Below are 277,047 nucleotides of genomic sequence, written 5' to 3' on the forward strand. Positions count from 1 at the left end.
GCCCTGGATTGTGAGAGGGCACAGGCCAGGCCGAGGGACCCACCACTGCACGATCGGGCTGGGGAGGTACCATGGGAGAGCTCCAGGGCATGTCCGGCCCATCTCGCTCAGTGTCATCAGCCAGACTCCAGCAGCAAGCTAACCTACCAGTCAGAGCGTCTGACCCCTGGTGGTCAGTGCACATCATAGCATGCAGTTGAGCGGCCTTAGCATATCATTAGCTTTGATTGGTTGAATAGTCGACCGGTCATTGGATGACCGGACACTTAGCATATTAGGCTTTTACTATATAGGATATTTTTGCCCATGTTCTCAACTAGTTTATATTCTGTGAGGTGAGGGTTTTCATCTTTTATTGAAACTTTATTTCAAGAAAGCACCAGTGATTAGGCCTTTGCAATCTCATTTCTTCTAACCACCGAATAATTTGGAGCACATCTGAGTATACTCTCTAAGTTATTCGAGGTTTAAGCCTCTTCTCATCTCTGTATGTTAATATCTATCTAAAAACCAAGCGACCATAATGATTGGAATGACCGGAATGACCAGAATCATGGGTTGCTATGATGCACACTGCGGCCTGCCAACTGGTCCAATGGAGGCGGGGCTGGCCAGCCAACTTCCTGTGTCCCCTCCCGCCGGCCGGCCGGCTGGACCCCACCCGTGCACGAATTCATGCACCGGGACTCTAGTAGTTTATAAATTTTGATCTTTTAACTGTTAAAATGCATGGAAAATATTGGAAGGAAATAAATGTTAGTAACAGTTACTACTGGAAGACTACAAAATGGGAGTTGGGAGGGGGGTTGGATTGGAGTTGGTGATAGTAGAGAAAGAGATAGTATGGAGGGTTTTTTTTCTTTTTGGTACTGATTCTTAATACTTTCAGTGCTTTCTAAATATTCCATAATGAACTTGTATCTCTCACATGAAAATTTGTACTGAAAATACACAAGTAAACTTGACATGGAAGGCATGACAACCAAATTTGACATGGATAAAGTGTTAAAAGTGAGTGCAAGGTTATGATTCCAGTATTCTAAATTTTTTTGAAAGTCTCCTATTAAAAGTAGCTGGCTTAGAAAACACACCTAATTTTGCAGAATCTTTGAATTGTTCAAAGATAAATATTGCCATAATTACTTCCCCCAAAGAAATGCTTTACTCCATGCAAAACCCCTAGTTGTTGCCCTCCTGTCCTATGGTTTTAAATACTATCTCTCTAGTGACTCTCCAGATTTTACTTTCCCCTTAAGTCTACATTCATACATCCATTTGCCTACTCAGTGTTTACATTGGGGTAATTAATAAGAATTTCAAAACTCAGCATATCGAAGATACCCTCAAATTTGCTCCTTCACTGGTTTTCTGAAATCTTAGCTGCTGGCATCACCATTCTTGCTCAGGTCAAAAATTGGTGTCTGATTTCTTCTTCACATCGAATCCATCACCAAATCCTTTTAGCTTTACCACCAAAAGACATCATGAATCTGACTTCTCCCTATGACTACCACCCCAGTCCAGGCTCCCACCTTCTCTTACCTATTTAAAAAGTTTCACTTCAATAAACATGGCACTCTGAAGTAAAAGTAGCCATGAGAATTGTGCTACCTTTTACTGGTTTCATAATCTGGAGCAAGGTTCAAGAGCAGCTGCCCCACAGCCCATTTCCAGGAAGGTATCCTTATGGAAGGTGAACTGAGATTGTGGGCACAGTGGCCCCTTTGCCTTCACTCGATCAGAGCAAGAAATGTGCAGTAACTTTCCAAGTACCTGAGTGTGTGTGCGTGACTTATTGGGTAGTGAAGGCTGGTAAGGCTGTCAGAATGAGTGCGTGGTTCTTTTAATGTTAAAATAAAGATGTGTATAGAAAACAAAAGCTGTCTCCCTTATTTTGCCCCACTATAGCTTGTTCTCCATGTACCAAAGGAATAAAAAGCAGACCATGTCACTCCCCTACTTACAATCTTCCAATGGCTTACCAACACATTCAGAATAAAATAAAAATTCCTTACTATGGATTCATAGCCCTCATTGGTCAGGCCCTTGACAATCTCTACAACCTTAGCACCTACCAGCCCTCTGCCACCCCCTCACTGGACTCTAGACTTGGTAGCATTTTCTTTCTCAATATATAAGCTCATTCTTGACTTGAGATTTTGTTTCTTTCATCAAAATGCTCTTTTCTTTGGTCATTCTCCTCTCACCACTTAAGGCAGGGGTGGACAAACTTTTTGACTTGAGGGCCACAATGGGTTCTTAAACTGGACCGGAGGGCCGGAACAAAAGCATGGATGGAGTGTTTGTGTGAACTAATATAAATTCAAAGTAAACATCATTACATAAAAGGGTACGGTCTTTTTTTTTTTTGTTTTATTCATTTCAAACGGGCCGTAGTTTGCCCACGGCTGACTTAAGGTCATCACTCCCCAGTGACCCTATAACTTTGTCTTATAGCCCAATGTAGACCCATCACCTAAAATGGTGACTGGCACTGAGTATTTGTTGAATGAATGGCTGAAGAGTCTAAATGTTCAATCAAGCTTCCGGGCACCAAAACAGTTGTCCCAACTGAACCGTACTTTCCAATGGCAAACACCAACCAACCACTTCCCACAAAAATCCCATCCCAAACCTCTTGTAGACCATACTATTTAGAAAGTCTGTTCTGTATCAGCAGTTGCAAAAAAAATATGAAACAAAACCTGAGCCTCATTGATACTGTAGTTTTTGTGCATACAACCAAGCAGTCTTGTCCTCTTTGGGAACTCTTCTCACCTTTAAGTCAGCCTTTTGTGTGCATCTTTAATTTCATATAGTAAAACTGTGTTGGTGTGCAGAACAAGTGAACGAACTGGTGTAATTTTCCTTGTTAACACACTCCCACAGATGGAGAGAGTCCTGACTCACTCATAGCCTCTTTCCCTTCACCTAAAAGCAATTTTACAGCTATCAAAATAAGTGATTTAAGACCAATCTCAATAAAACTTACCAAACGACTGTTTAGTGCCAGGGAGCAAAGGAAGCTTGGGATAAAAATGAACAGTTTGCCCTATCTGGTTTGGCTCAGTGGATAGAGCATCCGCCTGGGGACTGAAAGGTCCTGGGTTCAATTCTGGTCAAGGCACATGCCTGGGTTGCTGGGGAGGTCCCCAGTAGGAGGTGTGCAGGAGGCAGCTGATCAATGATTCTGATCATTGATGTTTCAATCTCTCCCCGTCTCTGAAATCAATAAAAATATATTTTAAAAAATTAATGGCAACCAGGTTAAAATGTCAAATAAGCTTTGAATTTTGTCAAAATGAAGCTCAGAAGTATCAATTTTTATAGTTCAAGTCATTATAAATCTTATATAAACCTTCTAATAGACCTTAAGAAAACGGATCAGTTATGGGGTATAATTACTTGGGCTAAATTTTTGTCTAAGAAATATCAATTTAATTATGACTGTTAATAACTATATTTAAACCAAGCTATTTCTTTTTCATTTTTTTTACTGTGTTTAGCCAGCAAAGAAAATACTAATAAAAGCATTATCTTTGTACGGTGATTGTATTACAAAAAAGACTAAGAGTAGCAAGACTAAACTGTAGGTGTAGGTAATCAAATTTGAATGATACAAGAAATACACACACACTAGAGGCCTGGTGTACAAATTCGTGCATGGGTGGGGTCCAGCCAGCTTGCCCCAACTGAGGCTGATTGGGGTTGGCCTGGCTGGGGGGAGGGGCTGTGGGTGGTTGGCCAGCTGGCCTCGCCCCTGATCGGGGTGGGCCGAATGGGGCCGCAGTGTGCATCAAAACAACCAGTTATTCTGGCATTCTGGTCGCTTGGCTTTTATATATATATATATATAGATATATACGTATCTATATATATGTACACACACGTATATGCACATATATATATGCACATATATATATATGGAATAAGGCCTCTAAATGACTTAAAATCAGATGGCAATATTGTCTAAAGTAATATTAACACCACAAATGTATGTATGTCTGTGTACATATATGCATATACAGAGAGAATAAATGAACAAGTGAATGAGTGAGTGAAAGAATTAGAATATATATGAATCAGAGTCATCTGTCTTTGGATTAATTACTTCACTATGAAGATGTGTCTGAACTTCTAAAGAATTTCCTGGTTTGTATTAAAATACACTTCAAAAAGACCATGAAAACACAAATTTAGTTGACAGACTACAATGTGATTCAGAAAAAGACACAGTGAATATAGACTTCGGTGTAATTTCATGCTGGTGATTTTTCTTTTTTAAAATGTAAGCCACTAATATTTCAAGAAAAAAATTTTAAACCAAAAGTTGCATATTAATATTACACACAAACTGAAACATAAGTGACTTTTAGCACAGTGTATACATGCTTACAGAAACTCAAATATTTACACATTTAAAACAATTTCCATTTAACATTTAAAGTTCTGAAATACATAAATGCATTAATACATTCTAGAAAACTACAATTAGAACACTGATTTGCTACAAGCATATAAAATATGAAGTGCTTTCTTGGAGTTTCAAGTTACCTCTTTAAAACAAGATCTTGCTTGCACATATAGTCTGTCTCCAAAAAGCAGTAAGAACTTTTCATTTCCAAGAGGTTTATTTCCCAGGTACATGATAAGCTCAAGAAAATGAACCCAATGATTATGCTATATAATTATGTCATAACAACTTAATTGCACATAATGCTGTAAAGTAGGTTTGGATGAAGTTCTCAAACACTTTGGTATATGTTCTTCAGGGACTTCTATTAGGAATAACAGGAATTATTAAGTTCCTTCAATTCCCATTTTGCTTTAAAATAGATAAATCTTTGGTTAAAGTTCTATATTTTGGGCATTTGTTAATTAAAATGGTCCCCAAACCAACAAATGGCGCTGATGTATTAGTTCATAAGACTTCTTTTAACCTGTTTCTGGTGCAGTGGGAGGCTAGAAATACTTATTTACTATGACGTCATTGACAGTTTCTATTTTTCACTTAAAAGCAGAGAAATCAACAGGTTTAATCAATATTTCTCTGTTCATGTTGTTATAATCTAAACTGCACAGTAATTTGCAGTAACTATAGTGTTCCACAGTATATGTGATGATTGGAAAGATGTATAGCATTACATTTAGAGTTAGTTTAGTCAGAATAAGTCAATATTAGACTGTACAGTAATTCTGCATTGACTATAGTAGGTTGTCAGGTAAAGCTTATTTAAAAACCCCAATCCATTCCATTTACAAGAGAAATTGTTGCAAATGTATAAAACAGTAGATATACAAGGAGAACACCAAACATACTTTATTAACACAAAAAAAGCAGCCATAACAAGGCACAGCAAGCAGAGAAACATACATTAGCAGTCAAGGGGTTAGTGTTGCATACAAATATAGCTTTTCTTTTTTGTAGCCTTGGCAATAAGCCATCATGTAAAATAACTTTCTGTAGCAGCAGGTAAGGGAACTAAGGAGCACTCATCAGTGGTACAGAGCACATGAACAAAAAGACACAAGAATGGATTCCACTACTTTAGTGCAAAATGTCTAGGACAGAACTGTAAGTTCAGTTCAATGCTAAGAAGCAAACACTAGAACTTGGTATTACTTCCAAAATAGCTCACTCAAGTAGTATTGCATACTATTCTAAGTGACAAAAAGGTGCTAAGTAAAGTTATTTACAGATACAATGGTTGTACAGTACCTTTTAAATCTGCAACTTAGATTTCAGATTTTCCATTAAAAATGAAATTCAATTCCATTGAAATTCTATAAATTGTACTTTAAGCAATTCAGCTATGAGCATTTACAACAAAGAGATAAATACTGCCATCCAAATTATTACAGTTTAACAATAACCTCAACATCAGCAATCACTGTAGTTATTATTTCTGACTTGTTTGGGCATCTTCTAGTCTCATTTTCTTCATGGTTCACAAACTTGTCATGGGCATAGGAAAAAATCCAACATTAATAAATCAACAATTAGAGTGCATATGTCAACTTTAAACATCACACACAGGTCTAAATTGCAGCAGTATTCCCAATATGTTTTAAGTTAAAGCACTCATTAAAAAAATTAACACCTAAGGCTTTTAAATAAAATTCTCCTACAAACTTTATAAGTCTGAAATTTTAAGAACTACTATTTAGAAAAACTGGTTTACTTAACAGTACCTTTTGTAGAAGAGAAAAAGACTAACTATAAACAATATCAACACTTAAGTAACTGCACTATGCCCTTGTGGCCAGAAAATTGCATTTATTTTTTAAATTTTTCTAAAAGGAAGGCAGTCTTTATTTTTTGGATTTCCAAAGCTTGATTTATAGTAACTACAAACATCACTACTTTTGGAAGGTTATAAAAAAATTCTTAGAAAAAATAATAATTTCAAACATTAATCACACGGTTGAAATACTCATCCAATATTAACAATTTGTTCTTTAGTAAGAAATAGAATTCTTCATAGCAAATGCCTCAGAATTGCCTCATTCAATTACTTCAGCCATTAAAAACCAAACAGCTAATTCAGCAAACTATATCTGTAGCCTTACTGAACACCTGCAGTTCTATCTTCTGTTGTCTCAATAGCGACCATGTTTTTCTGAGTAACAGCAGATCGCATCTGACAGATACTAACACTTCTGACAGATACTGACACCAAGCTTACATACTGTACTGAAAAAAACCTAACACTGATATGTGTGCTTGCTATAGGTGTACTGTCTGGTGCACATAAAAGCAGATATAGGACAGGAGAATTTACTTTGCCTTGACTGGTTCTCGTTCTAACCAGCGAACTCTAACTTTTTGTTTATAATGATACTCTTTTAGAAAATCTTGCAACATTGATGGTAAAGGGAGCCCATCAATTCCATCGTACGTAGTGCATCTGCAGATTACTGCACGGCAGATATACTGCAAGCTAAAAGGGAAAGTCCTATTTAGTGAGATAGTAAGCAATGGTTCAAAAAACATGCAAGAACTGGGATCTTTATAATGTTCCAAAAGTCCTGTTACAGTGGTGGAGTGAAATACACATGGGTCGTGGGCATCAAAGCTAAAGTTGTGATTCCACTGTTCAATTCGGGCGTGCAGGGATCTGTTGTAGCGACGGAAGCTCACAGAGAAGAGGTAGTCCTCTTGTGCAGAGTCCCTGAGCAAAAATGTGCCTTCAGGTTTCCCTTCAAGAAGGGCTTCTGCTTCATAACGGTCCATCACTCCCCAGTAACAGGGATTGCCTGTAATCTGAAGCAGATCAGGCACGAGGCAGTGTATATAATCAATCTGTGTATGGACTTTCCAAGCTCCCTGTCTGCTCACGTGGGCATGGCTGTCTCCAGATACCTGACGTTGCTTCTGCCTACGTGACTGCAAACACAGCGTGGTTGTGTCCTCTTCTGAGTCACAATTAGCTTGTGGAATTGCAGAACTGTCCCCACTTATTTCAGTCATCCCAGGCGCTAACTTTGGTCCCAGTTTATATAAGGGATTAACCTGTGCAGTGGCTTCAAATGTATGTATTTGTGCATTGGGAGGGGGGTCAACCCCTTCTTCAATACTAAGCCGCCTTCTCTCTCTAAGCCTATCTTCTTCATCTTCTGTAGAAACCAAGGATGGATCAAATGTATCAAAAAATGTTGAATGTGGGCTCACAGGGGCTGTATGCTGTTTAATCAAATGCCATTTTTGGGCTAAATCTGAACCAGCAGGAAAAGGACATTTCTCAAGCATTAATTCAGAAAGGTGTATTTTTCTTTTATTAGAAAAGAGAGGTTTTGACTGCTTGTTGTAAGTTCTCATAGGAAAACACAAGCCCACAGTATCCTGCAACCTCTGTCTCAGAGAGCGACTTCCTACAGTTCTGCTGGAAACACTGTCCATGTCATGTACGGAGCTTACGCCGTATCGCCTCTCTCTCCTCTGAAGTGCACTTCGAGTTCTACCAAACTTTTTATCAGTATCCAGTGAACTCTGAGTCTTTGTGGAACAGGAATGTTTCTTCTTCCCACCCCACGGAGCATGTCGAGAGTAGGAATCTCTTCTTGCAAGTCTTGATCCTGTGGTGACACACGAGTCGTTATCCTTTTCAATGCTTATTTCAACAATCTGAGGAATTTCAGTGGCACAGTTTGGGTTTCTCCTTGAAGAATTCTTTGAAGGGCTTAATCCCAGTTGTAAGGCAACATTTTCTCTTAAGGGACTGCTTTGTTGCTGAGGAGCTGAGTCTCCTATACTGATGCTTTTCTCTCTGACAGATAAACATCTGTTGGAGTTCATGTCCACATTTTCACTCCGGCTTCCTCCCTCATGACTAAAGAGATTCTGACACCTGTATTTGAAGTTATTCCACATTTTCCCCACTTTATCCATTGATTATAAGACCTAAAAACAAAACAGGGAAAGGAGAAAAATAAGTTAAAGTGGTGTGTGAAACAGAAAAGGCAGAACCCACTCCCCTTCTCTTTGGAAATTTCAGCAATACTGGTCAAGAGTCTGCCTTCTATTACTAAAGTGATAGGACAGACATTCTGCTAGGTAGCTGTAAGGTCACCAGGCCCTTTGTGGCACTGCATTCAAGCTAGTCATCACTTCCCATTTCCTTTCAGATAACATACTCAGGACTCGGGGGTGGGGGTTGGGGGGGGGGGGAAGGAAAGAAACACTTTCAATTAAACTCTGGTTTCTTTTTCCCATGTATCAATCTAATTTCATTATGACATTGATTGTTGCCTTACTTTGAATAATTTAGGTACTTGCCTCAAATATGAAAAGAGAAAACGTATTCTGGATTTTGAAACATATGATTCAATTTCTCAAAAGTTATAAGCAGGACCACATTTATGTAAATATTAAAATTAGTTAAAAACCTTTAAGTAGCAATCTTCCCAATTTCACTTACCAACTACTACTCCACTAACCTAGCAATCTAAATCTTACAGGTTAATCACTTGTAAAAATTTTATATCTTCCCTCCCCACCCTACAATGTATCATATTTTATCCATGATTTTGAAGAAGCAGTCTGAGTAGAAAGAAAAATAAGAGGAAGGAAAGAGAATACAATATTTAGGTTTAAGTGAAAAGATATCTTTAAGCTTCACAATTCTCAATCCTGGAAGATCTTAGAAGAAATAGAGCAATAAAAAAAAATTTATGATACTTTAATAATTAACAAAATAAAAACAAAAAATATGCAATTTGGCTTCTTTATTCTTGCTCCTTTATAAAAATCTAAAGCAGTTTATGGCATTTTACAAATAAATTATTTTTTTAAGACTACAATATTAACAGGCACACTGTCTTATTCAGTAACCTAAAAGTCAACATTGGAAGAAATGGAAAAACCTGAACTGACTGATAAAATTCTAGGTGGAAAATGATTTGCCCTCAGAATTTTGAGGGCATTACTTCACTGTTCTAGCTGTCAAAAAGTCCACATCATACTAATTCCCAATCTTCTTATGTGGCCTGTTTTTTTTTCATGAAAAATTATAGTTGTTCTTTATCCTTTGAGTGGCCCTTTTTTTTTTTTACATTCATTGAGCTGGGGCCTTTCCATGTCCTTCCCACTGCCCCCTCCCTCTCTCCTGAAAGTCCTTTTTATTAGATACTAAAACTCTTAGGTTTACCTTTTATCATGTTTTCTTTTCAATATTGTATTTCCTTTCCTTTTCTACTGTCTGGTAGATTTCTTTGGCATCACTTTCCAACATTTCTAGTTCAGTTACAATTTTTCTATCACACTTTTAATTTCCAAAACAATTTTCTTGTTCTCTGTTCTTCTTCTTCTTTAAAGATATATATATTCTTGATTTCAGAGAGGAAGGGAAAGGAAGAGAGATAGAAACATCAATGATGAGAATCATTGATCGGTTGCCTCCTGCACGCCCCCTACTGGGGAGAGCAACCCAGGCATGTGCCCTTGACCGGAATCAAACCTGGTACCCATTAGTCCACAGGCTGATGCTCTATCCACTGAGCCAAACCGGCTAGGGCCCTCTGAATGTTCTTTGTAATAGTATCCTATTTTAATTTCTTGTCTGTAATATCTCATTTCACTAAGGATACAAAAAATTTTAAATATTGTAACATTTTAAATATTTTTATCTGTTTCTTCTCAGTACTGTTTTCTTCTTAAGTTCTGTCTGATGAGCCCTGGCTATCCATCAGCACTAACATGCTAATCAGAAGCTGTGTCTACATGGGAGAGTTGTTTGCCAACTGATTGGCTTTACTACAAGGTAAGGAGGCAAATGAGTTGTTTTTTTATCCCCAAAAGTCAGTATCTGTAAGTCTGTCTGCTGGCTGGCTCATCCCAGAGACAAATGCTCCAATCTCTTCTCTAGAGCATACAGGGGTGAGCAAAAGTAGGTTAATAATAATAATAATAATAATAAATATAATAATTACTGAATACATAAGAATAAACTGCTTTGAGTACTCACAACTGTAAGCCTACTTTTGTCAACCCTATATATACCTGACTGCCATGTTCTGAGAACAGGGCAAGAGAATAATGGAGTCTTAACCTCAACCTTAAGTCCCTGTTTTTTCAAAGATGTCCTTATTTATAAAAGCTGTCCCAGCTCCAGCTATATCTGAACCGCTTGATTAAATTTGCCCAGCTCTAACCTCTAGTTTCATCTAAGGTAAAGGAATGGTGATCTCCTGGCTACTGAGGGTGAAGATTGACACGTGGGAGCCTGATGCATACGCTTTCAACCACATGTTTTCCGCTCTATACTTCACCCTTACCCTCTGAAGTAGCTGGTTTCTCTAATTTCTGAGCCAGCAGTGTAAATTGGTTTGCTCCTTTCTAACATACTCATTTTGCAGGCACTTAGATCGCCGTTCTCAGTTCTGTTAATTTCTAGTGACCTGCTTTTACCAAAAACTTCACCAATTAGGCCTATTTTTATCTTCTCTCATTTGTTTTTTGCTCCTGAATTTATCCCTTATGCTTTTTTTATTGCTTTAGTTTTAGTGGGCATGTGCAGGAGGCAACCAATTGATGTCTCTCTCTCTTACATCAATGTGTTCTTTTTCCCTCCTTCTTCCCTCCTTCCCTTCCATTCTCTCTAAAAATCAATGGGAAAAATATCCTCAGGTGAGGGTTAAAAAAAAAAAAAAGGACAATGCTCTAAAGTAGGGTGTGAACAATACTAAATAAACTATGTGCCACAATCTCATCACTGCTTCTCATCTTTTTCATTTTTGTCATGTATTCAAGAGGCCTATAGAATCCTAGGAGAGACCGTCTAGAGCACTGACTCTTTTGTAAGATATAAGAAGAATAAATTACTGGGAATAGGAAATGTAAAAAAGACATGAAATACAAGTGCATTATTAGATTGAACAGACATAAAAATAACTGTCAAATTGCTATAAAATATTTTAAATGTTTGCTGTTAATTTCTATACCTAACTTATCATCTTTTTGGCATCAATTCACAGCCCATACTTTGGGTAGCTCTGGTATACTGTTGTGCTATCTAATACATGTGGTTACTGAGCCCCTGAAATTTGGCTAGTGTCACCTACTGAAATAATAGCATGGATTTAATTGGTTAAATATATCATTAAAATTAATTTCATCTGCTTTTTACTTTTTCAATGTGGTTACTAAAAATTTAAAATTACACATATGGTTCAAATTATATTTCTTCTGGATAGTACTGATTTAGAGCAGGGGTCAGCAAACTACATATCCTAAGGACAAAATATGGCCTCTGGCCTATTTCTGTATGGAGCCTGGCGAAGAATGATTTTTACATTTTTAAAGGGATTACTGAACAACAACAAAAAAAACCCCACAAAGATTATTGACAGAAACCACATGTAGCCTGCAAAACCTAAAATATTTTCCACCTTGCCCTTTACAGAAAGTTTAATGACCCTGGTCTACAGTATGTAAGATTACAAACCATACCACGATAGACATTAGAATAGCAATATTCAAGAAGTCAGAGTCTCTTTTCTCCATGTTTACAACATAAATTTTGTAGTTATCTAAAAATATTTCTTTGACAAGCAAATTATACTTGAAAAATGACTGTTTTAGAAAGCAACCAAACTTAAAACCACTTATCTCCCGATATAGCTGTTTATAAGTTGAATAACCGAGTGGGACATGCAAAAAACAACTGTACTTGCCAGGTTACAAAAGGCAGTTTCCAATACTGAAACTTTAGTTCAGTTTATAAATAGAGCATGAAACTTAGTGATTTCTCTATTTCTAATCTGAATAGTGTTGATAGATTACATCGTGACAAAATACTCTAATTTAAAGAAAGACTATTATGCTTCCACACCCTTTGGGGATAGAAAGTGGAATTTTTGTTGATGTGGGAAATGCTATGTGGGCGGCTGTAATACTGGGAATAAAAAAAAATGCTGATAATGATTCATAGAAGAGTCCATGTAAGAATCAGACAGGCATTTCAACTATTTTTTTAAAAATGTTTTTGCCTTGACATTCTCAGGAGAAGGTTTTTATTAAATTTATTATTTATTTATTTATTTATTTACTGATTTGAGAGAGAGAGAAACATCAAGTTGTTGCTCCACTTATTTATGCATTCATTGGTTGTTTCTTGTATGTGCCTTGAGGGATCAAACCTGCAACCTTGATGAATGTGGACGACACTAACCAACTGAGCTACTGGGCCAGGGCCTGCATTTCAACTATCTCAGTATTTACAACGTTAGTTTTGAGGTTCTTTTGTTTGTTTTGTTGTTAAATTTTAGGAAATATTTTTAGCTGAAACCCTTTGAAACCTAAATTACAACTCTATTACTTTATATAATGTTACACATAGCTAAAAAAGTGTTAAATTTAAACTGTAGTGATTGTGGAATAAAAGTCACTTGTTCATTACAATCTTTCCATTTCCACTCCTGTATAGCTATCCTTAAAACTAACCAAAACAAATTTCTAAAAACTCATTTCTTCCTCCAAGGATAATCAGAATTTAAAACTGGTTTTATAATGCCATTATCAACAACAGCTTTTGTTGAAAAACGATATTTAACAGGATAAGCTATAAACCAGAATTATGGAAAATGGTAGGTCAAATTCCATTACTAGAAAAATTTACGTACATAAAATATTAAAGATTACAGTCAATGACCCTCTTAATGCCAAGTTATATCTATTAAAAAATTCCCATAAAACAAAATAATTAAAATAGTTTCCAGGAGTTCATTTTAATGGGACTCAATCCACACTTTATTAGAAATAAATTAATTCAGCAAGTTTTAAGACTACACGGCATGCCACAATGGTTAAAGAGGAAGAATATGACTCAACTCAAATCCTCTGTCTACTGTTTAGTCTATCTAGACTACTTAGTCATGGTAATACCTTCCCAACAGAAAGTCCTTCAGTTTCAGTAACAAAAATTGGGACACATGATTAAGGAAAGTATTTCTGTGCCAAATTCAGAGTACAGGAGACAGTTTAAGAGTTTTAACTTTTAATTGGTATTTTGGTGGCATTTCAATAATTTTTAGAAAAATATAACTGGATGCCTATTTATCTCTTATACTGTTATTCAATATGTTCAACCATACAAAATTACTGATATAATTCAACCTCAGAGTTCTATTGGAATATACATAACATTTATATGTAATTTATACATAATCATTTATACAATGATTTTCAACTGGTGTGTCACAGGAATTTTCAAAACATGCAATACCTGACTATTTAGTCAGGGGCACTGTCCTCTTTTCCCTTAGATTGTCAAATAAAAATATGACAACAGCTAATATAATAATAGCCATCCGGTGTGAATCAAAATTATACCTATTTTTTTGGTCAGATCAGCAAAAAATATATTTTTTGGTGTGCCACAGAATTTTAGTAACTAATTTATGTGTGCTATGAGGTGGATTTGAAATGTTTAGAAGTCAAATCTATAGGATTAATAACTGATTGGTAAAAGGTAATGAAGAAGAGAGCGGTATCAAAAATGAATGCCAAGCCTGAATGGTGTGGCTTAGTGGTTGAGCAGCAAACCATGCACCAGTAGGTCACCAGATGATTCCCAATCAGGGCACATTCCTGGGTTTTGGGCTCGACCCCCAGTAGGGGAGGGGCAAGCCAATTGATGGTTCTCTGTCATTGATGTTTCTATCTCTCTATCCTTTTCCCTTCTCCTCTCTCTAAAATCAATTTAAAAATACACAGAAAAAAGAAAACAACCAATGCCAAGTTTCTGACTTGTGAAAATAGGTGGGTAGAGATGCTATTTTGTTATTTCTGAGATGGGAAACACAATAGATAGAGCAATTTTGGCAAGTGAGGGGTTGGGGAGAGTTAATAAATTCAATTTAGAAAATGCTACAGTTAAGACTGTCATTGAGATATCTAAGTAAAGCCTCATTAGTCCCTCAATGTATGTTCGTATAATAGATTACTATATAGCAGGGATGATAAACTACAGTGACCTGCATCTATACACATGAATCTCAAAAACATTGTGCTTAGAGAAATAAATCATACAGATGATATATACATTATGAATTCATTTACCTTTTAAACTGGCAAACCCCAAAATATATTGTTTAGGTATACAACATACATAATAAAAATATAGAAAGCAAGGAAATGGCTACCTATTTGGGGAAGGGATATGTTATTAGGGAGAGGCACTCAAGAAGCTTTGAGAACACAGGTGATTTTTTATTTCTTATAGTAATGGGGACATGGTTTTTACTTATTAACTATTCTTCAAACTGCAGTTACATTTTATACACTTGTTCCTGTATATGATACATTGCATAATAAAATTTAAAAAACTATATAGGCCACATTTTGACCACTATGGGAATTAATAACCAAGTATTATACAAGAACAGCTACCAGAAAAATAAAAAGTTCTCATAATGCTTAGGTAAAAAAGGAATTCAAACCTAAAAGTTACAGACTATTTAGAAAATAGCATATTAATATTTTGCATTTTTTTCCTGTGCAGCAATTTGGCAATATTTATCAAAACACTCTTACTCTTCAACTTGGCACTTATTCTAGACTAGATGGTTACCCTAAAGCAGGCAAAGTTTAAAACAAACAAACCAACAACCAGAAAAAAATATTAAGCTAAACTGGTTTTCTAATGTAATACAGAGGTCAGCAAACTTTTTCTGAAAAAGGCCATATAGTAAGTAAATATCTTAGGCTTTGTGGGCATGCATTCTCTGTGGAAACTATTGAACTTTGCCATTGTAGCCTGAATGCACATAGATAATATGTAAGTGAATAAGCATAACTGTTTGTCAATAAAACTTTATTATGGTCATTGAAATCCAAATGTCATATAATTTCCAGTGTCACAAAATATTCTTCTCCTGATTACTGCCGCCAACCATTTAAAAATGTAAATCCATTCTTAGCTCTGGGGTTATACAAAAACAAGTAGCAGGACAGATTTACCTACAGTTTGCCAACTTCTGATAAAGTATATCATAAAGCCTTTGATATTACATTTACTAAAACAAATGTTTATTCTAGAAAGCAATTTGGGGAAACAATACTCTAAGAAATAAACATACCAAATAAAAGTCTAACCCTCATCTGTAATCCCACCACCCAGAGTCAACCACTGTCACTATTTTGGTGGACATCTTTCCATACATCCTCTTTTATGTAAAAAGCTGTATGCAATCTTCTTTTATAATTAAAAATTTATATCTTCATGTCTGTGACTATATTCCTTCTCATTTATTGAAAAGTGTTTTTTCTTTTTCTTTTTTTTTTAGTTAGCTATGTCAGAAATGGCATCAGACTAGTAAAAGAGGAAAACCTCTGACAGCTATATCTTTTAAATTGATCAATAAACCCAAGAGTATTTGAAGTAAATAATAAAGCAGACAAACATTGGAAAGCTGAAAAAAGAAAATAATAATGGTAATGATGGCTATGATGACGATTTACATTATTGAATGCTAACCATGTGCCAGGCACTGATATAAGCATTATACTTCTCCCAACAATCCTATGAGTAAAAATTATCTCAATTTTATATATATATAAAAACTGATACAATTGAAAGATTAATAGTAATCTAGAATTAAGTTTCTTTCATTATTATTAATCTATTCAGGTTTTCTACCTCTTCTTGAATCAATTTTAGAACTGTATATTAACAACTCTAACTCCGAGTAGGGTTATTAATAAGTTCTTTAAAACCTCAACAAATATATCATTTCTATATATTTTCAACTATGGCAGAGAACAAAAAAAGATGAAACTGATACTAAAATTTGGAAGGTAGCACATACACACTCAAAAGAACATTAATGGTTTGTTTCTTTTGTTGTTGTTGTTGTTTTGGGTAATCCTTACCTGAGGATATTTTTTCTGTTACTTTTTAGAGAGAGTGGAAGGGAGGTAAAGAGGGAGGGGGAGAGAGAAAAGAGAGAAACATTGATGTGAGAGAGACACATTGATTGGTTGCCTTCTGCACGCACCCCGACCAGGGTCAGGGATTGAACCTGCAATCCAGTTATGTGCCCTTGACCGGGAATTGAACTCTTGACACTTTAGTGTGCAGGCTGATGCTTTAACCACTGAACACACCAACCAGGCCTGGCTTGTTTCATTTTATTATAATGTATGAAACAATACTCTGACCAAGAATCCAGAGTAAAAACTATATTCACAACCTACTGCAAATATTTTGGTATCTATACTCTATGCTTACCTATTATGAAAGTCATTTTTTTGTGTAGAACTTGTATACCACTCAGAAATGTTCTGATTATTATAACTAAAGGATCTATATGACTAAGTTCTATTTCTTTGCTCAAATACTACTTTTAACCACATGGTCAGTTAAGAATGTGTTTGAAGCCATATGCTTAATTCAAGGAATGAAGTTCAAGAAGTACTTATATTTCTTTCTGCATATTAAGAAAAATATAGTAGTCCATTTTTAAAAAGAAAGAGGACATAAAATCAAACTAAGAGTCACAGTGTTATACAGATTCTGCATTAATACCCCCCAAAAGTGATAACCTGAGGGTGGTTTTTTTTTCTAATAAAAGTAAGTATCTAAAATTTGTTTCTTAAATTTTACTCACATAGTTCTAACTTCCAGTGTCATGTTGGAGGTGCTCCAGGCCTCAAAAATCCCATTCTTAAGCCCAAATCACTTGTGGAAACACTGCATGTGCTTTGCTTAGGGCATAAGCATATTGAGACAGTCCATGGGACAGAGAGGAGAGGAGGCTGAACTCCAGCTTTACCACTTAAGAATACTTTGAACTTGAATGTATTCCTTCACATTTCTGAGGTTAACTTTGTCTCTTGTTAAAACAAAGATAACAATACTATCTCATAGATTGGTTATGAGGAATAATAACCATCTATTATAATAAACGCATAATATGCTAATTAGACCAGATGAAGCTGGGACTGGAGGGAAGCCTGGGAACCGGGTGCCTGCCTGTGGCTGGAGGGAAGCCTGGGTCCTGGGTGCCAGAGGGAAGCCAGTGCTGGCAGCTGGGGGAAGGAAGGCCTACTCTTGCACGAATTTTGTGCATTGGGCCTCTAGTTAACTATAAAGCCTTTGGCTCATAGGAGACACTTAAGACAGTGGCTTTAAAAATGGTATCAGCAGTATCTAGCATAAAACTTTAGCTTTTCTTTCCTTTAAAGATAATTCTCCCTTTCATTTCTTGTGGGTTATGCCCCAAATGTTAATATTGTCCTATGTACAATATCTGCCAGACTGTAAGTTCTATTAATCATTTGAACTTCTATGTTATTTCCTCAGAAACTCTATGGGGATTTCAATGTTCCTTAGCAGTTGAAGCTACAGCTCATCTATAACCTAAACTAAGCATAGCTAATCTGTACAGTACTGGGAAAGATCCAGGAAAACAGTCCTCATTCTTTATTTTCTTCAAAATTTCTTTTTAGTCTGTAAAAACACTGCCACAATTTAAATTTTACCACATAGATGTTGTACGCCAGTGAAACATAAAGTCCTAATATGTTATGCTTCATTTTCTGTGGAGAAAGTATCTTATGTAATATACTAATGAGTGTACCATTAACTGAAATGTTTCTTATCTGGCCAGTACTATTGGCAGACTGAATGGAATACAAAGAACATGTGCTTTAGCTTCCGAGGGTCCTAAAATAAAAATCAAGCACTCACTAGCTGTGTGAAATCTAAGTCTCAGCCTTTCCATCTAAAAATAGGAAAAATTACCCCTCGTTTCAATGGTTTTTAGGAGGATAACATGACATTAGGATTAGGTTATAATAGCTGAGTATATAATAGGGTCTCAAAAGTGGTAGCTTCTGTTATACAACCAATCCAAGGCAGGAGAAGCTACATGTTGGTACTAGTAGCAACAACACAAAGCTGTTTTATGGCTAGGGAGAGATTATTGATAAGTTAGTCCTGCCTTTATGCCCCACCTCAAGGGAGGCTACTTTTAAATGTAAAGAAAAGTGTCCTGGCCAGTTTTGCTCAATGGTTTGACCATTGGCTCATGGACCGAAGGCAACCAATCAATGTGTTTCTTTCACATTGACATTTCTCTCTCTCTCCCCCGCTCCTCTCCCGCCCTTCCACTTCCTCTAGGAAATCAATGGAAAAAAAGAACCTCCAGTGAGGATTTAAATAGTTTCAAAGATGAATTGAGCAATTTAAGAAGGAAATTTTATATACGTAAAAGCTTTAAAAATATGTGCACCTTTTGACCCAAGATTTTACAATTGGAAATTTGTTCCAAAAAAAATAGTCATTTAACAACACAAAGATTTATATATAAGAGATATTCATCATAGTGTTAGTTATATTAGCAAAATTTGGCAAGAACTGTATTGTTCATTTAATAGAGGATTAGTTAAATAAACTGATACTTTTATATGCTAGAATAATAGAAAGACATTAAAAACCATGTTTCTGGAGCATTTAATTTTCTGGAAATATTCATGATGTTAAATGAATATAGTTTAAAACAGTATGTGTAATTGACCTCAACACATACATATAGAAACATATACTTTCATAAAAAGATATGGCTAGGAAATACCACTGTGGTTATCTTGGGTGGTTTTTGATTATTGTAATTTCATTTTTTCTGTTCTGTATTTTCCAAAATACTACATTTAAATGTATTAATTTCATAGTTGGAAAAAAAATGCTATTTAAAAAGGAAGATCTTGAAAAAGACCAATCTATTTTCATATTATAAACCCCAAATTATGTGTAAAATGCAGAAGAAATAAATAATGAAGTATTTAAAAAGACCATTTAAGGAAAGGTAGAAGAAAAGCAGCACAAGGAAATGGGGGATTAGAAGGGTAGATGAACACAATCAATGGAGAAAGGAATAGCAAATACAAAGATATCCACTGGAGCCAGCCTGATTTTCTCAAACAGTATTGGGGATGAGTAAAGTCACATTGGATTGGGAAGTAAGAATGGCAACCTTATTTTCCAAAAGAGTACCAATAGTAAGAAATGCACATTCTTCGGCATATGGAGATACTATTTATAGGATAACCAACAGAAATAGATTGTGTGATGCCATATAACATTAACACTTCTAGTACAGCTGAGCTTAGTTTCCAAAATGTAATAAAGAGGGGAGGGAAAAAGCAGTGGCAAGAATGGTGGGTATTCCATTATTATAAAAACTAGAGGGCCCATGCATGAATTTGTGCAAGGGGTGGGGTCCCTAGGACTGGCTGGAGATCAGGGCTGATCGGGGTTGGGCTGATTGGGGCCAGCTGATCGGGGCCTGCCAGATGGGGGGAGGGATGGGAGGGGAAAGAAACATGGGATGTTGGCCACTGGCTGGGGGAGGGACTGCGGGAGGTTGGCCAGTGGGCCGGGGGGTAGGGACCGGCTGGGGGGAGGGACCATGAGAAGTTGACTGGCTGCAGGAGGTTGGCTGTGGGAGCACAATGACCACCAGGGAGGAGCTCCTGCCTTGAATGTCTGCCCCCTGGTGGTCAGTGCTTATAGCAACTGGTCGGTCAGTTGTTCCGGTTGCTCAGTCATAACGGTCACTTAGGCTTTTATATATATATAGATGTTTTCTACTTGTTAATCAAAAAGTAGCACTCTGATATGAATTCAACTCTTACACATCAGTCTCTTATGAATTCAACTCTTTCCTTATGCATCAGTCTCTTCTCCTTGCTGGGTACTGACACTCACTTGGGTTGGCAAATGTAGGTGTGTGTGGTGGGGGAGAAGTACTGGTTATAAATATGAATTTGGTGGGAAGAAGAATTCTCATTGAAATCCAAGAACAAAATCAGTAACATAAGTGGGCTTAGGCCTCAAGGACACTGGAACTGAGAGTCTGACCTGGTCTCACAGTTGCCCTAGGGAACCAAGCAGCAGGAGTCTGTTGGGTCCACATTCTAGACTCTGCAAGTTGGTATCTGATATGCCTCATTATGTGGATCCTTATAGTAACCACCACTCCCCCCTTACTTGTTAATCCTGAATACATCCAGACAGAAAATTTAAAGCAAGAGCTATATTTCTTTAACCAGCCAATGAGATCTGTGAGAACCTGATTGGTTCAGTTTTTCCCATTTGGAAAAAACTTGTTGTGTTAGCCCACCTGTGACTGGCATCTTTGATGTGGGTACCTACGTCTTCCAGCCACCTATGGCCAAGTAAGAGAAGGTCTTCATAATGTGGAGCACACCTGCCTTGTTTTACTCCCTCAGCAAACGTTCCCCTAAGACATGACTGTGGGAAAGCAGGAGCTGAAATTACTCTGTGACAATATGTAATACAGAGATGTTTAATACTTTGGTCCTATTCTACCAGTTCATAAATAATGTTCTACAAAATATTAAGAAGTATTCTACAAATAAAGGTTTCAGTTCAAATAAGTTAATGCCTTAGCTCTCTGAAAAGGATATCCTCCTCAGCATTATTTCTCAACCTCACTTGACAATGGCAACCTTACTAAGATTTCAGAGGACACTAATGCTCTGTGGGTCAGTTTGGAAACTTCTGTCCTATTGTGCTTCAAGTTTCCAGGCAATCCAGAATTTACTACAACATTAGTTTCAAGAAAGAAGGGACTTTGTCTTGTGCCATGTTTGGTACATATTAAATGTTCAATATATGAATTAGGTGCTCAATATACAAATGTTGTGAAACTAAGTCATTAACATGGAAGCTGAAGAAAAAATGGTAAACAGAAGAGTAAGTGGAGAAAAATAACATGAAGACTACCATTTCTGGTAGTCTAGGATTTTTCAGACCAACCTCCTCGCTGAAAACAATTAAAAGTCCTTAGATCCAAAAAGTCCCAAAATAGCTTAAAATAAAAAGCTGACAAGCTGGTGGGAAACAGTCAGACCAAATTCTAGGGACAATTTGGAACCCAGAGAGATAATAAGAACCCCCTAAAGACAATGACCCCGAGGGCATTTGCAGGCAGAGTTCAACAAGTTAAGTCTTTGATTTCAGTGACCTTACAGGATTAGGGGAACAAATTTCAAAGTACAGATTCCTCAAAAGGTGGAGAGTCCAAGGGAACTCTTTAACACATTAAACCAGGATCCCAAGGGGCTATAATCTCAATCAAAGATAAACAATAACTAAAACCAAACCCTAAATCCCACCCCCAGGAGACTGAAGAGAAGGTTGTTTTAGCCCAGGGAGAAGTGAGAAAAAAAGAATGGCGGGTAAAACATCTGAGGATATAGATCCCTAAGAAGTCAGACCAGTCTAGGTAGAGTTTGCAGTCTGGGTTTGCATGGACTCCTAATCCAGGAAACTTCAAGCTGTGAAATTCTTTTAAAATATTCCTCAGTTAGGGATACCTTCACATATCTTAAAAAAAGGAAAGATAAACCCACACTGAAGGAAGACATTTTCATTCTAGGCCTCAAAGAATACTCACAAGTAATTTTAAGGACTATAAGCAGGAGGCACATTCAAATACAAGTACACAGAAGACATGACTGAAAACAAGAGTCCACAGGAGATAAAAGTATCAGTAGTCAAATTCTTTCCAAAAAGAAAACCTTGGACCCAAATTACTTCATTGGTGAATTCTATCATTATTTAAGGAAAAACAAAATATTCCAATCTTACACAAGCTCTTTTAGAGAGAAACATTCTCTAACTTATTTTATTTGGCTAATATAACCTAATACCAAAGTCTAACAAGGAAACTTTGAGAAAAAAGGATACAGGCCAATCTCAGTCATGAGTATAGATATAAGTTTTTTAAACAAAATATTAGCAAGCTGAATCTAACAGTATATAAAAGTGGTCAAGTTAGACATATCTTAGGAATACAAAGTTGCATTAACATTAGAAAATCAATTAATATAATTCATCATACTGATAGTTACAGAACAAAAAATATGTAGCTCATGACGTGGAGAAAAAGCATTTAATAAAATTCAACATCCATTTGTTAAGAAAATATTTAGCAAACTAAGAGTGAAAACTAAACATTGCCCAGCTTAATAAAGAACATTTCTAAAAAATGATAGCTAACCTCATCCTTGATGAAATGCTGAGACCGGAATAAGACAAGATGCTTATTATCATCACTCCTACTCTACGTTGTAATAAAGATTCTAGTCAGCGGAATAAGGCAAGTTAAGAAATAAAAGGCAGTGATTAATTTTATCTCTATAGCTTTGGGAGGAACAAACAGTTATTATTTCTGGATAAAATAATTGTGCATTTCAAAAATCCACAATGATCTACCAAAAAATGATTAGAATTATATGAATTTGGAAAGTTGGTAGATTCAAATCCTATATAATAAAAGCCTAATATGCTAAGTGTCCGGTAATCCATTCAACCAATCAAAGTATAATATGCTAATGAATGCAAGGCCGCTCAACCACTCGCTTTGACGTGCACTGACCACCAAAGGGCAGACACTCCGACCAGTAGGTTAGCTTGCTGCTGGGTTCCGGCTGATTGGGACTGAGATGGACCGGACACGCCATGGAGCCCTCCCGCATCCCTCCCCGGCCCCGATCGTGCACTGGTGGGGTCCCTCAGCCTGGCCTGTGCCCTCTCGTAAACCGAGACCCCTTGGGGGATGTCGGAGAGCCAGTTTCAGCCCAATCCTGCTCAACACAGGAGCTGCCCCTTGGTGGTCAGTGTGCTCCCACAGGGGGAGCGCTGCTCAGCCAGAAACTGGGCTCACAGCTGGCAAGTGCAGCAGTGCTAATGATGTCCGACTGCTCCCCATAGGGAGCGGGCCTAAGCCGTCAGTCAGATATCCCACGAGGGCTCCTGGACTTCGAGAGGGCACAGGCCGGGCTGAGGGACCCCCTCTACCCCCCAAGTGCACGAATTTCGTGGACCAGGCATCTAGTCTATATATATATATATATAAAAGGCTAATATGCTAAGTGTCCTTCCTCCTGTCCGGGTAATGATGACACATAGCAACGCCTGGCTTCATCCCCCTAGTGCAGGGGTGGGCAACCTTTTTGTGAGTGCATGCCAAAACCAGCAAAATCTCTAACTCAAAATTCTTCTGCGTGCCAACCCTAATTTTTTGAGAACATGTTACGTCTACTTGATATCTCTTAAGGTGTATGTATGTGAAGAACCTTGAAGAAATAATAAAATTCATTCGAGCGACAAAAACACAGTATATGATGATGAAAAATACATTTATTTTTTAATGTATACATGTACACTGATAGTCCGACAGAAAACTTTATGACTCCGTTTGATATTATCAGTGAGACTTTTGCTGCTGCATCACTGATGACAGAGATTTTACATCAGGTTTATATTTCGTGACCTTCAGAGATATGCACGAGCTACTACTTTCATCCATCAGGTTACTCCTATTACGAGACTTAACAAAATTCATCACTGAGAACAAAGCTTCACAAGCGTATGTGGATGAAACCAAAACACTGGTCGGATCTAGGAAGGCAGGGAGTGTTAAGGCAGAGGTATAGAAATTGCTCTTCCCCTCTCCCGTCAATCCATGTCTATGGTCTTTAAGATAACTTGTTATGTAAAATTATTTATTTATCTAAGATGCACCTACACTGAATTTATCTGAAAAATAAAAAAGTCGATATTAAGAAAAAAATTGTAAATGGAAGATTATAAGAGAGGGTTTCTCGAGCCAGCAAAAGTTACTGGCACGCATGCCCTAGTGACAACTAGCCTCCTTGCAGTTTCTTCAGCCCAGGAACACGACTTGCTTTAGAGCCAGGTGCAAACACTTTACACTATAACCAAATGTGTGTGAAGCGTTTTCCTGTGCCTCATCTCATTTGATCCTCACAGAAGTCCTGGAGTAGGTAGATAGGAGACTCGGTGGAATCCTGTTGTTTTTTTTTCATTAGCTGGAAAACGGAGATTTAGAAAGTTTAGAAGCTTTACCCAACTGAAAAGAAGAAATGGTGAACCTTGAAAATGACTTCAGGTTTTCTCACTGTGCAGAATATAGTCAAATACTGCTGCAGTTAAATATTTTACCCTTTGTTCTCCCTGCGTGGTCTACAATAATAACCTGCTTTGTGTTGATATTTACTGCTGTGTTGCTGACAATTACCTGAAAGAGAAGTTGGGGTGGTTCACTGGGCTGGAAAAAGTTCAGCTAAATCAGAAAGCAGGTTTAATTAAGCAAGTATGCTCTATATCTATAAAAGGCTAAGTTGACTCGTGCATGCATGATACATATAAAACTCTCGCTGGTGCCAATCACATGTGTGTGTTTCCATCTGTTATTGTTGATAGTGAATTTGGCTGACACTTCTATTATAGAGAAAGGGCAAATAATGATATTAAAATATTTCTTCTAATTAATTTCCTTTCAATGTACATGAATTCATGCACCAGGCCACTAGTCAGTATATAAAATATCTATTGTGTCAGCAACAAAGAGAAAATGATATGTAAAAAATATGTACCATTTGCAATAGCATCAGTGCTGTTAAGTACCTAGGACAAATCTCTACTGGAATATTTAAAAAGTATGATCTATAAGGGAAAAGAATGATAAATTATATTACATTAAAATTAGGAACTACACTAGTTATCAAAAACACAGGGTAGGAAACAAAATTCTCAACACACAATATTGATTAAGAGACTAATATCCAGAAAATATAAAGAACTCCTAAAAATAAGTAAGAACAGACCAGATAGCCAAGTGAAAAAGCAGGTAAAGGCTTTAATAGGCACATCACAAGAAGAAATCCAAATATAAAAAAGGGGCTCATCCTCCTTCATAAAACCAAAAGAGACACCATTCTCTTGCCCAAAATATTTAAGTTTGTCAATACCAAGTGATAGTGAGAATGGGAAACAACAGGAATGCTCATATTCTGTTGGGTGAGAATAAATTGGTATAACCACTTTAGCAAACAGTTTGGTATTATGCTGTAAATGGAAAATATAAATTTACTATGATCCAGCAATTCCACTCATAAATTTAGATCTTGAGATACTGATACCCATGCACACGAAGAAAAATATACAATAACGGTCATAGCTGAGTTTTTCAATATTATGAAACAGAACAGAATACACAAATTATGGTATATTCATATAGTAGGATAGTATGTGTACAATGGATTAGAGAAATGAAATGTTATACACAAATGAATGAATGGCACAAAAATAAGTCAGACACAAAAGACTGTATATATTGACATATATACATATGTCTGTATATGTGTATATATAAGATGTAAATTTCATCTTTAAGGATGTAAACTTCTGAGAGAAGGAAAAATATAAGAATATGGCTACTTCTGGGAATGGATAGGATAGAGACATGTAGGGTTTGACTGGTAAGGGCACATAGCACAAGTATGGTAGACTGGCAATGTTCTATTTCTTAATTTGGGTGGTGAATGCCTTATAATTACCCATTAAACTGTACCTTTATATGTATTTTACACACTGTTCTGTATATGTTAGATTTCATCATGGGAAATAAAGAACAACAAAAGAGTATACACAGAGAGAGATCCAAGAAAGCAGAAAGCAGTATTTGTTGTAGGTACTACTCGCAAAGGGCTGCTTAACAACCTTCAAGTATCTTCAGTGAAACCCAAATAATAGTCCATCTCTACACTAGACTATTATTTCTTTCATTATATTACCTTTATCATTACTGTTACATATTATATCTTAACAAAATTTCAAATCTAATTATAAGAGAAATAATCCTTTGCCAAGTTTTTTCTACTTGACTCCATATGCCTGCTACATACACAGAGAGCCATTCCGAGAGAGAAAGCCATAAACATTTGGCACAGCAGATATAACTAAATGTTCCACTAAAAATGATCCATAAAACATTCAATAACATAGTGGTAGATTTACTTTAAATCTTATGAAGTTAAACTACATATTAAGTAGTTAATTCAGTAACTTAACTTACATTATTCAAGAACATAAGTATCCTTTATATGACATTTTTCTGCCACAATTTCCATTCAAATATGTTTTTTATGAAAGAATCTAAGTTTTTGCCCTGTTCCGCATCTTAATAGCCATATAAGGCAATTTGGATTCCACTTTCTTAACAATATGGGAGAACTTCAGTTTCCTGGATGTAATTTATGAATTTCATCTATTTAACTAACTTAGTCCCTTCAGTTGAAATGAAGCTAATGGGAAACTTTTTTATTTGATTTTAAGAGTGTATGTGTATATATATATATATATATATATATATATATATATATATATATATATATGCTATGAGAACGTATGTTCTTGTCTTTACAGTTATAATCAGGTATTTTTCTAGAACCAACTGTTACCTCCTTGAGTACAGCTGGGTTTTTATGGGAAGCACATTTGCAGTCCTTATATTCCATCCACTTTTCAGTCCAATAATGGCCTACAAAAATGTTTCAATTTGGCTATTCCTCATTGCCCCTCAAATTCATTATGTCTAAAATTAACTTAAGATTTCTCTCAAATTGGGATATCATCAGTACCACGTTTCTGTGGAATTTCTTAGAAAAATTGTATTTTATTATTTTCCACTTAACACCATTATATTTATTTTTTATTTTTAAATATGGTTTTTACTGATTTTAGAGAGAGAGGAAGCGGGAGGGAGAAACATCAATGGGAGAAACATGAATCAGCTGCCTCCTGTATGCCCCCTGACTAGGAATTGAACCAGTGACCTTTCGGTTCATGAGACGATGTCATCCACTCTGGCCAGGCAACACCATTATATTTAATATTACCAAGTTGACAATTTCTTTTCCAAAATGGCTCTCAAATTTACCTTTGCTCTGCACCTTCACTGCCAGTAACCTTGTCCAGATTTCTATTGCTACATTCCTAGGTTTCTACAACACCTTAGTCTCTCCTCTTCCTGTACTCATACCACCACCAGACTCATTTCCTTTCAGCAACATTCAACAGGTATCTCTTGTGCCTGACTTTCACTGACTGACATCCATAATTAGGCCCCATTTTATCCAAACTTAATTCTCCTTACTCTAAAACACCTCCACCACTACTCTGTCCTTCACCATTCAAGTCTATTTTTAATGTCTACATCAAGTTCTAATTTCTCTAAAAGGATTTATTACTAATGCTACAATTTGTTGTTTTCTTCTCAGATCGTTTCAGACATGTCAATTTTATCTCTATAACAGTACACCTAGGGGAGAAATGAAAAACTTTACATCAGAATTTTTAGGAAAAGACAAAAAGGTGTCAAGGCCAAGGTGCTCTATTCTATTCTGGTACTTGGGTCTTGGCTCAGATAACTAAATCAACAGCTGGTCTGTGAGCTGGCTAGTGAAGTATGACTCATTCTGCCAAATGGATTAAACAATTAGCTGCAATGGGAAAGTGTCTATGAAATTCTATTTAAACCACTGGGCATGTATTCTACATAAGTAATTATTTGAAAGCTTGGTCAGAGAATTTTAGTAAAAAAATTTGATTGCTAATTTGGATAATGTGCCTAGTGGGATAAAAGCCAAAACTCAGAGTTTACTAGGCAATCAAACATTCAATAATTATTATTTGACAACAAAAGAGGTCAGGTGATAGAATGGGGCTAATTTTCTTTACTCCACCCATTCTTAACCCTTTTCTCTTTAATGTTAGAGAAATTTTATAAAAGCAAAATCCATCAAGCTACAGCTGTAAAAATTTCTTTCTTCATTGTCCAGTCATGGTAATACCTCCATATTTCAAAAGGATAGAGATTAATAGGTTGACCTCACCTGTATCTACCATAATTCAAGAAATTCTCCATTAAAACAAAATCTAATCTTTTCTTGCGAAAAGCCACTATATTTTCTTCCAATTGCACTCTTGTACCTAGATTTGACACCAAGATAATGTTTTCCATAACTTAATTTTACTTTTTAAGTTATACTTCAGAAACTATGACTGGGAGAGGTGTTAATTACTTCCCAAAGTAAGTTCCTAACACAGATGATTGTTTTTATGTTCTTTGTACTTTCCTTATAAAAAGGTATGTAATTATATGGTTTCTGTTTGGGGGTAGTGGTGGTGAAATTACAATAGAATAAGATACTATTTGTATTGAAAATACTTGTAGCAAGTAAAAACCTTACAAAAAAACAGTGTAATACAGCAACCCAAGCATCCAGATGAAAGGATAAAAAGAAAAAGTGGTACAATCTGTAATGGAATATATTCAGCTTTAAAAAGAAAATAAATTCTGCCCTCACCAGTGTGGCTCAGTTGGTTGAGCATCGTCCCAGACACTAAGAAAGAGGTTGCCAGTTTGATTCCTGGTCAGGGCACATGCCTGGGTTGCTGGCTTCCATCCCCAATAGGGGGCATGCAGGAAGCAGCTGATAGATGTTTCTCTCTCTCATCAGTGTTTCTCTCTCTCTCTCTTTCTCCTTTCTTCTGTCTAAAACAGGGGTGGGAAAACTTTTTGACTTGAGGGCCACAATGGGTTCTTAAACTGGACCGGAGGGCCGGAACAAAAGCATGGATGGAGTGTTTGTGTGAACTAATATAAATCCAAAGTAAACATCATTACATAAAAGGGTACGGTCTTTTTTTTTTTTTTTTTTTTTTTTTTTAGTTTTATTCATTTCAAACGGGCCGGATCCGGCCCGCGGGCTGTAGTTTGCCCATGGCTGGTCTAAAATCAAGAAAAACCCAATTTTTTTAAAAAAGAAATTTTGATATATGCTGCATCATGGATGAATCTTGATGATATTATGCTACATGAAATAAGCCAATCACAAAAGGACAAATATTGTCTGATTCCTCTTATATGAGGTTCCTAGAATAGTCAAATTCAGAGACAGAAAGTAGAATGATGGTTGCCAGACGCTGGGGGCAGGAGGAAATGGGGAGTTAGTGTTTAATGGGTACAGAATTTCAATGGGGAAGAGAAGAAAGCTCTGGTGATGGTTGGTAGTAATTAGTGTACAACAATGTGAATGTACTTTAATGCCACAGAAAAGTATACGTAAAAATGGTATCATTCATGTATATTTTATCACCATGAAAAGCCAGTATAACAGAGAAGAATATACAACCTTTTAAGTAAACACAACCTTTTGTGTTCTGCGTGGTTAATCAATTTTGAAAAGAAGCTATGCTCTCTATTGCTGGAAGTATCTACTTCTCTCCACATAATAGAGAATATAGAAAAAAGTTAAGTCTAAGATATCAGTGTCTACATAAGCAATTACTCTTGTTCACAGGAGTATTTAAATATCGTCTTCTTATGTCTCTGATAATTTTGCTGTAATCTTCTTGAATGTCTTTATCCATTCACTCAATACTTTATGAGCAGACTAGGTACTAAACTTTACGTAAGCTGCTAGAAAAAAAAAAAGAATACAGTATCATAATCTCTGAGAAGTGCACAATCTAGTAGACAAGGCAAACTAATTATAATACAACCTAAATGCTAATTAATTAGACGCCTGTTGGGAACTCAAAGCACAAAGCAACTACCTCTAGCTGGGGAAGCATAACACATTGCTAGTTGTACCCCCTACTTGTTCTTCCTTTCTTTCTCTCTCTATATAAAAGCCTAAGCGACCATTACGACTGGTCGACTGCTCGACCAGTAGCTATGACAATGCACTGACCACCAGGGCGCAGATGCTCAATGCATGAACTGCCCCCTGGTGGTCAGTGCACTCCGACAGCGGGAGCACTGCTCAGCCAGAAGCCAGGCTCATGGCTGACGAGCAGCTGCGGCAGTGGGAGCCTCTCCCGCCTCTGCGGCAGCTACCGAGCGGTGGCGGTGCTGTTGTCTGGCCCCAGCTCGGGCTCCTCCCCGGCTGTCTGCCTCTTCGCACACTGCTACATCCCTTGGGGGATGTCAGACTGCCGGTTTAGGCCAAGCCTGCGGGATCTGGCCTAAACCAGCAGTCTGACATCCTCCGAGGAGCCCCAGATTGCAAGAAGGCACAGGCCAGGCTGAGGGACCCAACTGGTGCACAAATCCGTACACTGGGCCTCTAGTAATAATATAATTAGCTAGCACACAGTTGCCAAGAACAGACACATTATTCGGTCTTCATTCAAGCCAATGAGATGCACGGAGAAATGTTGTGTGGGAGCTTTAGGGAAACTTTAAGAGATAGCTTGCCTAAGACCTTTCATTTTTGTTCCTTCATACTCATGCTGCTTAAAACAAAGATACCTCAACTTTGGGCCAGAAGGACAAAGGTCTGAGAGATATGAGAGATTCTGAAGGAGTTACTGGAAACTACTTCCTTAGTGATTTTGTGAAGAGCTGTCATTTCAGCCTTACACCGCAAACTCCAAATTTTTATGGGAGAAAAATAAATCCTCTTGTTTTTAAGGTCATTGTTATTTTGGTGGTTCAGTTACTTGTCACTGTACATAATTCTAATGAATGCAGGGGGTCAGGGAAGGCTTCACAGAAAAAGTGATGTTGAGCAAGGTTTTGAAGAATGAATAGTTACTTGCCAAGTGGAGAAAGGCATTTCAGTTTCAGGCAGGTAATGTAAAGGCACAGATGCAGGAAAGGGTCTGACTTTCCAAAGGATGAGGAGTGGTTCAGGTGACTGATGTATAAGGTAGGTGGAATGAAGTAAAAGAAAAAGCAACCCAAAGCTGGAAAAACACACTTAAAGAGTCTTCTTCCATGCCATGCTGAAAAAGATGCTTTTACTCCTGTACTTGGTCATCTATAATAATAAAAGCATAATATGCTAATTAGACCAGAGTTCTGGAAGGATGACGTTCCAGACGAAGCCGGGTCCCAGGTGCCAGAGGGAAACTGGTGCCGGCAGCCGAGGGAAGGAAGGCCTACTCTTGCACGAATTTCGTGCATCGGGCCTCTAGTATTAAATGACTATGAATTCAGATGATCTTCCGCATATTTTAGAAGATCCAAATGCCTCAGTCAGAAAACAAAGCAGTATGGATTAAGCTATGGTGAGGGAGAGAAACTTAGTTCTATAAGAGAAAGGCATACTAGTATTTCTGTACATGCTGAGGACTAGAAGAAATAATACCTGGCAGAAAGAAAAAATTAGGACTCCTGTGATAGTTAAGGGAGAGGAATCTGGACAACAAAGAAGAGCATACATATAATGTGGCAATGTCTGGCTGAGGTAAAGACTGGAATACCTGCTGTTTAAAGTAAACTGAGGTCAAAGAATTACAGTATAACTATGAGCATCTGATTATAATACATTTTATTTTTATTATCTGCCTGCACTCATTATATCCTTTTACAAGTGGCTGTCAGAGCTGAAGAGCATCTACCTATAATAGGAACCTGGTATTTGATGATCAAATACCTTTCCTATCAAAGAAGAGTTAAAAATATGAGTGAGGCAGAAAAAAATCAGTGCTCCTTATGTTTGTTTTAATTTTTACACAAGGAGGTACTATTCTTTTATTTTTCTGTAATATCATGTATTATTCTTGTAAACTTATAGTTTTAAAAACAACCACGTATGCCCAATCAAAAAAATAAAAAGTGGCAGCAACTATTACCTCATAGAAGTATCAAGAGACAAAATTATTGAGAGGTTCTATGGCTTCTGTGAATACATCATTTATCCCAACTTGCAGGAGACAATAAACAGACCTCAACGTTGAGATGATGCAATGTTGGAATTACCTGATGAAGATCTTATAGCAGCTGTTACCAAAAATGCTCCAAGAAGGGCAAACATTCTTGAAATGAATAGAGAGACTCAGCAAAGGAAAAGAACCAAATGGAAATTTGAAAAATGAAAAATACAATAATTCACTTCAATAAGCAAAATGGAGATGATAAAAGGAAGTCAGTGAACTTGAAGACTGATTGATAGAAATTATCTAGTCTGAACATCAAATAGAACAAAACATGAAAAGAGCCTCAAGAACCTTTGGGATAACAAAGGTCTAATGTTGGTGTTACTGGCATCCTGAAAGGAGAGTGCAAGAGTGGAATGCACAAAAGTATTTAAGAAAATAATGACTTTTAAAGTTTTCAAACTTGGTGACACAACATATATACAGATTTGAGAAGCTCAGAGGACCAAAAAAAGAACAAACCCCCAAGAAACCCATACCCAGACACATCATAGTCAAACTGATAAAAACTCAAGACAAAGGAAAACTAGGAAAGTAGACACACACACACACACACACACACACACACACACACACACACACAGTAACATACTATTAATAGGGAAACAGCAATTTGAATGAATCTAAATTTCTCACCAGAAACCACAAAGTGCAGAAAGAAATGGCATATTTTTAAAGGACCTAAAGAAAAGAACTGTCAACACAGAATTTCTATATCCAGTGAATATATTCTTCAGATATTAAGGCAAAATAAAGACACTCTCAGGTGAAGGTAAAATTAAGAGAATTCATGGCCAGCAGATATACTCTAAAAGAATTACTAAATGGTAGAAGGAAAATGATGACAAAGGAAAAAATGGGACATTAGTAATGAAGAAAGAACAAAGAAATTATAACCATCTGAGTAAATATAATAAATTATTTTTCTCTTCTTGAATGTTTGGCAGTTAAAAGCAAAAACTATAATGTCTGATGGGGTGTTCTATGTATGTAGAAGTAATATATAAGAAAATAAAATAAAAAAGGAGGAGGGTAAAGAGACATAGTGTTAAGACTTCTACATCCCACTCAAGTGGAAAAATATTTATTCTAAGTAGACTATGAAAATTTAAATATGTATATTATAATCCCTAAGCAACCATGCACACAGACACTAGAAAGAGATATAGTAAAAAAAAACAACACAAAAACCCCACAATAGATAAATTAAAATGGAATACTAAAAACTGTTCAAATAACTCAAAATAAGGCAGGAAGTGAAAAAAGTGATACAAAACAAAACAAAAATCCCTTATACTATCCCTTTGTGTCATACCCCTAACCCCTAACTATCCTGTTTTAACCCATGACAACCACTGATGTCATATAAATGGAATCATACAGTAAGTAACCTTTTGAGACTGGCTTCTTTTACTCAGCATAATGCTTTTGAAACTCATCCAAGCTGTTGCATGTGTCAATAATTCATTCATTTTATTGCTCAATAGTATTCCATTGATTAACTGCACTACAATTTATTTATCTAGTCACCTGTTGAAAGCCACTTGGATTATTTCCAGTTTGGGGCAATTATGAATAGAACTGTTAAAACATTTATGTACAAGTTTTTCTGTGAATACAAGTTTTCATTTCTCTAGGGATTGGGAAGGGGGAGGGGGAATGGGGAGATATTGGTCAAGGGGTATAAACTTTCACTTATAAGATGAATATTACTTGGGGACCTAATATATGGCATTAACTATAGTTAATGTACTGCATTGTATACTTGAAATTTGCTAAGAGCAGATCTTCAATGTTGTCACCAAAAAAGGGGGGGTATAACTATGTGAGGTAATAGCTATGTAAATTAGCTTGTTTGTCATAATCATTTCACAATGTATATGTGTATCAAATCATTATGTTGTATATCTTAAATATTAACAATTTTTATTTGTCAATTATACCTCAATAAAGCTGGGGGGTGGAAAATGCTGACTGGGACCAAGTACTAAGCAAACCATCTTAAGCAGGTATAAAATATTTCTTTTTTTGTGTGTGTCCCCAAAAATAAACGAGTCCACCAAAACACACAAATGATTATAATTCAAGAAAGTATTCTCTATAACTATATGTATTTTGGGGTGGCTGCCATAAAAGTTAGATCTTAGATTGTGAGTTTTAAGAAACAAAACACAACCATATGACCAAAGCCATTTATTTAGATAAGTAACCAACCTCACCATCCCTAACTGTGTCCTAGTTTCTAAACATTAAATGTAAGTTATCTGTAGAAGCACTCAACTCCTTTTAAATGACAACAGCATTTTTCTAACTTTTCAATCTTTAATCTTCTGGGATATGAGCTTTAAGTAGCAAATCCAGATGTTTCTACAGCTGAAAGTATGTTAATATGTAAGCTTGGGGCAATGAAAATTTGATAACAAATATTTATCTACTGCTAAACAAGTTAATTATTGAGTACTTAAATATTCCAAGCCCTAAGGGTCATACAAAAGAGATCAAGATGGTACAGGTCCTCAAGGACTTAGCTGAGGAGACAATACAGACTCATGAGATAGACACCAGAACTGTAAATAAAAAACTGTTATGTACAACAATTAGAGAATAACATCTAAATAGACATCAAAACATTCTGGTAACTCAGAAGAGAAAATAATTTCATCTGATGTTGAGAGACACTGGAATACAGTGAAAAGAAGAATGTACTGGAGTCTAGAGGCCTGTCTCAGCTCTGCCATTAAAAACTCTCGGGTATGTCCCAACTGCTCCCCAGTGTATAGTTAGTAGGCAAGGTACCTGATACAAAAAGGACATTTGTTCATTCACCACTGCTTTGGATTTGGCTAAGCAAGGAAGAAGGGGCAGGCAGGGGCTCCTTCTAGAAGGAATTCTGCAACTCAGGCCTATGGCAAGCTCACTATTTGAATTCAATTCCATCTTTTCACAACCATGTGGCTGTTCTCCTGGCCTCCTCCAGAGCACAAACTCTTGTATCAAGGGCCTCACTGTCCTGGGCCCAGCTGCACTGGCACCTCACAGTCCCAGGGACCCCCTATGATGCATCAGCTGTCTGGCTTAGTTTCAGGCTGGTTCTCTGGGTCTTAGTAAGCTTATCTGAAAGAAAGGGAATCAATCAGGTCCTTTAGAACATCATGATCTGTTAATATAAAAATTAGAAATATTATCCATAGAACATAAACCTTACTAAGTTGTCAGCTATGAGTAAAACAACTTATAAAATTTGTTATCTGGACTTTACTTGTTTGTTCTACAAGGAATATCAAACTGTTTTTAGAAATGCCAAACAGGAAAAGCAAACACTAATGAATTCTTTAAAAGAACAATTCTTACTTTAGTCTCAAAATATTAAAATGGCTAGATCTCACAGTAAAACATAACCTATGAAAAGATTCATCGCAGTTCTTCCCTAGATTGAGTTAATTCTTATGACTCAGAACAATATTCTTGTAAATCAAATACTCTTAGTACCTCTAGAACACCAAGTGCAGTAGAGTTCCCAGCAATGTCTGCAGGCAGCAAGAAAAAGGTCAAGAGTGCCCTTCTTAACTTCCAGACCTAAAACCCAGAAGTAGAAAAAAACACATCATCTTAACAGTCCCTGAATGACAACTATGTGCTAGATATTGTCCTAGTAACTTTAAATAGATTATCTTATTTAGTTCTCACAACAATCCTATGACTTGGCTAGTTATTATCACAATTGTCATGATGAGAAAATTGAGGCTCCGGGGGTTCAGAAAATGTCCCACAGCTACGAATATTTTACAAAGCCTAAAAATAAGGTAAATCAAAGAATGTGCCACTGTCTTAAGCCTTTAGAAAAACACTCTCATCAGTGGACCCAACTGTTCACATACCTTTGGTAGATATAGCCCTATAGTGAAGATGTGGACTATCAAACCATCATGATTGGATATTATATCTTAACTTAAATTAAGAAATTAGCTTTGTTTTCCATATGAGACTTCAGTAATTTACTTAGCATGAAACCAGTTCCCCAGATCAAACTGAGTTTCTAGATCTACAATTGCTGAGGAACAGACACCAGACTATTCAAGTTAAGGTCATTCTTTGAGGTCTGTTATGAATGGCACCTCCCTGGAGATGTCTATTTCTTTGTTCATTAACCATAACATTCCTTTGTCTCTTCTTTTGAATATTAACTTTCTCCACTGGATTTCTAATATGTTCTTTATATAGCAAAAAATGTAAAGCTGACCACTAGAGTGAGTTCTTGAAGAGTCCCAGGTCCATATGCCTATGATGCCCTGGATAGAGACAGCAATATAATATTTTATTAAGAAAACTAAAGACTATGATTTCCATTCTTTCTTTAACATAAGAACATCCATACCTGCAAGGAGGTGGGTAGTTACAGTGGCTGAGAAAGGAAGACAAAAACATATTTAAAAAATACTCTGGAGCCCATGGCTCAGTTGAGCACAGACCCAGGAATGAAGAGGTTGCCGAGTCAATTTCTAGTTAGGACACAGGCCCAGGTTGCGGGCTGGATCCCCAGTAGGGGACCTGCAGGAGGCAGCCAATCTATGATGTTCCTCTCGCATAGATGCTTTTATCTCTCTATCCCTCTCCCTTCCTCTCTCTCTAAAAATCAATAAGAACATATTAAAAAAAACACACACCAACTTTGAAAAAAAAGAAAAAAGGAAAGAAAGAAATATTAAATATCTTTAAGTATACAAAGAATTATTTGATAGAAACCCACACTTTTAAACTATGAAACATGGAGCACTGCCTTAGTTTGGGAACAGTTTAGAATATGTATTACACATATAGTGTAAGAATAAATGTCTCTTTCACTTACTGATAAAGATCAGTTTAGAATATATGCAAAAATGGAAAAGAGGCATGGTTAAGATGAGAAAAACTAAAATCACTTAAATCCTTCTTCCCTTATCTTTCCAATCATTAATTTTATCAGAATTTTTAAAATTAAAGTAATTTTTTGGGGGTGTGTGTGTCCGACTATGAGTACATGCTTATTGTAGGAAATGTAAAAAGTATTAAATATTGTATTAAGAATATGTTATCAGAAATAAATCCAGAGACATGGAAGCATACAATAGACTGAATCTCAGAGGGAAGGGGGAGGGGAGAAGTGTGTGGGAAGAGATTAACCAAAGAATTTATGTGCATAACCAATGAACACAGACAAAAGTTTGGTGAAGGCCTGGGGTGGGGGATGGGTGTGAGATAAAGGGAGGAAAAAAGGGGACATCTGTAATACTTTCAACAATAAAGATAAATTAAAAAAAAGAAAAAGACTATGTTCTCTGACCAAAATGGCATTAAATGAAAACACAGTAACTAAAAAGATATCTGGAAAATCCCAAGTATTTGAAAATTATTTGACAATACTCTTTGGAACAATCCATGGGTCAAAAAAAAAAATTACAAGCGACATTAGAAAATATTTTGAATGAAATGCTAATGAAAATGTATAGCTTTAAATGTTGATATTTTAAAAAATAAATTTTAAAATCAATGAACTAAGCTTTCACCTTAAAAAATTAGAAAAAGTAGAATAAATTAAACCCAAAATAAGGATGAAGGAAAGAATTACTGAAAGAGCTCAAATCATAAAACACAAAACAGATAATCCACAGAAAAATAAATCAAAAGAATCAAAAGTTGATTATTTTAAAGGACTGATAAAAGTGATAACCCCTAACTAGACTAATCAAGGGGAGAGGGAGAAGAAAATGAATCCAATATCAGAATGAAAGAGGGAGCATACAATAGATCCTACCAACATAAGAAGGAAAACTGTTTTATAACATATATAATTTATTTTCAAGCTGACAAATTTGACAAGTTAAGATAAAATGGGCAGATTCCTTGAAAAATACAAATTATCAAAACAGGCATAAAAAGAAATAGAAGATCTGAATAGTCTTATATCATTCTTTTAAAAATTGAATCCTTAATTAAGAACCTTTCCACAAAGAAAACTGCAGGCCCAGGTGGTTTCATTGGTAAATTCTATCAAACATTTAAGGAAGAACAGCAATTTTACCCAAACTCTTCCATAAAAGGAAGAACAAAGGAACACTCACTGCTGGTAGAAATGTAAAATGGTAAACCCACCTTCGAATTTGTTGTCAGTTCCTCATAATGTTAAACACACACATATTCTAAAACCCAGCAATTCCACGTCTAGGTATTCATCCAGAATACATGTGTCACAAAAAGCCTTGTATAAGAATGTTCATAGCAGTTTTAGTCATAACAGTTGAAAATGGAAAAAAAAACCTTTCTGCAATAATAATAATAATAAACAAATTACAGTATATCCACATAATTGAATACTGGTCAGCAACTAAAAGGAAGTAACTACAGTTACATGTAACATGGATGAATCTATATTTTAAACAAGAGCTTCATAAAATTTTTATGCCCAGGAAAGTTTGAGAACCATGGTTATAGAAATATGTAAGAAAACAAAAAGAGAAAATAGGGATTTGGGTAATTTATAAGCTAATCAGTGCCATATACATTATTAACTATATGTAACAGTTGTCATCTTCCATTAAGTGCTTAATTGCCATTTAAATCAATATTCCTCTGATCATGTTTAATTTTCTACTTATGTGCTTCAAGGAATCCCAATTCCAAATTTTAGTCTTCGATCATCTAACTACCCTAATTTCTCATTAATCCCAACTCATACTGTACATTTTAGATAAAAATCCTGTTCACCAGTTTCCTTTTTTTCCCTTCCTTAATGTCCCACTTTCTTGATACTGTTTTCCCCACCTCTTTAATAGTGTTATTCTTACTCTTCACTGCACAGATTTGTCTTTCTACCTCCTTTAAGACTGAACCAAAAACTCATCTTTTCCACTAAGTGCTAAACCTCAGATTTTTTCCAAATTCTCTCAGCACCCGAAGATCTTGCTCCTAATATATGTATTTATTTTACTGAATTTGGACATCTCTTATAATGACTCACTAACTCCATCCCCTGGTTATAGAGTAGACCAGTGATGGCGAACCTTTTGAGCTTGGCGTGTCAGCATTTTGAAAAACCCTAACTTAACTCTGGTGCCGTGTCACATATAGAAATTTTTTGATATTTGCAACCATAGTAAAACAAAGAGTTATATTTTTGATATTTATTTTATATATTTAAATGCCATTTAACAAAGAAAAATCAACCACAAAAATTAGTTCGCGTGTCACCTCTGACACGGGTGTCATAGGTTCGCCATCACTGGAGTAGACCCTTTGGGTCCAGTGAATTAAAAAGATTACAGTCCTTTTCAAGGTTCATTTTCTTGTGCTGTTTTTACTTTTCTCTCTGGCATTCTAGTTGCCAGAGGCTTAAACTCTATAGGGCTGGAGGGGTAGGAGAGAAAGAGATGGCTGATTATGGCTGTTCTGCATTAGATTTTAAAGGTAAAAAAAGCCTTTAGGCTTCAATATCTGTTCAGACTTGCTCACTTACCCAAAGAAGCAAACAGGATTCTAAAAAGAGACTTTAGGAGAGGAATAAGGAAGTGTGTTTGTCTATGAATTCCCTGTGTCGTACAGGTGATCAGACAGGATGCAGTACAGTTTCAAGGACATTCAAATATTTCTGACAGCAAATATTTCTATGTATTGTTTATAATGTTAGGGGGTGGAGGTTTGACTGGAGGTGGGCAAAAATTAAAAATCAAACTAAGCGCCAGTACTCTTTGTTCTGCATACATTATTACTTAGGAATTACTCGTCTAATTTCACAACTTTCAATTTTAAATTATGCCTTCCAAATCATATTTATAAACCCGATCATGCGCCTGAGCTAGAACAATATTCCCAAATGATATCTTGATCATGTTAATCTAAAAAGCACAGAGTTATCTGAAAGCAAACTTAGTATTCTCCGCCTCTCAAACTTGCACATATTATTCTACTGCTAAGTCAGAAACCTTAGACTCATTCTCAACTTTCTCTATCATCTCCAAACACTAACGAAGTCTGGAAGACAAACTCCTAAATATCTCTGAAATCAGTGCTCTTGTTTCTATCCCCACTACAAATTCCTTAATTCATACCATCATTATCTCTTTCCTGAACTAGGGCAGAGCCTTAAATGACATCCTTGACACTAATCTACCTACCAGGGGCCAGAGAGACTGCCACATTCACTCAGCCTGCCACATGTATTATTTGATGAATAAATGTCTCCAATCTCTGTTCCTCCAGACTATTCTCTTTATTACTGCTATAATCAGTTTTCTAAACCACCAAACTATTTGTGTCACTTCCCTACCTATAAACAAAATAAAAATCCAAATTCCTACTATGGCATATAAAACTACTCACAATTTGTTCCCATTTTACCTTGGTTCTAGTCTTACTTTCTAATTTTTTTCTGCACTCATTTCAAGAGATCAAACTTCACCCTTTTCTTTAGACACACTATGCCCTTTCTTTAGACACACTATGCCCTTTCTTTTTAATAATCTAGAATAAATAGTAACTCAGTCCAGCTTATTTTGTTTTTATGAGTACCTTATACTATTTTAAGCCATTAGCTAAACCTGTACAGCAGTAATGACTGAAGAAACAATCAGATAATATAGCCAACTCTCAGTTAGCTTATCTATTAACATGGTCGGTATAGACTAAGTGGAAAAGTGAATAAAATGTTTCAACTAACTGTTGAGCTTCTTCCTTACAGTAAATTAATGTTAAAATTCTTCAGTGACAGACTTATTGTCCTCCTTTTGATTCCTAGGCACAAATAGAACTGTAACTCAATTTTCTTCATATCTATCCATTTCCTTTCTTTCATCTTTAACACCTCCCTTCCCCACTTGTTTCTCCTCCTGCTAAGTTTTTGCAGCATCCTCTTTGTCCACTCTTCACAAGAACACAAGTATTCTTCTACCACTTTTAATTGTAGAGCACTTAAAAATTTATAAAGCACTTTCACATATACTTACTCACTTGGTTCTTACCTCATTTTTTGGGATTCCAAAATCAACAAATATATATGCCCTTATAATTAAAAATAAGATGTTCTTCTTATATTTTAACTCAAATTTGAGGAAAATGCAGTTCAAAAAGTTCAGTGATTCACCTAACATACTGCTATTCCCTCTGCCTAGAATTCCATAAACCCTCTTCATCTGTTCCTCTCTTAAGACACAGCTTCTGTCTTCCTGTCCTTCCAGAGCAAGAATGTTATGCCTGTTTCAATGCTATTAGAATATTTTCACACCACTAGAATAATCTAGGTCTCTGAACTCTACTCTGGTGTTCTTTTCTGCCAAACAATATTTTCCTTACTAACTAATATTACATTTACTAATGCCCACTAATTACCCAGCATTTTGTAAAATCAAAAGGAGAAACATTTTATGGGCAACCAGCACTTATTTACCAATCTTGAGGGTAAACTGTACACCAAAACATCCCTACCTTTCCTTAAAAATCAGGAATTTAAGCAATGTCTCTAAATCCTCTGAAAATATCTAGATACTGTCTCTTGTGGTAATGCCACAGCAAAGGAGTAAAACAGCACTCCATAAACCCCAAATTAAACTATTACATGTTTTAAGAGATGCCTCTTAATATCTTGGGAAAATTTTAGGATTAACAATCAAAAGACCAGGGCCACAGTACCAACTGCAATACATATTTAACTGACTTGGGAACATCATTTAATCTCCCTGACTCAAATTTCCACTTTAATAATGCCACCCACCTTTCACAATTGTTAAGAGAATTAAATGAAAAAATGACTACAAATCACTTAGCCTGGAACACAATAGTAAAAAAAACGATAACCCCTTTTATACTTATTTTTATATACACCATTTTTGTTTTCTGAAACATGTTCTTGGACTTTGTAACCCAGCAGCAAATACAACGAAGTTATTTCCATGACTTCTGGATCCCCTACCTGGGTCATAACTCAGGTCCTAGAAATATAACTTGGAATATCTCCTCCTAAATGCATTATCTTGTTCTCTGCCACACGAAAACTCATCAAAAGATATTCCTGTAGCTTCTCCTTATTGGCTTGACTTTTAACTACCTGAAACAGCACACACTCAACTGCAAATCTGGCAATATTTACTGCCAGTATGTTTTTTGAATCACTTATTTTAAAATGTTAAAATAATCTGAACGATAAAGATTTATTTTTTAAAAACGTTAAATAAAATTAGTCCCAGCACTGATCACCTGAAGGTTAATGAGGTTGGAATGGTGTCTCATGTTAACAAAGTAAAAAACTAAATAAACAATTAGATAAATCAGCTCCCCTTTGGACATAGGCATATTTTGACTATTTTAATTTTTTTTTTTTTTTGAGAGAGAGAGAGAGAGAGAGAGAAATATCGATGTGAGAGTAAACATTGATCGGTTGTCTCCTGCACACGATTGAACCTGCAATCTGAGTATGTGCCCTGACCAGGAATCAAACTGATGACCTTTGGGTGCATGGGATGATGCTCAACCAATTGAACCACATTGGGCAGGGCCACAGGCATATTTTAACCCTTAAGAAATTACTTGGATTTCTCTAATCAAACTATACTTACATTTTTAGTAAATTTATCCTTTAGTTTTATAGACTACTTCAGTAGTTTTCCTGATACGATGACATACTAATCTATGGAGCCCAAGATCTATGCCAGGCACCAAACGCCCATGAAATCCTGGTTTTCCTCAACATTTTTCTCTTTCCATCCTCTGATGGCTTCTTTAGCTACCCTTCTTTTGACTACCCACCATATATACAGGCTTAAAGTTCAGCTCCCAAATCATTTTCCTTCTTTCATGTTTCATTTTAAGTATATATATTATTTAAATGGGCTTCTTACCTTTTCAAATTTTTGAACTACAACATATATACTTGATTACCACCTTTAACTGAAGAATCTTGCTCAGAATAAAAAGACTGGATGTTATTCCTGTTACAGTGGTCTTCAAATTTAAAGAGTCATAATTTGAAGATAATTGCAGAGCAGATAAGCCCATTTCAAAATCTTCATCACTGCTTCCTCTTATTAATTTTGATAAAAGATTACTGTATGATATCTCATCAAAGTAAAGGTAAATTTAATTTTGGTATTAAACAGCATATAAGTAAAGTGCTTATGAACTATTGGAGAAGCCATGGAAATATATTCTCACTATACTGTATTTGGCAAGGGTGTAATTATAGTCTCTCTCAAGTCATTCCTTAGAATGTGTCACCTACCAGGTACATGTAGAATAAAACTAGGTAACTAATTCTCAGTTAAAGCACTCAGATGTATATTTACCTAATAGTAACATGAGTCGCAGTTTAGCCAATTACCCTTCAAGGTTACTTCTGCTTTAATCAGATTCAAAAGCCCTCCCCCCCCCCCCCCTTAAAAGTAGGATAGTTGGCTAATCCAGATGAAGAGTTTTTACATTGGGCAAGGCAAATAATTTGTATTTTCCCTGTCCTTCTCTAACATCTACACTGAAGCTAAGAAAGTAACTTGCATGGTCCATATCTACCCAGTCCACATCCCCATGAATTTTAAATATGAGTATCAAGCAATTCACAATGCCATAACTGTTTTTAAATATACAAAGAAAATTCCAACTTAATGAAAAATTGAGCAATGGTTGTATTTTATTATAACATGGTAATGCTAATATCTTTTGAAATCATATTTAACTAAATATTTTATTCATATAATTAGATTATGTAATAGATGGAACAAAGTATCTGTATGTTTAAATTATATAAAATTTCTAAAGGCACGTCATGAGTCCAAAAAATGTACAATAAACTGTAATAACTTCATAATCTTTATTATAATAGTTAATCAAAAGAAGATTAGGAGTTGGTCACTCTCATATATTAAAACTTTGTATCAGTTAAAAATTAATACAACCCTGGAAACTTTTGATGGCTCCATGTAACTCTTTTAGTCCTGCTAGCATTACTTCAGATTAAAGGGATGACCCATGTATTTATCATATGAAGTACTACCAACAGAATGCCTGCCTGAGATCTAAAACAATATAGCGAGAGTCTACTACTATCATAACGAATACGCTTTTGAGCTATACCTTATTTCTGATTTTAATATCTAACCTGTAAAATAAACTCAATTTAATAAACTCTAAAAATAAGAGCAATTAAAAATATTATGTGAAATACACTAAAAAATAATTGAAATTAATGTTTTAAAAGAGGCATGAAAAATAAGCTCATGTGTTACAGATGATGAAAAGTTACATGTTGTTACAGGAGGTTAAGATGTTGTGAGAAGGAAAGACCACAAAGATGCTTGAGAATCAAGGAAAGACCCATAAAGATGCTTGAGAATTAAGATTAACCTACTGTAATCAGAAGAAGAGCTACTGTAAATGCAATAGGACCTCCTAAGGCAAAAACAATACAAATCCAAAAGAAATCTACCACTGTCACCACAAAATACATTTGATAAACCACATGCTCATGACACTAATTAGACCTGGGTTACAGCAAATTTAAAAAGAACAAAATGTTACAAAATTGGAGTAACACAAATTTTATCACTAAAACCTAACAGTTTAATGAATGAAGTCATCAAAATATGCAGTTAATAAAAAGCAAGGTTCAAAGATCTTTTGATGGTTCCACTGGCAGAGAGGAGTTTAATAACAGACCTTATAAATTCCTGGTTTCCTTATCTAAGCATACCCAGTAGGCCTCTAGAACTCAGTAGAGTACCTGCAAATCAATTTTAACATTTTGCTTCTATATTAGTGAAACTGCAACAAGGGTCTCCTGATGACATTCAGAAAAACAGACACCCAACTTGTTATGCACATCTAATTAAAGGTCTAAGGTGAACAGAGGAAGCAGGACAAAAAGTGAGAGCATCAACTATACTAACTGCCCTTAAGGCAGACTATTATTTTTATCTAGGAATTTTTTTTTTGGTAGCCTCAAAGTGATTTTGTTAACAGCAAGGAAACAAGTGAGCGTACAAATGCCTATATATGCCTACTGAACCATAAAGTATAAGGTCTAATATCTGCTGTACCCTTACTATGTGCTAAAGAAGCACTTTTAATCCTCACCAATACTCTATGAGGTGGGTACTTTTATTACCCTCACTTTACAGATGAGGAAATCTAGGTACACAATGGTTAAATCACTTGCCAGAGATCATAATGTTATTAAGTGGCTGAAATACAAATCCAGTTTTTCTCTATTACAACTATAATAGAAATTATGTTTTCATAATTATCATGTAATTCTACTACTGCTCTTTTATAAAGGTACTAGAATCCATTTTAACATAAAACCTTCACAATCACTAAAATTTATATTTTAAATATATAGTTTTCTTTGAAAATGAGCCTTTTGAAATCTGAAAATCTTTTTTTTAAAATGTATTTTTATTGATTTCAGAAAGTAAGGGAGAGGGAGAGAGAGATAGAAACATCAATGATGAGAGAGAATCATTGATTGGCTGCCTCCTGCACACCCCACACTGGGGATTGAGCCTGCAACCAGACCATGTGCCCTGACCACTGGGAACTGAACCAATCATCACCTCCTGGTTCATAGGTCAACGCTCAACCACTGAGCACACCAGCCAGACTGAAAATCTTTTAAGCAATTAAGTTTTAGCATAAAAATTATAGAACACTAGCCTACTCTAATAAGCTTACCTAATTTTTTTTTGAAGATTTTTAAAAAATATATATTTTATTGATTTTTTACAGAGAGGAAGGGAGAGGGATAGAGAGTTAGAAACATTAATGAGAGAGAAACATCGATCAGCTGCCTCCTGCACGCCCCCTACTGGGGATGTGCCCGCAACCAAGCCTGGGACCCTTCAGTCCACAGGCCAACACTGAGCCAAACTGGTTAGGGCTTACCTAATATTTTAAATTTAGATGACAGTTTGTCCCTTCCCACTGAGAGAAATACCAGCACTTCCACTAACAATGCAGCATATTGTTTTAAAATTTTCAGTAAAAGCTCATACAGCTTTACATCACTTCATGTATAAAAGTAGTCAACTTCAAGAATGTGGACTAACTGGAACTCTTACATGATGCTGGTGGGAGGGTAATATGGTACAGACATATTGGAAAAAAGTTTGGCAATTTCTTAAAGGACAATAACCACAACCACAACACAAATCACACCTTGTATCCAACCCAGTCATTCTACTCCTAGTTATATACCTAAGAAAAATGAGAGCATTTATCCAATGATTTGCACATGAATGCTTATAAAAGCTTTATTTTTTAATAACCAAAGAATAAAAACAACCCAAATGTCCTCAACAGAAGAATGAATAAGCAAATTGTGGGATAACTCTATAACGGAATACTACTCAGCAAATAAAAGGTAATGAACTATAGACACAGATAATAATATGGACAAACCTCAAAAATAATTATGCTGCACAAATGAAGCCACATAAAATCAAGTACACACTATGTGAATTTATTTATGTAAAATTCTAGAAAATCCCAAGTAGTCCATAGTGACAGAAAGGGTTGCCTGGGAATGGGGGAGGGGCAGAAGAGAAGGATTACAGAGACCAGACATTTTAGAAGGTGATGAATATGTTCATTATCTTGACTGTGGTGATAGTTTCATAATTGTATATTTTAACATGTGAAGTTTACTGTTTGTTAATTACACCTCAGTAAAGATGTTAAAAATGGAGAGAAAAAAATCAGTCAACTTAACTTCTCATCTTTAGAAGGGAACAACATCACAAATAATTGAAAAGCCATTTATAGTTGGCACTAGAATGTTTTAGTTTAAACACTATGCTTTTCCGCCATCTTTCCGTGCCACCATAATGAGGCACATGAATGTACTGGCTCTAAGAGTATCAACAATGCCAAAAAGAGAGGCAAACTCCAGGTTCTTATTAGGCTGTGCTCCAAAGTCATCGTCCGGTTTCTAACTGTGATGATGAAGCACGGTTACATTGGTGAATCTGAGATCACCACTGATCACAGAGCTGGGAAAATTGTCGTAAACCACATGGGCAGGTTAAATAAGTATGGAGTGATCAGTCCAGATTTGATGTGCAACTTAAAGATCTAGCAAAATGGAAGAACAACCTGTCAGTTTCGTTTCACTGTACTGCCAACCTCAGCGGGCATTATGGACCATGAAGACAAAGACACACAGGAGGGCAAATCCTGGGATTCTTTTTCTATAGGTATAATACATATGTGCAAATAAAATGCCTCAATGGGAAAAATAGAAAATAAACACTTTAAATGTGATAAAATAGAAAAACCCTGGACTACAGTCCAGAGATCTGTCCATCACTAACAAGCAATTTTGTCCCTTCCACTATTCTGGGCCTTGGTTTCCTGCAAAATAATCATCTCCATGGTCTACAATTCCAGCTCTAGAAGAAATATGGCTCATACCATATATCTTTTTCCCAAGCTTCCCATTCTCATTGTTTAGTTATTACTGCATTATTGTCCCTTGTCTACAAATGGAGAAAACAGCCCATTCTAAACAAAGGTGATAAGAAATAGCTTTCTAAGATCACTGGTTTGCTACAGATGAATCTCAAGGTGAAAAATGTAGAAGCTATTATAATGTTAAAAGGTGTTAGGTTTCAGTATTTTAGGCTACTGTTTTGTGTGCCAGTACATTCTCCCTAAGGACAAACAGTAAAATTCAAGGACAATAGGGAGGAAAAAAAAAAGTAATTATCCATTAATTATTCAAGAACTAAAGAGGTGCCAACTGAACATATTAACTTTTTTTGCAGATTTTCTCTGACCAATGAATTGCATTAAAAAGCACAATCTGATCTATAAAATTTCACCAAATCTCTTTAAGTACTCCCTTAAAAAGCTTTCATTTTATAAATTATGAGAAATTAGTAAGATAACATATGGGGTTAAGGAAATATTTAAAAGATTAAAGATTTAGCAGTGCAAATCTTAGCTGCTGCTTCTCAGAGACAGGAAGTGCCTCTGTGGACTGCCACTCACTGCCTAACGCTGATATGCATTTTCTATGTTCCTAATCCATTCTCAAGAGTGTTATACAAATGCAAGATTCTTAAAATTAAACTAAGCATCTGACATTAAGATCCCCAACTGTTAGAAACCTCAACCCGATTTTAGTATTGGCTTCTAGGCTGCTAACTTACCAACATCTTTCCAATTCAACACACAAAGTATCTTAAAACTTCTATAGAATTTGTGATTCAATTTTGCATGATCTTGTAAAGAAACAATTAAAAACAAGAAAAAGAAAGCATGTGAATGACGTATTAATGTTGTAGAATACAAGTCAGTAGCAAACTAAGCAATCCAGTCCAATCTAAATGTTAACTTGGTAAGAACTGAGCCACTTGGTATAGAACTGAGCAGTGGCTATAGATGAAGAGACTTGAAGAAAGGATCTTCAGCAGCTGGAGCGGCTGCTACAAGAATTTCAAGGTGCAGCTTTGAGAATCTTCGGTAAAACTGGTTAACTGTAAAACACCATCAAATACGTGCATACACTTAAAATTAAAGGGTAGCTTAAAAGGTCTAGCTGCGAGCCAGCTTTCGGTGGGAATGCCAAAAGGAAATGTCAAAATCACCTCTCGAGACTCCACTCGCCCAGCCTTCAAACTTGAGATCCATGCCACGGTGTGCACTTAAATTGTTTCTTAGCATCCTTCTTTACATGCAATCCCCTCTCCGGAAAGTCGCTTCGCTTCAGCTACCCAAATACCCAAACCCCAGTCCCCAGGAATCTTAGGACCCCGAGCAGTTTGCAGAGAAGTCTTCCTGCAGCCGCCGGCGCATCCCTTCCCACCTCGCGTTATAAACCCGGGGTGCCCCAGTCACCTCAGCCCCCATCAAGCGTCCCAGTGTCCCCTCTCTGCCAGTGGACCTCTTTTCTTCGACCCTGAGGACCCCCGCTCCCGTCAGAGTCTTAGAGCCCTAAGTCAGTCGGCGGTGCCCGGTTCCCTGCAGCGCCCGCATTGCCCCACAATCTCCGGTAGCCTCGCCCCCATCCACCTCGACCAGGATCACTAACGTTCCCCTACTAGACCGGGGGGTACCCTGTTCCCCTGAGACACCTCACGTTTCCCCAGCCAGATAGCAGTTCCACAGAAATGCATCGAGAGCCTACTAAGCGCAAGCTCCCACTACGCGCGGCGCGGTCTGCACAGGGCTCGCTGTCCCACGCCCGCCGTCTCCTTCCCGGCCAGAGGCACTACGCTGCCTCCGCCCGGGGCGTGGAAGCACCGGCCGGAGGCGGACTCCGCCGGGCGCGGGCACCGGGGACCGTAGAGGCGGCCGCTAAGGGCGGTACAGGAGCCGGGGAACGGGTGCCGGCAGTGCCGGGCGCGGGCCGCGGGGAGACTCACCGGTCGGGGCGCGCGGGGCGGCCTCATCCAGGGGCACCTGCGGCCAGGCAGGATGGGCCTGGACGGCGCAGTCACCGAGAGGGCGAGTCCGCCCGCCCGCGGTCCCGTCCCCTCCGACTGCCTGAACGAGCGCAGTCTCCCTCCCTCCGGACCGAGCTCGGGGACACCAGCTCCGCCGGATGCCCCCGCCAGGCCCCCACCCCCTTTCCCGGCCGCCTCCCCCTTGACACCCTTCTCCCCTCCCCCCTCCCCCCAACCCCCCTCGGAATGGAAAATACCTCCCGGGTGGGGGGCGGCGGGGGCACGCCTCTCGGAAGGGCAGCCTACCGTGACCAATAACAGGAGGGGCTCTGGAGGGGCGGGATTCCTAGTGGCCAATCCGGAGGCAGGTAGGTGAAGGCCGAGGGAGGGAGGCTGGGAGCGAGAGGGGGGCGGCCCGGGAGTCCGGGAGGTCCGGCCGCTCGGGTGCGCGCAGCGCGCGGCTGCCATTTTGGAGTCGGGCAGCTGCTACGGCGGTCGGGTCGGGCCCGGAGGGGAAAGGGAGGAGCCAGTCAGGTGGGAGAGAGTTGGTCACGTGAGCTCGAGGGGCGGGGTTAAGCGGGCTGCGGCTCGAGGGGAGGGGTCGACGGCAGCGACTGGCTGGGACGCAGGGTGGTCACGTGGTCGCAGTCGGGCCCCGGGTGGGCTTGGGGGCGGAAGGTCAACCTGAGGTGGGAGAAGGAAGCCAGCTTTGCCCTGGTTTCAACTTCGTTCAGGAAAAGGAAAGGGAAAGTGATGAATGGACAGTGTGAGCGACGGGGCGGAAAATGTGAATGAGCCTCCGAGCTTCTTCCAGCTACATTGCAGGATCTGCGGGAAACTGGGCGCTCCACTTAATTCGAGTATTGCCATCCCTACGCCCAGCTGTCACAAACGTGACTCACAAATCCATGGAGGGGTGTTTGTCGCCCACTCTTTGCCTGCACTGTACACGGAAGGGCACCCGCTCTAGAAATGGACGAAAGGGTAGAAGCTTCCTAGTTGAGGCCTTGTGACGCTGCCAGGACTCTTTCCCGCTGGCCTCCTAGAAACCTGTCATCATTCACAAACTTCTGTGTTAGGTAAGCCCGTGATTGGATTCCAACGCCTCCAAACATAAAACAAACTACTACCTACCCCTCCCCCGCCCCCACACACACACCCAAAGGAAAAAACAACTTGCCTATGAGACCCTGTCGAGCATTCAGTTCACGCTTCAAGTCCAGCCCAATTATGCTCCCGGTGAGTCCACTGAAAGTGCTCTTCTTCAGGGTCACTTTTCAGTTCTTACTTGATCTCCGTTGCAGTATATTCTATAGATAGACTACATCCTTCTTGAAACTTGGTCACCACCCAAATGCACACCTGACCCCAGTTTCCCTGGAACTATCATTTCCCTGAAACTACAACCGCAGGTTGTCTTTCTCTTCAGTTAATCCAGCTCTGTTCTCTGTTGGCTCTTTGAGTCCAGAGGGGATCCCGAGCCCCCTCCTCAGTCGTACAGCATCGTTCTGTTGCAGAGTAGGTGGCCTAATCGTCTTGATGGCTGGGTACACCTTCTATGTGCGTCTGGGTTCACCATGGGAACCCAGATGCTTCCGGAAGTCCACACAATCTGTTCCTTATCTTCTTTGGTAACATCACCATCCATTCCCTTAGCCAAGCCAGGACCCTGGGAGTAATCCTCCATGCTACGCCCCCACTGTGTAACACCTCTTTCTCCCTTCTAATTTTGCCCTGTTGATTCGATTTACCAAATGCCCTTTCCTCTCCATTTCTACAGCCACGGCCTCACCTGGCCATTTATATTCACCAGGCCAGTATGTACTAAGCACTTTACTAGGTGCCAGGGGTTATTTGAGATGCTTAGGCTGGAGTGATGAACAAAACAGATAAGGTTCATGAATGGGGTGAGACATACAAAAGTCTATCAGTAAAGTAGCAAATAAACAAGATAGTTCAGGAGATGCTAGTTGCTATGAGGACAAAGGCAAACAAACAAAAACCTACCCCACAACAACAACAAAAAGACAGGGACACCTGCAAGACCCTCCTGGAGTCGTGGCCCAGCTCTTCACCTCAGTCTTTGCCCCCCCACCCTCACCCCAACACTCATCCTCTCTTCTTATTCTTAAAGAGAGTAAGGCCCAGAACTTTTCCTTTTATGTTACAGTTGCCTGAATACAAATCCCCCAACCAGAAGATAAGCTACGTTGAGGGCAGGGATTATGCCTTACTTTATACATCTTTGTGTCTCCTCAGCACCTTGGCCCAGAATGGGTGCTCAGAAAACGAGTGTTAAATGAATTGGTGAGTCGCCTGAGACCTGAATCACTGCCACAGAAGCATCCCTGGCCCAGATCAGAATGGAAGGTCAGTGAACTCACCTATTAGAATCTAGTGGTAGTGATGCCTCATGGTAGGGGACAGGGTAATCATGAATTTGACAATCTGTGTTCATCCCTTCCAGCCCTGGGATCCCATGAAGCTGTGCCCCATGTGTAGCAGTAGTTGCTTCATAGACACTGTTTATTGGACAGTGCCAAGTACATGTGGGCAGTTTAAAAGTACTCTTTGTTTCCGATGATGAGCTTCCAACTCAAAGCACTTTGGGTGAATTGCCAGGGTAGACTCTGCAGGAGAAGGTTGCTGTTGCCACTTCACTTTGTATTTCCAGGCCCTTGGGTATTGCACCCCACAGGGAGGGAGTTGTTGCCAGTTCCGGCACAGTCATTGTAATTAAATCCAAGTTCTGGCAAAGGGCAGTACGTAATTATGAAGTATTATTATGGTTTTTATCATTATTAGACACCCAGCTGCCCAGCCCAGGAAACCACAGTAGTAAAACACTGGGAAGCCAAGCTCCTCTCCCAGCTGGCATGAATCAATACCAGGTGTATTGGCACACAGACTTGCAGCTCCACTCATCAAGATGGGTCCTTCTGTCCCCTCTTTTTAGCAAGATACATTTTTAAATAAATGGAAAGAGGAAATGTAAAGACCTTTGCCATCATCTCTGAATCTAGTTCCTCACCCTCCCATCTCCCCAGAACGCTCTCTTCTCATCTATGTATGTATTATATAAATCCTTTTCAACTTTATCCTTGACCTGTCAGCTTCCTAACCATCATTCCCTAAATGTCTCCTGAGGATGTATTAGTTAGGGTGAGAGTGCAGAGCACAGGTAAGAGTGCTTTTACATTGAAAAAAAAAATGATACAGACTAAATAATTCAGAAAGTATAGTCAGGCTTGACAAGATATCTTCCTTTCATTAAGTGCCTCCTCAATGCCATGCTCAGCATTTCACTTATGCTATCTGACTTCATCCACACCAGCCTGCAAGGTAGATTTTATTAGTCTCACTTTCTTCAAGGGCTCTAAGACGTAGTAAGTGACAGAATTGAGATGTGAACATAAAGATACACATTTGGTAACTGTATACTCATGGTAGATGTGTCCACGCTGATGGGTGAATATAGGTATCAGCCTTCTCCTCCTATCAAAAATGTTTTTTGGGCAAGTAGATTTTAAACTGAGCACTGAAAGGACAATTCGGAAGTGATGCTGAGGGAATGGTGCCATAAAAGGAGGCCAAATTGGCCTTTAGCCTAAAATCAATCAATAAGCAAAGATTTCTTGTTCAGCAATGAGTCATATTATATTCTTCAAGCACCTTTCCTGTCTTAGCTCTTCCGAATACAGAAGTCAACCCAGGTGGCACAAGGTGTGCTGAGGATGGAGGAGGGTGGTTTGGGGAGGGAATACGATTTTGAATGCAGAACTCCTATATGGCCCAAAGACTGGCACATCTAGCACTGGTTTCTGGAACAACGGAAACCATGGCAGCTTTCCGTGCTGATGTTTTTAAAGGTGTGTGTAGAACAATTTCCCAGTCTCTTCTTGTTTCTAAAAAACAGCTGATAAAAAATTTTTTAAAAAATTATTTATCACTATTTATATAAAGCAGTTCACTTCTATTTTTAGTTTTATAAGGGATTTAAGATAACATACATCCATTTATGTGTAAAATTTTGATCTGTTTTAAGTCATGTATAACAGTGTAACCACTATCATAACCATGAAATAGAACATTTCCATCAAGCCAAAAAGTTTCCTATGCCTCTTTTGCTATAGAAATTTTTATGCAACTTGTAATTTGATGACTCCAAAAACTGGATGTCTAGCTTCAACGTAGCTTTCAAAGGCTAGGCCCATAATTTTAACTATCTGTGTAACATATCTAACTAGACATTACAAACAGCCACCTCAGATGAAAAAATGAGTAAAAGATAAATCTTAGCTACAAGAAAACCCCCATCTCTCTCCTCAAATCATTTTTCTATATTCTTTAAGTTGGTTGAGAAAATCATCATCTACCAAGTCATATAAGCTAAAAATGTTTAAAAATCTTTACTCCTCGCTTTCTTCCACCTCCCCAAAGTGAGTCTAATTCACACATTCTGTAATCTGTCCTTTTCATTTCCACTTTCCTCCTTCAGACACTTAAACTTGCTTGCACAATCACAGAAAAAAAGAAAAAGAAAAAAATGCCTAACTTGTTTCTTCATGCTCCAATTCACCCACCAATCTGCCGTTCTAATTTTCTTTTGAAAACCCAGATTTGGCTGTTTCAATCCCCTGCATTCAGGGACTACTTAACTGTGTACAAAATGGTACTGAAAATCTTTCACAGAATAGGGCCCCAACCTCTTCTTCTGGACTTCTCTGCTCCCCACCACATGCAACATGCTATACATTTTCACCTTCCTTTTTTAATTAGATCTCTGCCTGAAATATGCCTCTTTCTCTACCTAGAAACTCCTGCTCACCTTTCACAGCTCCATTTATATGACTTTTCTTCAATGAATCCTTCCCTCACCTCCCCAGACAAAAAATCTCTTTGTTATACTTGACCTCCCATAGCATGTTGCACATACATTTATCACACTGAATAGACATAGTGGTAAAGTAGAACAGGAGAGATAGTCAAAATATCTGGGTCTAACTTAAAAACCTTATTCATTACTTGCTGTGCCATCCAAGGCAAGTCACATAACCTCTCTGGCCCTCAGTTGTTTAATCTATAAAACTGTAATCTTAACAATTATAATAATACTCTACCTCATAGGACTCTTGTGGTGATCAAATGAGGTAATCATAAATGTGAATATGATTTTCATTATGTAGATATTAGATATTATAATTATAAAATTATATTTTTTGATAGATTTTTGGCTCCTCAAGTGCAAAACCAATGTCAGGTCATTGTTATATCCCTCTACCTAACATAGTTCCTAGGCCTACCTGTCGCCTACATTGGTTTATGGCATAAGTTACGATTTCTAGTAGAATTATATTCTCACTATTAACTCTTTTAGCCTACTATCCACAATGTTTCTTCAAAAGCCAATCATGACATCCTCATTTCTTTTTATAATTATTTATTGCCTTTTTATAATTAAACTAGAGGCCCAGTGCATGAAATTCGTACACGGGTAGGGGCCCTAGGCCTGGCTGGCAATAAGGGCCGGCCAGGGCCTTCCTTCGTTTTGCACCTCCCCCTGGTTGTCAGCACACATCATGGTGAGCAATCAAACTCCCGCTCTCCCAGTTGAACTCCCGAGGAGACACTTTGCATTTTAGCCTTTTACATGGATAGATAGATAGATAGATAGATAGATACAGTAAAAGTTCTCTAAGAAAATGAAATATTCTACCCATAATAATTTTAAATTCCTTCATTTATTCAACAAAACTGTTTGGAGCCATTACATGTCCAACATTGTTCTAGGCCAGCCGTGGGCAAACTACGGCCCGCGGGCCGGATCCGGCCCGTTTGAAATGAATAAAACTAAAAAAAAAAAAAAAGACCGTACCCTTTCATGTAATGATGTTTACTTTGAATTTATATTAGTTCACACAAACACTCCATCCATGCTTTTGTTCCGGCCCTCCGGTCCAGTTTAAGAACCCATTGTGGCCCTCGAGTCAAAAAGTTTGCCCACCCCTGTTCTAGGCACTGGTCATACAAGAAACTTCATAGGACTTACATTATAGTGGGGACAATAAGCACAAACCAGCAAATTATGGCGTTAGTCTATATAGTTACAGGTGCTGCAGACAGAACAATGTTGAGTGCAAGGCTGATGTAACTGGAGTGATCAGAGTGGCTTCCCTGAGGAAGGGGTGTATGAGCATCAATGATAAGGAGGCAACTGTACAGAAAGAAGGGCAGGGGGAAGAGCACAGACAGAGGCCCTGCGACAACAGCAGGCAAAGTAGATGTGAGGAACTGAAAGAAGGCCTGTGTGGTATGGAGGGAGTGAGGGGCAGAGGTAGAAGGTGAAGTCAAAGAAGCACACAGGAGCCAGATCAGATCATGTGGGGCTTGGAAGTGCACGGTAAAGAGTTTGAACTGTATTCTAATTGTAATAAAAATCATTGAAGGGTTGCTCTAGATTGGGATCTAGAGACGAGAGTCCCTGGAGTGGCTTGCATCCACGTTGGCTGTACAAGGAGAGAGCTTGTCCAAGAATGGAGCCGATGTTGAAGATGCTGAATAGAGAAATGGGGAGAGATAAACCAAGTCCTGGGTCACACTGTTTGAGCCCTGGATTAAGCTTTGCCTGAAGCAGAAACTCTAAATTACCTTTTGATTAAACTAGTTTAGATTACGTGTTTCATCTCTGGCAAACAAAGGAGCTTTAGTTTATGCAATGTCTTCAAACAAACTTAGGCAAATTAATCTCATCTTGTTCCCATGGCTTGACAAATTGCAATATTTCCCCAGATAATTTCCAGATTCCTCTCTTCTTGCACCTGGGGTGACTCTACCATTGCAACACACCCATCTACACACCAACCCAGAGTTCTGTTCCCCTTCCCCCAAGGACTCCTCCGGTTATATGTTTAACCCAGCCCACTGATGTTAAAGAAGGAAAGGAACAGATGGCAACCTGATTCATGTTCCTCTTACAGGGAACTAAGCCAATTTATTTTGGGGGTCAGAGCCAGTTCAGTTTCAGCAGTGAATGAAAGTTGTTTGAATCCATTTCTGGTTCAGGCTTGTAATCATCTGCAGTAATCCAGTCCTTCACATGGGAAAGTATTTTGGAGGGTTAAAATTTATTTCAATTTGAGAGAACTATGTAACATGGAATCAAGTTGCACCTGTCTTATTCGGCCTTTGTGCTAACAGAGGTAGCATATGGGCTAGATAGGAAGGTGATTAATAATATATTTAATACTAAAATAATCAGCCTAGACTGCATCCATAATAAGCAATGTCCTAAAATCTACCCTTGGATTTACTTTGAATATTTCCTCCAGTGGAGAGCACATTTTGAGATATCATATCATATAGTATCTACCAAATTTCTAAAATATAGGTTGAAACATCTTTTGAAATTTTTGCCTGTTAGAGAAACAAGGATCTTAGGTAGGTGAAACATTTCTGTTTGAGAATTATTTTTAATTAGAGTGATATTCTGTCAATATCTTAAGGCACTAAGACTTAGTGAGCAATTTTGAGACAGGATTATTTTCCAGAAAATGTTATTAAAAATCTAGACTCCGAATATCAACAGGACCATTTTTAAACGGCTTCAGGTAATCTAATGGCTATGTTCTGATATGAAGTATCCTTTGTTTTATTGCTTCATATATATGGAACTACATATATTACATTTATTTATTAAATATATTACTTATAATTTATACATATATGTGTATATGTATGTATATATATACATACACACATAATTTTGAAACACAAAATGCTCAGCTTATTTCAGGATTTTTTTGTTAGTGGATGGTATGCAAACAAGGGATAGAATGACAGATGCTGTCTACATATTTTACAAAACACCTCTTGTTTGTGCATGTGTAAGCAGGAAGTCAGATTTGACAAGATGCAAAGAGATGTCTTACAGATGGCACACGTGAGCAGGACAGGTCTTCCAAACTGATGAGGTTGTAAAAGCAGTTCTCATGAGTATGTGCATGTCTGTTGCATCTGTTCTGCAAAGAAATGCACACTTGCAAATATGAATTTTCAGAATTGAACCCAGGGCTAGCTGAGCTTAGATCAATTTTTCATTGGTTCAAGAGAGGCTATGACCACCAAAATGGATTGCATATCTTTCTGTGACTCTTCTGAGACTTTTCTGTTTTTACTGGTTGTGTTACTTGAAGTTAAAGTTGGAGATTAAAATCCTTTTACTTGATCCTTGAAGATATAACCATAATTAATCTTATAGCATTAAATTCATTGGTGATGTGCTTTGGAGGAAATAAAGTCATGTTCTGCAAAAGGGCTTGGATATACAGAATTTCAATGCTTCAAATGATGTAATTTTCTATAATATTTAGCTTGCCATTTTTAGTTTGGTACTCATATAATAGGAGATTTCGAAGAAAAGGCTAAAGAGGATAATTTGCTTGGTTGTGCTTCTGTTCTTTTGTTCTTTTAGAATCTAAAATTAACCAACATCTGCAGTGTCAACAAGGACTCCACATGGCATTCAAGCTCGTACTTTTCCTAAATAATGCATTTGAGGCAATGTAATCTGAGAGGAGTAGAATGCTCACCATCTCACACTTTATAGTTTCAAAATGATTTAACAGTTAGTACCTTATTTGATCCTCATGACAACATTAAGAGGCAAGGAGATCAGGTTTTTTTGTTTTGTTTTGTTGTGTGTTTTTTTTAATCCTCACCTGAGGATATTTTTCCATTGATTTTTTAGAGAGAGTGAAAGAGTGAGGGAAAGACAGAGAAATATTAATGTGAGAGAAACATATCTATTGGTTGCCTCCTGCACGAGTCCCAACCAGGGCCTGGGCTGGGGAGGAGCCTGCAACCGAGGTACCTGACCTTGACCACAATCGAACCTGGGACCCTTCAGTCCACAGGCCAACGCTCTATCCACTGAGCCAAACCGGCTAGGGCTAGATCAGGTATTTTTTCTTTCTGTTGAACAGAGGAGAAAATGGAGGTCCAAAGTATAGAAGAGAGAGAAATGACTATAGTCACAAACCTGGTAAATAGCAGAATGAAAATGATACCGAGGCCCTATGGTTTCTAACCTAATGCCTTTTCTACCATATTACTAGGATCAAGTTACTGACAACCCATGTTAAAGTGCCATGTTTTCAAAATAAGAGATTCCACAAACAGCTCTGTAAGAAAATAAAAAGAATTCAGTACCAGAAACTAATATTAAACATGTATCTTGGTTTTTAAAGATTAATGGACTTCACTTGCTCAATTGAGTTAGCAAATGATTTCCACAGAAATTCATCTAATTACTCTTGTGATTTCTTATCTACAAAAAAGAGTTTTCACCAAAATAATTTTTTTACTTATGAAATCACACCTCATAAATCTTTTCATATCTAGAATATTTAAAAACTTTCCTGTAAGAGATGTTGGAACTAAGTGTTTTCTTTGCATTAATAAATTATAATTTATGTCTACTTGAGTTCTGAAACATTTCATTTCAACTCAAACTTCTGTAAATTTCTACACTGTAACAATCATTCAGAATTTCTGGGACCAAAGAAAAAAGAAAAAAGAAAGTCATTTGAAGTTAAGGAATGAATTAGCTTGTGACTAATACACAGGCATAAATTTAGAAGGACCTCCTTTTTGAAAGCATAAATAACATTATTGCCAATCCATCTAATATTACTATTTCTACTTTAAGATGCAGAGAAATTCAATTGCTTCTATTTCTTGAAGTTTGAGACTTAAAAATTATGAATGCTGACGTTCTTGAAGAGGAACACTATGTGTTTGTAATTTCAAAAAGGTACTGGCATTCTCAAACATTGACAGGCAGATGTATTTCCAACAAGTGGAAACACAGAACTCTACTGGCAAAAGGAGCAGCCAGCAAGAATTTTAATCATGATTTGGCTCAGCCTATGCTGGTTCTGACTTCACAAAAGTGCATGTTTAAGAAGCACCTTCTACCAATTAGAAAGCTGTCAAGAAGCAACATTAAAGGTTGCTGATACCAAAGCAACCCAAGCTTCCTTAAAACTTAAAAACATTTCCCCCATTAATTGTTCAAATATGCCTCAATGAACCACAAACAAGATTTAAATTTGATATTGTCCAAACATTCTTGTGACTCTAATATCCTACCTACTCTGTGTTCAGGATTAGTGGAAATACACTAAATATTTTGAAAGGTCATCTAACCTAAGTAGAAGAATGTTATCTTTCCATGCATGCAAATACTTGAACATGGGAGTGATAAAAAAGAAACACAGAGAGAAAGAGACAAGTGGAATGATGTAGAATGTATTTTGCTCGAAACAAATTGGGAAGAATTGAGGGGAGTTGGAGAACTGGGGTAGGAAAGCCTTGAGAAAGGGGAGGTTTAAATCATTTGAGTAGGCAGTAACTCCATCTGGTTAGTCATGGAAATCTGTAAGAAGGGAGCAAGAGTGATAGAGGGGAGTGACTGTGGTGGCAGCATTCAGAGGCAATCTGATGAGAGAGACTGGGAATGCAGAGACATGAGAAGCAACTGCAAGAAGAAGGGAAGTGCCCAAGTCACCATGAGAACCCAAACTGCTGTTGCTTTCTGTTCACTTGTGATCAGATCTAATTTTTTCTTCCCTTGCCCACTATCTCCATACATCTGCCTCCACCACAAGAAAAAGCTGTGATCACAGGCCTAAGTTTGTTTAACTTAGTTCTTATTCACCCACTGCATGATTTGTGGAAACGGGCTGGTAACCATTATTTAGCAATGACTTCAGCATTAATCAATCAGAACTGCAATGATATAACTTTGTTCCCAATCAACCCATTTACAACCACAGACCTCTTTGGGCTACAGCGCAATAACATGGTCTCTTGGCTATTCTGCTGATGATTAATGGACTGGACAGAAAAATGTTGGAAGGGTCAATGCAACTCTCAATGCTTTTCTGTCAGGTTGGCTTAAGGGAAAAAAAAACAAAACATATCAAACCATGTTGGCCAATACCTGTATGTGGTTTGCCTGAATTATAAACACAACAGTACATTCTGTTCTCTCGCAATTTATTATTAGAAGAAAGAATACAAGAAAGTGTTAGACCATGCCTATAGCCAGACAGTCCTGAGCACTCCCACACTGCCCACTGGAACGTGCCCTTTGCACACTGATATAGTAACAATTACTCTCAAAATTAGATGCAATACCACTTCCTCTTCCCTTTCCTGCCTACAGGGAGGTGAACAGTGACTCTCAGAGGCAGTAAGAAAAGGACAGGGTCTTGCCAGCTGTTGCTAAGAAGGATCAACGACTTAGCTACATACATATAGCTCATTCACCTGCCTCTTCCAAGTCATCCAGTGCACGTGTATCATTGCCACAGGAGGAATCAGGCTCCCCAAGGCCATCCTAAGGGTGTCTGTGGAGAGTAACTGGGCCTATAGGACTTTACCTTTTCCTCCACAGAAGGACTTTTCCTCCACACACACCCTAAAAATGGCCTTTTGGGCCTGTGCACTCCAAGGAACCTGATTTCTCTTGTGTGAAAATATCAAGAGCCAGGAAGAATGGAACACTACATGATTTATCCCCTCATCCCTCATCCTGCTGGATATGCCCCAAGGTGGAGCTATTCTTGCTGTCACAGATAATTCAGCCCTGAGTGGATCAACATGTCTAGAAGAAGTTTCCAAATATGTCTAAAACTCTAGGTGCAGAAACTTATGTGCCAATTAACAAGGGAAATGTAGAATAGAACAGGTTGGGAATTAGGAAAAGCCAAGAGGCACTGTGACATAGTAGAAAGAGCCAGCTCTGTTGGTAACTATGTGTTAATATGCCTTTGGTTATTATGCCCATGCCCCTGTTTCCTCAACTCTAAAATGAAAGGAATTTGATGAGAAAAGCTTTTGAGAAATACTGCTTTCTGTGGTCTCTCTGTCTTTTCCCCTTTTCCTCTCTCATTCTAACTGGTTCTGTGTCTTTACCTCAGGAGAGACTTGTGGCTGAACTTCCAGGCTTTAGTTCTGAATAAACCCATCAAAGAGAATTGTGGCTTGAGGAGAACCATATCTCCCCACACTATCAAGATCTATTCTCTGCTTCTTGGCAGTACCCCTGTTCTGCATGCCTCAGGGAGGCCATGTCTTTACCAAAGAGTACCTCTTTTCTAGAAAATAGCAGAGGGTCAACCCAAAGGGATAATGCAGATTGGGACATTCCATTATGGAGTAATGATGAGAAGGGCCTCCAGATGTTCTTGTGCTTCTTAAGATGCCTGGTCCCTGCCAGAGCCTTCAGTGAGTGTACCCAAGATACTTCAGACTGACCAAAGTTGAATTTCCTGTCCACCCAACAGCACTGGGGCTCCAAGTTTAAGTTGAATTCAATACTCTGAAGACTCTAAGGAACCATCAATGGTAAGATGACCTTTAATTTAATTTGTGTCTCATTGTTTATTAAAATGAACCCTAAACAAATCTTGCACATAGTAGTAAATCTGCTCTCTTGGGGTTGAACTCACCAATAGTTTACTTTTGCCAGCCATCTTGTCATGCTTTTCCTGCACTGATCCTTTCTGGCCTTTATGTTTTCTCATTTGGGGTATTTTATTGCAAAATATTTTTAATGCAAATACAATGTGTATGCATGTGTATACACATATGAGATCAGCATAATATTATTTTACATCTTGCTTTTTTTCCACTTAATGATATGTCTGAGATATAGACCTATCTCATTTTTCTTGGCTGCATACTATTCCAATGTGTGATGTACCATGATTTATTCAGTGAGCCCCCATCTAACAGACATTTCCATCACCACCCCAACTGTTTAGCAATTACAAATATATTGTACTGCAGTGAAGATACCTATACTTATATCTTTGCATATTTCAGTGAGTTTATTTTATAGACAAGCAGTGAAATTGCTAAGTCAAAAGATTTGTGCATTTAAATTTTTAATACCACTTTTTATTATCAAATAAAACAAAAATACAGACACACACAAAAAAACAAATATAGAGCTTAATGGATTGTTACACAGTAAGCACACTTTTAACCGTCACCTAAGATCAAGAAACAGAACTTGGTCAGCCATGTGAGAGGCCCTCCATGTGCTCTGTGGTGATCATAACTGCCTCCCTCACCCTGAAAGTAACCACTATACTGACCTTTATAAAAATCACTTCCTTCTCGTTTTTAGGTTTTAGCAACCAAGTGGCATTCCTGAACACTGTGGTTCAGTGATGTCCATTTTTTAAAATCTTTGATATGTCTTTTAAACCTCTTTAAACTTAGTTTTCCTTTCCAAACGTTTATTTTCCATACAATTTATCTGTTAAAGAACCCAGAGCAATTTGACCTGTAGGGTTTCCTGCAGCCTGGATGATACCAGTGCCATACTTATGGTGCAGTTCAGCAAGTTCCCCTGCCCTTTGTATTTCCTGCAAACGTAACTGGATTTTTAGGCTTTTTGAGACTCAGGTTTTGAGTCTCACCTTTGGCAAGATAATGAGTGGTACATCAGGAGGTCTCTGTGACTTTAGCATATATTGATGCTCAATGCCTAGACCCATTAATTTATTGTGGGCTATAGGATATTCTAATTCAGTTATATATTTTTCATTTATTAGCTAGAATATTTCTATAAAAATATACTTCCTCCCATCTATTGTTTGTTTAATTGGTGGTACAATTTAGATAAAAGAGGAAAAGTAAGTGCTTGATTTTTTCCCTTTGTTCACTAATATTTCCTGCCCTCCTACAAAGGTGACTTTTTATTTTAGTCATCATAAACTCATGTATTCTTCATATTTTATGCGTTTTGAGTCATTGCTATCATTACTTTTATTGCCTCTCAGTTTATCTCCCTTTGGCCAGAGAGATCCTCTTCCATTGGTACTTGAGTCCTTTTCACATGATCCTGGTAATTTTTGATAGCTTCCTTGCCATCTGATATGACAAAATATTCTAGGCTCATCTTATACATCTCATGCCCCAGATCTGGAATCTGCCATTTCTCCAATAGGCCCTGGTTTCTTTCACTAGGAAATAGTATTTCAAAACCACAATATAGGCACCAAATATGTTTATCACTTCTGTGTTAGCATGGTTTCTAGGCCTTTTTAATGGACAGAGCTAGGAAATATCTATATACTATTAAAAATAAAATACATGCTGAGTTTATTTTTATACTTCTAATTTAAATTTAGAACCATAGGCTTAGGAACACAATAGGCTCAGAACAATAATAGTACCATCACCACCATGATTGCTAAAAGTTACATTTTTTTCGTTTGCACTCTGCATTTGCTTCTATTTTTTAAAAGTACTTTCTACTATATCTACATTTGTCTGAGTATATAGCCACTGCATACAATACTAGCTCCCTTTTATTCCTCACTTTATCCTGATTCTACAAGTAGCTGTATATTTTAATCTTCACAAATCTTCCTACTGATGTGGCATGAGTTACTCTGAAGCTTGTTTTCTAGTAGATACACAGGAAGGACTCACAGGAACAATATTCCCTGAGTTTTTACATTCTGGTAACACTTTGTGTTCCTTGTACCCAAAAGTCAGTTTTTCTGAATATAAAAATTCTCAGCTCACATTTAATTATGAATCTTAAATATGTTACTCCATTTTCTTCAGACCTAAGTGTTATTGTTGAAACATTTGATGCTAACCTATTTTTTCACTTACAATACTGTCTTTTAAAAACTATATGCCAATCAGTGATTCTCTCTGATCATTGATGTTTCTATCTCTCCCCTTCCCTTCCTCTCTGAAATCAACAAAAATATTTTTAAAAATGTAAAAATTGGCTAGATATTGCCAAACTACCTGGAGGATGATGTGCTTTTTTTGGACATTTGCTTTAAATTAGTAGACTCCTATTCCTAAATAGCAAAAAGGAAAATAGTGAACGTTCTAAGAAGAGGCTATGCATCCTATGCATTTTCATTCTGAACCAAAAGTCTGTGAATAGGTATCAAAGAGCTTTGTAAATAAGAGCTGGTGGGCTCTTAAATTCTATAGAATCTTTACAGAATGTTTATGGCTGCTCTGAGATAATTAATGCAGCTGGAGGTTGGGGAACATGCTGACTTTTAGGGGCTCATTCAGGAGGAAGATGCATATGAACCTTTCCATTAGCCACAACATCTTTGAAGTAGAAACTGAAATTCTCTGCAGGGTAAAATTTGAATATAAATGTGTTGGAGGGATCTATTTGGGTATCTCTCAGACCACAGGTCACATGTCTGTTTTTTCAGCTTTCTTCAAAAATTAAGTCAGCTGGGAAGGATAGTTGGTTTTTATTACATTATTCTATTTCAATGAGCTTCTCATTAACAACAGGCAGCTTCTGATAGGGACTTTTAGTTAGGTTCTCAAAAAACTTCCACAACAAGTAGCTTTTTTGGACCTCATACTTAGCTTATATCTTTACTGTAAAAATGAGTCCAATGCCTCTAAAATTAGCAACTCACATGGTATTGTCTAGTTAACTAGTACAGATATTTAAGGTAGAAAAAGAAAACATTCTGTATATGACTTATCTTTCCAGACTCATGTATGGAAGAGTTCCTAGTCACTGACTAATTACATATTTTAAAATACTGGACTCCTTCCTTGTACTTGGGTCAACATTTGTTCCTATGAATTTTATGTTCACTCCCAATTCACCAAAATACGATGCCGCCTACTCAGTGGCCTGATCATGTGAAGGTGAAGATCCACCTACATCTTCAAGCAGAACTACTGTCATTGAACCTATCACTGGGGAACTCAGAATGAAACTCAATAGAGGCTTTTGTTAGGGAGTCTTGAGGCCAATGATGATTCAGAATGGATAAATCAGGGAAAGATGGAAGACAACCTGGAGCACCTATACTACCAATTTTCATCTGCCTTAAGAACAACAACAAAAAAAACTTTTCCTGAATGAATGAGTACAGTGCTGTCTTTTTGAAGATATTCCAATAAAACCTTAAAAAGTACCAGTTTCTAGGGCTAATTCATTTATTTAAATGTATGTTGCTGTCATAGTTGTATTAATTCTACAGAATACTAGCTCACAGACTATCTGGAAGGCCCCAAAGGAATTATTACCTTCTAACAGCTTAAAGCTCATACATTTCATTCATTCCTCATCAATCTATCATATGATTCCCATTCATCCAAAAATATTAACGACTTTAAAATTGGACTCCGCAACATTGGAGTCTAGTTTTAAAAAGTTAATTATTACCTAAATGCAAGTTTCCCAATTGGCATTCATAAGGTGTGAAGTATCAAAAACTGTATTTTTAAGTTCCATGCACAGAAGATGCTGTTAATTGCTAAAATTTATTTGGCTTAAGAGACCTATTTGCTCCTCACTGCATTGCTCTTCACTTCTTATCCTGCACATTAGTTGGAGAATGAGAAGTCTTTTCTTTTTGTTGTGTTTTTAATATTTACCCTGTTTTTTAAAAAAAGATGAGAAAGAACCCTAGAGGCCAGAAGGGAACATGGAGTTCAGTCAGGGAATAGAAAGAGCAAAAGAGAAAATGAAGTATACAGGGACTAGGAGAAGGTTTGTTGTTTGATATTTTGCAGAAGCAAAGGAGAAACATTTTTTTTTAGTTTTATTTGCACGTGTGGTTTGTTTTTTGTTTTTGTTTTTGTATGTAGATAAGTGCTTACGTGTGTATAGAAAACCAGTATCAGGGAAGATTTGCAGCAGCAGGCAAGGAGTTTTAAAGGAAAGTCCTAGACAGGTATTTGCTACAGGAGGACTGTTTTTACAGTAAGAAAGTTCATACAGCAAGGAAATGCCTGGATAAAAACATGGATTGATGACAAATGGTTATGTAAAATACTGACCTGTTTATTATTAAAGAATTATGTAAACATCAACCTGGATATATATAGAATCATGGTAGTCTACATCTTGTGTGCTTATCACCTACTCTTTTGGGAACTATACATATATCAATACAAACATGAAGAACTAGAACAGTTCCAGAAAGGCCTCATAAATGATTTGAGGACTGGTAGCTTACCGCAGTGGATAAAGCACTTTGGAAAGAATACTGAACAAAAACATGATTGAATTTTATGAATATGAAGTTTATATACTATATAATCAGGAATGAGTCACCAGACTATCCAACACCAAAACTAAAGGGGATAAGGAACACCTGAACTTTGAAAGAAGCAATTTTAGAACATGAAAGGGGAAATTCTCCTTTACTCCTTGACTTATAAATTTGTTATACCAAGAAGTACTAGAGAGATGAACAAAATAAATGCTATAGAAATTTAGGGAGCTAGAGCTGTTTAGGATATATCTGTGATTTTTTTATGATGCTGTACTTTTGATTATTTTTATCCTTCTACAAAAACATTTCTTGGTTTGTTTAGCAGAGTAGTCTTCTGAACGAACCATACTAGGTCTTTTCTACTATGAAAAAACTACATTTTGCCAGTATCTAGCACAGTACTGGTAGAAAGTCGCCTATTAGCCTTTGCTTGAGTTGTTTCCCTCTTGTACTGGAGAGAGGTATGGCCTTTAGAAAATTGATGTTGTTGATTTAATAGCTGAATATTTAATTTGGATGAGGAAATCATTTGAGCAATGCAGATAATTGTCATTAATAAATAAACAAATTGAATGAATTGCTAATAGCAATGGGATGTTAATGTGTATGATGTAATACTGGGTTAAGACTCCTGAGTTCCATTGTGGCTTCTGCTACTGCCCAACAAATGCTTCATTACCTTTGATAAATAAAAGATAAACCAAAACAGATAAACAAGGCTAACCAAGACAGACAGCTGCCTTAATAGGCCGCTTTGGTATTGCTTCAACCCATGTTCTTTAAATATGTGTTTAATATTTATTTAAAGACAGCCTGAGAACCACAGAGGAAAGAGGATAGGATCAATCTTTTTTCTGTTGGCTTGAACAATGTAGTTCTGACCCAAACTTGTACCCTCTGCTCAGCAGAAGACCTCTTTAGTACCACACTCTACCCCTCTTTGAAGGCAGGTGAGTGAACTTCTGTTGTTACTTGAGCAACTCTCTTAGGAGTCTCCCGCCCCCAAGAAACTTCCTGAAAGGATCCTAGTAAGCATAATAATTTCCATTCATTACATTTCAGTATACATATTGACCTAGTATGCAGATTGAGTATACACTTCATGTACAGAATGATGCCTGGAGTTCCACCCTTACTTTAACTCTTCACATAAAACAAAAAGAAGAGTGCTAGTACTACTATAGCAATAGGCATAGGTAGTCACCAGATTGGCATTCTATGAGGGCAGAGATTTTGTGTACTTCTGTATCCATAACATCTAGCTCAGTGTGGGCAGACAGAGTGCGTTTACTCAATGCTGACGGAAATAGTGCATGGATGATTGAAGGAAGATAACACTGGGTCACTCTCTGATTCTCTTTATTTGGTCCATAAAGGCACCTTAATGACCACCATACTTTGTTATTACACTGACTCATGGTGAGAATCAGTTCATGTTTAAAAGAAGAGGCATCCTGGGAAGAGGGCTATTCATTTCATGCTAGCCAACAGCATAGGAATTTCAGGTTTTCAAGCCCAACCATTTAAACTATTCTGTTCTTTCTGAACAGCTCAGTCTGCATTGTATTAGATTGAGCTATATTAAAAAGCCTATTTTAAACCATTTTTGACCTACAAAGAGGCTAATCATAGTGGAAACTGCATTGTTTTCAGCATGACTTGGTGTAGTACATGGAGGTCAGATTCTGGTGTTCTGTGAAACTTTAGAGAGCCACTTAACTCTCCTATGTCTACTCATTTCATAACTATTGAGCAAGACTCCGTGGGGAACACTAAGATATGCGAAACACAGTTTCTGCCTCCTTTAGGCTCACAGTTTACTTGGGGAGATGAAAATTCACCTGAAAAATATTATAATCCAAAGCAGTATATGGTGCCCTCAAAGTTATTGTTTTTTTTAAAGTAACTTCATCCCCAGCAAGAAATTACTTCCTGCTGCAATATTCAGAAGAGAAATATAGGAGAGGACAGTTGAGCTTGGGCTTAAAGAATGATTATGTTTCATTAAGTAGAGAATTGGAGGAAGGCAGTTCAAGCAAGTCACATGGCAGGAGCAAAGGTGCAGAGGCTGAAAACACCAGCTATTTTTGTGTGGCTGGACAGATGGTTTGTGTGGGTGGGCTGTGGGAGATAAGGCTAGAAACCTGTTTCTTCCATGGCATGTAGTAGGCACTTTTTCATTTGAGTTGCTACACTGAATAAATGAAATAAGGAAGACTGGTAGAAAGAACCCAGAATGGGAATCAGGAGGCCAGACATGAATTTTGTCACCAATCTTGACTCCTTCAAATAAATCACTATGGGGTGGCGTTGTTTTCAACCGTCAAAGGGAGGTAATTTGTCTAGTCCCTAGGTCAGTGACGGCGAACCTTTTGAGCTCAGCGTGTCAGCATTTTGAAAAACCCTAACTTAACTCTGGTGCCATGTCACATATAGAAATTTTTTGATATTTGCAACCATAGTAAAACAAAGACTTATATTTTTGATATTTATTTTATATATTTAAATGCCATTTAACAAAGAAAAATCAACCAAAAACATGAGTTCGCGTGTCACCTCTGACACGCATGTCATAGGTTTGCCATCACTGCCCTAGGTGGTTCTGAGAGTTACAAGGGTGACTTGAGCAATCAGAAGGAAAACCTTGGAAAAGGAAAACTGCTGTGTCTTTTCTCCGAACATAAATTGCTATGGATTAAAGTAAATTCAGATATATTTGGTAACAACAAGTCTGTGTACCTTCTCCCTAAAATACTTATTGCAGCTTAATCTCATTTCTCACAGTGAAGTAGCTGGGGAAGTGGGAAAAACCCAGAATCCAACAATTTTTTTAGATGGAGGCATGGACAGACCATGTGGAAATAGCTGCTCAATGTCAAATGAAAGGCTCATCACCACACCTGAGGGAAGCCAGGGGAGGAAGCCTCCTGGAAGCAGGAGATCAGATGGAAGGATTCATTGAGCCCCAGGAATATCATCAGATTGCAAAAGCCTCCTGGTGTCCTTCCAATTCTGCCCTTGCTCCAACAGCTCGTGACCCATGCACAGGTTTCTGATGCAGAGCAGGGAGAAGTATTTTTTTCTTTGCCTGCGACTTCCCTGGAGCCAATCGACTTTGGCAGCCAGCCACCAGGGCAGGATGGGTGTGCCTCCATCCTGCTTATTGGATGATGCTTGCTGTTTTCAGCCAGCTTTCCTCAGCTCTTAGGTCCCAGTGTGGATTCTACCAGGGCAGAGTCTAAGAACAGCTCCACATTTCCTCAATGATACTTGGTTTGATAGATTCTCCTCTGCTGACTCAAAACAGGTCAGATGCCCGCTAAGACATACCCTATGCAGATCTCAGGAAATGTGCTTTTTTGGGGTGCTTACACTCTGTGGGTATGAGAAGGTTATCGGTGGGGATACCCATCCATATGGAGTTTTCATTGACACTCCTGACCAGAGTCATCGCCATCCGTCAGGTCCATGACCAGAGGAGCTCATTTCCCACAGTGCAGTGAATTATTCAAGACAATCTAGACCAAACCATATAGAGCAGAGCCTCAAGGACTCCAGTTTTCATCATGGAGTAGTTCTTCAGTAAGTATCTTCCTCCTAAGCGAACACGGAAGCCTCCATCTCAAGTTGAGCTTATGGCTGTTTCAGGAAAGGAAATGAGGACTGAGCAGAGATGCCCTGCATCTGTTGCTTCTGTTCCGTAGGCAAGCTGATTTGGGGCATGTCTCAGGTTTCTCTGATTGGGAAAATCCTGAGCTCCTCCATTCAACCTGTTGTTGAGAAGCATGAGTCACAAAGGGAGAGGTCCAACATATTGGGGAAGTACCTGACATCATGCCGAAGAGCAGTGCTGCTGGTCACCAGGTACGGACAAGATGAAAACAAACATTTCTTCCATCTAAAGAACTAGAGCCACACTTGTCTGGACCCTTGAGAAAGTTTCTCCTAAAGTTCAGGTGAATAAGAACCATTCGGTCCAGGCAAGTTCTGTATCGTGTAAATCTCTTGGTCTGGGAAACAATTTCAAATGCCCCCATTTAACTCTGGAGGGAAAAAATAACTGTTATTTCCTTGTGTGCCTATCAATATTATTCCAGAAGGATTGACTGGTGCTCATGATATGTGTCAGTTATCACAAGATGATTAGTTGCAGGAAATTATTGTTTATGGCAGTTGAGAGTGTGTCAGTGTACTGCTTTCGTAAAAGAAGATAAAGGTTAGGCCTGAGGTGTGATTCCAAGAAGACAAGCACAGAGCCCGAGGTTGAGCTATTAGGAGGCCTGGCATTTCACAGCAGAGCTGCCACAAGCAACATCAACAATAATTAATAACACCTCGGAATGCAGCAGGGTATTGTTTGGCTGTCCAGAAAAGCTCTGTCAAGACAGGTGAGGGTCTGGGCCTCAGGTTGTAGATTTGCAGGCTGACGCATCCAGGAGGACCAGGGTCAGATGAGGTCTCTGAATAACAGGGATAAGGATTCTCTTGTCTGACTCCCAAAAACATAGTGAGATTAAATAGTGAGAAGCATATGGACATGCTCTGTAGAGGTCTGTCCCCCAGAAGTTTGCAGTGTATAGATTTGTGTATTTGATTATTCATAACTTGTTTTGTATAATGATATATATTTATAGTAGATTTATGTCAAGAATGTTATTCTTTTCTCCCATTGTGGATTATACTGAAATTTTTAAGAAGCATGTTTTTAGCATCAGAAATAGTTGAGGATATATATGACGTTTCCACTCCTCAAACAAGGTGATTCTGGGGGATTAATTTGATGTGTAAGATTTTAATTCTCTGATATTTACCTTCTAGAAATGTGTCCAAAATAATTTTAGTAAAGCACAGTTCCATAAGCAACACAATGGACACTGGGATGCTTGGGCAGGATTGTACCCAGGCTTCCTTTGTGTCTGACTATTGGATTGAAAGGGGTATTATTTTTCAGCAACTCTTCTTCCATATTACCCCTGCCTGCTCTGTTCACTTCTTCACTGTACCCCTCAGTATTGATGGACTCATTTCCTATGGAATTGTTTAGCGCATCTGCTTTGTGACACTTCTTTTCTAGTAAGCCTAAAGCTCCCTGGCACTGGGATATGGTGTCTTGTTCACCAGGATTTCCCCATAGCAGGGACTGGTTCTCTCCCATCCAGCCTTGGACACTCATCTGGCAGAGGCACACTCTTTACCTCCTGTCGTCTCCCCAGGCTTCTTGGAGGGGGGCTGCTATTAGCTAACTGGCCTCAGATTACCATCCAATCTCGGGGTTGCAACAGGGCCACAGGCAAATAAGTCTTTCTTCACAGTAAAAAAGTTCAGTCATAGCCAAAGCTAATTCACAGACTATGGAGTCCACTGGGAATTGTCAGGTGGCTTATCCATTGAGTCTCTCTGTTCTCTCATGTGCTGTCCCTTGTCCCTCCCTTGTTTCTCTGTCTCATGCTTATTTTCTATAAACCAGTCAGAAAGCCTTGAAAGTGGAAGAAAATCTTCTATATCTATCTTGAACATTGTGCACAAGCTAAAATAAAACAAAAACAAAAAAGCACAATATACTGCCCTGTTTTGTGGTGTTCAGTGGTTAGAGCGTTGTCCGAGAACTGAAGGGTCGTGAGTTTGAGTTCCAGTTAAGAGCAAGTACCTGTGTTGGATCCTACCCTGGTTGAGGCACGTGGGGGAGACAACCAATCAATAATTCTCTCTCACATTGCTGTTTCTCTCTCTCCCCCTCCCTCTCTCCTTTCCACTCTCTCTAAAAAAAAATTTTTTTTTTAAATCAGTGGAAAAAAGTATCCTCGGGTGAGGATTAACAACAGCAACAACAAAGCAAATTATACTGTTAAGCCCTGACATTGCCCTTGAGTCTTTATAGTCATTGGGTGGTGTCATTGCTCAAGAGCTGGTAAAGTTGGGAGGTGGACATAGGTGGTGGTGGTGATTGGATGCCCATTAGAGAATGTTGAGGCCTTTCTCTGAGCTTCACCTGTAGAATAGCCCAAAATTATTTGGATCCATTTTGGGGCAACTGCTTGGCCTGGAATTGTCCCCTGAGTGTTTTTTGTTTGTTTGCTTGTTTTTTATGAATTGGCTGTATTTAGCAGAGTATAGTTAGTGTTTTTAATAGACTGAAAATGATATCCAGATGCTTCACAAAAGGAGGGGCCCTTCCTCCAATTCCCAGCCTGCCACAGTCATCCTGAACCTGGTCCCTTCCCCTGGACAGTTGCCCTGAGCTCTCTGGGGGGTCTACCTTGGGAGACCGCCCGGGAGCTCCAACTGGTTCCAAACCCAAGGAAGGAAGGTGAACCATTGGCTCCACATTGCCCAGGCACCCCAACAGCTTTTTGTGACTGTTCAAGGCTTGAATTTAATCCATCAGGCTCTCCAGTCAGAGGCTTCCAGACGTCTCTTTGTCTCCTTCCAGAATTTGGATTCCACAGAGGCACAATAACCCGACTTAGGTGGCAGGCAGGATAAACGTCGAACACCAAGGTCAAACCTCTGGTGAACATCCATGTAGAAAGAGCTATAACTCAGGGCCAATACACATGACCAGTGGCCCCAGATCTCCAGTTCATTTGCCAGCAAGGGTATGAAGGGAGTAAGCTAGGCACTAGGCCTTTGGGAGTAGGCACCTTAGCTGTGGGAACAGGACCTGATTCTAAGGCCCACTGGGTGATGGGGTGAGTGGACTGGACTGAGCTATTGATGTACTGAACCGGCAGGGCCAGTGATGTTGGACTGGGGAAGGCAGGGGAAGAGGAAACAGTGTAGAGGCTGGTAATCTTCAGCCACGAAGGATGACATGTTTATTATTAGACTAGCACCTCCCTGGCACTCTGGCCAGGCACCAGCCTGAAGTGGTGGGAAAAGCACCAGATTAGAAGTCAGGAATCTCTGGTCTAGTCTGGCTTTAGCCAGTAACCATTGTGAGCTCCTGGGTGTGTGCTTTTATTAACTGTTGGGCTTCAGTTTCCTCATCTGTGACGACATCAGGAGGTTGGCCAAAATCAGTGGTTCTCATCAGCATAATTTGGTAACTTATGAGAAATGCAAATCTCAGGCCCCAGCCCAGAGCTACTGAATCAGAAACTCTGGGAGTGGGACTGAGCAATCTCTGTGTTAGCAAACCTCCAATTGATTCTGATGAACAAGGAGTTTGAGAAGCACTGAGCTAAATAATTTCTAAGTGCCTGCATGCTCATACACCTTTGGATCTGTTAGGAGAGATGAAATCAATCTCTCTGTCCCTCAGTTTCTCTCTCTCTACGCACCACACACACACACACACACACACACACACACACACACACACCCCTCAAGCCACATAAAACTTGGCCACCCATAAAATACCAGTCTTCTGATCATGCAGTTAGAAGCCCCAGGAGCAGGTTCTCACTACATGTCCCAGAAACCCAGACTATGTCCTTTTTCTCCTCAGCCTGTCGCTAAAATCAGAGCCTGCCTCCGAAATGGCTACATTAGTGTTCTAGTCAGCAGGTGGCAAATTGTATGATAAATTCTTGTCTCCCTACCTCCTGCCCAATTAGCCAGAGATAAGATAGGAAGATTTAATCTTTTCCACAAGCAAGGTCACAATCTGGAATCGTAATAGAAGCCAGTTTCCATCCTGACTCCTTGAGGCTGCTCAGCAGCGATTGGCTCGCAGCAGGTGTGTCTGCCTGGTAGCAGGGATATAATAGGCAAAGCGGTGCAGGGAGGAGAACCAAAAGGGAAGAATAGCTGTGCTAAGCCTGTTGCCTTCTAGTTAAAAAAATTATAGATCTATTTATAACCTGTCTTGCTCCACAAAGGATTTGAGGCCCTGCCTTCTTCTTGGAAAACCCCTGATGCCAATACTTGGCATCTGAGACTCTGGACTTCCTGCCAGGAGCCAGGGGCCAAGTTTTGTTCACACAGCCTTGTGGAGGGTGCTCCAGGCGGTCTGCTCCAAAGCACCCCTCTACCTGCCCTTCCCTTCCTTCTGCTTGCTCCCAATAGAGAACATGTGGTCTCCATGATCCTGTTTCTTTTTGTTTTTAAGCCACATGACCTACTCCTGGCCGTACGTTTTCCCATTCAGAGCAAATAAACAAGATCCCCCAGGAAAATGTTCAAAAGCCCAGCTTGCGGAGTGGTTGCCAAGGTCCATGCTTAAGGGCATTCTTTACCTTCTCTCAGTAATCTGGGCCGAGTGATTGATCACTCATCAGCTGGATACATTCTCTGAGTTGATTTGGGTTGGGAGGGCAGAATTTAAATAATACATGGTAAGTGCCTACAAGAGAACAAGTTCCATAGTAAATGCTTAATAAGTGTCAGCTAAACAAACAAAAATGGACATGTATTGGAACCATCTACATTCTCTTTGGGAGAAAACTGGCTGGTGCTGTGGATTCACCTAGGTTTGTCTCCCCGCAATGCTAAGAGAAGCCTCTGAGTCCGAATCCACAACTCTGGCCTATTTTTACATTTTCACTTATCTCCTTAGCCCTGAACAGTATTCATCAATTGAATCACTGCTAGTTTTTCTCTTTTTCACAATAAATTATTCCAGTTCCTAAATGAACCTCCCCAAAGGAGGCTGATGATAGAGGTTTAGCACATTTATGATGACCCTGGGCTAATAAAATCAAGCAGAGATAGCCTCACAGCACTTCTGAAATAAGCTCCCGCATACCACGTGGTCTTATTCTGGCTCCTGGAGGCCTTGGCTCCTGCACTTCAGATATGCTCCGGTTGCTGGTACCACCTTTCATCACCTGCTCTGCTCCAAGCGGCCCTCCCTGTGTTGCGGTAGATGCTCCTGCTGCTCCTGCTGTTTGTCCATGATGCTGCCTGCTAGGGTTCTTTTTGAAACTTGACACACCATTTAAATTTTTTTACAGGAAAGATTCAAGAAAAAAGAATAGGCAAGACATTTTTCAAAAAGAAAAGAGCCTTAACTTACCAGATATCAAGACATTAATAAGCTATAAAAATTAGAACTGTGTTATTGATGCAGGAATATATTAACAGACCAATGGGATACAAGAAAGAATCCAGAAAGAGATCCACACATATATAAATATTCTAGAGGCCTGGTGCACGACATTCATGCACTCGGGAGGGGGATGGAGGGAGTCCCTCAGCCCAGCCTGCACCCTTTTGCAGTCCGGGAAGCCATGGGTCAGTCAGACAGCCGTGGAGACGGGAGAGGCTCCTGCCACCACTGTGAGCCTGGCTTCTGGCTGAGTGGCTCTCCCCCTGTGGGAGTGCACTGACTACCAGGGGACAGCTCCTGCATTGAGCGTCTTCCCCCTAGTGGTCAGTGCGCATCATAGCGATCGGTTGTTCTGCCTTATGGTCAATTTGCATATTACCCTTTTATTATATTGGATGACAGAGAAGGCTCTAAAGGTAGACAAGGGAGATGAGGGTCTGTCAAATAAGTGGTACTAGAAAATTGGTTTCAGTTAATATGGGAGAAAAAATGGATCCCTATTAGGAACAAAAAATAGTTTCTGATGGAATAAAAATTTAAATGTGAAAGGCACAATATAAAAAAATCTTTAAAAATATTTAAAAAGAATAACTATCAATTCAGGATGGGAAAGAGGATCTCAAATACATCACAAAAAGCACATACCATAAAGGAAATGATTAATACTTTTTTCTACATTAAAATTTAAACTTTTATTCATCAGAATTCACTTTAAAGAGAGAATAAAAAATACATATGACATATGTAATTGGTAAATAATTCGTGTCCAGAACATATGAAGGATGCCAAAGAATCAAAAACAAAGAGAAACACCCCAAAAGAAATATAGACAAAATACATAAACAGGTGTTCACAGAAAGAAAACACAAATGGCCAATGAGATATCTATTTCATATCCACCAGATCAGCAAAAATTTTAAAGTCTAACAATAACAAATGCTGGAAAGAATGTGAAGAAACCAGAGCTCTCATACCTTTTCAGTGTGAGTATAAATTAGTGTAGGTATAGGAAAACAATTTTGTATTTCTTGGTAAGGGGTACACTCTACAACCCAGCTATTTACATCCTGATATATACCCTGGACTCTCTATTTCCATATCCATATCCATATCCATATCCATATCCATCTCCATATCTATATCCTTATCCATATCCACACCTGGAAACATGTACAAGAAAGTTTTGTGCCACATGTTCAAGTAACCAACCCAAATGTCCATCAACACTGAATGAACATGCAAATTTTGATTTGTTGATTCAATGCCATACTATACAGCAGTGACAATGAATAATTGCTATACACATTAATATGGATGAATCTCACAAAATAATAATGAGTGAGAAAAGCAAGACAAAGAAAAATACACTGCTGTTTCTTTTATGTAAATGTCAAAACCCGGAAAAACTAAAAATAAATTGTCAGGGACATAGATATGTATTAATCAGTGCTCTGGCAAGAGAGAGATGGCATAACAACCCGGGTGGTTATAATCACTTATTAAAGGGATTCTACAAAAATGTGAGTTTAGTTAGGGCATGTCTTCTGAATAAGGGCAGAAAATTAGCTCGTGGGGGCAAAAAAATATTCTTTTCATGTATGAAGTACAGAAGCGATGTACAGTACATAAACAGATATGCAGTACAGTATGTCTGTGCTATTAAAATTTAATGGTGGGGAAGACAAGTATGGAAAAAACCTGAAAAGGCTACTTAATGGGAGGTGATAATGAAAAATATGATTGAGAAACATTAGGTTTGGGAAACTAGCAAAGAATGGTACAGTGCCCTAGGGCTAACCACACAGTCAGGAAGCGTTAGCATCCCCAGGCCTGAGGAGCAAGGCTAGGGGAAGATGGGAATAGCTATGTGGAAGGGCTGCCTGCCTTTGGTAGAGGATTGCAACCAATTTACGGGGGGGGGGGGGGGGGGGGGGGGTGACCCAGCAGGGAGGGAGCACAGGAGCAAACACCCGACCTCATTCTCCTCATTCTCAGATCTCCTGTTCGTGCTTCACTTTTGCCAAACCCATCAGGAAGTGAGGGGTCAGGGGAGCCCCTGGTGGGGCACAGGGCAGGATGGAGAAAATGAAAATGGATCTGGAGGGGCAAGTAGACATTACATAGAAAATACATAGGAAATGTGGTAAAATTCCAAGGGACAAAGGAATTATTGGTACACATTTTAGGACTGTGGTTATCTCTGGGCAGGAAGGGAAGGGTATATGGGGGCTTCAATAATTTGATAATATTCTATTAAGTTGGGTGGGTGGGTTCACAAGTGCTTATTCTTTAACAATACACACATATTATTTATATTTGCATATATAATCCATTTCATATAATATTTTTAGAAAGTTAACATGGTAGTAACTAGGTAGGAGAGGTAAAATGAAAAGAAGCAATCATTGGATCTGGAGACAGAAAGAGGATTAGAATCTAGGTTTTACCACTAACCAGTTGTTTGAGATTAAGCAAATAAGTTAGCTTCTTTAATGAACCTCCTAAACTCAGCTTCCCTGGCATTTTTTTAAAATTTCTTTATTGATTAAGTTATTACATATGTGTTTCCCTGGCACCTTTGTCCAATCTATGCACTGAGGTCAGAATCTAGTCCACAGCTATTTAAAAGTCTTGCCTTGACTCTGGAATGCTGGCAAACTAGCAGAATTAAGAGTTCATAAATGCAGTTTCCTAGGAACGCTGATGCTTCATATGAGATGCTTAGCAAATCCCAAAGAGATAGTCAGCATACATGTATATACATACACACACACACACACACACACACACACACACACACACACACGGGTGTGTGTATATATGTGTGTATGGATGTGCATGGATATGTGTGCAATCCTTTCCCCCCACCTAGGCTAGGTGAGTACAAATTGCACAGGGAGCCAGGAAGCGGCCTTCCAATTCACAGCTCCTAGAATTTCAAGGTGCACATGCTGCTGTAGATTTTATTGCTTCTCATAAATATTATCTTATTTCCCCCTCATGGGCAGTGCTCTCCCAGGGTGCAGGGGAGGCCATGCAAGTCCAATCTGTTTGTCTTGGCCTGCCCAGGGATAAAGCATAGTGGCACTGGCCCTTCCCAGGCACTGGCAGCCCGCCAGTGGGGGAGCACACAGGCTGCAGAGGGAAGGTTGGCAGGTCGAGGCACACTGGCTCCAGTGCTGGGGCAGAAGGGGTGGAGGAGGAGTGATGGACAAATCTAGGTGATGTAGAAACCCCTTTAGCACTCACTGGGTTTTTCCCTTTTCTGCCCTCTCACAGGGCCTGGTTTAGGAGAGTGAGAGCATGGCTATACAACTGCTGCCTCGCTGGGAAGGATGGACTATCTAATGTGCTCCTGATTCATACCCCAGGAGTACTAATCCTTTATTTGCTGTTAGTGTGGGCTAGGTTCGTGAGAGATTTGGGCTGGGTAGGAGGAAGTCCTTCTTTGAGAACAGGGGTAATTAATGACTGGGTCAGAAGCTCTTAGATGATCGCTCCCTGATTTTACAGATGTTCAAACTGTAGCCCAAAGAACTTAATTGACTCGTCCCAGGTCACACAGATCATTTGACAGCACACCTCATGAGTCCTTTCTTTTTTTAAGGATTGAGTCACCCAGGAAATGTTCATTAATTTTTACATGAAATGAGAGCAAATTAGCAACTGGATTCTCTGTCTACCAATCCTGGTACCTCGTGCAAGTTATTCACCCTCCATTTCTTCCTCTGTAGATTGGGATAAATGACACCTCCCAGGACCACTGGGAGGCTAAGTTAATGTGTGAGGCATCTATCTTGGGCGGGCACTCCAAGGGCTCAGTAAATGCTGGTTCCCTTCTTCCCTCACTATGGTTTTCTCCTCCCTGCCCTTTAAACTCACAATAAACAAAAATAAAGCAAGTTCACACTTATTTCATTGACAGGCTCACCTCAAATCCATGCTGTAATGAAATGTAAATAGAAATGTCCTAGGCAGCCCAGATAAGTCAATGGCATTGTGACAGGCATTGTGGGAAGGACACTGGGAACAGGGCTGAGGGGTGGGGTGGGTGTGGATTTACTGAGCAGGAAAGGCCTCCAGATGGAAGGTCAGAGAGAGACTCTCTTCACAGTTAAAAAAAGAAATGTGCTGAAGGAGGAGAGACCTCAGCGAGGGGAGGGAAGATGACCGTGGCCTCAGAGATGACTAACAATGCTCCCTTCCCTGGTGAGGACTCTGAATGCCATCGTGGGAGTTGGATTAAGCAAGGAGGCCAGTGATGACTGAATGGCCCACAGGTCCCAGGAGGGCAGCAAGCAGGGCACTCAATATCAGTCCCCAGGGAAGGAATGGGGGTGTCATAAGGGAGGGGCTGCCTGGGGATGAAGGCCAAGGAGAGAACCTCCCTCCTCTGTAGTACCATGACCTAAGGAAGGACATGCCCACCAGGTCTGTCTTTGGTGGCATGGGCAGAGAGGGGCTGGCCAGCTTCATATCCCAGCCACCAAATTAGTGATTCTAAAAACTGTTTTATCTATTATGCTTCTTAAGCTCTTTTGTCAGAGATGCTTAGCAATGGAAAGCAGACTACTTGATTTGTGTAATAGTTATTTTCACATATAGCATACATTAAAACAAAAACAAAAGTGCCATAAAAATATTAGTGTGGTCTCTTTGTAACAACAATAGGAAGCACCAAGATTTCATTGTCATGCTATGTCCTATAGGATCTGTAGGACAAAACACAACGTTCGTGGAAAAGTGTTAGTAAGATTGGACTGAAGAGTCACTCAGGGCAGAAATGCAGACCTGAATGCACCATGCGGGTGAATCACTCTTTAGCCCAGCTGAAGCCCAGTTCCAGTCTCTTCTTGGAAGCTTTCTTAGCAGAACCCTAGAGACACATGATGACTTTAGCTGAGTTCCCCCAGAAAACATCAGTCTGTGGGAAACAATTCAATGGCCTTTGACCACCAGGGTTCCCAGGTGCTCATTTCCTCCCAAGAAACCTCCCCCTTTCCATTGCAGGGGAATCTCCCCGTTGTTGTGTTCCCTTCTGCCACGTGGTGGCTCCACTCTGCAGCATCCCACCCACAACCCAAACCCAGGAAACCAGGCTTGAAATGCCAGGCACCAAGGCTGCTGCAGCCCTCATCCAAATCCTCCACGCAGACAAGGCGAGGGCTTGTTTATTGTCTCTCTTAGTTCAAAAAAGTAAAGCCTGGAGTTTTGAGACCAATGGTCAATCCTCAAAGTCCTCTTCACCATTTCACCCCAGCAGGGTGGAGCATCCACCCAAAGTGGAGACATGGAACTTGCCAATACTAGATGTGAATGATTTGAGGAGGGCAGCATCCAGGGAAGAAATAGAAATGAAAACCAAGTACCTTTCAATCCAGCTCTCTATCCGAAAGGGCTTAGGAGAGATGAAGAGTCCATTTGGAGGCAAAGCAGTGCAGCCTGGAATAATTACCTGAGCCCAGAGCACAGCTCTGGCCACTTTGTAAGCGATGAGAGAGGAGGGAAGGGATTGTGGCTTGGCTGGACAGCCAGTGTTCACTCACTATTTACTGTTCTTGTAACTCACCCTGGAGAAGGGCTCTTGTTCTCTTTCTGCTGCTATTTACAACTCTTACTTGGTTTCCAAAACGTAGCTTAACGCCTTCTCTGGTAAAGAACTTGGGGTGAATTCCTAGGGGTTGGCCAGGACTCTAGAGCTATTTGTGAGCATCATTACCACATCTCTTCCTGGAGAGATTCCTCTCACCTCACCCATCCCTGGCCAATCCTCTTTGCCCTCAAGGCCCCTCCACTTAGGGCACATAGAGTAATGTGCCTTGTCTGGAATCAAAGGGCACGATCAAAAATAGAGCATGAGAAGGAAGAGGGCTGAGTCAAAAATGAGCATCTAAATGGATGAAGCCATAGAGATAACAGTGGTTTCGAGTTGGCAAGCCGGAGGTGGTCATGGTAGGAATCTGGAACAGGAGTGGAGCCTGCCCCTGCCCAGGCTTTCTACCGCAGGAGGCAAGAATAGACCGCAGCCGTCTCAGCTCCAGGCCCAGGTACCTTAACTTTCCAATCTGGAGCTTCTGGGGACTTCTTCCTGGAGGTGAGGGCTTGTTTATTGTCTTTCTTAGTTCAGCAAAGTAAAGCCTAGAGTTTGGGGACCAATGGTCCATCCTTAAAGTCCTCTACCATTTCTCCCCCCAAAACCTGTAAGGTCTCTCATGCAAATAGGATCTTTAGGCCTGTCCTCCTGTCCCTAAGTTCAGGGTGTCTTATGAACCCCCCTCCCCCAGACTTTTACTGCTTTACTCATTTGGCCATTTCCTTAAACTGCCAGTTATATTTTTTTATAAATATAGCAAATAATATATGTATTGTCATTCTAAATAAGTAAGGTACTTTATGTTTAAGTATTCATCACTTAGTATGCTCTAGACCCTTTGCTTAGGGCTGTCTATAGATTATTTTATCAAATCCACATAGCAACCCTATGAGGTAGGTATCATCATTTATATCCCCACTTTTCTAGGGGACCCAGGGAGCAGAGATGCCAACAAACTTCTGGCTCTTTGTGTGGGTTGAGCAAGTTATAACCTCTCTGTGCCTCAGTCTCCTCGTCTGTAAATGGGATGAATAATAAAAACACCCACCTGGTAAGATTGCTATGAGAACCAAATGAGCTGATACGTGTCAGATGCTCAGAACAGGGCCTGTCCTGTGTGTGTTTGCTAAATAATAAATGAACATCTAAATGGCAGGGCTGGATATAACCCAAGTGGTCTGATTCCAGAGCACCCATTCCTAACTGCTCGCCATTTCCTTCCGGATTGCATCCTGTTCTGTTTCTTCTGAAAGCTTTGGCAGAGCCTTTGATTTCCACTTTAAAAGACAGGGAAACAGCTATAGACGGTGATCGGTCCAGGACAACACACAAGTTTCTCTTCCTGAGAGCTACATGGTGACACTTTATGTATTCTTCTAGGCTAGGCTCTGCTCTGAGCACTTCACACATATTATCTCATATGGTTCATATGGAGTCTGAGGAGGTAGGCACTGTTATCCCATTTTACAGATGAGGAAACTAAGGTGCAGACCAGCCTGACTCAGTTGTCCTATTGTCTTCTACCCAAGCCCTCCCTTAAGCCTGAAGCCAACCAGTTCTGCTGGCAGGAGCTCTGGGACAGTAAAGCTGAAAGTCCTGTGCCATGAGAAATCGCTCAGCCCTGACCAAACCAGGGCAGCTGGTCGCCTCCCCATTGCACAGCCCTGTGGCCACTTTCTGACCCAGTAGAGTTTTGTTCATGGTGCTTGGTGATCCTTGCAGCTCCCTAGAGGTCTCCATAGAATAACCTCACTTCTCTAAATGATCTCTCAAATCATTTTAATTTAGCCACAACTGCATCCCTTTTTAAATCATAAGCACATAATGAGCATTATTAGGGAGACTCTTTCCTGATGGAAGAGATCTCTAGGGTTCACTTTTCTGACACACTGATGGCACATAACCAGCCAAGTCAGCAGTTTCTTCTCTGCCCTTCACAGATGACCCACAAAGCTATTATTTTTCCCTTCACATTTTCACTCTCCTAATGGTTTCCGTTCAGCCAAATGCAAGCAGCAGAATAAAGAGATCTGAGCTTGGCACTGGGGAGACAGCATGAGTAGAAGAAAGGACATGGACTTTGAGGGCAGAAAGACCCACCTGCGAATCCTGTCTCTGTCATGTCATTTTGTGTTAAGTTCCTCAACCTCTCTGAATACCGTCTGTAAATGGATAATCAGAGGTCAGTGACGATGTATACACAGGGACTTGCATAGGGTGAGGTGTAATGGTTACTAAATGGCTGATGAAATAGGCTATGGTTTAAGATTGGAGTGTCCGATGGGCTGGCAGGATCCTGATCCTAAAATGAGTTGAGGTTTCCAGAGAGATGCTGCTGGGTGGCTGAGGCATGCCTGGTGTGGCCTCTTAGCCAACTTCTTCTCTTCTTACCTTCAATGCCACTTCCCTAGGGAAGTCTTCTTACAAATTCACAGGATCCTGTACTCCTTTATACTGCCTTTTAGAGCTTGAACTCAAAATTTGGGAAATTATTTAATTTCTGTCTTTCCCGCCTGCCCATAAACTCTCTAAAGGCAGGGATCATGTCTATCTTGTTCACTGTCATAGCATCAGCAGCCAAATGAGTGCCTGGCACACAGGAGGCATTCAATAAATGCTTGTTGAGTGAAATCAATAAAGCAATGAAATGAGCATCAAAGGTATGTAGTAGGGGAAGACATAGTTGTGTAAGGATGCTTAGGCAGTGGCAAGCCACTAGATGGAGCTAAATGCCCTGCATATAAACTATCCAGCGGCTTCTCAAAGGGACTCAATTTCCAGTGTGAAGCGATTCTGCTGATATTATAACATCTATCTCTTATTGAGCACCTTGGTAGGCAATTTACAATGCATTTTATACATTTTCTACTAGAGGCCCAGTGCACAGATTCATGCACCGGTGGGGTCCCTCAGCCTGGCCTGTGCCCTCTCGCAATCCAGGACCCCTCGGGGGATGTCAGACTGCCAGTTTCGGTCCGATCCCTGCAGGCCAGGCCGAGGACCCCACCGGAGCACAATCGGGGCTGGGGGTGATCACGGGAGGGCCCCAGGGCATATCTGGCTAGACCCAGTCCTGATCAGCTAGACCCCAGCAGCAAGCTAACCTACCAGGTGGAGCATCTGCCCCCTGGTAGTCAGTGCGTATCATAGCGACTGGTTGAACGGTTGAACAAATGGTCGGACTCTTAGCATATTAGGTTTTTATTATATAGGATAGTTCTTAAAACAACCACAGGAGCAAGTATCCCATTTTTCTGATGAAGAAATAAATTTCTAGTAAGTTTTCTAAAGAATACACAACTTGTAGACAGTGTAGAAGACTCTGAACCAAGGTCTGTTGACCTCCAAGCCTGTGTCCTTTCCAGTATAGCCCAGTGTTTCCACTTTAGTGGCCTAATGCAATCAATAAGCATACTTCTGGCTGTGACAGCTCCCCCCACCCCCAACTGATTGTTATTGTTTTCTTTCAATTCTATTTATTTACTAGAAGCCTGGTGCACGAAATTTGTGCACTCGGCGGCAGGGGGTGGGGGCGACCCTCAGCCTGGCCTGTGCCCTCTTGCAGTCCAGGAGCCCTTGGGGGATATCTGACTGACAGCCATCAGTCAGACATACTTAGTGCTGCCAGGGAGGCAGGAGGGGCTTCTAGCTCTCCCACAGGAGGAGTGCACTGACCACCAGGAGGCAGCTCCTGCGTTGAGCGTCTGCCCCCTGGTGGTCGGTGCACGTCATAGCAACCAGTTGTTCCGCCATTTGGTCAATTTGCATATTAGCCTATACAGGATTCTTTTATTTTAAATATATTTTTATTGATTTAAGAGAGGAAGGAAAGAGGGAGAAAGAGATAGAAATAATGATGAGAGAGAATCATTGATTGGCTGCCTCCTGCATGTCCCCTACTGGGGATTGAGCCTGCAACCCGGGCATGTGCCCTTGACCAGAATAGACCCCAGGACCCTTCAGTCCACAGGCCGACGCTCTATCTACTGAGCAAACCAACTAGGGCTCAATTTTATTTTATATTGGTTTCAGGTATACCGCTTAGTGGTTAGACAACCATACACTTTATATAGTGTTCCCCTCAATTATCACATACCCAATCAGAACTCTCTGCAGAGCCATAGGTTTCTAAAAAGTCAACTGGGGGCGGGGGGGGGGGCAGTAGGGGCAGGGATGGGAAGGTGATGAGAGGCAGAATAGACTTATTGGCTCTTAGACCAGACATTTACGTCTTGAGCTCATTAATAAGCTGGGCTGTAGCATTTTAAGTGAGGAGGAAATAATCTTCAATTTATGAGTCAGTACTTCTTGATTCACACATAGGGCTGAGCAGACATAGATGAGCTTACAATCTGGTTGAACACATAAGACATACACATATGGGACATAATACACAGCAGTACCTAAATTCCTGTAGATTATATACATAAATATAAGAGTACTAGGACTTCAGAGGCCAACATGATGCTGAGTGGGGTGGTCACAGATATGAAAATCAGAGTTGATCTTCATAGAAAACACATTTAGGGAGATGGCAGGTAAACTAGTCCTTTCTACCAAAGGTGTGGCCCAAGGATCAGTGGCATCATCACCACCTGAGAACTTGGTAGAAATGCAGAATCTTGGGTCTCATCTCAGAGATCCTGAACCAGAATCTGCACTTAAATAAGATCTCCTCCCCTGGTGATTCTCACACACTAAAGACTTAAAGATTTTTGGAGACTAAGTCATATGTCACCTTAACATAAAATAATACTCTAAAACATTTTTTAATTTCACTGTTTAGTTAAAACTTTGATTTTGATTTGGTTTTAAGAAGATAGTACGAAATACTCTATGCCTCTGACATTCCTCTCTGTGAGAACCTATGGAGATTCCTAACAGTTCAAGGCTGTGCTCTGGGAGGAAAGCTCTTTGCCGACTCTGCATGTATTTATGCAATGGGCATCATTCTTCAAGAAACAAGGTCTTGAAAAATCCTAAAGGTTCGTTTTTGAATCACTAAAGTAAGTTTACCTTCTGTTCAAATGATTTTGGTACATTCTAATTCTTTGAAACTGTTCATCAACATATGGTTTATGTTGGAAACATGATCAAGTCTCCTCAGATCACTCCCTACCTCCCCACACTGTCCTTCCATCCATATTCTAGGTAAATAAAAGTTGGAATGTGGAATCCATAATAACGCTGATGGAGAAATTTACATACTTAGGCAGCAACCTATAAATAAGACTTGATTTAATATCTCAATAAGAAGTGAGGGTGGCCCTATGTCTACTTGTGGTCCCATTTCTCTCACCCACTTACTGAAGTTGAGGCCATTCAGAAAGGCAGCACGGTATAAAGAAAAGAACACTAGGAAACTAAGTGAGGAAACATGGGCTCAGGTCAGACACACAGTAACTGCGTGTCTTCACTTCTGCAAGTCTCAGCTCCCCATCTATCAACCTGGGAGTTGGAAATAGATAATTGCTAAGGTTCCTTCCTGGCCTAGCATTATATGAGCCCAGTTAACTAGGAGTTAGAGCATGGGCAGTTAGTTAGTCATTAAACTCAGATTCTATACTCCCAAATAGAAATGGCCCAACTAGTCTTACTTACATAAAAGTTGAGAAGGCTGGTTTCCATAGCAATTCACCTTCATGAAGTCATTTATAAATTCAATTCCGCAAAGTGACAATATTACGTACTGGCACCTGCAAAACTCCCTGTTTCCTTTGCTTCCATTCTTGCTCCCAGCCCTGGTGCCAGGAGTTGTCCTAATCTGGAGAAGCAGTCAGGGCTCTCGAGTTGCCTGTCGGTCTGCGAGAACAGAAGGTGCTGACGGTGGGAGTAAAGGCAGGCCTTCTTTCAGTTTACTTCTTCTGCAGCCGCCCTTCACAAACTTCAGCAAATATTTTGTGATGTTGCAAGGTGTTATGAGAAGTGAAAAGCAAGCTGTGATTCAACTGGTATGGAGACTTTGCAAACAAAAAGGAGTGATTGGTTTTGCAGCAAACTATTATTTCTGCCAGAGCCCACAGGCTGGAAGACTGACAGAAATATTTATGCAAGACATTGCCATCCTACAATTGGATTTTCCAACTAAGACCAACTTCAAATTAATTGGCCCAGCAGATCCTAACTGATGAACTTCAGACCCCTGAGAGCTGTGTACCTCAAGGGATCTGCAACCCATGTGCATGTTCTGACTGTAGACTGGATGAAAAAATGTGCTCATTCATATGGCTTATTCCTCAAATATGCATACATGTTGTGATGAATAAAAGAAATTAACTTACAATGTTAGTGAATGTATCTTAACTTTTTGTTATGTGTTTTCTTAATTAGCTGATACTAAAAGTAGAGTTACCATGATGCTTGAGTTTAAGAAAAACATTTGTTTGATGTCCAAAGGCAGTGTTCACACTTGTCATCATTTGACTTCATCCTCATCTCAGGGATATGGACACCTTCCATCAGGAGAGAACTTGTTCCCCAGTTATTGGCCCCACTTTCTTGGCATATATTGGATAGTATATCACCATTTGGTTTCTAGAAACTTAAAACTAGTTAGGAAGACATGTAAGTGGCTAGTTCTGAGCACTGCTCCTCTATGGGAAATGTCATCCTAGGATATAAACTACAAGCAAGGAGTGGATATATCCCTTAGTTCACAAATGTACATAAACACAACCTGAATTTTATTTCAAGCTTCCATTTCTTTGCATTATCAGAAACTTGATCTCAGTGAACTTGATTTCAGCCTCCCCTTTCCCTAAGATTGTGTCTAGTTTCTGGGAGGGGCTAATGAGGTGCCAAGATATGCAGTAGGGGGAGGGGAGGAGGTGGAGTGAGGAACGGGTCCTCAAGGGCACCCTTCCACACTGGTATTTATTGACCCGTCCTTCACCCTGTTTGTCCGATTCCTTCAGCAAATGGAGCACCCTTCATTTCTCCAGCGTCCTCTTGGGCACAAGGAGACATGCTTCCGTGTCTCACTGGGGCAGGGAAAGCTTTGCAAGCCTTTTAAGGCCAGTGGTGACCTACCGGGCACCCATTTCTTCTCTGAGGTCTTGTAATCTTCCTGGGGCTCTCCTGAGGCTGCGGAAACATGTCTTCTCTATTCCTAGGCCCCACCAAAACGTCTTGGATTGTGCCACCTTTCCAGGGTGAGCCACAGGACCTAGCGACATCTCTGCCCTTGGTATTTTCCCAGGAATTTACTTCATTCCCCAGGAGTAGGGAACTCTTTCTACTCTAATTATCTTTTCTTCCAAACCTTTTGTCTATGCTGTTGATTTTTTCCCCTTCCTCCTCCCTCTCTCCCCCCTCTTCCTTCTTCTTTCTTGTAAGGGCAGCTTCTAAAACAAAAAGCCAGGAAGATACTCTATTCCTCTGTCTCTTGCTATCATATCCTTCCTCTGAGATAAGAAGCACAAAATAGGCTAGTGCCTGAATGAGGTGAAGGAAGGAGGAGGGGTAAACATGGGAAAGGAATCGGGTTGATATTATTCTGCCACATAAACAAATTAATATAGATTTCATGACTGCAAAAGAGGAAGTCAGTCCCAAATGAAATGAGACACAGAGCAAAAATTGAACTTTTATAGAATCATTAAAATAAGACCCCCAGGACTGGTACAGTTTTCCTACATGCTCTCAACATTTCCTGCTGTGTAGCCTCTGGAGCTAAGTGACTTTCATACACAACACTGAAATAGAGGTATCTTTTCTAAGGATTGGGTGAGCGATGAAGGCTCCTACCGTGTTATACAGAGGCTCTTGGGCAAGTCAGACTGGGGTGTGGGGAGAGGGAAGGTGGGATAAGAAGAGGAGGCAGCTGTACACTGCCAGGCACCACCTTGAGGCTTTCCTCTCATGCAGGTCCTCTGCAACTTCCCTGTCCTTGGGGCTGTTCTAAAGGCAGTTGCCTCTACATCCAAAGTTCCTGCCCCTACTCCCCCCAAGATCTAAAGTCCCTTCATTCATTCACTTATTCTTTCATTCAAAATAATTGAATTTCCATGTGGGGCTATATACTGGGGAACTGGTCTTGATGAACTTTTAGAGTCTGTTGAACAAAAAAATGGCATGAAGGCATGGGCCCTAGCCAGTTTGGCTCAGTGGATTGCACACCAGCCTCGCAGACTGAAAGGTAGTGGGTTTACTTCCTAGTAATGGGCATGCACTTTGGTTGCAGGCTGGTTCCCCGGCCCGAATCAGGGCCCATGAGGGAGGCATCCAATCAATGTGTCTCTCTCTCACATCGATGTTTCTTTTTCTGTCTCCCCACCTCTTCTCTCTCTAAAAATCAATGGAAAAATATCCTCAGATGAGGATTAACAACAACAAAAAGGCATGATCTCTGGACTTAAGGATCTTATAGTTCAGTTGGAGGAGGGAGGAGCCCATGCAAAGACAGGTGAAGGAATGATCTCAATGATGGGGAAAATGCAGGTTTCCCTGGGACAGAGGCAGAACACCTCACTAAGCCTTGAGGTGTCAGAAAAGGCTGCCTGGGTAGGGCAAGAAGGAACAGATGGCACTGAGGTAAGAAACACCAGGACTACGGGACATGATGGCTCTGAGCAGCCAGACAGGCTGGATACCTCTTAAGAGGGAGAGGGAGTCGGGAGCAGCTGATCTGGCTCTAAACCAACCTCAAATTTCTAGTAGCAATGATGCCTATACATTTCAAATTTGGTAATTATGAGCACACACTTTTCTCAAAAAGCTAAATGCTGCACGTCCAGGCAAGAAGTTTCTACTTCCATGTTTCTAAACTTGTGCTATTTGAATCGGGAGTCTAGGGGAGGAACACACAATGCAAAAGCCACAACGTCTCCCCCACTGGCTTCTTGGAGAGAGAGTGACATATAACTTAAAAGATTCTGTATTTCAGGCAAAGAAGAGTTTGTTGGCAAAACTACACAGGACACACCAGAGTGCTCAATTAGAGCTTTTGCAAGCAATGCATTTTTATTTTTAAACTCTTGGCTAAGGCTCCAAATGGGCTGCCTTAGCCGAGTACGCTCACCTGAGTATGGTGTGAGCTCCTTGAAAATACAAGTTTGTTGCAAATGATCAACAACAACAAAACAAATTAACATTTATTTTATTTAAAAAATAGTGTGAGAAGTTAGGAGGCTCTTTGCTCACTAAGTCATGAAGTAGGATTATATTTCTCCTGCTGTGAAGAGTGAAAATTAATGTCCTGTTTGGGGTACCTCAACCATATTGCCGAAAGGCCAACTCCATGTCATGGAAACAAATCAGAGGTGTATTTGGAGAAAGATCCAAACATTCCATATCCCAGAAGATATTAATTACATTATATTACTCCTGAGTGAACGAAGTAAGAAGGTATAATCCTTGGGTAAATATCCAGAACAAACTAAAGGCATTTGGGTTACACTGTAAACAATAATCTAGATCAAATTGCTTAATAGTTTAGTTATCAATGTAGAATAATATATGCTTTAGCCTGTGCCAGAAAGATAATCTTTAGAGATGTCTGCGTGACTCCTTGTCCTAAATTGAGTCCATTAAGTGATTAAGGAATTAAGAAACAATAAAAATAGCCTGGGAAAACATTGTACTACTACTGTGTAGCCACTAACCTTCCGTATCAATCCAAGATTTTTCCAAAAATGCTGACCATTTCTAGAACTATTTAGAACATGGGTTAGCAAACCTTTCCTGAAAGGTCCAGGTAGTAAATATTTCAGGTTTTGCAACTCTGCCATTATACACAAAAGCAACCGTAGATGATCTGTTAATAACCTAACCTTTCCACCTTGCCCCAGCCCATGGTTTTGTCTTCCATGTGTGTGGTGCCCTTTAAAATATGACTTTGGTGTTAGTTTACCCTTTGAAATTGCACTTTCCCTGTTTCTGGCTTCTGAGGATCATCATTACTTTCCTGCCAGTTTAATTATATACATACTGGAGGCCCAGTGCATGAATTCGTGCACAGGTGGGTCCCTTGGGCTGGCCTGCAATAGGGGCCAATTGGAACTGTCTCACCCAGTTCCAATCAGGACCGATTGGGGCTGGCCAGCCATGGGAGGTTGGCTGTGGAAGCGCACAGACCACCAGGGGGCAGCTCCTGCACACTGCCCCCTGGTGGTCAGTGCACATCATAGTTACCAGCTGGTCATCTGGTTGTCCAGTTGTAATGGTCACTTAGGCTTTTATATATATAGATTTAAAACTTACATACATACATAAATTGTGTATACTTACATGCATATGTATGTATGTAAATAAATATTTTCCAGGATTATTATTGTTGTATGGTTAAGTTTCTCTGTTGGGTAGCTTGTTCATTGTTGTTGGAAACTTAAGTCCATCTATTTGAGCTTTTCTTTTTTTATTGTTGCCACTATTACAGATGTCCCCTATTTCCCCCTTCTATTTAATCTTTTTTTAAAATGTATTTTTATTGATTTCAGAGAGGAAGGGAGAGGTAGAAACATCAATGATGAGAGAGAATCATTGATCGGCTGCCTCCTGCATGCTCCCCACTGGGGATCGAGTCTGCAACCCAGGCACGTGTCCTTGACCTGAATCAAACCCTGGACCCTTCAGTCCGCAGCCGACTGAGCCAAACCAGTGAGGGCATATTTGATCTTTAAGTTGCTGAACTGTAAATCTTTTAGCAAGATGGAAAACCCAGAACACCACTGCCATATGGTGGAAAAATATACTATTACCACATCTAAGTGAGACCTACTTGGACTCACCTTCTTCTCATTCCCCCCAAATTGTCAATAAATCCTGTCAAATCGTCTTTTCATCAGGTCTTCCTAATTCTCCTTTCATTTCCATTTTCCTAGTACTACCTTAGTCTTGTTCCTAGATTTTTTTTTCTAGAATTGTTGCTTTTGAACCAGCCTCTTCCTTTAGTCACTGTTCTTTCATTGTATTTTCCGTGTTCTTATTGTCACATCTTTCTTTTACAATTTTACATTAATTTGATGGGTTGGTTATCAATTTCTTGCTTATAAGCAAAACTTTTAGAGCCAATAACAGCAATCTGACTAAGGATAAGAACAAAGTAGAGGTCCAATAAAAGTTAGATGAATTGAAAAAAGTACTTAGTGTCATTTGTTCATTTGCCAAATTTATCTGGGAGGCAGCATATGTACAGAAGTTTCCACATTTTTTTTCTGTAATAGCATACTGATGAATGATATTCGCATGTGGGCTTACCAAGATTTTTTTTAAACTTAAAATTATATTTGATTACAAAATACAAGACCAATATGAAAAATGAGTAATTATATTGATGATGTTGGGAGCTACGGTTCTTACTGTGGAAGATACAAATGTGGAAGGGGGAAAAGCAAGGAAGAACCCTGTGGGGGTGGATTGGAATTGGAGATAGCAATAAAACTCGTAATTTTTAATATATATGTTTTCTTGCTCTTTCTAGAGTCAATGACATTTCAGCAGGCCCAGATCTTAGATTTTAAACACCATTCTCCAGAAGAAAAGGGAATTTTGGAGAAATGGCTGATTCTAGGGCTGAGTGGGGAAATAAAAAATAAAACAGTAAGATAAACTTGGAACATTTATGCTGGAAAATAAGGAATTTCTCAAAAAATGGTAAGAACATGCCAAAAAGACCCAAAAGCCAGCTTGAAAGGTCTCCCACTGGCCAAAGCTGGGACAATTTGACATCAAAACAAATGTGAGTAACAGACTGAATAAAATAGGAATTCATGAGTTCATGCTAACATAAGTGATAAAAAGAAAAAAAGTTTCCCTTACAATAGAATGCCAACTAATAAGTGTACAAGGAATGATATTATTGGAAAAACCACCATTTGGCAATAATTGGAGTAACAATTAACTCAGCCAAGAAACATTACTGGATGCTAAATAAGGGTGTAAAAGTTTGCTGAGAAATAGAATATTTACAGTCTCAAAGTATCTCCCCACAAAATGCTTAATTCAATAGAAAAGAAAAAGAAACTCTATAGTGGAGAAATCTAGCCAACATCGCCTGAAACGAATGAAATTCCACCTTGAAATGGGACAACTGACACCATGATGATGCACTGAAAAGGACACATCATTTCTAGGACATTCCTGCCCAAAATGCAACCTAATCATTTAAGAAACATAAAAAAAAACTAAGATTAAGGGACATTCTAAAATAACTGGCCTATATTTTAATGAGCTTGACATTTTTGGAAGACAGACTGAGGAACTGTTCTAGGAGGCTAGAGACATGGCTGCTAAATGTTAATGTATTATCTTGGATTGGATCCTGGCCCAGCTTTGTTAAAAAAAAAAAGAAAAGAAAAAAAAAAGAAGCCCATTAGTGGAACAACTAGTGAAATATGGGAAATATTATTGCATTAATGTTAATTTTCTGGTTTTTATAACTGTGCTATGGTTATATTAGAAAATATCCTTGTTCTTAGGAAATACACAAGTATTTGAGGTAAAGAGGCATCCATCTGTAGCTAACATGCAAATAGCCAGGGGGAAAAAGCATTTATTCTACACCGATAAAGGGAAAACTCTTCCTTATAGAATGACAACTAATTAATACACAAAAAAATGATGTAGTTAAAAAATTACAATTTTGTAAACATCACAGTAAAAATGTTTTTCAGATAAGAATCATCAAAGGGTGCTAATCTAGCTGCGGCAGGTTTGATGAGAAATAGAATATCAACATGGACTCAAAAATTTCTCCTCACAAATTAACCACTAATTGCAAAGGAAAAACAATAATTACACAGTGACTGGCCACATCTGTCTTAAGCGATCAGAGTGAACATTACCAATAAGGCAGTTCTGTGAGACTGGATGTGACATCACTCATAGTATTTCAACCCACACTGCATAACTTAATTTAAACATAAAGAAACATTGGGAAAGGCCAAAGTGAAGGATGTTCTATGCTTTAACTGTCCTATATTCTTCAAATACATTAATACTACAAAAGACAAAAAGAGGCTAAAGAGTCATGATAAAGTAACATATGATCCTGAACTAGAAGCTATAATAAACAAACAATTGAACAACAAATGAAACTGGAAGAGGGACTGTAGACAAGGGTACTGTTATCAATGCTAAGTTCCTGAATTTCATAACTGTACTTAGTATGCTTGTTCTTATGAAGTACAGATATAGTATTGAAGGGTAAAGTATATGATATCTGCAATATACTCTCAAATGGGCCAAGGAAAAAATATATAACAAAAGATAGAGAGAAAATGATAAAGCAAATATGAGAAACATTTTAAAAAGTCAAAGTGCAGAACAATGTATATATTTCTTCTATTTAAAATCCTTAAAACAAAAACACATATGTATATGTAGATATATATTTCTAGGATACTAAGATTATCAGTACTCCCCAGCTAAGGAAACTTGGAGCTAAAAATACTAGGTGGTTGGCATGAGGCTATAAAGAGTTAAGTCTCTCTTTTCTCAACCTTCAGTTCCACTCCACGGGGGGGGGGGGGGGGGGGACAGTATTAATAGCTTCCAGATGTTTTCTATGTATATACCCAAAGTTCTGCATATATAGCATGTAGAATTGTTATATCATTTTGATGGCTACATGTTCTATTGATATTTAATGTGAGTTGTGGAAGTCCAGATCTCGGTTAGTACCTGAGAAATGTACTTTTCCCAAAGTTGGCTGACCCAACTTTTGTGTTTGTTTGTTAATCCTCACCTGAGGATATATTTTTTCCATTGATTTTTAAAGAGAGTGAAAGGGGGAGAAACGGAAAGAGATGTGAGAAAGACACATCGATTGGTTGCCTCCCACTCAAGCCCCAACTAAGCCAGGACTGGGACCAAGGCGCAATTAAGCCTGCAACTGAGATAGTGCCCTTGATTGAAATCGAACCCTTGATCCTTCAATCTTCAGGGCTGATGCTCTATCCACTGAGCCAAACCAGTTAGGGTGGCCAACCCAACTTTTAATGTATCTGGGCCACTCTCTAACTGGGTTCCGTTTGTTGATTTTAACTAAAAGTCCCAAATTGATTAAAGCATGACAAGATACTTCCTGCCTTCACAGCTATTGCTATTTATTATATTTTACATTATCCTTGTGATTTTTCTAGATATTAATAACAACATATCCCAGAAACACTATTTTAAAACTTAAACAGTTAAAACTTTATTTTGCATAATAATTTAAAAATAAAAATGCAATATCTATACTATGTATATCATGTTATCTATTCTACACATTTTATAGTTATAAGTATTTACACATACTATACTTTGCAATAGGGAATACTTTTTTGGTCTCCCCTAGCAGGCTGCAGATTTCCAAAGCAGAAGTCCTAAACCTCTGAAAGTAGCATTAAAAAAAATCTTTCTTTGAAGATATATATATTGGGAATCAAAATGTTTGCTTTGTTTTGTTTTTTTTTTTGGGGGGGGGGGGGAGGTTAAAGAAGTTTCATTTTTGCTTCAAAAACTTTCCCAAAGAGTAGTGATTCATTTCTATTATATATCATCATAATGAACACTGTTCTTCTGGCTTTCATAATAGTGTAAATTTCAGGTTATGTGTGGAACATGTATTTTCTGAAATCCAGTGTATTCATTTGGATATATATGGAGTACCCCTTATGTTCTTATTCTCATATAAAAGGTACTAGCACTATGACTTCAAGAACAAACATTTTAAAATCATAAATAGAACTTGTGTTTGATTTGGGTCTTGGCTAATTTCCAAGGAACCATTCAGTAATTGTGGTCTCAGATAATTAAATACCCTGTGAAGCTGCAATTAATTAAGGGACTGCTGATTCTAAGAACTAGGCAACCAACAAGGGAATGAGGGGGAAATTACAAATCTGAATGCCAAGTTCTGAGAAAATATCAATAATCCCCTTTTCACTTTCACAATATATGTAAGTATAAGGTAGAGGAAGAGGATAATAAGAATTATATGAATATTGTGAAATAAAAAGTGCTACAGAACTGGGACAATATTTTGTTGTTGTTAAATTTGCCTCTTATTCTAGTTCAATAAGATGCTTGTAAGGCAGATTAGTTCCATTGTTGCTATTCAGAACTTCTAGAGAGCAAAAGAATGAATCAACTTCCCTGGTTTAAACTTAATAGTCTTAAAACATGTTATTTTGTAACTTGAGCATTTATGATATGCTTTGAAAATTTAAAGCAGAAAGCAAAATCATACAGAAAGACAGAATCTTCATCAATACATCTAGACAGACGTTTGCTTGTAGTTTTTGGTATCCAACACCTTTTTCCCACACATTGCACAGATGCCTAAACAAAAGAAAACACGTGAACATCAAATCACAATACCAACTAATAATATCAATAAATATCTAAAACAATGGTTTGGTTAATTTAAGTCAATTCTGAAGCTAAAACCATAATTTATAGCATCAGAAAACAGAAAAAGGCAATATATATTTTTAATGATGAACAAATTCTATTTTGCCTTAGAAATAAGAAGGATTTAACTACAATAGAATTTATAAAGGCAACTCCTTTTTCTATATTATCCAAATCAATACCAAATAAAATAAGTTTGATATGAATAGAAAGTATTAAACTTACCCTTTTTGTACGCACAGCCCTGGCAGTAATTAGAACCTGGTTGGTGCACAGAACTTTTGCAAATTCTGCAAGTGGAGAACTTATTCTTCCCATATGGATCAAATCTATAGATTTTTTTAAAGAAAGAAGAATGTATAATCCCATAGAAACACTCTTAAATAACCTCATTTGAACAACAAATGGGATTAATCCATGCTCTCAATTCCCTCTGTCAAACTCTACCAGCTCTGGTTACTCTATAAAATGCCTGCACACTTCTACCCCTTCCATGCAAGCTGTATGCTTACTTAATCCCAAACCAGTTTATAGCCAATGTATTTGTTGATCTATTTGTCTGATGTGTGTGTGTGTGTGTATATATATATATATATATATATATATATATATATATATATATATACACACACACACACACATATATATATTAATATTAATATTATGGAGCCCTGACCTGTGTGGCTCAGTGGTTTTAGTGTCGGCCTGTACACTGAAGGGTCGCAGGTTTGATTCCTGGTCACGGGCACACACCTTGGTTGCAAGTTCCCTCCCCAGTTCTGAGGGGTGAGCTCTAGAAGGGAGCAATAAGCACAAACCTCTTCCAGTGGGAGTGGGCTTGGCTTATCTGATGTAGGGATTGCTACAACAGGAAGTCAGAGAGGTGGGAGGGGCCAGATCAGAGAGGACCTTGTAAGAACGTGGTAGGGGGCTTGGATTTTATTCAATGTAAAAGAAAACCAATGAAGGTTTTCAGCAAAGAAGTTACATGCCTTTTAAAGGACTGTTCTGGTTACTCTAAGACTTTACAAGGAAATAGAGAGGAAGCAGAGAGATAGAGAATTAAGGTATCCAAGTAAGAAATAATGGTGGGACAGAACTTGGCTGGAGATCCTGGCTAGAGAACCTGGCTAGGCTGCTGATCAACTGAAAAAATAAATAAATAAATAAATAAATAAATAAATATTTAAGAAATGAAAAAAAGAAAAGAAATAATGGTGGTTTGGGACATGGAATAACAGTGAGATGCACAAAAGCAGGTGAACTCGGGTTATATGTTGCTAGCTGATGGGTATGGGAAGTGAGGAAAAGGAGGGAACCAGTGAGGAATCTAGCTTTTAGGTTTGCACAACTGGATTGGACAAAGTGCAGTGATGAGAAAACTATGATTAGAAAACTGAAAAAGAGGTTACCTGTTAGACATCCAATTGGATAAATCAAGTAGACAGGTGGATGTATGTTTGGAGCTCAGAGAAGTCAGAACTAGAGATAATACATTTGGGAGTCCTTAACAGATAGTTTGAACTTAAAGCTATTAGACTAAAGTCAATGAGGAGAAATTATAAATTTATATATATTAAAAAAAAAAGTCTAAGATTGAGTCCAGGGGCACTTGACTGATAAGAAACAGCCAGTGAGTTGGGAGGAAAGAAGAGTATGGTGTTCCTGGGCCAAAAGAAAAAAGGGTTCCAAAATAAAGACTTGTTAAAAGATTAAGTAAGGTAAAAATAAAGAAGTAGACATCGGTTTAAAGGTCATGTGTGATCTTGACAAGAAGAGTTTCAGGGATGTGGTTGGGATAAAAGCCTGATTAGAATGGCTGAAGGAGACTGTAACTTAAGGGCACTGAGAAAGTATCTAGATAAGATTTTTGAAAACTGCTGTAAAGGGAAGCAGGAAATGGGGTGGCAGCTGGGAGAGTTCATGGGATTTTTAAGACTGGATATTATAAAGCATGGTGTCAAGAATTGTTTTTAAGGTGGGGGGACATTTTTATCTCCATTCTCAGGTGAAAAGTAAAGTTCCGAAAAGTTAAGCAACTGGCTTAACTTGTGTAAGGTCACAGAGCTAGACAGTGACAGAGTCTAGATTCAAATTGTGGTCTGACTCCAGAACTTGTGGTCTTTTCACATTTCTCTGTTACCTGTGATTTGCATGATAATTAAAAACTAGAAAACATGAAAGTCATGTTTTCAGATGAAATTAAAAAATTACCATAGCACTATCTTCAGATATTGATATAGTGAGGAAGAACAGGGAGAAACCAGCATGTTATAACATAAAGCTTGGTTTTGCATGCTAGGAACTACCTGCTTTATCACAATAGAATGATGCACACCAAATTCACCTGACGTCAAGTGAAGTAAGCTTGACGTTAAAAAGTGGCAATTTTATATATTACTAGTGGCCCTGTGCACGAATCTGTGTGCCAGTAGCTTGCTGCTGCCCTCCTGTAGCTCCCTCCTCCCCACTCCCCTCCTCATAGCTTGCTGCCCTGCCCCCTCCTGTAGCTCTCCGCAGCCCGCTTGTAGCTTGATGCCCCACCCTCCTACTGATCTGTGATCTGGTCGTTACACGGTGGGTGGTTACACGGTGGGTGGGTCAAGGTGTAACGACTATTTGCATATTACATCTTTATTATATAGGATTGTCTATAGATGCTCTTATGCCTACCTTGCTTTTTTTGAGGTCAAAGCTTTATTTTCATTCAGTTTTCTTCCACCACTTTCTATGTCAAAACATACATGTATTTCAGTGAGTTATTTCTACACATGTCACAAATAATACATACAAATACCATTAAACCAGTGGTTCTCAACCTGTGGGTCGCAACCCCTTTGGGGGTTGAACGACCCTTTCACAGGGGTCACCTAAGACCATCGGAAAACACATATATTCGATGGTCTTAGGAACCGAGACACTGCTCCTTTATCCATCTCCAGGCGGGTCCGCCCACATACAGATACGCCCACATACGAGTACCCGGCGTATTAAAGGGTCGCAGCATAAGGAAGGTTGAGAACCACTGCATTAAACAATTAAAAAGTTCCCTTTCTGACCCCCTACCAGTAGACTAGTTTATATCAAAGTTTTCAAAAATCCTCATTTACTAGCCAGCTTCTTAAGATATTACTTAATAGAAAACAATTATTTATTAGGAAAACAATAAAAATTTAGATAAAACACAATCATTTTATTTCTCAGACTCAAAGCAGAACTTTAATTAGGAAGGTGATATTGGCTAGTCTTGTAATAAATTATCTTACACCAAAAAAATGGGTAAGAAGGTGAAAACATTTAAATGATTTGTTTAAGAATACAAAAAATCAGATAAGAAGATGGGGATTAGATACCAACTGTAATTAAGCTGAATCAAATCAATTACTATGATATACTTATTGCTTGAAAGTCATTTAATAATTTTACTGTCTCCTGCCAACCAAATTAGGAACCCCAAAATGTAACTGAGAGAGCTATATAAGATATTAAATTGTTGGGGGATCCATATACAATTTAATATTTAATAAATGAAATACTTTGTACATATAACATTTCATTTTACAAATAATCTAAGTTAAAACATTATTTACAGAAAGTATGGGATTCAACTTCTGTGTTCTAAAAGGAAAAATACCTGTGGTATTCCTTGCACCATCTTTCCATGTATCTGGAGTGATAACAGTACCAAGTTTCTTTTCACCTGTTATAACAAGATAGTAAAAGTAAAGGGAATTAGTATTTACTATCTAAGAAATACATTATATTGTCCAAAGTTCACAATGGTCTCAACAGACATATTATATTAGGATCCTGTTAATGCTGGGGTCAGGGCCAGTGAACTGAGACTTAAGCTATTAACTATGGGCAATATATAACAGACTCTTAGTAAAATCTATAGTATAATCCTATATAATAAAAGGCTAATATGCAAACTGACCGAACGGTGGACCGACTGGTTGCTATGACGTGCACTGACCACCAGGGGGCAGATGCTCAATGCAGGAGCTGCCCCCTGGTGGTCAGTGCGCTCCCACAGGGGGAGCACCATTCAGCCAGAAGCCAGGCTCCCAGCTGAGGACCGCACCCCCTCACCGCAAGTGCACGAATCTCGTGTACCGGTCTCTAGTAGGCTTATAATAGGCTTTCTCTGTACACTTTAAACAAACTAGGTAAACAAATCTGATAAATCTGTTCATTCCATAAATATTTACTAAACATCTATAAGCCATTTATACCAAGTATAGACCATTATACAAAATACAGAGAAAAAAAAACCCTGATGAGTTAGGTAAAGTTCTAAATTTCAAGGAGTTTCCTGCTTTCTCTAACAGTAGTCCTTAACTTGGATTTTACCAGTGGACATAGGAGATAACGTGAATTAGATGAAACTGTACACAAATCTTTGGTATATTCTCTGTATTTATAGAATCTGGTAAGAGCCTATAGCTTTCATCAGATTTTCAAAGGGTTCAGAGAAACAACAACAAAAAAAGTTAACCATTCAATTAAAATATAAGCTAAAAAAAGGATAATAATTGAGAGCTGAAACAATGTGAGAGTAACATACTAGGAGAAATGCCATGGAGAAAGACACAGCCTGGCTAGGGAAATCCGGGAGAGCTCTGTGGGAAAGGCAGTGGAGAGGGTATGTGGCGATGGGGCATATAAACAAAATGGGTTGTGTTAATTGCCGTAAGAGGACTTCGAACCCTGTCACAGAAGAGCCAGCTATGTCTAGCTGGGGAAAAAGAGACTTGGGCATATGACAGTTATTTTTAAACATACAGACAGTTTGTGAGGTCAAAAATAAGAAATCTTCTAGGCTGGCATTAGAATCACTGGGTGGCAACTATCGGGAGGAACGACTCTTTTAAAAGCCAGTGAAGTCTACACCGACTGCTTTAAAAGTGGTGAGAATCTCCTGCCACCTTGTCTCAATACTGTAGGTATTCTTGAAAAAAAGTACCAAAGTCATTGGGTGGGATACTGACTTCCGGTTGTCAGATAAAATACAGGATGCCATTAACTTTAAATTTCAGATACACAACAAATACTTATTTTTGGAAAGGATGTCCTATAAGTAAGTGCTTTGGGACAAAGAACTCCTCACAGTAGTTTCAGGAGCAACAAACAGAACTAAGTCATAAATATTGCATGGAATATACTTATACTCAAAATTAGTTGTTGTTTGCCTGAAATTCAAATTTAATAGGGCATCGGTATTTTTATTTGCTTAAATATGGCAAATGTTGAAGTGACTTTTTTTTTTTGTATTTGTTGAATATTTTAATAACAGTGAGAAAATAAGTTTTTATTTTTAAATCCTTACTTTACTGTGACATTTGGTTCCCTTTTTGTAAAAACAAGACTACTTTTATTTTCAAAACCTAGCCTTACTGTTGGTATACCAATAAGACTTTATAACCCCTTTGGTGGAAGAGTTTCTAAATTTCTTAGGCTCAGATGCAATCCTAATAATATTATCTGAAAACAATGGCTCATTTGAGACTTCAGATCAGAGGCTACGAGGTCTGTGGAAGGCGTACCTACTGGAAACTGGCCACTCTTTCCATAAGAATAAGCTCTTAGTAATAATTTTTGCAATACTCAACCTTCTCCCTAAATAAATTCACTGAATAGCCTAGAGAAAAACCTATAACCAAAGCTAGGCAAATGAGACACGCTTCTCCAGAATATTTGAATATTTGAAATGGAAGATATAGGGACCAGGACAGGTTGGTAGGTGGGCCCTGTTAATGGCAGTGCTCTAGGGAGTAGATTCATGAGGACCCTAGAATTGTCTTAATTTCTGATATGTCATTCCTTCTTGGTTTCTGTGAAGTGCCCCAGTATCCAAATATCCTTTTTAGTTAAAGAGCTATAATTAGATTCTGTTAATTAAAATCCAAAGAACCTTAACCAACAGAATAGTGTAGAAAATGTATTGGGTAAATAGGATATCTGGGATTGTGTGTAGAATATTGCTTAATGTCTGAAAGACCTCAAGAGTTTGGAAAAATCAACTAAAATGGCAACCAAGGAGACTGTCCCCACCCTCACTGACACCACGTTTTCCTTGACATGGCAAAATCAGTGAGGAGAAGCAGCTTTACCCGAATGCCAAACTGTATCACTGTTTTTCTGAGGACCACCGAACTTTCTCTTCCAGTCAAGTGCCAGGTGCCCAGTACTTTTCATGGTTGTTGGTTATTGTCTAAAGGGGAAACACCCTCACTGTTGAATTTTGCTTCCAGACCACAACTGATTCCTGTTAGATTCCAGTTCTTATACCTCAAATCTAAATCCATCATGCCTTATTGCCCTACCTCTAGTTGACAAGGTAATATAAAAAGTAAGACATCTCATTTCTCTGAACTCACACATTGCATTCACCACAATTAAAATGGATATGTTTTCACTAAATTGTCTAAAGTAGCAGGTACAATGAATATTGTCAGAAATGTTTTTAATTTTTAAAGTGGTATGGTTATTTACTACTAGTAATATCAAAACTATGTCCAGGACTATCTGAACTACTGATATTTGTACACATAATTTAAAGCACAGAAAGTGATTCTACAAAATAATTCGATAAGATACTTGAGAAGATTATTTACACATTTCATGATTACCTCTGATGCAAAATTTTGAAAAATGCATTAAAATTAATGCACTGTAGAATCACCACCTGTAAAATTAACTGTGTTAACGTGTATTCAAGTCAGTGCTCCCTTCTTCCTTACTTTCTTATTTTTATTGTTTGAAGTATTACCTATGTCTCCTTTTCCCCCGATTGACCCCCGCCCCTCCTTCTCTCCCCCCTCCCGGGGGACCAGCCCCCTCCGCCCCAGTGTCTGTGTCCATTGGTTATGCTAATATGCATGCATACAAGTCCTTCGGTTGATCTCTTACCCACCCTCCCTCCCCTGACTTCTCTCTGAGGTTGGACTGTCTGTTCAGTGTTTCTTAGTGTCTGGATCTATTTTTGTTCAGGAGTTTATGTTGTTCATTATATCCCACATATGAGTGAGATCTGAAGTAAATTCATTCCAGCCTTGAGGGTCTGTGGGGTGAGGGAGCCCGTCAAGAAGCTGTATGGGATGATATTCTGGGTTGAGAGGAAGCAACGCAAATAGACAAAGAGGTACAAAAACTGAGACCATCCGGAAGGCAAAACATATAGGACAATATGATCGTTGGGGTGAGGCAGGAATAATCAAAGGTCAGGGCAGGAGGACAGAGATTAGAACCAGAGATCAATGGCGGAACCAAAAGAAAAGGGGCAAAGTTCCCGGGGAACTCCGGTTAGATTCTCCTACCTTCCTTCTCCCGCAAGAGCGACCCCTTAACTCACATTTTTCGCACACCATCCTTCCGCGACTGTTCCCTTAGTCGCAGTAGCCGGAGCAGCTTGAAAACAACAATACACGCCCGGGAAGGACACCCCTTCCGGGTTACCACAACCCACTTCCGGGCTCTCCGCCCTCCGCCGGCCTTTCCGACACCTGGAAAGCCAAGGGAGGAATAAACTTCAGAGGGAAGGCGGGACTGCTTCCTTTGCCCGCCCCTCCACTTCCGCGATTGGCTGTGCGGCCCAGGGTTTCCGCCCCCTAGGCCTGCGCCTGCGCGAAGTGTCGCACCTGATGGTGGGAGGTGGTAGCTGCCCCTTCCCTTCGGCGGGCGGGAGAGTTAGGTAAGCCCAGCCGAACGGTCCGGCACGCGGGCCTCCGGGGGGTGCAAGCAACCCTGCCAACTGCCCAGATGCCCGCGAGCCTCTGTGCCCCCGGCCCGCCCGCGCCACCCTTCCCGCGTAACCCAGGGGCTGCTCTGACGCCGCCTGACGTGCTGTGGCTGCCTCTCCGTCTCCCCTGGTCTCCACACCTGTGCTTTTTGATTATGCCCCTCAGCTCGGCCCCGCTGCCCGCACTCCGGCCGGCCGAGGTTTGGTCTGAGTCCTAAGCGACCCCGTTCACGGTGGGGCCAGGCGGTTCCCGCGAAGTCTCCGGGAGCCGCTCTCAGAACGGCCTTCTCTCCCCCCGCAATGTCTGCTGACCCGGGCCAGGTGTGACCGCGGACGCCAGGGCTGTAGCCTCCTTAGGGGCGCCTGATGGGTGGCCTACGCTCGCTCTCAGGGCCTCACACAGGGCTGGTCCCTCAAGAGGGCCTAACACTTGACCCACTCTCCTTTGTTTGGCCCCTCGTTCATTCATTCATTCATTCATTCATTCATTCATTCACTCATCATTGATTCAGGAAGCATTTGAGTTGAGGTATTGCTCCCTGTGTTACATCCAAAGCCTCTCATGCCAGCTGGGATTCTGAGAATGGCCCAGAAGGAAGTGTGCGAAGGGATGCCTGTTGAGACAGTGCATTGCTGATCTGCTTCCGCCCCTGAGGTTGGACCTCTGGGACATTTTTCCTTTCTCCCTTCTTGCCATTCATACTGTTCTCGGTCCGATCCCTGGTGTGTGTCTTTATTTGAAATGGCTTAGCACGTGGAAGCTTGGGATCTACGCGTGTCCTCTAACCTGTTTTAGCCTATTTCCTTATCATTAAGATATTTACCTTTGAGAATTATAGTGCGAATTAATGGAGAGTTGTTGCGTAAGTCATGGGCTTGCCCTTTTGTGCTAGTGGGCGTCCCCTCTTCTGTGTGTGTATAAAATATACTGAAATAACCAGAGTTACATAGGGACTACTACTTTAAATTAATAAGGACCTTATTTAACAATTGTGCTATGTATAAGCTCTCTGCTAGGTAATTCATAAAGGTGTGTGTGTGTGTGTGTGTGAGTGTGTGTGTGAGAGAGAGATAGAAATTTAATTATTAGAAATTTAATTATTAGAAATTAATTTATTATTAAATTAATAAGGACCTTATTTAACAATTGTGCTATGTATAAGCTCTCTTGCTAGGTAATTCATAAAGGTGCGTGTGTGAGTGTGTGTGAGAGAGAGAGATAGAAAGAGTAAATTATTTTCCTCCTTCCATTTGTGTTCTACTTTTTATTGGGATTTAACACCTGTAACTAACATTGTCATTTTGGTATTTCTGGAGCGCTAGGATCCCTTAGTTTAGCATAATGTTTTTTGAACTCTTGATTACACTAGTCACCGTTTGAGTATTCAAGTATGCACTTGGTATCGCTGGGCATTTGTTAGAAGATGTGAACTACTATGATATTAGGCAAGGATCCACAATGGTAAAAAATGCCAACAATTTAGCCAAAGTGTATTCGTGGAGTTTCTAGAATGCATAGGTTATATTTCCAACAGGGCAGATCATTACTCCATGCAGTTTGTTCTCACCTCTGATTTTGCCAAAAAAAAAGAAAAAAAAAAAGGAAAAGGAATCACTTAATTGGTCTTAGCACATGACCCTTTTGCAGAAACCAGTCACACATATCTAAGAAATTAGAAAATTTGTCCTTCTTAACTATGAGAGCTGTTTACTATATTAGTCTTCATGTGCATACACGCATATGCATTTTCCTATATTCTGAAACTAATACTTAGAAAATTGACTTTGGCTCATAATTATTCTTAGGTGTTGGAACATTTAGAACAATGGAAAAAGTCATTATTGCATATGATCTTCTTAATTTGTTTTTTATTAGACAGCCACTCAAGGAAACACCATGAAAAATGCTGATATCAAGAGACTACTGTATACCCATCTTTTATGCATATTCTCAATTATCCTAAGCATCTTCATTCCATCATTCTTCTTGGAGAACTTCTCAGTATTGGAAACTCACTTGATGTGGTTGTGCATCTGTTCTGTTTTTGTAACTGCCGTCAATCTAGTATTATATGTAGTGGTAAAACCAAATGCATCCAGTAAAAGAAGTTCATTATCATACAAGGTAAGGCTCATTTCTTGATAACTGATTTTTAGATAGAGGTAGTGGTTGTTGTTTTTTTATGGAAAAATAAAGCATTATTCCAGTACTCACTTGAGTTATTTACAGTGACTAAAGAGAATGTTAGTTGCTGGAAGGCTGCCCACAGCACTCGATAGAGCCTTGTTGGGCATTAATTGTATCTTCGCGAATAATATAGCAAATATTTCATAATAATAAGGGCTATTTGTATTGTATCCTAGCAGTCTGTTATTGGTAAATAGTTCATAGATACTGGTTAACAGCATAGCTCAATACATACCATAGAAACAGAAATGCTTTTTGACTATAGTGCTAGTTGGGTGGGTAGAATATTGGCAGGGGGAGCTCTACTGAGGGCTGTGTACCTACCTGACTGTGGATAAGATGTCATCTGACTTCAGGATACCCAAATCCAAAGAACATTCAACTGTTCACACATGGGAATAAGTTATGTTTGTAAATAAAATGGAAACATGTACTGTCCTTTAGGCATTCTCTTGAGTCTTTAAATTACTCTTTTTTTCTTTTTTAAGGTAACCAGATTTTTGAAATGCTGTTTCTACTTTCTTATGTCTTGTTTCGTCTTTCATGTAATTTTTGTTCTATATGGAGCACCATTAATAGAGTAAGTCTGAAATTTCTACCTTACGCCAATTATATTTTAAAACACTTTTTTGCTATACAAAGGGCTAATTCTGTTGATGATTAGAGAGACTGTGGTGTGTTTTATTATTGGATCAAGGAAGGATACTGACATCATTGCCCTTCCTTAGCAGGAATAACTAAATTCATCAACTGCTCTTATTACCTAGCCTTCTATTACACAATTGCATGTGGGGAGTGGAAGGTAGATGAGAAACTCTACTATACCAATAAGTGTGTGACCCAATAGTGAAATGGATAACTTAGGTAGTATTAGCATATCAGTTCTTAGTAAATGTGATTCTGAAGTGCTTTAAAAAAGTTTGTTTTCTTAAGAAAAGCCAATAGATTCCAGTATTTAAATACTTAATAAGTTAATGCTTATGGTTTAAAGGTAAAATTTAACTCAATACTTTTTCAAAACTGACCAATTTTAAATTAGTGAAAATTCATGAATATTTCTTACATTAGAATTTGGGAAACTTTAGCAGTGATTAATGATCATGGTGAAATGAGTGATTTATGTATATACACAAATACATAGCTATGTACACAGTTATATATATTTATACATAGCTTGTTACATATACATATTAAATTAACAGATGATTCTTTTCTAGAGAAGGGAGGACAAGACCTTTGTAATGGTAAATGGATATTTCTATCTAATCCATTTTAGAGTAGAATGAATGTCTAGAGCAGTGGTGTGCAAAGTGTGATTCTATACCAGCATCAGCATTTTACTTAAATGCAAATTCTCAGGCCTCAGTCAGAAATTCTAGAGGTGTGGTCCTCTAATCTCTAAGTTTATCCAGCTTTTTAAGTGGCTCTGATATAAGCTAAAATTGAACCATTGCAGAGAAAGTTCCAGAGACTATTGAGGAAGAAAGTTAATTATCTGGAAATGAGGTTTCTTGCTTTGGACAGAATGGATCATAGGGTTTTTAATACTTCTGAACTCTACAATTAAAGCCAGATATTTGGTAGATTATTTTTTATAGCTTACATTTTTTAGAGTCATCATTTTGGTAGGACTCATGTTACCTTTCAAAGGAAAGTGCAAGAAAATATTATTATATTAAATCTATTTAAGTAACAAAGATTATGTATGTGTACATATGTGCTCCTTTAATACTTTTTTAAAAATTAATGAAGTTTCTTTTTCCTAGGCTGGTGTTGGAAACATTTTTATTTGCAGTGATCTTGTCTACTTTTACTACAGTACCTTGTTTGTGTTTGTTAGGACCAAACCTCAAAGCATGGCTAAGAGTTTTCAGTAGAAATGGGTAAGTTTTAATTTTATATTTTAGTGATTTGAAAAATATTTTAAATTAATGTATTTTTCTATTCATGGCGTCTAGCTGATTATTTCATGAGTGTTTCTCAGCTTGTATTGTTCTCGGAAATGCATTAAGGGCCCACTGCAGTTGGGGACTGGAGAGAGGGAAGGAGTTGTAAGCACTTAAGGGAGATCCAGGCTGGCAGAACTACAGGCCCCTCCCTCTGCTTTAGCAAGATCAGCTCTGCATTTTTCCATATGGTAGAATTCCTTAGCCTTTCATTTGAAAAGGGGTTTCTGCTACCAGAGGTAATCTTTGAAAACCACTCCTCAGGGATAATTTGTCACTGTGATAAAAATTCGACAGATAAAATTGCTTCCTTATGTATTATAATGTAGAATTGGAGTCCACAATCTAAAAATGTTTAGTGTCATAACTGCCATTTCTTATTTAGCCTCTTTTGTGATATGACACCTGAGTGCAAGTTTTACAGGATTTTACCTCCTCAGCAGCCATATATATTTTCAGCATAGCTAAATTAAAATTTTAGCTTCTTGAAAGGCATTGAGATGATTTGTTCCAGAAATGGTTGGGGGGAAAAAAAGAAATGCTTGAGTCATAATTAATAAAACTAGAAAGTTCCTTGGTGTGCATAATTTTGTCCTGTTTATCACCCAGTGGCAAAAATTCTTGAGCTCTTATTTCTCCGTGCCATGTGGTGCAAGCTCTATGTGTATTCTTTTTTTTTTTTTTTGTACATGTGTGTGGATTCTGAAGTGTCAGCCATGCTTCTCTCCCTGTCCCTTGTTCACGGGACAAGAATGAAATGAGCAAACAATGTGAGGCTAGAATTGTGTAAATCAGACAGTAAGTACTGTAGGAACTGAGGGGTGGGAGACCACTGAAGAATGAGTTGGAGGAGGGATAATCTATGAAGGACTTGGATTAGGAGTATGAGATTTGGGGAGACTGGGAAAAGGGAAAAACACCTCATTCTAAGGCAATGAATGAAACCATAGAAACTGAAATGAACATGGCATTTTTGTGGGATTTGAGAGGGAACAGCCCACCTGGAGCAGAGGATGCCTGATGGGTATCGAGGCTCCATAAATTACTGACTTTTTGTTTTTGAAATGAATACTGTTTGTTCCCCCTTCTGAACCATCTAGTGTTCATAACACCTCTAGAAAAAAAAAAGTGTAATTATTGAAAACTTTTCCCCATATTGTTACCACAATATCCCAAATGGCATTGATTTCTTTTAGCATTTTAGTTTGAAAAATTTAAACAGTGGAAACCGGTTAAACCTTATTGGTTTTATTTGGTGATTTATCCAGCTTTGAATTTTGTTTCTGATAATAGTGTATTTGGGGGAGACATCTGATTCCTGCTATAATATGACATATGCAGTCCTAAAAATCTCTGCACTATGCAAACTTGGGCAATAAAAAAACTCATAAAGAAAGGTGGGAACTTAATAAAAATGGTAGGGACAGTTTTAGACATGTTAGACCTGTTAAGAAATGCCCAATTATTGTAATAAATGTGGCACTTTTCCTTGGGAAAAACCTTGAAATTTGCTTTTGCAAGTAGGTGTGGCAATGGTTGCCTCTTGTAAGTCATTATAACTTTGACCCAGCAATCCACTTCTAGGATATTATCATAGACTAGTGGCCCAGTGCACGAAATTCGTGTATGGGGGAGGGGGGTGGGGAGGGTCCCTCAGCCCAGCCTGCACCCTCTCCAATCTGGGACCCCTCGAAGGAGGTCCTACTGCTGGTTTACAGGGATCGGGCCTAAACCGGCAGTCAGACATCCCTCTCACAATCCGGGACTGCTGGCTCCTAACTGCTCACCTTCCTGCCTTCCTGATTGCCCCTAACCACTCTGCCTGCTGGCATGCTCATCCCCAACTGCCCCCCGCTGCCGGCCTGCTCGCCCCCAAATGCCCCCCCGCCAGCCTGATCACCCCACCCCCAACTGCCCCCCTCGATGGCCTGCTTGCCCCCAACTGCCCCCCTGCTGGCCTGCTCACTCCAAACTGCCCCCCCCCCCCGCAGTCCTGATCACCCCCAACTGACCCCCACTGGCGGCCTGCTTGCCCCCAACTGACCCCCCTGCTGGTCTGCTCACCCCCAACTGTGCCCCCAGCCCCCGCCAGCCTGATCACCCCCAACAGCCCCTCCCCCACCAGCCTGATCACCCACAACTGCCATCCCATCCTGGCCTGATCACCCACAACTACCCTCCCCTCTTGGCCTCTAATTGCCTCTACCTCGGCCCCGCCACCATGGCTTTGTCCAGAAGAATGTCCAGAAGGTCTCCTGGAAGGTCTCCCAGTCTAATTAGCATATTACCCTTTTATTAATATAGAGGCCTGGTGCACGGGTGGGGGCCGGCTGGTTTGCCCTGAAGGGTGTCCTGGATCAGGGTGGGGGTTGCCTTGGGGTGTGGGACGGCCTGGGCGAGGGGCCTGTGGTGGTTTGCAGGCTAGCCATGCCTCCATGGGGTGAGGGTCCCCACTGGAGGGGTGTGGCCAGCCTGGGTGAGGGGCTGAGGGCCATTTTCAGGCTGGCCATACCCCCTTCAGGGTGGGGGGTCCCGCTGGTGTGCCTGGCCAGCCTGAGTAAGGGGCTGAGGGCTGTTTTCAGGCCGGCCACGCCCCCCCAGCGACCCAGGCCCCCAGCCACTCCTTCAGCAGTGTCCAGGGCAGGTGGGAAGCTTGGCTTCCTCCATCGCCAGGGGCAACCCAAGCCTCCTGCTTGCTCCAGCTCCATGGCCACTGCCATCTTTGTTGGGTTAATTTGCATACTCACCCTGATTGGCTGGTGGGCATAGCAGAGTGATGACCAATTTGCATGTTTCTCTTTTATTAGTGTAGATATATTGACATACCTATAAAATATTGACTATAGATTATTCCTTGCAGCTTTGAAAAAGATAGTCTAAATGTTCTTTAATAAGATGGATCACATTTAATTTAATCTACACCATGGAATACTATGCAGTTGTTAAAAAACAATCAAGTCTTTATTTATTAAAATGCTGTTAAGTGGAAAAGAGCAAGGTGAAGAAATGTGTATAAGATGCTACCATTTATGTAAAAAGTTGCAGGATAGAATAAATATGCCTTATGCCTTTGGAAGAATACACAGAAAACTAATATAGCATCCATTGACTGGGGAGGGGATCTGAGAAGCTAGAAGACAAGATAAGGAGACTTTCCACTAACTACCCTTTGGTATCTTTTGAATTTGAACTATATTCATGTACTACATGGTCAAAATGAAAATTTTAAATGAGTAGGATTTTGCCAATAATTAACTTACTTTTCAGTAATTGAGAAAGTTAGATCTGTAGCCAGAATCTGTTAGATTTCTCTGATGCCACCTAACTTTCAGTAGACTACAAAAATATCCTTCTAAAATTTCTAACATACAACCAGATAACAGTTCAGTTGCTAGAAAACTATGACTAAAAATAATCAATATGTAATATAAAACATTTTCGTTAATATCACACAGGGCATGGCATGAAATAGTAATATGCAAAAATACTTTAATAATTTCTAAAGCATTTTCATATATGTTATATCATTTAATTCTCACAGTAGTTTAGTGAGATACTCCTATTTCACCATTTTCTAGATGAAGGTATTAGAAAGCTAAGTGATTCACCAAAGTCCAATAGCCAGAAAGAGGTAGAGATAGGACTTGAATCCACATCATCTGATGGTGTAGAAATTTTTAGAAGACTCCACTAGTTGAGGGTCAGAAAACGAATTCCTATCTTGTCTTCACTACTGGCCCCTGATGTTAGACAAGCTATTTAACTTTACAGATCCTCATATATAATATTATTAGAATAATATGAATTTGTACTTTCCAGGATTATTGTCAGAACTGATGAAACGAGTGAAATCAAATAGTAAGTGCTCAAAAAATGTTTATCCGGTGGATTAACAAATGTCAGGGAGCATTTTTGTAACTCAAACTTCCAGTTTGTTTGTCTTAGTAGCTCTTCCTGGTCTAGGTAACAGACCCAGGAGTGCAACCATGAAGAAGGAGGAACTGTTTTTCAGTTCATTGGATGTAAAATTAATTTGAACTTTTTTGTAAGAGGGGAACTTAATTCTTCCTGTCTCCATCACACATCACTAGTTCACCTTTCTCCTAGCACTTTCATCACACTTCAAGAATTTAGAATAAAAAGCATGTCAAATTTTGAATGACTTAGGAAATAATTAACTCAATAGGTTAACTTGTTTAATGTTAGAGTTGGCCTTAAATGTTCACTGTTAGGCAAAAATCTTTTTAAAATTCAAAGATCTGACTCTTCTGCAGTGAAAATATGAAATACCCACAAAAAAACAATTACTTTTGTGTTATTTTGAAATTGTTCCATTATACAGTTCACATTATTTATGTTATGTCAGAACTTTAATTTCAGAGAATTCTATTGTTATTTAAAGAGATTACAGAAAACATGAATATGTTTTTTCCTACCCAATAATTATTTACAGAAATTTAAGTTCAGATTTGAAGTTCTTACGTTGTAGTTTAATTAATAAAAGTATTTAAACTACCTTAAAGTACTGATTAAAGATTTTAGAGCTTAAAATATTTTTATTATTCATCCTGTGTTTTAGTGTATAAAACATCGTGGAGTTTTTGTTTTGTTTGTGTAAAGCTGGCCCTTTTAGTATTATTGAAATATGATCATTTAGATGTTCAGTATGAACAAGCCAATTTTGAATTGGGTTTGACATCTCACTCAGTATTTTATACTGCTTTTAAGTGAAATAAGTATTGCATCCTAATTTTCTTAATGTACTTATTTGCATGTTTAAATTAAGTAGATAATATCAGTTGAAGACTGACAAACACAAAAGTTTTCATTGTGTTGGAATTATATCCCAAGAGTAAAGGACCTTGGGATATTATCAAGATTTAATACATATTAAATAACACTATTCTAACAAGACTTTCCCTTAAAGTAAATACAAAGTTATTCCAGATTTTTTAAAAAAATGTTGTTTTAAAGAGACCTTTAATGCCGTAACCGGTTTGGCTCAGTGGATAGAGCGTCGGCCTGCGGACTGAAGGGTCCCAGGTTCGATTCCGGTCAAGGGCATGTACCTTGGTTGCAGGCACATCCCCAGTAGGAGATGTGCAGGAGGCAGCTGATCGATGTTTCTCTCTCATCGATGTTTCTAACTCTCCATCTCTCTCCCTTCCTCTCTGTAAAAAATCAATAAAAATACATTAAAAAAAAAAAAAGAGACCTTTAATGAAGGTAGAAAAGTAATTTGGTTTCTTAAAAAGTTCTACCAACTTTTTGGTGTGCATAGGTGTACTGAATGAATGTACTCAATTTGTACTACTTTAATTCAGTTTGTTGCCTTTGTGTTATAGTTATTATGGGTTTTTTTCATTTGTAGACTTTCTTCTAAAGGAAAATAATAATCCCACTATCTTAAACCTGTATTTGTCCTTGGAGTTTGCTTTTTGACTTATTAGTTTGTTTATGTTGTTAGGTAAATGTTTAAGTGAGAATCTGATCACTTTTGGTGAAGTGAAAAAATTGAATTTCTGCATAGGTGCCTGAATCTGTAGTTATCTTGCCAAGGTAAAGACAGTTAGCAGGACCTATTTGTAGACCAAAACAACAAGCCTTTTTCTCTCACCTTTGTACTGGAGTGGATTTTATGTTGGAAAAACCACTGTGGGCATTAAGAGTGAAAAGGTCTGAATGATGAAAAATATATACACATTAAAAAATAGGCAATTTCACCTTAATGTGGGCATAGAAATTTAGTGGCAAAGAGGGATTGGTTTTAATATTCATTCAGTGGCTAAGGGGAAAGTTTACATAGAATTCTATAAAATATATTTAGCCACTAGGAGGAGTTGTGTGGTGTCTCTTTTTAAAATGAAGAGTGAACAGTTAAAAAGATCAACTCCATCTAAACAAGCACTGTTTTTGATGACAGTCTGTCCAGCCACAGTGTTTAATGTGAACTACCTCAGGTACCTGATACAGTATTTGGCATTCAAAATATTCTATTTACTTCAATTAATATTTGGCATAATGAATTTCAGTGGAGTCAGTGTGGCCAGTTACTTGGGGCTCATTGACATGAAAATTGATCTGTAATATTGCTCATTATTTACTGAACAGTGAGCCATTTATATTAATTCTCAGCCTTATTGACTATGTGTATACGTTCCTTAATTATGAAAAAATTAGCCAATAACCATAGAATTCAGATGACTTTATTATGGAAACTTGTAAAATAAGAATAAACCAATGTTAATATTGCTATAAATTAGTTAATAGGAAGGAGTTTATTTTTTATTTATTTTTATCTTGTTTATTACAAGAAACACATATAAAATTTTAAATAATGGAAATATATAGAAAGTTAAAGATCTTGGTAATCCTATCAAAGAAGCAGCTATTAGTAACATTTTACATATTCTAATTTTGTCTATGCATATAACATATGTAATTTGAAAACAAAAATGGCTACACTATCACTGCTCTTATCACTTGCTTTTTTCATTTATTAGAAATGTCTTTCATTATATGTGTTTATAAACTACATCTTCTTGCATAGTATTCTTAGTATATCTTACCCTATAAGCAATGGAAAACTTCAGCTTATTTTGATATGAACAATAAGGAAACTGATTATGTCACATAGCAGGTGGTGTGGTTCTAGATAGATAGTCAAGGTGTGGCTGTGCTTCTCACTGACACTCCTGGTTCTCATCCTTGGGCTAGTAGTGAGATGATAGCAGCTCTCATCCTTGAGTTTTCCTAAACTAATCATTGGGAAGGGGAATGGGATCGCCATTATTTAATTATTTTAATCATCAGAGATGAGATGTATGTTGGGCAGTTAATCATTATTACAAGTATTCCATACAGTTTCTGTAACTAGTTTGCTGTTGAGATTATTATCACATTTTATTTTTATTTCTATTTTTTTTGAGGATCAAACCTGCAACCGGGGCATATGCCCCTGACCAGAATTGAACCTGGAACCCTTCAGTCCACAGGCCAACACTATCCACTGAGCCCAACTGGCTAGGGCTATAACATTTTTTAAAAAATAAATCTTTATTGTTCAGATTATTACAGTTGTTCCTCTTTGCTCCCCCATAGCTCCCCTCCACCTGGTCCCCCCTCCTCCCCCCACCCCTCCGCACTGTCCTCATCCATAGGTGTATGATTTTTGGCCAGACTCTTCCTGCACCTCCCACAATCCCTTTCCCCGGAGAATTGTCAGTCCACTCCCTTTCTATGCCCCTGATTCCTTTCTATTCACCAGTTTATTCTGTTCATCAGATTTTTTATTCACTTGATTTTTAGATTCACTTGTTGATAGATATGTATTTGTTGTCACTTTGTTGTTCATAATTTTTATCTTTACCTTTTTCTTCTTCCTCTTCTTAAAGAATACCCTTCAACATTTCATATAATACTGGTTTGGCGGTGATGAACTCCTTTAGCTTTTTATCTGTGAAGCTCTTTATCTGATCTTCAATTCTAAATGATAGCTTTGCTGAGTAGAGTAATCTTAGTTGTAGGTTCTTGCTATTCATCACTTTGAATATTTCTTGCCACTCCCTTCTGGCCTGCATAGTTTCTGTTGAGAAATCAGCTAACAGTCATATAGGTACTCCCTTGTAGGTAACTAACTGTTTTTCTCTTGCTGCTTTTAATATTCTCCCTCTGTCGCCGAAGCCGGTTTGGCTCAGTGGATAGAGCGTCGGCCTGCAGACTGAAGGGTCCCAGGTTCGATTCCGGTCAAGGGCATGTACCTGGGTTGTGGGCATATCCCCAGTGGGAGATGTGCAGGAGGCAGCTGATCGATGTTTCTCTCTCATCGATGTTTCTAATTCTCTATCTCTCTCCCTTCCTCTCTGTGGAAAAATCAATAAAATATATTTTAAAAAAAAATATATTCTCCCTTTGTCTTTTGCCCTTGGCATTTTAATTATGATGTGTCTTGGTGTGGTCCTGTTTGGATTCCTTTTGTTTGGGGTTCTCTGCGCTTCCTGGACTTGTAAGTCTATTTCTTTCACCAGGTAGGGGAAGTTTTCTGTCATTATTTCTTCAAATAGGTTTTCATTATCTTGCTCTCTCTCTTCTTCTGGCACACCTGTAATTCGAATGTTGGTACGCTTGAAGTTGTCTCAGAGGCTCCTTGCACTATCTTCATATTTTTGTATTCTTTTTGCTTTTTGCTTTTCTGGTTGGTTGTTTTTTTGCTTCTTCGTATTTCAAATCTTTGACTTGATTCTTGGGATCCTCTAGTCTGCTGTTGGATCTCTGTATATTCCTTATTTCAGTCAGTGTATGCTTAATTTCTAATTGGTCCTTTTTCATATCCTTGAGGGTCTCACTATATTTCTTGGAGGTTTCTAGAAGATTATTGAGTAGCCTTATAAACCATGGTTTTGAACTCTATATCCAGTATTTTGCTTTCCTCCATTTCTTTCATTTGTGACCTGTTTCTTTGTCTCTGCATTTTGGCTGCTTCCCTGTGTTGATAGAATGGCTTTGTGTGCTAGGTGTCCTATAGGGCCCAGTGGCTCAGTCTCCCTAATTACCTGAGGTGGACACTCTTGGTGCACCCCTTTGTGGGCTTTGTGCACAGTCTTGTTGTAGTTAAGCCTTGATTGCTGTTGGTAACACTGATAGGAATTGACCTCCAGGTCAATTGGCTGTGAGGACCAGTTGTGTCTACAATGGGAGAACTTCTGTGCTGAAGACACTCTTATGGGGCAGGACTTGCTTCAGTGGGGCTTTGGCGCTCACTGAGTCTGCCCCCTGAGTGTGTCTCTTATGGATGTGAAGAGTTGTTATCTGGATGGTCTCACTCTGACCACTGGGTAGACTGGCTCTTGGATCTCCAAGGGGGTGCAAAGACACCAATGCCTGATGCCACCCAGCAGGAGCTACAGAGAGATCTGTAGATTCTTCCTCATTGTTTGGGGTTTGGAGGTGCCCAGATGAGGCGCAGCTGTGAAGTAATGCAGGCTGCTGACGAGCCTTAGGCCTTTTGGAAGAACTGGGTTTCTCTGACCCAACTGCAGTTTGATAGGTTTTTAGGCAGAGAAAGGCCAGGCCATTAGTATGCAAAAGCCTCTGCACACAGCTTGAGTGGGGTTGTAAATTGGGTGGGACGTGGTCTCAGGGAGTCACGGGGCGGTGCAAATAGCAATGGTTACCTGCCATCAGCCCTCCCCCGATAGGTCCCTGGGTCTCTCTGTCCCTCAGCCTCGTGTAGGAACAGTGAACGCTGCAAGCACCTCTGCCAGAAAACTGCCCTCACGTTCCGGCCCAATGCCAGACAGTACAGTTTCTTTCCATATGATTCTGGGCCCCCAGATTCTCACCCAGAACTGGATTTCAGAGCAGTCGAGAGCTTGTATCTCCCTCCCGGTTGAAAAAAACAACAGCGTACCCAGCTGCCAGACCCTTTTGCACGCGCCTCCGTACCTCCACACCTCTCCACCTCCTATTGGACTCAATGCGCTTTTCTCTTTCCTTCTAGTTGTAGAATTTACACTCAGCCAGCCTTCCCGTGGTTCTGGATGCTATTCGTTTTGTCTTTTAGTTGTAGTTTTAATGTGGTTGTACGCGGCAGCAAGTTCAGGTATTTACTTATGCTGCCATCTTGGTTGTCCACCATTATCACATTTTTATGATTATAAATGATACTGTTATGAACATCTTTGTACTATTTAATTTTGAATACTTGTGCAAGGGTTTCTGTAGACTAAATTTCTGGACTAGAATTCCTCGATCAAAAGAACTTGATAGAGTCCGACTGGCATAGCTCAGTGGTTGAGCATCGATCTATGAACCGGGAGGTCACGGTTCGATTCCTGGTCAGGGCACATGCCTGGTTGCGGGCTGGATTCCCTGTGTGGGGCATGTAGGAGGTGGCCAATCGATGATTCCCTCTCATCATTGCTGTTTCTATCTCCCCCTTTCCCTTCCTGTCTCTGAAATAAATAAAAATATTTTTTTTAAAAAGAAGAAATTGATAGACACTGCCAAATTAAAGTTCTGATTTGAAGAATAGGTATATACCTATTTATCCCATATAATAAAAGCCTAATATGCTAAGTGTTTGGTTGTCTGGTCGTCCGTTCAACCAGTCAAAGCATAATATGCTAATGATAGGCTAATGCCAGTCAACCGTTCATTATAATGTGCACTGACCACTAGGGAGCAGATAGTCGACCATTCGCTATGATTTGCACTGACCACCAGGAGGCAGATGCTCTGACCAGTAGGTTAGCTTGCTGCTGGGGATCAGGACTGAGTGAGAAGGACCGGACATGCCCTGGAGTCCTCCTGCAGTTCTTCCCTGGCTGGACAACCTCCTGATTCCCTCCCCAGCCCCGGTTGTGCACCGGTGGGGGCGGGGGTCCCTTGGCCTGGCCTGTGCTCTCTCGCAATCCTGGACCCCTCGGGTAATGTTGTAGAGCCGGTTTCTGCCTGATCCTGCAGGCCAGGCCAAGGGACCTCACTGGTGCACGAATTCGTGCACTGGGCCTCTAGAGTGTGTGTGTGTGTGTGTGTGTGTGTGTGTGTGTGTGTATGTATATATACAAGTATGGGCATTTTCTAGATGAAGGTATTGGAGAGTATACACATACATACTTAGACACACATAAGAGTAACTGAATCGCCGTTAAGACTGTTTACTTTTCTTTTTAACCCTCACCCAAGGATATGCTTATTGAGTTTAGATTGGGGAAGGGAAGGAGACGGAGAGAGAGAAATATCGATTCGTTGCCTCCCATATGCACCCTGACTAGGGATTAAACCTGCAACCTAGGTATGTGCCCTGACAGGGAATTGAACCCACGACCTTTTGGTGTATGAGATGATGCTCCAACCAACTGAGCCACTGGCCAGGGCAGGGCTATTTACTTTATCAATCTACTGGGCCTGCTGCATAGTGGGCTCTGCCAAGGGAGCAGACTGTGCTCCAGTAGCTCCATTGGGTTTCTAATGGGATGTATAAGCCCCAGTCAAAAAATTTCATAAATTTGACTATGGAATCATCATTTATTAAATTTCAGCTGAATATTACTGATTAAACTGTAGATAGCATGTCCCTGCCTCCATTCTCTCCTCCATGTTACAGAAAACTGGTTAGAAAATAACATAACATCCTTAGAATTGCAGCTTCCAGACAGGAAAAATTGGTACCAGTTAAGATGGGATAACAGCTTCAAAGATAACTCGCTCATTGTATCTGAGCAAATAGATGGTGTGGTAGCCTGCCCATGTGAACTGTGAGCAAGATGAAAAAAATGGCATGGCAACCCTAAAAACACACTATAGAAAAAGAAGAAAAAGGCATGCAGAAGACAAAGAATCCAGCTTAGAAGAAAATACTACACACAAAGCAAAAACAAACAAACAAAAATACATAGTTTACCATAGAAAAATGTTCTTAAGGATATGAATTTAATTAAATAAGAGCTCAAAGATGAGATAACGAAACAAAATGAGGTGGAGATTCCAAATTAATGAAATAAATTGAGAATCCAAACCACACTATTACAAATCATAAGTTAGAAACATAGACAAATTAGAAAATCAAGTTCCAGCCATGGAGAAAAGATTTGAGCTAATCAAAATAAATGAGAGGTGGAGAGAGGGTTTGGAAGAACAAAGCAGTTCAAGAAGAAATAATAAATATAGGGAACAGACAAAGGAAATAAACTTAAGATGAGTTAGTGCACCTAAAATGTAAAACAAAAAATAACTCAAAGAAAAGGTAGAAATAGTTTTCCCAAATGAAGGAATTACTCAGTTTATATATTAAGAGGCTCACTATATCCTATATAATAAAAGCCTAATTTACTAAGTGTCTGGTCATCTTGTTGGCCCTTCCAACTAATCAAAGTGTAATATGCTAATGATATGCTAAGGCTGCTCAACCACTTGCTATGGTGTGCACTGACCACCGGGGGCAGACGCTCAACGCAGGAGCTACCCCCGGTGGTCAGTGTGCTCCTACAGGGGGAGCACTGCTCAGCCAGAAGCCAGGCTCATGGCTGGTAAGCGCAGCGGCCTCCGCCTCCGCGGCAGCACTAAGGGTGTCCCATGGAGCGGGCCCAAGCTCTGCTAGTTGGACATCCCCTGAGGGCTCCCGGACTGCAAGAGGGCGCAGACCGGGCTGAAGGACCCCCTCCCCCCTAGTGCACTAATTTCGTGCATGGGGCCTCTACTAAAGAAAATAATTGAATGAATTGGGGTTACAGGATAGAATATATTTATTCATTAATATATTTATAAAAGATTAATATAAGCAATAGGAGTTATACAGTGGGATCTGGGCCAAAAAAACCAAATCTTTAAGTAAAAGAAAATTTCAAGACCTGAGATTGTGGATTAAGAAGGCCCATGTAGCCCTAGCCGGTATGGCTCAATGGATAGAGCGTCGGCCTGCGGACTGAAGGGTCCCAGGTTCGATTCCAGTTAAGGGCACATGCTCGGGTTGTGGGCTTGATCCCCAGTAGGGGGCGTGCAGGAGGCAGCCGATCAGTGATTCTCTCTCATCATTGATGTTTCTCTCTCCCTCTCCCTTCCTCTCTGAAATCAATAAAAAAATATTTTTTAAATAAAGGCCCATGTATTTCCAGCATAATGTATGAGAAGACAGCCACTTCAAGACACATTATTGTGAAATTTTAGATAACCAGTAATAGATGATTCTAAGGGGTTCCAGAGGGGGGCGGTGAGGAAAACATGTTCCCCAGAGAAGTCTAGGAGCCAGAATGACTCTGAACCTCTCAGGTGGGAATCAAAACAATGGAGCAATGCCTTCAAAATCCTGAAGCAAATGATTTCCAAAATTATAGTCATCATTTTAAAACATCTCTAAAATCTATTTTCCATGTACCCTTTCTCAGGAATCTATTGGAGATACTTAAAAAAAAAAAAAAAAGGAAAATAGGAGGAGGAAGTCTTGGAATCTAGAAAACAGGAGACTCAAAATCACCGAGAAGCAAAGGGAATTTACAAGGTGATGGTGTAGCAGTTGCTTCTGGGGAAAGGAACCAGTAGTGATAAGGGCAGGAGGAAGACTTAGATTTCACTGCAAATGCACTCTCATTTTGTCCGACTTATACTGTGTGCATGTGTTAGCTTTTCAACTGAAAAATGCTTTCTTCTTGCCTATTGTTAATAGTTCATGGTAAATATATGTCAATTTGAGGTGCCTATTTTAAATGAACAGAGTATGTTTGCATAGTGTTAATTTGTGCTTCTGTTTGTTAGATTCTGCAGCAGCTAAGATATATACCACCAATAATTTACATGCTTGTGTTTTACAGAGTTACGTCCGTTTGGGAGAATAGTCTCCAGATCACCACAATTTCTAGTTTTCTAGGAACATGGCTTGGAGCCTTTCCTATTCCACTCGATTGGGAAAGGCCATGGCAGGTTGGTTTTAGCTACTTAAAGCTACAAGATAAATGTTTTTACAATCATAAAACTGATGACGCTAACATAGATTTTATTTATTTATTTATTTATGTAAATTGTTTTGTTTAATGAAGTAGCAATGACGGTTCTATCTTTCAGGACGGTTTTGCTTTTTTTCTACATATATAGGTGAATAAACAAGCTTAGTTTAAAAAAAAAAAAAAGCTAGAAGTTGCAGGAATTCCCTATTTTTAACCTTGATATTCATTGCCTTTGTGGCCTTAGAGTCATACTTTTGTTAATGTGATTGATGGCCAAATTATGTTGATCTTGAAATATTTTTTAAAAGCATGTAGCAAAGTAGGTTTTTAAAAGGGGTACATGATATAGATGGAAGCTCATTAACATCAGGTTTTCGACTTCCTATCCCAATAGGATTTGGCTAAATAAGTTAGGTAAAGCACTATGAGATAAGTGTTCTTTTTATCCCCACTTTACAGATGAAGAAACTGGTACCAAGAAGATACGTAATATTTTAAAGTTCACTGGGCTAGTAATGCATATATCATTATTTAATTTTTAATGGCTTAGTAGTATGCCGTTATAGAGTTATTCTAAAATTTATTTAACAAACTCACTATTGGTCTTTTAGGTATTGTCAATATTTTACTATTATAAACAGTGTTATCATAAACATCTTTGACTCTGTATCTTCACAGATTTTCCCAATTATATCCTTAAGATAATTTTCCCTAAATGGAATTGTGCTTTTAAAAATATATTTTTCTTTTTCCAACATGAAGAAAGTTTTTTTCTGATTACAGAGACTGTATATACACTGTATTTAGAAAACTTAAGCAATATTAATAGTTACAAAGAAAGTAAAAATTACTCAATGTCCAGCCACTTAGATGCCTTTAAACTTTGGACTTTAATACTACTATCTCCAAAATGGAATTAAACCAGATAATCAAATCTCTTCTGAGCATACTTATTTCTTAAAAAGCAAAATTGATTGAGATTGTCTTTAAAACAATTTAAAGTTATTTTAAAAATATTTGTACTTATTCCCATCAGATACCAGATAAATGAAGCATTGTTATATTTTAAAATCCTTTTTGTTTTCTCTGGTCTTATTAGGTTAAAAATTTAATATTTGGGAAACATATATTTATTTTCCAGTCACAGATGCCACAGATAATTTTTTCATAAATTGAAGCTAGGGATCATAAGGATTATAACTAAGTGAATTACTACAAATAATGCTAGAGTGAGGGATGAAATTAAAATTATGGATTTAATTGTTGAAGAGTAGCCTGTTTTTAGGTTACTTGGTATTTCTGTTATCAAAGGTATTAAGCAGTGTTTTGGTAGACCAAAATAAAATATTAATTTATATGAATATGCCACATTCCAAACATGGATAAAAAACTATAATACTTAACTGACTTAAAACGGTTTTGTTTATTTTTTTTTTTTAATCCTCACCCAAGGATATTTTTCCATTGATTTTTAGACAGAGTGGAAGAGAGAGGGATAGAGAGAAACATCAATGTGAGAGAAACACAAGGATTGGTTGCCTCCTGCACACACCCTGAACAGGGCCTGGGCTGGGGAGGAGCCTGCCACGGAGGTACGTGCCCTTGACTGGAACTGAACCTGGGACCCCTCGGTCTGCAGGCCGACACTCTATCCACTGAGCCAAACCGTCCAGGGCCAGAACATGGTTTTGGATTTAAAAGGTGGGTTCATTGTAAGGCAGTCCTGTTGACAATGGTCTGCTCGCAGGACTTTCAATGTGAGAGCGAATAGTGCTTTCCAAATTAACTCATTTGCATGATCTTAGCAAGAACCATTTAGCATTACTTTGACAAAAAGTTCCAGACTGGAGACTACACATCTCACCACAGACAGCTGTTCCCAGGTATGCACTGTTAGGCATAGGAGAGTGGTAGAGTATACACGGATCAGTGCAGATTTACAACTAAAGAAATATGTCCACATGGGTAGATCATCTGCATGTACTCCTATATCAGACAATAGCATTTGCTTTAGGAACATCTGGAAAAACATCACAATCAAATTCAGAGGAAAATATGGTCATTTAAAACCAGTAGAAGTGTTAGCAGGCTTTGAAAGATGAATTGTCATGCAAATGCAAATTTGTGATAAGCACAATAAATACATTAAAAAATAGCTTGCGAGGAATTAATTATAACTGGCTGCCTGGGTTTAACCTTCCTTTTTTATCTGAAAGAGCCAGTAATCCTAATGGTTGTTGCTTTATTCTAAGTGTTCTAGGTCCTCTGATCTGCAGATAGGGTGGTTTCCCCATGATATCTGTGATGACATATATCTCTCCAAAAATTATATATTGCAACACATATTTTTAAAAATTTATTTAAAAATATTCTGAATGAAATAATCTTAGTTTGTACCTTAACAGCTTGGTTTATAGTAGAGGCTCAATAAATAGTTATGAATGAATGGAGTCATTCATATGAGACTTAAGAATGACAGATGTCTCCTAGTGGTTGGTGTAGAACCAATTTCTGTACTTACACTTCTTAAACTTATAAAAATGACAACTAGGAGCAGGAATCCCCCCCCCTTTTTAAGGGGAGGGTGCACCTATAATAATCTATAATAATAAAAGGATAACATGCTAATTAGACTGGATATCAAGGACGTCATTTCGTACGTCCTGGATGAAGCCGAGGCCAGAGGGAAGCCCAGGTCCCGGGCGCCTGTGGGCAGCCGGAGGGAAGCCAGCCCAGGTCCTGGGTGCCAGAGGGAAGCCAGTGCCAGCAGCTGGGGGAAGGAAGGCCTACTCTTGCACGAATTTTGTGCATCGGGCCTCTAGTATAGTAATACAGTGAATGAAGTGTGTATTCTCTTGTAAACTTCATACTCTCCAGACATTTCATGTAAAGAATAGCATGTATTAAAAATTACAGCATTGCGAAGGCAAGGGAATAGTTCCTACAGCAGGGTATTAACATTGCTCATGAACAAATTTATTTATTCTAAACTGCTGGTTCTAATTATTACCTAGCAGTGTCAGTTACCTAAGAAATACTTATATTATTTATCACATAAGTTTAATTTTTTCAAGTTAGGACATGTGATATACAAAATTATACCAATGCATTGTACTTTACAACTTTCGTGACAGTTTTAAAATACTATTTTATTAAGTACAATAGCTCCATGCTTTAAGTACAAGAGGTGCTGTTATTCCTGCATTGCACATTGAGAAACTGAGGCTCAGGTGTTCAGTGACCTGACCGGAGTTATACGGACAGGAAGTGGCTGACTTGGCACTGCAGACTCAGATCTTTCTCAGCCCACTGTCCCATGCTCCTTCCCAGAAAAGCAAACTAAAACTCCCAAGTAAAATATGAAGTATTTTTTAAAGTAGCCTAATAATTATTTCAAAACTTTCTGTTGAGTATGTATAACTAGTTTCAACAAAAATCATAATTATATAATCATAATTACCTAATAAATACCTGATCATCACTTTAGGAAATCTGCAGCTTATACCCTGCCAGTCAGTGACATATCAAACTAGCTGTTCCATAGAGTATCAGAAAGTGTGGGTATCACTTTAATGACATTACAAGGTTAAACATCTATTTGTACTTAATATATACTAAATGGACCTATATAATATTGTGCATTTTATAATTAAGTAAAATGTATTAAAATTGTTGACTCTCAAATCACAGAACAACAAACGCCGTCTACAGCACTGAAAATAATCCTTAAAGTGAGGAAACCAAAAATGTAAAGGGTCGTCATATTTCTTTGGCTACTAGAACAGTTAGTAAAAATACTTGTTAGAGCGATGGGGTTCTTAACCAGGAGTCCATAGATGGGCTTCAGAGGCCTGTGAACCCCTGAATTATAGGCACTTTGTATATATATATGATATATCTGGATAGTGTTTGACAAGGAAGCATGAATTCTGTTAGGTGTCATTTTTAAAATTTATTTTTAAAGTACTTAAAATTTGGGCAGGACCTTGTTTTTTAAATAGGAGCAGCTTTAGAAATCTCAGCTGTAAAGATTTGGGGAATGATGACTTTCTGTATTGTAAAAACTTATACAGGATGGGGCAAAAGTAGGTTTACAGTTGTGAGTTCATGAAAGTTTATTATGTTATTTATTCATTATTGTATTATTTTCCATACAAACAACTGTAAACCTACTTTTTCCCCATGCTGTATGTACCCATTAGGAATATGAACTAAAAGATTATCATCAAGTATAGCTCACATGTATTAGTCACTTTGTACTGTGTGACAGGTACTGTTATAGGTGTGGTTGTAAATTCCGCATAGTGCATTCTCTCATATAGTCATTACAGCAACCCCAGGAGGTGAGTTTTGTGATGATCCTCATTTTGCAGATGAGAAACCATGGCACATAACGATTAGGTGACTTACCCAGAGTCACTTATTTAACAAGTGGCAGAGTTGAGACTCATTCAGTCTAATACAAAAACCAGTGTTCTTAATCCCTATTCTGTACTACTCAGAGCATGCTTTGAAAAATATCGAATAAGCCTGGTGGTGTGGCTCAGTTCATTGGGGTGTCATCCTGTACACTGAAATGGTTGTGGGTTCGATTTCCAGGCAGGGCACATACCCAGGTTGCAGGTTCAATCCCTGGTCAGGGCGAGTACGGGAGGCAACTGATCAATGTCTCTCTCATATGTTTCTCTCTCTCCCCCTTCCTCTCTCTAAAAGAAAAAAATCAATTAAAAAAATCAAACACTACATAGATATATTAGCACATTTCGCTTTCCTAAAATGAGCAGAGTTCTACAGCAATGCCTGATCAGAGAGAGCAATGTGGTCTTCAGGTGGGAATAAGTTTGTGTAATTTTGAAGTGCCTTTCAACCAGAAATATATCAGTTTGTTTAACAGAGAAAACACAAAATTATAACTGTGTTCTTTATTAATAATTTTTTATCTTATAAGGATGAAATTGTTTTATTTCTGAGAAATTTCCAGATGCCATGTACCCAGAACCTATACTATTAGGCCATTGTTAAAGCTGATTATTTTAAGAGAACACTGACCTTTTCTAAGTGGTGAAAAATATGAATTATTTGGTATAAATGATAATAGTACACTAAGTAAAATACTTTCTTCACATGATGTAACTGTTCATTTTTAAAAAAATTTTTTTGCTTGTTTTTCCTTTATTTTTATTTTTTTCCATCACCATTTATCCCCCTTATACCCTTTCCCACCTCTATCCACCCCACTCCCTCCCCTGCAATGTTAATTTTAATAATTTTACCTACGTACATTATATTATCTTTGTTATGCAACAGGGTTGTTATTTTTTTCTCTATTTTATGATTTAAAATTTTTTTAAACTTATAAAAATTGGATAAAAAGATGACGGTCATTTTGGTGGCAAAGACTTGTGAATGACTTCCTTTACATGGATGTCTTTGAGTTTTCAATTTTCCTTAAACAAAACAAGATAATTATACATAGCCATCTCAGATTACTACAATTTGGAGAAATATTTGTAGCAATGCAGTGAATCGTCTGTTCAGTAGATGATACCATGTGTTGTTTTTGGTCCTTTTAGGCATGAAGAATGTTAAATAGAAACATCTTTATATGTGCGACAAGCAAGTAGTTTTAAATACAAACTTCAAGATCTAGTTATGAAATACATGATTAAGATAGGATTATTTGACAGGTTAATAGGAATTCTGTTGCCATAGTATAGGTTTAAATTTTTAAAACAATTGTAAAAATGTTAATAAGAAATTGCTCGAGAAAAAACATTATTAGTGGGCAACCTCTCCCAACTCCCTTCAACTACTCCGTTTGCCATTCCCTATCTTGGTCTACAAAAATCAGAGAAGTTACCCTTGTATAAAGAAATTCTCTTTAAAAAGTGACCATGTTACAATTAAGGATCACTCAAGAAAGTCTGATCCATCAGTAGGAAACAATCTCATAGCCAGTCCAATATTTTAATTTGCTGAAGGCATGGATTTCTTGAGACATTTAATAAATGTTCAAGAAGCTTTACTTCCTCATTAGACAAAACTTTTTAAACGATATTTATTTCATTTCTGGCATTCCACCGGAGGTGATGTACACCAACTGCTTAAAGATTGTGTGTGTGAATGTCTGTATGTGTTTAGAAACAAAGAGCCACACTGAAATTACAAAGTGATTAAAATAGAATTTAGTAACCCAAATTGGAATTTGGCTGGAATTCCCAAGGGGTTATATTTCTCCCTATTCTTGGACAGCATGCTTTTTAACAAAGTGCAGATGCTTACACTTGGCCAATGATGAATAGACTCACAGCATGAGAAACAGAGGAAAGAGTATTATCCCAAATGTTTACACAGGGTGTTAAATTAAACTGCTAAGGTAAGAAGTTCAATGCTTTACATATTTAGTAAACTATGCATGTTATTTTATTTGCAACCCCATGTGTTAAGATGGGACACTGTTAAATTAACAATCACTTAAAAAGCAACAACCAACAAACCAGTATTTAATTTGGTACTTAAAATTAATAATTAAAAATCAAATGGAAGCAATGTCTAAAGTAACTAAGATAATTCACAATAAAAACCATCATTCAGGCTCTGCTTATGGAAATATGATAATTTGAAATCGGCTAACCTAAAATGTACCCTTAGAAATAGAATGAGGGTTAAGTTAGCAAAGTGTTAAATAAGATTTCAGGGAGCCACAAAAATTACTTATAAGAACTTCAGAACTGATTATATATAAAAAATATTAACTAAGTTTAAGTTCATTCATAGGTGACCTTATTTGAAGCGGTGTGTTTGCACTCACTAGTAAAATTCAAGTCACTAAGGTATTTTTGAAGTATTTTATTTCCCAGATATTTCATTTCTTTGAATTAGTTGTTCAGTGACTAGTCTGAATTTCTATGAAGACCTAATGAAGATGTGTTTCTGGAAAGAAGGCAATTTTCTACAATCTGAAAACAAATGACTAGAAAACAAATCTTTGGTTTTTAGGAAAAGTGGCAGGGAGGATTTTGCAAAAAGAAATACTCAAGAACCAAAGCAATGGAAAGGCTCTTAGTAAGCAATGGGAAACTCCAAACCCCACCAAGGTCAATAGAGTACCTAAGGCACCTCAGGTCTGGATGATACAATCATCTTTGCTTAAAGTTCTAATAATCTATGCACAGGATTGTTCCATCTTAAGAATGTGAAGCTGAAAATAAAAATAATGTGAAGCTGAAAAGGTAATGGCCAACCGTTGTTAATTGTGAAGAAGAGAATCATAAGAGTTGATAAAAGTGATTGACATTGGAGACCACCTGTTCTACGTCCGTATTTATAGATGAGGAAACTGAGGCCCGTTCATGAAACAGGTGATGACAGAACTGTGTTTCCAGGTTCCTAAGTCTGTTTCTCTTAGGGCAGGACAAATTCTAGATTTTAACTTTCATTGGCTAGTAAAACAAAACCAAGTGTGAGGAGTTCAGGGATGTGAGTTTGAGAAAAAGTAAATTCCTATCAAATCCCCAAAGACAGGTTGGAAATGCATAATACCTTACTGTCTTAATTCCTTTATACCATGTGTTGGACAACTTAGCTAATATACTAATTGATTTATACAATTCCTTTCAGCTCTATCTAAAACCAGCAAACCAAAAGTAAATGAGAACATTACATGAGATTCCTTTTAAGCATACATAAGGCCATGGTACTTAATATGAACTACCGCTTCATGGGAGAAAGAAGACATCCACTGTCCAGTTCTGAGAGAAAGCTCCTGACTAGTTACCCAGTAGACTCTCTACTCTTCAGTGTGGAAGATGATGCTTATGTTTTTAAATCTCTACAAAGCTCACAGACAAGCCAGTGCATCCTAGATTTGTGACTGATATGAGTATTTAAGGCTGTCATTTTCAAGTATAAAAGTTTAATGTTCCATTAACCAATCTATGCAGTAGACATAGCTATAAGCTCAAGTCATGGAAATTAACAGGAGCCTACCAAAGACAAAATCATAATTTTGGCAACAGCAAATTTAAATGTAGAAAAGGGTGGGTGGGTGGGGCCGGGGGGGGGTGGGGTGGAGAATGCATGGATGAGATTATGCCTTTCTGAACCGCATTGGTTTGTTCACACTGAAACTGTCTAACTCTGTTGTCTGTTGCATGGTATGTGGAATAAGGCAGATCCACAGCAGAAACTTAAATAGGTAACAGATGGTAATAAAACGGTTCACCTCTAACACAGTTCTATAGCCTGTTCCCCCAGAGAAAGGTTAGAAGTGGTTCAAGTATGCCAAATAAGCTTCACAGATAACATGAAGTTTTTAAAAACAGGGCCTTCACCTAGGGACCAACATGCACTGTTTGTAGATGGAATAAATGAACATTATTTACTTCTGGCTTGGTGTAATATTGTGAAATGTAATGTGGCTGGAACAGAATGGGTGTCTGGAAGCTGGTATTTTGTTTAACTTACACTCTGGGCGTTTGACTTAAGTTGTAGTTCTGTAACTTCTACTAGGGTTCCAATATCTATCTGAAAGGTAACATCAGTTTTATAATGGAAGCAATTGCTTTGTTATAAATTGCATGTAACATGCTTATAATTCTAGGTCATTTCACCTTAACACAATTTAAAGTTTCGTATGGTTTGGTCATCATACACACTTCTCATTTCATTTGATATACAAGCCAATTTGGAAATTCACAAACAAAATTACCAACTTCAGAGAGCTAAATTGAGTCCAAGATTATGGCAAAGTCTGACCCAAAATTTTAATTTGTAAGTTTAGCATGTGTCTCATGCAGTTTGGGAGCATCAAACTAAATCTACAGTCGCCAGAAGCCTTGTTACAGTTGAATGCACATTAACTAAAACGTGTACATTTTTTAGTGTTCGTGATAAATGCAGTTATGACCTTATTACACTTTTGGCATTCTTTAAGAAAGCACATTAAGCTTTAATATAGAAATATTTAGGTTACACTTAACTTGTGCTCAAGTAATAATAAAACATTTGTTCTCTTTGATCTCATACATTCTCTCCTCAGGTGTGGCCCATCTCCTGCACGCTCGGAGCAACCTTTGGCTATGTGGCTGGCCTCATTATTTCACCGCTCTGGATATACTGGAACAGAAAGCAGCTTACATACAAGAACAATTAAGTGGAACAAAGGAAGATTTTTTTTGTGTGCAGATTCCATAAAGACTGTGCAGAAATGTATATGGTCTAAGCCAGGCAGTCCCATTTACAGCACTGTTTTTTATGTAGTTACATGATGTGATTGTAGCTTTTTAAACTATGAAACCCCTGAGAGATTGTACCTTCTAGTTGAAATAAAGTATTTATAATAGATTGTGGCTTCAGATGCTGTTTGCTGCTTCTTGGACCTTTTAGAAACATTCTTAATGAACTTTATAGAATTCTGAGGACAGGGTTGTTTCTCATTCAAGTTTTAAACTGCTTCAGTATTTATAAGAGGTCTGGGTAGAGCTGTAGCATTTCATATGCTTTCTTAGAGAGAAATGGACAGTTTCGTTGGCCACTGAAGATGTTTTCACGTAATCAAACAACAGTTTATACATCTTGATCCTATTCTTTTTTTTACTGTATGTTTCTTTGGAGTTAAAATGGCTATGATAGCCTCATCAAAAACAGTCTTCAATCCCTTCTGGGTTAAAGCTGAACATTCCACATAGCAGCACGCTCCTATCTGGGAGGGAGAAAAAGAACAAACACAAATACATAAAATCTTTTTCCACAACTGGTATGACACAGACACCATTATAAGGAACATTAAAAATATACTATAGTAGCTATGCAAAAAGAATGAAATCAAAATACTCAGAGATAGCTAACTGTTAAGTTACTAGTACTGTATATATCCTTCCAGACATTTTGGGAATAATTCATCAAACATTTACTGAGTACCTACCCTATGCCAAGCACTGCTTTAGGTGCTGGGGATACTGTCAGTGAACTAAACAATTGAGCCAGGTCCCTGCTGTGTGATGCTTACATTTGCTTAAGTTCTGGGGGAATATTTAGGTTACACTTAAATAGGGATGGTGGCACATGCTCTAGAGAAAAAGATAGCAGAGTGAGGAAGATGGGGAGAGCAGAGGGCGGTGGTGGTGGTCGGAAAGCTCTACAAGGTGACATTTGAGCAGTGAGGGATAACTAGAGGAAGCATATCTAGGCAGATGGAGCCCAGGTGCAAAGGCCCTGATGGAGGAGCTTGCTTGGAGCGATCCAGGAACGCTAAAGAAGCCACAGTGGCAGGAGCGAGTGAGTGCGGGTCAGGGCAGGGTGGTGGATGGCAAGAGATGAGGTCAGTGAGGTGGCCTTGAGGCCACTCTAAAGACCTTGGCTTCTACATTGGGGGAAACCATTCATTCATTGAAAATGTAATGAGCACTTTTATTTGCCAAATGAGAGAATATAGTAAAGAATAAAAAAGTCTCTACTGGTGAAGCTTCCATTTTAGAGGGAGAAGACCATGAACTAATAAATACAGAGTAGAATGTCATAGGGTATTATGTGTTCTGCAGAAAAATGGAGAAGCGAGATAGGTAAGGAGTAGGGATGAAATCAAGGCAAGGTCTCATTGACAAAGTGAGCAGAGATCTGAAAGGAGAAAGAATAAAAAATGTTCCAGAGGGAAGAACATTCCAGGCAGAGGGAGCAGCAAAATTCCAAACCTGAGGCAGAAGGGAACAGCAAGGAGCTCACGTGCCTGAGTATGCAGAGAGGTACCAGGGGCCACAGTGAGGACTCTGGCCTTGACTTCATGAGCTGGGAGCCCCTGGTGGATCCTGAGCAGAGCAGTGATCTGATGGGGCTTATATTTAAGACTCGCTCGGGATATTGTGTTGAGCACAGGTTAACACAGGACACAGAGAGAAATGGAAAGGTGAGTTAGAAACGCACAGTAATCAGGCTAGATATGGAGGGGCCCGAACCTGACTGATAGAAGAGGCAGAGCATTTGGATTCTAGATATATTATGAAGGTAGAGCATTATGTAAGAACAACAAGGTCAAGTGTGAGTTCAAGGATTTTGACCTGAGTAACTGGGAGGACAGGCTTGGAGGGTAAAATTAGGAATTGTTTTGGACATGTTAATTTTGAGATGCTTAGCCATCAAGATGGACTTGTAGGGTGAATGGCTGGATAAGCAAGTCTAGAGTTTAGGGAAGAGTTTCAGGCTGGAGATAGCAATTTGGGGGTCTTCAATAGAAGATTGTTCAAACTACAAGACTGATAGAAGCTCACCTAAGCCTGGAGAATGAATGTGGGTATAGAAGAAAAAATGTCCAAGAAGTTGAATGCTGATCCCTGGGCCCTCCATCATTCTGAGACAGGGAGATAAAGGGATAGAGGAAAGGCCGACAAGCGGGGAGAAAAACCAAAGAGAGAGCATTCGAGGAAGCCAAGTGAAAGTATTTCATGAAGGAATCCACTGTGCCAAATCCTGAGAGGCCTAAAAATGGGATCATATTGTTTTGCAACCACTTTTTTTTTCTTAAAATACATAATAAATTTGAACATCTCAATGGATATATTAGTATAAATTTTTAATAGATGCGGGTTTTTTTTTTTGCCTTTATAAACAATGCAGCAACTTTGTAGCCATCTCTTTAAGAACATCCAAATAATTTTCTTAGGATAAATTCCAACATATGGAATTGCTTGAACAAGAGTGTGCATGACTTTAAGGCTTTTGCATATCATCAAGACTGTTTTTACTCAATGACCAACAGTACAATAGAGTGCTCATTTCCTTGCACCCATGGAAGAGGGGTTATTGTAATTCATTTCTCAATTTTTAGGCCAACTTTATAGGTGAAAATTGAACTTACATTTGACTACTAAGGAGTTTTAACATATTTTCTATCTTCAATGGCAATTTGCATTTTTTGGTGAATTTTCTATTGATGTTCTTAGCTCGATTTTCTATTGGGCATATAATTCTTTGTCTGATTAATTCATATGCAAGGGGTTCCTGTGTACTAAGCATATTAATTTATTTTTCTGCCATACGTGTCAAGTTTGTTATATGACTTTTAATTTTATTCCTGGCATTTGATGTATTACATTTTTATGTAGTTAAATCATCAATATTTTCATTTATGACTTTGTGTCATTTAGAAATTCCTTCTCTCCCCAAGATTACAAAATGAATATATGAAATTCTAAAGTGATTTGTTAGTGAAGCTATTTATCTTTTGCTGTAGGAAAAGTTGTCCTCCCAAAACTTTTCCTGCTTTCTTTTGCCTCCTGATAGTACATTTTAAAGGAGCTTATTAGAATCTGTTTCCACCAAAGTCCTATTAAAGTCACATCGAAAAAATAGAATCCAATAATGTTTGGGCCCAATAGAGAAAAAAGTAAGCCTAGCTTTGGGATGAGGAAAAATACAAGTTAAAAGATATTATGTGCATCAGAGTTAGATCTTTTTTAGAATGCTACTATTTCACATCTTTCATAAAAAGATTGGAAGAAAACTCAACTCATTTATTTCAAACCTAGCCATCATTTTTGTTTTTACCTGCAGATTTAATCTGTCGCCCAATGCCACTCCACTACCTACTCCATGAGTGTTAACTGATGACAGAGCCTGATCTGGCGCAGTACCAATATTTAAGTGATTAAGAAGGGCTGAAAGATCAGCACCTTCTTATGATGCCTCTATCTACACATGACTTATTAAGAAAATATTGTTGGTGGTATAAGAGACTGGCTCTGGAGTCAGGCCTTGACTGAAACCTAGCTCTGCCATTATTACCTGCGGGACCTTGCAAGTTACCTGACATCGCCACACCTCCGTTTTCTGTTCTATAAAATAGGGAGCTCATCAGACCTACCTCGGAGTCAGTGCAAGGATTAAATGAGATAATGCATGGAAAGCGCTCAGCACAGTGCCCGACATACAGTAAGTGCACAATAAATGTCAGCTTCTAGTATTACTTTAGCTGTTTTTACACTTATTTGTAAATTCTGTAAAGGTTCCATTACCTCTTTTGCTAGTTTCTGTCCTTGTTCCACACATATAGGCTTTTCTTTCATATCATTCAGTCTTGCTAAAGTTTTGGGGTCATCACGGAGATCAATCTAATGAAGAAAGGTCAATAATATCCCATAATAATTACAAGTCTTTAAAGATGAATCAAAGCATGGAGCCCCACTTAATTCCCACATACCAGTAAAAGATTAAACAAAGGATCTTAACTTTTTAAACCAACTAAGATAATTGCTTTCTTTCAGCACTGTATTTTCAAAAACTGTGATAGATTTTCTTATAACTTACAACTGAGCTTAAACACACATATTATTTGCTAAACCTCAGGACCATTGGTCTGAGAGCAACACCACAAGATAGACCAGAGAGAGTTTTCTTAAAACGGTAAGATCAAAGCAGACATACCTGAGTTCCTATTAATAAGAAGGGTACATTTGGTGCGTATTCCTTAAGTTCTGGTACCCATTCCTCTTTCACATTTTGAAATGAGGCTGGATTCACCACAGAGAAGCATATAAGGAAGACATCAGTCATTGGATAAGATAAAGGCCGCAGACGATCATAGTCTTCCTAAGGAAGGAAGAAAAACCTAATTATTTCTACTTCTTTAATTTACTCTAATATGTCCATTACATTAACATGGTCAAAGACACATGTTAGGACTATTCCACAAGTGAAATGTATGGCACGCTACATAAAACAGGATAATGCCCACTTGTTTTTGTTATTTCTCCTTTTGAAGTTCTGAACACCAGTGGGGTAAAAATATGACAAGATCATTGACAACTACAATGAAACTTGGAGAAAATATATTGCGATTACTAAAGCTATCACTGGAAACATTTTTCACTGAAAAGTCTGCATGAAGAATTGATTATAGCTAGATGTAGTATAAGTGTTACCATTTATAATAACTAACATGTACTGAAAGTTTACTGTGTCAGGGACTGAGCCGTATGCTCTCCCAAGTATTACTTATTAAAGCGCCCTAACAACTATGATAACATAGGTACCATTATCCCTGTTGAGAAAATTGGGGCACAGGAGTTAAATAACTTGGGTGGGGATGTATAAGCCAATAAGTAAAAGAGATGGGATTTAAACCCTGGCAATTTTACTCCAGAGCCTATGCCTTACCCACCATACATTTTTTTTGAAATCTTAAATCTTTGCTTTCCCTATTAATATAGGTTTTTTAAGTGTGTGTGTGTGCGTGTGTGTGTTATGTGAACATTTAAAGATAGAAACATATAGAGGAAATTCACACAAAAACCCTTTCCTCTCCAATTTCCATTCCCTTCCTGAAATGGAGATGTTTTCATGTGTATCTTTTCCAGTTCTTTTTCTATGCATGTATATACCTACAACTGTACACATTCAAACTTCTGCACTAGACGAGACTGTGCAATCCATGCTGTCCTGCACCCTTCGGTATGTCTTGGAGATCTTTCCAGACCAGAATGGTTAGACTGCCATGAAAGTCTAAACTGCTGCCTGAATGTGGGGCTAAAGGAACAACTATTCAGAGCACTTTGCACTCGGAGTTTCAGCAGCAGTTTTTCCCTCGTGGAACGCTTTTTCTTGCATGTTATCTTCTAACATTTTTCTCAGTGCATTGTTCAACTCACGCACATTAACATGTCAAAGTTTTGACTCTGGAGTTAATCCTTCTGTTTCTCTGTGATTCTTCCATAACCCGGAGCCCTGGGCAATAAAAGATTTCTCAGGTGTTGGCTATTACAGGACAAGAAGGGACAAGCCATCCCCAATCTTCTTCACCCTTTATTTTTAAAAGTGAAGGCTTCTAGTTGGTTTTTAATAAAGCAGTGCTCTGCTACTAAGAAATTAATAAACAGCCCAGCCGCAGTGGCTCAGTGGTTGAGCGTCCACCTAGGAACCAGGTCATGGTTTGATTCCCAGTCAGGGCACGTGCCTGGGGTGTGGGCTCAATCCCCAGTTGGGGGCTTGCAGGAGGTAACTGATCAATGATTCTCTCTCATCAGTGATGTTTCTATCTCTCTCTCCCACTCCCTTACTCTCTGAAATCAATAAAAAAATACTAATAAATAAATAAAGTAATGTGGGTATGAAACATGTTGCACCCCAGCCAATTAATATCAGAGGACAGATATTAGAATATGTCTTTAAAAATCAGTTTAGGGTTAAGTGGTATGATTAGGTGCATTAAATATACTTTCTGTACTCTGCTGCCTATTTCAAGCTGATTTTTAAAGACATCCTATCTAATAAAGAGGAAATCTGCTAATTGACCCTCATGCCATCGCAAAGATGGTGGTGCCCACAGTCAATAAGTAAGGAATATGCTAATTGACTGTCCCACCCTCAAAGATGGCAGCACCCACAGCCAATAAGGAGGAAATATGCTACTTGACTGTCACGCCCTCAAAGATGGCAGCACCCACAGCCACAGGATGGCGATGCCTAGTCCCCTCAGCCCTGCTGGGCGGCAGGCGCACGGCAAGGCTGGGCCCATCTCCAGACAGACCTGGCCGCTCTGTGCACCTGCCTCTGGAGTCCCCCAGCCCCCACAGCCCCCCAGCTGCCCAGGCTGCCTGAGGCTCAGGTAACCAGGGCTGGCTGAGGCTTGCGCTGCTGGCAGTGGCAGCAGCAGAGGTGTGATGGGGCATCGCCTTCCCCTGATCACCAGGTCGCCTCCCACCCCTAAGGGCTCCCGGACTGTGAGAGGGGGCAGGCCGGGCTAAAGGACACCCCCTCCAGTGCATGAATTTTCATGCACCGGGCCTCTAGTATTCTAATAAGGGGGGAAAGTGACAGCATTTAATCTCAGCATCCACCCCGCAACTCTACATTCCAGAGAGAATACATGGCATGCTCAGGGAATGGGACACTCTTGTTCAAAACCTCTCCTCATCCATATTTAGATCTCCAATTTTCACAGAATTAGAAATGGGGATACTATCTCATAGGATTATGAGAAATAAATGAAAGAATGCAACTCAATCCCTCAGCATAGTGCCAGGCACGTAAAAACCTCCAATGCTTGCACATAAATTCTTCATCCCATGGGAAACTGACTCTTCTATCCTCCATAAAGCCACACAGCATCACAGCGGTCCCACTCCAGACCTGGTTGTGCATCTCTCTCCAACCACAGAGAAGAAACTCCTTTAGTGAGAAATAAAATTTCTACACTGGCATCAAAACACACAAATCAAACTGAGGTCTCTTGAGGACAGCATCATTTTCAGATTAATAAAAGAGAATATTATTACTGTACTAATTAGTCACTTGAGGACTCAGAGCCTTAAGACTATTCAAAATGTAACTATATATATAGTTAGGTGCATTAACTTTATATATATATATATAACTATATATATATATATTTCTTAGAAATATATATATATTTCTAAGAAAAACAAATGAGATTTCTAAATGAAATTTTACTTTTCAAGCACATTTACTTCATCTGGGAAATTGGATGTGCACTCTTTCTCTAGAAGGGTATTGCAAAGAATAAAAAGAAAATGAATGCACAATTCTCTGGATATGCTTAATAATATTAATGCAAATATTCTACAGAACATAAGTGTTGTATGTTTGCTTTTATAATCATAGTGAGGCCTGACTTTCCTCAATGAGAGACGTGTGGCACAAAGGAAAGAAATTAGACCAATCACTTCTAGATATTTGTTAAATTGCAGATTTTGTTAAAATGTGAAGGATTTTGGGTTATAAAAACACAAGACAAAGACAAGTACATTTAGAACGCCTTAAAAACAAATGTTACCTCTGAAGTCTGAACTACCTAAAATGAACTCCGCCTGTACTCTCCAACTAAATAATTGGCAGTTATTATAAGAATGAGAGCCTTCTGCTTCCATCTAGCCTGAGTAATTAGAAGTCTAATAATAGCATATTAAAAAAATAAATGATCTCCTATGCATCCTGTACCCTCCATCATATAAAATGGTTTATATCCACTGTGCAGTATCTTGAGTGAACTTACGGTGAAATTCTGGATTTGAGGATGAATACAGTTCATTTCCAGCTATCTAGTTTAAATGTGACAACACAAAGAAAGTTAAATGTGGAACAACTGCCCTTCATTTTAAATAGCCCCATACCAAAGTCAGTAACTTCCCAAAGACAACTCTCTAGTGGTCTTCTTAATTAACAAACCAATTATATTTTAGTTCTTTAAAAGAAGATAGAGTTTTAGACATTTCAGCATGGTAACTGGAACCTTCTCAGGAGTAGAGAAAACCATATTAAAGATAACTGGTCTTCCATCAAAAACATGAAAAACAATCATGAGTTTGATCATAAGGATTATTAGAGTGCTTAGTAAAAGCTTTAGTTTCTGACCAACTGGCTAAGTACCAGAAGTGTCAAATTTTTTTAGAAATGTCTTTTGGTAGCTTAGTGATTAAGCTCTCGGCTTTTGTCAAGAGTCTTTGATCTACGATGATGACAGCCTTAACCCTGGAAAAATATCACACACTTACAACCTGACAAGGATCCTCAGACAAAAAGAGGCTGAATAAAAGTGTTCTGAGAGGAAAGAAAAGACCTTTAGGTGTAACAGAACTGCAGCAAGTGACCATCAGGAGGGATATCCCCTTCCACGTATAGGCAGCCAACAGTGCCCATGACCATCCCCACTTCAAAACGACCTTTGTCCCCTTCATGTGGACCTGGTGCTCTCTCCTACTTTAGTAAATTCTCTTTAAAAGACATATTTTTTTAGTATGTGTATGCCTATTTAAAATACATATCCAAACATGAATTTTAAGTAAACCCACTCACATCAGATAACACAGCCCCTCCCATGCTTTGTTAACTGGTATGCTTTCACACACCGGTCACCTAACATCAATTAGCAAAAATTTATTGAGATCGCACTGCTTGGGAGACATAAATACAAGGAATAATTGTCCTCTCTGGAGCTTACAGTTTAGTTGGGAGTTCAAGATATAGACATATAAAATGATAGGCATATATAATAATGGGAAAAATAAAAGTGGAAACTGGTCAGGTGAACACATAAATGCTTAACCCCCCCCCCCAAAAAAAAATTAATAAGCACCTACTATGTGTCCAGAATAGTGTGAAGTGCAATCATTAGGGAAATGAAGGACAAGATTCTTATCATATTTGACTTATATAACACCCTTATAATTTATACATTTGCAAAGCTCTGTCATAAGATACTTGTATGTTAAAAACAAGGCAACCAGCTCAAATGAGCAATAATAGTACCCACTATGTGCTCGTGCACCTCACTAGCACTTTGCAGACTTCAAAGCCATAGCCTAGAAGAAAAGAAATTTCAGTCCTAGTGTGGGAACATGCATAAGGTCAGCATGGAGGAGGAAGAATTTGACAGGTGGAGAAACACACAAACATTTATAACAGTCCCTGTTCTAAGGGAGTTCATGGTAATGGAGACAAATATGGGTGAACACTATATTACATGTCAGAATGTGGTAAATACCAAGAGTGGTAATTAGGGGATGCTAAAAGACTTCTTAGAGGAGGTGACCTTAAAGAGTGAAGGGAGCCCGAACTGGTTTGGCTCAGTGGATAGAGCGTCGGCCTGCGGACTGAAAGGTCCTGGGTTCTATTTCGGTCAAGGGCATGTACCTGGGTTGCGGGCACATCCCCAGTAGGAGATGTGCAGGAGGCAGCTGATCGATGTTTCTCTCTCATCGATGTTTCTAACTATCTCTCTCCCTTCCTCTCTGTAAAAAATCAATAAAATATATTAAAAAAAAAAAAAAAAAGAGTGAAGGGGATTGGCTCATATATGACCTACTAGCAATGTGGCCTTGGCCTAGTCACATACTTCTTAGATGGTCAGTTTCTCTGTCTTTAAAATGGGAGAACATCAGTGACAAATGTTTTGAAGGCTATACAGTGCCCTAAGAACATATTATGTACATGCGAATAATCCAGCATGTTACTTTAAGAGATAGTCATTTATCAAAACCTACAAGAGGTTTCCTCTGTAACAACCTTAAAAGATAAAATGTGGGACCACAAGGGAATAATTCTTTAACTGACAAGCCCAGACTTCTAAAGTTTAAAACAGCTTCTAACTACCTTAAGAGATGCCCCTGACAACTGGTGGTTTGTGGTATATAAAGGAACAACTTTGTCACTTTCAAAGCACACAGTAGTAATCTCCATCTGTTTCTCGTGAGAAGCCCAAAATAGGTATCAGGCATGGCTCCTGAAACACTGGAACCCCCAACAATAATTCTTTTTTTTTTTTTAATTTTTTTTTTTATATATATTTTATTGATTTTTTACAGAGAGGAAGGGAGAGAGATAGAGAGTCAGAAACATCGATGAGAGAGAAACATCGGTCAGCCGTCTCCTGCACATCTCCCACTGGGGATGTGCTCGCAACCCAGGTACATGCCCTTGACCGGAATCGAACCTGGGACCTTTCAGTCCGCAGGCCGATGCTCTATCCACTGAGCCAAACCGGTTTCGGCCCCAACAATAATTCTTAGTAATAACAGTCTATGAAACATCATTTCCTTTGTGTAATCCTGTCACTTTTGAGTTCATTTTACATTTGACTTCGTGAAATGAAAATATCACTTTTCACCCCCTTAACAATAATTGTGTTTTTCACGGAAGCTGGGTTATGTTCCTTTGGGCAGCATTTTGATAAGTTTGGTTCCAAATACATCAGTGATGAGTGTATTGAATTTGCCTACCACCTCCTACTACTACGGAACTAAAGAAAATTTGGGTAGGAAAAAGAATTTTTTTAAGTGCTATAAATTCCTAAGAGGTAACTGTTTTTCAAATAGTTGGCTTGTTTGTTTGTTTTGTTTTCCCTCATCTTCAGTTCAGCTGTGAAATGGTATTTATGTATATATCACTGGCCTGATCAGCTTTCAGTAAAAGAATTCTTGAAATTGAAGTTTTAGCTTCTAAATTTCAGTAACTGTCATTTTCATATATTTTGATTTATAATAAGTCAGGCTCCATTGATTTACCAATTATTTAGAAGTTAGTGAACTAAATCTTCGGCTTTTTTTCCCATCCCTATCTTCCTTCTAACTGCCTGACTGACCCTAACGCCTGGGTAGGTTGGCTGGAGGAAAAGGAAAGTTGAAATGTACAATGCGCCAGAGCACTGGCCCAGCCCTTGTCCAACAGTGCCATTATGAACCAGCACTTCCTCTTCTCTAAAAGGAGGGGCTGAGCTCGATCACCGCATTACATGGTTAAAAATGCTCAAAAGAACACTTTTTACCCTAGTGAACAGCCTTAGTAACAGATTTAATGTGGGAGGAGATTTAACCGATTGGGTAAAAATCAAGCGTTAGGACTCTGTTTTATCTAAGCTGACCCCACAAGACAGGGGATCAAGACTTAGCTAAATATGGCCCTCGGGCAAGCTGTAGTTCCCCATCTGTGAGGGGAGAATAAATATAGCATACACATGTGAAGATAAATGAGAGAGCTGGTCAAGTGTTCTGAGCAACAGACAAGCCTGACTTGCCAAAAAAAAAGACAAACCACAACTTCGGAGCCAGCGCAGTCTCTTCTGTGCGTGGTGAGGTGACTTCCCTCCGTGGTAAAGGGTTTAGAGCTGAAACTCTACCCTGTCTGGAGCTATAATGACCAGTCTCTTTCACTAAAACAGAGGTCAGCTGGCCTAAGGCACGCAGACAGAAGGTAAATGTCAGGTCATGCTTCCACACGGTCTACTCCTTTTCTAACTTTCTTGGCACAAATTCATGCTGATGGAATATTCATTCATTCATTTATTCTAACAAGTATCTGTCAGCTCAGGGCTGAGCGCTGTGAATGCTCTAGTGAAAAACAGACAGGGCCTTGCTCCAATGTGACAGGAGAAGGCAAGTGCCTCCCAACTAGGGAAGTGCTTCTGTGTCCCGCCAGGCTGTTTGGAAAATGTGGGAGTGTTTTTGATAGTCAACATGAATGAAGGATGAAAACTGGGGGAGGAAAATGAATTTTTTAAAGTGCTATAAATTCCTAAGAGGTAACTGTTTTCCAGAAACTTTTAAAATATTTGCCCCCCTCTCCCCCCAACACACACACACACTCTTCAGTTCAGCTGTGAAACGGTATTTTTATGGTGTCCCTATCGGTGTTCGGCGAGCCAGGGTATTACCATAATCTGTGTGCATGACTGGTGAGTGTACCGCCTGGCATTGATGAGCATGGAAAACCCTTTTATAATTACTTGAGTCTAGGATCTAACTCTGGTGCACGTAAAAGTACAAAGTATTTTTTGCACAGTTTTAATGAATTTTCTAGGAAGGTAATTTCAGTGCAAGTTGAAAGAGAAAAAATAGGCTGTATTTTATTTTGTTTAAACCATTACAGGAGTTGCTTACCATTATAGAAAATTGCACACCACCGGCAATATTGCTCTCAATAACTGAATCACCAATAAACCACAACTGTTAGTCAACATCTGTAGCTGTTATAATTCGTGGTAATTCTACCTCTAGGTAGGCATCTGACCACTTCATTATAATTTCTGGAGAACTCAGCTCTAAAAACTTAGGAGTTTAATACTGAAATAAATATTTTTTATGATGAATCACTTCCCTTTTATTTCTCTTTCCTATTGCTGCTAGGATGCTATATTGATTTAAAATCAGGTGCATTAGAGAGGTTATATTACTTGTAGATTTCACTCAAGGATAAGTAAAGGAGAAACATTTGTTATAAAAGAGGGGATGAGTTGGATTTGGTTGAAGCACTGAGCTAGGCATTCAACAAATAGGTACAAAAAGGACTCTAAATGCAAATTGAAATACGTGTGAGGAAGGAAAAGAGCCCAGTACTAGGAGAGAGATCACCAGGATGACGTCTCAGAGGGAGAGACATCTAACCTGAGATCTGAGGGAGGGTTTACGGAGCCAGATACAGGACAGTGAGTGCAACAGCCTGAGGCACAAAAGCCCTGGCTTCTGTGGGGGAGTGGGGGAAAGGCAGGGAGACAGGTGGTTGGAGAGCTAGCAGTCCTATATCATCAGAGCCTACTGCAATGGAAAGTCACCCAAAGGTGAAAAACGGGAGTCATGAATTTGGGGAGTTTTTTGTTGTTTTTTACTTTTTTGTTTTTTTTTTTGTAAAGGCAATTCAGGCTGCTCTGTGGAGAATGAATCAGAGGTGGGCAGGAGTACAAGGAGACAGAGTATTACAATAATTCAGGGGAGAACATGGTGGCTTGGATTGAGTGGCAGCAGGAGACAGCTAAAGAAATGGGGGGGTTCTAGATAAATTCTGGAAGTAAACTCAGACTTCAGTGATGGGCTGGAAGTGTGGCCAGAGGTCAGGGAAGTCTCTGGAATAATCCGGGGTTCGGTTTATGTAGCTGCACGGGGCTTGTCTTCTACAGGGAGATGAGGAAGACTGAGGGTGGAGAAGCACATTAGGAAGAAAATGCAAGAAGCCAGTTTTGGACATGTTAAGCTTGAGATGTTCAGAAAACTGTCAGAAAAGTGTCTCTGGAGGAGCTCTCTGCCTCTTGAGGTCCAGGCTCCTGCTTCAGATGCCTCCTTTTGGCTAAACCAGAAGAATCTCAAATTCAACATTTCTGAACTAAATTTATTCCCCTTCAAATCTGCAACTTCTCCTGTGTTCACCAGCTCGGTAAAAGATATCACCACTCCATCAGGCTCCAGCCGGACCCCTGGAGGTCCTTAGGATCCACCCCAAACACACAGCATGTGAGTCTATTGCCCAGCCAGCCTCACTGCCCTTTCCCTGTCCACATGTCTGAACCTGAGCAGATCCTCCTCGTCTCTCAGGCTTTGGTCTAGAAATCTCTTCATCCAACAAATCTTCCATTTAGATTAGGTATCACTAAGTACTTCTGCAGCACCCCAGGCTTTTTCTGTCATTCCCCTTCTTACGCTGTAATAGGATTGCCTCTTTTCTTCTTTGTAATCTGCACAGGGCTCCCTGAGAGCAGGGGGCTCTTCTTCAAAGCCTGGCTTATAGTCACTGCTACTCAATTCTTATTGAGTGAATGAGGGTAGCATGTGGGAAGGTGAAATCAAAAAGGCCAACTGCAGCCAGATCATGGGTGGCTTGCACAGTGCTGGCCGGCACCTCCTTTCACCAGGTACAAAGCTGGAGAAGGTGCATCGGGTACCTGGCTTCTGCAGGAACAGGCTAATTTCTCAGGCTGCCGTCACCACGTTCAGCCAAGAGTCAAACGGCCTCCTGTGATCAGGTCTATTCTGTGGTGCACCAATGGGTCCAACTCACCTGCCTGAATAATGGGCGCTCTAAAGAGGAGAGCCTCAGAGTGGGCACACTTCCAGCATTGTAGTTCCTGCTACTATTTTTACCTCTGCCTTCTAGTTATTGTCTTGACATTTATTTTACCTAAGTATGAAGGAATATTGTTGGCTGTCAACGAAGCATCCTTCTCCTATTTCCTTCTTCCCCAAACTGAATTTGTTCAGGACCCCATCACTCCTTCATCCAGACACATGCCCCTAATAGCTAAAAGAATTCCTGGTTGGATTAAGCCAATCATAGAGGTTCATTCCCCACCCCCTAACCAAAGGCATTTGTTCTCAAATGGGCACATGAGCTAAGTAGTCCAATCAGAATGAAGTAGCCTCTGGATTATCCAAGGGACTCATTCCCTGCCCCCTTCCCCAGTCCCCAACCTACCAAAGTCATTGGTTCTCTGTGGGCACATGGCCTAAGAAGTCCAATCAGAAAGTAGTCCCTGGCGTTGGTGGTATAGTGGTGAGCATAGCTGCCTTCCAGAAAGTAGTCCCTGGATCATCCAAGATGGCGCCTCATTCACCCCTTTCTGCTGCTATCCTCTGCTTTCTCTCTCTTCCTCTCTTCCTCTCTTCCTCCCTCCCTCCCTCCCTCCCTCCCTCCCTCCCTCCCTCCCTCCTTCTCTCACTCAGTATATAGCTGCCATTCACTGGGCTCTGCCTCTGCAGATCATGAAGACTGTTCAGGGACCCCCTCCGCATCAGCAATACTGTGGTCCCTGAATCACACTGCAGTACATGCTACACAGGACTAGCTATTTAGAGGGAGGCACGTGTAATAACCAGGCCTCACACTTCCCAGGAGTATCCCTCTCACCCTTTCCAACACTTGGCCTACAGAGGACCCTTGGGCATTGTGAATGCAGGTTACCTGGGCCTCCCATTGTGGGGTCCAGGGGAGGGGTCAGCCAATACAGAACTGTAAGTAATAGATGGGCCAAATCCGGAAGAAACATCATTCTCCTCAGCTGTGAACTCACACCTGCCTTTGAGGCTGGGGAAGAGGCTTACAAAGACTAAAGTCTCTCACTGGCCTTTTAATACACCAAGGCAAGAGGCCAAACAACAAGAGAAGACCCCAGGAACGACACTGGTTTTCTCCATGCCCAGATGCGGCAGCCAAGCTGCATGGAGGAGTTAAACCATGACTAACAAACCCACTTGGAATCTGAGTGCTTAAACCACACTCCTTGGCCCAACATGCAGTGAAATTTGCCATCTGACGATGAGAAAGTCTTCTTGGCAGGCAGGCAAAATCAGGATGACCTAATGCAGTTCACAAATACAGTCACAGAACAGGCCCTTAGAAAAATACAGCTTCTGGACTGATGAAAATGTTTTGGAACTCGATCAAGGTATAGGTTTGCAACATTGTGAATGTATACTAAATGCCACTGAATTATATGCTTTATTTCATTCTTTTTTAATTTTTCATTAATTTTTAGAGGGTGAAGGAGAGAGAGAGAGAGCGAGAGAGAGAGAGAGAGAGAGAGAGAGAGAGAGAGAGAGAGAGAGAGAGAAAAGAGATACATTGATTGGATGGTGCCCAACTGGGGATCAAACCTGCAACCTAGGTATGTGCTCTGATTGGGAATTGAACCAGTGATCTTCCAGTGCACAGCATGATGTTCCAACCAAGTGAACCACACCAGCCAGGGCTGAATTGTACACTTTTAAATGATTCATTTTATGTTGTGTGAATTTCACTGGAATTTAAGAAAAATACAGGTCCATAAGTGTGCAAAGCTGGGACCTTGCAAGTACTCACATATATGCACACGTGCACACACACACAGAGTAACAGAGATTTCTTTGAAATTCAGAGAGGTGAGGCACACAGCAGAAATACCCTGCAGGAAGTCCCCGGAGCCCAACACATGCACTGCCCAGGACCCGCACTGATCCCGTGGCAGGCTTCCCCGCTGTTGAGCACCGGAGCTCAGCTTATCCTCCTTCGTGCTTATTTTATACCAACCCCCTGACTGTTCTGCATTTCTTCCTTCATCTTCTCCTGCCAGCTCTGGCCCTCTTGTACTCCAGGAGGCTCCCAACAGAGCCCCTCCAGTCCTCTAGCAAGTAACCGCATCACATTAGTACACCCGTGTTTAACTTCACAGCTCCGAGAATCAACCATGTGATTAGAGGAGAAGGAAGAGGGGCTGAAGCGGAATCAATTGCCAATGGCCAATGAATTACTCAATCGTGCCTACTCAATGAAACCTCCATGAAAACCCAAAAGGACGGTTTGGAGAACTCGGGGTCAGTGAATTCGTCCAGGTGCATGACCAGCGGAACCTCACTCTCTGCCTCACCACCTGAAAAATGGTTCCTAGAGCCAGGGGCAAGATGCCATTAACACAGACTGACAGAAGAGAATAAAAAAGGAAGGCAAGGGTTACTCAGCCATTAAAAGAAATGAAGTATGGCACATTCTTCAACACGATGAACCTTGAAAACATTATGCTAAGTGAAAGAAGCCAGACACAAAGGTTACATATTCTATGATTCCATTTAAATGGAAGCAAATCCATGAAGACAAAAAAATGGATTAGCAGTTGCTAGGAGTTGGAGGGAAAGGGGAATAGAGAGTGACTGCTAAATGCGTTTCTTTAGGAGGTGATGAGAATGTTCTGGAATTAAACAGCGCTGATGGATGTGCAACTTTGTGAATATATAAGATCCAATGAATGTGAGTTATATTTCAATTTTTTAAAAAAGGAAAGAGGAACCCGCCAGCATGGCTAGTTGGTTGAGCATCGACCTATGAACCAGGAGATCACAATTCGATTCCCGGTTCAATTACTGGTCAGGGCACATGACCAGGTTGCGGGCTTGATTCCCCAGTGTGGGGGGTGCAGGAGGCAGCCGATCGATGATTCTTTCTCATCACTGATGTTTCTATCTCTCTCCCTCTCCCTTCCTCTCTGAAATCAATAAAAATATATTTTAAAAAAGAAAAATAAATAAAAATAGAAAAGGAAAGAGGAATAAACTTATACAATAAGCAGTCTGGTCCACCAGGAATTCTGAGTGATCGCTTCTTCATGAACACCAGCCTGCCAAGGTGTGGCTGCTTCCACACTGGCCTGCGAGGTCAGGCAGCAGGATGTCAGGGCTCCGCCAGGGCCGCAGGCAGCGTTCAGTCTCCCCTCCTATGGAGGCAGAGCTGAGCAGCTTAGCCCATTCTCTGCACCTTCATTCCCTTGCTTCCACCAGAGGGCCACAGGACACCCTGGAGGGGACACTGGCCTCCAACACACTGAAGCCTTCCTAAAGAGCCAGACTTACTAGAGAACAACACACACTCTGACCAAACAGCCCTGACAGCCTTTCTACTAACGGGCCCCATGAGTGAAGAAATGAGCTCTATTGTGCTTAAACGAGCAATGCACTAGACAACCATCTGTAACCTGATGTCATTTTTAAATTTATTGTTTGATTTTTAGAGAGAGAAAGGAAGGGAGAGAGATAGAGAAAGGAACATTGATTTGTTGTTTCACTTATTCATTGGTTGATTCTTGTATGTACCCCTGACCAGGGGATCAAACCCACAGCCATGGCATAGCGGTATGACACTCTAACCAGCTGAGCCACCCGGCCAGGGCTATAACCTGATTTTAAAGACTTCAGTCATGTACAGACAGATCAGAATTCCTTTCAAAGTGAACTGATAAGAAAGCCAACATGGAAGTGGGAAAGTCATGGGGAAGGTTCTTTCCATAAGTTTTCTGACAGATTTCCCTAAATCCAACACATACCTGGTTTCCTACTGGGACCCCCCTCCACCAAACCTCATGCTAAGTGCTTTGTGCCCCATTACCATCTGGGTGCTAAATAAAGATTTACACGTGAATAAAACCAAATGCTAACAGACAATTTGCTCAGTTGAAACTGAAAGAAGGGGTTCAACCTGAAGAGAACCTCAGGAGCACCTTCTGCCTTTCTGCAGCTGGATGGAGACAGAGCTACTTCCTGCCAGGCATAGCCCCTTCCCCATCCCTGCAGGGCCAAGGAGTCCCCAGAAACACCTTAGGGTCGTAAATGTGAGCGCCGAACCAGCCTGCCTGGGAGGACAGCTCTTTGAAAATTAAGCTGGGGCAAATGGAGTTTTAATTGAACTGGACAATCAGAATTAAATGCTCTTTCTCAGCAGTGGCTCTTAGAGGCAGCACACTTTGAGCCAACTCATTTGTAACCCCAACCATTAGGCCATTTGAAAGCGGATGTCTTTTCTACACTGAACAGTTTAGAAGAGAGGAGGATGGAAGGAAGAACTAATTTTAAAGTGGTGTGTGTGTGTGTGTGTGTGTGTGTGTGTGTGTGTGTGTGTGTAGGAGAATGGAGGAATGGAGGAGGACAGCCAGAGAAGTAATTCCTGCCAAGATGGGTGTCTGAGTAACAGCCCTTCCTCCCACCTTTCCTGGTGTCCTGCCTGAGGAGTTTTAAAACAAAAGGACCTCATCGCCATCTGTTGCTCTGGAACTAATTTAGCACAAACCACACTGGCATCCTCTGTAGGGGCAGGCCTGTCACCACCCAGAGTGCTAACCTCAGCTACAGAGAGGAGCCCGGGCCCCAGCCTGTCTGGCTGCTTAATGTACAGGAGAGAAAATGGCTTAGCAAAGAATACCCATGGAGCCTACTGTGTGCACAGCCCTGGGCCCGACAGCATACCAATGGAGCCAAGGGAGGCTTAGAAAGTTCTGCTTCTGTGTTTTCCTGGCCCCATCACCGGGAGAGCTAGGAAGGCTGGATGCTTCAATTCATTGGAACAAATATGGAGAGTCACAACCATGCGCAACGAACTAGAAAGGAGGTGTGTTTGGTGGGGCAGGGGTTAAAAATAAATAAATCTCACACTCCAGGGACAGGGGGTACGGTGAGGGTGTGTGTGTGTGTGTGTGTGTGTGTGTGTGTGTGTGTGTGTTGGAGGAGGGGGGAGGAAGGTGGCTTGCTAAGAGGAGGTACGTAAGTACACAAACATTCATGAACTCCCTCTGTAGCTCTGACATCTCCACCTGCACTGGAATGGAGAGCTCATTGTAACAGAGATGTCCCGAAGCTTCTGATTCAGGTCTGAGGTGGAGCCTAAGAATTCGGATTTCTAACAAGTTCACTGGAGATACATGTTGGTTTGAGTTGCACATCTGAAAACCAGTGCAGGAAGTCAAATCCTTCTTAAGCATCTAGTACATGTAAGAATCCAATCTGAGCAACTTTCTCCATCAAAAATTGACCTGGAGAACCCCTTGGTCCACTTAGCTCTTAGGAAGGACAGACATGGAAGGACAGACATGGCTGCCTCTGCGTCCCCAGTGAATAGGCACCCGCTCCTCTCCCATCACTCACTGTTGGCCCCTTCACTGAACTGTGAGCTCCTGGGGGCAGGGCCGGTGCCTGACCTGTCTTATAAGCCCTGCTCCTGGCACAGGGCTCAGCCCAGATCTGGTGCTTGGGGATGTTTGCTGACTGACTGCATGAATATTTTCATCTGGTCCTGACAGCTGGCCAGGCAGGAGGAATGGGAGCTCACGCAGAGGTGGTGCCAATGGGGACAGCCCAGGAAGGCAAGCAAAATGCGTGGCAGGCGACAGAAAACATTCTGGGTGCATCCAGGGCATATTCGAGTGGAAGAAAGACAGATTTGAAATGGCAGTTTTCACCTAAACAAGAGAACTCTTGGAGAAAAGAAAGACTTGGGGCAACTGCTTGGGACAGAAAAGACACCTGTCACTTGCAGGCCGAAGCTGTCCTACTCAGCAGCCCCAAACAGCAAGCTAATGCCAAGCGAAGGCTGGCAGGCAGAGCAGGGGTGAGAGCTCAAAGGGCAGGGAGGCAGCCCTGCCTCCTCGGCCTGAGAAGTCAGCTCATGTCAAGAGCATCCCCGTTCCTCCTTCCTGGGAAGAGGCTATACTTCCACACAAATGGCACCGAGCCTCCCCCACACCCTCACCAGCCATTCAGCCACCAGGCATCTCTCTTTTTAAGCAAGAGTTGAGGTTAGTGAACAAACTGACAAAACACCCTCATCTTCCCAGGTAGAAGGGAGTTTTTCTTGGAGCCACTTTAGCAGCAGCCCCTACTGTCCCACTTATAGACACCACTCCACCAACTCTTCTGTTTGTAAAAGCAATGCACTTCTCACATGAAATATTCAACAACAGAATATATACAACTAAAAGAGACATTTGACACTGTCAAGCTGCTTTGTGTAATTTAACATAACCCGGGACCTGAGCTGGACTGGACAGCCTGCCCTGTAATCTTGGCCTTTTACCAGCTGTGTGGCCTGAGCAAGTCACTTAATCTCGCAAAACCTACAAAACGAGGCGGCCATGTGCTAACCACTTTACTTACGGAGCAGGTGAGAAGCCCCAAGTGCAACACGCATTGCAATCTGTAAAATGCAACATGCTTTGCACTCTGTAAAAATGCCACTCAATGACCAGTGTGTCATGACTAAACCCCGAATTCTGTCCTGAGTCCAGGATGGACTGAATCACTTCTCTCTCACCAGCCTCTTGAAAAGAAACTGCAACAACAATAAAGGCCCCTTCCCCTACTTTTTGTCCTTTTTATTAAAATCAACAAGCAACACAGCCCCAGATTGATATCTCCTAATTACCAAGTTGTCAGTTATGGGGTGAAAAAACTCCATAATTTAGTTATCAACCCTACTCCACATGCTGACACTGACAGCAGGGATCTGAGATCCAGAAAAAGACACATTTGAGACACCCCCCTGCCCGCACTCCTCCCCACCCAGAATAGGAGCTCCCGTGGACCCTCTGCCTGGCAGGACCTCCTTTAGTCCAATGCTTCCCAAGCTTTCACTTCATGCTACAGAGAAAAGAGATGCCATGTTCAGCACACAGCGGGCGGGATGAAGGGGCCATGGGTTAAGTGACCGAGGTTGGACTGCTCAAGTCAGAAGGGACAACCTGGGCCCGGGGCTGTCTGTCCCAGGCTCCATGAGCCCGAGAAAATCCGTTATCTGGGAGCTGAGCAGCTCTGATTTGATCCAATGGCTCCACAATACAATCCCCTTTATACAAATAAGGAAACTGAGGTTTTGAGAGGCCAAGCTCCTTGCTGGAAAGTGGGCGCTGGCGGTTCAAAGTGGGGGCCCACAGAGGTAACCAGGGTACTCTACTGCTTCCCAACTCTTCCTGCAAGCCTAGACCTCCCAAAAGGCTCACCCCTGCCACCCCTTCCCAGCTGGGACCGGGCAGCGCTCGGTTGCACATAATGAGCTTTCCCAGGTGCTCGGGCGGACCTTTCTGCGATCGGATCCCCCGTTTCTTCTCCACAGAAGATCAGAACACAGAGAAGGCCCTGAATCCACACCAACTGCCTTGAACTGGTGTGGCGCCACCCAGGCTGGCCTGGCCATCACTCTCAGCAACCACAGGCTGAGCATCAGGCCATATGGGGCAACTACACCTCATCCCTACCCCTCACAGCCACCCTGCAAGGTAGACATCATCTCCTCTTACAGGGAGGGGAGGGGGATCACACGGGTGAGCAGCGGGCCAATAGTCTTACAGCTACAGAGAAGAGGACCTGGGATTCAAGGTTGGTCTGGAGCAGTGGTCGGCAAACTGTGGCTCGGCAAACCACGGCTCGGCAAACCGTGGCTCGTGAGCCACATGAGGCTCTTTGGCCCCTTGAGTGTGGCTCTTCCACAAAATACCGACTTCTGCGCATGGGCCCCAAAGTTTCAATCGCACTATACGTGCGCGCCCGCACGTGGTATTTTGTGGAAGAGCCATACTCAAGGGGCCAAAGAGCCGCATGTGGCTCGAGAGCCGCGGTTTGCCGACCACGGGTCTGGAGGATCTAAATCCCACAAGAATCCATCACTGCCAAGCTGCCTCTTTCCCAGGAGATCTGAGACCTGAGATGCAGAGGCCTGAGCCTGAGAGACAGCTCTGGGGGACGGACCCACTGGTGAACTTACACGCAGGTTCTGGGTGGGGATGAAATTGATGGCCTGCTGCACACCTCCATACCGTCACTCCTTTTAACCTTCCAGCTTACTACTGGGTTAACAAAGCTTTTTTTTTTTCCCCCAAGAAAGGGGTTGTGCCCGAAATTATTCTCTAATAGCCATAACCTTAGTCTTTGGTTAACCTTGTAGCAAAAATGAGTTGACAGCCAAATGAGAATCAACTCAACCTAAGGGATATCTGATGTATGCCTTCCATGCCTCAGGTTCTGGGCTAAGTACTGGAAATGTGGCAGAGAAAAACAGACACAGTGGTCCGTCCCCAGGGAGCTTCCGGAGAGCAAGAACCGGCCAGGAGGTGCTGCAGGCAGTGGATCTGGGAGATCTCTACTGAGGCAGCTGGGAGACCTGGGGGAGCTCCGATGGCCCAGCCATAGCCATCCTGCCACCCCTCCCTGGCTGGGTGTCCCCTCACTTCCTCAAGCAAAGCAACTGCCAGCCCGAAACTAAAAAATAAAAAAAGGAAGAGCGAACTGCTGAGAGCCAGGAAAGCTGCTCCTTGACCCCTGCTTTGCCAAGTGAGGGCAAAACCAAGCCCCTCCGAGTGAAAGGAAATTCAGCAGAGGCTCACGAATTTCAGTTTCTTTAAAAAGACATGTGTGGTCCTTGGTTTTGTTTCTGTGTACCTGCTTCTCTTGTCTCCTCCTTGCAGTATTGCTCTTCTGCACTGGAGGCCTCTTGGTAGGAACTGCTGCTGCTAACACGTGTGTCATTGCTAGAAACCGATACCCCCTGGAGAGCTGCTTTGTTTTGTTTCCTTTTAATACTGAAACCCCAAATTCCACAACAAAATCGAAAAAACCCGGCTCTCCATTAGGCCTCTGACCCAGGAGCTTTACAGCAGTGCTCCCCACCTTTCTGATACCCTGGCACACACTGAGAATGGCACACTGCCCCACCCCCTGCGGCACACCTGTAACACCCATTCCTGATACACCTGCTGGGAAACTTGGGTTCCCAGAGTGTGTAAATGTCACCAAACCTCAAGAGAATCCTGGCAGAAGTGGAGAAGCCAGATGGATCAAAGAGTCAGGAAGGGGACGGGAGACACAAAGAGAAACCAATCAGATCTGATGGGACTGCCCCACCCTGAGGTCCCTGCTGCCTGCCTGAGCTGGCACATCCCAAACCCACATCCGAGTCCCAGGAGAGGGAAACACAGGGCATTCAGTTGCTGCAAAGGCTTTGGAGTCAACAAAGGCCGTCCACCTTCCTAGCAGAGAAGGAAGCCAGCATTCCATGTGACGTGGTGCAGGCTGGAGATATAAATAGCTTCTAAAAAGGTTAGCAAAATGCACAGATGACAAATCTACAGTAGGTTACTAAGGGAAACCAGGATGCTTAGTGCCAGCATCCCACCTGTTGCAGCTGATGCCTGGAAGGAACCCTGTGGCTCCTCCTAAACTCTGCTCCCTGGGCCCCTCATGGATATAATGTGGGGCTGCAGGCACCTGGAGCCTGGGTGACATGAGTGGGCATTTCCTACGCCCGACTGATATTCCCCGCAGGCCTTTTCCAAAGTAAAGAAAACTTTTTTCCTAATCACATCTCTGCTTTCTGTAAGCCCAATTTCTTCATCTGGGAAAAGTCTACCTGGGAAGATAGAGTGAGGAACAGAGCCTAAAGGTGGGAGGAGCCCTGGCCCTCCCCTTTCCCCTTCCCATTACACGGGGCCCTTGGGGGCTGCCCCAGGAAATGCAGAAGGCGGGGCCTGGCGGGGAATTCTGAGGCTGCCTCCCAGGGAGATTCCCTTCTGGTGGGGAAGTGCTTCCCTGGGTATCCAGAGGGCTTGCAGGGCAGCCACAGATGCTAGGCTATGTTAGGAGAGAAACAGATCTGGCTTGTCACTAAAAAAGCAACCCCAAGCGACATCTGAATTAAGGGTATTTATAGCTCTCATGGATGTGCCCTTAAACTTGTATGCGTTGAAGTTAACAGACATAGCAATGGCATGCCCAAAAGCACACATATAGACTTCCACACACAGAGGCAGTGGCTAAATCTGGAACTCTAGAGAACCCAAACTCACCCCCAACGCACCCTCCAGAGTGTGGGTATTCCAGGGCCTGGGATAAACTGGGCGTCAGTCCTCTCTCTTCAGGGTATCAAGTTCTGCCTTCCTGCCAAGGATTAAGAGATCAGCCTGGAGCCAGAAGCTCAAGAGCAGCTTGCCAAGCAGGTCCCCACCTCTCAGCTGCACAGAGAGCAAGAGCTCTTCCCACTTCCCATGTGCTTCCAAACAGTGCAGAGGCAGAGGGAAAGTCTCTCCTCTTCAGCCCCTCCCTGAGCAGACAGTGGGGCTGCTGCAGAGCCTACGCTGATCCTGAAAGCCAAGCAAGAAAGGAGAAGCTGCACAGAGCCCCGGGCCGGAAGCCAGACCCCTGCACAAGGCACCAGTGAGGAGGAAGGCCTTGGCCTCAACTTCCACTCCAAAATGCTAGGCAGTCAAAATGTCAGCTGCTCCTGGACCACCCAGGGGCTTGGCCAGGAGAGGGGGCATCCCTTTAGCAGGAATGCCAGTGAGTGTGTTGGGGATGTTGAGGGATGTCCCCAGGCAGAAAATGTGATGGGGACCAATACTGGCCAACACACGCACATTCCTATTTCTTCCTCTTCCTCTCTCTCTGTCTCTCAGAGGTCTCAGCAGAGGTCAAGAGAGGAAGCAGCCTGCTCTGGAAGGCAAAAGCTCATCTACTATAGGCATACCTCAGAGATACTGTGGGTTCCGGTCCAGACCACCACAATAAAGTGAGCTGTAACCTTTGCTGGTGGAGGGCCTTGCCTTCTATTTGTACAAAAGTGCAACCTCTGGGAAGTGCAATAAAGCAAAGCGCAATGAAATAAGGTATACCTGTAGTCATCTCTTGAGTTCCCTAATACATAAATTGGGCAAATGTTTGCTTATGGCTTTGAACAGGGGTCCTCAAACTTTTTAAACAGGGGGCCAGTTCACTATCCCTCAGACCGTTGGAGGGCCGGACTATAGTTTAAAAAAAAATCTATGAACAAATTCCTATGCACACTGCACATATCTTATTTTGAAGTAAAAAAACAAAACGGGAACAAATACAATATTTGTATTTGCATGTGGCTCGCGGGCCGTAGTTTGAGGACCCCTGGCTTTGAATTTCGCTGGGGTCCAAGACCAAGAAGAATAAGTACATAGACTACAAGTTCCAACCAGAGGGAGGTAGTGTTGCTGTTATTCAAATACAGTGAGTGCATGAGGGAAAGCATCTGTTTCCAGTGCTGTGAGCTGCTTCCTCATTCCCATTTTGTCTCCCAAAGTAGAAGCAACTGAAACCTACACAACCCACTTTTTTCTCAAATTCTATACTGAACTCTTAGTTTTTCTAAGTTTCTGTTACATCACTGAGGGTGCAGGCTCTGATTCGGAAAGAAAATCATATGACACAACAGGGCACTTAGAGCAGGGAGCACTCGACTGTGTCCGTGGGTCGGTCCATGATGCGGACTGTGGGAATCATCAAGTGCAAAGCTGGATCCACACCTCTGCTGAGAACAGAATAGGATCTGGAATCCTAGTGGGATTGCTATCAACTCCAGGCATAATACACTGTCCTCTTCCACCTGCAATCCCTTCCCCCCACAAAGCTGCCCAGGGTAGAATATGATAATTTGTCGTAATATATTATACATCTACTATGAGTGAAGAAATTTACATACATTAAACAATATAAGCTGGCCTAAAACACTGCAGTATAGAGTCTAATTATCCACAATTTTACTAGATTACAAAGAAGGAAAATAACTTAGCTAGAATCACATGACTAGTAGAGCAAAGGAGAGATCTGAGCCCCCTTTGGTTTCAAAGCCCATGGCCTTTCCTCTACTGCCCATCAGGCTTAAAAATTCTCGTGTGTGTGTGCATGCATGTGTTTATCATTATTTAAGATTAACCTGATACATATTCATAGAGGCATGGGGTCTTAATGACCAAATACAACATTGAAATCTCCTACATAACATGCATAAACAGGCATCTGATCCAGACACTTGCCCCTATGCTGTCATCAGTCATGGCAGATCCTTCTCATAAATTTATTCTTTTGACCTGCCAGGTGCTTAGCACAGTGCTAGGTATACCCTAGGCACTTGCCATTTAATCTCACTGGTGAGTCCTTTGCTAAGATTGCATATTACAGTAGTAATAAATCCTTAGATGCTGAAAGATGAATTATCACTAACTTTGATGCAAAAACAAAAGTCTCAGACATTGGGAGAAACACCAACTTGACCAACAGAGGAGGTGTCCCACCCACTGGGCAAAAACATTAATATTTGAACCTCACTAATAGGTTGACTCCCCCACTTGGTATATAGCTTACAATCTCTATAGGAAACAGCAATTATGATGACATATGGAAAGCCCTGATTTTGTGAGTGGGCCCTAACTTTGAGTGACTTTTTGGATCGGGGTTCTCTATTCTCTGTAAAGCTGGCTTACAGCCCCCACTCAGAAAATGGCTGTGAAGATTTCAAATACTCCCAGCCAGTGTGGCTCAGTGGTTGAGCATTGACCTATGAACCAGGAAGTCGTGGTTCGATTCCCAGTCAGGGCACATGTCTACGTTGTGGGTTCGATTCTCAGCAGGGAGTATGTAGGGGGCAGCTGAACAACGATTCTCTCTCATTCACTGATGTTTCTATCTCTCTCTTTCCCTCACCCTTCCTCTCTGAAATCAATAAAAAGATATATTTTTTAAAATTCCAAATACCATGTCTACAGACATATAAGCAATTCAATCAACCCAGGTGGTATCTCAGCACCTCCCATGGCTTTCTGCCTCAAGTAGGACAGAGTCAGACCCATGTCCTAAACAAAGCAAGACCTCTCAAGAGCTGCGACCTTAGGTCAGCAACCTCACCTCTCTGAGTCCCAGTTTCCTCATCAGCAAAGATGAAACATCACCTATCTCATAGGGTTGTTTTGTGAAGAAAACATAATAATATTTGCAAGTGGTCACCCCATGCCCAATATATAGAAGCAACTCAGTAAATATTAGTTGGGTTTAAATGTGCACAGAACAGCTCTGACATACACATATCCTGTTGAATAGGAACCGTGGTAAAAACAAAACAAAACAAAACAAAACAAAAAGTCATAGTGACAAGTAAAAGAGAAAAGGAAAGAAGAAGGGGTAGTGACAGAAGTTAAAAATAGAGGCCATATTTTAAAACCTGACTCCTTTCAACCAATAATTTTAACTTGTTGTTTAAAAGTAAAGTGCACTGCTTAAAAGTTGGTCTCCATGCATTCTGATAGCTGGAAAGAATAACAACCAGGCAAGCAACCAAAAGGGGCCCAGAAGACCTGGTTGGACTGACTTGGGTCGGTTTGGATAAAGGAGGCAGCCTCAGGCACCTCCCACTGCAACCGTTTCTCAACCCTCAGATGCTTCTCTAATGTGACAGTTTAGAAACCAGAGGTCACATCAAGGAACCCCCCAAACAAGACATTTTTCAGAACCTAACCTGGTACCACAATTCTGAAATCCAAAACTAGAAAAGCCACAAAGAACAGCTCCCCTTTATTGAGAACCTTCTTAGTATGTGCCAGACTTGGTGCTAAGCCCCCATTTTACAGATAAGAAAGCTACTACTGAGCATCCCCCAAAGACTCTCGCTACGTCTCAGCTGCTCACATATCTGCATGACATGTGGAAACTTCTGCTTGAGTCTTCAGATCTAATCACAGGGCTGGATTCTGCAAAACTTCATCATACAATCTAGCCCCACAGCAATAGTGGGTCTGGGAAGAGGGTGGAGCTGGGTCAGAGGAAGAGAGAAGAGGCCTTAAACCTTTAGGAGACACCTCTAGTTTGCAAATAATGGTCAGAGGCTGCCAGGAGAAGTGTGCATTTCCTTTCTACAAAATAATCTCTCCCAGAAAAAAAAAAAAAAGCCAGTCACCTGGCCTTCCTAGGCAAAAGAAATAAAGTCCTTCTTCCAAGATTCACACTGAACTCCTAACCCTTCCAGCCCCTCCCAGCCCCAGGGAGCGGCTAAATGGTTGTTGTTTCTTTTCTTTTTTTTCCCTGTGGTCCCCTGGTAACACCACAAATTATGTTTTCAGGGACTCCAGTCCCAGAGTGCAGTGATGTTGTAATAAACATAACCAGGACCAAATGCCTTCCCATCATATTAGATGATGCCATTTTCCACCAATCAGGCTCCTCCGGCAGGCAGGCCACTCACCAATGAGGGACCAGACAGAAGCTGTGAGGGGGAGCCCTGGGCATCTGCAACCAAAAATAAGGGCGCTTCACGATTGGCTGCTGCCACTTTGCAACAGGAGTTGGGACCCACACACCAGGCACCACACAGAAGGCACACACACAAGCAAAAACTTTCACAGCCCAGGCGTTCACATGGGGTGGGCTGGTCTGGGGTTTGTTGTTGGGTTTTTTGTCCTTTTCCTAATTTGCTGACTTGAAAAAAAGAAATAAAGACGATCCAGAGCAGCCCCTCGCAGACACGCCCTCCCTCCTTAGACACCTCAGTTTCTAAAGGCCCTTCGCAAGCACCCTGAATCTAGAAAGGGGAGGGGGTGTAGGCCAGGGGCCAAGACACTCACCTGTCCGGCCGTGTCATAGAGTCCCAGGAGGTACTGCTTGCCCCCTACGGTGACGCTGACTGCAGGGGCAGAAGTGGGGGTGGGGAGAAAAGCTCACAATTACTTAGACGCTGGGGCAATTTCGCTTCCCACCAGGACCTTCCACTCCCAACCCAGCCGGAGGCCGGAGGGCGCTGGAAGGGAGATGTCACCCCTTTTCCCTAGTGCCCGGCTCACTCTGAAGTGGCGTGAGGTGGGGGTGCGATGGGCCCCCCCAGCTACAGCCTACACCCTTCTCCCAAGTCCCGCAGCCCCGTGTCTCCCGCCGGGTCCCCCACATGTTTTCCCGGGGGCTGGGGGCAGTAGGGGAGGAGGTGGTTGGGAAGGTCAAGGAGGTTGGTCCAGGACGCCAAGGGGGTTGGGAAGTGCGGGGAGCTGGCACTGAGTGCGCAGGGAGGGGAGTGGGGGTAGGAAGAGGGGTCCCGTCTGCCCGCAAAGGGGTGGCCGGAGGCAAAGCCTGGGGGTGGGGCTGGCGCCCCGAGGAGGGCGCGGCGGGGGAGGGGTGGGGAGAGCGCTCAGGGGAGGCGGCGAGGGGGCTCCGCCAAAGTTGCTCCAAAGTTCCCGGCCCGGGGGCCGCCCTCGCCGGCGCCGCGCTTACCGGCGTAGTGGTCGAAGACGGTGGGCACGTACTCCTCCGGGAAGGCGTCGTTGGCATAGCTCATGAGCAGGCACGTCTTGCCCACCGCCCCATCGCCGACCACCACACACTTGAGCATCAGCGCGCCGGGCCCGTGAGCCATGCTGCGGCCGGCCGGCCTCCGGGCATGGTCCCCCCGGAGCCCCTGCCCCGGCCCCCGGCTCAACCCCAGCCCGCCTGGGGGGTCCGCCGCCGCCGCTCCGCGCAGCTGGGCCGTCCCCCCGGCCCCATGCAGCGGCTCCCCCCGCCCAAGGGGAGGGGGCGGCGGGCCCGGGGCGCAGCCGCCGCCTCGGTCGCTGCCCGGATCCCCGCCCGGGCCCCGGTCTCCGCGCCCGCCCGCTGCCCCAGCTGCTCGGCGCCCGCGCCCGCTCCCCGACCCGGCCTCCCCAGGAGGATCCGCTGGATCATAAGACCGTCCGGCCCCGGGGGAGACCGCAACTTCGGGGAGGGCAGGGAGGGGAGGGGCCAGGCGGCTGTCCCCGCCCCGCGCGGGCCCAGGCCCCCTCCCCGCTGCGCCCGGAGGAGGGCGGTCCTAGGCGCCTCCCCCGAGTGCGGGGCGCCCGCCCGCGCCCGCCACCCGCTCCTGCGCCCCGCCCGCGGCCGCCACGGGCCCAGCCGGCTTGCCCTAGCTAGGCTCCCCGCGAGGGCAGGGAGAGGAGGCGCAGGGAGGAGGCGCGGAGGAGGAGGAGGGAGGGGAGGAAGGGGAGGCGGGGGAGGAGGCCGGGAGGGGAGCGCCTGGGAGGAGCCGAGGGCTCCTCGCGAAAGTGCCCGCAGCGCCCGGAAGCGTCCAGAGGCCCCGATGCTGGGAGATGAGGAGGCCTCTTGGGGAACGACGACGACTCCAGCGATGACGCAATAGTCATGCAAAATTATACATATATATTTAAACTCCACCCGGAAGGCAGGATCCATCGGCCTCTACGTGCACAGCAGAACTAGAAACCGGGACGGAAGAAAGACCAAGAGGATTAAAAAAAATTTTTCATTAAGGCGGGTAGGGTGATGGGGGAGGGGCAGTGGTCGACCCTGGGCTAGAAAGAAGGGACCCCTGGCTGATTGCTGGGGCCCCCTTCCCACGACCACCCAAGCCGTTCGCAGCAGAAGCTTGAATCCTTTCCTTTGAAACTGGTGACTAAGGGAGTTACAGCATCTTGAATCATGGAAGCACCCCAGAACCAGCCAGAAAAGGAAGACGCCGCTGGCTTTGGACCCCACAAATGTACCTTGGTTCCCCCTGGAAGAGACATTCTCTGAGGCCCCCTTGCAGCCCCCAGTGCCCCTCGAAGGAGTTAGGTTGTGATCCCTGAGGAGCCACACACTATGGTGCTGTAAGCCTTGGCCTGCGATCCAGGCAGCAACCCCTGTGCCCCTGCCGGGGCAAAGCTCGGAAAGACTGGGCTGCCCAGGGCCCATTCACTGACCAACAGTGCTGCTTTGAACATGAGGCACTGGGGGAGAGGGCTGGCGGAGAGCAGGTACTCTTGCGCTGACGCTGCACCCCCTGCTGACATGAGAGAAACCACTTCCTTTCATTGATTCACAGGATTAGAAAACGCTGTGCAGAAGTCAACCGGACCATCTTCCTTAGACTCCTTAGGTGGTAGGTAAGCAAACAGACCTAGAGAGGTAGAGTGGTTATCTCAAGGCTACAAGCCAATTCCAGCACTCAAGGACACTTCACTTTGGGAAATGCTCACTGTTAGGTCCCTGTGCCTCTCTTCTGAGGCCTCAACTCTCAAACCCCAAATCTGACTTCCATCGTCCCAGGAGGACGTCCTGGATTACTGGTAGTTCCTTGTGGAATCACGCTCAAGATCTCACCAGATCCCTCCAAATGCATCCAAGTGCGGGTGGGCATGTGCATTGCCCGCTGCAATGAATCTGGAAGAAACTTTGTTTGAATGACAAGAAAGGCAGCTTTGAAGTCAGATCTTGGTTCAAGGTCACCTTCTGCCACTTAGAAGGGAAGAAAGGAGGACTTGCTCCCTTTGCCTATAGGACCATTTCTTCAGGCAGCATTTGCTGAGTCCCGTATTCTGAAAGGAAGTTCTATCGGAAGAGGTTAGGAGCTACTGGAGTCTACTCAGCTAGGAGAGTGCATTTGGTCCCTGATGCTAGTTAGAGGCCCACTTCTCCAGGCCTCAGCTTTCTCATCTATAAATGTGAGTGCATCCATAAGAATGAGAACAGGCCGAAACCGGTTTGGCTCAGTGGATAGAGCCTTGGCCTGCGGACTGAAAGGTCCCAGGTTCAATTCCGGTCAAGGGCATGTACCTTGGTTGCGGGCACATCCCCAGTAGAATGTGCAGGAGGCAGCTGATCGATGTTTCTCTCTCATCGATGTTTCTAACTCTCTATCTCTCTCCCTTCCTCTCTGTAAAAAATCAATAAAATGTATTTGAAAAAAAAAGAAAAGAAAAAAAAAGAATGAGAACAGGTCTCACCCCTGAGAACTGTAGGGTGACTCAGAATGTATCCTGCTTACAGATTTAGGACTAGAGGAGAAGCAGTTGTTGGAGACATGGGGAAAGGCCTTTATGAGGATGACAAGGTCTCTCCCAGGACTGGAGCAGAGAGGCTTCCCCAGTTCAGGACTCTGGCCTCCCAGTTCCTATTGGGACAGGCATTTACTAGGGATCCAAGGAGCCGGAGGATCAGCTCCAGAACCTTGAAAAATGTCAGGGCCTCCAGGTCCTGGATGGTCTGGGAGAAGCTCTGAAAAAGAGCACTTCACGTGGGGAACTGATGTCAGATGAATCATGCAGAGGTGACTTCATTGGTGATGATGACTTCATCCCTTTGGCCCATAGAAAAGCCAAAATTGACTGCCAGGAATACTCAGTGCTCTGGGTTGATTCCACTAGTGTGTATGCGGAGTGGGAGGGCGGGATTATCCTGGATGCCCCAGATCAGCCCACAGATGGGTAAACTGGAAGGACCAGATAGGTTTCAGCAGAAACCTTTTTCCTATGGGCAAAAAGGATAATGCCTCACGTGGTCAAAACAACAACAAAAATAATTCTCAAATTTCAGGGACTTGAAAGACAGAAATCAACTTTGTTTCTAAGCATCCCCATAGGCTCTGTGCTTGCTTTTTTCCTTTTGGGTCAATTGCATATATCAAAACATACAATACTCTGTGTGAGAATCGGGAAATCTCTACTTAGCCTTCTCTTTTTCCTGTAGTTCCTACTCTTCGTTGATTCATCCAGTACTTCATTTAACAAGCATTTATTGGGGTTTACTAGATGCCAGGCTTTATTCCTGGGCAGGGGATAAAGAGCTGGAAAACCGCAATCGCTGGAGGGAGAGGCAGAAAGGAACTGATGAGCAAATAGATAATTACTAAATAATGTGATCAGAGCTGCCTTAGAGGATAAAGAACAGACTTCTGGAAGTGCAGGGGAGGCTGTTAGTACCTAGCTGAAGAAGGATTTGCAGAAGGGTGTCATTGGCCTGCGGTTTAAGAGGCTAATAGGAGCAAGATAAGAGTGCCTGCAAAAGACAGCCCCACACCAGGGCAAGAAGGAACAGCACACTACTTCCTGGGAACAGTGAGCCAGCTAGGGGGACAGAGTGCAGGATTAGTGGTGCTGGGGAACTGCTTTGTATTTTATTGGGAACTATAATATTGATTGTGCTTCATGCAGAGGTTCCCATTTCAGTCACACCTACCTTCTGTCTTAATCTGTTCTGGCTGCTATAACAACATACCGTAGACTGGGTGACATCAACAACAGGAATGTATTTTGCATATTTCTGGAGCTGGAAGTCTGGGATCAGGATATCAGTGTGGTTTGGTGAGGGTTGCAGACTTGTGTCTTCATATGGGAGAAGGTATTAGGGAGCTCTGTCTAGCCTCTTTCTAAGGGCACTAATCCCATTCATGAAGGCTCTGCCCTGGTGACCTAATCACTTCCAGAAGGTCCCATGTACTAATACCAATACTTTGGGCTTTAGGTTTTAACATACAAATTTGGGGGAACACGTTGAACTTATAATGCCTTCCTAATGTAAGTAACTTGAAAATTGCACAAAATATACAAGACCACTGTTTTCTGCAATTGGACAGCACATGGCAAGGGACAGTGATTCCTAAAAGAACAGAACAAATGAGGCAAGCTCTGCTATCACCCTAACTTTCTACTGGAAGTACTTTCTGAATTGCAGCATAGTGAGGGGGAACTGAAGTAGATGACAGTGGCTTTGCTGAATTGAGAAGATAGCTGAGGAGACTGTTCAAGACAAAGTACCAGAATGGAGGGAGTATAGCAACATGATCCTCTTGAGTCTGCTGCTGATACTAAATTGTACATTCCTAGCGTGAAACTCCACAATGCTAGGCAAAGAACTGCCCAAGAACATGAGCTGCTTGGTTCCCAGGGCACACACAGAGTTAGGAGGTGTTTGAGTTCCAACCAGCCAATACGAAGGGACTTTATAGAATGTCCAGAGGATTCAGTAGAAACTACAGGAGGGGTGCACATTTGTAGAGGGGCCATATTAGCCCTAGAGTAAAAGTGACTCTAGGTGTCCCCCCAACAAAGTTTATAAACAAGCCTCCTAAAGAACAAGTTCATCCACTATTACCATAAATGCCAGGCAAAATGAATTTCATCATTTTTAAGGAACAGCAACATAATAGAGATATTCAACAACATAAAATTCAGCATGTCAAAAATTACTAGACATGCAAATAAGTAGGAAAATGTAATCAGGAGAAAAACCAGTCAGTAGAAACAAACCCAGAAATGAGAGATAATGGAATTAGCAGATGGGGATTTTAAAAGGTACTATAAATATACACAGGGATTTAAAGAAAAATGTGAATATGGAGAGGTGAAGAATGGAAGTTATGAAGAAGAACCAAATAGAACTTCTAGAATTGAAGAACACAATAACCTGAAAGGAAAAGTTCACTGGCCGGTTTTAACAGCAGATTGGACATGGTAGGAAAAAAAAAGTCTGTGATGTTGAAGACATAACAATAGAACCTATCCAAAGTAAAGCACACAGAGAAAAGGCCTAAGATAATAAAACAAAACACAATTGCTGTGTCCTAAACTACATTCCTAAGGCCTTTAGTTAAAAGGTAGACATTTCCAACAGATTCCATAGGGGGCAGAGCTAACCTTCAACCCCTTTACAACAATGTAGTAGAACAGGTTGTAAAAGAAATGAAATCATTTCATGTTGGTTGGTCAAAGCCCCCTGCCCTGAACCCTCCTCCTCCAGGTGCCCCAGACCCCAGGCCTTTCCCTGGCTCCCTCTGACCTCCTGATTCAACATAAAGGGTTAATGCCTGGCAGTACCCTGTTGCAACTGAGGCAGGACGACTCTGGTTGGTTAGCTGTTAATTGTTTTGAGTGTCATCTCTGATTATGGGACATGTTAGGACTGTGGGAGCCTTCTTGGGCTTTCAAGTCACTTTCTGAGAAGAATAGACTCAACTAGAGGATCTGGGCAAATGCATCCAAATAACTTACATTTTTAATATTTGTATTGAGCTCTGTGTTCTAGGAGTGTGGTCAGGACAGGAGGAGGTACCCCTCAGGACAGGCCCACAGCAGCACTCTGCATCTTCCCTTTCCTCTCTCTTCTCAAAGAGGGTTGCAAACCTCTAAAGTTGTGACAGTCTACAGGGAAGACTGTTTCCTCATCATCCATCTATTCCTCTACCTATCCAACTATAGCTATTATTAAGTGATCTCTGTGTGCTTGACTCTGTGGGAAGTTCTAAGTGAATCAGAACTAGTACTTTCCCCAATAAGGTCATCACGGAAGTCCCTACCCATGGTGAAGGGCAGAGTGGAATGGATACACTCTCTGCCTTGTGTCAGGCATTGAGATGTGCCTCTTAGCAGGGGTGAGGTCAGCCAGGACCTCTCAATTGAGAATTAAGTCAACCATAAAGCAATGTTTGGCATCTGAATATGTCCCCTGAGCTGAGGACTGTGTGTTTCTGAGCAAGCAGAGCATCTGCACTCTTTGGGGCTGTTCCGGCCTATAACTCACTGGAGGCTTGTCCTGGGGCTCCTTACTCTCCTCATCCTTTCTCCCAGCCTTCTGTAGGCTCCCTGGGCTCTGGCCTGGGCCTGCCTCTCCACAGACAGCTCGAGAACTGTGGTTCTAGGAAGGGCAGATGAGGGGCAGGGTATTTTGTGAATGGCATCTGACATTTACCTAGCACTTCACAAAGCTTGCTCACTCCTTACAACATCTGGCTTTCACAGCTCCATTGACAAGGCAGCAGAATTCCTCATTAATATCCTTATTTTATAGATGAGGCTTTGTGTCTTTATCCAGATGGAATTCAGGCAGATTTTGAGCCTTTATCCAGATTGCCTGGCCTATGAGTGACATCAGGACTGAAACCTGAACAGAGAAGGAGGAAGGGGCAGAGAGAGAATTCGATCAGTTGCCTCCTGTACACACCCTGAGTTGAGGATCAAACCCACAATCTAGATATGTGTCCTGACCAGGAATCGAACCCTCAACCTTCTAGTGGACTGGACAACGCTCCAACCAACTGAGCCACACTGGCTAGGGGAAGGTGTGAATTCTTTTAAAAATATATGTTTTTATTGATTTCAGAGAGGAAAGGGAGAGAGAGAGAGAGAGAGAGAGAGAGAGAGAGAGAGAGAGAAACATCAATGATGAGAGAGTATCATTGATAGGCTGCTTCCTGCATGCCTCACACTGGGGATCAAACCCACAGCCCAAGCATGTGCCCTGACCTGGAATCAAACCGTGACCTCCTGGTTCATAGGTGGATGCTGGGCAAGGTGTGAATTCTTAATGTAAATTATTTGAGGAGAAATGTTTCTTACCCTGTCTGATTCTGGCCCAAGCAAGCATTAGCTTTCTCCTGCCCTGACCAAAGCCTGCTTTGCACTGGGGGTGGAGTTCTTGGATTAAAATTGTTTGTGTCCCCTTACTCATCAGCACTGAGAAAGAGTTGAAGCTTTCTGGGCACTTTTGATTTTCTCTCTGATGTCTCCATTTACTTCCAGACCAAATGAACTCTCTGGCTCATGCTCTTCTCCCTCAGCTTGCTCCAAAGGTGGCACAGTCTCTGCTTCCCACATCCTCACCTTGAGCTGAGCTGCTCGGCTCAGTGAGCTGCAGCGGGCTGCCAGGGCCTGCCCCTGACTCATCAAACCTGCCAGCTGGCTCTGTACAACATTTCCTTCTACCCCAAAGCCCGTCCTTGTGTTCTTGTCCAAATCCTCACCCAGGCAGTCTTGACATGGCACTTATTTGGCTTATAGCCAGACTCTCCTGCCTCTGCTAATCTTCTTAAACCCAGGTTTGGCCAAGTTCCAGCCCTGCTCAGAAGCCTTAGATGGGTCTCCTTTGCCTAATGCCCCAATCTCAGTCTGACATGTCCAACCTTCCCAGCTGAACACCAGTCTTTCTGGGCACTGCTGACACCCACTGCCACTGCAGGCCTGCTTGCTGCTGCCAACCCAATCTACTCTCTGCACCCAGACCTCCTACACATCCCCACAACTGTGCCATGGCCCACAGCATTCTCCCCATCTAGAGGCTCTCTCTTTCTGCTTATCTCAATGATCAGTCCCACAATAACCATTTTTACTCCTGCCTCCTGGGTTGACCCCTTACCCCAAGACCACTCCTTCAGCTGACGCCTACAGCAACTCATCCTGTGTCCTCTCCTGACTCTTATCCCATCCCATTTTGGGTGCCAAATACCTTTCCACATTTCTGAACCAAGGTTCTCTCGATTGCATAGTTGGGTATCCATAACAACCCAATCGATTCTTGTCTATTTGGATAAATTCTTCTTAATGAATACTAACAACCCGATACTTTTTTTCTATGTTCTTTTAGTATTATTATTATTATTATTATTATTACTAGAGGCCCGGTGCATGAAATTCATGCGGGGGGGAGGGGGGGCGGTGGTCGTCCCTCAGCCCGGCCTGCAACGTTGCTAGTGTCCTGCGCCCGGCCTCTGGCCAGAGGCCCCTCCCTCCATGCAGCTGGAGCGTGGGACACTGGGCTCACGTCGCTGAGGCAACGTCACCAGTGTCCCCCCCTACTCCCATCTTTGGCACCGCCATCTTTGTTGCAGGGTGATGGTTAATTTGCATATTGCTCTTTTATTAGATAGGATTTTTAAATCTTTATTCATGAGATTATTACAGATGTCCCCCTTTTCTCCCCCATTGCTCCCCTCCACCTGGTTCCTGCCCCGCCCCAGGCATTTGCCATCTTATTGTCTGTGTCCATAGGTAATGCGTATATGCATATAAGATCTTTGTTTCATCTCTTCCCACTCCCCACACCCTCCTTCCCTCTGAGAATCGTCAGTCTGTTCCATTTCCATGCTTCTGATTCTATTTTATTCACCAGTTTATTCTGTTCATTAGATTTCTTATTAGTTTATTTTGATTTTTAGATTCAATTGTTGATAGGTATGTATTAGTTGCCATTTTGTTGTTCATATATTTGATCTTTTTCTTTTCCTTCTTCTTCCTCTTCTTAAAGAATACTATTCAACATTTCATACAATACTGCTTTCATATAAAAGCTAACTCCTTTAGCTTTTTTTCTCTTGTCTGTGAAGCTCTTTATCTGACCTTAAATTCTAAATGAGAACTTTGCTGGGTAGAGTAATCTTGGTTTTAGGTCCTTGCTATTCATCACTTTGAATATTTTTGGCCTGCATAGTTTCTGTTGAGAAATCAGCTAACAGTCATATGGGCACTCCCTTGTAGGTAACTAACTGCTTTTCCCTTGCTGCTTTTAAGATTCTTTCTCTGTCTTTAGCCCTTCGCATTTTAATTATGATGTGTCTTGGTGTGGTCCTCTTTGGGTTCCTTTTGTTTGGGACTCTGTGCTTCCTGGACTTGTAAGTCTATTTCTTTCACCAGGTAGGGAAGTTTTCTGTCATTATTTCTTCAAATAGGTTTTCAATATCTTGCTCTCTCTCTTCTTCTGGCACCCCCATAATACAGATGTTGGTACACTTGAGTTTATCCCAGAGGCTCCTTACACTATCTTACACTATCTTCATATTTTTAGATTCTTTTTTCTTTTTGCTCTTCTGGTTGGGTGTTTTTTGCTTCCTCATATTTCAAATCATTGATTTGATTCTCGGGATCCTCTAGTCTACTGTTGAATCCCTGTATATTATTCTTTATTTCAGTCAGTGTACCAGTATGCTTAATTTCTGACTGGTCCTTTTCCTATTTTTATTTTTATTTTTTATTTTTGGCATTCTCACTAAGATCATTGAAAGTCTCACTAAGTCTCTTGGAGGTTTCTAGAAGATTCTTGAGTAACCTTATAACTGTGATTTTGAACTCTATATCTAGTAGTTTGCTTTCTTCCATGTCTTTCATTTGTGATATGTTTCTTTGTCTCCATATTTTGGCTGCTTCCCTGTGTTTGTTTCTATGTATTGGGTAGAGCTGCTATGGTTTCCTTGAATTGATAGAGTGGCCCTATAGGTCACAGTGGCTCAGCATTCCCAATCACCTGAGGTGGACACTCTATGTGCACCCCTTTGTGGGCTGTGTGCACAGTCTTGATGTAGTTGAGATTTGTTTGCTGTTGGCATCACTGGGAGGAATTGACCTCCAGGCCAATGGCTGTGAGGACCAGCTGTGACTATAGTGGGAGAACTGCTGTGCAGGAGACACCCTTGTGGAGCAGGACTTGCTTCAGTGGGGCTTTGGTGCTCACTAAGTCTGCCCCTTGAGTGTGTTGCTTATGGATGTGGAGAGTTGTAATCTGGTATGATCTGACACTGACCGCTGGGTACACTGGCTTTTGGGTTTCCAGGGAGGAGTAAAGTCAGCCCTGTCTGAGGCCCCCTAACAGGAGCTACAGAAAGATCTACAGATTCCTCCTCTTTGTATCAGGTTTGAAAAGGCCCAGATGAGGCCCAGCTGTGAATCAAGGCAGGCTGGTGCTGGTGCTGTGTCTTGGGCCTTTTAATGATAGGCTTGGGGCTTCCTGACCCAGCTGCAGCTTGTTAGAGATTTTCAAGGCCAGGCCATTCGTATGCAAAATTTACTCCACACAGGTTGGGTGGGGCTGCAAATTGGATGGGGTAGGGTCTCAGGGAATCACCAGGGCAGAGCAAACAGAAATGACTGCCAGTAAGCTCTGCAATTGGGAAGATCCCAGCATAGGAACAATGATCCCTACAAGCACCTCCATCTGGAAGAAAGCTGCCTCCGAGTTCCTGCCCTGATGCCAGACAATCTAGTTCCTCCTCGTATGTGTCTGTGTCCCTCAGAGCCTCGCCCTAGCACTGGAGCTCAGAGGAAGTGGGAGCTGGTAAGTTCAGTTTGTGTGCAGGCCTTTTAAGAGGAGCAGCTGGGTCTCCAGCAGCCTCTGTGTCACTGAGCCCCAGTCCACACTGGTTTTTACAGCCTGTAGTTATGGGGACTTCTTTTCCCAGCTCTGGGACCCTGGGCTGGAGCGTCTGCTCTGGGGTTGGGACCCCTTGCTCCTCCAGGCGGCCTCCACAGAGGCAGTCCTCCCTCACGATTAAAAAAGCGGCACACATGGGTGCCGGACCAGCCCACTCTGCGCCTCCACGTCTCCTACCAGTCTCAGTGCGCTTTCTTCTTTACGTCTCTAGTGTAGGACTTCCATTCAGCCAGCTTTCCGGCAGTTCTGGGTGATGTTTTATCTGTATTTTAGTTGTAATTTTGATGTGGTTGTAGGAGGCGGCCAGTACAGGCATTTGCCTACACCTCCATCTTGGTCTCTATCCTAACTTGCTACTTTTGCCAGGTGACTTGCCTCCAAGTTAAGGCACCTGTTGTCAATGATGGTATATCTCAAACCACCCATGACACGGCTTACCTATCTGTAAGTCAATGCATTATAAGAGTCTGTGATGAACTAGGAAGGGGGCTTAGACACTAAATCCCTGCATTCACTTAGCTTTCTTAAAACTGCTAACACTGAACACTGTCAAGTGATTACCTGCTTACTGGTTTCTCTCCCCCATTACATTGTGGGCTGGTGTCTGACTTGTTTTCTGTTATATCACCTGGCACATAACAGATAGTCATCAAGCATTTGTTGAGAAACAAAAAAAGGGATGCGGCCTTCCCACATATTTAGCATTTGAAATCCCCCAAAGGAGTCAGTATTTCTCTCAATTTCCTCACCCACTTCCTGGGCTCTGCAAGTTGCCGGTGCTCCTGACTCTGGAAAGTCCCTTCCCTTCCTCGCTCTGCAGTCTTCAAGTGTCTGGAGGCCCAGGTCGGGCTGCCTCTCTTCTGGCCAGGGGTAGGGAGCCCACAGCCAGACGTTTGCCCTTAGACTTGCTTACAAATCCTATCTGGAATGAAGACCAGTTGCTTGAGGCTCTGGCAGGGCTCCAGGCCGAAGGACAGGTTTTAAGTTTTGTGCACCAGGCACTCCCGCCAGCCCCTCCTCCCTTTCAATGGCTGGGGATTTGCATTTCCTTCCCCAGGCTCACACAGGCTCACTGGGCGACTGTGAGAGCCCAGAAGAGATCCCCAAACTCACATTTCCTCTAAGGACCCTCCTATGCCCACAAATACAGAATCACCAGTTTTGAAATGTCTCCCTCATGTCATAAGGAGGGCCTTTTGGGGATGCTGGCAATGTTCTATTTCTTGACCTGGGTGGTGGTTACAGGATATTTGTATATCATATTAAGTCATTAAGCCATACATTTACATTCTATACACTTCTCCGTATGTGTAATATATTTCACAATAAAAAAAAAGACAAAAAAAGAAAGTCCTGCCCCTTCCCCAACTCTTAATCTGATTGATCCATTTGAACCCATGCCTCTCTGTGCCCAGCCTCTGCTAGAGAAGGAGATCCTTGTCTTCAAGGAAGTTCCTGGAAGGAGCAAAGTCACTGAGAAAACAAGACACTGAATCCAGCTCTGATTCTATCCTGGAAATAACCATGCTGTCGTTGTTTCGTGGAGGAGTTCAGAGGTCAAGGAGGTGGTGGGGCTCAAACTGGGCCTGAAAATATAGGTGGGACAGAAGCAGAGGAGGGCATTTTAGCTGAGAAATTGGTATGAGCAAAAGCCGTTAGGTGGGGTGGAGCTTGATGAGTTGGGCAGGCAATGAGAGACCCTGGTACTGAATAGTTTATAGGAGGAAGGCCGTCTTAAAGAGCCATAAATGCTGCTCTCCCCCACTCCCCCCCACCCCCCCACCCGCCCTACCCCCCGCCGCCAGGCCCCAAACAATGGCAAAGTGGATGCCACTTATAGCGCAAGCCTGCCTCATTGGAATGGAGGCATACGGGCTCTCACGCAGGAGCAGACATGTGGGATTCTCATTTCTCAGTTTGTTTTGTTGTTTTGCTCAAGCCACAGGCCCATTGGCCTCATAATCCCCATTCCAGACAGACTAAGAGTTACAGCTGCCAGATGCATTACACGGGCACCCACAAGCCTGCAGAGGCGCTTGCTCAATCCTGACTTTTAAACCTGCCCCACCTTGCAGCTGCCTTCAGGGTCGCTGCACTGATCAGCTGTTGAGAAGTGGGAGGGGGCAGGAGAACTCAGGGCTGAGTTTCTGGATGGTGACTGTGACAGGCTCTGAGGGGATTCCACCCAAGCCCTGGAGCCCTGGAATCCCGGGACTTCACCCACCATCACCCAGGCTGTGGCCGGCCACCTGAGGCTGTGGGTGAAAATGCCATGAAGTGCTGGGAGCTTCCCAAACTCCAGGCAGGGCTCCTGAGTATAATACAAGGAGGCAAGACTAGGCTGTGTTTCCACTCCCTTTAGGGAGTAGAAACCAAGTCAGTCACAGGCACTCTGTATACACAGAGTGACTGTGAGGAGGAACGAGGCCTGACGCAGAGAAGAGACACTAATCATGGTAGTTAGAGTAGTAGTAATGATGATAACTACCAGGCATGAGGATTAAGCTAAATATTCATTTATTTTATCTTCACAATAATTCTATTGGGGATGTTATTATTTACATTATACAGATGAGGCTTCAAGTGGTGAGCTGCTTTACCAAAGTCATACAGAACGGTAAGTGCAGCACTGGGATCTGACTTCGGCAGTCTGACTCCTGAGCCCACCTGTGGAGCCTGCGCTGTCCAGGTCAACCTTGTCTAGGCCTGGAGAGGGTGTCCTCCCTCACCCCTGGAGCAGGCCAGCCCCTGTGGTGGGTGTGGCCCCCTTAAAGACCATCTGGCAAATTTTGCTTGCTCTGGTTTCCCATTAAACTGCTTTTGGATTGCCTTCCCACATACGGGAGCCGGGGAGGGGGGAGGGCGGGGGGCGGGGAAGGCCAGGATCTGCCAACACAACAGCTGTATTTTTCATTAGTAAATTAATAAACTGGCTGCCTGGTTCACACACGTATCCATTTCTGATATCCTGGTTAAGGTCAGCCTACCCCACACCTGAAGCCCACAGTATGCCAACTTAATTGAGATTCTGAGCATGCAAGGGAAGCCCCCGGCATGGCCTGTGTGCCAAGGAAATCCCTCTTGGCCTCCTCTTGCAGACTTGGCCAGCCTTCCCCGGTGACAGCCTGGCTCTTCAGATCAAGCTGCCTGGGCAGACTGCGAGGGTCGCCTGCAGAAAGAAGGAAGAAACAGTGCCAGGTTCCAGTGTGTGTTCCAAGTTCCACATTCTGCCTGCGGACTCCAGGCGCCGGAGCAAAGGCTGGCCCTTGGCTGAGGACTGGTAAGGGCTTGTCTGGTACATTTTTCCTTCTACACACATAAGCTGGGGCTTCCTGGATCTCCTGCTCTCTCTGCTCACCCAGGGAGCCTTTTTTCTCCCCTAACCATTTAGTTGACTTGTCTTATTTAAGAGCAGAGAATGTTTTGCTCTATTTACAAAAGTGCAGTCTTAAAAAAAAATTACATCCTAAATTAATGGGGGGAATTTTCCTTTTAATTTCTAATAGCAGTTTGTAATTTTGAATCCGGAGCCTTGGTCTTTTTCACCAAGCTTGGTGCATCTTTCTGGGACAGCATTCTATTTTGTTATTGTGTTAAAAACAACAACACATAACATGAAATCTACCCTCTTTACAGATTTTTAAGTTACAGTTCAGTATTGTTAGTATTGTAAACTATAAGCACATTGTTGAATCTCTAGAACTTTTTCATCTTGCGTGACTGAAACTCTATACCCGTTGCCATCAACTCCCCAACTTTCCCTCCCCTTTGCCCTTGGCAACTACCATTCTATTTTCTGCTTTTATGAATTGGTCTACTTTTAATACCTCATGTAAGTAGAATCATGCAGTGTTTGTCCTGTGACTGGCTTATTTCACTTAGCATAATGTCAAGGTTCATCCATGATGTAGCAGCTGACAGGATATCCTTGTCATATTTTTATGTCAAAATAATATACTGTTGTATGTATATACAACATTTTCTTTATCAATTCAACTCTCAATGGTCCTTAGGTTGTTTCCACCCATTAGCTTTTGTGAATAAGGCTGCAATGAACATGGGGAGGGGTGGCAAATATGTCTTTGAGGTCCTATTTTCAACTCTTTTGGATAAATTCCCTGCAATGGGATTGCTAGATCATATAGTAGTTCCATTTTTAACTTCTTAAGGATCCTTCATGCTGTTTTCCATAGCTGCAACACCATTTTACATTCCCACCAATATTGTACAAATTTTGCCACATCTTTCCCAACACATTATTTTCAGCTTTATTATTTTTTTGGGGGGGGAAGGGGGTGAATAATGGACACCCTAACAAATGTAAGGTGATATATCATTGTGGTTTTGATTTGCAGTTTCCTGATGATTAGTGATGTTGAGCATTTTCTTATATACCTTTTGGGCATTTATATCTCCTCTTTGGATAAATATCTATTCTTTAATTTTTTTTTATTATTGAGTTGTAGAAGTTTCTTAGATACTTTGGATATTAATCCCTTTATCAGATATATGGTTTGCAAATATTTTCTCCCATTCCATAAGTTGCCTTATTGCTATACTGATCATTTTATTTGTGGCACAGATTTTGAGTTTGATATAGTCCTATTTGCTTTTGTTGCCCATGCTTTGGGTATCATGTCAAGAAGTGATTGCCAAGACCAATGTTATGAAGTCTTTCCCAATGTTTTCTTCTAGGAGTTTTATAATTTTAGGTTTTATATTTAAGTCTCTAATCAATTTCAGTTGGTTTTTATGTATGCACATATTTAATTTTCCCAATGCCATTTGTTGAGGACACTATCCTTTCTCCACAGTCTTGGTACCCTTGTCAAAAATCATTTCACTGTGTGTGTGTGGGGGTTTATTTCTGGGCTCTCTGTTCTGTTGCATTGGTCTATATGTCTGTCTTTATTGTGCCATACTATTTTGGTTACTGTAGGTTTACAATATGTTTTGAAGTCAGGAATGTGAGACATCCAGCTTTGTTCTCTTTCAAGATTGCTTTTGGCTCTTCAGAGTTCTTTGTAATTTCATATGAATTTTTAGGGTTTCTTTTTCTCGTTCTTGAATTTGTAGAGAGTTTTGGGTAGTATGAACATCTTAACAATATTGTCTTCTAATCCATTAACATGGGATGTCTTTCCGTTTATTGTGTCTTCTTTAATTTCTTTCAGCAGCATTTTGTAGTTTATAGTGCACAAGTATTTAGCTTCCTTGGTTGAGTTTATTTCTAGTACTTTGGTTTTTGTGGGTGATACTGTAAATGGGATTGTTTTCTTAATTTCCTTTTAAATTATTTGTTGTTAATGTATAGGAACACAACTGATTTTGTATATTGATTTTGAATCTTGCAACTACTGAATTTGTTTATTAGTTCTAGCATTTTATTTTTGTGGAATTGTTAGGGTTTTCTAGATATAACATCATGTCAGCTAGGAATAGAAATAATTTTACTTTTTTCTTTTTAATTTCAACGCCTTTTATTTCTTTCTCTTGCCTAATTGCTATAGCAAGGACTTTTAATACCTTGCTAATAGAAGTGGTAAGAGTGGCATCCTCGCTTTGTTCTTGATCTTAGAGGGAAAAACTTTTATTTTTTCATTGTTGAGTGTGATGTTATTTCCTTTTACTCCTAGTTTGTTACATGGTTTTATTATGAAAGGGTATTGAATTTTCTCAAATTCTTTTTCTACATCTATTGAGATGGTCATGTAATTTTATCCTTCATTCTGTTAATGTGTTGTATCACATTGATTGATATTTGTATGCTGAACCATCCCTGCATCCCAGGGATAAATCCTACTTGTTCCTGGTGTATGAACCTTTTAATGTGCTGTTGAATTTGATTTACTAGTATTTTGTTGAGGATTTTCACATCTGTGTTCATCAGGGGTATTGTCTTGTAGTTTTCTTGTAGTGTCTTTGTTTGACTTTGGTGTTAAGGTAATGCAGGCCTCATGAAATATATTTGGAAGCATTTCCTCCTCTTCATTTTTTCGTGGGGGGAGGAAGAGTTTGAGAGGGATTGGCGTTAATTTTTATTTTTAGTAGAATTCTCCAATGAAGTCACCTGGTCCTGGGCTTTTGTTTGTTGGGAGGTTTTTTGTTAATTACTGATTTAATCTCCTTACTAGTTATAGCTATGTTCAGATTTTCTATTTCTTCATGTCTATTTCTTCAGTCATGGTAGATTGTATGTTTGTAGGAATCTACCCATTTCTTCTAGGTTTTCCAATTTGTTGGCATATAATTGTTCATAGTAGTATCTTGTAATTCTTTTTGTTTCTGTGGCATAAATAGTAATGCTTTTTTGTGTATTGAACCATAACTGCCTAGAAAACTTCTGGACTAGGTCTGTCCTAATTGTCTCATTATTATTTGATGACAAAAAGGTGGTAAGTATAATAAAGAGAGAACTCTAGGAACCCAGGTTCAAGTCTTTCTTCTTCTGAGGTATGACCTCAGACAGGTAGCTTTCCCTCTTTAGGCCTCAGTTTCCTCATCTGTGAAATGAGCAGCCGATAGGTGGTCTCCAGGACTTTTTTCTTTGGATGTTGACTCTCTCCTTCCTCCCCTCATGCACTCCACAGCTAAGGAAGTGGAACTCCTAAAACTCTGCCCTAATCAAAGGAACCAGAGGGTCTGCCAGCTCTCCCTCCACCTCCCTTTCCAGGAGCAGCCATGGCCCTGAGTGATGCCGAAGTGCAGAAGCGCATTAAGCACATGATGGCTTTCATTGAGCAGGAAGCCATTGAGAAGGCAGAACAAATAGATGTCAAGGCTGAGGAAGAATATAACATCGAGAAAGGATGCCTTGTGCAAACCCAACGACTGAAGATTATGGAGTATTATGAGAAAAAGGAAAAGCAGATAGAGCAGCAGAAGAAAATCCAGATGTCCATCATGAGGAGTCAAGCAAGGCTGAATTTCCTGAAAGCCCGAAATGACCTCGTCTCAGAGTTGCTAAGTGAAGCAAAGCTGAGACTCATCAGGATTGTGTCAGATCCCGAAGTCTACCAGAAGATGTTGTATAAACTGGTGCTACAAGGTCTGTTCCGACTGCTGGAGCCTGAGGTGATTATACGCTGCAGGCCACAGGACCACCTCCTGGTTGAGGAGGCAGTGAAAAAAGCCATCACTCAATACAAGACAGTCTCCCAAAAAAGTGTGAATGTCCACCTTGATCGAGAGGTGCACCTGCCTATGAATGCAGCGGGAGGTGTGGAGGTCTACAGTAGCACTCAGAATATAAAGGTTTCCAATACTCTAGAGAGTCGACTGGATCTCTTAGCCCATCAAAAGATGCCAGAAATGCGAAAGGCCTTATTTGGAGCCAATCCCAACAGGAAGTTTTTAATATAAACCTCTGGGAAATGAAGCTCATGTTGAACTTCTGAGCCATAAAAGCATGTTATTAAGGCAAAGAAACTAGTCATGTTTCCTCTTCTTTGTTGCTCTGATATCATTCTATCTTCTTTTAAGAAATACCCTTTGAATAGCTAAAGGCATTCTACTTTGGAATAAAGCCCGACTTAATGCTTAGAAATCTAATTCCAGTTCATCCATCCATACCACAGCTTCTGCTCAGTTCTGCAGTCTGGTTGAAGGGAGTAAAGACAAGATGTCTGTTCTTTAGCTCATCCTCATGGTGAGATGTGAGTGGTATTTTTGGCTTATGGGTCTGAGTGCTCTAAATTTCTTTAGTATGTATGTGAAGAATGTTTTCCTCCTTTTGTTTCAACAGCCTGTACTTAGGTTGTTTAAAGAGATTTAGAGATCTTCCTCTTGTGTACAGGGTCAACTCCATGGGCATATGTGACCAGTGCAGTCACCCACACAGGGCTCCCTGCTCAAATCAGTTCAGTGCTTGGGGTTTAATTTTCTGTAACCACTGCCTTGAAATTCTGTTTAAAAAAAATTTTTTTTTAATTTTATTGATTTCAGAGAGGAAGGGAGAGGGAGAGAGAAATAGAAACATCAGTGGTGAGAGAGAATCATTGATCAGCTGCCTCCTGCACACCCCACACTGGGGATCGAGCCCGCAACCCAGGCATGTGCCCTGACCAGGAATCGAACCGTGACCTTCTCGTTCATAGGTTGATGCTTAACCATTGAGCCACGCCAGCTGGGCCTGAAATTCTTAATTTAACTTTGAATGTGTGTTTTGTAAGTGAAGCCCCATGTGGCTTCAGAGCAGGAACTATTGCTTGGAGCCTTGGCTCACACATGGTGCCAACTCCCAAAGCCTACCCATCTCCCTCGGATGGGTTCTTAGCTACCACTTCCCAGCTTCCTGTGTCCCAGCCTTCCTCTTCCTCACCCAGTAATATTGCTGCCCTCTGCCCCTGGTGAGGGCCTGGTGTGCATGCAGGGAGGGTCAGAGGGGGGGTGTACATGCTCGGCAGGGTCTTATGACTGGGCATAATAGTGGCCATCAGCACCCTGGCTGGCAGCTCCATTCAGCAGGTGACTCAATGAAGGTGAGCATCTTGCCCACCAGATACTGAGCACATCCTGGTGTAGAGGTTTAAAGACCCTGGGTTCAGGTGTCTTCTGTGGGTTGGGTCAGCCAGCCTGCCGTAATGGCAGATGCTGTAATGGCAGGACTTCCCTGACCCCAGCCAGCACATAGCACCTAGATCTGTGGGAAAGAAGACACAGCAGTTGTCAAGCTACTGGGCCTGAGTCTCAGGGAAGGAACTTCAGGAGCTTATGAGGGTCTGTACTTGCCCTGCCAAGTATCCCCATGACCGACAGAGTTCCCATCAAACAGCTCAGTCAGTGCCTGAGGAGACTTGGGGTCGTCTCCTCCCGCCAGCTTGATGAATATTCTGGGAGAAGCCAAGAAATACACACTGTAAGTTTGGTGACTCTCCATTTGGGCATGGCACAATATGAAGATAAATAATAAAATTCATGCTTATGATTTAAACTTTTAATTTTTATTCCCTTAGTCATTAACATTGTAAATAAAAACGATGACAAATCAAAAGAGAGGCTGCAGAAACAAGGAAAAAGCTTTATAGTTTAGTCCCTCTCCTTGCACTTTTTGAACAAAGGACACCACCTTTTCACTTTGCATTGGGCCCTGTAAATAATGTGAGCAGCTCTGCACGGTATGGTGACTTAGAGTCTAATGTATTAAACTCTATAAGTTAGAGTTTAACTTCTATATTAAAATCAAAGATTTTTAAAGAGGAAAAAACCCCAAGTAACTGCCAACAGCAAAGGTTGGTTTGTGCTGTAAGGACTGTATAAGGTACAGAAATTTAGGGACAGGTTATGGCTCAACAGGGTGCCTCCCAGAACCAAAGGACAGGACTCTGTCATAGTCTCAGGAGAGGGCTGGACGTGGGGACCAGGAAACCATCCGAACTTCGAAGTGGGTGGCCACTTCATTTTCTTACTTCAAGGAGTGACTTTCTCTACCGTGCAGTTTAAATGACGGAGTAAGCATGCCCCCCAGTTTACATTCCCAATTTTACATGTTGTGGTTCCAGAAACAAATGTGCTTCTCTTGGAGTTTGTTCCACTTTCCTGAGAGTCCCTTTGGCCCAGCTCAGATCAGATGTCCTCCTAGGGTCCAGTTGGTATTCAGTTCTCAGAGAAAAGGGGGTCTTTGTCAGCTAGACAGAGTCTCCAAAGGGTATCTTCTATGTGGGCCCTTGCGAGTTACAAATTCTCTCATTCAATAAACGTTTTCTGAATGCCAATAAAGAGCTAGCGAGGCCCTGTGCTAGGTGCTGGGGGGCAAAGAATGCGATCTGGTCCTGTCCTTTCACTAGTCACAGACTCACAAACATTATCATGAGGATCATGATAATGATACAACGTGGAAAGGCCAGCCTAGTGCTATATACAAGGAAGAAAGGGTCATAGAAAGCTTCTGGGGTATTGGCAATGGAGCCAGGGAAAGTACTCCAGGAAAAGGGGGGAAAGCATATGCAAAGGCCCCAAGGAGTGAAAAAGCAAGTGGTGTTAGAGGAATGGTGTGTGGTTCATTGTGATGAGTGTGAGGGGTGAACGGGGATTGACCATGTTGAAGCTGGGAAGGCACAGGAAGCTTGATGAGGTGGTGCTGTATGCCCTGCTTAGGAGTTACACTGATTCTGGTGGGGTGGTGGGGAGGAGGAGTGTAGGGTCATTGAAGGACTTTAGATAAGAATGAAATCATGGACACTGGACTTCTCAAAGATGATTTTATTGTCACTGTATGTGGAAGACACATTGGAGGGAGGGAGAGACTGGAGGTAGAAGCCCCATGAGGAACAATCTACCAGCCCAAGTGAGAGAAGATAAATACCCTACCAGCTCTTGTGTGAGGTCATCAAATTCATTGATACATAGACTGGAAGAGATTAGAATCAGTGACCTGTATGTCCTATCCACTCCCGCCTCTACTCCTCCTACCTGTCCAGGCCCCGAGGCTTTCCATCACAGTTTCACACTGTCTTACAATTTTTTTTTTTATCAGGGTTCCCCTACTCTCAGAGACTTCTGCTTTCTCTCCTCCCACCTTCTCTCCTCCTGCCTTCTCTCCTCCCACCTTCTCTCCTCCTACCTTCTCTCCACCTTCTCTCCTCCTGCCTTCTCTCCTTCTGACTTCTCTCCTAGTCATCTTTCCAGGCCCAGCATAGCAGTCCCTTCCCAGCTGACCCAGCCCCCAGCTGCTGCTCCTTCTGACACCTGGAACCCCATTTCCTGATGTCACCCAGGAGTGTCTGCACCCCATTGGCCTACCCGAGCTCTGGCCCCCTAAACTGGCTACCATCCATTACTGGGGCGTGACATTAATTCATCTCCAAAAAATTAATAGTCAGGTTTTATGAAAAGTTTAGTGCCTGTGGGGAAACATTTCCCTTAAGTCCCATTTAAATATCTGTTTCTCCCTAATTTTCTCTCTCCCAAAGCTGCCAGACACTCTCTCTTTCCCCTCAACCTTCTCCGTCTCAGCCCTCTCAACCCATGGGCTCCAGTCTCCTCCCTCATAATGGCCCCTCAGCAAAACATAGACTGGTGGCCCACCACGCCTGGCAGCCCACAGTCCCGGCTGTAGGACAGCAGCTCCATCGAGTACTTCACCTTCATTTACTAGGAGCCTCTGTTTCCACTTGTCCCACCTTCCTAGACTCAGCTCCACGTGGGCAGGGACAGTGTGTCTTCTTCCTTCTTTGCATTCCCTGATGCCTCATTATTTCAGTTGGATGTGCACGTCGTAGGTTCTGAACAGACATTTCTGATAGCTATGTCCTTCTTTCCTGCCTGGCTCTGCTTCCTGAATGGAGGCCTCCGGAGTCTCTCTCCTCTTCGGCCCCTAGATTGTGCCACAGAAAAGGGCAAGGGTGGGAGATGGGGGCAGAGGCAGGGAGAATGAGGGCCTACACTGTAGTCCAGGGATGGTGCTCACCAAGAAAACCCTTCTCTTCTGCTCCCTGGGGAAGGCTGTGGATGGGTGGAGCCTGAACTCAGGCGATACTGTGCCCCTGCCTCACCTCGTCAGGGTTTGGTTACCTCCTGGACAAACCTGGGGCCCTAGTGCATCTCTCCCTCCCTCAGAAATACATGGGGGAGGAGGTTTGCTTTGGGCCTGGGTGCAAAGTTAGAGGCTGGGTCAGCTTTAGGGGCCTCAGCCATGGGAGGCAAACCTTAGCCTGTACCTTTCTGTAGCTCCAGCGCTAGCCTTGGCCATCTGGTGGGCTGTTTGTCACCATTCTGATAGCTGCACTCCCATAGGGGTCTCTGCTTTAGAAATGCATGCACTGGCACTTGTTAATTGGCTGGTACAAATGTGCAGGCATACTTTTTAAAAAAAATTATGTATTATTGAGTGCTCGCTTCGGCAGCACATATACTAAAAAAATTATGTATTATTGAAAGTATTACATATGTCCTCCCCCCATTAACCCCTTCTCGCCCACCCTCCCACCCCAAGCCTTTACCACCCTATTGTCTGTGTTTATGGGTTATGCATATATGCATACAAGTTCTTTGGTTGATCTTTTCCCACCCTCCTTGTTAACTGTCCTATCCTCAAGAAGGCGCCTTTCTCCTTTTAGCTCCTCAATCCTCGTGAGCAAACTGTTACAACTACAGGCAGGCCCAACCCTCCCCACCCCTTTCCTCATTAACACTTCCTCCTGAGGTGCAAGGGAAGCTGTTTGCTGCAGATGCAGACAGAGGCTGTGCTGAGTTAGGGCAAGGCTGCTTTGGTAGGCTCACTGCCTGCTGGGGGAGGGCTGGAGGGTCTGAAACACAGCCAGCTAGGCCCTGCCCCTCACGGAGGCCTCCACCCCAGGAATCTTGTTGGCAAGGGTGACTGGTGGAGGAAGAGTACAGAGTTAGTTCTGATTTTGAGCTGCCTGGAGAGCCAGAAGCAAAGGGGTTGCTTGAGTATGGACTGCAAGCTCAGAGAAGGCAGGGAGAGCAGACCGGCAGAACAGAAAATGCCGCAGGGCTTCCTCTCTGTCTCTGGGGTTCCAGGATCCTGGAAGTGGGTCAGCAGATCTACTCTAGGCCAATCATACCCATCTCCCCCCACCTCTGGGAAGCAAGTGCAGCTCCTTACTGAGCTCTCCAGGGGAAATTTGCTCAAGTCTGCCCCTTGCTATGCTTTCCTCTGTTTCTGTCCCTTTATATCCTTCTAAATCATTACCTCATCCTGAAATCACACCTGTTATTGAAGGTACTGGGAAAGGATCGCGTCCACCCCACCTTTCTAAACTGTTCTAAAGCACGATAAACCTGCACTCTCTCGTGGTGCCCAATGCTTTCCTGCCCTATCTCACAGCTCACCCACCCCGTGGCCTTTTCCTGCAGGTCAGCAGCCCTTTATGGGGAGGCAGGCTACTCCACTCTCTCTGCAGACACAGCGAAAGAATCTCCAAATCGGAGAGACAGTCCTGGCTGACTCTTGGCCCACCCACACACACTTGGCATGATAGAATTGAGCACATTCTTTTGTCACTGGGAGATAAGCCCATACAGGGTGATGTGTTAACTCATCCTGGTGGCTACAAATCTGGGTGGATTCACGTCCCAGAGGTTCCAGAATGTTTAGACCTTGAAGGAATCTTGAGAGCCAAAGGTTCATTTGAATCCGAAGCTCAGAAGAAGCAAGGACACTGTTCAAGGTCATAATCAGCTAAGACACTTGGGACTGCAAAGAAAAAACCGGAAAAGACCATGTTGTTGTCATTCATTTTATGAAAAAGTTACCATATAGAAGCTCCAGAACTTCGACTCCCTGCAGGTCAGATATGTAGCAAATACATGGCCATAGCTGGATCCTCAGAGAATCCTTCCTTTCTCTTACCAGGTTCTTCTGGCCTCAGGGCTCGGTTGTAATGAAGGCTCACAGAGAAGGAGTACCAGTGGGTGACTGCATGAGGGATGTGACTTGAGGGAGCCCAGGAAAAGACTGGGACCTTGTGGGAGGTCAGGGCACAGGGGGCATGTTGGGGAGCAGAGTGGGTAGGAAGGTGGCACAGTACCTAGCCCAGAGCTGGCACAGAGCAGGTGCTAATGGAGCTCTGTGAAAGGGAGGAGGAGGGAGAAAGGGAGGGAGGAGGGGAGAAAGAGGAAGCAAGATGCACTGGGCTCCATTGAAGGAAGGGGAACAATAAAGAGTTTGAAGAAGAGTCTTTTCTGGTTTGGCGTGTGAGCCCCGGGTTTTTACTTGGATAAATTCCAATCAGCAGCTCTCTCATTCATTTATTCATGAAGCTCCTTTTGGTTCAACCTGCTTTGAACTGTGGGCTGGGACTGTGGGCTGCCAGGCGTGGTGGGCCACCAGTTTATGTTTTGCTGAGGGAGGAGACTGGAGCCCATGGGTTGAGAGGGCTGAGAAGGAGAAGGTTGAGGGGAAAGAGAGTGTCTGGCAGCTTTGGGAGAGAGAAAATTGGGGAGAAACAGATATTTAAATGGGACTTAAGGGAAATGTTGCCCCACAGGCAATATTGATAAAACAAAAAGAGAGCCACAAAACTCCTTAGTATGGCTTATACAACCACCCCCATTTTCAGCCCACAAATATTTATTGAGTGGTTACCAAATGGCAGGTGCTCTGCCAGGCTTTACATCCCTTGCAGTGAACAGGACAATTAAGGCCCCAGCTTTCCGAAAGGAACATTCTAATGTGACTCATGGAATGGGGGTACGGGGAGGCGTCAGGACTGGGAAGAGGACACCAAACAAGTGGGCAACTGGCGATTTCAGGTTGATCTCAGTGCAGGGCTCTGGGCAGTGAGGCCTTCCCTGACCCCTGCTCAAGTAGGGCCCCCATGCACCTAACGCCCAAGAAGGAGCTGGCTATGCAAACAGCAGAGGAGGAGGCTGGGAGTGGGGAGAAAGGAAGGGCATTCTGAGCAGAAGGAACCACAAATTAAGGCACCGAGGCAGAAAAAGCTATGCCAGTTTGAGGAGCAGAGAGGAGGCCAGTAGAGCTTCACTCAGTGAGTGAAGGGGAGAGGGGAGGGAAAGGGGAGGGTCTTATGAATGGCACACTACGAATTCAGGTTTATTCTATGTACAGTGGAAAGCCGTTGAGGACTTGCAAGTATGGAAGGGGCATGCCTTCATTTTATTGTGTGAAATGTACCAGCTTCTCTGTTAGGTTTCTAATATAACACTTGCCCCTCCCCTTCTTGGCACAAAGGAAACCACACTGACCCCACAGAAATATCAAAGCAAGTCAGCCAGTCACCAGCCAGCTCAGACCAATGCACAGGTATTTTTATAGGTAACACTTTATATTCCCCCTGAAAAGCCCCCTGTAAGTAGCATTTGGGGCCAATGACATTCATTTTCTTACAGAAAGCACCATTAACTTCACTTTATCTTCAGTAGCAGGAGCTGCTAGCATTCAGGTACTCCATGGTTTCCACTTCAAGGTGGGAACAAACACTTAAATGCACTAATGACAAGCATCACCCCATCCACGCACTGCCACCTCCGTTTCTCCTCCTTAGGGGCCCACCCAGCCATTGGGATTGGTAAACCCGGGCTTAGCCCCACGTCTGAACTTTCTGTGACATTACTGCATCGATGGGATCTTTGAGTTTCTCTGAGCTCTTTATAGCAAGTCCCTCTTTTTGGTCCACTCAAGTCGCGACTCTTCCTGACTCCTCCTGCCTTCTGGAACCTTTCCCCACCTGGCTCTGGAATTCTTGGACTTGGACACGTCTTTGGACTCTCAGTCCATTGATTTGTTTCATGTGCTTTGGAGGTTGAGCTTATTTCCCCAGAGGGGGAGCTGCTTGTTTGCCCGTGACTTCCCAGGTTTTTTCCACCTTGAAGTATGGGGTCACTTGACCCCCAAGTGAAGTGGAATCAGAGATTGGGCACTGGCTCTGACCCCATGAGAACAGAGAGATGGGGTAAGCAGGAATGGCACTAGGTGTGTTGAACAGATGACAGAGCCTGGTTCTGTGGAGTCATCGCCTGGCCTTTGATTCCCTAGGGCTTTGGATTAGGCTCACTCCTACTCTCTTTAGCTGTTGTGTGAACCTGGCAAATCCCACGTTGTTAAATAAGGGACCAGGGCCCGATGACCATGTTCTCTGGGGCACTTCAGCTTCCCAGGTCCCCACTGCTAGCTTCACCCACTGTTGTTGACCTTTGACCTCTTCTGATCTCTCTTCCCAGGTTTGCTTCTCTGGTGCCCACCTGGTTTGCAACTGGCCTTTGACATATGCTGGCCTATGGGGTCACAGTTCCTTTTCTGAGGGCAGTGAGCAGGACTGTACCCCAAGGGGAGTGGGGAAGGACAAACTGCAAATCTACTGACCTTCTCTTCATCCAAGGACAAGGCATGTTCTCTGGGAGCCTGTTTTGGGGATAAGGCAGGCTGTTTGTGTGGGTGTGGGTGGATGGGTTTGGAGGGTGGATGGAGAAAGCCTTAGGCGTTCCCACTCTGAAGACAAAGAGCATAAATCCGGCATGCTTCCTGCTTCCAGGCTCTGACCCACTGGAGAGAATCCACACTTGCATTTCAGAGTTTGGTGTCTTAATATCTGTAGCTTGTGTTCTTTAGGCAGTGCCATGCAGCCCTTTACAGAGGATAAGTGTGGTTTATCAGCCACCTGGGGTGGGAGATTCTAGTCCCAGGGTTGCCACTTATTTGCTAGTTTTCTCCAAGAAACTCATCTTCTCTTTGCCTCACCTTTCTTATCAGTAAAATGGAAGAGAAAAGGCCTATTTTCTTTGGGGTGTTTTGGCAATGAAATGAGATAAAACAGAAAGGAAAAAACAGATTCCCATGTGTTTCATGCTAATTTTGATCACTGAATCTTAACTCAATGAAAATATTTTTATTGTTATCCAAGAAATAGGAAAACATTATAGAAGTTTTAAAAGTTTTAAAAATCCTGATACAGTTACCCTTTTCTATTTTCTTTCAGATTTTACAGTGATATCCTCAAATAATTATACATAATATGCCTACCATTTTATACTGTGATCTTTTACATAGTGATACTTGATCTTTGGTAGCTTCATTTTACATGCCTGAAAATTATTGTACCTGTCATCTATAATAATAAAAACATAATATTAGACCAGATGTCCTTCCGGATATCCTTCCTTCTGGACAAAGCCGCAGTAAGGGCCGAGGCAGAGGCCCCTGCACGAATTTTGTGCATTCGGCTTCTAGTGTTTTATAATTTATTTAACCATTCAAACAGTAATTGACATTTGAGCTACTTTCAAATTTTCATTATAATAAATGATACTGTGATTGGCACATGGCTTTTTAGTGGAATTTATCTATATACTAGAGGCCAAGTGCACAAAATTCATGCACTGGGGGGTGGGGGACTCCCTCAGCCCAGCCTGCACCCTCTCGCAGTCCGGAACCCCTCAGGGGATGTCCACCTGCCAGCTTATCTATATATAACATTTTGCCTATTTGTTAAATTAATACACACACATTGTAGAAAAATTTGAAGATGCAGAAGATTTTAAAGAAAATTTATCTCACTGGTGATTGTACCATCAAGGAAATGTGCAGTCTGTTCTATTTGTTTCTTTACATATGTTGTGTGTAGGAGCACACATGTGGATACACATTATTGACCTGATGGTGTGTATGTACCGTGTTGCATCCTGGTCTCTACAAGTTACTATTGTGGCAGGCAGCTGAGAGCATGGGAGTTAAGAGACTGGACTCGAGATTCAGATACTCTGACTTCAAATGCTGCCCCTGCCACTTACTCAGTTAAGCCCTCTGAATAAACTCTAAACCTCAATTTTCATACTTTATTAGCTAGCTAACCTGAGGAAGTTCCTCCTCTAGGCCAGTTTTTAAAAGCATCATAATAGTATCTGCCTCCCGAGGTTGTGAGACTCAATCCATATCAAGCAGTTAGCAAAAACATCTGGCACATAAGTCAATGCTCAACAAATACTCCCCATGGCCATTTTTTCATGCATTTTCCATGACATGAAAATGTCTTGGAAATCACTATTTATAATGACCGCCCAATATTATATTGCTTATTTATACTGTAACCTAGTCAATTTAATCATATATGCATATTTTTAGTTTCAATAACAAGGCATGGATTTTATGCACCTAAACCTTTGCCTCAGTTTGGATTATTTCCACAGGCAGGCATTCTGGAACTGGAATGAATGGGTTAAGGAGTATGACGATTTTTAAAAGGCTCTTTAATGCTTATGCCAAGTTGCGGCGGAAGAAAAGATTTTAAAGAGCCCGGGGCTTAAACATGGTTTTCAAACTGCGGCAGCAAGAAGTGCAATCGTGGACTTTTTTTTTCTCTCCCCTTCAATCTTTCTTCCCCAGATCTTAAGTTGTAGCCAGAACCTTCAGGGTCCTAGACTTTTGAGACGGTCCCTTGATGTGAAAGGGGCCAGCGCGCGCTCTGGAGAGGGAGGAGGGAGAGATACTAGTTTGAATGTCACAAGCCCAGACAGTCTCTGTAATTGTACCACAGTTGACAGTGCAGCAGCGGTCACGTGACCTGAGCATGACCTCATAGCTCCCGGCTCCGCCGCGCGCCCCGCCCCCCCCTCCCCCCTCCGCCAGCGGACCCAGCGCGGGCAGCAGGCGGGGGAGGGCGGGTTCGTCACTCCCGGCTAGCAAGTGACCTAAAGGAGGCCTGGGAATGAGGTACTGTCCTTGGTTTCCTGGGCGAAGAAGAAGGGGGACGCTAGGATGCCCAGACCTCTGTAATCACTCATCAGCGAGAAAATGTAACAGCACGATTAGCAAGTATTTGCTGAACGCATCTGGGTATCCAGGTCTGGCTGCAAGCCAGGCTTGGGGCCAGACTCTGCAAATTTCATCTCGCTCAATTCTTATTAATCCACATCCTTCTTACTGCTGAGGAGAGAGACTTGGAAACACAGATGAGAAAACTTAAGGCCTAGCTGGGGGGTGAGGACGAGCCCAAAGCAACAGAAAATGGGAGGAAACCGTGGGTGCCACCACAAGGCTGGGGGTGGGGGTGGGGGCACTGAAAGCTTCTGGAAGAAAGGAAGGGTTGAGGCCGCGTGGGAAAAAGTATGATGGGGCATTTGTAGTAGAGAGCATGGGATTTTAGAGGAAAGCTTAGAATAAAGCAAGAAAACAAAAGAGATCGAGGAAAAGTATTGATAGGATGAAATGGGCACCAGTGAGAGTCCTACTTCCCCTTTGAGGGTGCCCATGGGTCCCCCAAGATTTAGGGAACGCTGTTGATTGCTTTCACTGTAGGCACACTCTACTCGCAGGCAAGAGCCAGACTGATGACCCAGGTGTTTTAAACGTTTTTCTTGCACCCTCCTATGTATCTGCACATTTTTAGAAGCAAACATTCAAAAATTCTTCATAGTATAAATACTTACATAGGGTGCGCCTTCTGATGTATGCAGATATTGACTTTTTAAAATAAAACTGGTTTAGTACTCTGAAAAATGTTTCTAAATGAAATACTATAGGATTGGATACCTCCATCATCCTTTTAAAAAATACATGAAGTTCGTCCTTAAATGTGGACAACATTTCATCTTTCTCTTTTCCTCCTTGAATTTATACCTCCCCTACAGAACTTTATCCTAACATGTTTCATGATTGAATGTCTTTTATGTATCACCTCATCATATTTCTCTCCAACAAAGCTGTGTATATAAAATGATTTTATTTTTAAAATTTCCTGTGACCATAGACTCTAAATGTTAGGGAACATTTTGTCTGGATTTGTACCATGACAACTAGTACACAATTAATCAAAACAAATGCTATTAGAAAATTTAATAGATACTAAGGAAGCATAAAAAATAAAGCTTAATTGGAAACGCATCTCTTAATGAGATGAAGTTATTTTTTCCCCCTACACTAATTAGTTCATATATCCTTGGATGACTATTACTCATTGCTAGAAGGGGTTAGGGTTCAGCATTCTATTTCTGATGTGGTGCGTGTGTGTGTGTTTTGTATTTTTTTGTTTTGTTTTTAATAGATACAAGAGCTGAGCTCAGAAACCGTTTCACATACATAAGTACAAAGACAGGAAAGGAATTTTGTTACAACAACGTCTCTCAATTTTACTAACTCCTTTTGAGCTGTCTGCCAAAGAGTACATGAGTGAATCATCAAAAATCTTATCAGTCGACAAGTGGAATAGGTTCTCCTTCATTTTGAATTAAAGGAGAAAATCAGAGGCTAGTTGATGTGCCCAGTTATTAGTCTCTCCTCTTTTTCAACACGGATACCAGGATTCAGATTGTCCCCTTCTGGCACTGCGCCTTTCTCTCCACATCAATGCACATGGTAAGATTTGGGATGAGTAAGAGTGTGCCTTTCTTTGGGGAAGCGGGAGGAAGGTGATCATGAGAAACAGCAGGAACCCTCGTCCGAGAGGTCAGATAGGACACCTGAATGAGAGAGTGCTTGTAGAAGTGGAGGGCTTGTGTGAGGCCTTTAAAAAGACCCTTTGGAGAGTCTTCATGTATCCCCAAGAGCATCTGAACCTTAGTTTGATTTGGCCCATTGCTAGATTGATGAACAAAGGAAGGGAAGGTAATGGGGTGAGGGGTTCCTACAGGTTCTGAAGGTCTAGTGGTAGGAGGGAAGGTGCTCTAGGTAGAGGGGACTTCCCTGGGGGTAGCCACCTCTCTGTAGGGCCTCTCTGCTGAGGTGGCAGAGGAACAGTAACCTGCATCCTAGGTACACTGGATGCTGTCTGTCTCCTGATCCAGATTCTTCTCTCAGAGCCTTCCTCCTCCTTTTGGTTCAACCTGCTTTGAGCTCTTGAATGAACTTTCTTCTCATTCTTCCATGGGGGGGGTCTCTGCAGGGCAGGGTGGGTAACCATAGACCAGGTAGAGTGGAAAGGAACATAGTGGGACCAACAAGGGCCAGAGAAAGCTAGAGCCTTCATCAGACTCCAACAGAGAACTGGCTTCTTTGCTGACCTGCGTCTCCTCTCCATCCCAAGTCGTGCTCACTCATGAGGCTTTGGCTGACCTCTGTGGTGCCTTTGTGTCCTTAGGAAAGGTCTTATCTGGGCAGATGCAGCCCCATGAGCCTATGAGGTGGAGAGCACAAGACACCTTTGTACGAAGAAAAAGGCTCCCTTTCCTCTGGACAGACACAGCTTAGTGCACGGGGCATGGCTTGGCCAGGGAGAGTGGGCTGCATTTCAGCTCGCACTTGTCCCCTCATCTGGGCACCTGTGAGCATTGCATACTTGCACGACCATGTTGGATATGCTGCTGGTTCCCGCCTCTCTGCCTTTGAGCTCACTGTTCCCCTATGTGGAGTGTTGGCCTTCTAGCTAGTTTAGCCAATCTTACCCATGCTTGGAGGCCCAGTTCAGATGCTGCCTCCTCTGTCAGGAACCAGGCTCCTTCCCAGACAGTCATCTCCCCCTCCCCAGGCTTCCTGCAGGACTGTCAATCTATACACATTAATTACACTAAGAATGGTGGGGAGTTACACTAGAGCAGTGGTTCTCAGGAAGCAATTTTCACCCACAGAGGATGATTGGCAGTATCTGGAGACATTATTTGTTGTCACAACTAAGGCAGGGAGCTTGACACTGGTATCTAGTGGGTAGAGGCCAGAGATGCTGCTAAACATCCTACAGTGCACAAGACAGCTCCCCTTCCCACCCACCCCCACCCCAAGTGAAGAATTATCTGCCCCAAAATGTCAGTAGTGTCAAGGAGAAACTCTGGATGAGATGATCTCTAGACTTGAAAAGCCTTTATGTCACACCCTAAATAATATTTTGAGTTTGTTTTTTTACAATGTGTTATTTATTTATTTATTTATTTATTTATTTATTTATTTATTTTTAATCCTCCCCCGGGGATATTTTTCCATTGATTTTCTAGATAGAGTGGGAGAGAAAGGGAAAGACAGAGAGGAATAGCAATGTGAGAGAAACACATCGATTGATTGCCTCCTGCATGAGCCCTGACCAGGGCCCCAGGCCTGGGAGGAGCCTGCTACCGAGATACGTGCCCTTCACCAGAATCAAACCCGGGACCCTTTGGTCCGCAGGCCCACGCTCTATCCACTGAGCCAAACTGGGAAGGGCTACAAGGTGTTTTAATGGCTTCAGTGTCAGTGGTACTTCCTCAGCCAGATGGTGAATTCTTGGAGGACAGAGACCATGCCTGAAGGGCACCCGCACCAGATCCCCCGGGTTTTGGGCTGTCAGGAAGATGTAGAAGATGCTCTCAGAGTTTACTTATGAGCTTCTGCTAGAATTTCTTGCCAATTGGACTCTATTACATTATATCTTAACAAACCATGATAAAAAAGAGAGCCACAAAACTCCTTAGTATGGCTTATACAACCACCCCCATTTTCAGCCCACACCTCACTACATGCCTAAGCCCTGGGCTCAGCTGAAAAAATGTTGAGAGAGATCATTAAACTTCAAGGTGTGGGCAGGCATGTGTCAGCTTTCTCTTTAGCCTGGAGCAAGGAATCCATGAACAATGTTTCCTAAAGCCGTAAATGCAGCCTAGAAAAATCCCACACAGGATTCATTAGAAAGAAAAGCTCTGATAGAGTTCTCAAGTGCAGCATTTCCCAGCAGGTCAGATGTTTGTATTTGTGGGGGTCCACAAGCCATGTGTTTAAATAACTTTAAAGCTAGCTAACATGTTGTTCAATGTTCTAGCCTCCTATCTTGAAAGAAAAAAAAAAAAAATCTTCATAATGACCTGGAAGGTCAAGTCAAATTGAGAATTTTCATACTCCTTACATCACTATGCTGGAACATGGTGATTATGGGGAGAGCTGGTCCCATACCTCCTCTGACCCTATACTCATGACACATGGCCTGCCCCTTTCTTCTCTCCCCCAGCTCTGCCTCATCCTTTGAGGGACCTGGTAAGGACATTTCAGCCTACATGTTTAAGTCCCAATCACATCTCTTGGATTCTCACCACCAATTCAGTCTCCTCTGGGGAGGGGAAGAAGCCTGCGGGCTCTAAAAACAGGTTTGGTACCTTTTGGGCAAGGTATTCCTGGGTCCTATATACCCAGGGTCTAGGAAAAATGTGTGAGCATGGTGGACATATCCACTTGGCCCCACAGATTCCTTACCTGAGAGGGAGGAAGAGACCAGAGAAGGGTCAGAGTGGGGCCCTCTTAAAGTGCCAGCCTAGCATAATGTCCCTCTTATCAGATCTAAGGGTAGAACCATGTCTCTGAGTAGCAGCAGCTACATGATCTGCCCTGGGCCTTTTAGAGACCTACCTCCCACCCTCATCCTCACCACATGCAGATAGGTAGGAACCACAAGAGCCACTTTTTTAGAGAGATATAATTCATATACTCATACTTTGCCTACTTAAAGTGTAGAATTCAATGACTTTTACTGTATTCAGAGTTGTGCAACTATCACCACAATCAATTTTAGACCATTTTATTATCCCAAAGGAAACTCTGGACCTTAGCTGTCAATTGGGAACCTTAGCTCCCAATTCCTCCAGTCCTAGGCAACCACTAATCTACTGTCCATCTCTATAGATTTGCCTATTTCAGACTTTTCATATAAAAGGAGTCATAGAATAGGTGGTCTTTTGTGATTGGCTTCTTTCACTTAGCATAATGTTTTCAAGGTTCATTCATGTTGTAGCATGTCAGTGCTTCATTCCTTTGTATTGCCTAATATTCTACTGTGTGGCTATTCCTCACTGTAGTTATCCACCCATCAGATGATGGACATTGGGGTAGTTTCCTGACATTTCATGGTCTTTTTTTTTAATTTAAATTTTAAAGAAATTGATTTCAGAGAGAAAGGGAGAGGGAGAGAGAAACAGAAACATCAGTGATGAAAGAGAATCATTGATTGGCTACCTCCTGCACACCCCACACTGGGGATTGAGCCTGCAACCCAGGCATGTGCCTTGACGGGAATCGAACCATGACCTCCTGGTTCATAGGTTGACGCTCAACCACTGAGCCATGCCAGCTGGGCTTTCATGGTCTTTTCAATGGACCCTCTTCTGAGTACAGTACTCTGTAATGTTGGTGGTGCTTGGCATATGCTTGTCTGTGGAGTTCCCACTGGGTGTCCCTCTCAATCGGGCCATCCTCCCATTTCCCTTGCACTGTCATCAATGTCTCCACCTTCATGATGCCAGAGCAGGGCTGTTTTGCCTCAAGGAATGGGGGAAATGGCTCCCTTTCCTGAGGAAGGGCACATGAGAGAACACCCTTCTCCCCAATGTCTCCCAAACACCCTTGTTTAGTTTCATCCCCGCAGCTTTCTCCATAGGACCTCCTGGGAACAGATGCCATGATACCTCCTCTATTGGCCATTGCTAAGCCCAGGTTCCACCTTTTTAGCCAAATGGGAAAGTCCTTGTATGATTTAGAACTCTTGGTTCCAGTGACAGAAACCCAATTCCAATTAAAGTTAATAGCAACTGAAAGCTTTAGGGTGTCTCTTATTTTAGGTGGATCCAGGGGCTCAAATCATGCCAACAAGGACTCACTTCCTCTCTCCTCTCCCTCCCCCCACACCCGCCCTATCTGTGTATTCTCATCTTTTCTTGGCTCTGCTTTTCTCTCTATTGGTTCTATTCTCAGGAAGGCTTTTCCCAAGTGGAACAAGATAGCCTCCAGCAGCTTTGGATATATGTTCTATCAGCTGAGTACCCAGTGGAAAGACAGTTTATTTTCCCAAGAGTTCCAGGAAAAGTCCTAGTTCTGAGATTTCATTGGTCAGGCTTGGATCATGTGACAACGCAACAACCAAGTATTTTGGCCAAGAGATGGAATGTTCCATCCAGTCGGTCAGGTCTGGGTCTTGGGCCTCCCTTGACTGAAAGTCAGCCCACCTGAACCTCATGGACAGAGATTGAGTAACAAGGAGTTCCTCCAAAGAGAATCAAGGGACAATGAATGCTGGACACATCCAGCACTGGATGTCATTGGAATCATCCTATGACCTCGCCTGTCTGGGGTCTGCCCTACCAGTTTATCATACATGTTCAGATATGCCTTAACTCGAGTAGTGGACTTTCTTCAGCTGCAGCCGAGATCCCTGCTAAATATGATAAATTAATTTCTTATTAGACTCTCGAAATTGATATTTAATAATTACCCTTCTTAATGATGGTTTGTAATTGAACATGAACAAATTCTTAGTTTAAGAAATTTTGCCCTAATGGTATATAAGTTTTATGGCAGAACACTAGAGAAATAAAACATTTTTAAAGATTTTTTTTTATTGATTTTTAGAGAAAGGAAGGGAGAGGGAGAGACATCGATGTGAGAATGAAGCATCTATTGGTTGCCTCCTACATGCTCTTTACCGGGAATGGAGCCTGTAACTCAGGCATGCAACCTGACCAGGAATCAAACCTGCCACCTTACCTTTTGGTGCACAGATGACACCTAACCAACTGAGCCACACAAGCCTGGAGAAAATATTTTTGAATTCAAGAGGCCTTTTGAGACCCAGAGGCACAGTTAGTAGGTACCCACCCAGCCCACTCATGTTTAGGATCTAAATGTCCTTGATATAATGTCATAGTAATTTATGCACGCCAGGGATGAGCCGAGACAGGTGGGGGAGGTAAGAAAGGGGTCAGGGAGTCATAGGCAAGGTCCCTGGTGGAGAGGAGAAAGCTGGCTGTAGACAGCAGCACAATATAGCTCTTCTCAGAGATCCTCCTCACTCTTTCTCCCACTTTCCTTATTCCTTTGTCACCATGGCAACTAATGATGCTTCCTCCTCCTGGCCCCCTCTCTGGCTGTTTCTGGTCTCTAGGCCTCATTGCTCTGTCTGACCAACTTCATAGAGCTGTTGCCAGCCTCTCTCTACATAACTCAGCCTGGGCACCCAGCTCTGCCCTCCACCCCAACACTCCCTCCCTCCTCATTTCTGTGCTTCCAGGCCCCTTCTTCACTCCTAGTCCAGGCTCGAGCCAAATTCCTATCTTTCTTCTAGAAGTTGTATATGAAAATTAGATTTTTGCCACTCTAACTTGATTTGAAATGCATTAAGAGGCCTATCTCTCTTGAAACACCTCAAAGTGAGGCAATTTGTGAAGAGAAGAGTCCCTTACTGCTGCTTAAACCCTGGACGAGAGCGATCACATTCTATTTTTGTACTAAGCGTGTGTTCTGTTTAAAGAGATCCCCCAGCAGGTCTCTGAGTGAAACAGACTCTATCATAAGGGAAGTCATATCTCAAGTTCAGAGATTGTGAGCTGGTGGCCCTGACTTTTGTTCAGTTTGGAGAGTGGTTAAGAAACTTGAACCAGCAGTTGAAAATCAGCAGGTTCACATAAAAAGATTCCATTCTTGCTGCCCTTGAAAAACTATACATGAGGCCTGCATCCTCCCATGGTCAAGATGGGCAGGAGGGAGGTGAGTAGGGGCTGCTTCTTTCACATTGGCTCTTCCTTTCCTGTTAACTACACCAGGCCAGCGTCCCTCTTTTACCTGCCCTGTCTGGGCCCTCTGGGCATCCCAATTTGGAGAATGGGGCTTGTGTGTGGTTTGCTTAGGAGAGCCATGTGAAGCTTCTCTGAAGTTAGCTTGGTATCTGAGGGTAGGTGAGCTTTTTACCACTTTACTTCTGCTTCCAGACTCTTCCAATCAAAGTACACTGATTTCTAGGAACCCACTGGGGCAGCTCTGGTACCAGGGGGCTTTGTGCATGTGAGGATACAGAAATCATAAGTGAACGTTAGTGAGCGTGAACTGTAAGATTTCTCTTGGGATCCAACCACCTTCCTCTTCTTTCTTATACCTGCCTTAGTATCCTGGTCTCCAGAGAGAGCGAGCTAGGTATGGCTGATTCAAGAGGGCAGACCCCCAGGCCAGCTACAGACCCACTCACCTGACTTGAGGGGCAAAATAGAGGATGTTGGGTGGGTCCAGAGGAAGCTCTCCAGGGTATAGATCTCCTGTGCACTTCTCAAGAACATGGCAGGGGTATGACTCCGGTTGGGATAGTGAGTGAGGACTTATTAGTACATCATGTCCCCTCTGAAAGGCATTTCCCTCCACAGCCTTTGATGGGAGGCAGGAAGAGAATGGATAGAATAAAAGGGTAGGTTTTTAAGTCAAACACTTTTGAATTTGCTACTGCTAGGTTCAAGTAGAGACACACCCAGTAGGGCTACACAATACCATTGGAAATTCAGTAACAGTACTCTTCAAAGCAGCTCCGAATCTTCATCCACAAGCCCAAATAGACATATATATTTCTCTGTTTTCTTTAAATCAACTTTCAGCTCCTTGCCACAATTGGTCTCTGCCATCTTTCGGCTGAGGAAGCCCAGGCAACTCTCTAAGTCTGCTTTCTCAGCTGCAAAGAGAGGGTGGTAATCGTGCTCCTTCGGAGGATGGGATGGAGTGGGTGGCGGTGGGCATGGGGTGAAATAAGGAGACATAAAGTGCATTGGGCAGGCAGAGTGTGCAGGAGGTATTGTGTGCACCCTTTTCTCCTCTCCAAGAAGCCTTCACAGAATATGTCAGCCCACAGAGCCCTGCTCAGCTTGTTGCATCCTTTGGTTCATTGGATTGTTCATCCATTTATTCCTCAAGTACTGGGAGCTCCCTGTAGCCACACTATTAGCTTCTCTGCTGTCTCCTGGCTGAAGCCAGAGCTGGGAGAAGAGCTGCCCATGGTAGGGAGCTATAGCACTGGCCCTTCCTGGGGGTGGGGGAGATCTGGAGACCCCCATCCCACCCACCCCACCTCCTCAGCCAAAAGTTGCCTTGCTCAGCACTTTCTGCCCAGCTTCCTGGTGGCTGGCTTCCAAGGCCTGCTTTCTGTCCCAGGACCTTACAAAGGCCCCTTTGATGAAAAGTTTGTGGCAAAGTGACTGTGTCATTTGATACAAATGAGGCTCATGGGGGTACAAGTTGAGCTTTATTCTTCTATTTTTGGATTTTCTAACCCAGAGCAAAATGATCAGCTGAATGGGGCGAGGGGCAGAAGCCAGGAGGGAGGGGAACCTCGGAGGAGTTGGAGAGCTTGAGGCTTCTGGTAATTAGCCCTGTGATTAGCAGCTGCCAGATCTGAGTGTGACCTGCACGCAGAGAGGTGCCTCCTGCTCCCTCAGATGCTGCTTCCAGAGCCCATGGTGAACCAGGGTCCTCTCTAGCTGGGAGGAGACCTCAGCATCCCCCACCCCCTTTCACAATGCACCCCCTGCTCCCCTCCCACCTACTGATGGGGTGTTCAAGGCCATAGTCTCTCAGGGTGGGACTTGAGAGGTACCACCAAAGCCCCTGACCTCAGGGGGTCTCCATATAACCCCCAGTCTGGCCTCATGTGTGGACCACCAGGGCAGTGGCACCAGGCCCCATGCTCAAGGGGACCCTGTGATCAGAGGGAACTCTGTGCTGGGGGGATGCCAAGCTGAAAGGGACCCCTGCATTCGAGGGGAGGGGCACACTTGGTTTCAGACTCTGCTGTCACCACCTTGCAATTTTTAATGTTTTTAACACCTGCATTGTCCTTTGCACCGGGCCCCACACATTCTGGAGCTGGTTCTCTCCACTTCTCCCAGTTCTTGAAATCGAGTGGACAATTCCTACACCCTTCCCTGCTCATCTCTTACTAACACCTATCATTTGTGTAGCTCCTCATTTACCATGAGCTTGCACCCCCTTATCAAACTCACCAGTCACCACAGCCCTGTGAGGTGGTTACATCACCCTCTCACAGCTGAGGAGGAGGTCGTTTGTGGGGATTTGTCCCATGACCTCAGGCCCTTTGTTCCCCCTGAGGAACAAACATGCTTGCCTCCTGACACATGTATAACCCATCCTACTGAAGTGTAGGAAATTTGCAAGTCCGAAGCTGGTTCTCCACTTTGCTCTTAAAAGCCAACCAAGCCCGCCGAGGGTGCTTAATAAAGACTGACTAATGAACCTGCAGCTGCTGCTCCTTTGGCTAATTAAGTCTAAATAAGTCACAGACTTTAAATTATGCAACAAGGCTTGGCCAAAACAGCTTAAAAATGCGGGAGCCCCAGCTTTTCTGCTGTGCCCTGTGGAAAAATCCCATCTTTTAATCACGCTTAACCTTCCTGAAGGAACAGTGGCAGCCTTTAAATAATGAATGAACGTCTATTAGCAAGGTTTTCCCAAAGCTGCACACATCAGAGGTGGATCAAAAAAGGGACGGAGACAGAGACAGGCCTGGGGGATGCCTGAAGTTTCTGCGAGTCCGGGAGTGCTGGGAAAAGTCAGTTAGTTCCTTAGAAGGCCAGAGCAAGGACTTGGAAGGAGCACAGAGGGAGGCCATATGTATGGACACCCCGGGCTGCGCCCAGTGCTGATGGAGGTTCCCGCAGTACTTCCAGAAACTATGGGCTCAGTTATCCTCTCTCTCTTCTCCTGCCCATATGCACCTTACCTCCCCCAGACCCTCGAGGCTAAGAGCAATGTCTTCACAACAAGGCACAGGTAGAATTGAGTCATATCCCCTACAGCAGAGAGCTTCCCAGACTTTCTGAGATGCCCCAGGCAGTGCGGATGCAGCTGGTCCCCGGATGGCAAGGATTTAGGTTTCGTAATGTGGCTGCCCAGTACAACCAGTGGGGCACTTTTAAGGCTACCACCCCCCCCGCCCCCCGCCGGACATCATCACAAATCAATTAAATTCAACCCTAGGCTTTGGTTCTTTTTAAATTTTTAAAAACTGAGTTTGAGCCCGGCTGGCATGGCTCAGTGGTTGAGTACCAACCTATGAACCAGGAGGTCACAGTTCGATTCCCGGTCGGGGCACATGCCTGGGTTGCAGGCTCGATCCCCAGTGTGGGGCATGTAGGAGGCAGCCAATCAATGGTTCTCTCCCATCATTGATGTTTCTATCTCTCTCTCCCTCTTCCTTCCTCTCTGAAGTCAGTAAAATATATATATTTTTTAAAAAACAAAAAACTGAGTTAGAGTCTAGATAACTTACAGGTCACCCAAATGGAAAGCTTAACCAACGTGCTGCAGCCAGTTATCTGCTAAAGTGGGATTAGAAACATACATGGCAGGAAGTGGCCTTGGGAACCAGCCTGCTCCCCCTTCCCTCCTGTGACCAGCAGTCTCCAGGACTGGTCTTGCCCTTGAGCCCGGTTGCCACCAGTGTGGTTCCATTTGGGGAGCAGGAAAGATACTTCCATCTCCCTCTCCCTAAGCCTGCCTGAAACTTGGCTATGAGCGCATGATTGTTTGGGCGAAAGCTGAGTGTAATGTGTGGCTCTGTTACACCCTCAGTCTTGAGCAGCTCAGTATGGTGTGAGTGGGCTGACAGGCGAGCTGCCTGTTGAGCTGTAGGGGCCACTGGGCTTCGTCCTGTGGGACCTGGGATTCAGGAGGAGGAGGTTTCTAGGAACAAATGTGCTTCCTCTTGCATTTTTGCTGAAGGTACCCAGCACAGAGGGGCATCCTTCTAAGTCCCCAGGCCAGGCTGCTGTACTGGCTGTGTAAGGTCATGGGGCCTCAGGCAGAGGTCAAGAGGATGAGGGCAGAGCTGTTCCAGTCATGTATCCAGGGAAAATCATGACCTTCCTGCTGTGGTATGAGAATGAGGTCTTAAGACAGAAGTGAGCCAGGCTCAGATTGGCTGCAGCTGTACTCCACCCAATTGTCTCAACCCCACCACGACTCTGGCTCAGTGCTGGGGAATGGAGTGGGAGCTGGGCCTAAAAAAGGCTGTGTACGGTAGACACAGTCACTTACTCAATATCCACTCCTCCCTCTTCCCATACTCTCAGAATCCTAATTTTGTTCAATTCTGCAGTAGTGCCCATGCAAAAAACCAAAACAAACAAAAAAACAAACAAAAACAAACACCGTGCCATCTCCGATGCCCTGCAGCTAGAGCAGCCACATGACCATCTTCTCCAAGAAGGCTGCGAAAACGACCCAAAGTGAAATCCCTACCATTGAGCATTTAATGAGAAACGACAGCTTTATCACTTCCAAGTAACCTGTCCCACGGAGCTACACACAGGGGTGGATGCTTTGAGTTGAGGGGAAGATGAGAAGTCACCATAGACTTAGATGGCAGGATAATGTGTAATGACATTGAATCCTGGGGAGGTCATCTTTTTTACATGTGTTTTCAGCGAGCATCACTCAGAGCCTGAGGCAGAAACTTACTCTTTTGTTCTCTTAAGGCAGAGCCCTATGCCTGGGAAGAGGAGAGGTTCCTAAAGACTTGATGGATTGTACAGCTGCCCAGCCGCATTCAGTTTGCTGCATTTATCCCTTAAAGATTCCTATTCCTTCGCCAGCCGGTCAGCCATCATTCCTGGGCAGGGCTGCTGGGGTCAGTGCAGCTGACAGTGAGCTGGGGTGTGTGTGACAGAGAAGGGGTGGGGGCTGGCAATGGGGAGTTGAAGTTCTTTATCTTGTTACATATGCACTCTGCAGCCTCATTTTGAGCTTCCCGAGAGCCCTCTAGTGTTCAAAGTCTGTTCCTTTAGGTCGTGGCTGCCTGTTTATTTGGGGTGGAGGGAGGTGTGTGCAATTCTATTGTGGATAACTGTTTATTTGCTGTGTGTGTGTGTGTGTGTGTGTGTGTGTGTGTGTGTGTGTGTTGAGGGTTGGGCTGTGTGGCCTGTTTTTTTTCCCTCCTCCCACTTTTCCACTGGACTGCATTGCTGAGTCCCTCTGGGCCCAATCAGGTGTTCAGTTCTTCCTTTCCTAGGAGGATGCCCAGAGTTGGCTCCCCTGCCTCACCGAGGCAGGCACTGCTCAGGAGTAGGGGCACTCTTTGCCAATCAGATCCTGATAGGCCTGTTCTGGGCTCCCTGGAGCTTCAGCATCCCTCTTTGTGGCCCCAGGGCAGGCTCCAAGCCTGCATGACTGACTGTGCAGTCCTGTTCAGCCTGGCGACACATGGACCCTTGCCAGTGGCCTGGTGATGCTCTGCTGACATGTTTGCAGAGCTGGAAAGAGTCTCTTGTACTAGTTTCCTGCACTAGTGTTGCTGCTATAGCACGTGACTGTAAACTTAGAGGCTCAGGGCACCTCCCATGTATTCTCTTATAGTTCTGGAGGCCAGGGCTGCATTCTTTCTGAAGGTGTAGGAGAGAACCCCTCTTCTTGCCTTTCCTAGCATCTAGAGGCTGCCTTCAGTCCTTGGCTTGTGTACCCGCATCACTCCAACCTCTGCTTCCAAGGTCACATCTCCTCTCCGGTCCCCACCTTCCCGTCTCCCTCTTATAAGCACCCTTGTGATTACAGTGGGCTCACCTGGATAACCCAGGACGATCTCCCCATTTCAAGGTCCTTCATTTAATTGCACCTCAAAGTCTCCTTTGCCACATAAGGGGACATAGTCATAGGTTCTTGGGACTGAGACATGGACATCTTTGGAGGCCCCCCCGTGCTCCTCCCCCAAGCCTACCACTGCTCCCCACACCTCATGGCATGATTTCTGCGATTCTGGAAAGGCTTTCTAAACCCCTCTTCCTACGGATGCTTCCCTAACCTGCTAATTGTGAAACTGCCCTCTGAGCAGATCGAGCATCGCCATCCTTAGTGAGAGCTTGGGCTGAGTGCAAGGCCTGGACATGCCACTCACACTAAGGTGTAAAAGGCTGACAGCGAGCGGTGATTTCTAACAGCAAGTTCTGATGGCCCAGAGACAGCGTGTTAGGGCAGGAGGCGCCAGGGAAGGAGGAGGCAGGGTGGCTCGGGCTAACGTGGCTCATGTCCCAGCAACACTAAACGGAGGCTCTCAGTGATGGAGAGAACCAAGGCACTTAGAAGTATGACCACAAAGTTTTAATCAAACAGAGCAAGATGGCCGCGATGCAGAACAGGTAGTGCTTGGAGAAGAGGAAGAAGATCATCTCCTTGGTGACATAGATTATGTGTATGAAGATGAAGCAGTACAGGAACATGGCAAACTGGTTCTGGGGGTGCAGGAGGTCCTGGAAGCTTCCCGAGAACTGTGGGGGAGAGAAGAGAGTGGAGCTGGAAAAATGGGGCCTGGGTGCCAGGCAGAAAGCTGGACTGCCATCCTGCTCTTGTGCCTTCCTGAATGGGACCTCCGGCAGGTGGTTGTCCTCACCGGAGGGAAGTAACAGTGCCCACCTCGTGGGTTAGCAGGAGAGAGAGGCAAGCAATAAACTCCTAGCAAGGTCACTGGCACAGAGAGGGCATTCGTGGTTGTCCACTTCCCGAGGCTGCTCTTATCCCTCCTGACTCAGGCCTTCCCTCTCTGTTTCATGTTGCCTCTGAGTCACACAGGTAGGCAGTCTCCTGGGCCTCTGAGACCCTAGATCTGAAGGCCAGGTCTCGGCATTTCCTCTGACAGTTTGCCCAGACACTTAACAGTTTGTTTTCTGGACAGTAGCACAATGAGAGGGTGTCCCCTGGGCACAGATGGACTGTTTCTGACTTTCTTGGTCCTGGCCCATGGCACATAGGGTCAGTCTGTGGTCCTTCAGTCCAGGGTTTGGTCTCTCCTGTGGACAGGTGGTGAGAGATGGGGGCTGGGGGTCTCCCTCAACCCTGAGAATCTTAGGCCTGAGGAAAACTACTGAAGTTGTCTGGCTGATCCTGCCTGTGTGTTGTTCTTATCTGGAATCTATATAATTGAGGTTGACAGAGCCCATGGTAACTGTAGAAAGCGCCAACACATAAGGAAGGTGATATTTTGATCTGCAGTTAAGATACCACCCATGGTTTATCCTTTCAAGTATCTTTTAAAATCATGCCACATTTTTTGTAAACAGGCAGAGGGCAGGGTCTGTGGTTCCCTAAACTCAGTAAGAAACACACCCACAGAGGTAGTTTTCAATGCAATGGAATGTATCCCATTCACCCAGAAAAGAGAGAGTGGGGAGGAAGTTGAAATATCAGGTCAGCTCTCCACCTTTCCACAAAACACTTTTGTAAACTATTGCTAGAGATCGGGGATTTGGACACAGTGTTGCTGAAACCACTACATAAAATGTGAGGGCAACGAAATCAAACGGAGGGGGAAGAAGATGACTCCGTGATGCCCACTCTAGAATGCATGGCAAGCAGGGCTGGAGCCCAGAGGAGGAAGCCTGTGCTCTCGCAGGATGGCAGGGCTGGGCAGGTCTCATGGTCCCCTGCAGACTCCCTATGGCTCTGGATCCGCGGGCTTAACCTCTGCCATCTTTTGTGGTCTGCATGTGTTTTCCATCTGAAATGCTGCTGGGTGAGATGTATGATTTTGATAACAAAGCATGCATTTGTGAAACCTTTTAGACTCTTAAAACACTTTCAATGGTTTGAGTAGAAGTCAGAAAGCAGATTAGGACTCTACACCAAAGGTTTCTACCTCATCCAGCAAGGAGAAAGGTCTTCAAACAGAAAAGGGCAAATAAATGTGGTTGGGAGGAGACATTGAACAAAGGCATAGTTCCATACATACCTGCTTTCAATAGTATCGGGCTCCAACTTACAACAAATTTTATCCCAGGATATGGAGAATACAACAAGTTTGAAATGGAAATTGGGTGTGAGATGTGAAAAACATTAGGAAATGTGCCAGAATCTTAGAGATAGACAAATATTTTCTAGATTTTCAAAAAGCGGGGGGAAAAGATGGATTCTGGATATCCCCATTCAATTAGCTTCACCTGGCTCAGCAAACGCATCAGTGTACAATGAAGGAGGTATTTTGTGAGCAAGAAAAAAATGATAATTGCCAAGAAGACAGCATGTATTCTTTGAGAACAAATCATGCAACACCAACCCCATTTTCTTAAAAACTATATATTGGGGAAATGCTACAGGTAGTATAATATCATAATTCCAGAAGCCATCTGACAGTGTGTCTCAAATAGTGTTTTGGACAAAGTAGAGAAATGTGAGCTGGATAAAATATAACACATGGGTGGTGACTAATGGAACACGCAGGGAGATTTTTTGGTGGCATTTTCTTTAGGTCATACCCTCCTAACAGTTATAGCAATGACTTGAATAAAGGCAGAAGGCAAGTTTCTCAGAACTGAGGATGACTCAGAGCTGGGAAGCATAACTCATACATTATATTCCAATAAAACTGAAAAATGATGAGCGTTGCATTTGGGTCAAGAAGTGAATTGCATGAGTACATGAAAATGGTAGTAGCTAACATTTATTGAGTGCTTACCTAATGTGCTAGGCTCATGGCAATGTGCCTCACACACATTCTCTCATGTAATCCTCACAATGACCCTGTGAGGTAGGTACTACCTTATGGATGAGCAAACCCCGGCTCCAAGACAATGAGTAACTTGCCCAGTGTCACGCAGTTGATGTGCAATGGGGCCAGGATTTTAACTGTCTGATTTTAAAGCCCAGAGGAGACTTCTTTAAGCAATAACATCTTTCATGACTAAATGTTAATTATGACCCAGTCACTGTGCTAAGCACTTCACATCCCATTTAACCACAAGTAGGCGTTCTCATCCCCATTTAGTACAGATTAGGGGAGAATGGTCCATTTCTTGCCAAAGATGTCTAAATTTTAGTGTGACACCTTTGGCAGAGGGTGTCACACCTTTGAGTTGCCATTATTAGGGGTTCTGGGTCTAGCTTAAGTACTGCGTCTCTTCAAAGAGATGCAGAGAGGAACGGGGAGTGGTGGAGGAAACGTTGAAGACTCTTCCCCAAGAAGGAAGACCATGGGCAGGTGGGTGGACCAGATGGAGGCCCTTTCAGGGTCAACTCTCAGTTTAACACGGAAACTCTAAAGCAGTGAGCTCCCAGCTCTGGACCCAGGGCAGGATGTGGCTCTGAAGCAGGTAGGATGGGCTTCAGGGATGGAGGCTCCCTCACCCCTAGAGTCAGCCCCTGGCCATCTGGCAAGACCTGCAAAGTTCCCCCCACTTTCATGTCACTTACCAGGCGGGGCCGTGCCTGCTGCTGCAGCTGCTCCATCACCTCCTCGTGCTGCCGCTGCCGCTCATTCTCTTGGTGCAGGTACCTGAGCCGTGTGAGCTCAAACTCCATGCGCACCTTCTCCAGCTCCATCTCAGCACTGAGCTCAATTCCTGGGTTCCCCAGGGTCATGGGCCGCTCTGAGAAGAATTCAGGTCCATCGCCCGCCTGGCCCTTGGTGGTGGAGCCAGTCTTGGAGGACAGTGATTTGGGTGACCCTGAGCAGCCTTTGTCTTCACAAGTTTCCATCTCCTCCAGGTAGTCAGAGGAGGAGTCTGGCTTAGGGGACTCTGCCTCCTGAGGCGGGGAAAGGGGAAATAGAAGGATGGTGAGGAGTCAGTATGGGGCTGCCCCCTACTCCCACCCCAGGGCACGCCCAGAGCCCCAGGCCACAGGGGACTGCAGTGTTTGGAAGAGTGCTTGCTGGGAGTTGTAAAGATCTAGACTGAGTTCTTACTAGACATGCACTGACATGGGGTCATCAGGACCTGAGTTAAGAAGAGGAAGAGTGCAAGCTGACACGAAGGAATGAAACCCTAGAATTGAAAGAGATGCTGGGGAGCTGAGACTAAAGGCTCTTTTCCTGGTCATTTCAAATCACTTTGGAGGTAACTTCCCCACCTCCTACTCCACTTATCCTTGAGAAGATTGAGACACCCAGTCCTCTGGGGCTACCATGGGAGGAAGAAACCCGGGGTCTGTGCTGAGGGCACCTAAATATATGGGGACCAACCAAAGGGTCATGGAGGAGCTGGATCCCATACACGGAGGGAAGAAAGGGCCCCGAATGGGGAGGTAGTCAACTTTCAGCGGCTTCCCACAGTCTTATGAAGGGCTCTCTGGCCCCCGGTGATAGCTGGATGCCAGTTGTGGGGATGGGGTGCCCATCACCTGCTCTTCTTAGCAGCTCTCTGGAATCTCAGAGCACTCAGCTCCTATCACATGTCCCCACAGTACTCTCCCTCCCTCTGGGGGTCTAGCTGGAGCAGTGAGATGAGGCACCGCCCTTACCAAAGCAGCCCTGAACTTCCCTTCAGACATGGGGTCATCAGGCACCATCTTGGGGAAGGTTGGGCAGCTTTCTCCCGCCCCCCGGGCTTCCATCATCTCCCTGGCTTCTGTTGTCATCCTGAGATCCGCAATGCTGCCAATTGGGACCAAAGGACATCTTTTGAGGGACTCACATTTGGCCTCACCAGATTCTACAGCCTGGCCACCATCACAATCCCCTGCCCTCACAATAACCCACATTCTACCAGTTGCTAGGGCCCCTTTGGCAGAGGGCAGCACACCTTGGAGGTGCCATTATTAGGAACTGCAGGGTGGGCCTTTGCCACTCCTAGGGGCTGCTTTGAAAACTAGAATTCCACCACTCGAAGCCCAGAGTTCCATCATTTGAAATCTGCTCCCTTGGGGTCCTCTTTTACATGTAGACCATATGCGATGAGTCACAATTAGCTCCACAAACCCTGTTGTGGGCTGAATTCTGGCCCCCACTCTCAATTCATATATTGAAGTCTTTCCCCCCAGTACCTTAGAATGTGACCTTATTTGGAGATAGGGTCTTTAGAAATGTGATTAAGTGAAATAAGGTCATTAGGGTCGGTTCTAATCCAGTATGACTGGTGTCCTTATAAGAAGAGGAAATTTGGACACAGAGGAAGATGACATGAAAATAAGGGAGTAGATGCCATCTATAAATCAAGAAGAGGGCCTTTGTGTGAGTCAGGGTTCTCCAGAGAAACAGAACCAGTAGGATGGACAGGTGTGTGTGTGTGTGTGTTACATGTGCTTTATTATAAGGAATTGGCTTGTGTGATTCTGGAGGCTGAGAAGTGGCATGAGCTGCTATCTACAAGTGGGAAGCCCAGGAAAGCCAGTCTGAGCTCAAAGGCCTAGTAACTAAGAATGCTGCTAGTATAAGCCTCAGTCCAAGGCCAGGAGCAGACCAATATTCAGCTCAAGCAGTCAGGCAGCACCAATATAGCTTTCCTCCACCTTCTTTTTTTCTATGCAGGCTCTCAAAGAATTAGATGATGGCCATCTACACTGTGTAGAGCATGCGGCCTGCTGGCCGTGAGTTTGACATGCTTGGTGTAGAGCAATCTGGTTGACTCAGTCCCCCAATTCAAATGCTAATCTCTTCCAGAAACACCCCACAGACACACCCAGAAATATTGCTTAACCAGATATTTGGACATTCCATGGGTAGTCAAGTTGGCACAGAAATCACAGGCCTGGGACAGATTCTTTCCTCACAGCCTTCAGAAGGACCCAACCCTGCTGACACCTGGATCTTGGATGTCTAACCTCCAGAACTTGAGAAAATTAATTTCTGTTGTTTAAGCCACCCAGTTTGTGGTATTTTGTTACAATAGCCCTAGCAAATTCACATAACCTCTGTCATTCATCGATGGATTAAGGGGGGCCAGCAAAGAGATTGAGGGGCTGGGGAATACAATTTGCCATCTTCAGTTTTGGGGGGAAATGCCATCAAACAATTTTGGTAGTTGAAGGCAGGGTTGCTTTATGAAGAGAGAAAGGGCTGCATTTGAATTCTAGCTTTGCTACTCACTCTAGCTGTCCACTCATTCTAAAGAGGATAAGGATTTAGCCAGCCCCCTACAATTACAGCACTGATGTAAAAATAGAACGTGTATTTGTCCACTACCTGCCTATACAGGGACTAAGTAAATGGTAACCATCATTTCATTATTAAAAGGGATGAGTCTGTCACTGGGAGAAGAAAGTGCTCAAGCTCTACCTTCCTGCAAATCTTTAACTGAACCATGACTTCCCTCTCCCAGCATTCTGATGGTGACCATGGGAACTGCCTCACAGCTGTTGTGTAAGATGTCAATCCTGCCTCAAGCACTAGGAGTAGGCTTACCAGACAAACATAAAATGCCCAGTAAAATTTGAATTTTAGGTAAATGTTTTTTAGTATAAATACCTTCTAAAAATTGCATGGGACACGCTTATACTGAGATTATTCATTGTTTATCTGAAATTCACATGTAACTGGAGATTCTGTATTTTTAGTCGTACACCTGTCAATTTTAACCTGCTCAAAGGAACAAAGAAATAATGAACTGCTATTCAAACCACCAAGTACAGAAATATACAATAAGTGCTATGGGTAGTTAGGTCAGCAGTACATCAAACCACCATAAAATCTCAGTGGTATACAGCAATACACATTTATTTAGCTGGGATATCTAAGAGTTGGCTGGTCTTGGCTGGGCTCGCCTAGGGGGCTTGGCCGAGGCACTTTTATTCCACATGTCCCTTGTCCTCTTCTTGGGAACAGTGAGCTAGCCCGAGCATGCTCTTTTCATTGCAATGGGAGTAGCACAAGAGGTATTGGAGCTGACACACCATCACCTTTGGCCAATAATGTGTTTATATGGCCAAACCCAAAGTCACACGATGGTGAAAAGTACTCTGTTCCTTTAGTGGGAGGAACTGCAAAGACCTAGGGCAACAAGTATGGCTATGGGACGGGATGAAGAGTTGGGGCTCCAAACGCAATCTGTCATCATAGTCAAGAAGGTTGGTCCTGGCTGGTGTGGCTCAGTGGTTACGTTCAACCCATGATCCAAGAGGTCACTAGTTTGATTCCCAGTCAGGGCACATGCCTGGGCTGCAGGCTCAATCCCTAGTAGCCAGTGTGCAGGAGGCAGCTGATGGATGTTTCTCTCTCATCAATGTTCCTTTTTTTTTTTTTTTAAATCCTGAGTCTACCACCCACTTTTATTTAAGTTAATTAATTAATTAATTTACTTTTAATTGATTTCAGAGAGGAAGGGAGAGGGAAAGAGAGACTCATTGGTTGGCTGCCCCCTGCACACCCCCTACTGGGGATGGAGCCTGCAACCTGGGCATGTGCCCTTGACCAGAATAGAACCCGGGACCCTTCAGTCCACAGGCTGATACTCTATACATTGAGCCAAACCAGCAAGAGCTCTCATCAATGTTTCTATCTCTCTCCCTCTCCCTTTCTCTTTCTCTAAATTCAATAAAAAAATTTTTTTAAATAGATTTTTATTGATTTCAGAGAGGAAAGGTGAGGGAGAGAGAGAGAGAAACATCAATGATGAGAGAGAATCACTGATCGGCTGCCTCCTGCACGCCCCCCACTGGGGATCTAGCCCACAACCTGGGCATGTGCCCTTGACTGGAATTGAACCTGGGACCCTTCAGTCTGCAGGCTGACACCCTATCCACTGAGCCAAACCGGCCAGGGCAATAAAAACATTTTTTTAAAAAGGTCGGTACTGATACGGTTGGAGCAGCTAGGGAACGTTTGTGGGAGGCAGTGACATGAAGGACGGGTGGGGTTTGGGCAAGAGGGTAGGACCAGCATGAGCAACGTCTCGACTGATAATTATTATCCATTTGCCTCTCAGTTTCTGCTTTCTGCCCTTCTCCGCCCTCCCCTTTCCCTCGGAGGTGGACCTCCACAAAACTGCTCTAATTCATTCAGCAAAGCAATGTGCTCAAATGCAAAATGGAGTCTAGGATTCTCATTTTCTCTGTCCCAAGGTGGAATCCTCACACTCCTGTCCTTGAGGGGACTTTGCAGGAAGCTGGGAAGGTAGGTCTCATAAGCCGTGGGTGATGTGGCACTCCTGGCAGCATGGAAAGGGTCCCCCCTCCTCCACTGAGCCAGAGGAAGGGATGTGTAGGAAGGCCACATGAGAGAACAGTGGAGGCAGGACAGGGACACAGGTGGCTGGGGACTGGGCTGGGTTCAGCAGCCAGGGCTGGTGCACCTTCACCTGCCCTGCCATTGTTACGGCGCCGCTGATTCTGGTGTTTCTGCTGCATTATATCCTCTTCTCACCGTCACCCTTCCTGACATTTTCTTCCCTCTTATAGCCTCAGGGTGCATGGGATCTCTGCCTCCTCCCGATTTCAGCGTACTTGTAACTTCAACTTCTCATGGCACCTCATGGCCACTCTCTGTGTTGTTTGTCCTAACTCTCCGGTTCCTAGTGGACTTTTCCAAGGGCAAGAATCAGAACAACCTGGTTGGCCTCTATTTGGGCAAAGTGTTTCCTTCTAGCCACCAGGCAGTTGAGTGATTGGGAAAGTGCCCAGCCCGGTCAGTTGGCCATGGAAGCGTGGAAAGATGGAGAAGGCAGGGACATACAGTGCGGGGCGCAGCAGCCTGGGGTTGTCCATGAGTGGGAGCTGTGTGCGTGGGTCAGTTTCCCTTAGAAGGGGCATTGGGTGCAGCGGGCACCATGTTGATGATTATGGGCACATTCATAGAGCCACATGTCAATCATAGCTTTGGCAAATAACCAGAGGAGAGACTTGTATATTAACACAGGGCTCACAAGCTTTCACGTACATGATCTCATTTGCTTCTCAGAATGCCCTTGCGAGGTAATTTGAAGCAGGTACAATTATTGCTGCCTGGCAGGCAGGGAACCTGAGTCATAAGAGGGATGGAGTGATTGGTGTCTGAGCGCAGAGGATGTTAGCGGCCGAACCAGGACTGGAATGCAGGGTTTCCATCCCCCTCCTGTTGTTTTTTTAATACCAGACCATGACGATGGTTTTTTAAGGCTCCAACTCTAAGAGGTGAGGTGGTTTTTCTACCTCAAAAAATGAAAGAAGGTGGTATGTACAACACTGTTTATAGCAGCAAAAGACTGGGGAAAATCGGACTTTCTGCCAGGAAGGATGTGGTTAATTAGTGCTGTATCCATATCAAGAATAGTATGCAGATTTAAAAAAAGAATAAGCTTAAAGAAAAATCCAAATAGGTAGAGGCATCAGTGCAAATGTGGAATGCTCTCCAAAATATTATATTCAGTGGAAAAGCAGAACCAGTGTTCCCATATGCGTTGGGATATGCAAACGTCATACTTGTATATGTGCCTCCATAAGAGTGGTTCATGATGGCCATCTCGCAGTGAGAGAGCTGAGGTGCTGGGGTGTGGGGGTGGGGAGGGCATTATTAACTGTATAGCATTTTGTACCCGTTGGTTTTTAAAAAACAATGTGCATATATTACATTTTTAATTAGACTTTAAAAAGGTGTCTGGAAGAGAGAGCTCTGCTCAGTGTGAGTGACGGAAGTTTAGGATGCAGAACTTGTTCTAGTTGAGGACAGGAGGGGCATCTTGGAGCCGCTGAGCCACATCCAACCTACACATCATCTCCCCTCCCATGGCCCCCTACCGGTTTAGGGTAGTTTTTCTTCGGGGATGAAGGTCTTGCTGTTGAAATGTCCTCTTTCCTTCCCGGCTGCCCCAGCCTCAGACTGTTGTGATTTTGGGGCACTTCAGCTCAGATGTGCTGGAGCAATGAGGAGATTATAATAGATACACTGATACTAGCTTACATTTACTGGGCACTAACCACGTACCAGGCACCGGGAATTTTTCATAGATTATTTTACATAATTTTCGAGGAACCATATGAGTGACTAGTGAGTACTAGTATTATCTCTGCCATTACAGGGGTGGGGAGTGAGTCTCAGAGAGACAGAAGCCCCTGGCACAAGGACAGGAGCAGGTGACGCCGAGACTGAAGCATCAAAGTGTTCAGTCCCTTCCTGCTTGGATACTGAGAGTGGTTTCTGTTTTCTTGGCTGAACTCTGGCTGATACAGGAGGAGGTGACTCAAGATGCTCAGAGGATTAGTTGGGGAAATCCCACCAAGGAGGGAGCAAGGACTTGTTTGGGGACACTCGCTCTTCCCCCAGCGGGGCAGGGATGTGTGTGAGGGCAAGTGTGCGAACTTTGTATCAGTGGGGATTAGTGGGTGGTGGGGGGGTGGGGAGAGCAATTAGAAGTAATTACACAGTAATTCCAACAGGGAAGGTAGACTCTAAAGAATGATTAACTGCTAACAGGAATTGGCTACTACTAGGTGTACCAGTTAATAATGCGGATTTTTTTCAATAGATGGAGCTACACGTATGTTCATATCTATGCGATTTGATATGTATGCTATTTTGTTGTATTGACAAACTTCAAAACATCATATGTCAAATTTTCTGAAGGTGTTAACATCATAGATATATTTACGCTTAAAAATGCCAAATTTCGTGCCAAAATAAGAGCATTTGCGGGAAGTTTTAATTCATTACTTCATTTTGAAGAAAAGTGCTGCTGAAAGTTATCGTATACTTTGGGAAGCTTATGGTGAACATGATCTATCTCAAGAGACTTGTGAACGCTGGTTTAAACGCTTTAAAAATGATGGTTTCGATGTGAAAGACAAAGAACGTCCAGGTCAACTGAAAAAGTTTGAAGACCAACAATTACAAGCATTATTGGATAAAGATGCGTGTCAAACTCAAAAACAATTTGCAGAGAGATTAAACGTTGCTCAGCAAACAATTTCCGATCATTTATAAGCAATGGGAAAGATTTTAAAAGAGGAAATGGGTGCCACATCAACTGAAAGAGAGACAAATGGAAAACCGAAAAGTCATCAATAAAATGTTGATTCAGTGGTACAAAAGAAAGTCCTTTTTGCATGGAATTGTGACTGGCGATGAAAAGTAGATTTATTTTGAGAATCCCAAACACACAACATCATGGGTTGATCCAGGTCAATCATCAACATGGACTGCAAGGCCAAATCGCTTTGGGAAGAAGACAATGCTCTGCATTTGGTGGGATCAGGAAGGTGTGGTGTATTTTGCGCTTCTAAAGCCAGGTGAAACCGTTAATACTGATCGCTCCTGACAACAAATAATCAATTTGAACCACGCTTTGATCATAACAGGACCAGATTGGGCCAGAAGACATGGCAAAGTAATTTTGCTTTGTGATGATGCACCATCGCACACGTCAAAACCAGTTAAAGACACATTAAAAGATCTTGCCTGGGAAGTATTAACCCACCCGCCGTATTCACCAACCCTTGCTAACTTCAGATGACCACTTGTTCCGACTGATGGCACACGCACTTTCTGAGCAGCACTTCACAACGTACGAAGAAGTGGAAAATTGGGTGTCTGAATGGTCTGCCTCCAAACAAGAAAAGTTCTACTGGGACGGTATCCCCAAATTACTTGAAAGATGGGAGAAATGGGTAGCTAGCGATGGACATTACTTTGCATAAAGCACTTTTGATGTTTCTCTCGAAATTATCGTGTTTTCTTTGATGACAAAATCCGCATTAGTAACCGGTAAAGGGTGAACCAGCATTTTTAACCTGTATCGCATTATGAACCGGTACATGTAGTCAGGGGTCATGAGAACGCTAAATTTGGGAGAGGTGAAATTCAGATCTCACTGGGGAGGATGTGGCTGAGCCTTTGGATGGTGTGAAAGCTCACTCGGGCCAAGGCTGGCAAACAGGAAGCTACTCACTGAGGTGCCAGTAAAACTGACCAGAGAGCTACCTAGTGGGTGGAGTTGAACTTGCCAGGAAGTCACTGGCGAGAATCTCTGATGGGAAACTCGAGAAGCTGCCCCTAAGGTGCCCCAGGACTCATAGGAGGTGAGTGCCACTAGGTGTGCTGGTCAGGCTTTGCAATGCCATGGCGGGAGTCAGAGACAGGAAGGTGGGCCAGAGCCAGAAAGAGCCCTTCCTTCTGCAGTGTCTCTCCACCGCCCTCTACTGACCAAGTGTAGCATCGTGGGCTGGCGCAGAAATGTTTATAATGTTCAGCGGGAGTATCAGGAGCAGGAGGGCAACGAAGGGTGGGTTTGCAGCTGAGAGGCAATACCTCGGTCCCCGGCACAGCAGGTGCACACCAGGAATTCAATTTTCTTTCAACGCGCCTGCCTCGTTGCCCCGGGGGTCTGTCCTGCCTTTTGAGAATTCACCCAAAGCAATATTTCATAAGCCCTTTCCAGGCACATGACCCCGTGCTGGGCACGGAGGGAAAACCACGGATTATGATATGCCGTTCTTACCTTGTGGTTCCTCTCTGGCGGCCAGGCCTGCTCCTTCCCTCGGGACTACTTTCCGATGTTCCCTGAATGCACCTCAGTTTGCCTGCCTTGCTGACTTTTTGCTGGCAGTTTCCTCACCTTACAAAACACTCTGTCCTTTATCTCCACCTAAGGAAAACCCCGCCAGGCTTCAGGACCCAGCCAGGCACTGCTCCTGTGAAACTGAGTGCTTTGTGTCTCAGGCTGCTTGGTGTTAAGACGATAGGATGCTTGTCCCATCTCTTCCCCTAGAACAGAGGCTGGGTAAGCCTGGAGCACACTGCCTTGCCCCCAGGAGGTGCCAGCAAAGGGCTGGTTTAGCCAGTGGCCCTGGCCAGGCTGTGCCTCCCTTCTGGCTAGTGAGTGTGACATAGGCAGGCAGACCAGAGAGTCGAGGAGCTACACCTTCTGTCTTTCCACACCCCAAGCAGAACCGGAGACCCCACCTCCTAAGCACGCTCCTTGTTTGATCCCTCGACTTTAATGCAGGTGACTTAGCAGCAGACGAATTCCCGCAAAGCTGGGTGTAAATCAGTCTTGTAACTTCAACTCAATTTTGGGATGTAGGGTGATGGATGTGCGAGCTTCACTATTTAAAGGAATTTTGTGCATAATTTCACGAAGATGCTTTCCCCGAACCTACAATTTATATAAATCCGACAGCTATTCATGCTCTGGGCTTCTTAACACAAAGCCCACCTCTGGTGACCTTGGAGAAGCCTGAATACAGGTGCCTGTGCCCTAACCAGGTTGGAGCTCCTGATGGGGAAATATTCCAGTGAAGAGCCTGCATAAGGCTGACATTCTGGACTTGCCATCCAGAGCTGGGAGGTTACCTGGGAGACCTCCAGCCACAGTGGCTCTCAGTAACCACTTCTGATGAATCCATTGGGGCCAGAGGAGCGGCCTGGTGAACTGCACCAGAGATTGGGGTCCTGAGGTTCTGGCCCAGGCTCTGCCATAACTAAGCTAAAACCTTGGCAAGTCATCGAAGCCTCCAGGGGGGCAGCCTCTGCATGTACAAAGCTGGGGCAGGGAAGGCTTCCCTCTCCATACAGGCCCATTATCTATCGCGGTTCCTGCCTTACACCTGCACGGGCTTGGAGGCCTGTGGTGCATTTGCTACTGGAGCTGCCCCACTGTGTCCATGTGCTTCCCAGCGGTGGGCCTAGTCGGGCTCAGCTGCATGAGGTAATGACATTAACGTTGTTGAAGTTATCCACCAGGGAGCCTCCTTGGGTGTTTTATATGATACCCCTTTTCATTTCACGTAAAAAAATGTATTCCCATAAAGAACTTGACTCGCCTCATCATTGCGCTGCTCCATTCCTCCTCTCCCTAGCTATAGGAAAGGGACCCCAACTCTGTGAAGCTAGTGTTGGCCAATACTGCCCTCTGGTGGTCCAGCTTGTCCTTACTGGGAGGCTTTTAGCCCAGGAGTTTTTATAGGTTCCTTCCTGCTCCTGGCCATTTGCAGAATTATCAGAAGGTCACCCCAGAAAAGCTAGACCCACAAGACCTTTGGGAGGCGTTCCAGCCCAAGAGAATGCCTGGAAGCAACCCAACTCTGCAGAACTGGCTCGCGGAGGTCTGTGTTTCAGGGAGGAGGTCAAGGTGGGATGGAACATGTCGCCAACAGAAACTCCTGGGAACTGAGCCCAGACAGAACTCTGACAATGAGACCGACAATGGAAGGGGCCACAAGCGGGGCATTAGGCATTTGGGGCATCTGAAGGAAGCAGCCAGCAGCCCTCCCGCCAGGCAGTGAGGTAGAGGAGGGGGGGCCCTGGAGGCCCTCTCCAGCAGGTAGGAGAGTGGTGACAGCAAACAGCTGGGTGTGTCCTGGGGCTTGGGGTAGGACCCTGACCCTTGAAGGCTACAGATCTGGGGGGGTGGGGGTGGGAGAGAAATTACAGGAGGACATGTGGGTCTGGCAGGGAATCAAATTCAAGGGTTAGCCAGCTGTCAGGTGGCTCAGTTACTTGGAGAGTCACCCCATACACCAAGAAGGTTGTGGATTCCATTCCAGTCGGGGAACATACCAGAGGCAACTGATGGATGTTTCCCTCTCACATTGATGTTTCTCTCTCTCTCTCTCTCTCTCTCTCTCTCTCTCTCCCCCCCCCTTCCTCCCTCTCTAAAAATCAATAAACATATCCTTGAGTGAGGATTAAAAAAATTGGGGGGGTTAGGAAATAAGATGAGGGAACAAGAGTAAGCACTCAGGTCTTGGAACTGGGGTAGCAGGTGGGTTCAGTTACCAGGATTGGGGGCCAGGTTAGAGCAGGCCTGGCCCTGGGTCTGACCTGGGCCTGTAAATACTGTGCAATCATGCAGGGGACTAGAGGCCCTGGACAGATGGAGAGGCTCCAGGGGGCGGCCGAACCTATGGGAAGGGCTTAAGCCTCTAGCTGTATGTGGGGGCTGTCATTCCAGGCTTGGGTTTAGCTTTCTATAAGATTCCATGTAAGACCTGAGCTTGGTAGATTCTGAAAGACGAGCTCGTCTTTCTGCTCTGCCTGCCCGGCAGGGCCCTCCTCTTCTCTGGTGGCCAAGCATGCTCCTTCCCTCAGCCTGTGCACCTGCTCTGGGTCTCAGAGTAACTTCCCTGCCAGAACACAAGTCTGCCGCTGGGGCTGATCCTCGAGAGGGATCCCACCTCCTGAGTCCCACCACGGAGCTCAACAAGCCCCTCTTCCCCAGCATGTGTACATTGGGGCGGTGTGAAGGCCTCCACGCCCAAATGATGGAACTTTAGGTGCAGAAGCAGAATGAGGGGAGAGAGGGTGGGAGTTTGGGGGAAGCTTCTCAGAACCCCTCATTGCTCCACAAGACAATCAACACGCAGGCGCCAAGAGTGGGGCCTTCCTTAAAAACCCACAGGTGAGCCCTGGCTGTACTGTCATTACTTGGCCAAGAGGCTGACTCATCGCTGGTTGGGTCGAGAATGGCTCACTCTGACAGGAGCTGGGTGAGCACCTGTGTCCTGCCTGCAGGTGATGGCGTTTGGGACATGGCTTTGCTTTCAGGTGTCATTTCTCCAAAAGCCAGTTGTAAGGGGTGCACATGAAGGTCAAGTTTCCAGGTCAGTTTGGGAAGCTCTATACACCATGCCCACCGCTAGAACCCCCAATTCACACCAGCAGATTAAAGGCCTGAGAAGTCCAGCAGAGAAGGAACCATGCACGTGAGTTTAGGGCGATTTCCCAGCTTAACTTGATCCAGAATTATCTTCCCCTGCATGCTCAGGGCTTCCTGCCCTAAAACTGGTTTCCCACGGAACTCCCAGGGCACCTGCCTGAGTGGTGCTGGGACCGTTATCAGAGGTCGAATCAAAATGAAGCTCTGACTTGCAGAAGTTCCTGAGTGCCCTGTGTCTTTGAGGGGCTTCCATGGCAGCCCCAAACCATCAGCTCCTTGGGCTACCCTGGTTTACACCTCCAACCTGGGATTGTAATTACGGATGCCAGATGTAGCAACTAAAGTTACGGGGGGGACCAGCTGCATTTGAGTTCAGATAAACAACAAATGTTTTAGTATACGTGTGTTCCATGCCGTGTGTGATAACCCCATTTTGAAGACACGTGTAGATGTGGGGGATCCCCTGGGAACAGTGAATGAATACACAGCTCCACAGAAGAGCCACACTAGGACCCTGGTGTCACAGCCTGACCCCACCACAGCCAGTCACTTATGGGATGGGCATGCGTGAGGCCCTGGGCTGGGCTCTGCATGCATTGCTTCATTTATTCCCCCTCAGGAGTGGTTGTTACTATCACCTTGATCCTATGGTGAAAAAAACACAGCTCAGAGAGGTTAAGTGATTTGTCCAGGTCACACAGCTGTCAAGTAGCAAAATTGAGACCCAAGTTTCTTTAACTCCAAAGTCCAGCATCTTACTTCCTCCTGGCCCCACAGTCAGCCCCCACATCATCTTCAAGAAGATCCCATAACCTCTCACCTCCTCCCCTTCCCTGAATGCCCTTCTGGTTCCCAGTGACGAGCGTTTTACTGACAGTGTTGCTGACCACTGTGGAGTGTGAGGGATGTGGTGAGAGCTTTCCATATAACAAGACTTAATCGAAGCTTTTCTGCCCTTCCGTTGTGCAGCTTACCATCAGCCAGATGTCACCTTCTCTATTCCCAGGGACCATTTCTCCTTTCTTCCCCCAGCAGACGTCTACACATTGAAATGTACTGTTGGCTCACGTGTTTCTGGACCTCTGGACTTCAGGCTTCTTTTCTGATAAATTTAACTTTTTGGGGGGACGGGGGGACGGGGGGTAGGGGGTGGACAGGACTGCTTGATTCATCTCTACTCCAGGACCCAGCAGGTACCTGGCACATAGTAGGTGCTTTGTCCAGGGACAAGTGATGCAAGACACACTTGAAATGATGAGAAACAACATAGCACGCATCTTTGCTGTAGGAGAGGACATTTATTACAGGTACAGCGCGTTTATTGAGCTTGGCTCTATTGCGCTTCACAGATGTTGCGTGCTTTACAAATTGAAGGCAAGACCCTCCATGAGCAAAAAGATGACGACTCACTTTATTGCGAGACTCGCATTATTGCTGTGCTCTGGAACGGAACCTGCAATATCTCTGAGGTATGCCTGTTCTGGTTTCTTGGCATTGAAGAATAATCCACTCCCCCGCCTTCCCGATTTTCAAGTTTGCTTTTAAGTCTCTGAAAGAAAAGCCTCTCTCCGGACGCAGTACCGCCTTTGCCCACAAGATGGCGCGCGAGGCCAGTAGGTAAGCATCGCGCCGCAGCCAGGCCCGCGCAGGTGACCCCTTTCCTGAGAAATGCAGGAACCTGAAACCCCTTAGCTAACCCTGTAAAAGCGCGTGGGTGTTAAGAGCTGGCCTTGGGTCGGTTCTCTGGCTGATGCCTTGAGGAGCAGCCTTTTGGAAAGGGTGTTTAAAGGGACAACGTGACAGCAGGCCGGGAAGGGGCTGCTCCTTATAACCCGCGTTCATGGTTTTGAAACGTGTGGGAATGAACTTAGCACAGAGCTGACACTGCCCTCAGACTCTAAGTGACTCGGGACGACATCGTTTTTGTCTCTTGAAGCGCCATTTGCCTTGAAAATCACTCCCAGAAGCTTCTCCCACGCCCGGCCCTCGTTGCACACGTCTGCACGCTCCGGAGAGGTAAGTGAAGACGTTCCTGGCTGGCGCCGTCTGGAAAGAGGTGCTGGCCTAACAAAACGGCCCGGGGACTTTCCAGGATGATGGGAAGTTGCCCAAGAGCTTTTTATTTTTTCTCCTGAAGGTCAGCTGTATTACGAAGACAAGGCCAGCCGCCCCCTGCCCCCTGCCCCAGGGGCACCGGTGTGACTGGGAAGAGGGGAGACATCTCCCTGATCCTGTGCTAAGACAGATTTGAAGGCTGCAGCCACTGCCACCCCCATTTTCTCTCTGACCTACATCCTCTCCTGAAGCCGAGCCGGGCTCCGGGCCAGGGTGTCAGCTGTGGACAAAGGCGCCCTGTTTTGAAGGTCTGGCTACTGCGTTTTCCTAAACATGCTGACAAAGGGTGTCGAACTCCCCCAAGTCAATGTGCTAACATAGAAGCATGCAAAGATGGCAGTTGCTGCCTGTGCTCTCCCAGGGAACCAGAAACACTGCCCCCTGGTGTTGCTACCGGGTAGCAGCGGGGTTGTTTACATGAAGCTGCCGCCTCTGCCCAGGTCTGGCTGATCACGTGGTAGGTGCTGGGCTGGATGCTTCCTTAACCACGAGCTTGGCCTATTTTTTTCTGGATGCCTGGGGCGCTGCCCATTACTCACTGCTTCTCCTCAGGGTCTTTGGAGCGTGAGTGAGTGACATCGCCACTGCCCTCAGCCCCTCCTCCCCTCCCCCTTCCAGCACCCTGGGACCTCTACCCTGGGTAGTGAGAGCAGACTGGCTGGGCTGGAGCCCAGGACTAGTTCTGCTGACACTTCCCATTGTGTGCAAACTGGGAGACTGAGGGTTTTTTTTGTTGTTGTTTGTTTTATAGCTCTTTAGGCACAGTTTCTGCTTCTGCAAACTGCAGTCTAACTTGCCAATTGTCTGGAGGCCACTTTCGTAGATGGTTGAGTTGACAAACAGGGTGTGCGTTCAAGATGGATAGGGCTCTCCGTGGGCCTGGGAGGTGAAGGAGCAAGGGAAGGTCAAGAGGATGAGAGGGATTTAGGCAGGTGCACATTATGGAGGAGGGGTGCCAGGTGGGGAAATGGTGGGATATTGGCACAATGACAGGAATCCATGGACCATTTCCTAGGAGTAGTGGGTACATCATTCTGGCTTAGTCAAAAGCTGTGTGTGTGTGTGTGTGTGTGTGTACGTGTACACACGCAAGTGTGTTCATAATTGGGATACGAATCTGGACATTGGTGTGAGGTCCAACTACGGAGTGTCTTGAAGTCCAGCTCATTCCTTTGGGGAACGTTGCACACTTGTGAGCAAGGATCACATACAGAGTGGGGGGGCGGGGGGGGGGGAGATGAGTGCGACTGTGTGTGTGAGAGAGAAGGCTGGAGAGGCCAAGGGAGGAGGCCCATTGAGGAGACCGTTGTAAGTTCTGGTCAGAGACACTGGTGTGGGAGAACAAGATGGCAACCTGGGGACAGAGATCAAAGCCATTATGCGGAAGAATCCACAGGACTGGACTGAGTGCAGGCCTCAGAGGCTAGGAGGATGGTGCTACCGTGGAAGAAACAGGCAAGGCCGTGGAGGCAAAGCCTGTCGAGGGCGCAGGTTCAGCTTGAAGGGGATTCCACCTGAGGTGACTGGGTTCATTTGGCCAATACAAGCAGGAGCAGGTGAGGAGGAGAGCGGAGGCCCACAATTGATAGGCCTCTTCCAACAGACACTCTTCACACTCTATAACCTTATTTTTTAGGATTGTTTATGAGATTTGATCTTGACTGAGGCTCCCTGGCTCTGTCTAGGCTTCACCTCATCAGCATCTGGCAATCCTCTTCCTGCAAGGCCAGGCCTCAGCTGTTTTTGTTGGACAGGGAGAAAGCTTAGCCACTTTGGGCAGGCTGTGTCTGAGGAGTTAAAACCCAGAGTTCTGTCTAAGAATGGGGAGAGAAACAACGAAGGTGGCAGATCATTTTCTGGGAAAAGCGCAGGGTGGCAGGAGGCCTCTGGCTCCTCCATTCAGGTCCTTGCAGACAGCTGCCCGTATGGTCGATGGAGACATTGATTTGCTGTAGTTTATGGAATCACGACTCTCTAGCAAATGCTCAGCAGCCCGCAGGAGAACGCTGCTGGCATTGTGAGGTGTGCATTTTGATTCTAAGGGAGCTGCAGGTGCAGGCAAGACATGGAGTAAGCATAGAACCGGCAGGAGAAGAGGCGCGAGGGCCCACAAGGAGCTGGGTGGGGAGGGAGGGCCCAGCTCTGTGGTTATACAGTCCCTTCTTCCCCCCCGCCTCAGTTTTCTCACCTGTAAAACAAGAGTCCCGGCTGGAGGACCTTCTAGCTCCTTTTGTACCCTGTTGTTCTATGGCTTATTTTGTGTCCCCATCCCAGCCTGGACCTGGGTCCTGTGGGCAATGGTGGGGAAAGATGCACAGACTTTGTCACCTGGGAAAAGCCACCGTAAAACTGCCGGGAGCCGGTCCATCCTTGCTGTTTCAAAGGACCTGGCATATATGGCATACTGTTCTTAAAATGTTTGCTCACCTTCTTGGCACTATGTGTTTTAACCAAGGTCTCCTCTCTGAGAAAGGTTGTTTCCCCAGGTAGGGATTTTCCCCTGAAGTTAGGGAGGGAATAAAACCTCTTAACTAAGTGCCAGGCGGGTAATTAATCACTTTAACTATGAACAATCATGCTTAAGCTACATAATCTTTACTCCCTGGAATGGAGATAAGAAACGCCCTAACCTTTGTAATAGAGATTGATAGGATTGAATCAACTGGTATAAATACAGATGTAAGAACACAGAACTTAGAACACAGAACTTAGATTGAGAGAACATGGCAAAAGATCCTGGACTGAACCTGACTACAGAAATTGGCAAGAGAACCTGACTAGAACCTGGTGACTGAACCTGGCTGGAGAACCTGGACAGAACCTGGCTGGAGAACCTAGCGAGGGAACATGGCTACAGAACCTGGCTGGAGATCCTAAGCAGAACCTCTCTGGAGATCCACCAGAACTTGGCTGGAGATCCTGGCTGGAGATCCTGGCTAGGCTGCTGATCAACTGAACACTGTCTCCGTGTCCTTCCTTCTTCGCCGACTCCATCCGCACCTTTGGGGACCCCTGGACCTGCTGGGGTTGGACTCCGGCATCAACTCTCTTGGGCCCCTCGAAAGCTGTGAATCAGTCTTGACCAGGGGAACAGAATTCCGGTCTTGTGGGCCAGTGTCAAACCTCACATTGTTCAGAGCCTGGCTCCTCCCCAAAGCTGGTTGTAACAAGTTTTATGAGAGATGGTCAAAGCCTCATTCGCAAACATTTTAAAAGCAATTAAGCCCCTTTTCAAAGGGAATTTTATGTGGAAGTCAGCACAGGCAAGACTCCGGCTGCTGTGTAAAAGCAATATAGGGCACCTGCAGGCTCTGAGGAGCACAGTTTGAGAGCGGCTGACCTCGGACCAGACTCTGATGACAGATATGGGGACAGGCAAGCGCCCAATTCCACGTCCACGCTATGCCTTTGCATTTTAGCAAAAGTCCCTTTAAGAACTAGCCCTCAAATGTCCCTTCTGCCTTTGGTTGAAGACACCGAGCTGTAACATCGTGTAACGCCCACTGTGGAGGGTCCCGCGTGAGAAATTTGTCAGCACTTCATCTTAGGAGAAACGTGATCTTTTGGCCAGCAGCGGACATGCCCTTCAGTTCTTTGCTCTGAAACACATAAACAACGAACAAGCAAGCAAGCACTGTGTCCCCTGCCCGAGAGGACCTTCTCCGTACTACAGTGCACCCCTGCATGCACTTCTCTCTCTGTGCTGTGGGCTGGGGCCCTGGATTGGCACTTGGCATCCACCTCAAACTCCTTCTTTGTGTCTTCCTGTACCTGAGAGGCTGGGAAGCTAAACACGGCATTTCCCAGATCCCCCTATCCCTAGGGCCCTAGGGTTAGTTTCCACCATTAGATGCACTCATGACACATCTGGGGGTGGGTGTGAAGGGCGTCAGCATGCTGCACTGGCGCTCGCCGACAGCCAGCGCGATTCTGGGTGTGAGCTGTGACTCCATGCGCAGCACTAGCTGCGGGGGGGTCATGGCGCGTGGGGGTCATGGCGCGTGGGGGTCATGGCACGTGGGTGGGGGGCAGCGCCTCCCCGATCCTGGACCTGGAGTGTGGGCGGGGTGTTCTTGATTTCCGTGATTCTGTGTTGGACTTGGATTCTCTGCCATCCTGATTGGGCAGAGGTGGCAGCTCCCCTGGTGGGCAAGTGGGCGTCAGGGTTCTGATCGGCATTGCTGATGGCCCCGCCTAAACCCCCTTCTCCTGCTCTTCCCGTGGGCCATTCTGTAAGCACCAACGTTACAGAACTGTCTTTCCAGCCTGAAGCAGGCCTTCATGTACTGACTATTTACAGTACAGTGGCTTTGTATCTTAGGTGGTAATCAAACATGGCCATGTAGCGACCTGGAGAAGACATGCTCTCTCTTCTAGATATCACTTCTCAGAAATCTGGGCTAATTCGATTGTGAGAACTAGAATTGCATTTCCTGGTAACTACGCAGACGTCATCACTCCAGAACTTTTGTTTAACAAATAAGAGCGGATTCTGTTTCCTGTACTTGAACCCTGACTGGTACTCCTGATATACCAGATGCTTAGATCGAAGTCTTTTGCTCCCTGTTGAAGCTTGAAGTTCTCTGAGCCTTAATTCCACACCTAGAGCTGCATGAGAGTAGTCATCTCATTGTATTGTATTGTAATTCTTAGTTTTCTTGCATTTCTCACTGTTGGCTCCTACCTCCCTGGGTGACTAACATCTGTTTGAGGCTTTACAGTTTATCAGGCCCTTCCCCCCATTATCGTTTGATCCCCAGAACCATCATGGAAGGTCAACAGGGATGGTTATTATAGTTACAAGACTACAACATAATTGCCATGGTGGAGGTATGTACAAACAGGGCTGGAGAATGAGGGGAATGCTGTGGGTTCCCTGGAGGGAATCAGACAAGGAAGATGTTATGTATGCCTGAGCTTCAAAAACAAGACATCTAAAGACAGATAGGCAGGGCGAGGTCTTTACCGGCAGAGGGAAAAGCACGCACGAAGGCTCAGAGGCCTGAGCAGGCCTGGCACTGTCAGGGCAGACTGAAGCGTGTGTTCAGGACTGTCAAATTGGGGAGTGGGACCTATAGGAGGGGCCCAGCGTTCCTGCTCAGGGGAGTCTCCACCTGCCTGAGTGACCACACAGAGACAATGCAGAGGCTGGGCTGGAGCGGGGAGGTTAGAAGCACAAAGACTGTGAGCAGCCTGTGATGGCAGGAAGTGAGAGGTGACTAGGAGATGGCAGCGGGTTGGTCACAAGGTGATAGATCGGATGTGGAGGGTTAGAGAGGGGGAGTGATCTAGGACCACGCCCAGGTTTCTGGCCTGGACAATTGTGCACACAGTGCTCACCGAGAAAGGGACCTCTCTGCCAGAGGCGCAGGGCTGGACACAGTGAATTTCAGATTTTCTGGAACTAGATGATTATACAGATGAGAGAGAGAGAGAGAGAGAGATCTTTCTGAAAGTGTATATTTTAGGTGAGTCAGTGTTCATGTAGCAATTGAAGCCTTTTGAGTAGATGACCTTGTTTAGGGAGAATATGAAGACTAGGGAGGACCATCGCTCCTTAAAGGAAGAGAAACCTGGGAGGGGTGGCTAGAGATGTGGAAGCAAAAGAAAGGAGAATGCCGTGGTCAACAGTCTTGGGGACATCCAAAAAGGTGAGGACTGGAAAGTTGCCTTTGGGCCTGGCAGAAGGTCACCAGTGACCTTGGTAATTCAATTCATTTTCAACAAACATATATTGAAGTCCTACTATATGGCAGGCACTGTTCTTAGAGCTTGGGATATATTGTCAAATAATTCCATTCTAGTGAAGGGAAACAGCTAATAAAGAATGGACATAACAACCCTAGCTGGTTTGGTTCAGTGGATGGAGTGTTGACTTGTTGATTGAAGGGTCCCTGGTTTGATTCTGGTCAAGGGCACATGCCCAGGTTGCGGGCTCAATCCCCAGTAGGAGGCATGCAGGAGGCAGCCAATCAGTGACTCTCTCTCTCTTCCTCTCTGAAATCAATAAAAATATATTTTAAAAAAAGAATGGACATAACAAATATGCCTTTTTAAAGCATGCTAGAAGCTGGTAAGAGCTATCCTATGTAATAAAAGCGTAATATGCAAATTGGCCAAACAGCCAGACGACCAGTCGCTATAATGTGCACTGACCACCAGGGGGCAGACGCTCAATGCAGGAGCTGCCCCCTGGTGGTCAGTGCACTCCCACAGGGGGAGTGCCATTCAGCCAGAAGCCGGGCTCACGGCTGGTGAGCCCAGTGGTGGTGTCAGGAGCCTCTCCCGCCTCTACTGCAGGCGGGCGGTAAGAAGCGAGGGGTCCTGAACTGCGAGAGCTCCGGACTGCAAGAGGGATGTCCAACTCCCCAGGGGGGATCGGGCCTAAGCCGGCAGTTGGACATCCTCCAAGGGGTCCTGGACTGTGAGAGGGCACAGGCTGGGCTGACACCCCCCCACCCCAGAGTGCACGACTCTCATGCACTGGGCCTCTAGTAAATAAAGAAAAAAGTTGAGCTTGTTAAAGTGGACATCAGGGATGTTAGCAGGGGTTGCAATTTTAAATATGTTGGTTAGATAGTTACATGTGAGAAACAATTTGAAAGTGGTGAGAAGTTGACCATGTGAATGTCTTGGGGGGCGGGGGATTTCAGGCAAAAGAAATAGCCAGTGAAAAGGCCTTAAAGTGCCTGACATGCTCTAGGAAGAGCAAGGAAGCCAGTGTGGCTGGAAGTGGGTGAGTGAGGGAGAATAAACATAAAGTCAAGGAGATAAGGGGTAAGGTGAAGTCAGATCTTCCAGGTTCTGGTAGACCATTGGAAGGACTTTGACTTTGGGGAGCACTGAAGAGTTTTGAGCCAAGGAACAACATTGTATAACTTATGCTTTAAAAGGGGTATTCTGGCTACTGCATTGCTAAGAGAGTGTAGGAAGGCCAAGGAGACCTGCTGTTGTAATCCAGGCAAGAGATGATGTATCTTAAGTCAGGATAATGGCACTGAACATGGTCAGAAATGTCAAACTCTGAATATATTCTGATGGTAGATCCAACAGAATTCCTGATTGGATTGGGCTATGGCAGCCATGGGCAAACTATGGCCCGTGGGCTGGATCCGGCCCGTTTGAAATGAATAAAACTATTGAAAAAAAAGACCGTACCCTTTTATGTAATGATGTTTACTTTGAATTTATATTAGTTCACACAAACACTCCATCCATGCTTTTATTCCGGCCCTCCAGTCCAGTTTAAGAACCCATTGTGGCCCTTGAGTCAAAAAGTTTGCCCACCCCTGGGCTATGGGGTCTGAAAGAAAGAAGAAAAGGATTACCTTGAATTTCTTAGCATGAGCAACTGGAAGGAGGGCATTACCCTCCAATAAGTTGGCAAGAATTATGGGTGAAGAAGGTTTGGGTTCGGAGACCAGAAGTTTAGTTTTGGACATGTTGAGTCTGAGCTGTCCATTAGACACCTAAATATAGATGTTGAGTAGGCATCTTCAGTGGCATGAGAGGTGTGGAAACCAGATTATCCATGTTGGGGAGTGGATTGGAGGTGAGACGGTGGAGGTGGAAACTGTACATGATGAGCCTGGCTAGAGAAGGAGGGTATTCTTATGGTATGGTGAAAGGCTGGAGGGATGGCTTCAAGGAGAATATTTTTTAAAAGAAGGAGCATGAGGTTGTTTACAGGAAGAAGTGAAGAATGCAGTGGGAATTCATAGGTTGACAATCACGGAAGAGAAATTGGTCCTGATGGAGCCAGGCCCTTGAGGGAGTTGATGATGCTGGATACAACTGGATATCTAGCTTGTCTTTTCCTCTGAGGAGGGGCAATGTTGAGGGCAGATGTAGTGGTGATGAAAGGGCAGGAAGTTAAGAGACTTTACTTTATATTTCAGTAAAATAAGAACCATGGTCAACTAAGAGAGAAGGTAGTTGAGTTGGGAAGGTGGAAAAACATAAAGGTTAGAAGAGACGCTGAATGGAGTGGGAGGAATCGTGGAGTTGCTGAGAGTGCTGAAGGTGTAACTGATGCTGGAAATTTGTGGGGCACCATTCTTCATTGTGGTGAGATTTTTCCCTCCAGCAGTCCTAAAGGTAACTTTGGTATAGGAGGTGGATATTTAGATAGGTTCAGATATAGGAGTTTAGGGGGGTGGATGAACTACTGTTATGATAGAAAGACAAGCAGATAAAGCTGAGGTGGTTTTCAAGAGAACAACTGAACTGAAACTGTATGATCTTGACTAGATTGGAAGGAAATGAAGTAGATGCTGATGGATATGAAGAACCAGGTAGAGGCAAGAGCTCAGAGAGGTTAAGGTGAGGTCAGATGTAGGTATAGGAGAGAACTGAGTGAGAGCTGGAGGAATCAGAGGCTGTGACCTGGGAGTGGAGTATTGAGGGTAAGACGTCAAAGTGGAAAGGAGGTGAAGGTCACTAGGGCTGAAAATGTTAAGGACCTAGAGACTGGGATGTTGGATATCATTTAACATGAATGCAAATTTCTCCTGAGATGATTCTGGGAATTGGGTGGGGAGGAAGTCAGCGGGTCTCCTCAATCTAAGTTAGGGAGATCCAGGCAGTCCCTAAAGAATAGTGATAATGGTGGGTCAGGACAATGTGGCGGTTGGCTAAAGAGGAATAGCCTGGTAAGTTCTTCTTTCTGAGGTTCCTCTGCATAATTTTTGTATCTCTAAGACAGCCTATATTTCATTTGGCCTCCTGCTACCACCAACCCTTTCAGCCTCTTTCTTTTACAATATTGTTAGGTTCTTGGGGACAGATAGAGTGTACTTGCAGTTGCAAGTAGTTAATAAATGTTGGGAAAGTTGGCCAGATTGTGACTTTTGGGGGTACATTACCTGAAACAAATTTGTGACAGCTTTATTTCCCCTCATCAATGTGTATTTCAACATAAACACCCCACCCCCTAAACTCAGTCAGGATGGTTTACCTCTCACGCGGAAAATAAGAGAGATGTTAGATTCCCATCTCCTGGGGGCTTGGGGCCTGAAAGTGTCCCTGAAACCTGGGGACACTCAGCCTCCTGGTGACCTGACAACTGACAGGGAAACACAAGAAACTGGAAAAGATGCCAAGCCCAAAAGAGGCTGCTAGAAACCAAAGACTCTGCCAGAAGATCAGTTGTACAGTGAACAGCAAACTGTACGCAAAAGCAAATATTTAATTTGAGGTGGAGCTTTATTTTCCTTATATCAGAATAATACAGACTTTGAATCAAAGCCTTGGGGACTAATGTCAAAAAAATTAAATTAAGTGTAATTATATGCCACTCAAAGACTCCTGGGAAGCCATTCAAATATGCAAGTGTCCTTTGTGAAAGGTGGAGTTGGTTCTTCCTGATTGAGCGAGGCAAACTGGAGAGAAGGTGGGTTGAGTGGAGGTAATTATATTTGATAAACTCAATTACCACTTCTCAGCAACTGTAATGGGTTCTGCTCAAACAATGGAAAAATGATTATATGTGTTATTCCTTTGATGATGCAAGCAAATAAAAGAAGAAATAACGAAGTTTCTAGAACCTGGCAACTTCAAGGCAAGACCAGATCCTAAATTATGAAAGCTACTTCAGGACTCATTAATACATTTTAAACCAACCCCTTTAACCTGCTGCTGGTTAGCAGATTTGATAGAGGGACAGAGGGATGTTGGTAGCCCCCTCAAGGCAGGTACCATGTTTGATACTCTTGAGTACCCAGGCACTGGCCACAGTTGGTTCAGGAACGCTCAGTTTTGCTCCCCTGAATAAGGAGGACTTCCTGATTTTCCTGGCTACAAAGTTTTCTTTTTCTTTTTTTTTAAATTAAGTCTTTATTGTTCAGATTATTACATTTGTTCCTCTTTTTTCCCCCCATAACTTCCCTCCTCCCAGTTCCCGCCCCACCCTCCGCCCTCACTCCCCACCCACTGTCCTCATCCATAGGTGCACGATTTTTGTCCAGTCTCTTCCCGCATCTCCCACACCCCTTTCCCCCCCCCCCCCAAGAATAGTCAGTCCATTCCCTTTCTATGTCCCTGATTCTATTATAATCACCAGTTCGTTCTGTTCATCAGATTATTTATTCACTTGATTCTTAGATTCACTTGTTGATAGATGCATATTTGTTGTTCATAATTTGTATCTTTACCTTTTTCTTCCTCTTCCTCTTCTTAAAGGATACCTTTCAGCATTTCATATAATCCTGGTTTGGTGGTGATGAACTCCTTTAGCTTTTCCTTATCTGTGAAGCTCTTTATCTGACCTTCAATTCTGAATGATAGCTTTGCTGGATAAAGTAATCTTGGTTGTAGGTTCTTGGTATTCATCACTTTGAATATGTCTTGCCACTCCCTTCTGGCCTGCAAAGTTTCTGTTGAGAAATCAGCTGACAGTCGTGTGGGTATTCCCTTGTAGGTAACTGAGTTTCTTTCTCTTGCTGCTTTTAAGATTCTCTCTTTGTCTTTTGCTCTTGGCATTTTAATTATGATGTGTCTTGGTGTGGTCCTCTTTGGATTCCTTTTGTTTGGGGTTCTCTGTGCTTCTTGGACCTGTAAGTCTATTTCTTTCACCAGGTGGGGGAAGTTTTCTGTCATTATTTCTTCAAATAGGTTTTCAATATCTTGCTCTCTCTCATCTTCTGGCACCCCTATAATTCTGATGTTGGTACGCTTGAAGCTGTCCCAGAGGCTCCTTACACTATCTTCATATTTTCGGATTCTTTTTTCATTTTGTTTTTCCGGTTGGGTGTTTTTTGCTTCTTCACATTTCAATTCTTTGACTTGATTCTTGCGCTCCTCTGGTCTGCTGTTGGCTGTCTGTATAATATTCTTTATTTCAGTCCGTGTATGCTTAATTTCTAGTTGGTTCTTTATCACAACATCGAGGGTCTCATTAGTTTTCTTGAGGATCTCACTACATTTATCGGCAGTTTTTAGAAAATTATTGAAAGACCTTAAAAGTGTGGTTTTGAGCTCTATATCTTCCATTTCTGACATCTGCGTCCTGTTTCTTTGTCTCCGCATTTTTTATGCTTTCTTGGTGCAACTCCTAGTGGTCTTTATGCGCAGTCTTGTTGTAGTTAAGCCTAGATTGTTGTAGGTAATACTGGCGGGGATTTGACCTCCAGGCCAACTGGCTCCAAAGTTTTCTTGTTGAGGGTAATTGTAAAAGGCAGTTCTAGTTCACACTTTGATTCCCTGTTAGCCCTCAGAGACTTAGATCTGTAAAAATGAGCAAACAAAAACCAAACCAAACTATAGCTTTAGCCAAAAACTAGCTATGCTCGTTTCTGATTGGGATTAACAATATTCTTTTCATATCATTATAAGTGTTAGTAAATGTTTTGCCTCCCCAGTTTTTAACCCCTCTCCTTGTCCTAACCTTCAGACCACATGTCTAGCAGTTTACTGAGTTTCACAGGCACTCCACATACAACCCTTCCCTTCTCCCCACTTTGCTCCCAGCGATTCTCCCCAGTCTCCTACCCAACCCCTCACAGTAACCTAGGGTCATCTTTCTCTCTCATTTGTCCGATGGGTGCTTCCCTTTCCCAACTTTCCTCTAAAATCTGCCCTCTTTTTCTCCAACCCCATCCGTGAGCACAGCCCTGGCTCATGTCCCTGTTACGCATTACTTGGATGGGGACAGCCATTTCCCAGCTGGCCTCCCTGACTGTGCCTTCTCGCAGACCCATCCGCTGTGTTGTTGCTGGAATATACTTTGAAAGCCAAGGCAAACAAAACAAAAAACAAACATACAGGGATCACAGTGCACGCGGCACAGGGGTTGAGAGCACTGACTCTGGATTAAGAGGCTGGGTTTGAACCCCGGCTCTACCGCTTCCTGACTGTGAACCTTAGTTGCCTTGCTGGTAAAACTTGGACTAAAAGTAATCTCTACTTTAGAGGGATATCATGACAGTTCAGTGAGTGAATCTGTAAAGAACTGTGCCTGGTACAGAGTTAGTTGTTATGAATTCTGAGAGGGAAGAAGGGCTCCTGGTGGCCAACGGGGCTCAAAAAAAAAAAAAAAGGCAAAGCCACTCATGGAAATTACACTTCTCAGAAAAGTCTCTGTGCTAAACTGCCTGACTGCAGTGTGTTTTTGCCAGCTCAGCTAGCCCTTACTGGTATAAAGGTTTCCTGAAATCCTATTTCAACCAATAGGATTGAGGCTTTCTCCATTCAATCAGAGTGGCTCTATTCAGACCAATCAGGACAGTGCCTTTTGGGCCAATCAAACTGTGAGGCTTCAGAGCCCTCATTTGAATGAAGATGGACTAATCAGGTGGACCAGGGGTGGGGCCTCCTGTTCATATAAGCCAGCACCCCCCTCTGGCTTGGAGAGTGAACTTTCTCCTCCCACAGAAGAATGAAGACTACATGCCCTTGGCTGAGTTGGACCATCAGGCTGATGTGAGGTGCAGCGGACCATCTCAGAGCAGAGCAAACTGGCACAGTGCAAAGAGCAAAGCAGACCATCTGGAAGCAGAGCTGGTTAGCCGACAGGGGCGTAGCCCATTGGCATTGAATTGGCACCAATGATTATTGGTTGACACATTCCATCAGGGTTAGCTATCATTAGGCTCATGAAAACCCATCAGTGACTGCCCACAGCTTACAGCAATGGGTGTCACATGTGCTTTAGGAAGGCTGGAGTGTGTGTTCAATGTGAGCTTTTTGGTACTGGGGGTGGGTGGAGGTGGAAAGAGCCTTGACACATAAAAGATTATTTAGGATCTACTTTTGTTTCAAAATTTATATTAACATTTTAGGTAGGAAACGCTCTAGTTTTCCCTGCAGCTTTTAAGTGGAACCTACCAGTTTCATAATTCTCTTTGTCAATCAGCGAATATTTAGAATCACATTGAAGGAGGAACATTAGAATTTCCTCTAAAATATTCAAATCGCCTTTACAGTTCCATATATTCCATTTTTAAGTGTTCCAAATGTCTGATTAATCAATATTATCTTCTGACTTATATACTTGAAACATTTTTCAAAAATATATTAAAGTACAAACATGGTAGCTCCAGTATTTTGTATAAACTTAAGGAAGTATATAAGTATAAAAATAACACATTTTAACCCGGCTGGTGTGGTTCAGTGGTTGATTGTGGACCTATGAACCAGGAGGTCATGGTTCGATTCTCAGTCAGGGCTTATGCAGGGCTTGCAGGCTCGATCCCCAGTGGGGGACATGCAGGAGGCAGTGGATCAATGACTTACTCTCATCATTGATGTTTCTCTCTCTCTCCCCCTCTTCCTTCCTCTCTGAAATCAATAAAGATATTTAAAAAAATAATAATTTTCAAGTTTCCTGAAAAGGAAACCTCTTTTCTGTGATTGGCAAATGCTTGAGGGGAAAGGTCTGTCCTTCTGAGCAGAGATGTAGATGGAAGATGTCCAAGGTCTGAATATCTGGAGATGTTAAAAACTAAGTCACAAGATTCGACATTAAGGGTGTGCACTGTCACTGGCCCTCAGCTGTGGAAAAACACAAGTGCTCACGCTGTGAGGGACCCTCCCAGGCACATGAGAGGGGCCGAGTCGGCACAGCAACTTGAAAACCCCCTCCCTGGATCTCTGCTTGCGCCCCGGGAAGGGCCTCAGAGCGAGGACGAGGCTCTAATGTAAAGCATGAGGGGCAGTGAATTTTGAGCAGTGTGAATTTAGGACCCTTAGTTAGTCCCACTTGAATCAGTGGGGATAAGCATATGGACCTCCTCACATCTAGGGGGTCGCTGGCTGGCAGCTGGAGGGAGACTGGGAAGAGTTCTCACCTCTGCTCCCTGAGGAGAGTAGGGCCATGATTGGAGGAGGAGCCCAACGGAAGGCTCCACAGGACCCTGGCCCTTAGAGAAACAGGGGAAGGGAGACACTGGGGTGAATGGGGAGACATGAGACTGGGCTTCAGGAGGGGCACCTCTGGGTGCTGTGGTCCCCCCTGCAGTCGGTGCCCAGGAGCAGGAGGAAGAGGCAGGGCCAGCAATGCCTTACTGCGGTTCAACACGTGTGCGCTGTGACATTTGCTGTCACTTAAACTTTTAGCCTTCCTCTGTGGTTAGAGGACTTGTTCTGTATTTCAGATGTCATGGCCGAGGGGTATGTGCCTGCCACCCACATTCCAGAAGCAAGTACCTGGGAGGATTTGTCGGACACAGGATTTGGTTCAAGTGCTCCAGATCAGCTCCTGGATGGCGTGCCTCTTGGCTTAGTGAGGGTTACTCCGGGTGTTTCAGAGCACCTCTGCTTCAGCCTTAATTCCCTAAGTCCCCACTGAGCACATGCCGTGTGCCCCGTCCAGCGCTGACTCCCTGGGCTTGGTTCCAGGCACCCCAGCAGGAGCTCTCAGTCCAGTGGAGGAGACAGGGCTAACCAGAGGAGAATCAGACACAGACAAGACTCACCTTCGAAGTCTGGCCCCCGGAGGCAGGGCCAGTGCGGCTGGAGTTTGGGAAAGGACCCATCTTACACGGGGATGGAGTTAGAACAGGTATCAGAGGCCAAGGTTGGGCTGGGGGCTCTATTCAGCTGACACGGGGTGGCTTTTCCCATGCTATGGAATGTTCAACAACTCCAGTACAATTGGTATGATCTATAAACCAGGTGATTGAAATCTAGCGTCCACGGTTAGGATCTAAGGGACTAGAAGAATCTGTGTATCTCCATGTGGAAAGGCCCTTTGGGATCACTGTACAGAGAGGACCTCAGGGGATGTGAGCAGCCCCGGGACCCTGCACATGCATTTTGGGGACTGTTTTCTCCAGAGATGTGGGAGAGAGGGGTGCCCTGGCCATAAAAGTTCTTTAGGCCCTAGCCACTTTGGCTCAGTGGATAGAGTATTGGCCTGCAGACTGAAGAGTCCCGGGTTCAATTCCGGCCAAGGGCATTTAGCTTTCCTCAGAAGTGGGTCCCTCCCCAACGGTCAGGTTGTGGAGAATGTTAGCGTGGCAATAACTCAGGAACACCACCGGGGAGGGTCCGATTCCAGTCCTTCTAAGGCCGTGGGTTCATTTGTAAAAACTGAGGACACGAGGGTGGCGTCTAGGGAACTGGCTCTCCAGCAGGAGAACTCGGCTAAGCACCTGGAAGTCATGAGTCTCATTCCGGGGATGAGCTGGGGTCCATGCCTCGGCCCCAGGGTCTGTGGGGTGTTAAGCAGCGGAGAGCCAGCTATCCCCAGAGGAAGAAGAAGCTCGGATCCCTGAGAGGTGGAGGGCCAGCATTTTGGGGTGGGTTTTGCTATTGGTGTCTGTGCCCCCTCGGGCAGGCCTCTTCCTTTTGTGAGGGATTAGGAACTTTTCCTGGCTGAGAAAATGAAGCACGAGGCTTATTGCTGTTTTCCTATGAGGTTTCTCCCGTGCATGTAGCTTCACAATGAACACTGTGGCAACTTTCAATAAAAAGCAGATTAACCAGATCAGCTCCAGTTCACACGTGAGTGTGTTTTGGGGGAAGGACACTGGCCTTCAAAAGGTAATGCTGGAAAAAAGGGTAATGTTTGTTTTTATAAGTTGTTTATTTATGTTTTTGCCATGCAACCACTTTCAAGCATTTAACCTGGGGGAGAAAGGACAGGTTCTCCCTCTTCTTTGACCTGTCCCCTGAGGTCATTTCAACTGCTTGCCTTAAACAGCTTTCCTTGTCACATCACTGTACATATGCATGCATATTTGGTAGAGTTATGACCCTACAGTATGGACATATTCTTTCTGCCTGGCCTTTGCATCTTCATATGTTGCTTTATGGATTTGAGATTTTGCTCAGGGCTGCATGATATTGCAATGCATGAGCAGTTCAGGGGTTAATGGAACGTTCCCCTGGCATTGGAGAACCAGGTGGTTTCTGTTTATAGACAGTATAGCATGTCAAATTTAATGATTTCTTCAAGAGGAATGTCTTGGATACAAATTAGGGAACAACTTAAGAAAGAAAAGCTAGATGGCCAGTGTGGCTCAGCCGTTGAGCATCGACGCAGGAACCGAGGGGTTGCTGGCTTGATCCCCAATGGTGGAGAGGAGTGGGTGTGTGCAGGAGGCAGTCAATTGATGATGTTTTTCTCTCATCATTGTTTCTATATCTCTAGCCCTCTCCCTTCCTTTCTCTCTAAAAACCAACAAAAACATATATATAAAAAGAAAGAAAGAAAGAAAGAAAGAAAGAAAGAAATAGAAGAAAGGGAAGCAAAGCCAAGGCTTCCAGAAGTGGGCAAAGGAACTTGAAACCTGCACAAGAGTGGTCATAGTCAGCTGTCCTTCTGCCTCCCAGGATGACACGTGAGGTGGTGTGTTCTCCGGGATGCTGCGGAGTTTGTTCTGAATCCCCTCCGCTGCCCTGCGTTAGGCTGACCCAGATGCTGTGTCAGTGACTGCGTTTTATTCTTCTCTGTCTGCACAAGCAGGGCGGGGCCCTCTATAAGAGTCTAAGCAGAAAAATCCAAACTTACAGCATTTTTCACTCTGCAAAGGGATAATTGGCTTTCCAAACCTTTAAATAATGAGTTCTAGTATTTCATCGAAATTGTTTTATTCCTGATCACATTGGTAGGACTTCTGCTTGGGAGAGGAGATGGAAATTAGGGGACTTCAAACTAAAAGCCTGAGAGTCCCTGCCCCCTTGAATATTGATGGAAAAGTAATCAGTCCAGCCACACAGCTCAGGATTCAGTTTGCAAAAATTCAGGCAAGTTAAAAATAAAACCAGCTAGAGCAGTGGTTCTCAACCTTCCTAATGCTGCGACCCTTTAGTACAGTTCTTCATGTTGTGGTGACCCCCAACCATAAAATTATTTTCGTTGCTACTTCATAACTGTAATTTTGCTACTGTTATGAATTGTAATGTAAATATCTGAATGCAGGATGTATTTTCATTGTTACAAATTGAACATAATTAAAGCATAGTGATTAATCACAAAAACAATATGTAATTATATATGTGTTTTCCGATGGTCTTAGGCGACCCCTGTGAAAGGGTCGTTTGCCCCCCAAAGGGGTCGCGACTGCAGGTTGAGAACCACTGAGCTAGAAAGTAAGGTGAATAACATTTGCTTCACTTCAGTCAAGTCTGGGATGGAATCATAGAGTCACAGCCTTGGGAAAGACCCTCGCCCTCTTGCCCCCATGCCCCCTCGCTTGCTGAGTGTATACTCTCTGAGACCTCCTGGCAGATGGGCATGGGGCTTTGGGCCTAGAACACTTCCTGGTGTGGGAAGTCCCTACCCCCATGAGATACCCTCAGATATGTGGCTGTGGGTAAGCTCTTCTTCCAGTGGTGATGTCATCTACCTCCCCTGGAGCTTTCTTGGGGGGCCCTTGGTGCCACCCTGTGGAGCAATGCCAAGCAAACCCAACCTCTTTGTCCACCTCTCAGGTGGTTGTGGCTGTCATGCTTCTCTCAGATGTGCTCCTTTGCAGCCTAAATGCCCTCATTCCTACCCATTCCTTATCAGACATTGCCATTCCAATGTGTCTCTTCCAAGCAAAGGCCCAGTATGTTAACATCTAACAGTGTGGTACCCATAGTGATGTTATGGGCTTAGGACTTGGTGATCAGTCCCACTTAAGCCCTCGTGGGTAGAGGTAACCTTACTGCAGTGACTTTTTCTTCTTTGTGGGACAGTGAGAGTAACAAACAGAAAAACAAACCTGGTAATTGCACCCAACTTTAGTTCATCATTGGCTCTCTAATGGTGGGACACTTACTTTCCTGAGTCATTAACGGTCATGGGGGGTGAGGGTGGGAATGGATAAAAGAGCATCAGAAAAGAAGAGTTGGCTTGACTCGCCTCTCCCAGCATAGAACACAGGATCTCTTTTATTTGCAGTCCTGGAAAGTAAGCAGTGCAAGAGTCTTAGAGGTCACTTGCATCAGCCTCCCACTGTTCATATGACAAAAGCAATGCCCAGAGAAGTTAAGAGAGAAGCCCAAGATCACAGAGAGCTAATGATAAGCCCTAAAACAAAGCCCAAATATCTAGGAGTCTTTCCATCAATTTCTGCTTCCTCTTCCTCTCTCCCTTGCCTGTTCTCAGACTCTACCTTTGCATCGACCCCCATCCCCTCTGACCATTATTTTTACCTGAAAGCTTCATTTTCAAAATACAAGCACCGAAGTCAGAAGATGCCCTGGCACCTTTTTTTTTTTTTCCTTTCCCATGAGAATCTTTTACACTGCGGTTTGTGGAGGAAGCTGACTGTAGCAATTAGGTGCTGTGGTGGTTATCAAAAGAGAACAGTGGTCGTTGAGACAATGTATGGGACTAAATATGTCAGCAGGTGTAAAAGCTATCCTGTCCCACTGGGGCTACAGGAAATGTTTTCACCCAAATATGCAGGTCACAGGTAGGTCAGAGAGATAGTGCAGTGCCGGGGAGACAGACAAGCCACAGTGCGGTTTCTATAGACATGCGTCTTCTCTAGGGCCAGGGAAACAGAAATGCCCATCGCTGGAAAATACCTGAATGCTCACAGGGCCACCCATAGGGAGAAAACTCACTTAAAACAAAATTTCTGTAGAGTCAAGGGCCATCTTTAATTTTAATATCAGGTCTACTCACTGCTTCTAGAATATATCTTGGACATTCCAATGTGCTCATTTGTTTCTCTCGGCCTTTCATGCATCCATTCACTCATTCAGTAATTATTCTTAGTGCTTCCTTTATGCCAGCAACTTTCCCTTCTTCTCTATCTGAATTCTACCTGGAACCCTTTAAGATTCACCTGGAATCTCACATCCTGTGGGATGCCTCTGTTGTCCACTGCAGCCCACGGAATTCTCCCTCTGTTGTTTGTACTGTCTATATCTCTCATCTGCTTTGAACATTGAACACTCTCACCTTACCAACTGGATAGATAAACCTAACATTGTTTAGCCATTTGCCACCAACCAAGTTTATGTGTGTTTTTACATTTAATTCTCATGACATTAGGTGTCATTATTCTCATGGCAAAGGTGAGAAAGCTGAAGGAAGGCTCAGAGAGATTAAGAAACTTGTTTGTCACATGGTTGGGGGTAATAGTGCAAGACGTCGGAACTCAGGTTGGTCCATCTGACTCTAAAACTTCTACTTTTTACTTGTCTTAAACTTCCTTTTATTTTCTGAGTCTTACACATCCTCAGCACTCAACTACATGCTAGTTGATTGAATTGTTCTAAAGATTTCTGCTCCAGTTTGATGTTAATAGCGGCACACATTCATTGTGGAAACCATCACAAATATGGAAATACTGGATTGGATTGTGGTCATATTTGTTTCTAGTGTTATCCTAATTTCTTGGGTTGAGCCTGGAAGAAGATAGAGACAAAGTTGAAATAAACATATTTCCATTATAAAGCAGCTTATTAATACACAGCTATCACATCATGCCCTACCTTCCAGAACAGAACTTGATTTCTGAGGTGGAGGAGGAGAGTGCTACTGAGTTGGCCTAGACAGAAAAGATGACTTGATATCTGACATTTAGTGAAATTCCTCACTTTTCATGTAAGTGTCTTAGCATTCATATCAACTCATCTCCGGTTTGCTATTTAAATGGGGAGTTTGGCGTCATTTGCTTGTTGGTTGGGATATTCTTTATTATGTGGGCTCTGGCAGCTCTTTACTCCAGCGTGAGCTTAAGAAATTAGTTTCACTCTCTTGACTCAAACTTATGCTACCAAGTTAGTAAGGGTTCCTCTAACACTGGGTACCTTGTTGATCTATTTACATAGGCAGTCATGTCATCTGTGAGTGAAGAGTTTCATTCCTTCCTTTCCCATCTGTATACTTTTCTCCGCCTCACCCCCCTTTATTGTCGTATTTTAGCAGCTTGGACTTCCAGTATGATTGTGAAAAGGAATGGCGAGAGTTAACATCTTTGCCTGGTTCCTGACCTTAGGGGAAAGTTACCCACTTCTCACCATTAAATATGATGTTAGCTGTCCATTTTTTGGTAGATGTTCTTTATCAAGTTGATAAAGTTCTCTATTCCTGGTTTGCTAAGGTTTGTTTGTTTGTTTTTACTGTGAATGAATGTTAATGCTTTTTTTGAGTCGATTAATACGATTATATAAATTTTTTTTGTCATTAGCCTGTTGATGTTGTAGATTACATTGATTGATTTTTGAATGCTGAACTAGCTTTGCATCCCTGGAAAAAACTTTGCTTGGTCTTGGTATATAATTCTTTTTATTCATTATTGGATTCTGTTTGTTAATATTTTATTGAGGATTCATATGACTTTATTTAAGCCACAGCCATGGGGGATGCTAATCATTCACTTGTTCAAAAGCCTCAGTGGCTCCCAAGTGTAAGCAACTAAAATCCAGATCCCTTAGTCATTCAAAGCTCTCTATAATCTGGCCTCAGTTTACCCTTGTATGCTTCTCTCCCACTACTTTCTGAGAAGTATCCTCTATTTCCCTAAATATTTTCTATAATTTCTCACCATTCTGTTTTTATTTTATTTATGTTACCATTATTATTTTTCCCAACTCTGTTTTTAAATACCATATTCCCTTCATTGGGAACTAGGCATAATATTCAGCTCTTTTTCACTCCCATTTTCTGAAAGCCTAGTTTTGTTTACTACCAAGCTCAAATTACAACCCTTTTCCCATTTTGGGAATTGTGTTTTTTTCATCTCTGTGTCTCCTGAAACACAGTCTCGTGTATATAAGAAAGATCCTGAAATTCAGCTTTTGCTTCACTTGTCAGGATCTGACTTTGTCTTTGTTTTTTGATTTCAGATATTGAAACTATCTAGTCCGGCTTTTCAAGCTGAGAAGTGATTCCCTCTGTACTATTTCAGACAGAATGTTGTTTCTGTGCTAATTATTTACTACCTCATGGTCTGTTCTGTTGCTGGACTTTGTAACTGTTGGAAGGTTTGCCCACCTATGACTTCCATCATTGGTTCAACAGTGACTGGAGGAGCTCATAGCTTTCATGAAGTGTTTTTAGAGAGAGAGCATGGAGTAGTGGAAAGAGCCCAGGCTTCAGCATCAGGCAGTCTTGGGATAGAAGCCCAGTCTGCTACCAGTAACTGTACTGTCTTGGGTGAGTCAATGGATTTGCCAGAGCCATTAAAATAGGGATAATAATACCTTTTTAGAAGAGTTGTTAGAATGAATGACAAAGTGTATGCATGATGTAAAGCCTCAAGTGCAGCATCTGTAATAAGGTAAATATTTACCAAATGATAGCAATTAGTGAACTCCTACAGTGTACACAATACTCCACTAGGTGCTATAGGGAATCAATGTGTATAAACTGATCCTCCTCTCCTAAGGCTAATTTGAATTGTGTTCCAAATTCATTGTTTCAGATAAATGACAGGAGAAACTGTTCCTTCACTCACGTGTGGGATGAGTCCAGCTTGTCAGACGAGGGTTGTGATTTCTGATGGGGACAATGTCATAGTTTCTTGGGATCAGGACTGGCCTAAACTTAAATGTCGGGAGCCAGTCCATCCTTGCTGTTTCAAGGGACCTGGCATATATGACATACTGTTCTTAATATGTTTGCTCACCTTCTTGGCACTATGTGTTTTAACCAAGGTCACCTCTCTGAGAAAGGTTGTTTCCCCAGGTAGGGATTTTCCCCTGAAGTTAGGGAGGGAATAAAACCCCTTAACTAAGTGCCAGGCGGGTAATTAATCACTTTACAAACAATCATGCTTAAGCTACATAATCTTTACTCCCTGGAATGGAGATAAGAATCGCCCTAACCTTTGGAATAGAGATTGATAGGATTGGAATCAACTGGTATAAATACAGATGTAACAAGACAACAGGACACAGAACCTAGACACAGAACCTAGACACAGAACCTACACAGAGCCTAGAGACAGAAGAACTTCGCTGGAGAGAACATGGCAAAAGATCCTGGACAGAAATTGGAGACAGAACCTAGAGACAGAACCTAGCGAGAGAACATGGCAAAAGGTCCTGGGCAGAAACTGGCCACAGAACCTAGAGACAGAACCTAGCGAGAGAACCTGGCTGAAGAACCTAGAGACAGAACCTGGCTACAGAACCTGGATAGAACATGACAAGAGAACCTGACTAGAACCTGGTGACTGAACCTGGCTGGAGAACCTAGCGAGGGAATATGGCTACAGAACCTGGCTGGAGAACCTAGCAAGAGAACATGGACACAGAACCTGGCTGGAGATACTAACCAGAACTTCGCTGGAGATCCTGACCAGAACTTGGCTAGAGATCCTGGCTAGGCTGCTGATCAACTGAACGCTGTCTCCGTGTCATTCCTTCTTCGCCAACTCCGTCCACACCTTTGGGGACCCCTGGACCTGCTGGGGTTTGACCCCAGCACTTAAATGTTATATGATCAATCAATTCAGTTGAAGTGGCCAGTAGTGGTTTGGAAAGGCCAGACTGTCAGTGTAATGCTTGCGTGGGAAGCAGACTTTCAGGGTTGATGGGGTGAACTGAGTGAGCTGTAGACAGTAGAGCTGAGGGGAAACACAAGTGAGAATTCCTTAGAACTTTCTTTTCATGTCATCAGAAGTCATTGTGGGGACAAGTATCATTTTTTTTTTTTTCTGTCGCCAAATCATCTGTAATTGAAATACCATTTTTTGTAGTTCTCAACTAGCTGGGCATTTCACTGCATGACTGCAGATGCCATCTATGATGTCATGAGGGAGGTGGCCATCAACACTGCAGCCCACAGATTGGGCAGTCTCAGGATCTCTTATGGTTCCAGAGAGTTCTCTAGCTAAAGATCGGTGCCACCTCTGTAGGAAAATGTTGACAATCTCATCAAAAGTGATATTTCAATGTGTATAAACTGATCCTCCTAATGTTTTTTTAATGTTTTTTTTTGTTTGTTTTGCTTTTTCTGGTCTCTTGGCAGTTCTTTGAGGGCTTTGATAATCAGGGCAGAGGTAGAAGGCACTACCTCAACCTGAGCCTGTCTGTTCCGAATGGTCAGTTTCACTGTAATCCTCAGACCCTTCCAATCACTACCAGTTGCTTTGACAGTGTCATCACCAACATTTTTTGGAGACAGGCCCAGGGGACCGATCTTGGGGGCCAGGGCAGATGTGGCACCGACTTCCTCACTGGTACATCTCAGTTATATGACTTTGATCTTGTTGGGGTCAAGCTTCAGTGGCATGGTGGAGGCAGCTGGTGTTGGATGAACCTGGATTTGGGACCACCAATGAAAGTCGCACCTAAGCTTCCTCCAAACTGAAAACTAAAGAAAGCCCCCTCAAATATCTATTTTAAGACAATAATTCGTAGTAATATTCAAACCTTTCTTTTTTTTTTTCCTTTTCAAACATTGGTATACCCTTCCCCCTTCTTTCTGATACTAGCACGCTCATTCTATGACTTGTAAAGATAACTGTGTATAGCTCGTTTTGGTTAGACTATATAGTGTTTTTTAATCCATGAACTGGCATTAAGATTCTAAATGTCCTCGGCACTCTATTAAAAGTTTTGTGGTCTTAGTGGGCAATTGGTAATGGTTGACTTGAACATTTTGTAGGCTAACATGCAGTGACTGGTCTCTATGACATAGAGCTTTTGGGGATTTTGCCACCGATTGGAATAGATGCAGAATAAATTCCTGTGGGAAACTTTGCTGCTCCTCTTGGCCCGCTTCTGTGTGGAGGCTCAGTAGATTTTCATGTGGCTCCAATCCTGATTAGGCTCCTTACCTTGGCAAAAGATCACGCTGGCCCTAACCTACACTTGGCTTATGGGCAAAGCATATCCAGTCTTCCTTTAATATGAACCATAGATGATCTGAACTTCAAGCTTTTGCTTGATAGTGTAACTTCAAACTCTGGAGCCTCTGGATCAGAAGCTCATTTAAAAATAATAATGTTCATGGAGGATAACATGAAGGAGAAGCCATTCGTCTACTTCTTTATATTCTAAACGTCATCCTTGGGTAAAAGGGTACCATCAGATGGTTGCAGACTTGGACTACATTGTCTTTTTCTTTCAAATAAATCATTCTGATGAATTAAACTTTGACTTGTGCCATTAGTCTGTATTGAAGAATAGCCCCTTGAAACCTGCTGTTGTATTTATTCATTGTGGGTCAAATTGAAGGTGGAATTCAACACACTACATTGGGGCTAGGAGGAAATTCTCTCTAGTTTCAGTATCAGTACGCCTGTGCTTTACCTGGGCACCTTTTTTGGGGATTTTGCCACCGATTGGAATAGATGCAGAATAAATTGGTTTTAGAAACCAAACATCTTATAACCAATATTACCCTCTGTGCATTTGCCCTGGGAAGAATACTGTCAAATTTGTGGTCTTCTCTCTAGCTAGCATTGTATCTTACTCCTTGCCTTATTGCTTTTGCCTACCTTATTTTTCCTTCAGCACAATATTCTCATCAAAACAAAACTCTAATTGTACTGTATGGGTATTTGTAACTGGCACAAATCCCTTTCTGAGCAGGCCAGGGCAAGTCTGAATTTGTAAAAGCCGCCTCTCCCTGATGAAGGTCAGCATGGTATGTGGAAAATTCCAGAGGAAAGAGCAAAGGGGCAGCATTATCTTTGAAGAACACAGGCCAGCATCTGTTTACATCTCAGTTCTGCAAAACACTCTTCTAACCCTCCCAGGCAATACTAGTACACCCAGGCCACAAGATTCAGCTGTCTCAGGAAATCATGGAGATGTTCCAGAAATGAAAGTCTGGGCCCATTGACCAGAAAAGCCACAACCAAAACCAAACACACCCTTTGTCAAGACCCCACAGCTCAGCCTGCCTCACCTCTGAGGGGACCAGCTGCTGCTTAGAACATGCCCTCACCCCACCCCCACATGGCAGAGTCTCCAGAACTCATGCATCTCTGTGGCTCTGCTCCTATCTGCAGGTCTCTGATTCGTTGTCTTTATTTCACCCAGTGAAGAGGCAGGTAGGCTGGTGAGCTCTATACAATCCGGATGAAGAGGTAGCGGTTACTGGCCATGACCCCTTGAAGAGGGGCTGACTCTTCAGCCATGGCCTCTCCCCTTGAGATGTTCTCACACTGCGCTCCATGCCCTTTACTCAGCCTACAGCAGCCTCCTGGGTGCGACGCATCCTTCAAGGCTCATGTAAGTCCTTTCATTCTCTCCAAGCCACTAAGAGTTAGTTAGCCCTCATACCTGTGATTACTGCAGCCTGAGGTCTGGAGCTTGCTTGGCCCTTAAATTCTGCTGTCCTTGTGGCTAGGCCATTTTATTTGCCCATGGCTCTACTCCAGCTAGAGTTTAAACTTCTAGAGGCAGCACATATATCCTAACCTTGGTCTTACATTTCTCACAGACATCAACATGATCCCAAGCACCAATAGGTGCTCAAAAATGTCTCCTCCTCTCCTGTTGCCCTACATTGCCCTCTTTCTATTCCGCCTGCTTCTCTTTCTGTTTATGGGACCCTACTAATCAGTTTTGCTGCTGTCACAAGTAACCCCCAAACCTTAGTGGCTTGTAAAACATAGATTTGTGTCATGAACCTGCTGGGTCAGCTGTGGCTCTGCTTCACGTGTCTTCTCATGTGGGGTTCCCGCTGAAGGGGAATGATGAGTCGTGGCTGAAGGAAACTTGCACTGTCTCTAAGGCAGCGGTTCTCAACCTGTGGGTCGCGACCCCTTTGGGGGTCAAATGACCCTTTCACAGTGGTCGCCTAAGACCATCGGAAAACACATATATAATTACATATTGTTTTTGTGATTAATCACTATACTTTAATTATGTTCAATTTGTAACAATGAAATTGGGGGTCACCACAACATGAGGAACTGTATTAAAGGGTCGCGGCATTAGGAAGATTGAGAACCACTGATCTAAGGCCTTTTCTCTGTTATGGGCGGGAATGTGAGCCCAACCTTGAGGAAAGCACTTAAGTCACATGGGCATGGTGGGATGTATGACCATCTTTCTAGGAAGGGAGCCAAGAATTGGGAACAATTAAATATTTTATCACAGTAGGTGCTTGGCCCTGCTGGGAACATCACATAAGGCAATGCGTGCTCATATCTAGGTACAGTAGTCTTATGGCATCTAACAATTTTAGCTCTATTTCATAACAAAAAAACAGAAGCTCAGACAATTTAATAGCTCTTAGATGAATGAATGTATGAATGAATGTCTGCATTTCTTTCAGCTTTTCTAGTTGACTACTCATGCCCAGCCCCATCAGCATTTTCCTTCTCCAGGTAATACTATCACTATCCCTCTTACAGTTTTCCACATGGCCCTATAGAAGAGCATTCAGTAGGTTTTAATAGATGACTTGTTATCTCTCCAGATTAACACATTGAGGACCAGTAGTTTTATTGCTAGCATTACCCAGTGGCCAAATAAGTTTCTATTGAATGAGTACAAAAACGTTTTACATCAATGTTAAAGGCACACTTTAAAATTAAATATCCATTGCATTTTGAAGTTATTTATTACATGTTCTTACAAGCTAATATCTTTTTAAAGTATGACACTTTCTAAAACACTGTGTAATATGAAGTGAGAATTCTCATGATCCGTCCAGTAAGATATTTAGATGCCTCAGTCCCTAATGGTGAATCTGATGGTGGAAACTTCAAGCACCACCCATAGGTAGGACTAAGAAAGCCTGTTAATAGTATATGTTAAACCCCTTTAATATGTGTTCCAAATGCTGCTCTCAAATCATTAATGGGTCTTGACTTGAAATCAATGTAATGGGTTATCAAATATATATATTTTTAAATGAAATATAATAGAATGAAGTAAAAACTACCAGATTCCATCACATGTACTATGATTAGTTTCATCAAACTGATGTCTCAGTTATGTGTGTGTGTTGTACGTATATAGAATTGCAATCTACTAGTAAAGTGTGTTTTTTATTAAGTTGCTGTTTAAAAAAAGTTTTGAAAGCTATTGCTTTAAACATATCTCCTTTAGTTCATTCACTGGGTCCATCCTTTCTGGGATTCTGTTCAAAGAATAGCCTTGAAGGCGGAAGTCCATCCGTGTGTCCCATCTTGCCGCCATTGAATTGGGGACTGACTTGGGTGACAAGGATTGGCTTTCCCTCTCTTCCAGGTCCAGGGCCTTGAACTAGGCATGCTGTAGGCTTCCAAAAACAAGATAGTTGATCATGACACTCTATGTAAGGACCCTTTCAGCTCTATGATTCCATGAACCTGTCTCTTTTGTTGCAGAAAAAAGCAATCCAGCAAAATTTCTCATTTTTTTGATAACATGAAACGCCAAACATTTTGGGCTCTGTCTTCATACTGCACTCCTATGTCTGTGTCACTAGATGATTTCAAATACTCAAATGTTTGCCAATTCATGAGGATAATGGACATTGTTGTGTTGTTGTTGTTTTTTTGTCTGGCTAGCCCTCTTTCCTGCCAGTTCTGTTTGGACCAATGGATGAATGTGACACAGCCATTAGAAACCTTCTTTGAGATTTTCTCTAAGGAAGCTGAGATAGCTTTCTCCTTCTCTGGACTCAAAATGATGTTAAGCTGGGAGCCTTTTCTGCACGACCCCCCCGCCCCTCCCCCCCCATGGCATCGGCCTGAGGAGGCTAAGTACAGTAGAGGATGAGGGCCATACTCAGAGAATGTGTGTGTGGCGGTAGTTTCAGAGTGAAAGGGAAACAACAGAACATACCTGCAGGTTGAAGATACCATGGTTTGAACTCTTGGATCCATCTGGCCTGAGGTCACGTCTACTCCTGTTTTTCCAAGTCACACGCACCAATACATTCTTTTCTTGAGTAAACTAGTTTTAGTTTTGTTCACATACCCTTTGTTAAAAAACTTACATATCTTCTTCCCAAAAGTATTTATTGATCATAAAAATGTGCCACACACAATGCGTGATCTATTCTAGACAATAACAGTTGCAAATCATACCTGCAACAAATTTTGCTTTAAATTTTTCCAATTTTTGTTTAGTGTAAAAAATAACAGCATTAAAGAAAACTTTTCAAAGAATGAGATTTATTTCATTCCACCAATGTATTGTTTGGTTTCCCATGTTTTCATCTAGTGTTCCTTCATATGCAAGGTAGTTTTCCTTGGGTAAGAGCACAGTGTGTCCCAAATTTAGAATTCTACTTTTTTTTAATTAAGATCAAATCATAAAGTCTTCATATTAATAATGCTTAATTTATATAATAGGGTTACTCAACTTTGGCACCATTGGCATTTTGGGGTCTGTCCTATGCATTAGAGAATGTTTAGCAGAATTTCTGATCTTTCCTCATTAGATGCCAATAGAACTCACCTCTTCCTCCACTGGGACAACAGAAAATGTCTCAGACACTACCAGATGTCCATTAGGGGTGGGAAGTGGGGCAAAACTGTACCTGGTTGAGAACCACTGCTGAATAATACTGCTTTGATTTAGCACCATAATTTTCTTAACCAACCCCCTAAATTTGGATTTTGAGATTACTCCCAAATTATAGCTATTGCAAATACAGAAATGAATATTCTGTGTATGTACTTGTTTATATTATGAAATTGATATCCTAAGAATAAATTCATCGAGGTCAAGTGGTAGGAGTGATATTTACTGCCAAGTTGCTTTCTAAAGAATTCCATCAATCTCCAGCATCAGGTGCAATGTTAATTAATTGTTTCCTGCCATCTTGCCCATAGATAGTCCATGTTGCAATTTCAGGTACATGTGGTGAAAGGAATCTAGAATGTGGAGTCAGACTGGTCTGGATCAAAACCCAACATTCGTCCTGATAGGTTGACTTCAGGTACTTTCTTAATCTCTCAATCCCATGTCATCATTTGTAAAATTGGCCTAACAATCCCTAGAAGGGTTGTTTTGCTCAAAACTAGTAACTGACATTGATCTTTACTGCTTTGGATGCCCCAAATGCCTCTGCCTGTGAAGTCAGTGCTGAAAAATACCATTTGAGTTTTTAAAAGCCTGGAGAGGGGAAGAAATTGACCTCAGTCACAGTAGGAGATCTGTGTTCCCCAGAGAGGTGGAGGTTTATTGCATCAGAGAGGTTGTTGCTTCACATCAGCTGTCTGTATACTGCACTGGGCGCTTGCCTTGCTGGAGGCTATGGGGGCCATCAGAGCAAGAGGAGGCAGAGATTGCTGGCACCTGAAATTACAGGAGCAATAGTAGAAATGACAAAACTGAGGGCTGACCTAGGTGGAACCTGTAATAAGGACTGTGGGTGTACTCAGGAGGATGGGAGTTCCGGGGGCTGTGGCATCAGGAGGAGAAGGCTTTATGAGGACTTTGGGTGGGCTGTAGGTAAGCACAATTGAGGTAGAGAAGGTGAGGAGGTGGTGGTTACAGGGCGTGTCAGTTAGTGGGGACAGGGAGGAGCCCGAGCTAGCCCTGAGGGGAGCAGGAGTGTGCTAGGAGAAGCAGTGGGAATAAAGGACAGGTAGGGTGGAGCTCAGGTAGAGCCAGGACAGGGTAGAGCCAGGACAAAGGTAGAGTAAGGACACGGTGACAGGACTAGCCCAGCACCCCGTCCTGCTGTTGCTGTTGGAGCATTTCAGACGAGGTATTTGCAAAGGAATTGTTGGGTTGCTGAGCGGACCAGAAAGCTAATTTGAGCCCATAACAGCGGGACTCTTCTTTGATAAAAGTGACAGAAATACAATATGTACAACTTTAAGCAAAAAGAAAATACTACCATTGGTGATTCCTCACAAAGTTGAAAGACATTCCATATGACCCAGCAATTCCACTCCTAGATATATACCCCCCCCCCCAAATTGAAAACAGAGGCTCACACAAAAACTATATGTGCATGTTCATAGCAGCACTACTCACAAGAGCTAAACGGTGGAAACAGCTCATCAGTGGACGAATGGATAAACACAATGTGGTATCTACAAATAATGGAATATTATTCAGCAAGAAGGAAAAAATTCTGTAACTTACGCTAAGTTAAAGAAGCCAGGGGCAAAAGTCACATGTTGTATGATTCCATTTATAGATAAATCCATAGAGACAGAAAGCAGGTTAGTGGTTGCTAGTGGTGGTGGAGAGTAGTCGGTGTGACTGCTTCCTGGTGCATGGGGCTTTCTTTTGGGATGATGAGTGTGTTTTGGAATTAGATAGAGGTGGTGGTTGTGCAGTATTGTGAATGTGCTAAATGCCACTACACAGTGCACTTTATTTATTTTTTAATAGATTTTTATTGATTTCAGAGAAGGAAAGGGGAGAGAGAGATAGAAACATCAATGATGAGAATCAATGATCGGCTGCCTCCTGCACACCCCCTACTGGGGATTGAGCCCGCAACTTGGGCATGTGCCCTGACCACAAATGGAACTGTGGTACCTCCTGGTTCATGGGTTGAGGTTCAACCACTGAGCAACACCAGCTGGGCTAAATAGTTCACTTTTATTTTTTTAACAGGAGAAAAACAGATTTAACTTTGTACATATGGGAACCCCACATACATGACAGGTTCCAAGATGAAAAGTAATATGAAGTTTATATACCAGGCATATACTGTCTTGAGCCAAGGAATAGGACAGGGGCTTGTGGTATCAGAAGGGAGGAGGACAATAATAGCAGATGTTCAGTAATTAGATGTTTGCCCCGCCATACGAGTAGGTCATAACATTTATTTCTGGCAATAACTCTTAATTGGTACATTTTTAGGTTGTTAGTTTTATGTTGGTTAATTTCATCTCACTAAGGGGCACTGCCAGACTCAGGAAGGGTAAGCACACTGCCGGTCATCAGAAACAGCTGGAAGCGGGACTTGAAAGCCTGTGAGTGGCTTTGCTCTGATGCCTTCTGGGTATCTTTCTGGGTATCACTCCTCATTGGGGAGATGTGGCAGCTGAGAGCTCCACTGAGCACAGCAGCCTTCCAGCCTCTCATTCTCTATGACAGTGTTCCTTATTGGTCCAGCATGGATCAGCCGCCCCTCCCTGGTCGCTCAAATACAGCAGGGACAGGGTCCTGAAGCCTGCAGGGATTGAGGGAGTGGATGGAACGGGCATATGGGATGAAGTCACTCAGGGCCTTCACCTACATGGATTAGATTCCAGGGAGAATGAAAAGAGCTTGCCAAGTAGGTCCACCTCACACATTTAATAGAGATGCTCAAAGTAAATGTCCTCTTTCTGAGGAACAGCCATCTCCAGCCCCCCACCCAAGTTATTATGACAAATGATTCTCTTCCGGAGAGTCCAAAACAGATTGACGTAGGCGGCTTTGCTTTGGCTGTTGCTGGGACCCCTCAGAGTCAGCCTTGCACAGAGAAGGTCCTCAGTACATGTCTGGTGCCAGTACTGATTCCAGGCCTCCACGGATTCATCTCTTTCCTTCATTCCACAAACTTCTTCCATCAGCCCTACATCCATTATCCATCCTGATTTCCTGGACCCTCTCTCCAGAAGGCTCCTGCTAGTGCCTGGCTTCTGCTGTTATCCCTCCACAGTTCACTCCTCACAAAGCATCAGCCCCTAAAAGTTAAATCAGATCATATCACACCTTTCCTTAAAGCCTTCAATGCCTTCCCACCGTATTTCCAATAAATGCAGACTCTCTATTGGGGTCTGCAAGTCTGTATTGCAGAGGCTCCCAGTCCTGCCTGTGCTTTAAATCACCGGAATGCTTTTGAGAATCACTGATACTGGGGCTTTCCACAGACCAAATCAGAGTCTCGGAGTGAGGAGATGGGGGACTGGGCACAAATATTTTCCAAAAGCTGGAGTTGAGAGCCGCCCTACATGATGTGTTAGCTGCCGGCCTCTCTGAACTCCCCTTTATCACTGTCTCCTTCATGACTACATTCCTGCCACATTGACCTTCCTTCTTCTCAAGCCCAGACAAGCTCATGCTCACCTCAGGGCGTTTGCACTGACTCCTCGTTTGGCCTGGAATGCTTGACCTTCAGGTCTTCACTTGACTGACTCCTCTTGCTCTTCAGCTCTTACCTTCTCCGAGAGTCCTTCTGACCCTCTGACTATTTTATCTGAAGCTGTTTTCCACCTTTTTTTTCTCTCTCCAGTTGTTTTCTACCATGTTACCCTGTTTTCCCACCTTCATAGCACTTGTCACCACCTGAAATAAACTTAAAAAGATATCTGTTCATATGCTATCTCTTATAAGAATGTCAGTTCCATGAGACAAGGGGCCTTTCTTGCTTTATTCACACGTTAGCTCTACAGTCTAGGACAGTGTCTGGCATATAAAATATGAACCCATGCATCCCAAATGCTACATTTTTTATATATGGGCTGTCCATTTGGCTACTGAGTACTTCACTTACGATTAATTTGAATTGAGATGTGCTGTAAGTGTAAAATATACACTGAATTTTAAAGAGTATAAAAAATGAATGTAAAACAGCTTGTTAAAAGTTTAAAAAAATTTTTTTAATCCTCACCCAAGGATATTTTTACCATTGATTTTTAGAGAGAGTGAAAGGAAGGGAGGTGGAGAGAGCAACATTGATGCGAGAGACACACATAGATTGGTTGCCTCCTGAATGTGCCTGATGGGGGCTGGGAATTGAACCTGCAACCCAGGTACATGCCTTTGACCTGGAATGAAACCTGTGACTCTTCAGTGCATAGGCTGACGCTCTAACCACTGAACACACCAAGCAGGCCAATAGTTTTAAAATGTTGAAGTGATAACATTTTTGGTATATGGGGTTAAATAAAACATTAAAAGTTATTTCACCTTTTTCTTTTTACTTATTATAATGTGGTTATTAAAACATTTTAGATTACAGTTGGGTCAAATTAAATTTGTATTGGATAGCCAAGGAGTTGAAAGGGCAGATGACTTTGTCAGGGGTGCATCCCCACCAGCTCCCATAATTCCATTCTATTCTAGGAAGGTTTGGTGACCTTCACAGGTTTCCTATTAGGCAAACAGCATCCTATGGAATTACCAGGCTCTTAAGGGCCTTTATTACATTTGTTTGAGCCCTCTCTCTGCTTCTGCTTTTTCTTCTCTTCTTTATTGTTCAGAGTATTAAAGATGCCGCTCTTTCCCACCATTGCCCCCCTCCACCTGGTTCCTGGCCATCCCCCAGAGCTTCACCACCCTATCCTCCATGTCCATAGGTAATGCATATATGTTCTTTCTTGTTTTAATGGGAAGACTGAGTTTAGTTTGTTGTTTCTGAATAGTGAATTAGATAAGTTCTTTTCAGTTCATTGTTTTGAATAGCTATCAAATCTTTATTATGAAATGCAGGAGTTCCATCTGAAGTGTTCAAATTGTAGAGTTCACAAGAATAATTTTCTTGCTAGTTTTTATTGTTTTGGTAAAAAAGTAAGGCTTTGTTAAGTAAAGATATTCTAAGGTCTTTTTCTCAAATTTTTTTTCAGGTCATGCTTGACAGAAGTCTGTTTACTTTTGTTACTTCCATTATCTAGAAACTTAAGCAGGTCATCCCTTTGAATATTTTTCTATTACTTTTTTCTTTTCTGGATTTTAATTAGCTATTTTAAAAATTTATTTTTCAACTACAGTCAACATACAATATTATATTAGTTTTCAATCTTGATGATTTTCATTTATTTTTCATTGTTGCCTTATAACAATGGCTAAAACCTCTAGTACAATGCTGATTAGAAGTGGTGAGAGCAGTAAACTTTGCATTATTTATAATCTTAAGAGGGAAAGTATTCAATCTTTTGCTGTTAAGTAAGATGTTAGCTGTGGGTTTTGTGTAGATGCCCTTTATCAGTTGAGGAAGTTCTCTTCTACTAATTTACTGAGAGTTTTAAAATCAAGAGTGGATGTTTAATTTTATCCAATGCTTTTTCTGTGTCTATTGATATGATTATATGTGTGTGTGTGTGTGTGTGTGTGTGTGTGTGTGTGTGTGTTAAAATTGTGAATTATGTTGATTGATTTTAAAATGTTAAACCAATTTTCATTCTTGGGATAAACACCACTTAGTCATAATGTATTATCTTTTATATGTAACATTGGATTCAACTTGCTGAGTTTTTGAAAGAATTTTGCACCTGTGTAATGAGGGATACTAACCTATGATTTTGTTTACTTGAGTGTCTATTTGGTTTTGGTATAAGGATAATGCTGGATTCAAAAAATTAATTAAGTATTCATTTCTCTTCAGTTTTTAGGTAGAGTTTGTGTAGAATTGGTATTATTTATATTTTAGATGTTTGGTAGAATTAATCAATGAAGCCATTAGGGTCTGGAGATTTCTTTAAAAGATATAAAGCTTTTTGGTTATTTATTCTCGAATCAGCTCAAGGTATTTTATGTCTTTCAAGAGATATGCCCATTTCACATTAGTTTTTAAACTTATTGGCATAAAATTGTTCATAATATTCACTTATTATACTCTTAGTATATGTAGCATCTGTAGTGATGTCACCTCTCTCATCCCTGATATTAGCAATTCACATCTTCTCTCTTTTATCCCTGATTCTTTTGACTAAGAGTTTATCAACTCTATTGATCTCTAAGAACTAGCTTTTGGTTTCATTGATTTTTCTCTTTTGTTTTTAATATTTTACTGATTTCTGCCCTTATGTTTCTTATTTTTTTATTCTATTTACTTGAGTTTAATTTTTTTTTCTAATTTTTAAGCTGAGATCACTGAGTTCAGACATTTCCTCTTTTCTAATAAAAGCCTTTCAGTACTCTGATAAAAAACTTGCAACAGTTGCATTTCCTTCCTTCTGACCTTTGTTCTGTTGTTGTCAGACATTTTAGTTCTATGTGTTAGAACTAAAGCCTCAGAGCACATTGCTATTATTTTTGCTTTAAATATTTAATCATGTTTTAGAGACTCTAAACATAAAATAAACTTTTAAATATTCACCCACATATGAATCTTTTCAATATTTCTTTATGTATTTGGTATATTTTCCTTTCGCGGAAAAGATTTCCTTTAACATTTTTTTGTAATGCAAATCTGCTGATGACTTTTTTCAACTTTTGTAATCTGAGAAAGTATTGTGTTTGTTTTTGAAATTTTTTCATTGAATCTAGATGGCTGGGTTGACAGTTTTGTTTCTTGGGTATTTTAAAGGTTTTATTCCACTGATTTCTAGTTGGTATTGTTTCTGATGAAAATTCTAATGTAATTTTTGTTTGTTATTCTTTATATAGTATATCATTTTTTTTTGTCTGCCCGAGTTTAATATTTTTTCTATTCGACTGGCTTGTTTGTTTATTTTTTTTGCTCAGGTTTGTTGAGCTTCCTGTATCTTTGGACTAATGGTTTGCCTCGTTTTGGGAAAGTTTTGCTACTTTCTTAAAGAGTTATTTCTGTCTTCTCTCCACCTCTTTGGCCATGAATTTTGTTCATTTAGTTCACTGGTGCTCTTTCTTTTTCTTTTCTTTTCATTTCTTTTTTTTTTTTTTTCTGTCTCATTTGGGTACTTTCTATTGCCATGTTTTGAAGCTCACAAATGTTGACAGTGTCTAATTTCTTGTTAATTCTATCCAGTGTTTATTTTATTTCAGACATTGAAGTTTTTGTTTTTAGAGTTTGATTTGGGTCTTTTTTTTCCCCCCATTTTCCATGTTTCTACTTAACATAGTCAGTCTTGCCTCATCTTCCTGAACATATGAATATAGTTACACTAATTATTTTAATATTAGTTTTATCTACTAATTTTATTATTTGTGTTATTTTCATCTCTGTCCCTATTGATTGATTACCCCTCCCCCCACCCCCACCCCGTATGAGTTATACTTTCCTGCTACTTTGGATGCCTGGTAATTTTTATCAGATGCCAGACATTATAAGGTTTACCTTTTTGGGTGCTGGATATTCTTGTATTCCTATGAACATCCTTAAATTTTGTTCTGGAATGCAATTAAGTTATTAGAAATAGTTTGACACGATTGAGGCTTGTTTTAAGTTAGGAGGAGACATGGTAACCATTTGTGGAGGGTAGTCTTTTGATAAGTCACTAATTAGCAGGTTTTCGAATCTGGCTGCTGGGAAGGAATACAAATAGCTCCTAGCCCTGTGTGAGCACCAGTGACCACTCCCCCTTCTATTCCCCGCCCCCTCCCCCCCCCCCCCCCCCTTTTGAGTGGTATTTTTCCAAGCTTCAGGTAATCTCCTCACATGAATGCATTGATTCCTTCCCAGCTGAATACTCAAGGGGGCCTAGCAGATCTCTGGGTCTTCCCCCTCCCATCCCTTGGGCAGCTCCCTCTTCTCTGCTACTCTGTCCTGAGAACTCGAGCTTCCTTGGACTCACCAGACTCCCAGCTCTGTCTCAAGGAAAGAGACTGTCCGACTTGGCCTGGCTTCCTCACCCCATGCTGTGCCCTGTAAATGCTCTCCAGCAATTATGGTGCTCACCTTGTTTGTTTCTCATCTCTTAGGGATCTCCTGGGCATTGCCTGATATCCAAAGTCTGCAAACTATTCCCCCCATTTCACCCCCGATTTATTGTTGCTGTTGTTGTTGTTGAAGCTGGGAGGGCAAATCAAGTCCATATTACTTTATGTTGGTCAGAATAAGAAACTCAACTCTCTTTTGAACTCAGTGGATATTGCCTTTCTACTTCCTACAATGAATTGTCCCAAGCATAGCACAATACTCTAAAAAACATATGGTAAAAAACATACAGCCTATTTGAAAATTCTCATTGCTCCTAAAAGTGTAGGTACAATAAATCCATATTGGACTTCCTAATATGCCATTAGATTCATTTAGTGTTGACTGATTGTCTACTGTGTGGTAGGACCTGGTCTAGATACGGGGAATACAGCAGTGAGCAAATATATGAGAATTCTTGCCTTCTGGAACTTATATTCTAGTGAAAGATTGATAGATGTAACAGCTAACACTTATTGAATGATTACTATGTGCCAAGGATTGTCCTAGACTCTTTATTTATATAAATTTAATTCTATCCTTACAGCAAGGTGATAGGTACTATTATTATGCCCATTTTACAATGAAAAGGAGAGGTAAATTACATGCCCAGGGTGGCACAGTTAGTAGGGGTTAGCCCTGAAATTTAAATTTCAGAGTTTGGCCTAAGCACAATGCTACACTGCCTTTTTTCCTTCCTTCCTTCCTCCCTCCCTCCCTCCCTCCCTCCCTCCCTTCCTTCCTTCCTTCCTTCCTTCCTTCCTTCCTTCCTTCCTTCCTTCCTTCCTTCCTTCCTTCCTTCTTTCCTTCCTTCCTCACCTGAAGATATTTTTCCATTGATTTTTAGAGAGCAGAAGGGAGAGGAAGAGACAGAGAAACATCAGTGTGAGAGAGACACATTGGTTGCCTCCTGCATGCACCCAACCAGGGCCAGGGAACCTGCAACCGAGGTACATGCCCTTGACCAGAATCGAACCTGGGATCCTTCAGTCTGAGGGCCTATGCTCTATCCACTGAGAAAACTGGGTAGGGCTACACTGCCTTTCTAAGCATAGTAACTCAGAGGGTTTCTGGGATCGATTTGCCTCCAGTATGCTTTTGAATTCAGACCCCCATTAACATGCAGCTTTCCAAATCAAGGTCAACTGCTCCAAATTATGCAGATCTCAGATCATTCTCCAATTGATTACTATTTTCTTGCTAGTACTAGAAATTGAGATGTCACTATGAGAATAGGTCTTGCCCCCAAGCCATTTAAGAGCTGCTCAGAATGTTGGGATCTAATCTCTCCTTGCCTTTATCATCTCTATAGGCAATTCTGTCTGGTGCCACCTTGTCCCTTTTAGAGAAGGCAACGTTCTACCCCCTCAGCTTACCCAATGAGCTGACTGAGTATTGCTTCTAAAACGAATGTCAGTTTGTGTGCAATGAATTTTCAGTTGGGCTTCTTGGTCCGATGTTTTACAAGAAGTGCAGGCAGGCTCCAGGCACAGCTTTTCCACTTTACAATGCATTGTCACACCTTGGGGGGAGTCAGGCCAAGAGTATTAAAAATGGGGGTATTTGATTCTGGATTGGAATCAGTTACGGTATTGGGCTGAGCTGCTGGCTGTGATTGAAGAAAGAGGCCATCTGGATTATTTAACTGAAGACTTTTAAAGCTGTGGGTCCTGTGCTATGCTATCTTTTATTTAGCTTGGCCCACTTGATTCAGATCACAGCTTCTTGGGACATGAATACAATCAGCATTCAGTTAAGGAGAATTCCAGGAAAAGGGTGCCTTGATGTTGTCTGCGATATACATGATGATAACTAGTTCATTCTCATCTGCTTATATGGCTGTTTAAAAATGCTAAATACATAGACATGTAAGTAATTAAACATTGTTTAATTATAAATTATACACAAATTAGGTGGTTATAAAGACATTAAAATAAAAAACACTAAAAATAGTACAACTATTTTGGACACTATTGTCAACATAATGTGGTGATGTGTTGGTCTCATGATTTGTTTTATGAAATGTCAAAATAACTTTGGGCTCAGAAAGTCACTCTAAATCTGTAACTTTTGTTGGGGAAAAAAAAAATCATAGTTTTAATGGCTGTATATGACTTAGATCAGCTTTTGGCCAAAACCACAAGTCTCTCCCTGCCCAAGTGTGGATATTTTAGCCCAAATTTTAAAGGAAATATCAATATTTGGTTGAGAAGTAGAATTGGTCTATTTGTTATTTGCACAGCGGGCATATTTCTTTTATTTTTGTTTTAAATCAGGAGCAGGAGAACACTTTAGTTCTTCCTACCCACTTTGGGCTGTTCATTTTTGTGCCTGGCAGAAAAATGAACTTGAGAAATTAGCTGCCCAAATGTGTGCTTTCTTGGTCTGCCAGGGCTGGGCACAGAGCAGGTGCTCCTGGGACATTCATGGATCGTCCAGGGTGTTTGTAAAGGGACTGTCTAGACATCATAGTAGCATTATTTCCCAGTGTCCTATGGGCTCCAGATCTTTCCAGTTCTCTGCGACAGATGCTGGCTGTTGGTGACATATGGGGCTCACAGTTACCCCCAAAACTTGGAGATGAGAGAAACAGGGCCTCAGGCAGTGCTGTGTAGCCTACAGAGGAGGGGGTGGGCCATGAGTGCTGGGTCTCCTGAAGCAGATGTAGGGTTAAGCTCATGGGCATATGAGCCTCCCAGACCTTGTCTGGAGTCTGTGTAAAGTAGGGATGAGTGGGCATTGGAGGCCCTGTGCTGCATCCCTCGCTGGTCATGGGACAAATAGTTTCTTCATCTGTTAATGAGAAGGTTGGACTAATGAATGATCTGTAAGGTCCCTTTGAGGACACACATTTTATGTTTCATGATTCCCACTTCTCTGTGAATATTCTCACTCTTTTCTGTCACCACGTTGGGGCCAAGCATCGACACTGCGTGCACTCGGAAACAGAGTGGAAGAGGGGTGTCAATCGAGGGTGGAGGCCATGTCCCCCCTTCCTTTGGCTCTCACTCTCCCCCCGTTTATCCTCTAGGAAAGTGCTGTGGAAATCTCAGAACTTGGAACAGCTCCCAGTAATTTATGAAGCTCATTAAGTGAATTATTGAACCAGGCAAGGAAGGCTCTTTGCAACTGACAACTCTTAGCTAGATGAATTGTTGAGGTGTCCAGAGAAATCAGGTGAATTTGGCCAGGATTGGGCTGACTCAGGGAGCTGGTAGCTGGTTCCTGGGGAGGGAGCAGTGTGTGTGTGTGTGTGTGTGAGAGAGAGAGAGAGAGAGAGAGAGAGAGAGAGAGAGAGAGAGAGAGAGAGAGAGAGAGAGAATGAACTCACTTGAGCCTATGACATGCCCAAATGGAACCTGGGCCGTTGGTATGAGGCTGAGGTAAACAGGAGAAGCTTTTGTCAACAGCATCTCAGGCCTGTTTGCATGTGGGCTGGGAGACAAAACTGGGCCCCACAATAGCCCAGAGCAAGTTGGCATTGTCATACTTCTACTTAGAGTACTTAGTTTTGTTTTCAAAAGCTGAGCCTAATCCTTTCAGCCCTTCCCTCCCAATGCCCCAGGGAGGAAGGTAAGGCTGTGCTTGCCTCCCAGCTCAGGGAGGTTATGTAACTGGCACCAGGCTCTGGGAGTGGGCCAGCCCTGCCTGCGTTTTCTCTGCGGGCTGTGGGAGGACCCACAGGCAAGAGGCCCAGTCCTAGGGCTGGATTCCCCCCAACAGGCTGGAGAGAAGGAAAGGAGGGTGCCTCTGGATCCTCCAGGGGAGGTTCCCTGCTGCTGGGCCTCTCCCCAGGACCCCAGCATGTCCAAGCCCCTCTCTCCATGTTCAGCCCTTGCCCTTCTCCCTCCTCACTCTCATATACCCCCTGACATCTTACTCCTCCACAGCACTCACTACACCTCCTTTCTGCTAAGCAACAGGCACACAACCAGTGAATCAAGGTCATCGTGGAGCAGAGGGGTTAACAGGCAGATTCTGACAACCATGGCTTGATGCAAGTTTTCAATCACTCTGTGCCTGATTCCTCAGCTGTAAATGTGGATAATAATAGCACTCTCCTCAAAGGGCGATGTGAGATTTAAATGAAATAATTCATAGAAAACTCTCAGATAAGTACCCAGAATCAATTATTTTGTTGTTTCTCTTCTTTACCCTCCCTCCCCTCCAAACCTGTCCTTCTCGTCTTCCTGGTCCTGGCTACTGACTCTAAGATGACCCAAGTCATCCTGGATTCTGCCTGCTCCTCATCCTGCTTCCAATCACCTCCAGGCCTCAGGACTCACTTCCTCTCCACGCCAGCTGCCACGCTGTTAGGCCCTCTTCAGTCCTCTCTTTCCTATCAAAGAAGGCTCCCTGCTGGGCTCCTCACCTCGGGTCTCACTTCTTCCACCAAATCCAACCTTACAATAAGGCCTCCAGTGACGCTCAGTCAGCTACAGGCCCAAGCCCACACTCCATGGTGCATGCGGCCTGGCAGCATCAGGCCTTTGCCTACCTTTCTGGCCTCATTTCTCCACGGGTCCCATGCAGTGACCACGCCAAGCCACAGCACATGCTCTACATTCCTGCCTTCTTCCCTAGACCCTTCCTCAGCCAGATGCCTGCTTCTCCTTCAAGACAATATTAATAGCCCTACCTATCCAGTTTGGCCTGTGGATAGAGCATTGGCCTGTGGACTGAAGGGCCCCGGGTTTGATTCTGGTCAAGGGCATGTACCTCAGTTGGAGGCTTCATCCCCAGCCAGGTGAGGGTGTGTGTGGGAGGCAACCAATCGATGTGTCTCTCTCACATTGCAATGTTTCTCTCCCTCTCTCTCTCTCTCTCTCTCTCTCTCTCCCCCCCCCCCCCCGCTCCCTTCCACTATCTTTAAAATTCAATGAGAAAAAATGTCCTTGGATGAGGATTAAAAAAAAAAAAAAGACAATATTAATAAATACAGAGTCTAATAGCTAATACTGTTCTAAACTTGCTCTACAGATATTAATTCATTTACTCTTTTCAACAACTGTGTGAAGTAGGTGCCATTTATAGAATGAGGAAACTGGGGCACAGAGAGGTTAGCAAGTTGACCAAGCATGTAGAACTAGGAACTGGAAGAGCCTGGGTACAAACCCTGGCAGCCAACTGTGGAACCTGTGCCTGGCCGCTGCAGCACACTTCAGGACCCTCCAGGGCACTGCCCTTCCATGAAGGCCCCCACCCCCACCCCCACCCTCAGCCTCTCCAGGCCCAGTTTGTTGCTTCCTCTTTTGTGCTGGTGACTACTGTCCCTTGTCACAGAGTCTGTCATATTGCTTTCTCCTGTGAGCCCCTGGAGATCAAAGACCATGTTCTATTCATTTCCATGTCCCTGTTGCCCACAATGCTTGGCACTGGGCAGGTGCCTACAACATATTAAATAAAGACAAAAGAGCCGCCTGAGTGACTTGCTTCTTCCAAGAAGCCCAGCCGACCCTCACTCTCGTCTTCCGTTTGAAGCATGCCTCTCCCCTGTCCATGACTGTATATGGTACAAGGAGCCAGAAGGAGCCAGCCATCTTGGGAAGAGCTTTGGTTTTCTGATTCTCTCTGGTTTGGGAGAAGGAGGCTTGTGGTCAGATCCTGCCCAGCCAGCAGACAGAGCGAAGAAGGGTGGGTGTGGGGCTGAGGGCAGGAAACAGACCAGCAGTGGATCCTGCTGGGCCACGCAGCTGCCCTCCCTCCAATTTCACAGAGTAGCCAGGACTCCAAATGCAAAACTAGGGGCCAGCCTGTCCCCTCATGACTGTAATCAAGGAATCCACATACAGAGTAAAGGAAAAGTCTTTCTCGCAAAGTATTCATTCTGAAACCGAAACTGTGAGTCGGGGGCCAGGCAGGGCACCGTGAGGCCAAGGCAAAGCTCCCAGAGCACCGGACGCTCCCCTCAGTGTCACGGCCTGTGTTTCAGGGTGGCAGTGGGCAGCCGGGGCCCCGCACGGAATGAGCTCCTATGTGCACTGGCTGCCTTTCCCACCCTGTCCTCACCGAGACTCAAGAGCTGAGGATCGTGCCCTTTGTGCAGCGCATAAAACCGAGTCAGGAATCAGTTTGCCTGGCCCCAGTGTCCGTCCCCCAGGATGTCTGCTAGCCCTAACGTCAGCCACTCAAGATTTTGGACACAAGTCTCCCCTCAGTTTGTCCCATCAAGTGGGATGCACACCCCCGAAGGAATTGAGGTCTGTGAGCGGTGGCATTGCGGGCTCTTCCTCCAGGAAGCCTTCCCTCTCTAAATGTTTTGTTCTCAGATGCTCCCTGCAACCTCTACCCACACTTCCTGTGGAAGCTGAAGCTCAGAGAGGGCTCGGAACCTTCTGTCAGCCACCTAGATATAGCAGTTTGGTGTGGCTGTGTCAAAACAGCCCCGTCCAAATGTAACATCATTGGTTATTTTTTAAAATATATTTTTAATTGATTTTAGAGAGTGAGGAAGGGAGAGGGAGAGAGAGAGAAACATCAGTGATGAGAGAGTATCATTGATCAGCTGCATCCTGCATGCCCCCTACTGGGGATTGAGCCTGAAACCCCGGGCATGTGCCCTGACCGGGAATTGAACTGTGACCTCCTGGCTCATAGGTCTACGCTCAACCACTGAGCCACGCTGGCCGGGCACATGACTGGTTATTTTTTAAGTTACCAAGTACTATGTCCCTTTCTGAGCCATCTTGTTTCTCCCTTCCTTGATCCCCACATTCCATCCCTGACTTCTTCACTATCCCTCAGCCCCTGCCTGACTTTCAGATCTCAAATGATAGTGGGGGCAGGGAGAGAATAAAGCATTTACACATTACTTTGTAATTTTTCTAAAGCAAAACATCTAGTGTGTGTGCGTGTTGCTGTGCTGGTTTTAGTGACAGTAAGATGTGCCCTTCCAGAGGCTGAAGTGGGGGATGTCCCTGGGAAGTGCCCCTGCAGGGTGAGGCTTCCTGGTCACAGCCACAGGTCCTCAGATCTGGCCAGGCCGCAGGTTAGTTGGGACATTAGTGTTCTTGGCCCCTGGGCCGTGCTAGCTCCCTTCTTGACCTGGAGAGGGGTGCTAAGAATCCCATAGGATACGGCGCTGGGCTCAGTGCACACAGGGCAGGCCACCCTGGGGCTCAGGTGGGGCCCTCAGAGAGGTCAGCTGGTGAGGTCCCAGGGCCAGGGGGGAAAAGCCCTCGGCTGAGCAGTGGGCTGTGGAACCAGGCGGGCTGAGCTCCGGCTTGGCCGCTTATACCTGGGTGACCTTAGACCACTCTTGAACTGCTCCGAGGCTCATGTCTTTATTCATAAAAGGAGGATAATTATACCTTTCTTTTAAGTTTGCTGAGAGTGAAATACCAAGACGCGTTCCCCTAATTCTCATCACTCCATTTCTCAGAAATCTATTGACCTATGCTTTCTCCATACTTCCCCTCATTCCTGACATTTCTTCATCCTCTCTCACCCCTGCCCTATGAGGAACATAACAAAGTAATCGCAGACTTTATTTCCAAAAAGATGTTCTCTAGATTTCCTCTAGTGGTTACATGGAGATGGGGATAGAAGGAAGGAGGAAAGTTTTGGAGGTGATGGAAACATTTGCTATTTTGATGATGGTTTTGTAAATATAGGTCAAACTGATCACTTGCTTACTGTCTATTTATGTGCAATTTATTGTATTTCAATTATATTACAATAAATTTGGGGAGGTATTTGAAAATATTATAGTTGAAATGAACACAGAGAACGAAGATATGCTTTAATGCTGCATTCACATTTCATTAAACTACAACAGAACATTTTAAACCAGCTTGGTTGGTGGTCACAGCAATAGACCTTCCCAGTGTACCTGCCAGCTGGGCCAGTATGTGCTTTAACCATAAGCTCTGCAGGGACTGTGTTTGTGGTTATGCCACTGCTGCTCGTTTCTGGCGTATCCTTCAAGGGACATGCCAGTGTAAGTCAACCTAGAATGAGACTTGAGGATTTGGGCCAGTTTGGGTCAACATTGGCTTGTTTGTTTTTAACATCGGGATGCTATTGTTTAGCTGCCCCATAATTTATTCCAACAGTCCCTCACCCCGACATTTAGGTGTAAACATAATGCTGCATGTGTTTTGTAAAAAGCCAGTAAGTTCAAAAGCTATATATGGCATTTCAATTTGTATCAATATTACCAAATTGCCTTTCAAGTATATTTACAACTTATGCTTCTACCCATAACACAGAGCCTGTTCCCTCCCCCTCCCCCCACACCCATGCACTATAATATTTATGCAAGTTTTTTTCAGTTGATAGAATTTTATTAAGGTACTAGAGGCCCGATGCACGAAATTCATGCAAGAGTAGGCCTTCCTTCTCCCGGCTGCCGGCATCGGCTTCCCACTGGCACCCAGAACCCGGGCTTCCCTTGCAGCCCTAGCTTCGTCCAGAAGGATGTCTGGTCTAATTCGCATATTACACTTTTATTATTATAGATTATTATTATAGATAGAATTTATGCAGAGAAGCACACAAATCTTAAATGTATAGTCAGATGAATGTCCCCAAAGTGAAACATATCCATCTAACTACCTTGTAGGTCAGAAAGAATATCTAACAGTGACCTAGAAGCCCCCCTCCTGTGCTTTTTTCTCACCATTCTGCCCAGAGGTGATCGATATCTGACTTTTAATACCATAGTTAGTTTTGCTTGTACTAAACTTACCCACGGAATGATACAGTCTGTAATCCATTGCTTCAGCATTTATGAAATTCATCTATGTTTTTACATGTGGCAATAGTGCATTCCTTTTCATTGCTGCAGCATATTCTATTTCTTTAATATACCACAACTTGTCCATTCCACTGGTGGTAGACTTTGGGTTACTTTTAGTCTGAGGCCATTGGAATTAACGCTGCTGCATATGTTCTTATACCCGTGTGGCAGGACAAATGCACTCATTTATCTCGGATATTTCTCTGAGTAGAATAGCTGGGCTAGAGATTAGGCTTATGTCCCACTTCCCTAAGAGGTTGTATGTATTTACATCTCCCGGTACTGTATGAGGGCCCCCCCTGCTCCATGTTCTCTCCAGGACTTGGTTAACAGTTCTTCAACTTGAGCCATTTGGTGGGGGTGGGGGTGGTTTCTCATTGTGATGACTCCTGAGTTCGAGCTCCATTTTATATTTTTATTGGCAATGAAAACTTTTGGAAGTATCTATTCAAGTCTTTTATCCATTTTTTTCTACTGTTTTTTTTTTTAAAAAAAATAGATTTGAGGAGTTATCCTTTTGTGTCAGATGTAAATATTGCAAATATTGTCTCCTATGCTATGGACTGCCTTTTCATGTTTAAGTCTAGAAGTCTACTTTGAGGTCATAAAGGTATTGTCCTATGTTATCTTCTAGAAGCTTTATTTATCATTCACATTTAGATCTCTATTTCATCTGGAAATTTTATGTTTGGTATGAAGTAGGAGCCAAGAATAAATTTTTCCCAGATCTTGTTGACTTGGTACATTTATTGAAAAGAACATTCTTTCCTTATGGCTCTGCAATGTTACCCTGGCATCGAGTGAGTATCCCTATATGAATGGGTCAGTTTCTGGACTGTGTTTTTTGTTTTATTGGTCTTGCCATTTGTCTATCCTTATGGAATACCATAATATCATAATGTTTGTGATTTAAAAATAATGCAGGCCTTCCAACTTTGTTCTTTTTAAATATTGCTTTGGATACTCTTGGCTCTTAGAATTTTCACACACATTTCAGAATATGTTTTTCAGACTACAAACACACTTATACACACAAACTAAACTCTAGTATTCTGATTGGGATTGCAACTAATAGATAGTTAAATTTGAGAAGAATTGACATCCTAAACCAGTGGTCGGCAAACCGCGGCTCGCGAGCCACATGCAGCTCTTTGGCCCCGTGGCATGGGCCACAAAGTTTCAATCTCACTGTACGTGCACGCCCACACGTGGTATTTTGTGGAAGAGCCACACTCAAGGGGCCAGTTTGCCGACCACTGTCCTAAACATATTGATTTTTTCAATCAATGAATATAGGGTAGCCCTTCATTTATCTTGGTATTTTTTTTCAATATTTTTTGAAGTTTTATATTTAGCACTCTTGTACATCTTTTAGATCTGTTCTTAGATATTTTATTTTTCATTGAAATCAGTACATATTATCATTTTAAAGTGTTTTTAGTATATAAAAATAGAGTTAATTTTTGTATCTTATCTTTGAATTTAGCAGTCTTGCTAAACTCACTAATGACCTTAATGGTTTATCTGAAGATCCTTTTGCATTGTCTTATTGACTCAGTACACTTATTGAAAAGACCATTTAGGTACCCAATCATGTAGACTATAAATAATGACAGTTTTTTCCTTTGTATTCCTCATGTCATTTATTTATTTCAGGGCATATACCTGGTTGCAGGCTCAATCCCCAGTGTGGGGCGTGCAGGAGGCAGTTTTATTTCACTGACTAGGTCCTCTAGTATAAAGTTGAATACAATTGATAATAGTTGGTATCTTTATGTTGTTTTTCTCAGGGGGAAACTGATATTAGTTTAAGTATTAAGTATAATGTTTATTGCAAGTTTTTAATAAATGCCCTTTATCAGATTGAAGACGTTACTATGTATCACTAGTGTGCTAAGAGTTGTTTTTTAATAATGCATTTCAAATTTTATCAACTATTTTTTCTACATTTATTGATTTTCTTCTTTATTCTGCTAATATGGCAAGTTACACTGATCAGCTGTTCAGTGTTAAACTAGTTTTATATTCCTCTAATAAACCCAGCTTGCTCACAATACATTGTCCTTTCCATGTATTACTGGATTTGAATGGGTAGTATTTTGTTGAAGATATTTGAATCGATGTCTGTGAGGAAGATTGACCTCCTGTAAGTTTTTCTTGTTAAAAGCTTGTCAGGCTTTGATATCAAGGGTATGTTGGCCTCATAAATGAGTTCAAAGTGTTTCTTTTTAATCTATTAAATATGTTTGAGAAAGTGATTTTCCTCAAACACTTTGGAGAATTTAATGGTGAAGCCATCTGGGACTAGTTTTCTTAGTGGGAAAGTTTTGTTTAAGGATTCAATTTTTAAATTTAATGAAATTCATATTTTCTGTTTCTTCTTGTGTCAGTCTTAATAAGTTTGATTTTTCATAGAGTCTATTTCACCTCGTTCAATGCCATAAAGTTGTTTCTAATATTCTTTGATAATCTTTAATTTTAGTTTCTGATACTAGTAATTTGTGGCTACTCACTTTTTCCTGATACATCTTGCAAAGATTTATCCATTTTATTACTCTTTCAAAAAACTACCTTTAGCTTTGTTGATTTTTCTCTATTTTGCATATGTTTTCTATTTCATTAAGTTTTCCTCTCATATTTATTATTTCCTTATTTCTTTTTTCAATTAGGTTTAATTTTTCTGTTTGTTTTCTAATTTATTGGTATAAATGCTTTAATTACTAGTTTTCCTTCCTTTTCTAATATATCTATTGAAAGCTATAAAATTCTCTTCAAGAATGGGAAAATTTTAAGAGTGGCCCAACAGGCATGGCTCAATGGTTGAGTGCCAACCTATGAACCAGGCAGTCACAGTCAGGGCATATGCCCGGGTTGCGGGCTCAATCCCCAGTGTGGGGTGTGCAGGAGGCAGCCGATCAACAATTCTCTCTCCCTCTCCATTCCTCTCTGAAATAAATAAAAATATATATTTTAAAAAAAGAATGGCTTTAACTGAATCCCAAAAGCTTCATTATATTGCTTTTATTAATACTTAAAGTATAATCTAATTTCCAATGTGACATTTTTTGACCCATGGGTAATTTAGAAATGTATTGCTTAAATTCAACATCTTGTAATTCTTAAACTTGCATTTGGTTACTGACTTCTAGTTTAATTTCACTGTGGTCAGGGAGTAGACTCTGAGTCATTTAAGACATTTGAAATGTGTTAAGGCTTTCTTACTAATACTATGGCCTAGTATATGGCTAATTTTAGTAAATTACCCAGGTGCACTTAAAAGAATGTCTATTTTGTAGTTGTTGGGCACAGGGTTCTACATATGTCAATTAGATTTTATTTCTTAACTGAGTACTTCAATCTGTTATATCTTTATCTACTTTATTTTTTACTGAGATAATAATTCACATGCCATAATATTGACTCTTTTAAACTGTACAATTTGGTGTGTTTTTTTGTATTTAACAAAATTGTGCATCCATCACCACTATCTAATTTGAGAACATTTCATTACCCCCGAAAGAACCCCTTTCCAGACTGTTTTCCAAAGTGCAGTACCATTTTACATTCCTCCTAGAAATGTATGAGGGTTACAGTTTCTCCACATCCTCACTAACCCTTGTTATTGCTCATCTTTTAGATTTTAGTCATTATAGTAGTATTTGAAATGGTATCTTATGGTGGTTTTTATTTGCACTTCCCTAGAGCATCTTTTTATCTGCTTATTGGCCATTCATATAACTTCTTTGGAGACATGTCTAAATTATTTTGCCCATTTTTAATTGGGTTGTTTTCCTCTTAATTGTTGAGTTGTAACTATCCTTTATATATTCTGGATCTTAGGTCCTTGTCAGATATAGGACTTGCAAATATTTTCTCCCATTTTGTGGGTTGTTTTTTTACTTTCTTGATCCTTATTTACCTTTTTCCTGCTTGTTCTATCAGTTTTTGAGAGATGGGTTTTCTATTTTTCCTTGTAGTAATATGGATTTCTGAGGCTCAGGTTGATACAAATATAGAATTATAATATCTTCCTGTTGCATTGACACATTTTATCATGTCTGTCTTTATTTTAGTAATACTTCTTCTTTACAGTCTATCCATCTGATATTAGTAAGCTATATGGCTTTTTAAATTTAGTGTTTGTATATCTTTTTCATCCTTTTAACTTCTCCTGTCTGTGTCCATATTTAGAAGGGATATATCTTGTAAGCAGCTTATATTTATTTTTTAACCCAGTCTGATATTTTTCATTTAATTGAAATGTTTAACCCATTTATATTTTATGCAATTAGTTATATACAGGGTGTCCCCAAAATGTATAGTACACTTTGAATAATTATAAAGGCAGTGTTTATTAAAGTACATTTAATTTTCAAAATATAACACCTATTGCCTGGCCGGTGTGGCTCAATGGTTGAAAATTGACCCATAGAGTTCACTGGTTCAATTTCCAGTCAGGGCACATGCCTGGGTTGCAGGCTCAATCCCCAGGAGGTGGTGTGCAGGAGTCAGCCAGCCCATCAATGGTGTTTCTCTCTCATGGATGTTTCTATCTCTCTATCCCTCTCCTTTCCCCTCTCTCTATAAAAATCAAAACTATATATATATATATATATATATATATATATATATATATATATATATACACACACACACACACACAGCTATCAGCTGTTAAAGTGTGTATACATTTTTAGGGGACATCCTGTGTTTAGATTTAAATCTAGTATCATGTTATTTGTTTGCTATTTGTCCCACTTATTTTATGTTCATTTTCTCTTTTCTTTTGCCTTACTTTGGAATAATCATGTATTTTTTAAAAATTCCATTTCCCTGCTCTATTAGCTTATTAGTTACACATTATTTTATACATTATTTATCTAATGATCATTCTACTGTTTATCTTGACTTATTAAAGTCTAATATAAATTAGTACATTTACCACTTCCTAGACAATGCAAAGACTAAAAGCCACTTAATGCCATTTACCACTTTCTACCTTTTTTTTTTTTTAAATATATTTTATTGATTTTTTACAGAGAGGAAGGGAGAGAGATAGAGAGTTAGAAACATCGATGAGAGAGAAACATCGATCAGCTGCCTCCTGCACATCTCCTACTGGGGATGTGCCCGCAACCCAGGTACATGCCCTTGACCGGAATCGAACCTGGGACCTTTCAGTCCGCAGGCCGACGCTCTATCCACTGAGCCAAACCGGTTTCGGCACTTTCTACCTTTTGTACTGCTGTTTACATTTACATTAATTTCATGTTTAACCCCGTAATATATTATTATTATTGTCTTAACAGTCAATATTCACTTAGATTTACTCACTTACCTATCCCTTTCTTTGTTCTTCATTCCCTTCAGCATTTCTTTGTTTTTTGCGACATTATTTTTTTTTATTAAATAAACCTTACTTTTTTAGAATAGTTTTAGACTTACAAAAATATTGCAAAGATAGTACAGAGTTACTATTTGCCCTGTGCCCACATTCCCTATTATTAATATCTTACATTACTATGCTATATTTTTTTACAGTTAATAAACCAATACTGATACATTATTACTAAGTATATACTTTATTCACATTTCCTCTATTTTTGCCTAATGTTTTTTTTTTCCCCATTCAAGAACTCATATTTAAATCATCATGTCTTTTTAGGCTCCTCTTGGCTGTGACAGTCCAGTCTACTTGTTTTTGATAACTTGGACAGTCTTGAGCATTATCAGTGAGATATTTCATAGAATGTCCCTTAATCTGGATTTGTCTGATGTCTTTCCTGAGATTAGACTGGTGTTACAGGTTTTAGTGATGAAGAACCACAGAGGCAAATTGTCCTTTTTATCACATCATGTCCAAGGTACATACAATTAACAGGTCCCTCAAAATCTGGATCCACCCCTGACTGTGAGTAACTCTGCCCACTGACCATTTCAGTAAATGACCTAAAGTCCCTGATAGGATGAGAAAGGAGTTGTGGATCAGATGTTTCCTCAAGGTGTCTGTCACCACCCCCGGCAAGGTGTGAGCATCTGCTGTGCTGGGTGTAGTTGTGTTTAAAGACCTGCCTCTTCTTTACAACACGGTCCCTAGATATCAGCCAACTATCTCACCTGGTGCTCATCCAAAGAAACCACAATTGTTCTGACACCGGAGGAAAAACTGGCTGTGCTGGGCTGACTGAGAGGTGGGGTGTCAGTTTCCAGCCTGGTCACACCTTCTGTGGGGGTTCTTAAGGGCAATTTTGACTCAGGTGGTTTTTGCTTTGCTCACTGACTTTACATATGACTCCACAGTATCGCCCGAAGTGAAGCAGGCATTCTTGGTGACTATATAGTATAAATACATATTAAGAAAAAACATTTTTAAAGTCTAAATTCAACATAATTTGTTCTGCCCGTACAGTGTTCTCTGCTCATCTGAATTCCATGGGTCCTCTATGTCCCACAAAGATCTGAGCAAAGACTTGAAATTAATAGCTTTTTTTGATCTTTGCTAGGTACGTTTAGATGATATCATCCTCTAAGTAGCTTTGGTGATTAGAGGAAAGCTATTCTTTCCCTGATCTATTGAGCAAGTTCGCACGGACATGGAGGGGGCTGAGGTTTCCTCTTGAGCATACTTGAATGGAGCAGAATTCTTTTTCTGAACTTACAGACCGAGTGCTCCTCTGGGCCACCCAGAAAAACTCCCCACACTTTGCTTTTGTAGATAGTTGTGGCTTTTGCCCTCCCCCAATCTTACTTCTTCTTGGACAAACTGTCTCAACTTCTCCAGTCAATTGTGACACCATTGCAAGTCTCATCACCATTTTAGTCACCTTCTTTGAATAAATTTATCTATATGTCTATTAAAGGAACGGTGCCCAGAGAGGGACATAACATATTGGGGTTGCTGCCACGCCCATGGTATTGTGGAACTATCAGGTCTCACAGCTCAGTAGGGCTCAGAGCTGGTGCTTAACCTTCAGATAGTTGATACGTGGGGTGGTGGGCATCACGGATCCTCATGGCAGGACCACCCTGGCCAGCACAGCAGCCTCTCCACATTTAAGAAGCAGCAGGAGCAGTCTGAGTCATCTCTCTCATCTGGATTTGAATCTTTAGTTGGAGCCCTGCCTTGGCCTTTAAGCAAGGCTCCGCAAAATGATGTCAGTGTTCAAACTCAGCTGCCCTTGTCTCAACCAGGCTAAGGAGGACTGGAAAACATCCCTTCATTTCAGGCCAATGGGTCCTCCAACTGCAGCCATCTTTCTTTGTTCTTGCAAATGCTGGGCCCACCCACAGGATTAAAAGGAAAACATTTTTTTCCCCTTAATCCTCAGCTAAGGATATGTTTATTGATTGTTTTAGAAAGAAGAAGGGAGAGAGAGAGGGAGAGAGAGGGAGAGAGAGAGAGAGAGAGAGAGAGAGAGAGAGAGAGAGAGAGAGAGAGAGAGAGAGATTAAACCTGCAACCTGGATATGTTCCCTGACTGAGAATCAAACCCTTAACCCTTTGGTTTATGGGACAACACTCCAACCAACTGAGCCACACTGGCCAGGGCCCACCCACAGAGAGGGAAAGCCAATCCCTGGCCACCCTGACACCTGCCTTAGAAAGAAACAATCCCACCTTACACTCACTGAGTGCACTTGTGTGATGGCCCCCAGGTGCTGTAGGAGATAAGGAAAGTCCTGCAGACACCGCAGAGGAGCTGCTGTGCCTCCCTGCCACGTCCCTAAGAGCCCCTCAGGATGATACCCCATCTCTTCCACTCTCTTTACATCAGTCACCAGTGTCAGACCAAGGCATTTAGGCCACCTGTCACCCCACCTGGTCTTTGTTTCTGGAAAGTTCATTCTCTCCCATCTCCCACCCCTTCACACCCTCCAGGTCCTTCCACTGCAGGCTCATCAGCTACTTTCTAGATCCTCCCCCCTTCTTTTCTGAATGTGTCTTCACCTTTTTTTTTTAACTAGAGCCCCACACTGCTGACTTCAGGAAGAGGCTAATTTCTCTCTCCCACAGGCAGGTGTTGGACAGCGCCCAAGAGTGGAGAGGATCCGTCTAGCTTTTTTAAAAAAATATTTTTATTGATTTCAGAGAGGAAGCGAGAGGGAGAGAGAGAAACATCAATGATTAGAGAGAATCATCAATCAGCTGCCTCTTGCACACCCCCTATTGGGGATCAAGCTGGCAACCTAGGCATGTGCCCTTGACGGGAATTGAACCCAGGACCCATCAGTCAGCAGGCAGATGCTCTACCCACTGAGCCAAACCAGCTAGGGCCCTTCTCGCTTCTTGAGGCTGCTTCCAGACCTCCTCTTCTCCCTTTTCCTCCCACTCATGTCATTGAACTTCTTGTTTCTCCTCATAGCTGTGAACCTTGACCTCTGGTCACTCCTCCTTCAGTGATTTCAGTTCCCAGCTCAGATCTCTCTTCCGTCCATATGCTCAATGTCATTGTAACACCAGTTCACCAACCCTGACCACATCCTGTGGCCCTTACTTATCGAGCCTTCCCCTCCATGTTATTTAAGCCACCTCTGAACTTTCAAAATTTGCTTTTTGAAAAAACAATTAAAGTTAATGTACAGCATTATATTAGAATTAGGCATACAAGATAGTTATTCAACATTTATATACCCAACAAAGTGATCACTATAATAAGTCTAGTAACAATTTGTCACATTACAAAGTTATGCTATATCAACTATATTTCCTAGGCTGTACATTATATCCCTGTGACTTATTGAATTTATAATTAGAAATTTGTACTTCTGATCTCCTTCACACACAACCAAGATATCAGCCAACTATCTTTTCCTTCCTCTAGCAACCAACCAATACTATGTACCATAGTAATGTTAGCAATAGAACTGCGTGGAGGAACTCTCTATACTATTCTTGCAACTTTTCTGTAAGTTTGAAATTATTCTAAAACAAAAGTTCATTCAATGTTTAAAAGAAACAGCATTTCCCTTATCCCTTCTTCAACTCTCCTCCATTTCCCTGCTTCTCTTCGCAGGAAATCTCCAGAAAGAGTTGTGTATGGCTATGGTCTCTACCTCTCAATCCCAACCAGCTCATTTCTCAGTTTACTCCCATCAGGCTATTGTCCATAGCTCTCCACTGAAACTTCTTGGGTCAAGGTCAATGATAATCTCCTTGTTGACCAACCCCAGAGCCAATTTTTCTCCTTATTTGGTTCCTCCCTGACTTCTACCAGCACGTACATGGCCCAGGGCTCATTCTTAAGACTCTACTCTTTGTGTCAGTGCCCTTATCTCAGAGGTATATTTCATCCAATCTCATGGAGTTAAGTACAACTTACCTACTGTTGATGCGCAAATTTATACCTTCAACCTTAACTCTATGAGGTAGGGACTATTATCATGATCCTTTCACATGAAAGCAGACAGGCTCTCAGACATTAAGGGGCTTCTTCAATGTTATACAACTAGAAGCTGCAGAGCCAGGATTCAAACCTGGGTCTGTATGACTCCAGATCTGTGCTGTGAGTGACCAGGCTGCCCTGCTGCCTTCTCCCTCCATCCCAGCTCCCTGTCCTGCTTGCTCCCCAGTCTCTCCTGCATGTACTGCTCAGTCTGGCCTTGTACTTTGTACCCCTTGTCCACTTCTGGAATGATCACCCCTGCCTCCCCCCACTCCACCTCTCCAATCCCCCCCCCCCCGCCCCCCCCCCAGTTCTGGTGGGGATTTCTTTACTCCTGAGGCCAAGATTGATCTCTCTTGGCCTCCTCTGAACTCCCATAGGACCCAGATCTGCCCCCCACCTCCCCCCGCCCCAAGGCCACTGAGGGCTCATTTGTATCTAAATGTTTCATGCTTTCTGAACTCAAGATGGGGGGCCTTGGCCCAAGTAAAGGGCACACTTGGGGACATTGAAGCACAGTATCTGAGATGGAGATTGCCTGGGAAAGTATGGGCCACAGGACTCCATTATTATATACTATCTTGAGGGGTCTGAGTTACCCAGATTACTTTTATTTTGTTTATTCCACTAAGCTGGTGAGCTCTTGAGAGAGCATGAATTCATAAGTATCACTGAAAACAAGGGCGTTTATGTGTGTGGTTAGGGGAGTATGTAGTTTGATCCACAGTTGGGAATCTGCACACGCAAAGGGCCTGACTTCAGTTACATGTGGGTTTTCGACTGTGCTGGTGGTTAGCGCCCTTAACCCTGGTGTTGTTCAAGGGTCAATTGTACTTCAAAACCCTATTCTCCTGGGTCCTGGGAAGCCAAGGAGAGTTCAATTCAGAAGTGAAGGAACTGATTTAGACTTCACCAAGGTCACAGAGAGGCCAAACAGTTCTCATAGGGGCCACTGAGTTCAAAGAAATATTTTGAAGAAATGGGCTTGACACTGTGATCTTGATTATTTTTGAGGAACTGAAAGTGCCCTGAAGGAAGAGACAAGGAAGAGGCTGGAGACCTGTGAGGTGGTGCTTGGGGGCGGGGTGGGGAGGAAGGAGAGAACTGTGTGTGTGGAGGTCTATATAGTGGTTGAGAAATTGAGAACTGATGTCATGGGCAGAGGGCATGTGTTGGGGCTGGAACATTGGCCCCTTTCAATGATGGTGAGTTTGACCTCTGAGCCCATGATGCTGGCCTGGGTTCTGTGCCCAGCCCTGCCACCCTCACTGTGCAACTGTAGGCAAGCCTCCTTGGCCTCCCTGGGCCTCTGTCTCATTTCTAAACTGAGGAGATTGTGGAGATTGAAAAACTAAATGATGGGGTTGGGCTACATCATTTCTGGCTCTTCCTGATTCCTTCAGGTTTTGTCTCGGGTAATGCAGTGAAGACGGACTTACGTGCTCTGGATTTCATATTTTACCTTTCAAAATGCAGATGGCTTAGGAGCAGGTATGTGCCTACTCCTTTTTAGCATTATGAGTCAATCTGGGAAAACACATCTAGTCCCATCCTCCTGGGGCCACCCCTGCCTCAAGAATGGAAAAGCCAAGATAATCATTCTTATACAGGCCTCCTGATAAAAGTTCTTTTTCACAGAAAGCAGAGGATGGCCAAGGGCTGAGGAGAGCAGGATGTGAATGGTTGACTCTTGCATGTTGTGAAGAAAATGGGCCTCATTCCTTCATGTCTCGCTTAGACATGACATTCCAGTCAGAGTCTTGGTTAATAAAACCATAATTGGAAACTGGTCTTATTGAATTCATGTAAAGAAATGTATTGCTATGATGCACTCGTTAAGTATTGCCAAATTCTGGAGGGATAAGGTAGGGAGAAATATATATAATTCACCAAATTGCTTAAAGAAAATAAATCTCCTGGTATCTGGAAAACAAGAGGAAAAATCCTTGTCCTTTTAACAAAGTGAGGAAACTAATGGTAATGCCCCTGGGGCCGGGATGCAGGGAAGGCGAGCACACTGGATCCTCAGTCCTAAAGGTTTTAATGGCGGAGATTTTAGGGGGGTCCTAGGGAAAGATCTTAACAGAATCTTCAGTAGCTTTCCAGGGGTATCCTTTCAGGGTTGTGGTCTCCATTGCTTGATTGGCCAACCCCAGGGCACGGGGTTATTCAATGCAACTGGATCTGACATCAGCTGTGGCTGGTTTTGTTGCTTATCTGGGCCTGGAGCTGGAATACAACTGAGGTGTAGCTGTTATCTCTAGGGAGGAAAGGTCAGGGGTCCAAACCTCATGACCAGTGATATGTTAGGGAAGGAACAATCACCCTGGGGGCAAGGTCCCATTCTATAATTGATTGTCCATCGT

General features: G+C 42.3%; 6 protein-coding genes and 1 pseudogene across 19 annotated transcripts; 2 read left to right on the plus strand and 5 right to left on the minus strand.

Annotated features, from left to right (window-relative positions):
- Positions 1-5,296: 5,296 nt before the first annotated feature.
- Positions 5,297-49,969, minus strand: SOCS5 (suppressor of cytokine signaling 5). Of its 12 annotated transcripts, none has more exons than XM_036334670.1 (4): positions 49,769-49,969; positions 48,665-48,786; positions 35,553-35,639; positions 5,297-8,401 (listed from the first exon to the last, which is right to left on the minus strand). In XM_036334670.1, exon 4 carries the CDS (start codon positions 8,387-8,389, stop codon positions 6,779-6,781), a length of 1,611 nt encoding a protein of 536 aa, XP_036190563.1. In that variant the 5' UTR covers positions 8,390-8,401; positions 35,553-35,639; positions 48,665-48,786; positions 49,769-49,969; the 3' UTR covers positions 5,297-6,778. The 12 variants fall into 12 exon arrangements, 9 of the variants coding, with proteins under 9 accessions (XP_036190563.1, XP_036190562.1, XP_036190564.1 ...); XM_036334669.1 differs by lacking the exon at positions 49,769-49,969 and adding an exon at positions 49,442-49,637; XM_036334671.1 differs by lacking the exon at positions 48,665-48,786.
- Positions 49,970-50,089: 120 nt separating this feature from the next.
- Positions 50,090-131,123, plus strand: PIGF (phosphatidylinositol glycan anchor biosynthesis class F). 3 transcript variants are annotated; one of them, XM_036334675.1, is made up of 8 exons: positions 50,112-50,541; positions 51,722-51,832; positions 61,813-61,873; positions 106,082-106,330; positions 106,882-106,973; positions 108,160-108,276; positions 121,647-121,755; positions 130,819-131,123. In XM_036334675.1, the coding sequence occupies exons 3-8, from the start codon at positions 61,871-61,873 to the stop codon at positions 130,930-130,932; spliced, it is 684 nt and encodes a 227-aa protein (XP_036190568.1). In that variant the 5' UTR covers positions 50,112-50,541; positions 51,722-51,832; positions 61,813-61,870; the 3' UTR covers positions 130,933-131,123. The 3 variants fall into 3 exon arrangements, with proteins under 3 accessions (XP_036190567.1, XP_036190568.1, XP_036190569.1); XM_036334674.1 differs by lacking the exon at positions 121,647-121,755 and having other exon boundaries at positions 50,090-50,541; XM_036334676.1 differs by lacking the exons at positions 50,112-50,541; positions 51,722-51,832; positions 61,813-61,873; positions 121,647-121,755 and adding an exon at positions 104,054-104,157.
- Positions 95,241-103,973, minus strand: CRIPT (CXXC repeat containing interactor of PDZ3 domain). The gene is made up of 5 exons (XM_036334678.1): positions 103,819-103,973; positions 100,099-100,164; positions 99,138-99,192; positions 96,690-96,793; positions 95,241-96,392 (listed from the first exon to the last, which is right to left on the minus strand). The coding sequence occupies exons 1-5, from the start codon at positions 103,832-103,834 to the stop codon at positions 96,328-96,330; spliced, it is 306 nt and encodes a 101-aa protein (XP_036190571.1). The 5' UTR covers positions 103,835-103,973; the 3' UTR covers positions 95,241-96,327.
- On the minus strand, positions 128,179-160,807 carry RHOQ (ras homolog family member Q). The gene is made up of 5 exons (XM_036334677.1): positions 160,319-160,807; positions 159,682-159,740; positions 135,195-135,359; positions 134,786-134,881; positions 128,179-131,481 (listed from the first exon to the last, which is right to left on the minus strand). The coding sequence occupies exons 1-5, from the start codon at positions 160,458-160,460 to the stop codon at positions 131,326-131,328; spliced, it is 618 nt and encodes a 205-aa protein (XP_036190570.1). The 5' UTR covers positions 160,461-160,807; the 3' UTR covers positions 128,179-131,325.
- A 13,115-nt stretch (positions 160,808-173,922) lies between these two features.
- ATP6V1E2 (ATPase H+ transporting V1 subunit E2) lies at positions 173,923-178,129 on the plus strand. Its single transcript, XM_036335570.1, has 2 exons — positions 173,923-174,047; positions 177,358-178,129. The coding sequence occupies exon 2, from the start codon at positions 177,449-177,451 to the stop codon at positions 178,127-178,129; it is 681 nt and encodes a 226-aa protein (XP_036191463.1). The 5' UTR covers positions 173,923-174,047; positions 177,358-177,448.
- A 24,834-nt stretch (positions 178,130-202,963) lies between these two features.
- On the minus strand, positions 202,964-207,591 carry TMEM247 (transmembrane protein 247). The gene is made up of 3 exons (XM_036335262.1): positions 207,114-207,591; positions 206,067-206,399; positions 202,964-203,152 (listed from the first exon to the last, which is right to left on the minus strand). Exons 1-3 carry the CDS (start codon positions 207,351-207,353, stop codon positions 202,964-202,966), a joined length of 762 nt encoding a protein of 253 aa, XP_036191155.1. The 5' UTR covers positions 207,354-207,591.
- A 35,265-nt stretch (positions 207,592-242,856) lies between these two features.
- On the minus strand, positions 242,857-243,452 carry LOC118668755 (annotated as a pseudogene).
- Between the last annotated feature and the right edge of the window lie 33,595 nt (positions 243,453-277,047).

This window comes from Myotis myotis, unplaced genomic scaffold (assembly GCF_014108235.1).
Source record: "Myotis myotis isolate mMyoMyo1 unplaced genomic scaffold, mMyoMyo1.p scaffold_m19_p_14, whole genome shotgun sequence".
Taxonomy (NCBI): domain Eukaryota; kingdom Metazoa; phylum Chordata; class Mammalia; order Chiroptera; family Vespertilionidae; genus Myotis; species Myotis myotis.

Excerpts from the sequence above, each read along its gene's own strand:
- CRIPT (XM_036334678.1), bottom strand. Across the intron at positions 99,193-100,098 it reads TGGTGCAAGGAATACCACAG|AAAGTGGTGGAAGAAAACTG; the intron begins GTATTTTTCCTT and ends GTTTTGACATAG. Across the intron at positions 96,393-96,689 it reads GGGCTGTGCGTACAAAAAGG|GCATCTGTGCAATGTGTGGG; the intron begins GTAAGTTTAATA and ends TCTTTTGTTTAG.
- SOCS5 (XM_036334668.1), bottom strand. The coding sequence starts at position 8,389 with ATGGATAAAGTGGGGAAAATGTGGAATAACTTCAAATACAGGTGTCAG.
- TMEM247 (XM_036335262.1), bottom strand. The coding sequence starts at position 207,353 with ATGTGGGTTATTGTGAGGGCAGGGGATTGTGATGGTGGCCAGGCTGTA. Across the intron at positions 206,400-207,113 it reads GGAAGTTCAGGGCTGCTTTG|GAGGCAGAGTCCCCTAAGCC; the intron begins GTAAGGGCGGTG and ends TCCCCGCCTCAG. Across the intron at positions 203,153-206,066 it reads AGCAGGCACGGCCCCGCCTG|TTCTCGGGAAGCTTCCAGGA; the intron begins GTAAGTGACATG and ends TCTCCCCCACAG.
- RHOQ (XM_036334677.1), bottom strand. The coding sequence starts at position 160,460 with ATGGCTCACGGGCCCGGCGCGCTGATGCTCAAGTGTGTGGTGGTCGGC. Across the intron at positions 159,741-160,318 it reads CGTCTTCGACCACTACGCCG|TCAGCGTCACCGTAGGGGGC; the intron begins GTAAGCGCGGCG and ends CTGCCCCTGCAG. Across the intron at positions 131,482-134,785 it reads GACAGAAACTAGCAAAAGAG|ATAGGAGCGTGCTGCTATGT; the intron begins GTAATGGAACCT and ends TCTCCCTCCCAG.
- PIGF (XM_036334674.1), top strand. Across the intron at positions 106,331-106,881 it reads GAAGTTCATTATCATACAAG|GTAACCAGATTTTTGAAATG; the intron begins GTAAGGCTCATT and ends TTCTTTTTTAAG. Across the intron at positions 106,974-108,159 it reads TATGGAGCACCATTAATAGA|GCTGGTGTTGGAAACATTTT; the intron begins GTAAGTCTGAAA and ends TCTTTTTCCTAG.
- ATP6V1E2 (XM_036335570.1), top strand. The coding sequence starts at position 177,449 with ATGGCCCTGAGTGATGCCGAAGTGCAGAAGCGCATTAAGCACATGATG.